Source organism: Vulpes lagopus, chromosome 6 (assembly GCF_018345385.1).
Source record: "Vulpes lagopus strain Blue_001 chromosome 6, ASM1834538v1, whole genome shotgun sequence".
NCBI classification, from domain to species: domain Eukaryota; kingdom Metazoa; phylum Chordata; class Mammalia; order Carnivora; family Canidae; genus Vulpes; species Vulpes lagopus.
Window position 1 is genome coordinate 19,614,801 of NC_054829.1, and position 256,853 is coordinate 19,871,653.

Sequence of the window (256,853 nt, forward strand, 5' to 3'; positions counted from 1 at the left end):
TTATAGGAAGTTACATATATATTCAAAGCTTATTTGATTACTAATTATGTACCTGCTATTTACAATACAGGAATTATTGTTAACACAATGAAGTATAAAGCCATTGTCCATTTACTCAAGGAGCTCAGAACGTGCATGAGGAGATGCCAGGTCCTATCCTATGATATGGTGAAAGGATTTCAATTTTCATTTATCCATGACATATGAACACAAAAATAAGGGCTTTAATTCACCTCATCCGCATCAAAGAAAGTACATTCTTCTCTAAGCTCTAAGGGGGAAAATATCCTGCTCCTTGTCTCTCCTTAATCCTGCCCTGGCAGATATGTTGGTACAAGTGTTGACAGCCTGTGCACATGGTCAACCAAACATATGCCTAAGAATAGCACAGGAAAGGATATTCTTGACTAGAGTTAGTGACAATCACTGCATTCTCAAGAAAAGGCTCTGGGGGTTGTCTCACCATACTTATGCAAAGAGCAAACTGGATTTATGTCCTCAAAATTTTCAAGAGGTTCTCAATATGTGCTGATTGCTTGATTCATGTCAATGGGATAAGGTCATCTCAGGGTCATCTGGATGAAAAAGCACTTATTATCTATCTCCATTAAGTCCTATGCTGTATTATAATGCAGAGCAAACAGGTTTTCTGCAACTTGGAAATCTATGACAGTAACCCAGAACACTGATATGGACAAGTTAAACAGAATACAGACAGCTGAGCAAATATTAAAGAAGTCTGTGAATTAATAAATAATATTAACATTTTGTACAAGTAGAGTGAGTACATAAGTTTAACTGGGAATGTTGGCAGGAAACCATAAGGAATGTACACTTGGCCTAGATAAGGCCATGGAGAATTCACAACTTTTTCACTAATTAATCATCATGCAATCTAGCAGGCTGAAAAATAAATCTGATTTTCCCACACCATGTTCTAGACCTGGTTTGGAGACTTGGAATTTCCCCAAACAGTCAAGGTCCTGGGAGCATTCTCAGAAGATGTCAATTATTCGTTCATTGGCTAAAGACAATAACTCTAGCAGCTCTAAACTCTTTCTATATTAATTTTATTCATCTATATACCAACTAATATTTCAATTTTCTTCTTTGCTTCAATCAAGCAATCAATAAGAAATAATATTTGCAGAGCACGCTATAATTAAAGAAGTACTTTTTCCCTGCATATCCCTTTTGAGATATGAACTTCACAACACATATGGTGAAGAGAATATTATTAATGTACTCATTTTACAGAGGTACAGAGGACTGAAGTAAATTTCCTATATACTAGAGGTACAAATGCTTCATAATATTTCCTTGTAAGATATTTTAAGATTAAACTTGTAACTTGGGGTGTCTGGATGACTCAAGTCAGTGAAGCATCTGACTCTTGATTTCATCTCAGGTAATGATATCATGGTCTTAGGGTCTGCTTGAGTATCTCTCTCCCTCTTCCTCTGCTCTTTCCTCTGTTCTTTCTCTCTTCATAAATAAATAAAATCTTAAAAAAAAAAAAAAAAGACTAGGGATGCCTGGGTGGCTCAGTGGTTGAGCATCTCTGCCTTTGGCTCAGGGTTTGATCCCACAGTTCCAGGACTGAGTCTCACATTGGGCTTCCTGCATGGAGCCTCCCTCTGCCTATGTCTCCGCCTCTCTCTCTGTGTGTGTCCCTCATGAATAAATAAATAAATAAAAATCTTAAAAATAAATAAATAAAATTTTAAAAAGATTAAACTTATAACAGATAGCAAGTACTTTCAAAATCTTATTAAAATATAAGTAAGATATATCTATCAATCAACATAAATTATCTAGTGTTAGTAGATGGTAAGTCCAATGCTAAATACCTATAATCTGAATTATGTAATTGTCTCTGGCTGCAAAGAGTTTACATCCCACTTAAAAGGCAAGTTTGTGAGTGTCCTGTAAACACGTAGAGAAATAAAGAATAATGAGAACTGGCCTAGTCAGGGAAGAGGCTCAGCCAAGATGAAACACAAGTGAAAATGGGAAGGATGCCATGGTTGTGGCTCAGAAGAAGCAAGGGCAGTGGGGAGAGGGTAAAGGAGCCTGTGACAAAGCAAGAGTGTATTCATGTGGAAATCAGGAAAGTAGTCAGAGATGTGGGAAATTTGTTTATCTACCATCCAGCAGAGGGTCTTAAATATAAGAAGCGCTTAGGAAAGAAAAAGATGGAAAGAGAAGCTGAGTCTCAAGCAGTGAACATTCTCTAGTCTATCAATCAAATAATCACTGCTTTTCTTGTAGAAGGCAGAAATTTCTTCCCAGTACTTCCCCAAGAAAGTAGAACTGTCAGCACAAGTTCCTATTTTGTCAGTTCAAACATTTTCTGATTCTATGACAAAGGCAGTCATTGAAAATTTTGAATAGGAATTTTAATCTAATTTGAATTGAATTGAAATTTAATTTTAAAAGCAAAATCATTCTGGCTGTTATGTGGCTTTAGCAAGAATGAAGAGAGAGTGATGTTGGTGAATATAGCTAGAACTCAGGTGCATGGGGCAGGTAAAGGAAAGTGAGACCCAGTAGGGAAGTTTCCAATGAGAAGAGCAAAATGTTCACAATTACAGGGGTACCTAGCTGGCTCAGTCAGTAGAGCATGCAAATCGTGATCTTGGGGTTGTGAATTCGAGTCCCACATTGGGTCTAGAGATTGCTTAAAAAATAAAACCCTAAAAAAATAATAAAAGAGTAATTACATAGCTCAAATTGTGAGCATGTGATGATTGATAAGATGATAAAGGGAGGAAGATGAAAAAGGGAGAAAATTATGCCATATTTTACTCCATGATTTAAAATCAGAGGGACTCTGAGGACATATTATTAGTGACAGAAATAAAGATGAGGGGCACCTGGGTGGCTCAGGGGTCGAGTGCCTGCTTTTGGCTCAGGTCTGATCCTGGGGTCCTGGGATCGAGTCCCACTTCAGGCTCCCCGTAGTGAGCCTGCTTCTCCCTCTGCCTATGTCTCTGCCTCTCTGTCTCTCATGAATAAATAAATAAAATCCTAAAAAAAAAATAAATAGAAATGGGTGTCAACAAGGTAATAGAATAATAGGAGAATATTTTTCCTTCATCCCCTCTGATGTGAATGTGGAACAGCAGTTGATGTTTGGGCTTTTTTTTTTTTTTAAGATTTTATTTATTTATTCATGCGAGACACAGAGAGAGAGAGAGAGAGAGAGAGAGTCACAGAAACAGGCAGAGAGAGAAGCAGGTTCCATGGAGGGAAACAGATGTGGGACTCGATCTGTGGGACTCCAGGATCAAGCCCTGGGCAGAAGGCAGGGTCTAAACCGCTGAGCCACTCAGGCGTCCCGGGTCTTTTTTAATTGTTTTTTCTAAGCAGTTTTTTATCCTTGTCCTTTTTTGGAAAAGAGGACTTTCTAGCAAAGAAGATGGAAGAAAATGCCTGGAGGTTAAATTATGTGGGCAGTGTGGACTTTTCCAGAACCCTGACCTCAAACTGAGCTGAGGATTGAATTCAACTCAGTTCCAGAAATGAGCTGAGGGTGGGTGGACGCTAGGGGAAACAGAATGGCACAATTTGATGCAGGGGCAGGAACATGAAGCCACTTCCCTGCTACCCAGTGGGAGCATGCCTGGGGTTGGTACTTAATACACAGGACCTTTTCCTTTTCTGCAATGCAATCACCAATCACCTCTACCTCCAAATACATCAATCCAGCCTCCTAAAGTCAGTCATAGAGAAAGAGAACAGTGTAACTTAGAAAAAGAAGGGATGTTTCAAAGTGTTTTTGCAAAGGCACGTTTCCCAGCAGATTATTACCTGGTGGGCCTCCTAAAAACGAATACTAGCATTGAGATGATCTGCCCTGGATGGGGTTTCTTTCCTTTTGCTTTGTCAGGGCAAGAAAAAGGGAGAACGAGTTCCACTCTGGTTTCCACGAATATGGCCCTGTTCCATCTAAGTTCCAAAAAAATACTTCGAACGCAGTCCAGCTGTTGTATGTTGGTATCACTGTGTTCAATTCAAATTTTCTAAATAAAACAAAGAGCGAGAAAGAGCTTTAACACATTACAAACTCTTAAATGTGTGTTCTTTGGTACATATTTTGGCTCCCAAAAAGGGGGAGGAGGGACGCGGGTTCGTAGCCTTGACTTAACGTCCAGCCCAGGTGTTACCTAAGTTCTCTTAACTTCAACAGCCACCTGCACGTTTAAATCTTGCTCCACAGCGAACTACGTTTCCCGAGAGCACACGTCGAAAGAGGCCCTTGAAGTGCATGCTGGGAACTGTAGTCCGGAGGTGACTTTCTTGTCTTCCCGGCCCTGGACTCACGCCCCGATTCCGGGACGGTCGAACCCAGGATCTACCAATTAGCTGGGGCCATGTCGGTGAGGCCGTGGTCCAATCGGGAAAGCCGGTGTGGGAACCTCGCAACGTGATTGGTCAATGCTTGACCCCGGGGGCGTGGCAACGAAGTGGGCGGGAAGACTGCGGCGATTGGGCACAGCGCCCGGGGCGGCGGGCGGGGATTGGCTCCGCACTAGGGCAGGGAGGCCTGGGAAGGGGCGGAGGAAGGCGACCAGAGCAGGAAGAGCAGCGGCGAGGCGGCGGCGGTGCCTGAGTCGGTGGTGGCAGAGGCGAAGGCGACAGCTCCAAGGGGTGGCAGCGGCCGCGCGAGCAGGATGCGGGTCCGAGTTGGGCTGACGCTGCTGCTCTGTGCGGTGCTGCTGGGCTCGGCCTCGGCGTCCTCGGGTCAGTATCCGCCCCCTCGGGCTGGAGAGGCCGGGAGCCACCGCCCCCCCCCCCCCCCCCCGGCCTCCATCCCGGGGCAGGGCCGCGGGGGCTCGGGCTGGAGACTCTCACTTTCTCTGGTCACACCTCGCACTGGCCTGTCAGTCGCTGTCGTTCCTCGGGCTTTGGCTGGCCTGGGCGAGAGGGGGTGTTGAGGGAGCTAGAGAGGGGCGGCAGGGAAGGGGCGGCCACCCCGCCCACACCTCTGCTCACTTAACAAACTTTACGCGACGCCCCGCGAATGGGGACCGGACTCTGGGACCGAATCCCGACAGCTGGCCGAGATCCACAGTGACACCCCAGCCGTGCTGGAACTTCCTCAACTCTCGCACCGCTTCTGTGCTTGGGATTTGTAAGTGAACTGATGGACACACCTGGGGTTACCCCTGAGCGGAGCCAGGTCCATCCAAACCGGGATGTTGACAGTGGTTTGATGGATTTGCTTAGCACCCGAGGTGGCCCCTTGCCTCTTTGTTTAAAAAAATGAAGACGTCTGATGTGATTGTGTCCACTCTCTACCCCCTTTTAAGCAAATATCCCCGAGGAAGTGGTGTTTATCGCTGTCACGGGGTTTCTGAGTTGCCCCGTGCTTGTTGACAGAAACTTTGTGATTTTTTTTTTTTTTGAGAAAACCTGGGTCCGTATACATTCTTAAAATGGATAGCAGCTGATTTTCTTTCTTTCTTTCTTTTTTTTGGTATATGCGTGTGCTTTTGAGTTGATTTTCCCACGTAGATTAATACTATGGTTCTGAAATGTATTTTTTTCTTTTTTAAGACTTCAGTCTGCCGACATCTGAAAACTTCTATTTTGAAAGTGTTGATAAAAAAAAATTTTTTAAAGCACTTAGTGTTTTTAAATGTTGGTAAAGAAACAATTAGTACAATAAAGCTTTTGAATTTTAATCAGTTTGGTTAACAAGACAGCTGTTCTGTGGCTTTAAATTTTTTTGGAACAAGGCAGGGTATAAATGTCAACTCCTTTTTTTTTTTTTTTTTTCCCCTTCCACAGAAAATTTCCCAGATGGTTATTTGAATCCCCAAATTATCTGTCCTAGTTGTAAGTCAATGCTATAACGTCATTCTGTTTCTAAAATAAGAGGTCTAAACCTAAAATTCTATCCATATTGTGGTTTGAGATACCATTTCAAAAGCAACAAGCATATGCTAGTTACTTTACTGCCAACATCATGCTTTGGTCTGCCTTCCCCCTTTTTAGTGATGGTTTGTATTCATGACCACGTCCTCAAAACTCTCCATAACTCTTGAAGCACTGCTACCAATTATTTGACCAAAGGAAGTATGAAAGGAAACTGTTGAGTGTAATGGATAGAGTACCTGATGGACCATAGACCACTTGCATCAGAATTCCTTAGGAATTTGTTAAACATGCAGCTTTAGGTCGGGAACAGGTCAGGGTATCTCTAGTTCAACAAGCTTCACAAGTAATTCTTCACACTATAGTGTGAAACTAAAATATGATTCAATTTGCATAATTTAAAGAAAATTAAAGCCCTCAACACTTTCCTGCATCTTCTGTTAACTAGATTTCATATACCAAAGAACTTCATGTCGGTGTAGATGGTACTTGAAGAAGTCATTTAATCAACAGTTGGACTCTCTCAGCATGTTGTAATAGAAGATTATTCATACCAAAGTGTTAAATCTTTGGATTGTGTTGATATTAGCAGAGGACTGGGTTTGAGAAATGTCTCTTCTGATTTCCACTGTAGTTCACCTGTGCTGAAGCCTTTCTCTGGCAGAGGCAGGACCCATACTTAGCCTGAACGAAAACAGTAGAGATGTGCCTGCTGACAGGTGATAAAGGCACTACTGTGCTCACACGAAGTGCAATTACGGTAAAGCACTTATGTGAGGTAAAGCTTTAGAAACAGTACATGGATTTTCAGTTGACTTTTTTTACTCATTAAATTGCATATTTATACAGAAAGCCTGATTATTAGTTTAGATTTAAAGATTTGCTCCTATTTAAAAATCAAGTCCTGGGCCATAATTTTGCTTTGACTTAAAGTTTAAATATTAATGGTTACCCAAGGGAAGTTGTATTTATTACCAGGTGTGCATTTATTACCAGGTATAATTCCCAGCCAATGAAGGGAATCTTGACTCCATCACTGTTAGTAGCTATTATTTCATATCTTGCTTTAGAGGCATATAAAAATATGACACTTTTATTGGAAAAGTTTTCTTTTTCCTGTGCATAAAGGAGAAGACTAAAAGTATATTTCTCCATTTTCTCAGTAATGAAAGATGTTATAATTTTTCTTTTTTATTCTTTATATATTTTTTAAATTTTTTATTTAAATACAATTTTGCCAACATATAGTATAACACCCAGTGCTCATCCCATCAGGTGCCCTCCTTAGTGCCCGTCACTTAGTCACCCCAACCCTCCCACCCTCTTCCCCTTCCACAACCCTTTGTTTGTTTCCCAGAGTTTGGAGTCTCTCATGGTTTGTGTCTCTCTCTAATTTTTCCCCACTCAGTTTCCCTCCTTTCCCTTATAGCCCCCTTCACTATTTCTTATATTCCACATATGTATAATTTTTCTCACTTAGAAATACATGTTGTCTTATTTTCAGCAGGAGGAGACAAATGGTTTGCTTTTTTTTCTTTATGCCGGTGTTACAGAATCTTTTAAATTAGGTCCTCTGCTAAGTATTTCAGGTAATAGTTCTATTATCAGATATTCAAAGAGTAAATTTCAGATTGCAGACAGCATTTAATTTCATTGTCCTTTTGTTCCTTAATACATTATTGTGAGTCAATAGGGAAGATGGTGATATTCTCTTTTGGCAGGTTGAGAAACAGGAGGCTGACCAACCTTGCTATATTGAACCACGTGTATACAATTAATATGTAATGAAGCCAAGGTTTGAACTTAGCTCTCCAGGCTTCAATTTTGGAGTAATTAAAAAATCAGTATTTTAGGATCTGCATAGATTCATAGATTCAGTGGTAAAGCACAGAATGGGATGTCTGCTCTCTTCAAACTCTTAGGACTTCTGTGTTTGAAGGTCTGTCAATTTGGTTTACGTGACAAATTGGAAAATGAACTTGTGTTGATTACTTTTCCCTGAAATAATATCCCTGGTACTTTTTTGCAGTTGAGCTGATATAATAAAAATGAAAGTTGATCTTTTTCAAAGGAAGTTTTACAGTTACTAAAGTAATATAAACCGTTATATTTTGGATGTGATGCTGTTGAATGAGAATTATTTTGCATTTTTTCTTTGTGTCTATTCTGCTAAAAGCATTATTTTTATTTACACATAACTATACATGACTATATTTATACATATACATACATGAATTTTTCTTCACGTCTGTATTCTGCTAAAAGCATTATTATTTTCTTTTTATATATATATAGGACTTTGTTACCTACTTCCTATCGGAAGTTTCTTGATTATAAGCAACTTCTATAAAAGTGTTCTTGTGAATGAATATATCAGTTTGAAAGAGAAAATAGCTTATGCTTTAAGACTACCATCTGGAGTAGACTTTCCCGGTTTAGTAAATGAGAAAGAATTCTCTTATTTACCAGTAACATTAGTATATATTCCTAGTTTGAAGAGAGAAGAGACAGAAGCATGATGCAATTCATGTGAAATAACGCTGTTGCAGGTTTCCAGGTCTCTTGGAGTTCAAAAACACATTTTGCTACTTGAATGTCTAATAGCTTGTAACATCTCAAATGTACATGTTTTAAAATTTATTTATAGGTACTGCTTTATATACCTATTAGCTACATGTGTAATCTGTTGTGAGAGACAAGGTACTAAATTTCATGATTTAGTGATTAGTAATTTAAGAGTTCTGGCTCATCTAAAGTTTGGGGATATACTGTATACATTTATACATTTAATGTCTGCTCTTGATAGACTAGTTAATGTTTGTGATTATTTAAACACATCCACACATAAAACTTTGATATATAATAGAGATGAATTTTTTTCCTGTATCCAAAGATTTACTGAGAATGGAATTTGAACTGTCTGTAAGAATTTGGGCTTTGGGTAAAACTTGTGAAGAAATCAGCACTATGAATGATTGTTAATTAACTGCCATCACTACTTAAATGTTATGGGTACCATGGGACTAATACCTGCTGTACCCTTGATTTCCCATGCATCAGAAATAAACATATTTGGAAGGTAGCTTAAAAGTAGTAAATGTGAAAGCAGCTTAAGTGTTCTTTGAATTGACAGCACTTTTCTTATATGGCAAAACCTCACTGGTAGACTAGTTTTCTCAAATATTCAAAAGAAACAAATGCTATGAAATAGTGTTGTGTATTTACACATAATGAGTTGGTTATACTTCTTAAAGTTAGCTCACTACTTTGATAATACAAATTCCAAAGGGTGTTTTTCTTATGCTTGAAAGAGTTACAAGTTATGAATAATATTTAGGATGTAGCCATATGAAGTAAAGTTAAATGGCAACTCAACACCAAATTTTCTGGCAAAAAGCACATGGTTTTATAGCATTTTGTCTACTGGTTAATTTCTCATATAGCTGATGAACTTATAACTGAAGCCCACTTCTGTATAAAATCAGATAATTTTAAGAATAAGAAGGAAACCTAGAGATCATTTGGCAGTTGTTGTTTTTAAACTGGCCAGGAATACAATGACCAAGCATTTACACATGGACATTATGTTCAATGTATTTGTATAAGATCAGGGAAAAGAATAACAAGTCCAGAACAGAAGTAATAGCAGAAAAACAGAATAGTAGAAGGACTATTAACATAATTGGACAAAGCCAAAGCAGCAGATATGAATTTGGAAGAAAGGTGTAACCAGGGGCTGAAGTTATTATTCATTGAATATGAGATATTGATTACTTAATAGGTCTCATATGAGTGAGTACATGATGGTATGGTGCTACTTTTTACTTTTATCTGGTTAACTCTTCAGTATAGTAGAACACAAATCCTAAATATCTTAGTCTAGCAACTCTCTCACATGATAGTAATTGTTAGTGTCTATCTTTTGTAGTCTTAGTGAACAATAAAATGCTAATCACTAAAATAAGCTAAGTGACTCCAGATTCTAAGCAAAGGAAAAGAATAGGTGGAACCCTGAACCACAAAATCAAATATTTATTTTTATAAGTTTAGTAACTCAGTAGTAGACTAAATGTGAACAGTTTTGGATGGTATCTGAAGAAGTGTCTGGTGGTAGTGGTAGTGGTGGGTCTTCCTATACATAAGACAGGTGAAGTTAGTGTTTTCCCTGGGAAAAGAGGAAGAACCACCCCATCTGGCCCCTTGTTTTCCTTTTACCTAATCTTTTCTGAACAGTTGTTGAATGCAACCAATTTTTAGATAATTCTAGGTATATTTATCAAGTGTTTAATTATTATTTGTTGTATTTATCAAGTGTTTTAACAATATCTGTGATTTCCTAACAAGGATGACAAAATTGTTTTAAAATCTCTTTACAGATGAAGAAGGCAGTCAGGATGAATCCTTAGATTCCAAGGTGTGTACTAAAATTTGCCTTGACCAGTATTTGATGCCCAATTTAAAAGCATGAATTATTTGTCTTAGAATAGGAAATCCTATTCCCCTGTTCCCCTTTTGGGCAACAGAATTGGATTAAGAGAAAAAAAAAGAAAAGAAAAATGTAGCTGGTATCAATACACTAGTTCTTCTGGGGTTGGGGGGAAATAACTGACCTGTAGGAAAATAATAACTATTTTTATTCAGAATGTTAGTTGTTAGGTTTAGTTTTAACTTGAATGTGCTGTGTATGTAGGAGCCTAAAGGCAATAACATTTTTACTGCCTAGTGAGAGATCAATTTTATTCCTATGTTTTTAGTTTAATTTTGAAGACTTAACCTCTGCTATTTGTTTTCACTTATATCAATTTTTATAAATCTGTTGAGCTAATGCATTTAAATTGGTTGATTCAGTGAATAACACTTTTTTATCCAAGGAGACCATTCAGTTATGATTTCTGATCTCTAGATTTGAGGGAATATAGATAAGAAACAAAGTTGTAGCACAGGGCTTTCATAGTGGAAGTATAAGCTATGTTGGGAGTTTATAGGGGACCCTAATCCAGGCCTCGGGAGTTAAGGAATGCTTCCTGGGGGAAATAACATCTACGTTGAAATTGGAAGAAAGAATCAGGTTAGGCAAGTGATGAAGGCATGTGATAAACACATACCAGAGTTTAGAGAGATGAGCAAGTATGGCACATTCACAGCTGAAGGAGATATATCTGGATTAGTAAAAGTAATCAGATTAGGTTGGAGACAGTCCTGATACTATTTGAAAACTAAAAATACTTTATATTCTCAGACTCCTTTGCCATCAGATGAGTCGGTAAAGGACCACAGCACAGCGGGCAGAGTAGTTGCTGGGCAAATATTTCTTGATTCAGAAGAATCAGAATTAGAATCACCTATTCAAGAAGAGGAAGATAGCCTCAGGAGCCAAGAAGGGGAAAGTGTCACAGAAGAAATCAGCTTTCTAGAATCTCCGAATTCAGAAAACAAGGACTACGAAGAGCCAACAAAAGTACGGAAACAAGGTAGTCTGGACATTTTCCTTGCTTTTGCCTAACTTAGGAAGGAGACAACTGAAATCTTAAACTAGTGTACAAAGATGCAGAAGTCTGGTCTTATTGATTATGAAGCACATGTAATGTGTAGAATATAGTATGACTTCCTAGAAAATTTTTTTAAGATTTTATTTATTTATTCATAAGAGACAGAGAGAGAGAGAGAGAGAGAGAGGCAGAGACACAGACAGAGAGAGGGAGAAGCAGGCTCCATGCGGGGAGCCTGACGTGGGACTCGATCCCAGGTCTCCAGGATCACGCCCAGGGCTAAAGGCAGCGCTAAACCACTGAGCGCTAAACCACTGCCCCCTAGATTTTTATATGCCAGTTATTCACTTAACAGATTTGACCCAAGTTATGTAAGCTGAATTTAATCATCAAAATTGCATTTGTACTATAGTAATATCCTAACATCCTCTTTTCATACTCTAGTATGTAATTATCTGCCCAAGTGGTACACAAAATGTAAACTCAAGGATGATAGTCTAATATGCTACCCTGGTTATTTTCAGAATTATGTTAGGATTTTTACTGCATTAACCTTCTCAATCTCCCTAGGAAATTGATATAGTTGTTTATCTAACATAAGCTTTGATCCCCTTTCTAACTTTTTACCTTCTTGACACTCTATTTTTAAATTTAAAACTTCTCTTTCTCACAATAGAGTGTGCTAAATACCTATCCTTCTAAAAATTAATTATTAATCCACTCCGCCCTGTTTCACCAACCTTCTGTCCTTTGTTTATTATTTCAAAGATCACCCACTTAGTATTCTGTTACTGCCACTTTTGGAAATTGATTAAGATTTTACCTTTCAAAAATACAATTTTTTTCAAAAGTAGAGTTTTTTTTATTACAAATATCCATGCCAATGAATAGATAAATCATGTCTAAAAAAATTAAAAGTACCTTAATCCCATCAGCTAGACATCATAGCTATTAACATCATGAAGAAAACTCTTTCAGGCTCTTTTCTAAATGTATAGTTTTAAGAAGACTAAATTGGATACATTTATATATATCTTTTTACAGCCCGTATTTTGTGCTTAACAGTTTATCTTGAACATTTTCCCAATCATTAGTATTATTTTACAATTTGATAGTTATTGGCTATCAAAAATTTTACAGGTGGGGCAGCTGGCTGCTTCATTTGGAGAAGCATGCGACTCTTGATCTTAGGGTCATGAGTCCAAGCCCCATGGTGGGCATAGAGATTACTTAAATAAATAAAACTTTTTTAAAATTTACATATAAATATACCATAAGTTAGAAATAGATTGCTTACTATGTTTTTTTTTCTGTGATATCATTTTAGATGTACCTTTGTGCATACCTATGAAAATTTTCTCAGTTTTTTAAAGTAAATTTGCTAACTGAATGTAAAATTTTAAAAGACGTTTGATCCCATACTGTTAAATTATTCTTCAGAAAAGTAATTCTGTTTACTTCATTTGAAACAACTCCTTTTCCTGTGCCTCAGCCAATTATGTATTACCATTTTTAAATTTTTGCCAAATACTATAGTTTAATTCATTCTTTTTAATTTTTTTATGAAGGAGACTTCAAAACATGCACAGAGTGGAGGGTATAATGACCCTCTGTGCCCATCATCCAGGGTCAGTAGCCATTCACATTCTCTCTTGCTGCATCTCTGCCACCCCATACACATCTTCTTTTTGCTTTCCTAGAGTATTTATAGCATATTCCACATTATTTCACCTGTGCACATATCTCTAAAAGTGTCTTTTTTTTCCCCCAACGAAATGACAATGGTATTTTAACACCCAGCAAAATTAGCTATGATTCCTTAATCATCCAGTCTCTCTGCAGTGTTCCCTGTGTTTCAAATATCTTTTTAGAATTGATTTGTTTAAACCAGTATCCACACTAAGATCTTTGGTTTCTCTTTATCTGTAAAAGTTCTCTTTTGTTTTTTATTTCATTTTATTTGTTAAAATAATGTCCCTTGTGCTATACAATCTCCCACATTCTGGATCGAGCTGGTCATATCCTTGTCATTGGACTTCTTCCACCATCTGCTATTTAGTCCGTATGCTGGAAGTTAACTCTAGAGGCTGAGGTATAGATGTAGCTGTTTTTTTGTTTTTGTTTTTAAGATTTTATTTATTTATGCATGAGAGGCATAGGGAGAGAGAGAGGCAGAGACACAGGCAGAGGGAGAAGCAGGCTTCTTGCAGGGATCCTGGCATGGGACTCGATCCTGGGTCTCCAGGATTCCACCCTGAGCTGAAGGCGGCGCCAAACCACTGAGCCACCGGGGCTGCCCTGTAGCTCTGTTTTTTTATTGAGACTATCTCATAGAGTGTTGTGTACTTCCTATGACATTACATCCAGAGGCATAAAGGATCTGGTTTGTCCCACTTCTGGTAATTGATCAGTGAAGCTGGGGCCTGTCAGCCTGATCCAGCCATTCAGAGTACCCTCACTGATCTTTCACCTAGAAGTTTTGACAACCATTTGTTGGCTGGGTCCATTATTTCTCTAGGAATTGCAGAGTGATGGCTTTCTAGTGTATAATTCCTCCGGCATGTGTTACCTAGGATTCTTTTATAAAGACAAACTTTGCCTTATCGATTACTTGTTTGTTCTGAAACACAGTCCTTACAGGCAGGATAAATGCTTGGTTCTTTCCCTTGAAATATTTTCAAATAATTTGATGCCCTAGCAACCTCCAAAGGAGTCCAGTAAGTACATGTTTGTTTGTTTGTTTCTGTTTGCTTCTGAGCATAATTCCAGATCCATGGGTTTCACGTATATTTGCTTCACACAGTTGCAGTCCTTCTTTTTCATTGCTCAGTTATCCCATTATTGCATACTGAGAGTCCCTTCAAGTCCATTCTTTTGTTCTTTTGACTAATCATAGGTGACTTTTAAACTTTTTTTTCTTTAGGCAAGATGGGACATCTTAAATTCATCTTTTACATTTCCTAATCCAGAAATGAATCAGCCATTTCTAAAAAAAAACAAAAACAAAAAACACCTAGATTCCTTTAAGTGTGAAATTGTATTTAGACACTACAATCTAGGCATCAGTCTAAACATCAGGGACATGCATTGCAACTGAGTTGTCAGTACTGGTAGCTCTTAAAGTATCATTCATCCTAGTTCTTCCAGTTCAAATTAAATACTGTGAGAAAACCCAATGGGTCAGATTGACAAACTGTGGACTCTAAAGAATCAGAGATCTGGGCAGCTCGGGTGGCTCAGCGGTTTAGCGCTGCCTTCAGCCCAGGGCCTGATCCTGGAGACCCGGGAGCGAGTCCCATGTCAGGCTCCCTGCATGGAGCCTGCTTCTCCCTCTGCCTGTGTCTCTGCCTCTCTCTCTCTCTCTCTCTCTCTCTCTGTGTGTGTCTCTCATGAGTAATTAAATAAAATCTAAAAAAAAAAAAAAATCAGAGATCTTAGTACCAAACTTGACTAATATTTTTAGGGATATAGGTGAAGTGTTGAGAAGTCTGTGACTGCCAGCACTACTCCCAGGTCCTGCTTGCCTCAATGAGGATGTACCCTGGCCCAGATTTTAACATATGAGGCCTCTAAACGATGCATATGGAATGTCACTTTGTGAAAGGGAGCTGTTTCCATTATGAAACCTCTCCACTTTATTCTCTGATAATTGCATAGCTTGTGTGATATTTTCTAGGAAGTCATTTGTCATAAATATATACCTCCCGGGTTTATGTATCGTGAGCATTCTAGACACACAACATACATCCTGCTAAAGCATTCCATAGGTAAGGAGGACCCTCCTGGTAGTAAATACCTTTAGTGTGTCTGCCAGAAAGTCTTTGGTCAGCATATTTCTAACATGATTCTAACACATCACCTCTCTGTTTATGTATAACATAAATTACATAAGCATGGCTTTGTGTGCAGTCCCAACTACATTAGAACTGGGCAGTATGAAATTTAACTTCTAGATTTTTTCCTTTTTTGGCCTCTCATCCTTATCTCTGCCAAATTGATCTTCCTAAAACCCAAAATCCATAGCTTCCCTATATGCAACCCTTTATTATCTCCTCATTTGCCTGTGAAATGAAGCACAAACTCCTTAGCATGATTCCCAAAAGCTTCCACGTGCAGCATGCCTGCTGTCCTCTGTACCTTCATCTCCTGCATCTCTGCCCAGGACCCTCTTGCAGCTATATCAGACCCTTCACCAATCTTCAAATACACCATGCAGTTTATGCCTCTAGGTCTTTGTACAAGTTCTTCCTGCTGCTTGAATTACCTTCCTCACCACCTTGCCCGAGTTAATTGTATTTCTACTTATCTTTAAAGATGAACGTAAGTTTCTCCTTTTTGAAGCAGATCTGACCACCCAAGGGCAGTTGAAGAGTCTCATGTCTGTAAGAACTTCCTGCTTGGTGTCCCTGGTCTCCTCCTTTCCCCCTTATGTCAGTTCTCTTAGCAGCCAGACAACTTTTCCTTTCTGTTTACAGCTTCCAGTGGCTTCCTATCACATTCAGAATAAAGTCCAAAAAGGCCTTACATGATCAAGCCCCTCTGACTTCATCATCTGCCACTCACATGACTTCAGCCACACTTGCCTTCTTGCTGTTTGTTGACTATTTCATACTTATTTCCATCTGTGTCTGGGATTCCCAGGACCACACCTCCAGCTTGATGATTCTCTGTGAGACTAACAGGACTGAGCATGTAGTCATACGTACAGCTATGAGTTATTACAGCAAAAGAACACAAAGCAAAATCAGTAAAGAGAAAGGTGCATGGGTGAAGTCTTGGGAAAACCAGATATAAGCTTCCAAAGGTCCACCTCCTGGGGAGTCACACAGAAGGTATTTAATTTACCCAGCAATAGGTTGTGACAACATGTGTGACATCCTGCCTACCAGGAGCACTGATTAGAGACCTAATATCTGGAGTCGTTTTAGGGGCCTAGTCATGCTTATTAGCACATACCAAAATTTCAGACTTACAGAAGGAAAGCAGGTGTTCACCATAAACCATATTGTTTGTACAGTTGGGATGAGTCCCTCATAACAGGGTAGTGGGAACTCTTCCAAAATCTTAAGTTCCCAGTCTCTAGCCAAGGGCTAACCTAATACACCTTTTCAAGGACAGAAGTTTAAGCCTGCTATGTGAACTCTTCTCTGCACAGTCTACCCCCTGGTCATTGGCCATCTTGTCTTTACAGCACAGTTACTCTCAGTAAGACCCAGACAATAGGGATCCCTGGGTGGCGCAGCGGTTTGGCGCCTGCCTTTGGCCCAGGGCGCGATCCTGGAGACTCGGGATCGAATCCCACATCAGGCTCCCGGTGCATGGAGCCTGCTTCTCCCTCTGCCTATGTCTCTGCCTCTCTCTCTCTCACACTGTGTGCCTATCATAAATAAATAAAAATTTAAAAAAATTTTTAAAAAATTAAAAAAAAAAAAAAAGACCCAGACAATAAAGAGTGGCCAATCTGCAATACTGATTTCAATTATGAGTCCTGGACTTAGCCAATTAACAAATCCCGTTAATCATAAAGGCCTGCCTTAGCCAGATGGCTTCTTCCTTAAATATCTATATTAATTTTTTTACCTAGGCATAAGCCATCAATTCTATCCTAGCACAACTGGCCAGTAAGTTGAAATTGAGGTGGTGTTGTGATAGTCAGGGAGCACGTTAAAAATACAGTCCCAGAGGGCACATGTGGTAGCCCTAGAAACAAAGAGTTTACCATCATTGGGGCACCCCAAGCAAGACATATGTTAGGCAGGATAATGTGGCCTTCTACCATGGCCATCTTGTCCTTGAGTTTCCAGTCCAAGTAATTTAGTTCAGTTTTTAGTTTCAGAGAGACTGCCACATAGTTCCAAGCAGTTTTGTTGTCCATGACACCAGTTCATCCACCTCATGAGTGTGGACAACAAACATCTGGAGGTTTTCTGCATGGTAAGTGCAGAGGCTGAGCCACCTCCTGCTGCCTCATAGCCCTGTCTGGTATGAGCACAGGCTCCTCAATCTGAATCACTCTCAATAGCTTCGAAAGGTACATGGAGAGTTTTCCTTTGGGAACGGGAAGAAGCTTCCAGAAATAGTTTCAAAAACCAAACATCGTAATTCCTTTTTCCTTCACTGGTGCCTCTCCAGGTGCAGGGGGCTTCAGTTTCTTTCCCTTGGTTGTTACAAAATCAGTGTTTCTATTCAGTAATCATAATTTTATATTTTCTCAGTCATCCCCTACCCTCATCCAATCCTTTTGCTTGAAGGGATTCTGTATGAGGAGCAAAATATCTTCACAGAAAAGCATTTTTATACAGCTGAGCCAGAAAAACATCATGTTCAAAAATTGGTCAGGACACAAATCCTGAATTTTCAAAAAAATTTCAAAGTGGGGTTATGTAACCTCGCACCCCTTTCACCCTGATCACTTATCCAGTAAGCAATCTGGAAAAGATCATTCCCTCTCTAAGGACAACTGCATTGAATAATCAGATGGCACTAAGATGTATGCAGGAGAGAGAGAGAGATGAGGGAAGCAGTCAGGTAATCAGTCCCTTGTTGGAGATGGCAGCTCATGAGGAGAGCCAGACACAAGTTAAGACCTGTTCCACAGGGGCCAGGAGTCCCTCTGTCGTTCGAACTGTCAGGAGCAAATAAAGGGTCACAGTCCCTGTGATGTATCTTCTCCCAAATTACAGCTTCAGACAATTGTTAAAAATATGGTTAGCCTCTGTAGCAGAAATACAGAACCAGTCAGCAGCTTGACTTCAGACGGTCCCATCAAAGAACAGCCCTGTCCTGTGACCATTTGTGTGTGACTCAGACAGTCCAGCCAGGCATTCACAATTTTTCTCACAGTATGGGGCCTCCAGGGAGGTGGCTTAATGTACAGAGGTCAGAGTCTGATATCTATTTGTTGAGCCTGTGCCTGCTCTCGGTTTGGTCCAGCTCACATGGAGGCAGGAAGCCTATGCCAGACAGCATCACGTTTTAGCTTAAAATCAAGTCCAAGCAAATATGATCTATGAATTCAGGATTTTTAGAAAGCCAGGGGCTTTTTTTTTTTTCCAGCAGCAAAGGCAAGATGCTGGAGGGCCATAACATCCAAGTGGTATGTGAGGCTGTGCTACGCCTTTGTCTTGTCAGCCTTTGGGCTCCCACTTGCGTATGCAAGCTTGCCCTGTCTCTCTCTCTGTTTCTCTCTCCCTGCCTCCACACACATATATGCCCATCAGGCTCTAAGGTCAGTACTCTACCTTCAGAAGCCAACTAAAACCTCTGTAGGACTCCAAAAGTGTGTTTCCATCTGTAGATTACATCTGTCCTCTTGTCTCCTTTTTTACAGGCTGCACTAAGCAAACATCCATATCTTCCATAGCAAAACCCAGCAATTACAGAGGCTTGTTCTGTACTCAAGAGTTTCAATTCTAACCCGCCCACTGGCGGCAAAAAGCAAGGAAGTTTGTCCCACTAACACATTTCTTTTTTGCAGCTTCCCCTGATCAGGATGATTCCTCAGGCATGTAAGCATTTAACATTATCAATTTTTATCATGCATGCATTTGCAATAACCAGGAAATACAAAGCCACTAAAAGAATTACTTTTTTTTTCTTATTGCAAATTTACTGGAACTGCCAGGAAGTAAATTCAGTATTTACATGTTAACTTTACAGCTGCCAGGGAAGATCCTGGCTGGAATGCAGGGGAGGAAGGGAGAGTGGGGGAGGCCATTGCAGCAGCAGCTAGACTGAAAAAAAAAAAAAAAAAAAAAAAAAAAAAAAAAAAACCTCCTGGAGAGCAGGCTTCTTCTCTTTTCTTTCTGCTTTATCTAAAATTTTACTCCAGCCCTAGTGATGTGGGAAACAAAGGCAAAAGAAAAATTAAATTTCCTTACTACTTACAGCCCATTGACAAGTCCTTGAAACAGGCAGAGTGACATTCTTCTAGGAACTCAGCTGCCTCAATGTTCATACTTTGCTAAGGGCAAAAGGCAATCTTAGCCTGACCCCCAGAATCCTATAAGTCTACTTAACATACAAAAATTCCTTTGGAAACTTCCTTTATCTCTACTTCTCAAGATATATGTTGGCAATCATCCCCCAACTAGATAACCCACTGATATACATCTGAAAGATCTCATGACTCAGATTTTATTAGACAGTAATAAATGACCTTCTCCCCCCACCCCCACAACAGCTAGCCCCCTCCAGGTCTTGGAAACCTTGCTTCCAAAATTCCTGAGAGACTTATGCTCTCCCTAACCCCCGCCCAACTTGAAAGTCTATAATGGGCCACTCCTTGTGACCCTGGTGCAGTTCTTTCTGCTCATGGTCCTGTCCTCTTGCTTTAAAAAACCACCTTTTTGCACCAAAGACATCTCAAGAATTCTTTCTTGGCCATCGGCTCCAAATCCCAACATCATTCCTACATCATTAGGACCTGGTTTTACTCCCTCTTAACCCCGTCTTCCCCTCTGCCCCACTTGGAGGAGAGAGCACTGTAAACTTTTAACATTTTTGGCCCACTCACCTTTTGGAATTTGGGAGCCCTTTCTCCTATCTGGCAGATAAAATAAAACCCAAAGGCATCACTTTAGCCACCATGGCCAAAAGCAACTAGCCTACTCTCAAGCAGAGAGTAGGATCTATCATTTTCAGGTTCCACCACTAACTTTTACCTCTCACAACACACAGCTCAGCTGCTGCTGCTGCTGCTGCTGCTGCTGCGTACCATGGATAGCCCCGTAACCACCTGACCACCAGAGATTCATCATACCCTGTCCCCTACCCTTCCTTTCCCAAAGACTGCTTTCATCGTGTTTCAGTGAGTGAGTGTCAGCCTAGCAAATCCTACTTCTGATGCTAGCTGACTTCAGAGGTCCCCAAGACCTCCCCAAAATCCATGATTCTCTGGGAGGACTCCGCGTACTGCTGTACTCACAGCTGTAGGTTGTTGTAGCAAAAGGATACATACAAAGCAAAATCAGCATGGGACAAAGTCCAAAGGACACAAGGTTTCCAGCAGTACTCTTCCAGGGGAGTCATAAAGGAAGTACTTGATTCCCTTGATTCCCGTAGCACATGTGACATCATAGGTGAAATGTAACCTTCTAGGGAAGCTCATTAGAGACCCAGTGCTTGGAGTTTTTAATGGAGACCAGTCATGTACCCAGTCTCTGCCTGGCATGTATCAAAATTACAGGCTCCCAGGAGGAAAACACATGTTGAGCATAAACCACATTGTACAGACAGTTTAGGTACAATGAGTCGCTTCTCTCAGGGCATTGGGAACCCTTCCAAAATCTAACCCAGATTCTAGCCAAGGCCCCTCTTTTCAAAGGATAACAGCTATGCCTAGGGTAACAGTTTTCTGCACATCATCCCAATAAACATTTTTTGAAAATGAATAAATGACTATCAAGAGGGGAAATGATTATGTGGTAGTGTTTCCTACTGTAGAATACTCATAGTTGTTTTTTTTTTTTTTTTAAGATTTTATTTATTCATGAAAGAGACACAGAGAGGCAGAGACCTAGGTAGAGAGAGAAGCAGGCTCCATGCAGGGAGCCCGATGTGGGACTCGATCCCAAGACTCCAGGATCATGCCCTGGGCTGAAAGCAGACGCTCAACCACTGAGCCACCCAGACATCCCCTCATAGTTATTTTTAAAGGAACATTTTTATTGCAGATAACAAAATCCATCAAATGGTGGCAAAAGCAAAGGTTTCTTTTGGTTTCATAGTTCAGGGCTTGTGCCATCAAGGACTCGAGCTCCTTTCTCTCCTATTCAGTCTCCTTGGTAAATTAGCTTCATCTTCACGTTTGTTCCATGTGGTCACACCTGGTGATGGCTATCCCTCCAGGTCCTGGGTCCTCAGGAAGAAGTGATACCTGTATCAGAAGGGCAGGAGACTCCCCTAGGAGCCATCAGTAAAACTTCCAAGACAGTCACTTGACCATCCCTACAAAATCCATGATTCTCTGGGAGGACTCAGCATACAGCTGTACTCACAGCTTTAGGTTGTTGTAGCAAAAAGATACATATAAAGCAAAATCAGCATGGGACAAAGTCCAAAGGACACAAGGTTTCCAGCAGTACTCTTCCAGGGGAGTCATAAAGGAAGTACTTGATTCCCTTGATTTCCGTAGCACATGTCTACACAAGATGAGGAAAAGGCTAAGAATTGACAGACAATCTGCAGTCTGCCACCTGGAACAATGGTAGTGTTAAGTGAAAGTCACATTGCACATAATTCACTTAGAATGACCCTTGTATTGGTCAGGGTTCTCCAGAGAAATAGAACCAAAGGCTATCTGCTGGCATGATTACTTCTTGGTCTTTGTTCTGTTAGACCTTCAGCTACTTGAATGAGGCCCACCCACATTATGGAGGGTAGTCTGTTTTACTCAAAGTCCATTGATTTAAATGCTAATCTCCTCCACAAACACCTCATCCAGAAACATCCCAAAATAATGTTTAACCTACTCTCAGGGCACTGAGGCCTAGCCATGGTAATGCACACCATCAACCATCACAGTTCCCTTTTGTGAAAGAAAGGCCTTTTTCCCCCCATGAATTAGCAAGTGAGAAGAAAAATTAACTACTTTTCTACTAACAGCTGTTACCTCGGGAGAAAAGAGGGAAATAAGCAGTGGTGTCTAATGATGACTGTCATTTTTCTTTAATTTTGTATACTTTGCTAGCTTGGATTATCTTTGTTACAATAAACACATTATCCAGATAGTCTTAAAAATAAAAAAAAAAAAATAAGTCAAATAATGAGCCTCTTGGCGCTGTTTCGAATGACTAAATCCTGCTTAAATTGGGTTCTGAAATAAGCAAGTTGGTCGAGTAATAAGATGGCATTGCTGCATCAGTGTCACTTGCATGGGGGTGGCTGGGAATAAACCAACCTTACTTTAGTGATCAGATTTAACAGAAGATAGATGGTTAAGGACACAGACCATTCCCTACAATGGGTGCCAACTTTAATGAATAAAGGTTTTGTTATTGTTGTTTCCTTTATTTTGTTTTGTACAGTTGTGTAAGAAATTATTTTTGCATTTAAGAGACCATCTTTGTGGAAAAGTGCACGAACAGGGGCCTTTGAAACTCTAAGGACTATCTTTGAAGCCATTATTTAGAGAAGCTCACTCTTCTAAATTGCAGTTTTCCTGAGCAAGTTTCTATCTATATGGTTTCTGATAGTGCCTGTCATTTAAGTGTCATGAAGCTTGTCACTTTTTTCTGGGCACACGGGCCAGTGCTTGCTTCTATTTCTACTTTAAAATGATTAGTTAATTTCTCACAGAGAGAAGTGAGCTCATAAACTCTGATCTTAACTTTTTGTTCATTCTCCATGTTTACATTTCATTCTTCTGAAAATTCTGTTTTAATCGTTAAGCAGGGCCTCCCTGCATATAGTCCACTTGTCTTTCCTTTGTTCCTTAACATATATAATTTCTCAACTGTAGTTAATAATTCTCAGCATTGAGTAAAAGCAAGCTCTTGTAGCAAATTATATAACATTGGTATTTTCCCTAAGAGATTGTTATCCCATATTTCCATAATAAACACCTCTTTATTTGCCTTGTCTCAAATATGGTTTTTACTTCTTTTTTTTTTTAAGATTTATATATTCATGAAAGATACACAGAGGCAGAGACAAAGGCATTTTTCCTGATGGTTGAGTTTTTATCTTGGTGTTTACTAAAATTGATGAGCACTATATGACAGTTGAGGTTGATCGCTTTTTAACATTAAATGATTGTATTATAACTATTTTCTACTACAAGTGTGTTTTACTAAAATGCTACTTACCGGGCAGCCCTGGTGGCTCGGCAGTTTAGTGCTGCCTTTGGCGCAGGATGTGACCTTGGAGACCCGGGATGAAGTCCCACATCAGGCTCCCTGCATGGAGCCTGCTTCTCCCTCTGCCTGTGTCTGTCTGTCTGTCTGCCTCCCTCCCTCTCTCTCTCTCTCTCTCTCTCTCTCTCTCTGTGTGTGTGTGTGTGTGTGTGTGTGTGTGTGTGTGTCTCCTGAATGAATGAATTAATGAACGAACGAATACATAAATAAGTAAATTAAATAAATAAATAAATCTTTTTTAAAAATTAAAATTTAAATAATGCTACTTATCTTTTATGTTTGGAAGTACAAAATTGCTTCAAACAAGCATCATGATTAAGTAGTTTTCTTATTAACAGACCATTCATATGAACTTACAGATACAATATCAGTCTTTATTGGCAGTGTAAATCCCCCCAAGATGAGAGAAAATTGCAAAGCTAAATCCCTTACCTTTGTTTTTATGGATCAAGAAGTTGATATTTTTGGGTTTTGTTTTGATCTTACCATTAGAAATGAGGAAAAGATAGTGTCTATTCCCAGGACATTTAACTCAGTTCATATAGCAACATTCTAACCACTGTTGCATTGCTTCCTCTCTCTTGGGATTCCTTCCATCAGTGTTCAGATATGCTGTAATAGTTTATATTTTAAAAACCAGAACCCCTTCCAGTAACCACCTTACTCCCCTTTGTAGCATCATTCTTTGAAAGATTTGTCTGTATTCACTGATTTCACTTCCTCTCTTCTCACTCTGTTATCTGACTCCCATGATGCTCAGGTCCCCTCAAGACCTGTAAATCTACTTGATGCCAGTCATAATTTTTATTGCTGGATACTTGGCCAGTTCTTGGTCCTCATCTTACCCCTCACATTTTTTTTTTCCTACTCTGAAGATGCTCTCATCACTTACCTGTTGGCTTTCTGGAATCTATCTGATCTTGAAATACAAGGTTACCCTGACACCCAGCCTTTGATCCTCTGCTCCTGTCTATGCCAGGTTTTTAGGTAATGGCTGCACTAAAGGTGATTTAATCAATCTCCTATTGTTAGACTTTTGAGTTCTTCTTGGTTTTGTATCTTTATACACAAATACATTCTTACACACATCTCTTTGTACCCTTATGGGAGCATTTCTACAAGTAAGCATCCTAGAAGTAGAAAAATGTGATCCAAAGTATGGACTGTATAAATTCTAATAGGTATTCCTAAAAGTCCCTTTTTAAGAGGTTGTACTGATTGACACACTCCTACCAGCAGTATGAAAGTCCCCATTAACCTGTACCCTGGCAACACTGAATGACTTCAGGTTTAGGATTATTGTTTGGGTTTTCGTCTTTTTTTTTTTTTTAACTTTTCCTAGTTTTCTTGAATGATTTTTTTTTTTTAAGATTTTATTTATTTATTCATGAGAGACAAAGACTGAGAGAGAGAGGCAGAGACACAAGCAGAGGGAGAAGCAGGTTTCATGCAGGGAGCCCGATGAAGGACTCGATCCCGGGACTCCAGGATCATGCCCTGGGCTGAAGGCGGATGCTAAACCACTGAGCCACTCAGGGATCCCCTGATTTTTTTTTTTTTTAACTGGCTTTGCAAGAGCAATTTTTAAAATATAAACAAAAATAAATATAAAATTTTTAAAAATAAAAAGGGGGGGATGTCTGGATGGCTCAGCGGGTAAGCATCTGCCTTTGGCTCAGGGTGTGATCCTGGAGTCCTGGGATAGAATCCCACATGAGGCTCCCCGCATGGAGCCTGCTTCTCTCTCTGCCTATGTTTCTGCCTCTCTCTCTCTCTCTCTCTCTCTCTGTCTCTGTCTCTCATGAATAAATAAAATCTTTTTAAAAAAAAAAGTTATAAAAATCTTACTGTCAAGGTTTAAATGGATTGTGGTACTGTGTCATTATTATAGAGTCAAAACATGATTCCTTATCTAGAACTATTATCTTTTTTACAGGAAGGTGCAAAATTGGCTTAATGACAGATTTTTCCCCCTTTCATTTTTAGAGTTAGGTTTGACTACTGGCTGTCATTAACTTAAATTGCATAATCAGTCAGCTTCATTGTGCCAGAGCAGTAATTACCATTGTTTTTAAAACTAGTACTATTTTTGTGGCAGTTTTTAAAATGATAGCTTTGAAATTCTTGCAGAATCTCTCCATGGAAAGAAAATTAACTGAAATTAACACTATTGTGAGGACTTGAGATAATTGACTTGGAACTTGCAAGTCCCAGTTAGTAACTTTGAGAAGAATTTAAAACAAGTTTAAAAGGTAGTAGCAACTTCCGGGTTGTGATTTTGCTTAGAGAAGGTAACTGAGAGATACAAGTTTTCTTTCTGATTACATACTAATAAACACATTATTTAGACCAAGTTTCACTCTAAATTGGTGAAACACATGCACCCTGGGGATTCTTTCTACTTAAGTTAGTGCTGAATCAGCAGTAGGTTAAAACCTTTTGTTGCCAAAAACCTTTGGGTTCTTTCCAGTTTCTTCTGGTGTATACTTCTATCACATGAAAGAATTCTTGCATATACTTACATCACTTAGGACACTTGGCAAATTAGGATCTTATGGCAAGCTATTTGTTTTTAAAACAAAAATGTCTATTATAGAAAAAAATAAAATATTTTTTTAAACTATTATTTTAATTTGAAATTCAGATTTACAAACTGCTATTTTACAGGTACTATTTTTTTTTTTCAAGCAAATTTGAATCTAATAGCAGTCCATAGGAGTGCCTTTTTTCAAACTCTATACTTAAAATGACCCCTCTGAGGTCATTGCTAAAGGGTACTTTGCTTATAAATTGTACTAAAGATCATTTCTTATAAACACAGATCAAAGTATTTGCCTCTAGTTAGTGATTACCAGGATGGTGAATGACACTTACCTGGTGGTAAACCGTTTCATAACTTACTGAAAATAGCTTTCATAACGTATCTTAGTATGAATTCTTCTTTGCAGTGGCAAGAAAGAACATCCATTTCCTAGCCTTCAGAGCTGGAGAACCTGTGATAGTAACAGTACCATCTCTTAAACACTTATTACCTTAAGTGGTAGGCACCATGATGGGTCCTTTATATATATTATTTACGTGCATCTTTATGAGTAACTATGCAGCAAGGATTGTTACCCCTATTTGTAGATAAGTTATCTGCAAATGATTTTATAGATAAGAGGAGAGGTTAAGTTATGCCTTGGTAGTTAAGTGGTTGAGCATCTGCCCTTGGCTCAGGGTGTGGTCCCAGAGTCCTGGGATCGAGTCCCGCATCAGGCTCTCTACGGAGAGCCTGCTTCTCCCTCTGCCTAGGTCTCTGCCTTTCTCTCAGTGTCTCTCATGAATACATAAATAAAATCCTTAAAAAAAAAAAAGAGCAATTAACTACTTTGCTCAAAGTATACAGCTAATAAGTGGTAGGGTTTGAATCAGGCATTCTGAATCCAGAGCTTGCTCTTAATCACTAAGTGATGATGCCTAATTAAATTAGGCATGTAAAAGCAACCCTTGGAAGTTGATGTATACTCACACCTGTTTATGGTTCTGGGCTCAACCCTGGCCCTCTGGTCTTCTCATGAACTACTCACTTGGCACTCTCAAGCTTACTCTTGGCTTCCAGTCTATGAACCAGAGACCTTTCTCTTTGACTACAGCTGAAAAGATGTCTAAGAGTCTTTGTTTTTTGGCTATGTTTTTTGTAGCCACTTTGAATGTAGCAGGATCAAAGCTTCACTTGTCTCTGCCCTGATCCATTTCATCCGTACCCAGTAACCCACTCTTTCTTTAGTGTTCTCCTAGTGAGGACAGTCATCCCCTCACTTCCTGAAGCCTAATACCTGGGAGGCTTCTATACTCCTCCCCTCTCACCTGCACATCTAGTCAGTAAGTGGGGCTGTATCTACTTCCTTAGCATCACTTGAGTACATCCACTTCTTTCATTCCATCGTCCTCTTCAGGCTACCATGACCTCTCGATTAGACTAGTCTCACAACTTTTAAACTGGTCGCCTTTTCACCTAGCCTTGCTTTTCTCCAGTCCATTGTCCCCTCTCTTAATAAAAGTGGAAGTATGAGCATGTCACTCCTGTTTAAAACTCTTAAGTGAGTTTCCAGTGTTCTCAAGATAAAGCCCAAACTCCCTAATTAGATTTATCAGAATCTTTTAGTCTAGCTTCTTTGTGCTGCTCTAAGTGTAACCTCTTGTGCACTTGGGCCTGCACACTGCATGTTCTAACACGCTGAACTTTTTGTATATTTTCTAAAGTGCCATGCTGTCATTCATTTGCTTCTTAGCGCACATAATTCCCTCTGTTTACAGTACCTCCGCCATGCCACCCTGAAGCAGTTCATTCACCCTCTGCTCCTACATATCTGTGAAGTTCAGTGATAAACCTCAGTTCCTGACAGGGGAGGCTTTCCTTTCCGTAACACGAGTCACATTTTTGTTTAATGTCTCTCTTCCTTGCTAGGCACTAAGTTGTGTAGAGCAGAGACCTGTGCTCCACCTCATTTCCAGCACCTGACACAATTCCCAGTGCCCAAAAGATACTCAGAGCTTAAGAACAGATTAGAGATATGATCTCTACTTTTAAGAAGCTCAGGGTGTTGTGAGAGCAAGAGTATGGTAACAAAAAAAAGAACCTCAGATGTGGTAAGTGCTCTGAAAAAATGCTGTGGGATCACAGAGGCGTACGTGAATGATGAACTTTATCTGGGGGAGCATTTTCCCTGAATGACTTTTTACTATTAAAGAAACTGACTTATTACATTCAGATAGAAAAAGGGGGATTTGTGCTGAGCAGTGGAGGTGATTCAGTGGCATTTGCCTTATATTTTGCTTGCTAGTTAGTCAAGAGTTTTATAGTAGACTTCTAACATAAGGTTATCAGATCTCAAGACCTTCAGAAATTCTAAAGCTGGATACAAAACTGTCATGTACATGAAGCCAGTCATGTTCACTAAGTTGACCCGCCCTTAAGTCATCCTAAAGAAAATTGATGCTGACCCTTTCATGTTCCCCATTTCAAATCATGTAGTTTTGTCTTCGAAATCTAATGATTGAAATTCACAGTATTAAATCCATAGATACCAGAGGTGCTCTTCATGTTTAGAGTTTTTTCTTATCTTTTCAGCTCTGACCGCCATTGAAGGCACAGCACATGGGGAGCCCTGCCACTTCCCTTTTCTGTTTCTGGATAAGGAATATGACGAATGTACCTCAGATGGGAGGGAAGATGGCAGATTGTGGTGTGCTACAACCTATGACTACAAGGCAGATGAAAAGTGGGGCTTTTGTGAAAGTAAGTATTGCTCAGTAGGAGGCGTGTCCACATTGCTTTATGTCTCATACAATTTTAAGCCTTTTCCTAGCCATCCTTTTCCCACCTTCATCAAAAATGGTCAGCATCGACATAGTTACAGTCTTACAGAATGTACTTAAGAACAGGAAGCATGCAGTATACTCCCTCCCAGGCTGTCACTTGGGCAGCTTATCACATTCATGTTTTATTTAGAGATGATTTTCTTTTGGTGTGCATACGTTGTTCTGGAAACCCTCAGGCAGGCTGCTAAATTAATCAATGTAAAACATTTTTTGGCAATAAGGGAAAACAGAACATTATGCTAAAGGTTAATTAATAGTGCATAGATGAAAAATAGATAATACCTTTTTTTAAATACTTTGAGTGAATGTGCTGTGCTAAGGTAATTTGACAGATATAGTATATTTATAAGATAATTTGATGGGTATAGTATATTTCACTGCCCTAAATGTTAGTATTGCCTCTAGAGGCAAGCTGAGTTTTTGGGAAAAACTTAATTTTTTTTTTAAGATTTTATTTATTCATTCATGAGAGACACACACACACACACACACACACACACACAGAGGGAAAGGCAGAGACACAGGCAGGGGGAGAAGGAGGCTCCATACAGGGAGCCTGATGTAGGACTCGATCCCAGGACCCCAGGATCAGGCCCTGGGCACTAAACCACTGAGCCACCTGGGCTGCCCAACTTTCTAACTATTAAAAAACAACAGAAAACTTTGAACATACCTCTTTTGATACCAGATAACATTTTCAAAATAATAGCTCTGATAGAATATTTAGGCATTCCTTAGAATAGCATCAAATATAGTCCATCTTTGGATGTGGGCCGGTACGATTAGGTACTCTTGTTTAATATACCAAATTTTGCTTTTCTATTACAAGAAGAAGTCACTTCTATTTCTATAAAACTCCTAACAAAATATTCAAATGTCTCTTGTTTTGTTTTTGGTTTTGTTTTTAAGATTTTATTTATTTATTCACGAGAGACACAGAGAGAGAGAGAGAGGCAGAGACACAGGCAAAGGGAGAAGCAGGCTCCATGCAGGGAGCCCGATGTGGGACTCGATCTGGGTCTCCAGGATCACACCCTGGGCTGAAGGTGGTGCTAAACCGCTGAGCCACCAGGGCTGCCCTCAAATGTCTCTTGAAGAGTTTTAGATATCTGTTAAAATGCTTTACTACAATAGCAAAATATAGGGGAAATCTATACCAATGCTATGATTTTCTATGTCGTATCAGTACTTAGGAAAAAAAGAGAACTTGAATATTAAATCAAGTTCTATATTTAATAAAAATCCTTTTTTTTTTCAACTAATTTTCTGTTATGTAATAAATCAAGTATTTCCTTCTTGTAAAGATGGCGCCTTTCAGGTGAGGCTAAAGTGTCCTTTGACTACAATGGTCCTTCAATTTTAGCTCACCTTGCTATATAATCAGAAGGCTCTGCTGGAATTTTGGTTGACTTAGATGAAAAGTTTAGAGTTACTAGCAGAAAAGCAACTTCCGAAAAATAGGTTGATACCCCCTTTCTTAAAAGAAAGTTGTTTTAATGAGTTTTATTTAGTTTTTTTTTAAGTCTTAACTTTAGTCAGATAAAGGCCACACATAAAAGCAAATGTCCTTAAAATCACTGGGGGGATCCCTGGATGGCTCAGCGGTTTAGCAGTGCCTTCAGCCCAGGGCGTGATCCTGGAGACCTGGGATCGAGTCCCAAGTCGGGCTCCCTGCATGGAGCCTGCTTCTCCCCCCTGCCTGTGTGTCTCTGCCTCTCTCTGGGTGTCTCTTATGAAGAAATAAAATCTTTTAAAAACATAAAAATCAAAATCAAACTGGGAAATAGTGAAAAATCATTGTGTTGGTATCAGTATCTGGTATCTTTCACCAGAAGAAAGAATATATACTGAGTTTTGACAGATAATTGGTATAAGATGAAACTCCATTTAAAAGCATCTGACTTTTTGTTTTTAGCTGAAGAAGAGGCTGCTAAACGGCGGCAAATGCAGGAAGCGGAAATGATGTACCAGACAGGAATGAAAATCCTCAACGGAAGCAACAAGAAAAGCCAAAAAAGAGAGTAGGTAGCACTGGTCCATCCATTCTGCTTCTGACGTAGGCCACTACTCAGATAAAAAAAAAGTGCGAATTACTTGTTTTAATGCACTGCCAAAGACAGAGGATTTCTCTTAGTTTGTAATTTCAGAAGACCTAATATGACCTATGGACATTAGGGCATTACTTTTATCAGATTTCAGCTCATTGGGCTAAAAAGATTAATATTCATCACAAGAATGAACAATAAGCAAAATGGAAATAATTAAAGCTGTAATAGTTTCTAAGAGACAAGAATATGTATACTCTTCAGAATTCAAAATGACATAGAACAAAAGGAATTGTTGTCAGGTGTTTTTTCTGTTTTTGGTTTTGTTTTGTTTTGTTTTGTTGCTTTGTAATTGTCTTGCAGACAAACACTAGAATTTAGGAATTTGGAAAGAATATAAAATAAGTTGTCTTTTAACATTTTATGTCCTTAATTTCAGCTGACTCTTGTTATAGTCTATACAACGATATTAAAAGGAAATTGCAGTGTTTATCATTGGATTATGTACTGGATACCACAGTATTATAATTCTTTAGACTATTCTAAAATATTGAAATAACAGAGCTGGTACCCTATATAAAAACAAAAGTAGCCCAGAATGTTTTCTACATATTATAAGTAACACAAGTTAATGGAAATCAAATATCACAGGGATTCTATAGAATGAGGAATTGTTTATTCTGTGTTTTAATAGATTTTGTTAAAAATTTTTTAATTTAAAAAAGTCTTTTTCAATTTAAGTTAAATTTTTTAAAAGAGTGTTTTTTTGTTTGTTTTTTGTTTTTTTGTTTTTGTTTTTGTTTTTGTTTTAATTTAAGTAATCTCTACACCCGCGTGCCATTCCAACTCATGACCTCGAGATCTAGAATCCCATACTCTTCCAACTGAGCCAGCCAGGTGCCCCAGATTCTGTAAAAATGTTAATAGCATTCCCAAAATATTTCTAATTTGTTTTTTTTTAATTGCTTATGTTTAAAGAGCATATCGGTATCTTCAAAAGGCAGCGGGCATGAATCATACCAAGGCCCTGGAGAGAGTGTCATATGCTCTTTTGTTTGGTGATTACCTGACACAGAATATCCAGGCAGCCAAGGAGATGTTTGAGAAACTGACTGAGGAAGGCTCTCCTAAGGGACAAACTGTAAGTGTACTTTCACTGCAGAATCTCTTGGCATACAGCACTTGTTTATTTTCATAGCAGCTTACTCTTTTTGCTCTGCCTTCCCTTAATAAGTAAGGCTAGAAGGTAAAATACCTTTAAATACTAATTCTGTGGCAGACCATTTTATCGATCTTGGACAGTCTTCTTCCTCGGTGTGAGAACACTGGTCACCTAAGGCACTTTTGCAGCTGTATCTTACCACAATTATACTTGTAGTTTTCCAAATTCAGTCTGTAAAGAATGAAACATAAAGGTAATTATAATTTTATCTAAACTCACTCTTTTTCCAAAGTTCAGATGCTCCAGCTTTTGGTAATCTTGGTATTAAAAAAAAAAAATATATATATATATATATATATATATATATATATATATATTTTACAAGTAGTACATGTTCATTACAGGAAACTAAAAAAAAAAAAAAAAAAAACTAAGAAAGAAAATATCATATCTATACCACCCAGACCTGAACATTGGTTGCATGGTAATGCATGCACATCTTTCTTGACCTTTCTCTTTGTGTTTTTATACATGTAAATTTTTTATTAAAATAAGATGTCCCTGTCTGCTATTCCATTACTTGCTTTTTCGATGAATAGCCCTCACCATTCCATCCCAGTAAATGGAATACCCATATAATGCCTTCATAGGGCATTGAACCAAAACATTTCCTTTATACCTATTTCATCCAAAGCAGTATTCAATCCAGGACTAGACATTCTGTTTGGTTATTATTGCTAGCATAGTCCCTGCCTTTCTTTCTTTCTTGTCTGTGTTAGAGAGAGGGCCAGTTTTTCTGCAGAATGTCTGACTTCAGTTTGCCTGTTTCCTTCTTCCTTTTGTCCTTTTGTTTGGTACTTCATCATCTATACTTCCTATAGAGGATATCACAGCTAAAAGCTAATGAACTCAAGTCAAGTATTTTTGTTCTAGACTGCCTTATGCATTCCATATCACATCACACTGGTTGATAAATAATATCCTCTTGATTCCACATTGGTAATAGTAAGATTGACACCTGGGTTTAGAGGGCCACCACATTTATTTTAAATGCTCTCAGTAATTAAGGTTTATTGAAGGTGTGGATTTTGCTTAAATATAAAATTTCTAGTCATAGTTAGAGGAAGGCTGTTTTCAGACTATTTAAACAGTACTATAGGAATTGTAACCATTGTTTTCTGTAGGTCTGAATACCTAACCAGTCTAACTCTTAACACAGTCTTGGTTTAATTTATAAACAGGTTATATCTTAATTGCCCCCTTTGTTTGCAGAGTTTTTTTCCCTTTTCAGTATAAGTCAATTTATACAAATTCACACACACATTCTTTATTCTGTAGACACATTTGGCTCTAAAGAATGGTGGTACTTCTTAAGCATCTTTTCCCTCTAGTAATAGCACCCTACAATGCTGGTGCTTTATATTGCATATTGCAAGCACTCTCTCCATGGTAATTACTTCTAGCTGATGTAACAGACACAGCCCCAAAGTCACAGTGGCTCAACACTACAAAGAAGTTATTACTTGTTCATACCAGGGTTGATGCAGTTCCCCTGCCTGTGGCACTCTTCCCAATGGTGACTCAGCCCAAGGCTGCTCCTGTCATATAACTGCACTATTTCAAACCTGGAACTTTCAAGCCTTTGGGAAGAGAGAAGTGAGGGCTGGAGCATTTCTGGAAAGTTTTTAATGGCCAGGCCTAAAAATAGCTTGCATTTCTCTTTGCCACATCCTCGACACATGGCCCTACCCAAGGACAAGATACTGGGAAATGTAGGGGAGCTTATAGATTTTGATGAATGCTGGCACGTGCCACACCTGCCTTTCTTTTTTTTTTTTAATAAATTAATTTTTATTGGTGTTCAATTTACCAACATACAGAAAAACACCCAGTGCTCATCCCGTCAAGTGTCCCCCTCAGTGCCCGTCACCCATTCCCCCCCCCCCACCCCCTGCCCTCCTCCCCTTCCACCACCCCTAGTTCGTTTCCCAGAGTTAGGAGTCTTTATGTTCTGTCTCCCTTTCTGATATTTCCCACACATTTCTTCTCCCTTCCTTTATATTCCCTTTCACTATTATTTATATTCCCCAAATGAATGAGAACATACACTGTTTGTCCTTCTCCGATTGACTTACTGCACTCAGCATAATACCCTCCAGTTCCATCCACGTTGAAGCAAATGGTGGGTATTTGTCGTTTCTAATGGCTGAGGAATATTCCATTGTATACATAAACCACATCTTCTTTATCCATTCATCTTGCGATGGACACCGAGGCTCCTTCCACAGTTTGGCTATTGTGGACATTGCTGCTAGAAACGTCGGGGTGCAGGTGTCCCGGCGTTTCATTATATCTGAATCTTTGGGGTAAATCCCCAACAGTGCAATTGCTGGGTCGTAGGGCAGGTCTATTTTTAACTCTTTGAGGAACCTCCACACAGTTTTCCAGAGTGGTTGCACCAGTTCACATTCCCACCACCAGTGTAAGAGGGTTCCCTTTTCTCCGCATCCTCCAACATTTGTTATTTCCTGCCTTGTTAATTTTCCCACCTGCCTTTCTGACTTCAGCTTATGCTTTCCTGTCATCAAGGGCCATCCTCAATAGGCAAAGGGTTGAACCTTATCGATTCAGTTTGGTTGGTTGGAGTTCTTTTATTTGGGCGGTCCGGGATTGTAATGCAAAATTGGGTGTGCTTCCGTATTATCAAGTGACTTTTCTCTGTTGACCCTTTTGAGGTCACCTTTGCCGCCACTTGTTATTCTAGGATGTTTATCTTAGCATTGTGTCTTCTCCTTTGACAGGTCATGTGTTGATATAATGATAAAGGGATTGTTTGGTTCTCATAATAGCTGTTGATCAAGATAAAGTAAAAGCCAAAAAAAAAAAAAAGTTAAAGCCATATTTCAGTGTGTTCAGCTTTGTTGTTCTAGTTAATATTTTATTAAACTATCTTTAATCTTCAAGCTAAACTTTTTGATTTATTTAAAGTTGTATTTTATTGTGTCATTTGTAAAACCTTGAATGCATTTCTTTTTTTTTTTTTCTTGAATGCTTTTCAAAGGTTCTTTAATTCCACATTTGTGCATACTTAGTTCAAGTCTTTCAGTAGCTAAAGATTCTTGAATCTTTTCATCATTCATAAAACTATGTCTGTGCTGGATAAACCTCCACTAGGGAAGAATTCTTACTTTTATCATTTTATTTCAGGCTCTTGGCTTTCTGTATGCCTCTGGACTTGGTGTTAATTCAAGTCAGGCAAAGGTAATATTATTAAAACTTTATTGTATCCTACCATTTGAACTGGGTCAGTGTGTTCCTGTGTTCAGTTAAGCATATTTTGTTCTTTCACAGGCCCTAGTATATTATACTTTTGGAGCTCTTGGGGGCAACCTCATAGCACACATGGTTTTGGTAAGTAAGACTTTGGTAACGTTGAGTGGCAGAATTTTTGGTTCATGAAGGGCCACAACTTTTCTAGCCTTCATGAAGGAGGTGTACTTATATTCCTTAAGATCTAGTATTCAGTTGAACATTCTTCAGATTCTTGTTAATGGGTATAACACTTGGATCTACACGCGGATGAAAATTTGTACACTCCACAATTTTTCTTTAAAATGATGTATTTGAGGGACGCCTGGGTGGCTCAGCGGTTGAGCGTCTGCCTTCAGCTCAGGGCATGATCCTAGAGTCCTGGGATTGAGTCCCACATCAGGGTCCCTGCACGGAGCCCACTTCTCTCTCTGCCTATGTCTCTGCCTCTCTCTGTGTATCTCTCATGAATAAATAAATAAATAAATAAAAATCTTTAAAAAATAAATAAAATGATGTATTTGACTGATTACCCTTAAAATAGAGATGTGATAAATGGCTCATTTATTTTCTGTAAGTTGGAATTGTTTGTCAAAATCATTTCTCCATCTGAGTTATCAACAGATTTTACATTTAAATTGATTTTACATTGAAAATTGATTAACGTTTAAATTTACACAAGTCAGGAGATCATTACAGTATAGGAATTACTTAGAAAGGCACTTAACCCATATTGGTGTTAGAAGGAGAGTTTAAAGGAGATACTTCTGAGGGAACTAAAGCAGTTCTTGGAGGATAAAGAGCAGGGAGTGAATACGAGTGGATGGGCATTCAGACAGCAGGAGCAATACATACAGAGGAACAATGATGAAGAAATATAGTACCTGCAAGAAAATACAAGCTTTTTAGTGTGGTGAGAGAGTAGAATGCCAGGAAATTCATCAGGAATCACGTAAATGGGCTGTACATCATGCCAAGGAGCTTGGACCCCATCTATGTCAGACATAAACTGCTAAAGTAGTTTAAGCCAGTGAAAAACAAAGATGTTGCTCTAACTTTCTGAAACATTCCTCATTAATTTTGAATGGTTTTTTAAATTTTTTTTTCATCTGTGGTAGCATTTATTCCTCAATTAATAAATGAAAAGTTCTTTTTAGATGAATTTTCCAGAAGTTTAAAGCATATTTTTATATGGCAAAAGTATGTTCTATATTTTTTACAGGGATTTTTTTTAATTTACCAATTCTCTTAAATAGTGGCTACAGAATATGAACATTAAATATTATACACATTATTACACAGTAGTGCCCTAAGAATTGTTAAAATTTATAAAGCTAAATGACTCAAGAGGTCCACTTTTTGTTTTCTGTTCTTTATAGTTAGCTATCTTCCCCCTCATTCTGAAATCATTTTTTGCTCATGTTACTACTGTGTCTGCTCCTAGTAGTTTCTCACCTTGTTTTGCTAAGTTTTTGCTGCTTTGCTGGTTTGATGGGTTACCCATATTTGTTAAAATCATGTCTAAAATAAGATTAGAATGTAGTCTAAGCAAGAACCTAAGTAATTTTCTCTTACTTCACCCATAAAGTTCCTAGCATGTGTTTTGATTTCTGTGGGAACATCATTATTTCCTAGTTCTTAGCTATAGTCTGATTTTTGGAGTTAAATAAGTTACCTCAGAACCTAAAACTCAGGATAAAAGAAGTGGTAATGTACTGGGATCAAGGGACTGTGGAATTACGTTCTGAGTGCGGGTGGCATTATTCCTTCCAACAAGAATGCCAGTGGAATGTGTGAACCTGCAGTCTTCTCACTAGAGCTTGTCTCACAGGGTTACCGGTACTGGGCTGGCATCGGAGTCCTCCAGAGTTGTGAATCGGCCCTGACTCATTATCGTCTTGTTGCCAATCATGGTATCTATTTATTTTGCCTTTCACCTTATCAAAAAAAACAAAAAACAAAATGGAATTAGCTTTAAATACGTCTGTTTTCATTGTACTACTTGAAATAATCATGACGAACTCTCTTAAGTGGAATGATCTTTACACTAATTGACTAAGAACTCCTTTGTGTGTGTGTGTGTACACGCACACCCGTGCATGTGCACTTTGGATTTCACTTCTTAAATATTTTGTAGAAAAGACTGGGCTTGTATAGATTACTACTTTGTAATCTATAATTTCTATTAGCATAGTGTCTATCAACATTTGGCAGCTGAAATTCTACTTCCTTCTTACCTTCCTCTGTGTTATTACTTCATCCCCCTGTTTCAGTTGCTAGTGATATCTCGCTGACAGGAGGCTCAGTAGTACAGAGAATACGGCTGCCTGATGAGGTGGAAAATCCAGGAATGAATAGTGGAATGCTGGAAGAAGATTTGATTCAATACTATCAGTTTCTAGCGGAAAAAGGTGATGTACAAGCACAGGTATGTGTTTTAAACATCTCATGGCATGTCTCACTGCATTATATATTACAGTCTTGGGGCAAGCACTTGCACTTATGTCCATAAGAAACATTTCCATTGCTCTGAGCCATTATTAATTGCGTATTAGAATCACCTGAGTAGCATTTTCCTAAAAGTACCAAGAGTCCCATAATATCAGGACATTTCTATTTGGATTCATCTAGGATGTAGCCTAGGCCTTGAGTTCATAGAAGCTGGCCAGGTGATGCACCACAGTTGAAAACTGCTGCTTGAACAGAGCAGTGTCCTACTGATGATGAAGGCTCTTACTGGAGTCACCAATGATGAAAACTGTCACTTTCAACAAAAAGTCTCTGGAATATTTGGAATTTCAGATGCCCATCAGTGGCCATTTACTGTTCATGTTCCTTTGCTCATCTTAGACCATAATTTCCTCAAGGTGTCAAGGACAGAAGTAGCCTTGATTAATGTAAATTGTATAATATATCCATGAAAGTACCGTGTATAATTTGTTATTTCATGGGTTATTTGCTGATCTTGAAATAAAAAGGAGGACTTCAACATTTACATTTTTTTCTATACAGTTTACGGATCTTTTCTGATATAGAAATATAGAATGATAAGCATTAGATACTTTTTTGAGAACAATTGATTTTTAAGACTTAACAGAAGGGAATCTTAGATTTAAAAAAAAAAAAAAATTATAGCAAAAGATCCAAATCCTAGTTCGTGGAAATTATAATAAAGTTATCTAATTAAACATCTTCCTTTTATATCAAAGGCCAGTTAAAATTGAAAACCATCTAAATGTCCCAGAATAGGGATTTACCTCAACTGTAGCACTTCCATGTAATGGAATTTTATGCAACCATCAAAAATTATGTAGAACACTACTTACTGTGGAAAGCTGACTTCAGTGTATTTGGTGGAAAACTCAAACTAAAAACTCCATCTGTGGTATAGTATATCATTTTGTTCTTTTCACTACTCGAATTACAACCTTAATACAAAAAAGTACATAAATCTGAAGCATACAGCCCCCTGAATTATCACCAGATGAACCTTCTGTGAAGCATAACTAGCATCCAAGAAGCCCCCCTCCTCCCCATGGGTTGCCCACTAAGCTGACTTCTAATACTATGGATTGGTTTGGCCTGGTTTTGAATTTTATGTTAAAAAAAAAAAATCAGGGATGCCTAGGTGATGCTCAGCGGTTGAGCATCTGCCTTTGGCTCAGGTCATGATCCATGTCTGGGGATCAAGTTCCACATCAGGCTCTCTGTAAGGAGCCTGCTTCTCCCTCTATGTCTCTGCCTTTCTCTCTGTGTCTCTCATGAATAAATAAATAAAATAAATAAAAATAAATTTATTCTCATGAATAAATAAAATCTTTTTAAAAAAATTATACAGCGTTTTTTGATATCAGCTTCTTTTGCTCAGCATTATGTTTATGAAATCAGCCCAAGTGTTTTCATGTAGCTGAAATTCATTCACATACATTACCCTATAGTATTTCATTGTGTAAAAATCCCACAACTTATTTACCTATTTTACTCTTCCCAGATTTAGGCTATTCCAAATAATGTTCTGTGCATATTCTCTTGCCTGTCTTGTGCGTCAGTACTATCTGGAACTTCTATAACTTTATAGTTCTTGATACGTTATAGAATATGTTCTGCTGTCATAGTTTCATTATATTTAGCTCTAATTTTCAGTGTGATTTCTTCTGACCCATGTGTAATCTTAGAAGTGAATTGATTAGTATTCAAATAAATGGAATTTACTACTTACCCTTTATGTTGATATCTAGCTTAATCCACTGTGTTCAGAATATGCTCTGTATGGGTGCCTGGGTGGCATAATCGGTTAAGCATCCAATCCTTGGTTTCGGCTCAGGTTGTGAGATCTAGCTCTATGTCAGGCTTCACACTCAGTACACGGTTTGCTTAAGGTTCTCTCTCCCCCTGCCCCCCCCCCCTCAACGGGCTCACTCACACAATCTTTCTCTTTCTCCTCTTTCAAATAAATAAATCTAAATTTGAAAAAAAAAAGAATATAAGAATATGCATTATTTGATTTCATTTGTTTGGGATTTCCTGAGACTAGCTTTATGATCCATCACTTGGTCAGTTTGGCCAAATATTGTGTGCTAAAGAGAATACAAATTTTTCAGTTGTTGGGTATAGTATTCTTTTATTTTTTTTTTTTAATTTTTTTTTTTTTTATGATAGTCACAGAGAGAGAGGGTATAGTATTCTTAATGTGTCAATTGAGTTATGTTTTTTAATCCTGTTGCTTAAATTTTGTGGATCCTTACTGAGTTTGTCTGCTTTTTCTTTCCAGTGCTGAGACAGTATTGTTTAAATTGCCCACTGTGGTGTGGCTTTGTCTCTATCTTCTTGTATTTCTCTCAATTTTGATTTATGTATTTTTAGGCCATGTGGAATGTATATAGACTTAATATTGTTATCTTTTTGTTAAACTAACTTGCATATCATGAAACTTTTTTTTTTTTAAGAGTTTATTTATTGGGCAGCCCCGGTGGCTCAGTGGTTTAGCGCCGCATTCAGCCCAGGGCATGGTCCTAGAGACCTGGGATCGAGTCCCACGTCAGGGTCCCTGCATGGAGCCTGCTTCTCCCTCTACCTGTGTCTCTGCCCCCGCTTTCTCTCTCTCTCATGAATAAATAAAATCTTTTAAAAGAAAGATTTTATTTATTTATTCATAGAGACACAGAGAGGCAGAGAGAGAAGGAGTCTCCCTGCAGGGAACCCCATGCAAGCCTTAATCCAAGGAACCTGGGATCACACCCTGAGCAAAAGACAGACGCTCAGCCACTGAGCTACCAGGTGACCCACAAAACATCCTCTTTTATCTCCAGAAATGTTTTTTGCTTTAAATTGTATTTTGCCCGATACTAGCTAACTACTCCACTCTCCACTTTCTTTTGGTTAGTGTTTACATAGAGTGTCTTTTCCATCTTTTGTATTCAACCTCTTATGTTTTAGATATGTCTCTTGGGAGCATTATTGGCCTACTTTTATTTTTTTATCCTTTCTGACAGGCTTTTAATTAAAAGTAATGAATGATATATTTATATTTTCTATGTTGCTTGCTTTCTTTCATTTTGATTTTTCATGCTCTTTTATATCTCCTTTCTTACCTTCTTTTGGTTTTAGTATTTCTGCTATTGTACCTCCTCCCTTCTACTAAGGTAATAGCTGGACTTTGTTTACTACTCTTATCAAAGTCTAGTATGAATGATCACTTTTACCATTTCTTAGACAATGTAAACTTTAGAGTACTCCGTATGTGTTTTAATTCTATATATTTTTGAATCCCACAAGATGTTCTTCTTTTATTTTAATATAATTTAGATTTACTCAGATTTATCTTTCCATTGTTCTTTAGTTCTTACTGCATCTTCAGACTTGCCAAGATAACTTTCCTTCCTCCTAAAGAACATCCTTTAGTAATTTCTTCAGTGGGTTCATTGGTGACAAATTCAATTTTAGCTTGCCTGAAATTGCCTTTATTTCATCTTTATTTCAGAACTATACCTTGTAAATAAAAGCAAGCATTTTCAGTTTTTAAAAAATGTAGGTTAAAGTAATATCTTCAGGAGTTTAAACTAAGTCTTCACTTTTTTGGATTATCAAGAGAAACCTTTTTATGACCAAATAATTTCTTGTTGTTCTAACTTAATGACACTGGATGGTACCATTTACTTTTGCTCATTTTTGTTAATTTTCAGGTTGGTCTGGGACAACTGCACCTGCATGGAGGTCGTGGAGTAGAACAAAACCATCAGGTAACTTTTTTGTTCCCAGGACTTTGCACTCCATGTTGTAGAAAGAAATGAAACTCTAGGGATCCCTGGGTGGTGCAGCGGTTTGGCGCCTGCCTTTGGCCCAGGGCGCGATCCTGGAGACCCGGGATCGAATCCCACATCGGGCTCCCGGTGCATGGAGCCTGCTTCTCCCTCTGCCTGTGTCTCTCTGCCTCTCTCTCTCTCTCTGTGACTATCATAAATAAATAAAAATTTAAAAAAAAAAAAAAAAAAAAAAAGAAATGAAACTCTAGATGTAGTTCTTGTTAGTCAGTGGTAGCATCAAGTTTGTGTTATTTAGACAATCATCACAAATGATCTTTCAAGATCCGACCCCTGAGAAAGCTGAAGACTAAAAATGTGATTATACCTCATGGTGGAAGGAAGGGTTTTTTAAATTCTGAAAGCTATTTCTCAGTATTGCCAAAAATATATACACAGTGTCTTGGTTTCCTGTAGGTATATGGTTTGAAATAGGTCTTAAAACTCCCATTGGAAAATATTCCATAGAACTGAGGAAAAGTCATTGTTGCATTTGTGATAAGTTAGAAGTATTACAACCATAGCAGTTACATCTCTATCTTGTCACTGACCTTTGTGTGCTTTATGCCCTAAATCTCCCTCATCCCTTCCCTTGATTCCATCAGTATGCCTACCACTTGTGTGAGTCCTCTCCTGCTTGCATTTCCTAAGCAGGAACCTATGTAAACCACACACCTGATCCTATGGTTCCCATGCTTCAAGCTCTTGGTCCACAATTTCCAATTGCTTAAAGACCAAAACCTTTAACATGATTTCTAAGATCTTGTACCAGTCTCTGTTTACTTCACCAGACCCTTTCACAGGCACATGGACCTTTTTTCAGGTCTTTGTAAATATGAAGAACCTATCTCAGGACTTCTGGAATGCGAGTCCTTCTGTTTAGAGTAAATATTATCCCATCTCCTTTCTTAACATAGCTAATTCCTACTCTTCCTCCAGAATTCAACTCCAGTATATCTTCCCCTAAAATGTTCCTCTGGACTCCTAACTCCACTCCAGGACCAATAGGTCACGTACTACAGTTACAGTTTCTGAAAATCTGTACTGCCCTTACCCATTGTAAATTCACTAATTATGTAATTAATATTATTTTTTCTCTGCTAGAACTTAAGTTGCAAAAAAGCATGGACTTTACCACTTTATTCCCAGCACCTGACAGTGCCTGACACATAATGAGTTCTTGATAAATGTTTGTAGACTAATAAAACTGTTACTGTGCTATAAGTTAAATATTCTAATTAAGGTTATTTCATTTCCATATCCCATCCACTTTAAGAATTAGATCATAACAAAATACACTTATCACTTAAAACTATACCAAATATCGGGACGCCTGGGTGGCTCAGTGGTTGAGCATCTGCCTTAGGCTCAGGGCATGATCCCATGGTCCCAGGATCAAGCCCCACATCGGGTTCCCGGAGGGGAGCCTGCTTCTCCCTCTGCCTATGTCTCTGCCTCCCTTAGTGTGTCTCTCATAAATAAATAAATAAAATCTTAAAAAAAAATTATACATGGGCATCCTGGGTGGCTCAGCGGTTTAGTGCCGCTTTCAGCCCAGGGTGTGATCCTGAAGACCCGGGACCGAGTCCCACGTCGGGCTCCCTGCATGGAGCCTGCTTCTCCCTCTGCCTGTGTCTCTGCCTCTCTCTGTGTGTATCTTTCATGAATAAATAAATAAAATTTTAAAAAAAAAAAAAACTATACTAAATATCTATATGCATATTTTTTATTTCAGATGGCATTTTGACTGCTTTAATTGTCTTTAGGTAATTAAGATATATCTCAGTAGGCCAGATGAACTGGTTAATAAAAATGTCAGATGAGAGAACAATTCTGGATGACGAGTTTGCTACATTATCTTTTATACAAGTTTTGGGATATTCTTGGTGTATGCTGCCTACTTGTGAAACACCTACACAAGGATAAATTTTTTCACCAGCTTCTCAGAAGGAATAAAAGGAGTTCCTAGTACATAACTGCATTGATTCAACAATAATTTGAGTGCCTGCTATGTGCCTCTTTACTGCTAGGCATTCAGGATATAATGCTAGACAAAATAGCTTTGGTCTCTTTGTCCTTACAGAGCTTCAAGTTTAATAGAACTAGAATATTATATATTTTTTAAGTGATCACACACCAGCAAATATGTAATAAGTTGTGATTGTTGTTACTAAAGAGAATGAAAGGGTCCAGTAACAGGTTAATCAGTGGAAGGTAGCAGTTGTCTCTGAGGAGAAATGGGTGACATTTAAGTCAACGGTGGAGGTAAGATCATTCCAGGCCAAAAAGAGTGGTATGTGTGTAGGTCCTGAGGTGAGAAGAACCAGAGTGCAGAGAGCAAGCTGAGCGGTACTGAAATAAGCCATGTCTGATCCTGTCAATATATCCCCTGCAGAACTTCAAGGATCTGTAAGGACCAGCATGTTAAGTTTTTTGAACTGTTGCTTTGGGTCACTAAAGACTAAAGGCAGGAAGACCAAGGAGGGGAGTGTCCCAGAAGTTCGGTTGTGAGATAATGTAGCTTAGCCTAGAATTGTGGCAGTAGAAGATCATAGGTAGATTCAAGAGGAATTTGGTGATGAAAGTTACAGGACCCCAGTGATGGATTGGTATGGGCCTGAAGAGAGGTGGATACCTAAAGCATCCAAGAGATATAGCATGTTGCTATTTAAATGAGATACTGCAAAATTACAAGATTTTGTAAATGTTCCTGAAATGACTGTTTTGGTGAAAAGCCAAAGGCAGATTCTATAAAAATTAATTATTTTAATTCTTTTCTCACAGAGAGCATTCGACTACTTCAATTTAGCAGCTAATGCTGGCAATTCACATGCTATGGCCTTCTTGGGAAAGGTACTGTACATCCTGTGAATGTATTATGCAATAGCAAGAGGTGTTTGCATAATAAGCACATGTTGTAGTTAGGATCTACAGTTTACTAAAAATGAACTGGAAGTAAAACTTCGAATACAAGGATAATTGTCTCTTGTGGTAAGTTAAGTGTTATTTTGAGGTATTTTCTCAGGTAACATTTTCTCAGCATTTCCTCATCAGTATGGTTGAAATTAGCTTTCACTGAGCTCCTACTTTGTGTGTATTTTATGCAGTAATGAATTTATTCTTCATGCTGTACAGGTTTTTTGCTAAGTCAGTCATAATTGCTTGTTTTCTTCCATGCTGAATAGAGGCAACTAGAGTTTATTGGAGTTTGTCTGCAGACTTTAATTATCTTAGTGTAATGGCTGTCACCTACTTGTCAATGCAGTTCTTTTCTAAACAAGGAAACGCTGAAGTCTAGAGACTTAACAAATAGATTCCATATGACATGGTACAGTCTCAGAACTTCCTTTTTCATTATTTTGAAGACAAATACAGTATAAATCAGTGGATATTTTCATCCATAACCAAATCCTAAGTTTAGGATGCTCAGATAGAATAAATCTGTCACAAAGATTCTTGGAAATAGAAAAATCTCATTAGTATTTGCCACATAATCACAACCAGTTATTTCGGGCCTGAGAACTGTATATGTAGACAGCTGAACCATTATAGCATTGAAATTGGTATATTCCCCATTTATTTTTGTTAATCCTTTAAGAACTTTCCATTCTAGCCCTTTTGGTTCTTTCTCTGAATTCCTAATTAACCCTATCTCAAAAAAAGATGTCCATTGTTGTTTTCTTAATGTAGATTTGGATGAAAGCAGTCTTGGTCATTCTGTTCTTCTTTCTCTTGGCCCTTTTATCATGTTCCGTACCTGGTACTCTGATCATCAGCGCTTGAAACCTTTTAAAATAACCTTTTAGTTATTTTCCTGAACTTAAGATCTACCCTGTATCTTACCCTGAGGGAAATAGTGATAGAAGAGAAAGGGACATGGGCATTGCCAAAAGCACTCCTTTCTCTTGTATAATCAGTGACCCCAGGCAGATCATCAACCATTTGACTACCCTGGCATAGAGAGAAAAGATTCACCTTGAGTTAAAGGTTTCCTCCTCCTGAGATTGATCTGTGACATGATTTTATGATATTCATGTTTATAGAGAAGTCCTAAATTTGTTATGACAAAGAGAATATAATAATAATGTTTACTTTTAAGGTTTTGCTTTTAAATCAAAAATATCCTACGGGGAATTTTAAATTTTGTTGAAAGATTTCATGATACCTAACAAAAACCAGAATGAGATGAGCTAGAAATACATTATAGGCAAAAGGAGTATAGTTCTTAATAAAATTAGGCTCTGTTTTCCAGATGTATTCAGAGGGAAGTGATATTGTACCGCAGAGCAATGAGACAGCTCTTCACTACTTTAAGAAAGCTGCTGACATGGTAAGACCTCATGACTCAGTGTATTGAAATGTGTGCCACATTATTATTTTAATAAATAGGTTTATTATACAGAAGGATTAGTCATAACCAACTCATGGCCTCAGATTATTTAAAGCACTTATGTAAATGTGATTTTTGTGGGAATGGAGTGGTTAGGAATAAAACCTTCCTGATAAAAAGCAATTTATTTGGCACGGGGGAACCACATTATTGAATATTAAGCCTCTGTTTCAATTTCATTGAGAAGTTTCTTCATTGGGGAAATACTGATTTTAGCAATGCAATTGAGATTTACCATAATTTGCCCCATTTGTATTGCAACTTGAGGTTTAAAACTTATGTAACTGGGTACTTTCAGTAATCATAAATATAAAATTCAGGCTTTCTTTGGCCCAGAGAAGACGATGTATGAATATTTAAGACCTGTATGCCTCCAATGTGTACGCTTATCTCCTTGCCAACTACTTTAGTTCCAAATGTCAGTTGAGTATTTCCCAAAGGAGTGCTGTGAGACTTTTGAAAAAATGCCTCTGTCCCCTCTGAGTTTAGGTTGAATTTTAGATTTTTCTCTTTCAGGTCTCAAAACAATGATTGTCTTTGTTCTGTGCCACTCCAGTAATCTTAAGTGTATCTTTTCCACCTGATTCCAATATTGCTGTCTTACATGGTTGTTGACTTTACACCATGGCATCTTCCATCTTTATCGGGGAGGGAGGTTACCAATGAAAAACTACCCCAGGAGTGACCTACTTTTAATTTTAAGAAGAAGAAATACATTAGTCATGTTTTCTGTCATAAGCTCATGGAACAGATGGTCATAAGGTAAAGTCACTAAAATTTAATTCTAGGTAAATTTTGTTTTCCAGCAAATTATTGAAGACCTCCAAAGCTCTGAAAGTCAGTATTACATTTAGCCTGATGGGAAAGAAAAGTTTGAATTGAAAACTACAAAGACATTTTTTGAATATGCTTGTAAATTATTTCTTTGGTAGTCATTTAGTCTTTCCTTTTATTTTTATTATTATTATTATGTTTTAATGAATCCTTTCACTTTTTTGTCTCTGGTTTGCAGGGCAACCCAGTCGGACAGAGTGGACTTGGAATGGCTTACCTGTACGGGAGAGGAGTTCAAGTTGTAAGTTTTGAGGCTAGCATTCTGACTTAAACAAGCAATCAGCTAGTGAGGTAGGGAAGTGTAACTTGCTTCCAGCCTGGATGAAATCCTTCCTTTATAACCAGAGCTAAACCTTTTCCTGTTCTCTGGGCTTGACTCCCTACTACCCTTCACCTGGTACCCACCATAGTAACTGCTTTCTTTGAATGGCTCTGTCTCTGGCACTTTCTCTAAAGAGATGAAGCTGTTTCTCATTCTTGTATGTTCTCTACCCTACCTATGCTTCCACTTCTCCAGGACTTATCCCTCCCTACTTCTCTTTTTTTTATAAAAAAAAAAGATTTTTTATTTATTCATTTGAGAGAAAGCAAGTGAGAGCCCGAGTAGTGGGGGGGGCGGGGGCAGAGGGAGAGGAGAAGCAGACTGCCTGCTGAGCAGACTCAGGACCCTGGGATCATGACCTGAGCTGAAGGCAGATGCTTGACCTACTGAGCCACCCAGACACCCCTCTCCCTACTTCTTCACTCAAGCCTAAGAAAGTGCTTGTCCCTCCCATTTAGGAGAAGAAAAGCTTTCTGTTCTATTCTTTGCCCTTCTAGCTATTACCTCTCTTCTCTCCAGTCCTCTACAAAGCCAGATTTCTCCAAAGAATGAACTATATGAGTGGCTACTACGCATTCTTTATCTCTCAACAGTCAGGCTTTTGCCTTGTGTAACTGCTCTATGCCGGTCACCAGTAACCTTCTAAAGGTCAACTCCTGTTGACATTTTTGGTTCTACGTCACTTGAACTTTTTCTTTCCTGGAATTCTACAAGTTCTCTTGGTTTTCCTAAGCCATTGCTTCTCATTCTGTACTACTTCCTCATGTTGGATGCTCCTAGATTCTCATTGCTGCCCTCTTCTCTTCTCTGTATGATCTCTCCAGGTAAAATGTTTTCGATTCAGGCTTGAAACGAAGAGTTAGGTTTAGGTTCCTAATCTGTAGGTGTTCACCAGCTCAGAAGAAAGTAGTATGTTCTTATTTTGATTCCTTCTAGTCATTTTAGGACACTAAAATTCAGTAGTGATCTTTGTTTTAATTTTTTTCTATGGATATATATGATATTTGAAGTCTTTGTAATCATATAGTGCTTGATAAGCTACATAGGGAAAGAATGAATAAGAAGAGAATAATTTTCCTTATTTAATGTTAGAAAAATTGAGGTTCAAAAAAGATTTGTTGATTATAGGAAAGATACAACTTTCTTAAGTCCTGGTCTTGTGTTCCACTAGTGTGGTGTAGCCTTTCTGACAGTGAACATATTATTTCACAAAAACTCTATTTGCTTTTCTTCACAGTTAAGACCATATAACTATATAGTTAACTATATAAATAACTACTTAACTATAGTTATAGTCTTAACTATATTAATCCCTCTGTGACTTAGACTACCATCTATATATTATTAAAAAATTATGATAGTCTTTTTAGTGATTCTTTGAGAATGCCTTCTATGTGTTTTGTTAACTCTTTTAAATGAATGACTCTCCTGAGTATATCAACCTTTTGAGCTCTCTCATCATGTGATCATGTAACCTCTTTTCCTGCAGAATTATGATCTGGCACTAAAGTATTTCCAGAAAGCTGCTGAACAAGGCTGGGTGGATGGGCAACTGCAGCTTGGCTCTATGTACTATAGTAAGTAACGTTGGAATTAAACACTGTATATACCAAGATCTAAATTATTTATTTTCAACTAGATGCCACTATGACATGAAATGAGAACTATTACATTCTGGCTGATCAATATTCTTCTAATTCTATGCTTTGTGCATCTTGTTTTTCATTATAAATTATGTTAATCTGTATTAATATGCTAATCTACATTAGTAAGATTCACATCTTTCCTGATTAGGAATTCTCAATTTCATTTCATTTTACTCATTATGTAAGGCTTCTCTGATGCTTCAGCTAAATCTTATTTAAGGCTATTTCTGACCTTTCATGTGATTTTCCTTACAGATGGCATTGGAGTCAAGAGGGATTATAAACAAGCCTTGAAGTATTTTAATTTAGCTTCTCAGGGAGGCCATATCTTGGCTTTCTATAACCTAGCACAGATGCATGCCAGCGGCACAGGTGTGATGCGATCATGTCACACTGCAGTGGAGGTAAGGGCTTTCCTACCAGCTTGTACACAGGAAATTAATTTTCCCAGATTAATTTTAATTCTGGTTTTCTTTGCATGATTTCTTCTTGAGTAGAAACACACTCAACCTATTAGTTTTGATACACTGAGGGAAGACTCTGAAGGCCTGTATGTCATATGTCACTATCATGCTTATTCATTTCATTTGTCTCTTCCCACTAGAATCTGCATTTATAAGGACAGGTGGTGTTGTTTGCTGTCTCTTTAGCACCTAGACAGTATCTGAAACAGCACCAAAAAATCTGTGTTGAATGAATGTTACAAAGGGGAATGCTGATGTCTCCCAAAGGGAACTTTTCCTCTTTAGCTCTCTCATAAATGGCACTTCAGAGTGGCATTTGATGAATGCCTGGCACAGTTTCTAAACCTCTCTGTGCTTCATTTTCTTTGGTTGTAAAATGGGGCAGTTAATAGAACTTACCTCATGGAGTGTCCTCCATGACCTCTTGGGAGCCTTAAGAGAAGCTCTGTACATACTGGACATAAAGCACTAGAACAGTGCCTGGCAAGGGTAATGGCATGTAACTGTTCACGATTATTTTTATAAACCTCTTCTAAAGACTAACTGAAAGCTTCAAATAAATATCGCAGACTTCGTATATGTTTAATAAAGCTGCCAGAGATTCAGAAAGGTAGCTTAAAGTCACTTGTAGCCAAAGTGCAGAACTTATTTTCTGGCAGATGTTCCTTATTTTCTTACCGGGTTTTTTTTTTTCTTTCCTATTCTCGCAGTTGTTTAAGAATGTGTGTGAACGAGGCCGTTGGTCCGAGAGGCTTATGACGGCCTATAATAGCTATAAAGATGGCGACTACAACGCCGCAGTGATCCAGTACCTCCTGCTGGCCGAACAAGGCTATGAAGTGGCACAGAGCAACGCAGCCTTCATTCTCGATCAGAGTAAGGTTCAGTGTGGGCCTTCCTTGGCTGTAGAATATCTCGGGTAACCTGTTTGTGCTTAAAGAGAAAAGCCACAAAGAAACTTCTTTATTGTTGTAAATAGACCATAACAACACAGGTGCTCAAGTAATTTCCCTCAGCTCCCTAAGCCAACCAAGTTAGTTTAATATGTTAGAGTTGACAGTAGAAATGGATTTGCCATTTGTCACAAAATTAACTGCTTTCAGTAAGTCCATTTTTCAAAATACAGTAGTAGAAGAACATTGTTTCTCCAGTGGTACGTAGATCCCTAGAAGTGGCTCAGTAGTTAGTCTCCTAATTAGTTCTGTGGATACAGCATTTAGCAGCAAGTAGTGTTGTCCTGGATGGAGGCAGTGATTTCTTTAAACTCAGTATTTTATCCTCATACTAGTTTAACGTCAATACAGTGCTTTTTTCATTTAACTTTTGTCATATCACAATTCTTGTTTAAATTATGTTCTACATAGCCACCCTGACTTATAAATGAAGCCTAAAAGTCTAGTGCCTGTCCTTAATTGCCTGATATGTATTTACTTCATCTCCCCCGTAGGGGAAGCAACCATCGTGGGAGAGAACGAGACTTACCCTAGAGCTTTGCTGCATTGGAACAGGGCTGCCTCGCAGGGTGAGTGGCCACTGCATTGTAGAGAAGAGTTCCACCCATGGACCTTTCTTTACTGTTTCCATTTTGTTTTCTTATCTCCAAAAAATTTAAATAATGTCATTCATCAACTTAAAATTAAGCAGACAGACCAACTATTGCTTGTTTGCATCAGGACTGATTTATTCTTTTTTATTCAGAGGCAGAGAGAGAGAGAGGCAGGCAGAGAGGCAGAGACACAGGCAGAGGGAGAAGCAGGCTCCATGCGGGGAGCCTGATGTGGGACTTGATCCTGGGTCTCCAGGATCACACCCCAGGCTGCAGGCGGCACTAAACCACTGCGCCACCAGGGCTGCCCAGGACTGATTTATTCTTAAAACAGAAGTTCCAGTCCCTGGGTTTCTGAATTGAATTGCCAGGTCTTTGTACTGGACATTGATATCATGTTATGACTTATTCTTTGGTTTTTAGCTTGAAACCAGTATTCTGTATAAGATGAGAATTGAATAGAACGTATAACAAAATACTAGCCTAAAACCCCAAAAGATTTTAACCTTTCTCACATACTCCTTTCAACATTGCTTGGCTCTCCCTTCTTCAAACCCAAACAGTGGTCCAGTTGAACCACTTCACAATGTAAATGGCATGACAGACTAGAATATGTTCACTTGAAGAGTATTATCATGAAATAGGGTTTACCACCTACTTTGTTTTACCCTTCCCTGACTATTACAAAGCCTTCTTCGGAAGAGCAACACCTCTAGTTTAAATCTTTATTAAATTTATAGCTTGGCTGAGGGATTTGTTGTAAAGTTTATGTACTACAAATTAGAATTCTGTTTTGTGTATGCATGTTAACAGGAGGAGAAATAATAGTAGTTTGGTCTGTTTTAAACACCCTTTATTTATTGGCAGTTTTGCATTTAATTTTTGTTTAAGGCTATACCGTGGCTAGAATTAAGCTTGGAGACTACCATTTCTATGGCTTTGGCACTGACGTAGACTACGAGACTGCATTTATTCATTATCGCCTAGCATCTGAGCAGCAACACAGTGCACAAGCTATGTTTAATCTGGGATATATGCATGAGAAAGGACTAGGCATTAAACAGGTGAGCGGGGCTTCAAAATAAATGTCTGAATGATATAATTGTGATTTGGGGGAATCGTCTACATTTTTATTAGAATATAGGCTTTCTTTGGAATGTGCTCAGATGTTAAGTACTAAGTAATGAGACAGTTTTGTAATTTTTCAGAAGCTGATCCTTACATCTCTCTTGTCATTGGACACATGCCTGTTGCTGTCAAACGCACACAGCTAGCTATATTTAGGATAGTAAGCCAAAAACAGATTCATTTAAATGGAACTCCTTGTTTGAAAAACTGTCCATCTCCAGCCAAATTCTGTTGTTTCTAAATTATTGAGAAATAAATTAAGATGTTTGCATTGATAAACGTATTTCTAAGTCTATGCCTTCTTAAGGAATTCTAACTTTCTTTAGACCCCATGGCCTTAAGTTTTTGCCTGTATACCCTTAAGGGAATTTTGAAAAACTGTGTTTAAAAGCTGCACTTTTTAATTTGACATTAAAAACTTTTCATTGTAAGCTCCACAGGATATAAATTCTAGCTATTCTAAGCACCAGTAGTTTGTTGTTTTTTTTTTTTTTTTTTAAGATTTTATTTATTTATTCATGAGAAACACAGAAAGGAGAGAGAGGCAGAGACACAGGCAGAGGGAGAAGCAGGCTCCATGCAGGGAGCCCGACGTGGGATTCGATCCCGGGTCTCAAGGATCACGCCCTGGGCTGAAGGCGGCGCTAAACCACTGAGCCACCCGGGCTGCCCACACCAGTACTTTTTAAAATAAAATGACTAAATTACTCTAAATAACAAAATGTCTATACCTTCATTTTTTTTTTAAATACACAGCAAGCTCAGCAAGCTCAGCAAGCTCATTAAAATGGTATCTTTTTTCCTTCCTGAGTTTATATTTTCAGTCCATTATTCCCCTAGCATTGCATACTACTAATGCAATGTTTTTAATGCTTAGCTCCTTTACTGATCACTGGATCATACTTATGTGAAACAAAGTATGTTAAAAAAAAAAAAAGTATGTTAAACTTTAAATTTTATTTCCTATATGCTCTAAGTGGTAAGAAAAATTCATGAGATATTATTAGTCATAAGTTGGTTAATTATCAATACAGTATTGAATGAATCAACAGAATACTATAAATTTCACTAAAATTTTACTTTCTGTGGTAGTTATTGAAAACGCATCTTTTAATGAGATGAATGGAGCATCTTCTAAAAATCAGTTTAAGAATCACTGAGTAGATTAGGCATTAATTTCATGTATCATTTTTATAAATGTATGACTGGAATCTTGTTCACATAAACAAATTTATGGAATGGGAGGAATCTTCCTATAGCAAGTTCGCTTAATTCCTTAAACTGCTTTACGATTATGTGCTGTCTTCTTTTGGGCTGCAATAACAGAATACCGTAGATTAGGTGGCTTAAACAACACAATTTCTCACAGTTCTAGAGGCTGAGAAGTTGAAGTGCAGGGTGGCTGTGGATTTGGTCTCTGGTGAGGCCCTGCTTCCTGGGCCAGAGACAGCTGTCTTCTAGCTTTTGTCCTTACCTAAGGAAAGAGCAAGAAGGAAGCAGCAAGCACTTAAAGACTCTTAAGGATGCTGATTCCATTCATGAGAGCTCTGCCCTAATAACCTCATCTAATGGTGGTAACTCTCAGAGACCTCACCTTCTAATCCCAGCCATCACCTGAGGGAGTAGAATTTCCACCTAAAATTTTAGGGAGACACAAACATTTAGTCTATAACATATGCCCCAAATCAGAGTGATTCACATTATTTTCAATGATCTATCATTGACAGTTTGGTTAAGTCCCCCTTCAATCTTATTGAAAGCAAAGAATTGGAAACTAGAGGGTTGCAAAAGATGTATTCATCCCCTAGTTACTGGAGTAGTTCACTTTCTCAGTTCCTGGGTGGAGTGCCGAAAGACTTGACCAAGGTTGATCAAATAACTGATTCTGTTATAACTCTGTCACTTAGAGACACTCTATTGACCTAATGTACTTAAGGGCAAGTTGTTCATTTTCATTTTGCTAATGCACTAGTTTTTGTCCAAGTGCCTTTTGTTTTACCACATTTGCATATTAATGTTTTTAATTCCAGTATGTATAGTTTTATATTTTACACTTATATTAATATTAGATACTTGAATGTAGTTTTATCAGGACTCTGGAACTGCAGGCAAAGTGCATTCAGCTTGTAGGTGATCTCTACCATATTATTGAGTTACCGAACGAAGCCTCTCTTAATTGTCAGACCAGTCAGTCAGATCAGATTTCGCTTCTGTCAGCAAGTCTGACTTCATTTTTTTTAATTCCAATAAAATTAATGTGTTTGATGACTAATATAAAGATTGCACATACGTTATGGTTTTTATGGAATACACTTCATAATAATTTACGGAAAGCAATCAAAATTAAAGTAATAGAACTCTTAACAGTATGGTTTTATAATAGATCAGAAGCCAAGAAAATTAGTGTGCATTCTCATAATTTAATTTGTAATATGTATAGCTTATATAAATTCTTGACTAGATGACAATGATAAAAAGCACAGTATTTCTTTTATAAGAATGCGAGTAGGGAACTATGGAATGCAACTTTAAAGAATAATTAATCATGTATAAAAATCAGAATGATTCCATTAGTTTTTACAACATTATGATCTCCTTTTCCTATTTTTTCCCATTTTTTAAATAAGCATTCATACTACTGAAAACTACTCAGTCCATCATCTAGTACAGCTAAAAGAATATTAAGGATTAAATGATTATTGTTTATATAGAATAAATAATTTGGGATGTAATTGATAAGATTTAGTTACCCTGTTAAATCACTTACACAAAAGTTGATGTTATCACATAAAGTTTGATCCATGATCTTAAAAAATGTGATAGTTCAAAAAAAGAAAAGCTTGTTACATTTTTTGAAAAACCAGACTATACTGTTATTGTTAGTAACAGAAGAAATCCTTTCTTTTTAAGTAATGACACACTCTAGTGACAGTTTAGGGAATCGTTGGAAGTAACTGCTTATATTGAACTATGTTGGGAAAGTTCTTAATGTTTAGCCTTTCTTTCCCATGTTTCATGGAATTCTTTCCTTGGAGTTTGGTCTTCTTTGACAATAGTCAGGGCATGGAAAAAGTGAGGTTGTAAAATGAAAATTTCACAATGTCCTGTGCCATTCTGCATTTATGTGTATGCAGAACACTCTAGTCTGGGCCAGAATCCATATGACTTGTTTCACCTTTTACAGAAATATGTCTAAGGCAGGGAAATGCAGAATGCAAGTTCCTTAACACTCTCCATGCAAGTACCCTTTGAAAAATTGTGAGTGTGTTACCAAGTTTGAAAGATCACTGCTCCAAACTGAAACCAGAAATCGCTTATGGTGACTGAAATTTTAAGTAGGAAAAAATAACTTGAGACTTATAGGTCATCCCGGAATCTTCAGATAAACCTGTTATACATAAGGTAGGTAGCTGTATGCAGCACATCTACACAGCAAAGAGGGTGTCAGACAGGAGGAACATGAGTTAAACTTTAATACTTTTCAGCTAAATTTTTCAAAATTAAGCAGTTAGATAATTAAAGAAATATTACCCAATTATAGGTTGAGTTTTTCCATTAGGTAACGGAAATTTTAAAATGAAAACTTGAAAGGTGAAATAAATGTTCTAAATACATAAATTGATAACTGAATATATAAACTAAATAATATTTTTACTTTAACAAAAGATGAATTTTGGTTTATTACCTATATTATAGGATATTCACCTTGCAAAACGTTTTTATGACATGGCAGCTGAAGCCAGCCCAGACGCCCAAGTACCAGTCTTCCTAGCACTATGCAAACTGGGTGTGGTATATTTCTTGCAGTACATACGGGAAACAAATGTAAGTGTTCCATGTCCTTTTTTTTTTTTTTTTTTAAGATTTATCTATTTATTTTAGAGGGCCATAGAGCATACATGAATGGCGTGAGGGGGAGAGGGAGTGGGAGAGAGATAATCCTCAAGCAGAGCTCCCACTGAGCGAGGAGCCTGATGTGGGGCTCAATCCCAGGACCCTGAGATCATGACCTGAGCTGAAGCTGAGTTGGCTACTTAACTGACTGAGCCATCTAGGCACTCCTCCATGCCTCTTAATTAAAATATAAATGATATAAGCTGCTCAGTCTAGAGGTTTGTATTTTAAAAGTTCAGGGAGAGGGGAGGAATGAATGTCCTGCAAGTGTCTGGTCCTTTCCCTTCTTCCCCCAAGTGAAGTACCAGGGGACTACATCAAGTGTGGGGTGAATGTAGCCATAGAGCAGTATGTTTTGAGGTAGGTTCCAGGTGCTAAGCAGTTTTCATTGATGCATGTGTCTTCTGGACTAGAGAAAATGGGACTAACCCTTGGCAATTTGAAACAGTAGCTAACTAAATTCAGTAAACAGTAAATCAGATGACTGCCTCCAGTGACTTAGACCAGTCCTTAAAAAGAGAATTTTTAAAAAGGGAAAGAAGTAGAACCTGAAAACCTGCCCAGGCTGTTGGACTTCAAATTCTTCTGATAGTGTGAAACTTGTTTAAAACAGCACCAGAACTTTCTTCTGTACAAATACCTTGAACTACTTAAATAGCTAATGTTAGAACCCGGGTAAGAGGTGGGTTCCCCATCCCTTTCAAAACTACTGAGCTTAGTTATCCGTATTTCCAGGTAAGTGCCCGTGGGGTCTCCAGTTTTACATTTGGTTTACCTATACTGCCTTATAATGGATTGATTGGTATGGGATTTAACTCTGAAAGTCCTAAAATGTCTGCAGAAACAAGAGCTATTTAACTTTAATTCACTCCAGACCAGAACAAGATGATATTTCAACTACTTGTTATCATTGTTCAGGATAGGTTGATACACCATTTCAGCATTAGGTTCCAGAACAGGCTTTTCATCCTGTGCGATACAGATATAATTGGGATCCATAGTGCTCCTTTTTGCAACTCTGTCCTGCACTACCTGAGGTCCTCCATGCATGGCGCCCCAGAGGACTGGAGGTGTGGGGCTCCGCCCTCCCAAGTGCTTATACATTTGTAATGGTAAATTTAAATTTATAATCACTTGATAGCATGAGCTGAATGCTGTACCCTCCACTAATGGAAACAATCATTGTTCCTTTAACTGAAAAGCTAACAACAGTGTGGCAGCCTGTGCTCGCCCTCTCTCTCTCTCCCCCTCTCGCTCACTTTCTCTCATGGTTGTTTCAGTCCCTTATCTCTGACAGTTTGTAGGACTAAGAAACTGCTGATGATCTAGGATTGGGTCATGCGATATGCCATACTAAGTGCATTGTCTTGTTTTTCTTTTTTAATACAGAAGTATAAAAAAGAGAATAAAATGCTCCAAAATCTTACCACATAGCCAGTCCAACTAAAAAAAAAAAAAAAGAGAGAGAGAGAGAGAGAGTAAATAAGTATTGATGGTGAGAAAGTCAGACGGTACAGAAAACACCGAATCTCCTATCACAGGTCCCACCCCAGGAAACACAGTTAATAATTTCTTATAATCTTTTCCCCAAAAAATTTAGCACCTGCACCTGCAAATATATATTATGGGGACCTTTTATTTATTTTTTTTAAGGTTTTTTTTTAGAGAGAGAGAGAGCATGAGCAGGGAAGGGCAAAGGAAGAAACACACTCCCCACTTAGCAGGAAGCCAGACATGGGATTTGATCCCAGGACTCCAGGATCATGACCTGAGCCGAAAGCAGATGTTTTACCGCCTGAGCCATCCAGGTGCCCTTATGGGGACCTTTTAAATATAACTTTACTTAAATATAAAGGATTATATCCTATGTTTATTTCCTTTGGAGGTAGGTAGCAGTCCACAGATACCAGAAATGGCTTAAGTGACACTAAAATGAAGTCTCCTAGACTAAGAACATAACTATCTTTTGAGTTTAAATTCAGATGTTAAATATTTAGTGAAATCCTATTTAAAAAGCATTAGTCATGCAGCTCTTAAACGTTGGAATTCCTGCCATCTCCAGTTACATGAGAGAAGTGAAGTGCTTTGCTGTCATCAGAACAGGACTCTTCAGCTGGTGTGCTGTCAGAACAGACAGGTAACAGGCGGCCAAGGTACTGATTGTTGTCCCCCCTTGGCTCTCCACTGTCTAGTATCCCGTGCAAGTATTTTCTGTGAGAAATGGTAGAAAATGAGTAGATTGGACTACTGATGGAAAGGAACCCTGTCAGACACTTTGTAGCACCTACTATGACAAAATAATAACTCAGTTCCTGAGGCATATTATTATAAAAGTTCCTGAAGGCTTTTTAAAGCTTTTTGTTTAATCACATTGCAAAATGTTCCTAAAACCAATTACTTTAATAAGTTCTGTATTCATGTATAATTTGTGATGTTACTTTTTTCCTAGTTCCTTCCCTGACATTTTAGTGATCACCGTGTTTTTTATTCTATTCTCATTAAGATTCGAGATCTGTTCACCCAGCTTGACATGGACCAGCTTTTGGGACCTGAGTGGGACCTTTACCTCATGACCATCATCGCGTTGCTCTTGGGAACAGTTATAGCTTACAGGCAGAGGCAGCACCAGGACATCCCTCTCCCCAGGCCTCCAGGACCACGGCCAGGGCCGCCACAGCAGGAGGGGCCACCAGAGCAGCAGCCACCCCAGTAACAGCCACCATGTCCAGCCTTGATCAGTGACAACCAAGGATATTGTCTGCTGAGAACACTTGCATTTGATTTAGAACTTCGGATCAGCGGTCACCTCCTGGAAGAGGCACAAGAAGCATTGAATTCCTAAAGCTGCTTAGAATCTGATGCCTTTATTTTCAGGGATAAGTAACTCTTACCTACACTGAGTTGAATGTTTGTTTCAGTGCCGTGTGGAATAACAACTCTCAATGGCTTCCACTCCCGTCCCCTTTTTTTTTTTCTGGAAACATGTGAGACACTCAAATGTCTGCTGCACCCAGCTGTCTCTCTCGGGTCCTTTTCAGTCATTCTCTCAATGTGCATAAGTTCTTCTATCAACCACCTCTAAGGTCTTGTGCATCAACACTAAAAACTGATCACTGTAAAAAGGAAAAACCAGTTAGTTGCAAGTTTAACCTTAACATGTTTGAAAGTCTGAAAATAGAACTTGCCTTTTAAGTAAAAAAAAAAAAAAAAAAAAACAAAGTGTTTCAGAACTGCAATAACTGAGAAACTTTTACCAATCCACATGCAAGTATACATATTGAACATATTTGTTATTTTAAAAGGGAAGGCGGGGAGGTTTCGTCTTATTGATGATTGTCACACTTTATCCCATACTTCTCTCCTTCACAGACTGAAAGGCGTGTTAAAGAGTTTTATGTGAACCTCACTTCTCTGGAATGGAATATATAAAACATTGTGAACTGACTCCTTGAGCTAACATGTGACATTGCCCCCACTTACTCAATGTAATTTGCTTGTTTGTTTTGAGTATACAGAGCCTTGATCCAGAAGCCAGAGGATGGACTAAGTGGGAGAAACTAGAAAACAGTGGTAAAGAACTCTAGGTAGGGTACCAAGATGATAGACACTTTTCCCCCAAAGATGAAGCATTTGTTCCCAGGATCTCACTTTGTATTTCTACCACAAAAGAACAGATCTCACCCCCCTGAATTCTTTAGATCTGAAATGATATTGCCAGGATGTGGCATCGAGTGACTCCCAGTATAAAACAAGCTCAGAGACTCTAAGATGCATTAAACTCAGTGGTTGAGGAAAGCCAAAGCCTGTTCATACTGTTCAGGGCGATTTTTACTTCAGCAGTTTTCTATTCCAGTAGAAAGTCAGCCACGTCCTTAGCTGTCACATTCACCAGCTTCCAACTGGTAACTTGAGGAAGATCAAGGCTGTGCCCCTTGAGAATTGCCTGGTTAAATAGTGTGGAGCACAGCAACAACAAAGAAAAGCGAGGACATCACATATCATACAAAGGAAGAAATTTAAACTTAAGCCGAATTTGTATTTCTTTTTGTCAGATGGTGGCATTCACCAGCCTACATCTAGTCTGAGACTACGTTCGTATCTGAGCAGGCTTTCTATGCCTCCTGACCTCAACCTGTTTATAACAACCTTTCTACTCTTGCTCCATAATCCCTCACCTGCCAGAAAACTTGAAGAGTGTATTACCTGTAGAGTCGCAAGACTTTGGTTTTTGAAGTCGGCATTGTATTTAGAACTAGAGTTAATTAGTCTGTGATGAACATGAAGGCTTTGAATGTGAAGTCGTAGGCTTTCTGTGTGTGTTTTGGAGGATTACGAGAAACCTGGTAAGCAAACTTCCGCATAATTGCTTCCAAATTTGAAGAGGTGGCCACAGAACCATGTGTGTAAAAGCCTATCTGAGAGGTAGCAAGTCTGAGCCTCGAGAGCATCATGTTGTTTTGGGCAGCTCTTAGTTAGACAGCTTTGACCTCTTACCCTGAGATTCGAGTGCAGTTGACCTTTCCCCGCCACCCTTCACAGATGAGGATAGTTCACAGGAGTGGCCACATTTCATTTCCAAGGAACCGTTTTAATGTATTTAAATGTGTTAAGACCCTCCAAGATGACCGAACTTCCCTTTCTCCCCCTCTAGCCATCCACCTGATTTTTTTTTAATCTCTAGCTTTACTTCCCTCCACTCGTGCTTTGAAAAGACATTTCCTAAAGCAGTGTGCACTACCTGAAGCCAGATGGGAAAGCGCCGTCGTGCTCTTCATGCAATAACAAACTCCCTGTTCGTTTACCACTACTTGCCGTGTCCTTTTTATTACTGATATTCCAAGTAGCCTCTTTGTGGCTTGTTTCCACTTCCTGCTTGACCCCCCCCCACCCCCGGGTCACTTGCTCCTGGAAATTTGAACAGTATATTTACAAATACCTTACTTCCTCCTCGTTTTCTGTTCATGGGACATAATACCTAGGCAAGTAGGAACTGGGTTTGGTGTTTCTCCTAAAATAATGCTCAATACTTACCTAATCAAATGGCATCCATTTGAATCAAATGACAGTAACTAAAGCTAGTTAATGTCAGTGACATTAAATTAACTCCGGGATTCAGGAGTTTTAATGTTAGAATTTAGAGTTAGCAGATTGAGTGCAGCTTCTCTTTCTCCGTGGTAGCCTGTCTCCTGACCCCTCTAGCCTGTCTTCCTGCCTTCGAAGGTGAGGACAGTAGTACTTAGCTTATATTCTCCTCTGCGTTCGGTTTGTGGTTAGTCAACTATTTCAGTCTTGAGACCATCCCTTTGCTTCTGTTTTATGTTACAAAGGTAGCATTGGTGTTTGGGATTTTGTTTTGTTTTGTTTTCTTTCTGTGTTTGAAGTTTTTGTTTTCTGAATAAGGCTTATCTTATTTTTGGTTAATATTCAATGGCACAGAAAAAGGAAAAGCCTTTTTTTCCGAACTTCCTTATTTTAACACTTAAATGAGATTTACTTTGAATCATTTACTATAGTATGCTTGAGGATTTACCTTGTGCATATAAGGTTAATTAATTTGTGGAAGTTTTACTGCTAAGCTGAGCTAGCTCTGTACCATTGAGAAGTTTTCGAAACTTCTGTGGTGATCTGGCCATGATCTGATGCTTTATTTAATTAAGGAGCTGCTGTTGCCTCCAGGAAACTTAAGTATTTTGTATAGGATTTTTTTTTTCTTTTGCTTCGTTTTTCCCTCCTTTCTTTGGTTCTCATATTTGTTCTTCAAACCAGTGTTTTGGAAGTATGCATGCAAGCCTGTGAGTGGAGACCACAACTCTTCATGTGTGTAGTATATGTATTACTGACTAGTTCCATCTGCAAAAAACTTCCTTTACAGAGGTTTGGACTAACGTTTCACATGCACATTTCAGAACAGTGTCAGATAAACAGCCCCTATACCTGCCAAGAAGAGCAGTGTGGGCTTCTTTTGCCCTGACGACAGCTAGTATTTGTTCTGGAAGTGAATTTAATATGCGTTGCACAATATTGTGACCAGAAGAATGCAAGCAATAAGGCAAAAGAAACTTCTGTCTTCATGAAAATCTTCAACCTCAGTCATTGCTCTCCAATATAAGTGAAAATACAAAATTTTTGAACACCACATTATCTAAGACACTACCTGATTTTTCAGGTATAGTAGTTCTTGATGCTAAATTTCTCCTTTCACTTGGTATTTCAAGAAAGTCTAAAATATCCTGAGTAAAAATGATTTGTATTTTAAAGTGACTATTTGCAGAAGCAAAACTCTGATTTTTGTATGCATGAGGATGTCCTGATTATGTGCAGGAAGTCATCTCGCATGCACTGTTTTTCCTGTCTGGAATGACAGACAAGCTGACACTAGTCTCTTTGATTTAAGAAAAGAAATCATAATGTCAAATACGATCAAGGTATAACCACTATCAATATTTAGGAGAAGTTTAAAAGACCATAAGCTGGCATTGGAAGGAACACCATGGTAGACTTTTTTGTAAATTTATTTTGTATTTAATTAAATACGGTATAAAGGCTGGTGAAGTGTAATATAATTGTGTAAACAAATCCTGTTAATAGAGAGATGTACAGATTCGTTTTGTACTGTATCTTGAAACTTGTGAAATAAAGAATCCACCTCTGGTTATCCTGTATGCCATAATGTGCCATGACCAAGCATCTTTCCAGTCAGATTCTTTTTTTAAATCTGAATGACTCAGGTTTTGATGGGCCTTTCTGAAATTTTAGAAGCTTCTGGGGACATTCATTTGGGGCAGCTTGAATCGATCTTTCATTTACTTTTAACTCTCCAAATTCAGATTTTTATAAGTTGAATTTTGCCCTAGGGACAAATGGATTTGACAAGAAATGTTACCTTTTTTTTTTTGACCTTATAAAATCCCCACAGTAAGTCTAGTTGCCATCTATCATTATACAAAGTTATTACAGTATTATTGGCTATATTTCCCACGCTGTACATTATATCCTCGTGACTTTTTTATAAGTGGAAGTTTGTACCTCTTAATCTCCTTAACCTGTTTCACCCTGTTACCACGTTTTAAGTAATCTCTGTACCCATCATGGGGCTCAGATTCATTAGACCTAGAGTCATACGTGCTCTACCAGCTAAGCTAACCAGGTATCTATCCCTCATACAACTTTTTAAATCTCAGGTCTTTGACCTGAATCAACCTATGATATATGAAACGTATCTAAAGTTTGTTTTATTCTCTGCCTTCTCAAAAAGTTTTGAAGAGAGGGCTTACAGAGCCACACACAATAAAATTTACATGGATTAAGTAAGCCAACCAAGGTAAGGTGGAAGTGAAAAACATCAAACCAGGAGTGAATTTAGCACACAAAGTGAATGTTAGAAATAGGCTACAAATCTGGCCCTAACTTCCTAGCAGCCAACTCAAAGTATATGAGCTAAAATGTTCCAGCATAGAAGCATCAGATTCTTGGATAAAATGTCTGGATGATGCAGATTGTGGCAAATGAGAAATTGGATCTCAAATTTTGCTTCTGGGAGCACAGCCACCCCACATGACCTTGACTGACCTTGAGTATAATTAATGTTGTGGGGAAATTGGACATCAGAGCTGTAACATCAGCAGTATTACCACTTTGGTTGGTTAGATGAGCCTTGACATTTACTAATACTATGTAACAGCATATACGTGAATATATGCAAGTAAATAATTAGAAGCGATTTCTGTAGTAGGAACCATAAAAAAACTTCTTAGGCAAGGAAAATGAGCTTTAGAATCTACCAGTTCAAAAGGAGGTACTGTTGTGTTATGGGTCCTGTATATTTCCATGCCATTTTTCTCACCACTTAGAACGTCATCAGTTTTAACCTTATGATTGGATCCTGAAAAATCTACCAACCTTGTAATTTATTGTTAGTATTACATTTATTGTTAGTATTACATCAAACTCTTAATTTTCATAGTGGCCAAGTGTTTTTGGTCTGGATTAATTTCTCTTATGCATTACCTAGTAATGCTGGATTATTCATTAAACTATTAAAACCCCACATTTTTTCTCATAGAAAAAAATTTTTTCTTCGTATAGAATATGGTCAGTTGGCTTCAGAACATTCATATAAATATCTTCTGTTGTTGCTCAATGAAGTTTCCCTTTGCCTTCTCCCTACCTCTCAATAGATCTCTGTTAACCTGTCAGGATCGAAAAGAATGTCTCAGGAGTCTTGTGAGTGCTGGATATGAGGTTCAACTATCCTAAATAAGGATTTGAACTTGGAACATAAAAACGTCATTGACGTTCTTGTGTGATTCAAGATTTAAATGTGAACAACAGAAACCTCCATTCTTGGAAACAGATTTATTTCAAGATCTGAAAGCACAGCTGTGAGTTTCAGAGGTGGCACATCTGGGTTTCCCCGCTCATCCCCCAAGCCCTTGTCTGTAGTTTTTTTACTTAGAAAAATGTCATTAATTGAATCTTGTTTGTTCTAAATGAAATCTTAAAACAAATAGAAACCAATCCTGATTGGGAAGAGGGACAAGAGGTAGGGGAATCATTCAGCTGGTCTTATTACCCTTATGTCCTAGTAAAGAATTGACTTGAATTTTTCCAACCTACACAAGAATGTTATTTTCTTTTCCATACCATGTGGACAATGCTCTTTGGCGACATCTTACATGATGCACAGAAACTGCCAGAAAGAGGTGAAAACAGTGCACGATTTTCCTATAGTCTCTATTTTTTACTCTAAATTTAAAAAGTGCCATGCTGGATCTGTGAACAGCAGCTCTGAATTCAAAGGCAAGAAAAAAAAGGAACTGAAGAAGGCTTCAGTTTGCTTACTTGCTATCTATAGAAATTTAAAAGCAATTAAAACTACATAACAGACTTGACTGCTACTTTGTGTCATCAGGTTTGGTAAACCAAAGAAGATCCTACCAGGTCTCACCAGACGCAAGTAAGCTGGGAAAAGACATTAATGCCTTAAAGCAGTGAAATCGAAGAAAGGCCTAAGAACTAGGATGAAACCCCAACATTAATTACAGAAAACTTAAACTGCATCCCAGCAATGCAAAAAAGGGGCTTTTTCACGATGAGTCACTGTTCCAGTGCAAGAGTTATGATGACAGGTGGGACAGATGCATAAAGGAAGGGTCCTCGCATACAGCCTGCGTGGCCTACAGGTGCTTCCTGCATCCCCGGCAGGTTCTCCCATTGCCTCTCCAAGAGGTGCGCGATCCCTTCGTAGAAGAGATTAGTGATCAGTCCTGACCACACCGAATGGCCCGCGGTGTGCAGGAAGAGCCTAACTAAGGACGCCATCACCTTCATAAGGGAAGAGTTCTGCTCTTGTCCCCACAGCGGGTGGGTGGCCTGGAGCAAGCCACTCACTTTACACATGCACCATGAGACAGATTGCAAGGGATGCTCGTGTCGGTGCCGTCCAGCCCTTTGGAGGCCTTAAGATGCCAAAAGCAATTGAACTGGCTTATTTTCCCACTGACATCTGATTCTTACAGGACTTCATGGTAGTAATGACATATTCCATTGACCTAAAGTGCTTAGCTCCAAATAATGTACAGGCAAAGTCATCCTTCATGTTAAAATGTCGATCTTAAAGTTTATAACATAGGGTTTCATTCTGTCATTCATGTAACAGCCTTTATTAATCACTGTGGCCCAGGCACTGAAATGTACATTGAATTTAAAGATAAGATCAGGCCCTTGGGACGCCTGGGTGGCTCAGTGGTTGAGCACCTGCCCCGGGCTCAGGGCGTGATCGGCGATCTCAGGATCGAGTCCCACATCGGGCTCCCTGCCTGGAGCCTGCTTCTCTCTTTCCCTTTCTCTCTGTGTCTTTCATGAATAAATGAATAAAATCTTAAAAAAAAAAAAAAAGGCTCTTGTGCTCTGGGGATCACCACCAACCACCATTCTGACCACAAAATGTGAATATATGACAGGCACTGAATACTTCACATGCATTAATGAACTTAATCTGTATTATTCATGTCATTCCCTTTTAACAGATGAGGAAACTGAGGTCTAGGCTAAGCCATTCGTTTGAGGCCACTGGAATTCAAATAAGAAACTTTCTTAACTCTAAAACCCAAGTTCTTAAGTAGAGTGCTACACTGTCTCCTAAGCGCAGCTAGGGAGGTTTATAGTGGAGGTATGAATCATAGCACTATAGGCAACAGGAAAAAGAAACCACCAAATTTTGCAATATTCTCCAGTTCACGTGTCAGCCTAGCTCTGGTCCCTGTTAACAAGCTGCTCTATTTTCAGCACGTGTTGTTTAAAGCAGTGTTTGCAGGCATCTACTGCTGCTTACAAATGTAAAGGCATGAGGAAACATCTAGAGCACATTGAGGTTGGCTCAACTCTGTTCCACTGTGTCTGGGACTTCTGCTGGTGTGGCTTGAATAGCTTGTTTGACATCTTCCAGGCCCAGAATATCTAAGCTCCTTCACACCTTGTGCCTGGGCTGGGCTGGCCAGAACAGCTGGGCACTGGCTAGTGTCACCCTCTCCAGGCACAGGGGTCTCAGGGCCCAGAACATCCCGAGAGCCAAGATGGAGCTGCAGGACTTCTTAGGACCTGGCCTCAGAAGTCCCCAACATCACGTCCACTGCATCTTATGGGTCAATGAGTCACCTAGGCCAGCTCAGATCCATGGGATGTGGGGCCGAGGAATAGATGCCACCTCCCACTGGAGAATCAGATGGGCGGACAGAGTGGGAAGGACCTGATGGTGACCATCTTGGAGACAGGCTGCCATAATCACACATTTGTTCTCCTTCCTGACATCAGCAACCTTTGAATTTAATAAATAATCTGCTGGTTGTGGAAATATCAGTGTCTGACTTGCTTTGGATTAACTTCTCTGTATACAACTCCTGCTATTAATTGTGAGGAAACAGGGTGACACAATCAGACATCAGACTCATCCTCAAGGCCTTCACTTAAAAATGGCCTCCAAGAGGCGTTTGGGTGGCTCCATCGATTAAGTGTCTGCCTTTGGCTTGGGTCATGATCCCAAGGTCTGGGGATCGAGCCCCATATTGAACTCCCTGCTCGGCAAAGAGCCTGCTTCTCTCTCCACCTGTGCTGTTCCCCCTGCTTGTGCGCACTCTCTCTGTGTCAAATAAACAAGTAAAATCTTTAAAAATAAAACTAAAAAAATAAAAATGGCCTCCAAGAGCTTACAACCAAAGCTGTTCTTCCTGATTTCAATTTTTAAGAGCTTCTATCACTGTGGATGGTCCTACCTGATTTGTCTACAAATTTAGGATAAAGTGTCTGGATTTTATTTATTTAGGATGTCTCCCACATCCGCTTTCCTGAAATAGCTGAACTGGTGAAAAAGATCAACAGAGCCAGGAGAGGTGTGTGTGCTCGTGCAGTGTCCATACCCAGCTTTGTTCAATTCCTTGCCCATCCCCGCATTAAGCCTGGCCCACCTCTTGTGCATCCCTCCATATTTTCCCTCCACAGCACTTCTTATCATTGATTTTTCGCAGTTGTTCGATCTAGGTCTCCCTGTTAGTAAATTCAAGGAAGACAGACATGCCTCCTGTCTTACCAGCCTGTGCCCTGAGCCTGGCCTGATGCCGAACACACAAATCAATTGGGCTAATGTTTGCATTTGTGGACGGACTTTAAAATAACATTATAAAAATCGGTTAAGATCCGGAGTCAGCTCTTGAGAAAACCTGCTTAAATGCAGATGTACTTGAAGGGTTTATCACTTGGGTGATTTCTCCACTTGGACTAAGAGTCCCCTGCACCCCCCCCCACCCATCCCCATCCCCCTGCTCTCTTCTCCCCCACTGCCACACAGGGAGGAGGAACCCCTGGTAGGAAATGGCTGTTAGGGGAGGGAGAGCAAGTGGGTGCTTTCACGGCCTGTGGAGGCCCCACCAGGGGCAGCTGCTCTCCAGACACAGGGTGGGAGGAGGCCACACGGAAGGTGGCCCCCCGAAGTGATGGAGCCCTTTGTGAGCTGAGAAGCAGGAAGCATTAATACAGAAGCCACACCGCTTCTCGGACGGTGGACAGTAAGTTGTGCTGGGTTAGACTGCAGCTGCTCCAAGCCCCTTCTGCGGTTGTTTAATTGCTATTCTGGGGACCCCTGGGTGGCTCGGCGGCTGAGCGCCTGCCTTGGGCTCAGGGTGTGATCCTGGGGTCCTGGGATCGAGTCCTGCATCAGGCTCCCTGCATGGAGGCTGCTTCTCCCCCTGCCTGCGTCTCTATCTTCCTAATATCTTTTCAATTCCTTGGACCAATCAGATTTACTGTAGCTCCCTAGAGCTAAGGCACTAATCCCTCACAGGTCTTTTTTTTTTTTTTCTTTTTCGTGTAATTTTCACAGGAGGTTTTATTGTTTCTATGTTGGTCCTAAGTGTTTTGCAAATGCACAGAGAAAATAAAACAAAACTCCTTGTTTAAATAAATAAATTGATAGATGATAGATAGATAGATAGATAGATAGATAGATAGATAGATAGATAGATCTTTTTTTTTAATTGCTCTTCTGTGGCTCTCATAGCTAACCATTTAAAATCTGAAGATTTTCCTCGCAAAATTATGACTTTGTAGTTACCACTAGAGGGCACCAAAGGGCTACATCTGAGGAAAGGGAGAAGGAAAAAAAAATGAAGTTTTTTCTGGGTTTAGGAGAAATTGGAGAGGCTTATCCTCCTCGGCTTTTCCCAACAGAATCCTTGTAACTGCTGGAAGCACCGCAGAACTTTAATCACCACACCTGACCAGCATTGTGAGTTATGACATGTTCACAGAGTTTTCTTTCTTCTTCTTTTTTTTAAATATTGTATTTATTTATTCATGAGAGACACAGAGAGAGAGGCAGAGACACAGGCAGAGGGAGAAGCAGGCCTCATGCAGGCAGCCCGACATGGGACTCCATCCTGGGTCTCCAGGATCACGCCCCGAGCCAAAGGCAGGCGCTTGACCACTGAGCCACCCAGGTGTCCCTTCACAGAGCTTTCTTGCTTGTATCACTGACACAAGGCCGCTGTGGCAGGTTCAGTGGTGGCTCCCAAAAAGACATTTTCATGTCTTAACCCTGGCACCTGTGAAAGTGGCCTTTTTTTTTTTTTGAAAAAGTTAAGGATCTCCAGATGAGATATTCTGGATTATCAGGGCAAGCCCGAAATTCCATGACAGGTGTCCTTTTGAGACTTGACACAGCCGGAAGAGGGGAAGACAGAGGAGAGAGCCCGGGTGAGGACGAAGCAGAGATTGGAGGGATGCAGACACAAGCCAGCAAGTGCCCAGAGCCATCAAAAGCTAGAAGAGGCCAAGGAACAATTCTCCCCTAGAGCCTTGCGGGGAGCCTGGCCCTGCTGACACCTTGATTTTGGACCTCTGGGCTCCAGAACTCTCAGACAATAAATTTCAGCTGGTTTTTTTAAATATTTTATTTATTTATTTATTTATTTATTTATTTATTTATTTATTTAACTCATGAGAGACACAGAGAGAGAGAGAGAGAGAGAGGCAGAGACATAGGCAGAGGGAGAAGCAGGCTCCTTGCGGGGAACCCAATGTCGGACTGGATCCCAGGACCTGGAGATCAGGACCTGAGCCCAGGGCAGATGCTCAACCCCTGAGCCACCCAGGTGCCCCACATTTCTACTGTTTTAAGCCACCATGTTTGTAGTCACTTGTAACAACAGTCCAGAGAAACAAATAGTCACCCCACACCACGTATTCCATGTAGGAGTGACCTGGTCCCCAAAGGGGGAAAATCTTGTGGTTGTTGGGGAAGGGAGTATGTAAAAAAAAGCGTCAGATATTAGGATGAATTGTCACCCTCCACAGGAGCACAGCACACGCACCGATACACAGGGTGTGTGTCACATTAAGATTGTTTTCATGGGGAGCTGGGAGGGAGACAATTAGGAAAAAAATACTCTTTAAAAAGTTCCATCAAGGAATGATAGTTTTTGAAAAGTTGAAAATCACTGCCCTACCCCGATGCTGCACATACATCAGCACTACGTTTAAGTGTGGGGATGACGCCTGGAAAAATTAAAATGTAACAAAAACAAAAAGAAAGTAAAAAAAAAACAAAAAACCCTAGAACCTATGAGGCATTTTAGACTCTTTTCTAGCCCCGTAAGTACACATATGTGTTAGGCAATAAAACACTGAAAAATCAAGCTCACTGCCCTTAATAGAGACACAGCCCCAGAGGGACAGACCAGGCCACAAGGCCAACCCAGGGGCTCAGGGGCATGAGGGAGGGGCGGCCCCGCCCCTCCTGGTGGGGGAGGGGATGAGGGAGGTGAGACCCCGCCCCTCCTGGCTGGGGGAGGGGAGGAGGGAGGTGAGACCCCGCCCCTCCTGGTTGGGGGAGGGGATGAGGGAGGTGCGGCCCCGCCCCTCCTGGCTGGGGGGAGGGGATGAGGGAGGTGAGGCCCCGCCCCTCCTGGCTGGGGGAGGGGATGAGGGAGGTGCGGCCCCGCCCCTCCTGGTGGGGGGAGGCGATGATGGAGGTGGGGCCCCGCCCCTCCTGGTGGAGGGAGGTGATGATGGAGGTGAGGCCCCGCCCCTCCTGGCTGGGGGAGGGGATGAGGGAGGTGAGGCCCCGCCCCTCCTGGTGGGGGAGGGGATGAGGGAGGTGCGGCCCCGCCCCTCCTGCCTGGGGGAGGGGATGATGGAGGTGCGGCCCCGCCCCTCCTGGTGGGGGAGGGGATGAGGGAGGTGCGGCCCCGCCCCTCCTGGTGGGGGAGGGGATGAGGGAGGTGCGGCCCCGCCCCTCCTGGCTGGGAGAGGGAGGTGGTAACCAGGTAACCCGCCCTGGCCAGGAAGGGGAGGCGAGAGCTGGAGGCAGAGGGACACCCCCCATCTGAAACCAGACGCTTCCTCTGTGCTCCGGCGCCTCCTCCACCCTCTTCACTCCTGCTTTTAAGCACGCGGGGGAAGGTCTTCCCGTCGTACCATTTAGCATCCCCCTACCGTCTCGGCCCCCCCGCCGTCCCCCGTGTACCAGGCTAATCCTCCCACGGTTGCCGCCAACACGCCTCTCTCTGCTCCAGAACCCTCCAGAGCTCGCCAGCCCCGCCCCCCCCGCCCCCGCCTGCTGCCTGAGCCCACGGCCCGGCCCCTCTTACTCACCGTCCACCCGTCCTGTGTTCTCACACACGGTCACAGCGCAGGTAAAAATAGGATCACACGGACGCCCTTTCTGTGTCCCCGCCCCAGGGAGAACCCTAGACCCATCCCAAATTCCTTGGGCTCAGATTCTCCAAGGGGCTGAGGTCCTTGCCTTGGGGGAAGAGACATTTGAAGTTTCATTGTCCCAGGGTCTGGGAAGCTTTTCCAGGGGGGGGGGGGGGGGCGAGCTCCATTCCCAGGGCGCTTGCAGCCAGATGGGCCGTGCTTGCCTCCACCTGCATGATGGCAGGGGTTAGAGGTTCAGAGAGAGGGAGGAGGCACCCCAGAGATTGAGACTGGCAGAGACACTTGGGAATCCCAGAATCGCAAATCCAGAGAGGGTGAGTGACTCAGCCAAGGTCACACACCAGGGAGCCAGCCTTAGGAGCCGACTCAGACGCGGCCTTAGAAGGTCCTGCTAACTACGGCGGCCTCTCCTGTCTCCTCCAGGGAGGGACGGTGCCTCCGTGGGCTGGGGGCCCCTGCCCCAAAGTGCTCGGAGCCACTCCCCGTGGAAAATGGGGCCCTGGGCCCCCTAACACTCCCTGGCTCCCGAGCGGCTGGCCGTGCGCCCCCCACCCAAGGACATGTCCCCGAGTCAGCTCCTCCAGCCGGCGCACAGGGACACAGGCTAGGGGTCGGACCCCAGGCGGTGCTTCAATTGGTCCCCTCATCATCCCTATCTAGTCCCTTGTCCCTGGTACTTGTCCTCCTGCCTTGACTGCTCTCCATGAGTCCTCTCCTGAGAAGCCCCCGAGCCAAGGCTGGATCCTCTGCAAATACAGCTCCGGTTCTCCAACCGAGGCCCCCGGGCCCTCGAGGGGCGCAGGAGGGTGTCCCTTCACCCTCACCCGCAGTCATCGTCCCACCGTCCAGATTCACCGCGATGACCATCAGGGCTGTCTCCTTGCCCCTCCTGTGCTGGTGCGTGTTTTTTTGTTTTGTTTTGTTTTGTTTTTAAACACTGAGACACAGAAGCAGGCACTTGGTGTGGGTTGTGAAACAATTTCAATCGAAAATGCAACTGGAAGAAACAAAATGGGAAATCTCACTCATGTGCCCTCGGGAAGACAAAGCTTAGGGAGGAAGAGACAGATTTCCCCCCGGGATCGAATCCCACATCAGGCTCCCGGTGCATGGAGCCTGCTTCTCCCTCTGCCTGTGTCTCTGCTTCTCTCTCTCTCTCTCTGTATGACTATCATAAATAAATAAACAAAAAAAATTTAAAAAAAAATAAATCTTTAAAAAAAAAAGAAAAAAGAAAATGCAACTGGAAGAAACAAAATGGGAAATCTCACTCATGTGCCCTCGGGAAGACAAAGCTTAGGGAGGAAGAGACAGATTTCCCCCAAGTGCCTGATTTACAGGAAAGTGATAGAATTGGAACTTTCTCAGATGAGAAGTTGATCAGAGGTTGTCCCATCTCAAGCCTGGGAAGCTTGGCCAGAGGCGTGAGCAGGAGGTGACTAAGGGGGCTGTCTTGAGCTGTGTGTGTGACTGGACTAGATTTGCCCGCTCAGGAAGCTTTCAAAGCTGGTCTCCAATTTTTTTTTTTTAAACAGACTTCAGCTGAGCTCTCCCCTCTATTTCCTGCCCACGGACACAGCTACCCACCCACCCCAAACCCCAATGCGCTCACCTACAGCTTGCCACAGTTCGCTTGTCCCGAATTGCGATTCTTCTGCTATTCCCAAATAAACTCATCTTTTTAAGCTTGCCTCAGTTTACCTCTTTGTGCACAGGAAGTATCTCTCACTACAGTCAATTCAGAATCGGAGAGAATGTCTGCCATATAAGATGATCCCATTTGCCCAGTAGGAATCTTCAGAGCTTCTGTGTTGTTAGCTTGCATTTCTTCTGAGTGCAGATGACCATCTCTGGGAGCCATGTGCAGTTCTTTGCTCTTGTTCATCATGTCGTTTGCTCAATTTTCCAATTGGGATTGTTCATCCTTATTGATTTTTATGAGTTTTCCATCTATTTAGGAAATTAACCTCTTGCTGTGAAATGAATCGCAGTCTTTTTCCCACTTTGATATCTGTTGTTTGTGGCCATGGTGGTTCTGGTCATCAAACTTTTTGTTGTGGAGTCAAATGTACCAGTCTTTTCCTTTATGGCTTTGGGAACTTGAGTGATTATTAGAAAACCTTTTTCTTCTTTTTTTTTCTTTTTATAATTTTTATTTATTTATTTATGATAGTCACACAGAGAGAGAGAGAGAGAGAGAGGCAGAGAGAGAAGCAGGCTCCATGCACCGGGAGCCCGACGCGGGATTCGATCCCGGGTCTCCAGGACCGCGCCCTGGGCCAAAGGCAGGCGCCAAACCGCTGCGCCACCCAGGGATCCCCTTTTTCTTCTTTTTAAATGTATATTTCCAATGAATAAAGACAGAAACGTCTTAGAAAATATGAGCACTGATTAGGACTAGACCAAGACCCTTGGGCACCCTGGGTAGGCTAATCATTGACATAGATCAAACTAATCTTTAAATGTTTGTTCAAATTTATTTATAGAATAGGGTGGAAGGTGGAGAGGGCAAAGGTGGGAGCCAGGTCAGCCTTCCCCCCATCATCTTGAGCTGTCCAGCTCACACTGAATGTGCATAATTCATACGGGAAGTATGCTCTACGTCAACAAGACCCTCTTTCCTGGAAGGCAGCTGGTGGCCCCCAGGACTCCGGGACCAGGTACTATGGATGGGTGAGGGGTCCTGACCCTCCCTCCAGACACTCCTCAAGCAGCCCTTCCAGCCCCATGGTAAGCCCTCCCTGAGAGGAATTCTTAGAAACACAGTGTGCTTCATCTGGTTGCATTTCACGGATGATTTTTAGCCTTTTGGTGACATTTTCTTGCCCCTTGGGACTTGAGGGATATGCCCCCCTGGCCAACCCTCCAACCTGGCTCTGCTCCTGATGAATGGAAAGAATAGATGTAGGTCAGAAGCAGGAAGCCGATTCAGCCCAGGAGGGTCGGGCAAGGGTTGGCAATGGTCTGCGAGGAGGAAAATGAGTCTTATGGACTGAGAAAGGAAACAGCTGGGTGTGGTGAGGGAAATAGCTCCCTCGTCTGTGTGTGCCCCAGAAAGAAGATCCAAAAGAAACAAGGAGACTCACATATGTGTGAGTCCCGTATGTCTTCAGGGGATAAATGCTATCGTGTGTTATCCAGCCCTAGACTGGAGAAGGACCCACCCCCAATAACTTTTTTTAGTTGGTTTTTCTTTTTTTTCAATTTCAGCTTTGTTGATCCCTAATTGCCATATAAGATTCTAAGATTTTGCTCCAAACCTGGGTGGCTCAGTGGTTGAGCACCAGCCTCTGGCCCAGGTAGTGATCCCGGGGTCCTGGGCTTGAGCCCCACATCGGGCTCCCTATATGGAGCCCACTTCTCCCTCTGACTATGCCTCTGCCTCTCTCATCAATAAATAAATAAAATCTTTTAAAAATCTGAGATATTTAAAGTGTACATGGTGGTGATTTGATATTCGTATTCATTGGGAATAGATTCCACACACATCTCATTAATTAATATATCCATCACCTTGCAAATGGATCTCTATTTTTGTGTGTGTGCAAGAACATTTAAGTTCTTCTCTTAGCAAATTCATGACCCCTTCATGCCTCTTTTCCTCAAAGAATGCCAGAGAGGTTAAGAGTTATCCTAAACTGTTATTGGTGCCAAATGAGTAAGTTAGCAGGGAGGAATAGGCTTTGACTGAGTGACAACATTTGTGAGGACTTTTTATAAAATCTAGATACTCTAAAATCAAGAGAAAATTGTGCTAATATTTCCAATGTTTCTGCATCAGTAAAGAAAGAGGCAAGATTGTCACTGGAAAGCTATGTTCGTTCATGCATCCCATGTCCCAAGCCACACACCAACAGTAGAGCCTGAGGGAGGCTCCCGGGGTCCTCATGCTCCAAGGAGAGTAGGATGCTCCTAGTCCAGACACCAGCAGCCTCAAGACTAATCTCAGACAGTCATACTCATCCTCCTGCCACTAACATCCCAACTTTGCTCCAGCATCAATATGCTGAGTTCCAGAAGATGGTTCCACGCCAGGCCTAAGCCAGTCATGGCAATCCTGTGGCCTGTTGACAACAGGGATTGGAATAAGACAGTGGTAGTGTTTCTCCAACTCTTTTTCATGTTGGTATCCTAAGGAACCGTTGTAGATTTGTTCTTCTCCTAATCACCTGTCTTCACCCTCATAAAATGTTAATACCACCCATGTACTGACTATGTGCTTCTGTACTCTATGTATACCTGCGCTTTATAAATTGAGGAAGATTTATTTTCCCCTGCCAAGAACACATTGTCACCTCTTTAGGGTGAGAATGTGTGGTGTAAGGGATTGCAACAAATATTAGTGATAGCAGAAGATGAGAAATCACTTAAACGTCCGTTGGTAAGAACTGGTTGGACAAATTATGCTACACCCGAGAAATATGGTGCCGTGTAGCCACAGAAAAATTAGGAATCCTTCTAGATATTAATACATCAAGATCTCCAAAATATATTAAGTGAAAAATGCAAGAAACAGAATGTTTACCAGTGGTGCCATTCTTGTAACAATGGAGAGGAAGAATGCATGTGGGTGTGTGTGTGCCTAAAGGAGCACAGGAAAGAAATATATGTGGCACTAGTGACATTGGTGTGCTTAGAGGAAGAAAAAGGAGTGATGACAGGATACAGATGGGAGATAAACTTTTGGCTGTACACCCACCCTGAGCCATGTGATTATGCTGCCTCTTCAAGCATTCCATTAAAAGTTAAAAAAAAAAAGAAAAAAAAGGAGGCGCCTGGGTGGCTCAATTGGTTAAGCATTCGACTCTTGGTTTTGGCTCAGGTGGTGATCGCAGGGTCCCGGGGATGGAACCCCATGTGGGCTCTGCACTGGGTGGGGAGTCTCTCCCTCTGCCCCTCCCCCGATTCATGCTTGAGCTTGTACTCTCTCCCTCCCTCTTTCCCTAAAATAAATACATCTTTTTTTTAAAAAAAGTAGAAAACACCTGAATTTAACTTTTGGTACCTCTTCTTTAAGCATTAGTGCTAGCACCCCACTTTTACGTCACCAAACGAAGGATTGTCGATTGTCGAAGTAGCTGGATTTAAGGATCTGCTAGAACAGCAAGTGGCTTTTGTCTCCATATTCTGTTGCTACAACACAAGAGTCAGATTTTGTCCCCCTGGGGTTTTCCATGACGCCTCCACAATTGGAAGAAAACTCTGTGTTGAGCTCCAGAGCGGAGCTTTCTGGACTTGCCATTTTCATCTCTCTGCTCAAGCACACAGGTAACTCCTGCATGGCCAGGTGTTAATCCCCACTGTGGCCTTACACACTGACTCTTCACACTCATCACAGCAACTTCTGCTCTTGGGCAAAGAGTCCCTGCCTGATTTGGTGAATAGTCTGCGGCCAAAATTTCCCCTAAGCACTCTTGCCTTCAGTGACCCATTTCCTAGGCATGGAATATCATAAACCAGTGAGGAGCTCTTTACATATTCATGTTGCTGTCATCAAGGTGCAATTGGAGGACACCCTGTGAGGTTCTTGTCTGAATTTAGTCATCAGGGTGCCATCAACAGGTGTTAAGTGAATGTTAAGTATGGATTCATGCACTCAGCGCTGATTCCATTCTTGATAAAACCCATGGCCTAGTCCAAAAGCCACTTCTAAGGCATTTTGTTGATAATTAACTTGTTTAAAACCATGAGCAAAACCCAAAAAAACATAGAGTAACTGATTCTTTTCACAGTATGTGGATTCCCTATGAATATGGTCGTTTGTCCACAGTCAACAGTGACAGTGACATCACTGTGTTATTATTGTTGTCATATCACTTTGAATTGGTCAATATTTTATTTTTTAAAGATTTTGTTAGAAATTTTTTTAGAAAGAGAGAGAGCATGGGGTGGAGACAGAGGGAGAGGGAGAAAATCTCCAGCAGACTCCCCGCTAAGCAAGGAGCCCAACCTGGGGCTTGAGCCTACGACCCTGAGATCATGACCTAAGCCCAAAGCAAGAGTAGAAGAACACTTAACCTACTGAGCCACCCAAGTGCCCCAATATTTGATTTTTTAATGCTTGCAAATATGGTCTTCAAAAATAACTCAGTGCTGCCACCATAGATTTGGTGTAAGGACCTAGATCTTTCTCTAGTCAATGTAGTCTGGTCAAGAGTAGGGATACAGTCTGAGGATCTGCAGGTGGAAGTCAGGATGTGACCCCTCTTATTGGGGTGGTGGGTTAGTGGGGTTGTGGTAGGTCAGAAGCACAGGGCTGGTAGGGAGGGAGAGGTCATAAGGGGTGTGTAGTTAGCAGGACAGCTGACCTCAATAGGTCTCTCTTGGATGATGGAAGACCTAGTTCCCCATGTCAGCCTCTGCAGTCATGGTTAATGACTAAATGGGGTGCAGTGTGTCTCCAGCACACTGCAATAGGCACCAGTCTGAAGCCAATCCACTTGCTTCACAAAGGGTTGCTCTTTGTCCTCACCTAACAGCTCTTGCTGGTGTCCAAAATCACAAGAGATTACCAAATTGTAGCATAACACTTTTATTTTTTAAATTTTTAAGAGATTATTTATTTATTCATAGACACACACATACAGAGAGGCAGAGACACAGGCAGAGGGAGAAGCAGGCTCCATGCAGGGAGCCTGATGTGGGACTCAATCCCGAGTTTCCAGGATCACACCCCGGGCTGCAGGCAGCGTCAAACCGCTGCACCACTGGGGCTGCCCAGCATAACACTTTTAAAAGACAATTCTTATCAAATTAGCTGTTCATTGTCATTTTGATCTCTGGAGGAGAATAGTTGTATGTTTGATAACAGGAAGTCTCCTATTTCTTTGATGCTTATGAGAACTTGTTCAAACTTCTAAATGGAAGCAGAATTAAATGTAAAGGTAATATAGCTTAGATTTGTTCTGGAAATAATGAAAAAGGAATTCATCATTAGGCTCAGTGGGTGGGAGGTCTCAGAGTCGTACTAGAAAAGGCTGAAGCATTAGAGAGCCTAAAGGTCTAGCTAATTGAGATTGTAAGTGCAGCTGTTGAAGATGAAGCATTAGCCCTGTCATTCTATAAAAAGACAAATCTCTAGGCCAACAGTCAGCCGGGAGAAGCAGGATATTTGATTGACAGCCTCACTAGGGCTGTGTGGTTTGAGGGGGAAAGAAAAGGATTCAGGGCAGGCAAAAATCAATAGATTCCATTACAAACACCATATTTATTTTGTGCTCTTAAACTTTTTTCCCCGGGCAATCAACAATATTCATTCAAGTACCCAGAATGTCCAGAGCCTTCAATTAAGGGTTCAGATCTTTCCCCTTTGAGGAGCTGACAACCTAGCCAAAGAATAGACACACTCACACACCCACTAGTAAACTCAGAAACTGAGATATGACCAAATGCAATCATACACACTTTAAAAATAATAATAAAAAAAGAAGACATATCTGAAGCAGAACCTGCAACTATTCAGTTTGTGACTGTCCCTCTGACAGTCTGAGATAAAAATATCTACCTCAATGAAGCCCAACATTTTGCAGTATGAGGAATCCATTTTTTTTATTTCAATGGCCTTTATGTAAATAGTTTCATATTTCTGTATATTCAATTCGAGAACTAGGTAGGCCCACCTACGCATTTACAATAATGGGTGGCTTGCAATAACTCTGACTTCCACCAGGAGGCGTCAGCACACACGTTTTTAATCACGAGTCTACAGGATGGCACACTACTTAGATTGATGATGATGCGGCTTCTAATAATGCTCTTAATTTGTTGCCACGTCTCTCTTCACCATTAACATAAGAAATAAGGGGTGGATGGGGCACCTGGGTGGCTCAGTGGTTGAGCGTCTGTCTTTGGCCCAGGGCGTGATCCCAGGGTCCTGGGATTGAGTCCCTTTTCGGGCTCCCTGTATGGAGCCTGCTTCTCCCTCTGCCTGTCTCTGACTCTTTCTCTGTGTCTCTCATGAGTGAATAAATACAATATTTAAAAAGAAAGAAAGAACAAGTCATGGAGAGATCAGTGGGATAAAAAAATATGTATATAATAGGCTCTGAAATCTAAAGACATGATTCTGGTTCCTCCTCTCTGTTTGGGGCTCTGTGATCTACACAAATTATCAACCTCAGACTGAAACAAAGAGGATCATAATAACCCATGCCCTGCCTTGTTCCTAGGGTTGTTCTGAAGAAACAATGTCTTTAACTTGAAATATTATTCAGTTTAACCTTCTGCAAAAATCTCACGCCTCAGTTAACAATAATGAACGCTAAGTTCCCCTTTAGGGACAAATATGTTGTAGGTGCTACACAATTGTTTGTTTCCTGTCCCCTACAATGACCTCCCCAGGAAAATCAAAGATCTAGATCTGCACTGTCCAGTGCAATAGCCATTTGCCCCATGTGACTACTGAACATTTGGAATGTGGCTAGTTTGAGGTGAGATGTGCTGTCAAGTGGAAAATTCACCCCAATTTTCAAAGATTTAACATGAAAAATAGATGTGAAATAGTTTACTAATAATTTTCATTTAATTATATGTTGAGATAATATTTTTGATATATCAGCTTAAATAAAATGTTATTAAAATGATACTTGAGCACTAGGTGCTATATGTTGGTAAATTGAATTTAAGTAAAATATATTTTTAAATAATAAAAAATAAAATGAATGTGATTACTGAAAATTTTAAATAAGGTATGTGACTCATGATATTTTTGGTTGATGGTCTTGACTATGCAGGTTTTTCAGCTTCTATCCTGCTATGAGGTTCCATGTTTCAAACATGAACACTCTGAGGTGGGGAAAGAAGTTTCAGGGAAGCTTGGGATTTAGCTATTCTACTCCTTGGAAACTACCCTTCAGAAACACATGCATGGGTACCTGTACAATGTGCATATGTTGTAGTATTATATATAATTTGAAGAAAATACTGGAAACAACCTAAATGTTCAACCATTGGGGGCTGATTAAATAAACAGTGGTACATCCTTGTATTGGACATGGGCAACTATTAAAAAGGCAAGACATTTTCCATAAGAACCACCTGCGATGTTGTACCTAAAGCTAACACACTGTTATATGACAACTGTATCTCAACTTTTAAAAATTTAGTTATCTCTATACCCATCGTGGGACTCAAACTCATGACTCTGAGATCAAGAGTTCAGTGCTCTTCCAACCAAGCCGAGCAGATGCCCTGAAAACTTTAAAAATAAAAAAATAAAAAATAAAAAATAAAAAAAACTACCCAAGACACTTATTAAAAATACAAATCCCCTAGGGCAGCCTGGGTGGCTCAGTGGTTTAGCACCGCCTTCAGCTCAGGGCGCGGTCCTGGAGACCCAGGATCAAGTCCCACGTCAAGCTCCCTGCATGGAGCCTGCTTCTCCCTCTGCCTGTGGCTCTGCCTTTGTGTCTCTCATAAACAAAATTTAAAAAAACAAGTCCCCAAAAACTTCTCAGGCCTCTCTGGGGAGTTCTTTTTTTTTCTTTTTTTTAAGAGTTTATGTATTCACGAGAAACACACACAGAGAGACGCAGGCAGAGGGAGAAGCAGGCTCCATGCAGGGAGCCTGATGCGGGACTCGATCCCGGGACCCCAGGTCACACCCCGGGCCGAAGGCAGATGCTCAACCGCTGAGCCACCGGGGCCCTTCTCCGAGGAACTCTGACTCAGCAGGTCCGGGGTGAGACTCTGTGTTTGAAAAGTTCCCCCAAGAAATTCTGATTTCCAGACACATTTGCAGACACACTGAAATATCTTGCTCGTGCATGATGGAAAAGATAATCCAAGGCAGCGTCTAGAAAAATATTACGTGAGGATCCTTGTCTAGGATCCAGGGACCGCACGGGCCCGTGTGAACCTTCGCGTTCGTGCTCGGCGTCGGGTCCCAGGGTCCGGCGGACCGAGCGGCGGTGCCGGGCCTGCCCCGCGGCCGCAGGCGGAGGCGGAGGCGGACTGGGGGGAGGGGCCTCACCCTCGGCGAGGTGCGCCCGGGCCCTTCCCGCCTCGCAGGCTCCGCTCCCCCCCGCCCCGGCCGCGCGGGGGCGCTCGAAGCCGGCCTGGGCTCGCGACCCGGGCGGGGGCTCCGCGCAGCGCCGCTTGGCCCGAGGCGGAGCCGGGGCGCCGAGGTCACCGCACAGCTGCGGACTATTTCAAGGAAACAGGTGGCCGCTCTGGCCTCGTCCGAGGCTGGGCGTTTGCTGAGAACAGGCCGTGGCAGGGGCGGCCTCGGGGCCCGGCCGCAGAGCCTCTGTCTGGGAAAGGGGAGCGCAGGGTGACCCCTCAGGAGCCTGCAGATCTTCCTCCCCCACCCCACCCCACCCCCACAAAGGGCGGTCTCGCCCCGGTGACGCAAGCAGTCAAGGCTGGGGAGGGATGTCGCGGTCCTCTGCAGGGCTGTACCCCTCAAACTGGAATCTCTGGGGCGGGGCCTAGGCATCAGCATTTTGAAAGCTCCCAGGTGATTCCAATGTGCAGCCAAGCTGGGAGACAAAGGTCCTACTCTTGCAATTAAAGTCCCTGGAGCCTATGAAGAGAAAGGAAGGAAGGAAGGGAGAGAGAAAAAGAAAGGAAAGAAAGGAAAGAAAGAAAAAGAAAAGAAAAGAAAAGAAAAGAAAAGAAAGAGAAAGAAAGAAGAGGAAGAGAAAGGAAGGAAGAAAGAGAAAGAAAGGAAGAGAAAGGAAGGAAGAAAGAGAAAGAAAGAAGAAAAAAGAAAGGAAAGAAAGAACGAAAAGAAAAAAGGAAGGAAGGAAGAAAGAAAGAAAGAAAGAAAGAAAGAAAGAAAGAAAGAAAAGAAAGGAAGGAAGAGAAAGAAAGGAAGAGAAAGGAAGGAAGGAAGAGAAAGAAAGGAAAGAAAGGAAAGGAAGGAAAGGAAGAAAGGAAGGAAGGAAGGAAGGAAGAAAGAGAAAAGGAAAGAGGAAGAGGAAGAGAAAGGAAGGAAGAAAGAGAAAGAAAGAAGAAGGAAGAAAAAAGAAAGGAAAGAAAGAGAAAAGAAAGAAAAAAGAAGGAAGGAAGGAAGGAAGGAAGAAGAAAGAAAGAAGAAAGAAAGAAAGAAAGAAAGAAAGAAAGAAAGAAAGAAAGAAAGAAAGAAAGAAAGAAAGAAAGAAAGAAAAGAAAAGAAAAGAAAGAGTCTCTGGAGCGGGGCCCCTGGGTGGCTCAGTGGTTGGGCACCTGCCTTCAGCTCAGGTCGTGATCCCGGGGTCTGGGATGGAACCCCACATCCGGCTCCTTGCGGGGAGCCTGCGTTTCCCTTTGCCTATGTCTCTGTCCCTGTGTGTGTGTGTGTGTTTCTCGTGAATAAATAAATAAAATCTTTAACAAAAAAAGTCCCTGGAGTTGCAGCATCCCCTGGAAGACTGATAGGCAGAGTCTCAGGCCCTATCCTGGACCTAGTGATTCAGAACTTGCATCCCCCCCACCCCCCCCCCGCCCCGAGATCCCAGGAGATCTGTGGGCTCTTTAGGGTTCGGTAGGGCCGGGAGATAACACACAGGCTCTGAGGGCTTGTAAAAGGTGCACAAGGCTAGCAAAACCCTTGAGTCGTGTGGGCTCCTCAGAGACCCCTCTCTGAGCTTCCTTCTCCTCACCCATAGAATGAAGATAATAAACACTCCTTTTAGACTGTTGTGATGATTAAGTTTGACAACACCTGTAAAGTGCCTGGTCCTCAGCACTCAGTAAATACGAGCTCCTAGCTGGGTTTGTCCGGTTTTTAATCCTGAAACAGAACCTGTTCAGTTGGCCGGCCTGGTATGAGCATATGCCGGTCATGCTTCTTGTCCAGCTCATCCCCCATCCCACCAGCATCAAATGTCTTTTCCCTCCAGGGACTCAGACATGGAGACCAGAAAGTCTGTGGCTCAGTTCAGACAGTCTACGATTCCAGAGTTGTTTTTCCTGTTGAAATCATGTGATTGCTCCATCATCGGGAAAAGAAAAACAATAAGAGGGAGTAGGTTCTTGTAATTGCCATGGAAGCTGCAAATGTGAAGCTTTTCTGAGCCAGCTGGAGAGGAGAAGGGTTTGGGGAAGGGGGTTGCCAAATCTCCACCCTCCTGGGCTTCTTGATTGCAGATTAACCCCAGATGGAGTGTCTGGGAAGCTGTGTGAAGGCTCTCCCGCAGGATCTGGGGAACGATATGCCGATAAGGACAAGTCATGTACAACATTAAGCAATCCTGTGCTTTCAAGGGTAGTGCAGCTTCACCCAATAACGGTACTGCTTTGTTTTTTTTTTTAAAAAGGACCGTTCATTCGCTTAATTAATTAAGCATTTTCTATGTGCCAGGCATTGCACTATCTCATTTCATCATCAAGGTTGCCCCTTGAAGCTGGTACTATCTTCATTTTATAGGTAAGAAACCAGGCTCAGCTGTTTGATTCAAAGGTCACCAAGTCACTGAATGACAGACTTGGAATTGAGATGAAAACTTTCCTGGAACCCTCAGCCCACTCTGGTTCACTTTACCTGACTGTTGCAGCCATGAGAGCTGGAACACTATCAAGTTAAATGGAATTGTTTGTTATCCTTGGTGTGTTTTCCTCCAGGGGTCTCAAGGCACCACCTCCTGAAGTCCTCTGCAAGTCCCTTCATCCTCTGTGGGGAAGGATGTCAGTTCCACTATGAGCCACAATTCTGTATTTGTCTGCAAAATAGAAGAGTTTAAAATCTTGTACCTGACTCTCTTTCAACTTTCTGTTGAAGAAACATTTATCAGGAATGTCCAGAAATAGATAACTCAAAAGGAGACACCAGTCCCATTTGAAAGATGGGAGCATGAGAGAATAAGCCCTGGCCCTGGGGGAGTGGAGAATATGTAGTGGTTTTATGGGTCAAAAGGAGGGATTTCAGGCAAAGGGGACGGCATAGGCAATGGCACAAAGACATGGGGTGTATGTCTGTTTTTTTTTCCCCAGTTACTAAAATGTAGGCCCCTTGAATAAAAGCCAATTCAAATCTTGCTTTGAAATTTTTAAAAAAGATTTTATTTATTTATTCATGAGATACAGAAAGAGAGATAGGCAGAGACACAGGCAAAGGGAGAGGCAGGCTCCATACAGGGAACCCAACGTGGGACTTGATCCTGGGTCTCTAGAATCATGCTCTGGGCTGAAGGCGGCACTAAACCGCTGAGCCACCCAGACTGCCCTGCTTTGAATTTTAAATGAATTCAAAATTATAATACTAATAGTATTGAATAAATTGAATAATTTCTTCTTCTTCTTCTTCTTCTTCTTCTTTTTTTTTTTTTTTTTTTTAGATGGAGCAAGGCAGGAGAGGTGCAGAGGGACAGGGAGACAGAGAATCTTAAGCCCACTTGGGGCTTGATCTGATGACCCTGAGATCATGACCTGAGCCAAAATCAAGAGTCAGATGCTTAACCAACTGAGCCACCTACGTGCCCCAGTACTGAATAATTTCTAACACCATATGCCTGCTGCCATTTTAAACACTTAATGTACCTTAACTTATTCATTCCTCGAAAGGACTCATTTTACAGATGAAGAAACTGAGGCTAAGCAACTTGCCAAGGGTCTTAAAACCATTACCTGACTGACCCAGGATTCCAACCCAATTCTCCTGGCTCTCAAGTCTGTGCTCCCACCCACCTGCCATGTTGTCTCTCAAATGTTAGGTACATATCAGTGTAGCCTCTCAATCTCATTTTTTAAAAAGATTTTATTTATTATTTATTTATTTATTTATTTATTTATTTATTTATTTATTTATGAGAGAGAGCATGCACACACGCACAAGTGGGGGGAAGGGAAGGAGGAGGGAGTCTCAAGCAGGCCCTGCACTGAGCACAGAGCCCTCAGGGCTCCATCTCACGACGCTGAGGTTATGACCTGAGCTAAAACCAAAAGGTGGATGTTCAATCGAGAGTCACCCAGGTACCCCTCTATCGATCTTATTTTGAAAATGCCTTCTTGTTATTTATTTCTAGTGTAGAGCAGGGCTGTATACCAGGAGATCTGTAGGTCTGCTACAAATATCTGTGTAGTAAAATACGAATAATAGCTAATATTTATCAAGTATCTACTATATGTTAGGAACAGTGCTAAGATCTTTTTATTTTTTTTTAAGATTTTATTTATTTATTCATGACAGACACAGAGAGAGAGAGAAAGAGAGGCAGAGAGAGAAAGAGAGGCAGAGACACAGGCAGAGGGAGAAGCAGACTCCATGCAGGGAACCCAATGTGGGACTCGATCCCAGGTCTCCAGGATCACAGCCTGGGCCAAAGGCGGCACTAAACACTGAACTACCGGGGCTGCCCGTGCTAAGTTCTTAATAAGTATCTCCTCATTTAATGATCACCCAAATCCTCTAATGTATATTATTATTATTATTATTATTACCACTTTATAAATATGGAACTGGGGCTCAGAAACCAAACTAGCATCCTATAGTTGGGAGGTGTCAGAGCTGGGTGTCAATCCCAGGCTCGGTGAAACCAGAGTTCTCCCTTCCAAAAATATTCCCATGGTGCCTCTTTATCTTGGGACAGGGATTATTTAGCTTTCCTCCTTTTTCAGTTTTCTTATATTTCAAGTGAAATTAATAAAAAATAACAAATATCTGTGTGCAGTTGTATATACCACAAACAATTCTCAGCAGTCCAATCTCATTTGACTCTCACAGCAACCTTATCAAGGCAGAAAACACATCTTCCAGCCAGGTCTTCTCTTGAACTCCATAGATCTAATTACTGAATTCCTAGAATGCTATCTCTTTCCGTGTTGACTCCTGCCTACACACACCACCCACAGTGGGGAGGAGAGGATGGATGAGAAGAGCACAAGGAACATCCATCCCTCTTCTATGTGGCTGAAGACTGACCAAGGAAAGCATGATGTCACTACATTGGCCAGAAGTAAGAGAGGACCCCAACCAGAAGGGCCTCTGGCATAGTGGAGCTGGAAATCCCTGGGAGGGACTCACCAACCCTGAAAACCTGGTGGGCAACCCATGGAGAGGATGGGGTAACTGCTCTGAGTGCCAGCACAGAATGGAGAATGCCTGCCCCCACTCCAGCTGCTCTCAGGTAGACTAGAGGCAGCACTGAGGCTAGAATATGGCCAGTCAAGACCAATGCATGGGCCTAACATGAAATTCAAGCCAAAATTTGGCAGAGAAGTGTCAGTAACCCAGAGCCCTAAATTCATCCTGTGTATGATGTGAGAGTCACCCCAAATCAGCATGCCAGCACCATTCTGGCAGCCCAATTTTGTGCAATCCTGCAAAGGAGGTAACACAGAGACCAGTGAAGCAACCTATGGTTCAGGTCACTCTGCTGGATTGAGAATCCAGCCACAGGCAACTAACGAGATCACATAGTTATGAATCTCAGAACTTTTCCCGGCCTCTGATAAATTCCACGCGCAGAACAGAGGGCCCAAGGGTGCCCAAAGCAAGAAATGGTAATGTGTGAAGAGGTACCACATTTGGGTCCTTGCCTAGGCTTGGGATATCCCACCTAGAAAATCCTGTTAGCCCAGCCAGTCTCCAGCAAAAATAGGAAAATTATGGGGAAAGCCAGTGATCCATTTGCTTGTCTTAGGGCAATACTACAAGCAATATAAGTACTTTTCACAGTTATGGAAAAGTCCTAGATTGCCCTTGTTTTACTAGCCTCTCTTGAAGCTAGGGATGGTCATGTGGCTCAGTTCTAGCCAATGAGATATAAGGGGAAGATTACCAGATGGGGAGAAAGGGATGTTTGAGAAAAATTTTCCTCCCTGATAAAGGAAAACTTCTTTCCCAGTGCAATCCACTTCCTTCCTTTCTTGTATGTGCTCTCCTGAAGATGAGATACCTGGAGTTGTGGCAACCATCTTGCGTTCACAAGCCAACAAGCCAAGATAAAACCAAAAAGCCAAAGGTGGAAGAGCAGAAAGAGCCTAGGTCCTTTAGATGTCATGGAGCATCATTCCTTGGGGCTGCCATCACTGAGGCTGTTCATGTCAGATATTACACGTTTTTACTGCTTGAACCATTATAACTGGTTATTCTGATACTTGCAGCTAGAAAGCATTCATAAGTTAAATACTGGCTATAAGCATCAAAGTCCAATTCAAGAATGGGCTAGACATTGATGTCCAGCATGCCAAGATTGAAAGAATCTCTTTTGAAAAGGAGCTTCCAGGTCTAGAAATGAGATGAATATGCAGATATGATCCCATGATGCCTAGTAACATTAGAAAAAGTGCATACGTTCAATCAATTACCTAAAAGAATTCAATCTTATTTAGCCAAGTATGATTCCAGTTGGGCATTCATGGATGGTGAAAAACCTTCCCTTATGGATCTACCTTCTCACTCACAGTGATTCAATGACAGATAAGACTCCTAAAGTCCCTTCCCTCCCAGATCTCCTTTTTTCCCTGAATATCCCTTCCCAGTGTTCCTCAACGTTGCCTGCTGCATATCCAGGTGTGACCTCCTCCTTGGTGGTTGCTGTTTATGGGGTCCATTTCTGGCTGGGCAGCAGAAGGGAGTTCTTGTAGTTGGCAGAATTTTAAAGTTCTTCTTAGGATTCAACTTGGTTAAAAAAAAGTCTCCATAGTGGAGAAGCTGAAAAATAAAAGCCTTTTTTTTAAGTCCCACTCAATATTGACTTTACTTAGGGCATTCTGTCAATAGGTTGTTATGTTCTAAGTTTCCCTTCCCTTCAGGTGGTAAATGGGATAATCAAAACAGGCAAAGAGGACAGAACCGTATTTCTCACACAAAAATGTCAAGATGGCAAAGATACTTGCTGGAAATGGGGTCCAGTGTTACAAGATGCAGGAAGGCATAAAAGAAGGGGCACCTTTGTTGGCTTGGGAAGTCAGGGAAGGCTTCACAAAAGAGTAACATTTGTGTTGGGACTTCAAGGATGATTAGGAATAAATTAGGACACTGGGTTGTAAATAAAATCAACTCGAAGTAATTTAGGAAAAAGATTTAACTGTAAAGATGTTGCATCTCTTTCACAAAATAATAGGAAAAGGTGAATGACTTGAAAGAAGGAGGGGCAAGGAAATAGCTGGTCTGCAGCACAAATAGAGTGGAGAATCTCTCTCTGTTGTGCTTGCTTCTGTTTCTCTCTGCGTCTTAATTTTTTTTTTTTTTATTTATGATAGTCACAGAGAGAGAGAGAGAGGCAGAGACACAGGCAGAGGGAGAAGCAGGCTCCATGCACCGGGAGCCTGATGTGGGATTCGATCCCGGGTCTCCAGGATCGCGCCCTGGGCCAAAGGCAAGCGCCAAACCACTGCGCCACCCAGGGATCCCTCTCTCTGCGTCTTAAAGCAGAGAAAGAATGGCTCCAATGTTTTGCTCCTCATAGGAAATTCTCAGGAACTCTGGCTGGTTCACCTTGGTTTAGCTGCCCACCTGTAACAGCTGTGACAAGAGGTGTGGAGTCCTGTGAGAACTTGTTAGTGCCTGCCAGAGACACATGGGTGAGGCAATGGAGGAAGATCCCCCAGAAAAAAGAGGCGTGTGTTTTGGAGGGAATTCTGTTGTAGTTTGGAGCTGGTACATCGTGTTTTTTTTTGGGGGGGGGGGCGGATGGGTTATTTGTAGGGTACCAGGCAGATAAATAGAAATAAGCAGAGACGGGAAATGAAAGTTGATAAGATGGGTGTAGTTGGGGAGCATGCCATGTAGAGGGAACAGCACTCAGACATGAGAGTCTATGGTGCATTCTGAGAACTGCAAATAGTTCAGTATTAGTGGAATAAAGTTCGAGGAGGATGACAAAAGTTGAAAGTGGAGAGGTAGGCCAAGCCTGATCCAGGAGGATCTTGTATCCTATGGTAAGGAACTAAGATTTCTTGCCTTTGGTAATGACGAGCTATCGAAGGATTTTTGAATAGGGGAGAGAAAGAATTACATTGAGTTAGATCATTCTGATAGCTCTGAGAGGGATGGATCAGAACAGTGTTTACAAATATGTTGTACCCAGCATAAGTAGACTTTATTTGGTGCAGAAGCTATTGTAAGTAGAATGGAAAAGAGACATTAAATTTCATTGGCTGTTGTCCTAAGTTACTCTTTTTGCAATTCTTTTTCAATCTGTTTGATTTAGCCAAGGAGAAAGGATCAGTTTGGTGCTGGTATGTCTTTAATTCCTCTCTAAGTCTTGTTAATCTTTCTCTTTATGAAAGAAAGAGCAGGGCCTCAAACTCAGAACTTTGAGAGCCAACAATAGCTAGCTAAGATTAGATAATGTAGTTTTACTTTCATTGTACTATTTTTGTGATTAACATTCTATTTATGGCAAGTGATACTAGTTTTACACGGATGATAATGAGATAAAAATTCCTTTTCAATGAAGTTGAGCAAGAGGAGAGTCAATGTAAGGAAACAAGGACATAATAGTGCAGATGATGCATGGATATGGAAAGATTGGTGACAGTAAGGCACAAATGACTGAGATTTGGGATACACTAAGAAAGAAGAGAAGATCAAACACAAGAGACTGGTAAGAAGGATATTGCAATAGTAGAGGTGAGAGACTTTAAATGCCTTCAGATCTGAGAGCCCGATCTTATATTTATTTTGGTTAGCACTCAGGAATAAACCTTGAGGGCAGCAAGAAGATTGTCCAGTTAGTACCCTTGTCAGCAATGCAAAACATTGTCACAGATGTTGAGTTGGATCTTGATGTTAATTCCTTCTTTCAAACTCTGGTCCCCAAAACTTCTCCTGATACACTACCCAAAATCCAATTTTGGAAGGTGGGTGGTATAAATGAGCACATTTTTTAAAAATGTTTTTTAAAAGACCTTTATTCTTCCTTCAAGTTCCTTTAGCTTAAATGTCACCTCCTCTGAGAAACCTTCCCTGATTTCTCTGTATACATCTAGCTGCTCCTTGCACTGTGCTTCCAGTGAACCTTCCTATGCATTTAGGTCAAACTTTGCGGAACAATTTCTTTGTGTGCCTCTTCATTAGGCTCTAATCTGTCCAGTGACCCTTTTTTTTTTTTAAAGATTTTATTTACTTATTTATTCATCAAAGACACACACACACAGAGAGAGAGAGAGAGAGAGAGAGAGAGAGAGGCAGAGACACAGGCAGAGGGAGAAGCAGGCTCCATGCAGGGAGTCTGATGCAGGACTCAATCCCAGGACCCCAGGATCACACTCTGGGCCAAAGGCAGGCGCTAAACCGCTGAGCCACCCAGGTGTCTCCCGTCTTTCTTTTTATCCACAGCTCCTAGTACTGTTCTGGCACAAAAATAAGCAGGAGATCAATAAACATTTGTGCAACAAATGAATCTTGCTGTGTGGACACCACATTAAGGAAGAACACTTAGAAAGTCATTACATTCTATTGATTTCAAATTCAATGAAAGTTCAAAGAAGTGAAAGATCAACAAACTGGAAAGAGTATTGAAGGAGTTAAAGATGTTACAAGGCTTGAGTTGGAAACAGGAAATCTAAATAAAGATTCCTCAACATCACTTCAGCATCTTAATAGCAAGATTTCCCACTCCAAAGAGTTTGAGTGTGTGTGTGTGTGTGTGTGTGTGATTGGGGGGAAATGCAGGCAGTAAGGAGCCAGGTCCTTGTGAGGGATTTCTCTTGTCTCTTCTCCCTGTCTGCCTTCTCAAGACCAACCCTTTGGAATTTGGCTGACGTTGTCCATGATCCGTCCTCTTTACAGAATTCCACAGAGTGCTTGGTCCATAAATATTTGTGGAATGGAAGCACCTCGCCATAAAGACAAAACTAAATGCTGTATTACTGGCTGAAGTTCATTAAGAGTTCATAGAAGGGGCAGCCCCAGTGGCGCAGCGGTTTAGCGCTGCCTGCAGCCCTGGGCGTGATCCTGGAGACCCAGGATCGAGTCCCACGTCGGGCTCTCTGCATGGAACCTGCTTCTCCCTCTGCCTGTGTCTCTCCCTCTCTCTGTGTCTCTATGAATAAATAAATAAAATCTTTAAAAAGATTTAAAAAAAAAAGAAATCATAGAATGGAGAAGGGTGGGAACAGTGAGATCTTATTGAAGGATTTCTAGTGGATACAGGCTTGAGTCGGGCTATGGAACATAAAGCCATGGACTCTCCCACTCTCATACCCTCCAGTATTTTTCCACACTCCCAGTTAAGATGACCTCAGTCCTCTACATCAACAAAAGCCACACTGCCAGTAGGGTAGCCACTAGCTACATGTGGCTATTTAAATTTAAATGCAGTTAGAATTCAGCTCTTCAGTTGTCCTAACCACATTTCACATGTCCAATAGCCACATGGGCATAGCGGCTTCCATATTGAATAGCTCAGACAAGGAACATTTCCATCAGTATAGAATGTTTGATTGGACAATGCAGGTCTAAGGAGTAAATCCCCTCTGGGTTGCTGAAGGTGAGAGCATGAGAGAGAGAGAGAGAGAGAGAGAGAGAGAGAGGAGAAAGTCAACTTTTAACTGTGTTTTGCAGGCTTTTCTGCTCCTCCACACTTTTACACTGTTAGCCACTAACCTTTTAGGATAATTATTTCCTTCATTGATGGTTTCCTTGAGTGCCTGCCATGCACATGTTTTGTTTTGCTTTTTACAACTCAGTGGTTTATAATACATTTACAAAGTTGTGAGCTCATAACCACTATTTAATTCCAGAACATTGTCATCAACCTGAAGGTAAACTCCATATTCACTAAGCAGTCGCTCTCCAGTTCTCCTTCCCCTGACCCCTTGGCAACCATGAATCTGTTATCAATCTATATAGATTTGCTTATTCTGGATAATTCATCTAGATGCAAACATATAATATGGGGCCTTCTGTGTCTGACTTCTTTCCCTTAGCATAATGTTTCCCAGGTTCACCCACAATGTAGCATGTGTTAGGGCTTCATTCATTTTTTATGGCTGAGTAATATTCCATTGTACAGATGTGCCACATTTTGTTTACCTATTCATTAGCTAATGGATATTTGGGTTGTTTCGATTTTATAGCTATTATAATATTGCTAAGAATATTCATGTACAAGTTTATGTATGGTCATATGTTTGAAATTCTCTTGAATCTGTAGCTAGGAGTAGAATTACTGGGTCCTGTGGTAACTGTCTAACTCTTTGAGGAACGGCCAAACTATTTTCTAAATCAGCGGTATCATTTCATCTTGTGCACATTTGAGACCTTATTCTTCTCTTTACCTGATGATGCCTAATATACAGAAACTGCCTATTCACTATCAGACTGAAGGATGATCACTTTGACTCACATCAAACATCCAGCCAGCCTGGAATTGGAGGATGCCCTGTTGAACGGCAGAGGGGTGTGACCCCAGTTTTCTTAATGCCACTCTATTACTTGTATTACCTGTAACTGAACCATCAGTTCAAGTTTACTGAGTACTTACTACTGAGTTCCAAGAACGAGGCCAGGCATTGCTATTAATTAGTTGGAAGGAGGGCCACGTAAATGGATCACTAGAATACTGTTGCTTTGTGCTGTAGTGAGACTATATAACAGGGGTGAGGAGATCACTACCTCTGCCTGGGAGAGTTAGTGAAAGCCTCACAGAGGAAAGGACATTTTAGTTGAGTCTTGAGTGCTAAATAGAAGTCACCAGAGAAGAAATGCAATGCAGAAGGCACAACGTAGCAAAGCATTTTGTGAGATGAGATAGGGGACAGACAGATCCGAATGGTTCCTGCCCACAAGAAGATTCCAGAGTGAACATAGTGGAATCCACATTCTTCTTTTGATTCTCATCCTTCAGGAGGCCAAGTTTAGTGGAATGCAACCAGGGCTATCAATTTAAGAAATTATCTTGGGTCAACCTAGTTCTCCAGCTAAAATAGCTTTGCTTCTTTGGAGTGATAGGGTAACCAATCCAAATGGAAATTCTGCTTTGGCAAAAGCACAGCTACGAAAAGTGAGCAACTGGAATGATGATGAGTTGATGTCTCCATGTGCTCCTGCAGCTTGGAGAGGGATGTTGGTATAAGAACCTTCCTCACACAGTCTATTTTGCTCTGTTGTTCCTATTGGGTGGGGCTCCCCCCATGCCAGGTCCATCTTTTCAATATAGAGTGAACTGATCATTCGTCCATTGATATAAACTGGGAAAACGAAGCTAATTTCCTAATAGGGTCTTGAGCTCCTTAAGCTTACTCTAGGGTAAAAATCAAGCTGTACAAAGTAGGTCAAACTGGTCTTGTCTCCAGTCTTTCTCTCCAACCCAAATTTCTCACTCTAGAGTTCTGTCAACATAGAAGAATAGAACTAGAGGAAGTACTTGTGGGACAGTGGTTACATATTTGTTTCAAGGCACCCATGCAACCAACGTCAAAGGTGCTAAAATAGAAACTGTGCTACTTATTTCTACTCACTGTTGCCTACGGATGCTTAGAGGGGGCTCCTTTTATGGGTGGTAAAACAAAGTTCTGGCAGCACCCTGATTTAGACTGGTTGTTCTTATTCTTTAGAAAGCTCCAGTTCAGGTGAGACAAAATGTTGGGAGGTAAAGAACTACGGGAGAAGAAATGGAAGAGGAGAACAATTTTAATTCCCGATGCTCTCTCTCCGTTCAAACTTGTGCCTCTTAACTGCAGCGTGGAATGACTGCTGGTGTGTCTTCCAAGATGCGAATGTCTCGCACTCCAGACCGATGGCACTTGGCCACACGTTTCACAGGACATGGGACATCCCTAGGTCGGCTGTTTCCTGTATTTCTGTGTTAATATATGCAAAGCATTTAGGAAAGTGCCCGGCAAATAATATGTGCCATGGAAAAGTTAGGATGACTATTATTATTATTATTATTATTGCTATCAGCTTTATTATTCAGCCTTATTTCCCTAGGTGGGTATTAAGGTCCTTGTAAAGGAAGATCTAACTCACCATCTTTCTCGCTCCTCCTAATTTAATGCGATTAGGACCTCGCACAAGTTGCTTCCTTTTGCCGACTCTGGCTGGACCACCTGGAGATAGATCGTGCGTCCACACACACAATTTGGCGCCCGCTGTTTACAAGCCACTGTCCTACGCCTTTTTTTTTTTTTCTTTTACAGCAAAAAGCATAAAAATGAACACGAAGTCAAAATCCCACGCAGGAGTGAGGCCCGAGGAGCAAGGACCCGCCCCCCGCCCCGTCCAGCCCTCGTATGGGGTATGGGAGGGGTCCCAAGGCGATCCCCACTCTCCGCCACCCGCAGGCTCCTCGTGCTACTGCTCGGCGCGGGGCTGCAGGGGCCCGGCTCGGTGCCTGCATCTCCGCGGGGCGGTGCAGCCGGGACGCGGGGCTGCGGCGCCGCGGGCCCCGGGAGCGGGTCCAGGCGGCGCCCCGCCCATCGCCCCGCCCCGGCTCCGGGCCGTCCAATCAGGGCGCGGCTCGGGCGCGCGCGGCGGCCAATCAGGGGCGGCGGGAGCGGCGCCAGGAGCCGGCGGGCGCGGAGCGAGCCTAGAGAGCCGGGAGCCGGCGGCGCTGCGGCCGCGAGGGAGGGCAGCGGGAGCGGCGGGGCGCGCCGAGGATCGCTCCCCGGGCCGGCCCGGCTGCTCTCCCGCGGCGGCCTTCCGGCAGGCGCTCCGGACGGTGCAGGCGGCGTCGCAGGTAACGGCGCCCGCGCTCCGCGCTGGCGGGCGAGCGTGCCCCGCCGGGGGGGGGGGGGCGGCTCCGCAGGTGGAGCGGGCGGGGGCGGGGGCGGGCCGCCGCGGGGTCCTAGCGCCGCGGGTGCCGCCCCTCGCCCCGCGGGCCCCCACCCCTCCGCGCCGGCCTCGGTCGGAGCCCGGGGGTGGGGGGCGCGACATTTCCACCAGCCGCTGGCGTCCAGGGGTGGGAGGGGGTGAAGTGAGCCCGCCCGAGGCGGGCGAGGTGGGGGGGTCGTCGGGGAAGACACCTGCGACTCCCTCACCCACACGGGGACACTGTTTGCCGACGGGTGTCTTCTCGGAGATGTGAGTCCTCGCGGCACCTTTATTGGCCCGAGTGGGGAGGCGGCAACAGGTGTCCCCGGGGACAGTGCCTTGCCCTCCCCCTTCCAGCCCTGCCCGCGTGAAATCCCGGCGCTGGCGTTGCGCCTCACCTTCGGGGTGTCCGGAGACAGGACCCCTGCCTGGCCTCTCAGGCGCTCTGCCCGCTGGACAGCGCCCAGAGGCGGCTGGACCCGGCGGACCCGGGCTTTGGATGGAGTTTCCTCCGCGCGTTGCCAAGCAATTTGTTGGACACCCGCCTCTTGCTGGGTGAAGAAGAGTTGAAGATGAAAGAGAGACGGAGGGACAGACAGACAGACAGAGAGGGAGAATGTGTAAGTGCATCTGTTGCCCCTGCTGAAGGGAGCTCCCTGAGGGCCCTGGGTGAATCATTAACCATCGTCTTGTGCAGCAGCTCCTGGCCTCTGTAAGGGACAGACTCTCTCTCTCTCTCTCTCAGGCAGGTCCTTCATGCTCCATGTGCCTCACTCTACTAATCTGTAAAAGGTGCTGATAGATGATTGCATTTGCTCCATAGCGTTGTTTTGAGGATTAAATAAACCACTGCGAGGGGGGGGCGGGGGGGGGGGGAGACATCCAACACAAAGCTAAGTTCCCAATAACTGCTGGCTCTTATTGTTATTCGGAGTGGATGGTCTTTTAAAGAATGAATCAGATGTATCCTAACTGGCCCGGTGACCATTTGGAGCTCTGAACTCACAGGGGAAAAATGCAATCGTTAATGTTACCTTTAAAGGAGATCCTTTAAAGGTAATACATCCTTTGAGGGATTAAAAAAAAAAAAAAAAACCTGTTGGAATGGTGAAGATATAAATGGACTCCAATTAGTAACCGAGAAAAGCGTTGTAAAGCTTGAAAAATTTTGTTTTGGATTGTTATGAATGTTGCATGAGGAGAATATCTTGGTAACTTTGTTGAATGCTCATCTTTGATTGGTATGACTGATGGGGGAGGACTTGAAGGTTCTACTTTTCAGTCCTCGGTTAAAAGAGTTTAAAGAGAAGGGAAGGAGGAGAAAAACAAATAAAAAACCCAACCACACAACAAAATGCCAGCAGCTCTTAGAAACCTAAAATTGTAGTTCTCATGTTAGGCAGTAATTCCAGTGTGTGACTTGGGTGGTCTACTTCAGTTCTTTGCCACTATGTCACTTTTCTACGCTTTTCTTTTCCTTGTTCGTTTACCTAAAATATCACTGTGTGGCTGACTTACTTGGAATTCTGAACTTAGCATCCTACTTTATGACAAACCTGAAAGGACCCATCCAAATGTTCCATAAGGCAGTGTCAGTGGGACTCTGCCTGTCTTATCACACCACACTACCTGGGAAAGGTACAAAATGCGCATCTGCCAGGAGCCTTCGAATAAAACCATCCACTTAGAGAAAGTGATTATCTTCTCAGGGGGTAAGAAGCCCACTTCCAGATGCAAGTCTTTCAAGTGTCAAATTAATTCCACATCCTTTTAAGTTGTTGATAGGGAGACTTTTACTGGCTCAGAATGGGAGGATCTGAAAGCTTGCTGATGGAGGAGGGAGGGAGGTGTGTGGGGCACAGGAAAGATTGCTGAGCTCAGAGCCAGACCCACACTCTGTGAAAACTCTGTTTCTGTGGCCCATGGTTAGGAAACCTGGACAAGTTGCCTTGCTTTTCTGAGCCAAAGTCTCTCACTCTGTAAAATGAGGGCTCAGTTTTCTTTTTCTTTTTCTTTTTCTTTTTTTTTAAGAGGAGTTCTAAGGATGGTACTAATGAATGGAAAGTCCCCAGCAAAGTTCCAAGGACATAGTTACAGGCCTGTAGCATCCAAAGGGGATCCTGCAGGTGGGAGTCGATCTGTAATACCTAGGAACAAAAAAAGACTTGATTGAGAGGATAACACCTGAGCTGAATATAGAATGATAAGCAAGTTTCTTATGAAGATAGGATTGAGGTAGGATTGGAAGGAAAGAGCAGAGGAGAGAGACATTCCAGACAGAGAGGCAATGGGAGACCAAGTGTGCCGTAATGGTCAGCTTAGGCAAAATAACAACCCCCGTATCTCAATGGCTTACAAGGTTTATTTCTCACTTATGCTGTATGTCCAGTGCAGGTCAGTGGTTCTGCTCCTTATCTCCTTTCATTCTGAGTCCCCCAGAGGCTTAAGAAACAGCCTCTTTCTGGGACAATACCGATCTCATTTATGGGAATGGGAAAAAAGAGAACGTGATAAAACAAAAATGTGGCTTTTAATATCTGCTCAGAAGTAGCAGATTACTTCAATTCTTATGCCATTGGCCAAGGTAAGTCACATAACCCAACCCAGTGTCAGTGGTATGGGGAATGCTTTGTTTTGAATTGCAGACAGTGAGGCATGGCTGAGTAGAAGGGACAGTGCAGAAGTGACAGGACCAGGGAGGTGGCACAGAGCAGATGATGAAGGGCCCTGGAACATGTGCCAGGGGTTTGGAACTTTATCTTATGGGCAAAAGAGCAGCCACTAAAGGGTTTTAAGTTCGGATTTGACACTCTCAGATTTTTCGGGCTAAGCACATGTCTCTAGAGGCAATGTGGGTCGAAAACGAAGATAGGTAAAATTAAAGGTGAGAGATGGTGGGGGCCTCAATGAATTCAGCAGCCTCAAATCTCCCTATCTGTGATGTGCCTTGAGATTTTTTGAGATTCCACTGATATGAAAATTATTTCCTTCTTTGTAAGTCCTCTCCTCCTAAAATGCACATGCTCTCATCCTAAAGTCATTATTTCATAATGTCACCTAAAGCAGTGTTTCTCAAACTTCAGTGTGCCTCAGAATCACCCAGAGCCCTTGAGAAAAACAGATTTGTGGGTCCCACCCCTAGGATTTCTTAGTCAATACGTCTGGGGTGGCACCTGGGAATTAACATTTCTGACAAGTGCTCAGGTGAGGCTGATGCTGTCGGTCCAAAGTCCACACTTCAAAAACCATGGAACTAAAGGGAGAAATTAAAGATGTGGTTGAGGGAAAGGCCTGAATAGAAGGGCCTAATGGAAGGAGGAAGAATCTGGAAGATTGTAGCATTCTCCATTTGACGGATTTGCCAAAGGCTGGTAGTGGCAGTGGGGTCTGTAAGAGTGACTGAGTCTCTTGGTTTATATAAAATTGCAGATATAATTCTCATTTTAAGGAAATGAAAGAAGCTCGGATTCACAGAAGAAACATATGTGCTACTTTATCCCCTCCCTTTGTAATCCTGCCCTGACTTGCCTCCCCCATCCCCGCCCCCCCCCATCAGGGAGCACACACCCTTTTGTTTGGCTCCAGACCTCTCACTCAAGTCTGTCAGCGAACTCCAGTCCTGATCCATCACAATTCTTGTCATCTCAATTTTAAAACTGTTTGCCCACTGGGTGGACATCTGGCTGAATTTTAAAATAGTCGGACCAAGAAATTTCTTGCTTCACTTGAGGTCATCTTCATGAATAAACATCTGTACCATATGATCATGCAAACTGTGATCAGCCCTCCCAAGATAAATAACCCCTTGAGAACTCAAGATGTCCATAGTTTAGCTTATACTAATGGGTGGAACAAGTCGCAACAATTCCTTTAGCTGTGACTCACCACTCCTGTAATGAGAGAGCATTCCAAGAATGGACGTGAAGGAGAAAATATGTTGGCATGTACAATATGACACAAGAAATAAAACATAGTGAGGGTTTGTTTTCTTTTCACTATATTTTTCTCAATTCTGGGTGTAGAAAAAGTCTTAGCTCTGCCCGGGTTCAGATAATCATTGATATGCCTGCTCACACCATGTGAATACATGAAATACTTTCAGAGTCAGCATTTTGAATGCTAGCCAGCAGGTTACAGTGTTTGTTTCAAGGAGGTATGACAGTAAGAGGGTCCACTGGGGTGTTGTGGGTAGACTGTACTAGAAATTATATGTGTATGAAATTTGTATAAAATAAGAAATGTCAGGGTGAGCCCAAACTATAAAATGAAGTAATATTTGAAAAGACCCTTTTCCTAATTGAGATTTGACAAACCACATCTAGAAGAGGTGCTTTCTGAAACAGGAGAATTCCCTAGGATTCTGCATACCTCCCGAGGTGGGTGAGAAAGTTTGGAACCATGACCTCTGACCAGGAGGCCTTAGGCCATCTCTGTTGGTCTGATCTGTTTCCCTCTTCAGGTAATTTTGGAAAGCCAGCTGTTTCGCTTCCTCCTGCAGACTTGGCCTTCCCCTGGTCAGCTCTACAGTGAAACCCTATAGCTCCCTCAATCTCACGTCTCCAGGAAACTTGGGTCTAAAGTTGCAAAAGATGTAGCAGACAAAACCCCAGGCCTGAGTGAGAGTCAGTGAAGGAAGGGACACTTAAACTAGCCAGTAGGGATCTAAAATGCTGAACATATTCAGTAGAAAATGTTACTTTTCCCCATTCGATAGTATTTATGAGGTAATTTGATATTAAGAAAAATGCACATCAAACCATGACATAAATAGCATCCTCTCTGTGTTTATGTTGAATAAATGTTCATTGTGTCATATATATATATATATATTTTTTTTTTTCACATCTCTAGCAGTTTCAGGAGGTAGGTTTCTTGTGCTCTCACTGGTTTTTGGAAATGGGATTAATGAGAAACAGTTGGGGCAGCCCAGGGGGCTCAGCGGTTTAGCGGCGCCTTCAGCCCAGGGCCTGATCCTGGAGCCTCCGGATTGAGTCCCACATCGGGCTCCCTGCATGGAGCCTGCTTCTCCCTCTGCCTGTGTCTCTGCCTCTCTCTCTCTCTCTCTCTGTGTGTGTGTGTCTCTCATGAATAAATAAATAAATAAAAATCTTAAAATAATGAGAAACAGTTGGCCAGAGTTCTAGAGCCAGATAAGAGGAGGGCAAGGTTGAAAACTCAAAAAGCTCTTTGAATTTTTTATTCATTGTGTATACCGCCACCATCCCAGCTGGCCTCAAGCTAACCCCGACTTGTGCTCTGAGGTGGCTTTACTAACAGGTACGAGAAGGTTAATGTTCTTTGTGCAATATCCTCCTCATGAGTGTAAAGCTACTTTGCAGATTGCTGATGGCCCAGTAAAATCTTTGAAAGGTGGCTTCTTGGGAATGGCATTGGGCATCTTCTGGGTGCAAGGCTCTGGGGAAAATGTGAGGAATTCAGAGAAGTGTGATGCTTATTCTTTTGACACAGCCTCTAATCTGAAAGAGAAAGGACATAATATTTCTACAGAATTAATAATAGTTAGATAACAGGTTAACAGTATAATCAAAGGGGGCACCACATGCTGTGAATTCAGAGACAGGAAATCTTTTTGGGGTTGTGCTGGGCTGGGAAGGTTCATGGAGGAGCAGTTGTGCTGGATTGGAAGAAGAAATAGAGTTTAGGTGCACACAATGGGTTTTAGAGAATGGGCCCCAGCTGGGTCCATTGGGTCTAATGGATCTGCACAAACTTACTTGTTCCAGGTCTGTAGCTAGACTTCTGTGTCTGGAATGAAGAAGCCAAGTAGGAGAGGACAGGGAAGTCTGAGGTTAGACCACTTCTTAAAGTCTTCCTTTCTTGACTGTCATGTGATTGTCTAATTTTAATATTCTGATGGTTCGTAAGCACATCCTGAAAAATGGAGCCACTTGGTGATTTGTGAGCAGATGAGTAACTGGACTCTAACTTGACCTCTTGACACATTCATTTTATTAATAGGGAAGCACTTTGGAGCTAAGGATGTCAAACCTCTTTATAAATAAAACCTAATCCTATCATAAACTCTTTCGAACTGGCAGGCAGTTGGTCTCGCTCTGCTTACGGAATGACCTAGGAAGGTCAAGCAGCTTGTTCAAAGTCACACAGGAATCCCCTGGCACTTCTGTGCTCACTGGTCCCACCTCCCCTGACATTTGGTGGTGTCTCACTTAGGTTGCTTTACAGATATTCACAGGGATGGGGGCATGAAGCCCTTGGGGCCCCTTCTATTTAATGAGGGCTTTCTCCATCTACTCTCATATCCCATGGAGGTCCTCAGCTGTAACCCCAAAAGACCCTTGTTAATTTTAATTTGGGGGTGGGGTAATTATACCCTTCTCTTTCAGGCTTAACCCTGGCTCTCACTGAAAGAAGTACCATTTTCGTGCTGTGGGTCTGTGCGTGCGCGCACACACACACACACACCATCTGAATGAACTGGCATTCTCAGCACTTTTTGTGCCAAATGCCAGCCAGTATAGCAGGATTATCGGTGGCTTTCAATCTGCCCGAACTTTGAAGTGAGACACCAGACCCTTGCCAGCTTGATAAAATCACTCCATTGGTTGCCCTTTGAAGTTAGCTAATTGCTTAAAAAAAAAAAGTGAGATACTTTAAATGAAAACAGATTTTATTCCTTTGTTTGCTTTAGAAACTGAATATGTTTGTCTGTCTTTCCTGAGTTTTTAAAGGAGAAAGATTCTAATACCATAGTTAAGTGGATAAGGCTAGGGGGATCCATAGCTGGTGGTGACCAGCCTTTTCACTTGTACATTATTTAAGTGCATGAGACAGAGCTGTCAAAAATACAGTTTTACTTGTGTATTTTCCCAGTCGTGGCCGAACATAAAGTATTAATTTTTTCTACAACCTTCTTTGTCCCTACATTTCCTTCTACATAAGACTTTACACGATTGAAAGGTATGAACAACTTTTGTTATTGAAATTATCAAAATCACTCTCCGTAGCTGCCATTCATCGAGTTTTACTGTGTTCCAGGTCTTCTGCTAGCATTTGACTCCACATGATCTTACTTCATTTCCTCCTCAACTCTGTGAGGTCTGGAATTAGTAGTATTGACGGGGTTAAGTAATCTGTCAGAGGTTGTAATGGAGATAGGGCCCCACCTGAACCTCTTAGTTCTAGAAGCTGTGGCTTTAGTCACTATTGTATCTGGAAACAAAAGGAAAAGTGCTCTAGAGAGTTAACGGTGGCTATCCACGCACTCTGGGCACAGAGATCCTGCTAGAAGGAAAACTGTCCTTGTTTTTGCTCTGGTGGTTCACATTGTCAGCAGGGCTGTTGAAGTTTGCTTATACCTCTCTTTTCTTCTCTCAACTTCACTTGTTTCTCTTCTTCTTACCTATTTCTTTCTCAATATTTTTGGTATTAGAGTATCATCTAAACCGGGGGGGGGGGGGGGGGGGGGGGAGGGAGGCTGTTGGGACGATCCATTTGAGTAAATTCAGCATATCCCAGTCACTCACCAGCAGCCTCATTGGCCCAGGTGGGCAGAATCATCCACAGCAACCCCTCCAGCTGCACCATCCCTTGCCTTTTGGGGCCCTGGAGCTCTCCTGCTCTGCTGTCAGTTGGGGCTCAGTTCCTGATCCCCGAGCAGGCCTTGCGGAGGCAGTTCCAAGGAGGCAGAGTCATTTGCTGTCACATATGAGACTCGGCTGAATGACTTGGCTTATCACAGCACAGTGCCCATGGGATAAGGGGCTTTGGTCTCTTGTCATTTGGTTACCAGTTTCCTATGAAGAGGACAGACAATGTGCAGTCAGTCCCGGCCCTAAGAAAGCAAAGTAAAGTGCATTTCTGTACTTACAGAGGGAAAAGTATGTTTCATAGATGGAGCGTGGTGAAGTGGTTGAGAGCATGGACTCCAGAGCCAGACAGACCAGGTTTGAATTGTGGTCTGTTTAACTTCCCTGTGTCTTAGTTTCCTATCTGTAGAGTGGCAGTAATAATGGTGCTTCCTTCAGAGAGTTCTTACTGAGGATCAGATGAATTCTTTAGATGTAAAGCCCTTTGAGACCAGTGTCTGGGAGATAGGAAGCATTGCACAAGTGTTTTATCAAGTAGTACGTAAAAAGTGGTAGGTGAACATCATTGTACATTGGTAGACAGTGCTCTGACGGATGAAGCTCACCGAACTGCTTTTGGAACGATGCTCCTGACAGGGGAGCTTGCCATTTTAAAGAAGCATAGGAGAAATCTATTTGTATACTTGTCTTTTTGTAAAACGAACATGAGAGAAACTGTGTAGGAGGAAGAAGGAGGCCCGGGGTGCCTTGATGTTTTTGACCAGGCCTACTGCAAAGACAGAGCTGCCATCATGTTGGGTGGGGAAGGCTTCTGGTAGAGCAGCTGTGGAGGGAACGTAGCTGTTCAGTTATGGATATGGACCTTTGAGAGGCTTATTAAACATGGAAGGGAAGGTGCTCAGTGGGCACCAGAGTCAAAGGAGAAGCCAGGGCTGGACACATCTGCATGGGGTCCCCAGCTATAGATGGGAGCTAAAGCCACATAGGGATTAAACTAGACCTAAGAGATAGGGCCCTGGGGGGTATTCTAGCTCCAGTGGAAAAGGCAAACCCGTTCTGCTTTTCCAGTGTGTTCTTTTCTTCATTCACTAGTGTAAATGAACTATCATGCTAGTGTGTCCTTTGGAGAGATTATCATTTGAGCTCTATAATGCTTGGACTTCAGAGTCCATAGACTAGGGTCAGATATAACTTGACCTCTTCCTACCTTGGTGCCATTCGGCAGGCTACTTAGACTTAATCGTCTTGAGTCTCAGTTTCCTGGAGATGGGAACTGGTAGTAAAAATGCCCATCTCAGAAATTTGAGAGCTCAGTGAGTGCAGCTTTATCAATGCTATGAGGCTGTTAATTGCTTTATCACTGTAAAATTCTCACTGTTCAGGCTGGCATGTTGGAAGTGAGGAGCGGTGACAGCTCATACAGTTTTAAAACCCTTTGCATTTCCCCTGAACTGAAAACCACATTTTAATTTAACCCATACTGCTGTGGTTTTTTGGTTCTTCCTGAAGGTAAAAGAGGCCAACAAGGTACTGCAATAAATTTTGCACACATATGTCAGCCATGTATGCTTTCTCTGTAATTGAAACTGCACCCAGAAATCAAGTCTGGCCTGTGTGTGTGTGGCAGTTGGTTATGTGAATCGCAGATACATAAGCATTCAGAGACCTGAAAACTGAAATACAGAGAAAATGGATATCCTGGCCTTGACAGCATTTCAATATTTTACACTATACATACACTAACCTCATATATGCCCTTCGTCCTGTGAGCCGGGTAAGAAGGCTCTCGCTTTTTTCTAGTAAACTAACTGATCCTCCCTCACTGTTCTATTTATTTTTTATTTTTTATTTTTTTTCCCTCACTGTTTTAAACTCTAACTGGACACTTGATTGGAAAATGCATCCAAGACACTTGACTTCACTCAAATAGTAAAAAGGCTCCCTGTCAGACCTAAATAAGAATCCAGAGGCAGGGAGAATCAGATTCTGCAGTCTTTCTCTAGATTCTCTAATTAGCATGTCTGCTATGTTTGCATTTATGGTTTATATGCTTTGAACTTGTGGCTTTTCTCTTTTGTAAGAGTTACCGTCAGTGAGACATCCACCAAGAGAAATATAACTATTAGTGGTGGCAGGACCAAATACACATCACGATGTGGTTGGTTTCTAAATCCCTGCTAGAAATTTTTGAGAAAACTTCTCCAGATGGAGGTGGGTGGTGTGAGGACTGAAGCAGAAAAAATAATAGGAAAGAGCTTCCAGTGATTAAATTTTTCTTTCTGGTCTTTCAGGTTGAGGAAGTGAAGAGAATAGGCGTAAACGGTGGGAAATTTCCATCAACTTGGAAAAAACAATAGAATAAATAATTCTTGGCCACGAGGTGAGAGCCCAGAGAGTCACAAGGTCAAAGGATCCTGTCCCATTTGTCTGTGGTGACAACCTCCCCCCGCCCCAAAAGGAACGCCTCACCCTTAAACAATGAAGTGTCCCTGGGAAGCTGAGCAAGATACATGCAAAGGGATTTTTTTTGTAATAATAAATTTATTTTTTATTGGTGTTCAATTTGCCAACATACAGAATAACACCCAGTGCTCATCCCGTCAAGTGCCCCCCCTCAGTGCCTGCCACCCAGTCACCCCCACCCCCTGCCCTCCTCCCCTTCCACCGCCCCTAGTTCGTTTCCCAGAGTTAGGAGTCTTCCATGTTCTGTCTCCCTTTCTGATATTTCCTACCCATTTCTTCTCCCTTCCCCTCTATTCCCTTTCACTATTATTTATATTCCCCAAATGAATGAGACCATATAATGTTTGTCCTTCTCCGATTGACTTATTTCACTCAGCATAATACCCTCCAGTTCTATCCACGTCAAAGCAAATGGTGGGTATTTGGGTATTTGTCCTTTCTAATGGCTGAGTAATATTCCATTGTATACATAAACCACATCTTCTTTATCCATTCATCTTTTGATGGACACCGAGGCTCCTTCCACAGTTTGGCTATTGTGGCCATTGCTGCTAGAAGCATCGGGGTGCAGGTGTCCCGGTGTTTCATTGCATCTGTATCTTTGGGGTAAATCCCCAACAGTGCAATTGCTGGGTGGTAGGGCAGATCTATTTTTAACTCTTTGAGGAACCTCCACACAGTTTTCCAGAGTGGCTGCACCAGTTCACATTCCCACCAACAGTGCAAGCAAAGGGAATTTTTTATAAATCACATCATTTCAGAAGTTCAGCAGTAGTTATACTTTTTTTTTATATTTCCCAAGTTGTCTTTAGTGAGAGTGTGCTCCTTTTACTATAAAATATATACGTTAGAAAAAGAGATGCAAAAAAGGGAAATTCATGAGGAGCGTGTAGGTGGGTGAGTTGTCACGGTTTAAAAGTGCTGAGTTGCTTGCATTTTATGACAAGGATTATTCAGTTGTATAAGTGGCAACACTTCCTAACTTATCTGCTCTCTGAATTTACGATCTTCAAAAAAGTGTGGGTGTCAACAGTACCTGTTACCCATCAGGACCCAAGACCCCGCTCTAGGAGAGCAGAGTCAGCCCTCAGTCAACAGATGGTTACTTGACTCTTGCACTGTGCCAAGCCCATCCAGTGTGGCCGTATTCCTGGCCGCAGTCCCCAGCAGTTGGAGACACTCTCGTGCCCCTGCCTCCCCTGCCTTCGTCCACAAACACGAACTAGGCATGTTTCTTGTTGGTAAGGGGCCTGCTGCATGAGGACAATGTCACCATCAGCCTGGGGCTCTGCTGTAGTTGCTCCCCGAGAGGCCTGAGTTTAGCATTAAGCTGGCTTGTTTTGGTTTATATGCCTGCGGTCTGTTTGTTGGAGGAAGAGAAAGGGGAGGGATTCTTAGAAAAGGGAAGGAGATATCCTTTGCGTTACTGAAAACGGAAATAAGGAATTATCAGTTCAGGGTCAGTGGAAGCCACAGTGCCTGGCTTCCTTCTGCTGTGCTCTTCTGGAATGATTTGGTTTTGTTTTGAACACTCTGAAAGTGACATGAGCTAGATAGATTGTTCTAGGGTGGAGCTTTCAGCAGGGAGTCCAGAGAACCTTAGGGGATTCATGGAGGGAACTTTGGCAAAGGTGCCTGTGAGGTACCCAAAATTATAAATGCATTGCATGTATATTTATTGGAGATGAGGGTCTCTGGCTTAAATTATACACCCAACAGGTTCAGAGAACCATATTTTTTTTTTTTTTAAGTTAAGAACCAGTTCTAGAGGGGAAATGTTCAAGTTTGAGTTGTACGTCTTGGCCTTGATCCTAACTAGAGAACTGTTTGTAATGGATGACATGTGCATACAGTGGATGTATTGGTGTAAATGTAAAACCATCATAGGTGCGCCCATGGGAGCCCTTGCTGCAGAAAGGTGAAGAAGGTTTCGTTTCTTCAAGTGCTGGAAAGCTGGAAATCTAAAAATGCACAATCTCTGCATTTCTGTCTAATGCTTCCCATCCTCCTTTTTCTGTTGTCCTTGAGCTCACATTGAGCTGCCTTAACTCTGCATTAACTGAAGAGTTCGCTTGTTGAAGTGAACACCAATATCTCTTTTACTTGGTCTTCCTCTGGGTTTAAGCAAATCAGGTTGATATTGCGATGGAAGGTTGGATTTGGTGCAGGCCTTCATGATGGTGATGAGAGCAAGCATGGACAGTGACCTCCCGAGTGGCTGTTTATCTGGTGCCTTGCCCACAAATGTTGACCTTCCCACCCTTGCTTCTTGTCTCTCCTCACATTGTACATTCTCTTTAGGTGACCTACTCCACACCCATGGCTATCAATGACCTTTCCATCTGTGTTATTAATACTTATTTTTCATCCAAGTTCTTGGTCACTTTAACAGGCCCTAAGACATCTCAGTGTTCTTGTCCCAAAAGCCCATCAAAATCACTGGGTTTAAAACTGATGTCATCGTATCCCTACCACCCCCCAATCATTCTTCCCCATGAAGCCCTTCTGAAGGATGGTGGATGGCCAGAAACATACCTAGTTTTCTAGAGATCTTTTTTCATCCACCTAGCACATCACTACTCCCTCAACCTAAGTAAGCTTCAAATAGACTTCATCCCATGTCTTGATGAGCTTTCATTTTAAGTGGCTCATAAAAAAATCTCTCCTTTTTATCCTTTGTCTTGCAATGCCTGCTCACTGTAATTATTAGCCGGTCTTCCCACCCTCCAGTCTGTCTCCCTCATTGCTTCCAGAATGATCTTTTTGAAATACGATTGAATCATACCATTTTCTCATTTAGAATTGTTTAATTGATCTTTGTTACCCTTATAACAAAACCCAGCCTTCTTGGCGTAGCTTACAAGGCCCTGTGTGACCTGATTCCTAATCTTTCCAGCCTCTTGTCCTACTACCCTCCTGGCTGATTTCTTCAGTCAAACTGAGCTGCTTGTATTTCAGAAAACGCAGCACGCTTTCATTTATCTCCTAGACTGTACGAACATACCCCATTTTATTATAGCTGTTTTAAGTGAGGAAACTTATAAGAACTATTACACGTCAAGGTTCTAAGTCATGTACAAAACACTCTAGCTCTGCATCACCCCATCCTTGCCTCCTGCCCTATTCCTAACACCACCCCTGAATCTCAGGCCATCCCTGAACTTAAACCTCATTTCTTAGCCTCATCTTCATCTCAGGCCATGTCTTACTCTTATCTCCAGATCCAGCCTCATCTCTGATACATACATTCTCCAGGGTTTGGGATCAGTGATGAATGATGATTCAAGAATGGGGCTGGGTGGGAGGGAGGTGTGGGGATGAGCATAAGAGACAGGGATGTCTGTTGCACATATTTTTGGTACCAAACTGGTTTTGCGTGGTAATGCACCTATTTAAACATGGTTAAGTAAAATGGTACCCTCTAATTAACCATGTTGCATTGTTCTGTTTTGTTGTTACAGATCCCATGTTGCCATCTTGAGATCTCCTTTTTCCCTGCCCCGAACTAATTTCCGTTCATCTTTCAAGCCCCTGCCCAGGTATCACCTTCCCTCATTAATTCTTTGTGAACCCTAAGATTGGGCTAGGTGCTACTCCTCTGTGTGCTTATGGCGCTGTTGAATTCTTCTGGAGTAACCTGATCACATTGTATTGTGATTATCTTTTTATTTGCCTGTCTGCCTCTCCAAGGCAAGGTCTGAGTCTTAGTCCTCTCTCTATCTCTAGAATTTCACTAGAACATGGCTAGCAATAGGAGATGATGAAGAAATCTTATTGAATGAATGAAGAATGTATGAATGGATGATGTCCTGTGGCAGTCAGAATTCTAAGAACCTGCAAAATCTCAGTGAGCACAAATAACCCACAGTCCAAGAATATTTATTAGGTCACCTCTTCCATTTTCTGTGTATTTGGGAGTACATACCAGTACTGGTTCCTAGCTAGGTTTAGCCTTCCTCTGTTGGCTACCTCTTAGGCACCACCTCAGATCCTCTTAGCTCTACTTGCTTCTGGGTTTCTTTGCTGACCAGCCCTGCTGGACTATACCATTTTACCATCCAAGGCCATGTTGGGCTTACTCCCACCACTTTTGGACTCAGATAAAGCATCATCCTGTAGGGAATGGGATCTAGCTTTCCTGTCTGCTGCTGAAGGAGCCAGACAGTATACCCCCAAAGTATGGGGGAAGTTGGGTCACCACAGAATGCAGTGTGGCCCAGTGGGGAACAAGAAATAGGCAGGAGATGGCAGATTTTTTCCCTCTTAAAGCACTGCTCCCTTTGATGGAAACTTCTGGGAGGCTGCAGTCTCTATCAGCCTCCCTGGGGGGTATCCATTGTGACCAAGTGAGAAGTTTTGTTTCTTGTGAAGGTGTAACTGGTCCTACTCCACTTCATATTTGATTTCAGTGTCTCATTTCCTTTTCTAACTCCAGCTTCCCTGGGATTGCCATTAAGCACTGGTCTAGAAGCTTAGTCTCAGGCTCTGATGTCTAAGGAACTCAGCCTAAGACACATTCAAACCTACCATTATTTTCCTAGAGAAATAGGGGCCACTGTAGGTGGAAGAAGAGGGAGGAGCACTATAGATCAGATAGTCTCCAGTGTATGGATCTGACAGGGCTTAGCTGGGAATCTGAGCCTTCAGCCATGCATCCCCTGCCCTCCATACAGCATTGGCTGCCCTCATTTAGGGGAACTGGACAGATGAGTCTATTAGTAAAAGACCCATCATTTGAAGCATGTGGATCTGGTCCCTGTGTAGGCTGGCCATCATCTGTTCCATGATTTCCTGTTTTTAAAAATCTTTCTAACAAAAAAAAATTGGGGATCCCTGGGTGGCTCAGTGGTTTAGTGCCTGCCTTTGGCCCAGGGTGTGATCTTGGAGTCCCAGGATCAAGTCCCACATTGGGCTCCCTGCATGGAGCCTGCTTCTCCCTCTGCCTGTGTCTCTGCCTCTCTTTCTCTCTCTCTCTGTGTCTGTCATGAATAAATAAATAAAATCTTTAAAAATATAAAATAAATTAAAAAATTAAATATATCCTTGGATGTCAGTGATGCAGCAGAATATTATACAGCTGAGAAAATTGATCCAGTGAGGATGTATGTTATATTCTGAGTTTAAAGCCGAGCTTCACCACTTACTGCTTGTGTGGCTTTGAGAAAGCTGATGCAAGTTTCAGTTTCCTCGTCCGGACGTAGGCATTAGCAAGAGCACTCTCCCGGTGTGGCTGCAAAGATCAGATGAGATAATGCACAGAGGCCCTCAGCACAGAGCCCTGTAGAGTAAGCTGCCAGAAGCTATTTGCTAGAGTTATTACTGTCCTATCTTTAAAGTACAGCTTGAGAGTGATAGTTAATTTCTGTATAGGAAACAAATTTAAGGGGATATTTTTTAGCCCTTCAAGGTTTTATTTGGTTTCCAAGAGGTGTTTTCTTGGTAAATCACAGGCCAGTTGTAATCTTGCTAAAACAGGTGGGAAGACACGCTAAAATCCTTCCACAGAAGCAGTGTTTACCTGTTACATATTTTATTTTGTTGGACGTATGAGAATCACATATGGTGTGAGACAAGTTGAATCTATTTCTGGTCTTTCAGGTATTTTCAAGGTTGCAAATAAGTTTCTATTAATCCCAAATTAGTGAATTTGTGGAAACAAAAGCAGAAAGGTTTTACAACTGTGCTGAGTTCGTTCAGAGAATTTGCGGCAGGGAAGATCCCAGGAAATAGCCTGTTGTTCCTTATCTGGGGTGAGTTTCAGTTTGTGCCAGGTGAAAAGAAACGTGCTTCTTTCACTGAAGTGGTAATGGGGATTAACAGTGTGTACACTGGTGATTTTTTGCCTTCCTGTACAAAGTTGTATGAAGAGTCATTAAACTTTAAACTGTAATCACGGTTTATTATTAACTATTTACAATGGGGCTTCGAGTCTAGCTGCTTTTTTCTATTCCATAAACACTTGTCGCTTTCCTTGCATGTACCTGGCCTTGAGCTTTGGGAATAAGGTTGACAAAGGGCAGAGACCATCCCTCCAGGAGCTGACACTCCAGTTAATCTTCTTAGGGTCAGCAGTGACCATGCAAGCACCCATAATGTCTCTCCACAACATTAGACACTAGAGAAACCTACCTTCTGGAGAGTTCTCTTGCTTTCATGAACCCAGAGGCCTCTGGTTTTCCTCTTAGTTCTCTTGCTGTCCAGCTCTCTCACTTTGAGCATCTCCATTTTTTCTTCTCACCTCCCTGTTTCCCCATTGGTTGGCCCTTTCCAAGACTCAGCCATCTTCTTTTGTCTTTTTCCTCCTCTGTTGATAACCTGTTCCCTCGCTTGGCTTCATGTATCATTGTGTGTGTGTGTGGGTGTGTGTGTGTGTGTGTCTCAAATCTAACTTTTTACCCCTGATTTTTTTTCTAGGCCCCAGATCTCCATTTTCTGTACTCACCCTTTTGTTTCACAATCCTTGAATGTTAGCACATTCCCGAAGAAAACTCACTGCCCACCTCCACTCCCAATTAATTCCATGTTCCTCCTTTCCTTAGGGTATTTCTCAGGCCCATCTCTGCCCTCAGTTTGGCTACCATCCTCCTCATCACCCAGGCGTCATTGTATTTCCTTTCACTGTGGTTTCTTTTGTTCTGCTGAATGGAGAATAAGCTCAAGGATTCCTATGGCTGTAGGCATGTACTTCAGTCTTCTTTCCCAATCAGGGTTTTCTCCTGAGCATTTGACATTTCCCTGCTTTTTGTTAAGTGTGGATGAGTGCTGGAAAGATGTGTGTGGAGCTGCTGGATTGCATGGCTCTAAGGGCAGCATTCCCATAAAGAGGCACCATTGCCATTGCATTGCACGTATGTGAATGGTGCCTCCCAGAGCTGTGCAGCACAGTGCTGCAGGGGTGTTAGAGCGCCAGGGGATGGAGAACTGGTTAGGGTTTCTGGGCAGGGGGAGGGATGCTGACAGGTAGAGTGGCAGGGAAAGAGTTAAGGGGATTTGGCAGTGCAGCCAGGAGGAAAGTCGTATTTCTATGAAAGGGGACATATGAGGAAATAGTTTTTCTCTCCGTCCTTTACCTGAGAGAATAAATCTCTGTTTTTCTCGACAAATCTGCACTGAGCTGACTTCATTTAGAACCATTCACCAAACTGGAGATCTGTGGTTTAGAGCTTAATTTTCCTCTAATTCTTGTTATTGTTGATAGAGGGAACATTTGTAGGAATTTCTGAAATGAAGGTTCCACGTTGCTACCACTGTCCCGATAAATTGGGATAATCCTAGATTCTCTTGTCACAACTGGATTCTTTTAGATAAGGTCTCCTCCATATGGCCCAAAGGGATTGGTGACAGTGCTGGTCACACTGCTGCCCGTTTGCTGAAACAGTCGGGATGATTTGGACACACCAGAAGTGGGAGGAAACAGGTAGCAGCAGTGTCCACTGTTCAGGGACCATCGGAGTATCTGTCCAGGCAAGTTGCTGTCTTCACTTGCACAAGTTGTGCCATGCACCCTTCACAGACACTGCTCACATGGGTGAACATGTGGATGGAGTCCTAGAGTTGACCTGTGTGATGTCCCTGCCTCCCTACCTTCTCTTGGTATGCATTTCCAGGGCAACTAATGCCTCACATCCAGCTGGCCAGGCCATTTCCTATGTCAGGCTGAAGCTCACAGCACTACTTCCTTCCCCCCCTAAATTTCTAAGGTCTCCCCCTTCCTTCCACTTTCACTTCCTGAATGCCATGACCACAGGAATGAAATCAGCAAGTTCTTGCCTTGTCTCTGCCAGGCTAACTCCTACTCACCCTTAGTAGAAATAATGATGGTAATAGATAACATTAATGGGATGCTTTTTTTTTTTTTTCTTTAAGATTTATTTATTTATTTTGGAGAGACAGAGGACACACGTGTGGGCAAGCCAGGGGGTTGGGGCAGAGGGAGAGGGAGAGAGGGAGAATCTCCAGCAGATTCCCTGCTGAGCGGGGAGCCTTACTTGGGGATGTATCTCATGACCCCGAGGTCCTGACCCGAGCTGAAATTGAGAGTCAACACCCAACTGACTGAGCTGCCCAGGTGCCCCAATGGGATGCTTATTATTCCCTGAACTGAAAGTCTCACATACAGTATCTTTTTTCATTGTCATAGGACTCTCTGAAACTATTAGGTAAAATTCATATTTAGAGAGTTTGAACCATGATTCTCCTGATTATAATTAACAACGAGGGGCGTGGCCTGCCTGACTGCAAACAGAACTTGTGCTCTGAATCAGTGTGCAGTTCATCTTCCTAAGACCCATGCTTGATATAGCCTTTTCTAGGAAGCCTCCCTAGGCTCCTTTGTCCCTGTGACCCTTGGTCATCCTCCATAGTAACCCATGCTGTCATTCAAGTTCAGAGCCTCTCAGAGGTAGTGGAGAGAGATCTAAGTTCCTTCCTTTTTTTGAGGTTCCCAATATTTTAAAGACTGAAGAAGTTCCAAGACAGAGTCAGAAAATATGACTTTTCTTGTATATTTGCATTTAACCAAATTCAAGCTTTTAATGCATATTCATACACAGAAACCCACAATGAAACAATTTTGCTACGCACGAGCTAACTATAGGAATTATAAATGCTGGCCATTAAACCCTCTAGGCAGAATGGTTTGGTCATGGGGCATGAATTGAAGATTGTAGGAAGCACCTCTTTCAATCCTTTCAGTATATTCCCATGACTAAATGTGCCTAAATATGTGCTTCTACTTTTAATAATATTAAAGTCCTTGGGGCACCTGGGTGGCTCAATCAGTTAAGCATCCAACTCTTTTTTTTTTTTTTTTTATTATTTATGATGGTCACACAGAGAGAGAGAGAGAGAGAGAGAGAGAGAGAGAGAGAGGCAGAGACATAGGCAGAGGGAGAAGCAGGCTCCATGCACCGGGAGCCTGATGTGGGATTTGATCCCGGGTCTCCAGGATCGCGCCCTGGGCCAAAGGCAGGCGCCAGATCGCTGCGCCACCCAGGGATCCCAAGCATCCAACTCTTGATTTCAGCTCAGGTCTTGATCTCAAAGTCGTGAGTTCAAGCCCCGCATTGAACTCCCACTTAAAAAATATACATACATTCAAGTCATGAGTATGAGGTTGTTGACTAAGTGGCCTTTCTGACTTCTGTAATGTGTATTTTTCTATCCCTAAAACTATCACAGAGTCAGGGGCTGGCATTACATTGTAGGCTCTCAATTCTTGTTGGGTGACTGAATGAATGAGTCCATGATTGCTAAAGAACAGTCTGAGAATTTAGAATGATTTTGGAGTCCTAGCACTACCATTTACTAGCGCTGTGACTTTGAGCAAGTTACTTAATCTCTCTGTTCTCAGCTTTTGTCATCTCTCAAGTGGTGATATTACTAATAGTACCTACTGCAGAAGGCTGGTCGGAAGAACAAAGGGGGTGGGTGTGCCTCATCAGATGATGGAAGTGAGCTTGCCCCCGAAGAGTGCTTGGGGCAGGGTGGGGGAGGTAGGAGTAGGTCTGTGGGCATCATAGTTAATAAAGGGAGAGCTCCTCCAGCTGCTGCCCTGCCCTGCCCTGCCCTGTGCTGAGCCTCCCCAGCCGGCCATGCAGAAGACTGATTGGTGGCTCCAGGGGAGCTGCCAAAGCATCTGACTGTTGTCAGGGCCCTCACCCTTTCCTCATTCTGCTGCTTGATTGACAGCACCGTGCAGACCTTACTTTTGGAATAATGCTGCAATCTACTGACTACTCTCACCCACATTGTCTCACATAATAATTATTCAGAATTGTAAAATTGCCTGTGGTTTCAGGAAATTCCTGCCTTTGTTATAACATGCCTGGTACCTGCCCCTCTCCTGCTGACAGAGTTAGCACTGGGGCTATTTGCTCCTGGAATTACTGAATTCTTTAGCAGCATTTTCTTCCCTTCCTTTTTCCCCCCTCCAAACCTGGGATTCCAAGCATCTCATGAGAACATTCTATTCTAAACTTTTTCTGTTACCACGTGGCCAGGTATAGAATGGCCTGGCTTGTCCAGAACCTCTACCTCTTGCATGCCCATGTGTAGAAGAGCAGAGCACAGCAGCACTCCCTAACTTGGGCTCTCTCCTCTTTGCTGTGTGGTTGGAGTCACATAGTCCTGGAATCTGAGTGGAGCTTTATGGTGTGCCTCCACACTTCCAATGCATATGAGAATATCGGCCACCTTTCTCTTTGGCTACGTTTCTCTCTAGATGATCCAATCCATTCCGTGTACCGACAACTTTCCAGTTTACATCTCTATCCCTGAGCTCCAGATTTGCATGTTTACGCAGTTGGCATCTTTCTTGGATGTCTAATAAGCATCCCACATGCATCACATTTAAAAATAAATATTTATTTTACCTCTAAATTCTGACTCTTTCCCTCAACCCAGTCAATGGCAGTATACCATCCAACCCAGTCCTCAACCAGAATCCATGAGTTACTATTCCACCTTTGTTCTCCCTACATATGGCATCCATCAGAAACCTGTAGTTTCTACCTCCAGTATCTATCTCAGATATACTGCATTGTCTCCATCTTCATTGCCCTCACCCAGATTCTGGCTATTGATTTTTTTTTTTTCAGGATAAAAGAAATTACTTTTGTTTTCAATTACAGTGTACGAGGTGATGTTAGTTTTATGGTATCTTTATTACCCTATACACTTATAATCAGTAGTAAGTTCTTAATGCTTTGACAAAAAGTTTTAAAGATCATAAAACAATCATATTTTTCCTTTTTTTAAGATTTTATTTATTTATTCATGAGAGACACACAGGGGGGGGGGGGGGGGCAGAGACACAGGCAGAGGGAGAAGCAGGCTCCATGCAGGGAGCCTGACATGGGACTCCATCCCAGGTCTCCAGGATCAGGCCCTGGGCTGAACGCGGTGCTAAAACACTGAGCCACCCGGGCTGCCCATATTTTTCCTTTTGATTATGAAAATTGCTTTGCATAGCTTCAGCTTACATGGTCATTTTTTAAGAAAAAAATAATTTTAAAAATTGTGTTCTAATACGTATAAAATTTACCCTCTTAACCATTTTTAAGTGTATGATTCAGTGGCCTTAAGTCCAGGCACGTTTTAGGGCAAGCAACCTTACCATCTATTTCCATAACTCCTTTCATCTTTCAGAACTGAAATTCTGTACCCATTAAATACTACCTTTCCACTTTCCCCACCCCCTACTCACTTCATCCTCTAGCAGCCACCATTCTGCTGTCTATTTCTGTGAATGTAACTACTCTAGGGACCTCATATAAGTGGAATCATATGGTATTTATCCTTTTGTGAACAGGCTTATTTCACTTAGCATAGGTCCTCAAGGTTCATTCACATTGTAGCAGAATTTCCTTCCTTTTGAAGGCTGAATAATATTCCATTATATTTAAACACCACATTTTGGTTATGCATAACTCCATGGATGGGTACTGGAGTTGTTTCAGGCTCCCATTACCTACCTACTTACCTACTTACCTACCTACCTACCTACCTTCCTTCCTTCCTTTTTATTAAAAAGATGCATTTATTTTAGAGAGTGTGCAAGTATGAGTGGAAGGAAGGGAAGTGAAAGAGAATCCCAAGCAGACAGCCCATTGAGCACAGAGTCCGTTGACATAGGGCTTGATCTCATGACCCTGAGATCACGACCTGAGCTGAAACCAAGAGTTGGACATTCAACTGACTCTGCCACCCAGGTGCACCTTCAGGTTGCCATCATCTTTCATCTCAACTATATGAAAGATTCCTAATTGTTCTTTCCACTTCCACTCTTTCCCCTTCTAAACTGTTCTCCACTCAGTTTCTGCAAAGGTGAATTAAATTTTGTTGTTCTTTAAATCCTACATTGACTTCTCATTGTGCTCAGCATAAAATCTGAACATCTTGGTTTGGCTTGCAAGACCCTGTGTTCCTAAAAACAAATTGCCTTTACAACCTGTTCTTAGGCTTCAGTCCTCCTTGCTCTCACTCTGCTCCCAGTTCAAGATTTTTCTTGTTTGTTGGTTTGTTTCTATCTCAGACTCTGCCTTTGGTTCCCTTTACCTTGAATACTTTTACTTCTTGTCCAGTCATGCTTGGCTTCTTCTCATCCTTGAAGTAGTAATTAAATATCACTTCTTTAGAGAGATACTCTCCTGTTACCCTAATAACTAGGATCCCTTGTTATTCCTTGTCTTAACCCTGTATTAATTTGTAGGTACTTTACTTAGAGTGGACTTGTTGTATTCTTTTATTTCCCCCTCTTGAAGGCAGGGTCTGTATTTATCTCATTTACTTTTGTATCATGAACATCTAGCAGGTCTTTGCTAATAACAGTTTGGTGGATGAATTAATAAATATCCTATTTCTAAAAAAGTTTTAGGGACACCTGCTTGGCTTGAGGTGTGATATTGGGGTCCCAGGATCAAGTCCCACATTAGGCTCCTTGTAGTAAGCCTGCTTCTCCCTCTGCCTATGCTTCTCTCTCTCTCTCTCTCTCTCTCTCTCTCTCTCTGTGTGTGTCTCTCATGGATAACAAATAAAATCTTAAAAAAAATAACTTTTTGGAGAGAGAAATCCTATGTAGTATGTGCCAAAGTGCTACATGAATAAATTTGTGTTCTTTTGGTATTATATTATTTTTTATTTATTCCCTACTGGGGATAACAGTTGATGTCATTTGAAGTTCAGTTCGTTATCCATACTGGGAAGTTATTTTTAAAAAAGGTTTTGTCCCTCAAGATTTGGAGCTCTTGAATAATTCTTCTCCCATTTTAAGCCCACAAGATGAGTGGGTTCTCCATCCAGAGCATCACAAAGTTGAAATTAAGGGTCAGCTCACTGTATGCTCATTTGGAACTCAGTCTTCTTCAAGCATATGCTTGTTGTTGGTAGGATTCAGTTCCTTGTGGTTTTAGGATTGTAGTCACCCTGTGGTCATCTTTGTCTCAGCAATGGAGAAACCTTCCTCTCACACTTTGAATTTAACTGCTTCTTTTGCTTGCAGTGAGAGAAAACTCTGCTTTTAGTTATCCCAAGGTTAACTGTTTAGCAACTGTAACTGCTAAAGTTACAGATCTGCAAAATTTCTTTTACTGTGCCGTATGACATAATCTTGCGAGTCGAACAAGGTATTGGAGATCTTGGGGGTCATCTTAGAATTTAGCTTGCCACAGTTAATCTAGAATTGCATCCATCTGCATGTATCAGAAAACCTGATTATAGTAGTTTAAACAAAAACATTTTTTTTCACATAAATATAGAGATGAATGATTATAGATAATGGATCAGTATCAATAATGTCAGGGCCAATGACTATAGTTTTCTTGTCCTTTCATTTGCAGTTGCAGTGTGATTATCATAGTTCCCCTCATCATGACCATATTCAAGATAGGAAAAAAGAGAAAGGGAGAAGGATTGGGGCTGCATGAGCATTGTCTGTTTACTGCATGGAGATATGTAATGCAAAGCAAGACAAAGTGAAGACAAAAAACACTCTCAGAACTTTAGTTCTCACCATACCTCCCTCTATATCTCATTGACCAGAACTTGGTTAAATGGCCACCCCTTGGTGCAAGGGAGATGGGAAGGCAGGAATAGAAACTTTTTTGCTTGGCTTAACCAATAACAACCCATCCCCTGGTGCTGGATCAGGAGAAGAAATGGATGTTGGGGATCCAGCTAACACATTTGTTATACCTATTTTCTGAAAGGCAGAATGTGGTGTTGTGGGAAGAGTACAGAAGTTAGAGTCATGAGACTTGTGATCCTTTTCCAAATCTGTCATGGTTCACTGTGCAACCTTAGGTTAGTCAAGCAACCTCCCTGAGTCAGTTCATGTCTCTATCAAATGAGAAAAATATGTTTTACTTATCTCGAGGTTATTGTAAAAATGAATTGAAATCAACCACGAATTGATTCGATGCAATTTTTTGCATCCTGGGAATATATGTTAATTGTAATTTTTTGGTCAATATTTGGTATAAAAATAAGAGTATATTTCTTTGATTCCAAGAAATGTGTGTATGCGTATATGTACATATGTATGTATACACAATATACATGTAAACATACATATTTAAAAATATTTTATGATCTCTAAAATTAGATGAGATGCATTTTATAATCAATGGTATCTTAGTTTCAATGATGTATAATAATATTTGCTTAGCTTTTTGTAGAGTCTTAGGTTATGCCAAGGAAATATGACCACCATTGGGACTCTAAAGATTCCTATAGACTCCTTGGCAACTGTCAGTCTTTTTTTTTTTAATAAAGATTTTATTTATTCATTTGAGAGAGAGAGAGAGAGAGCATGAGTGGAGGAGAGAGGCTTAGGGAGAGGGAGAATCAAACTCCCTGCTGAATAGGGAACCTGACACGAGGTTTGATCCCAGCACCTGGAGATAATGACCTGAGCCAAAGGCAGACACTTAACCTTCTGAGCCATCCAGGTGCCCTGGCAGCTGACAGTCTTATGATGGAACATGTCAAGTGATCGACTTATGGCTCTAAAATACAGATGGAGAGAAATTACACCAACTCCCTACCTTCATTCAGGATTCTTCATACAGTATTCCTATTCCAAATATGAAACTAAAGTAAGCCAAGATGAGTTTACCAAGATGGAGTAAGCCAGGACCTCCTAAGAGTTTGAGGTATTAGAAAGTGTTCTGCAAACCCTAAAGGGTGACCTTCTGCTGGGGTTATTCATTACATTCTGAACGTAACATACTGTTCAGGCACCTGGGAATGTCCTTTAGGGTCACTGCCTCAGGAATGTACCAAAGATCAGATACAACCTGTGTTTCAGGCCAAGTGTGACATAGATCCTTGACTCTGAATGTGGAGCCATGGAGTTCTTTAATAACACAGCTATCAGAATTGTTTATTTTGAAGAAAAATCACATCATAGAATATTTGTAATTATAACTTTGGGATATATGTATTTATATATGTGTGTATGTGTATAATATAATAATGTGACTTTAGAGAGGACAAAACAGATATCTAGGGATGGGAAATTACGGTGTATGTGATTGAAAGAGAAATAGGGGTGAGTTAGTTCATGGAGAATCACGGATACATACTGATGTTAATTAAAATATGATTTATGTTCCTTTTGGAGTTCTTAGGTATGGTTTACTTGAGGCTGGGGTGTTTATTTTATTTGCCAATTTGCAGTGGACGAGGAGTAATCAGGTTTTTTGTTTTTGGTAATTTTTAAAGATTTATTTATTTATTTAAAAGAGCTTTTATTTATTTATTTGATATAGAGATAGAGCCAGAGAGCAGGGAGAATGGCAGAGACAGAGGGAGAGGGAGAAGCAGACTCCCCACTGAGCTTCCCAGATGCCTCAGGAATAATATATTTAAATGGAAGAAGAGATGGTAAAAAGATAGTAGCGCATACAACCAAAGCTACTTACCTTTTCCTTTTGGGAACGTCAAAGCACCTGTTAATTAAAGAGTGTGTAATGTGTGTTTGTGTGTGTGTGTGTGTGTGTGTGTTCTCCAGTGTTCAGATTCTGCTAAAATGAACTCTCTTCTCTCCTAAAGGAAAAGACTTAAGAAGAAGGAAGAAAAGCAGTGTTCCAAGTCTTGAATCTGATATAGGTCTTTGTCATAGGGTAATTGTGCCTTCCGGGCTTCTGTTTATTCTGAGAAATTACGAAACAAGTGGCATGGTTACTTTAACTTCATGATTAAATCTTTGTGATTTCTTTAGTCCACTGTGACAGAAGTCTCAGAGCACAAAACCATGCTTGATATTATTTTGTATCATACATTACACATTCTGAGTGCAGAATAGATGTTCAGGAAGTTGGTTGAATGTCTTGCTTTAGAAAAAAACCTTTGCAGAAATACATACAATCTATGCAGTCTTAGTTTTTCATTCTTACTTTCTTCCCGGTTTTCTTTTTGACCTTGAGATACTTGTCTTTGATCAGAAAAAGGCTGAGGCCTTACTTTAGGGTTTGGAATTGGCACGAGGATCTAGTTTGAAATGTTTCTGCATAAACCCCAAACAGATGGCTGGATAGTGTTTGCCAGTAGCCTCAAAACCCAACAAGTGGATGCAGAAATGTCCAAAGTAGCTATCTAGTTGAATACATATGGCAAAGAGATATAAGGGGGAGATGGCTAAATTCTCAGATTTAAATAACCTTTTGGATCACTAACCAAACAAGAATTTGTTACACTATTATGAAGCATAGCTAACCAAACCAAACATTTTCTCAGCTCTGAAGGGATGGAATTAATCCATACAGCTATATGAAACCCTCCTTTCCTTTACATATGATTTATGAAAATTTTCTAAAACTTTTAACTAACATTTCCAGGACATCACTGTACAGTCACCCTAATTTAGATGATCTGAACTGGACTCTTTCTCTTTTTAAAAATGATTGTCAGAGGGAATGTTTCCCAGGAAGATTTCCAATTTGGGCCATAACTGGTAACAAACTAGTCCTTGTGCATTGTACTACCATAAAACTACTGGACAATGTATGAGGCAACTATTTTCAAGTATTGGTCAATGGAAAGCACAGTATTTCAATCCTGAGAGAAGGAAAGCTCATGAGATGAGCCTGATGATCACTTTGGCTCTCTTCCAGGGGAGAGTTTCCTGATGTAGCATTGTATGCTGAAGTCTGCACTGAGCACAGCAGTCCTGCTGAGCTAAGGAAACAGATCAGAGTCTGGGGCAGTTGAAGCAGCTGGTATCTGCTGGGCAGGGCATTAGAATATAGAGAGTAGCAAGAGGAAGGGGGGAGCAGAAGTGTGTCTGGGTATACCCAGGGAATCCTTGGCCTGCCTGGTGTGCGTATGTACAGACAAAACCATAGGAGATTTACTAAAAGTGGTGGCTTCGAGGTTGAGAATGGAACAGAAATAGTAGAGATCAAGCAATACTAGGAGATGTTGGCAGTCTAGCCCAACCACATTGGAAAGACCTTCTTAACACATTATTAACATTCTAAGCATTCAGAAGAGACACAAAAATTTTCTGTCTTAGGGGTAAGGAACATGCTTTCAAGCAGGATTGATAAAAGTATTTTATAGAGTTAGGTAGTAATTATTTTAGGTCCTGTGAGCTATACAGTATCTGTTTTAACTGCTCAACTTTCTATTGTAGAGCAAAAGCAGCCATAGACAGTATGTAAATGAATGTGCATGGTTTTGTCTCAATATAACTTTATTTGTGAAAAAAGGCAGAGGGCCAGCCTGTGTCATGGCTGTAGTTTGCCAGCTGCTCTAGAGTAAGACCTACTCTAAACCCACCCTAACAATGCCTAGAGCCAAGTGCTGTTGAAATCTGCCGTGGATATTGAGTTTGGAAGTTGAGTTCTGCTGCTGTCAGAGGGGCTTAGAAGACATCTTCTTTGGCTTTTTTTTTTTAATTTTTTTATTTTTTTTTATTTATGATAGTCATACAGAGAGAGAGAGAGAGGCAGAGACATAGGCAGAGGGAGAAGCAGGCTCCATGCACCGGGAGCCTGACGTGGGATTCGATCCCGGGTCTCCAGGATCGCGCCCTGGGCCAAAGGCAGGCGCCAAACCGCTGCGCCACCCAGGGATCCCTCTTCTTTGGCTTTTTACGAATCCATCCAACAAAGTGAAGACCAAGCCCATACAGGATGAGTGTGAGCAAGCAGGTTAACTTCTGACAAAAATCATCTCTGCAGAGGAAGATCAAATCCAGAATATGTTCAGTGTATCATCAACAATTAGTAGATATGCAAAGAAATAGGAAAATATTAATTTTAATATTAAAATAATTTTAAAAAGTCAACAGAAACTAATCCCTAAATGGCCCAGATGTTGGATATGGCAGACAAAACCTGTAATACAGCTATTATAAATATGTGTAAAGAACTAAAGGAAAATATTGTTATAAGGAGTAAACATATAGGGCATCTCAGAGAAATAGAAACTGTAAAAGAGTCTAATAAAAATTTTAGAATAGAAAAGTTGAATCATTAAGATGAAAAATTCACAGGATGAGATTAACAGGAAATGAAGATGATAGAAGAGTCAACGAACTTGAAGAGAGATCAGTAGGAAAGGAGATAAAGCCAACTCCTCATCAGAAACAATAGAAACCAAAAGTCAAAATATGAAAGGAAAGGAAAAGTCAACCTTAAATTCTATGTCTACTGAAAAATATCCTTCAGAAACAAAGATGAAATAAAGAGTGGAGTATTATAGAGCCATGCTGTTCAGTAGAAATAGAGTACAAACCACATACATATTATTTTAAATTTCCTAGTTGCCCCATTTAAAAAATGTTAAAGGAAACAGGTGAAATTAACAGTATGTTCTATTGGGCCCAATAAATCTAATATATTATCTTTTCAACATGTAATCAATGTAAAAATTATTAAGTAGATATTTTACACATTTTTGTACTCTCTGAAATCTGGTATATATTTTATACTTAAAGAACAACTCAGTTTGGACTAGCTACATCTTAATAGTTACTTGGTGTCTTGTGGCTACTGTGTTGGAATTGGATAGCAGAGTTTTAGATCAGAAAGAAAAGGAAATGAACATGTTGCCTATGTCTAGAATGTTCCTCAAGCTATCTTATATACAGCGTGTAAATTAACCTTAGCAAAACATTGCCTGCTCGAAACCCTGAGGAGTGGTAAAACAAGTTAATTTGCTCATTCACTAATTCAGCCATTTACTCGATATTTACAAAATGCAAGACCCTATTCTAAGAGTAGAAGACATCAACAAGAAAACAATCTAATCCCCTTTCTCAGGGAGCTTACATGCTAATTAGCATGAGAGCTGCATTGGCAAATAATGTCATTATAATTTGATAAACTAATGTAAGTGAGACACTGTAAGTACACAGAAGATATGGGGGATAAGGGGCAAGTGGGATTAAGGAGAGTCCAGGAAGGGTACCATGTATCAGAGTTCTTGGTTGTAAGCAACAGAAACTGACTCTGCCTAACACAAGGAGGAAAGGAGTGTATGGCTCTGAGGAGCCATTCAGGGGTTTTTAAGCAGAGCTGTGGCATGGGCATTTCAGTTTTTAGGAACAACACTCTGGCACAGTAGATTGGGTAGTACTTTGGAGGGATATGACCAAGAAGGCAGGGAGAAAGGTAAGATGCTGGTGCTTATCTAGGTGAGAGACAGTGAGGGGCTGAATCAAGGCCCTTGGGAATGGAAAAGGTAGTTTCAAGAGGTCAAACTCATTCTGGAATGTAGAGCTGTCACTGTTCTAACGCCTCCTTTTCCAGTGCACTCAACACCATGCCTATCATCTCCTCCCATAAACACAACATAACTCACTGACATTTAGACATGCCAGTCCTGCTCCCCCTTCCTAAAATGGCTTTGCCCCTCCATTGTTTTGCTCAGAGCCCTCCCTTCCAATTTAAGGGGTAGCTCATGACTGCCTGCTGCTCAGTAGTCTCTTAATTAATTCCTTGATGCTCTGCGGTTATTGTTTTGATGGATAACCTGTCAAAATAGGTTAGAGAACCGACTGTGTTATTGTTTTATGTGGCTGCCATACCCCTCTGCCATCTGCTGTAAGCTGCTTGAGGCCAGTGATGCTGTCTTGTTCTCCCTTGTGCCATCTGGCCCTAAAATGGGCCCAGCACAGAGAGCTCAGTACACATTCCTGATAATGCTGGCCCCTGACATCGCCCAAGACACTGGGGTCCTATTGTGGCCGATGGTTTCCATCTCTAAGCTTCTTGTCATTGCAGTCTGAGGAACATTAATCTCGCATATGCACATTTCTTCAGTCACTCTCCACTCTTCAACCTTAGGTAGCTCCATTTCCAATGGAACTGTTCTCAGCTGGTAAGGCTACCAATCCTCTCTCCCCACATTTCCTCCGTAGGCACCTCAGCTTTCATCAGACTGACCTCTTCACTGGCCTAGAAACAAGCCCACTTATGATGATCCTCTGTCCCGAGTTGTGCTCAGATATTCTTTCTCTTCCCTTCTGCTGGTCCAGATGTGAGGATATCCTTCAAATCCTAGAAGTCTGCTCAGTTCTTTACAGTTCCAGCCCTTGCAGATCTCTCTATGGCTAAACAGCATTTCTGGTGTGTCCTGCAGCAGGATGATTTCCAGATTTGTTGTTTGCTCTTCTTTGTCCCCAGCTAGATTGCAAGCTGCTTGAGGGTCACTATCTCAAAGGGTGCTTAGTATATTTCCAAACACATAGGGCTCTTGAATGTGTATCAGGATTGGCACAAAATAGGTCCATTTCTATGACTCCCATTTTATTAGCCAACGGTGTTTTCCATCCCCAGATTTTAGTGTGTAAGGGATGCTGGAAAGAAGCTGCTCTCTGAAGTGGCAACCCAGAGACTTCAATGAAACTTGTAGTGCCTCTTGGTCAATCTTGCTGCTGATACTGAGTCACTCCCCATTTGTGGTGATTTTAAACCTCACTTTATGATTCACATTCTAAAAATGGGGTGAGGTTTTCACAGCGAACCCAATTCCAGTGTGAACTTAGCCTCACAATTATTGGGTTCCTCTGTGGTTTCCAGCTGCTAGCACAGCACTCTGCATGGTCAAGCATCTTGTGGCTTATTGGATATGCTGTTGTCATGGCAAGTACCCAGAATCCATTTCACAGGATTATGATAGAGGGATCCCTGTAATAAATTTGTTCCACTAGGCTTTTTTGGGACTGTTTATTATCTGTAACCAGTCCATATCTGGACCTGGGATGGACAAGCTAAGGAAGTGTAGGTAAAGCTTTGGGGCTCTTCTTTCATTCATGCTTTGAGTAGTAGTCTCTGTCCTTAGCTAGACTGTGCCCTTGTCTGTAAAGAGGAGGTCAAGTGCTTGACTCCATATAACATCTGGGAGAATTGCTCTAAAAATGATTGAAAAGAGAAATCCCTAATGCCAGCATATGTAAATGACAGAAATGGGGTAGTTTTATGAAATTTGTATTCTAGTCCCAAGACTTCCACTAATGCGCTGTGTGACTTCTGGCATGTAATTTAACAACAGCAACAACTGCTATTGCTGACATTCATAAGGAGTTTGGACTGGGGCCTGGCACATAGTAAGACCTCTATGTTACAGAGAGTTCATTACTCCCAGTACTAAACACTCTGTGTATATTCTCTCTCTTAATCCTTAAAATTATGAAGTGAGTCTTGTTGTTCCTACTGTACAGGGGTGAAATGAGACTTAAAGGCTGTATAGGATTCAAGTCCCAGGCCCATGCTCTCATCCTGTGTTGCTATGTTTGATTTCCTTGGGTCTCTGTTTACTCATCTGTGAACTTGAGAGTTGGACCTTTGGTATTTAAAACCTTTGAGCTCTAAAATTTCTCAGTATTTGTCCCATTGCCCTCACCCTTTTCCTTCTCCTCTCGTCCCCTCCCCCACCCACACTCATCTGTGAATTTTGCTGGATTCATCATCACGGGGTCAAGAGGATGTTTTTCCCATTGAGCTATGACGCTGCATGTGTCAGCACATGGACTTGTGTTGTGGCTTTTTGTTGTTGCTGGACTTGGCTTACATGCTGCTGTTGTAGGGAGAGGAGGAGCCTGACTCTACTATTCTGCTGTCTTATCTTGGCCTGCAGCCACCAGCACACTGAGTGACCTTGATGTTTGATGGGACTTGAGAACAGCTTGAAGGGAGAAGTCCGCTGGAGTCAGCTTTAGGGTCTTTGGGCTCTGCGTGGTTCTCTGATGAGATCTGGTTTTGGAGCACTGTATTCTCCAGGCTGTTTGCATATGTCTGGTCCTATGGTTGGTAAGAATCTTAGGAGAGGGACTTGGAAGAAAGATTTCCAGGCTTTCCATTCTCTGCACAGCTGGAGTATCCTGGCAGATTTCCACATGGGGAGTTTCACAGATTGTTTCATTATGGTTCTGTTGTAATTGGTGTTTGTAAAGTACTTTAGTTGGGGGAGTTTGCATATATTCTAGTAGTTTGTTTTGTTTTTGTTTTTTTTTTTGTGTGTGTGTGTGTGTGTCTGTGTTCCAAAGATCAGAGTGTTTTGGCACTAGAAGACCTAGGTTTTAGGGTTGTATTGATCACTTCCTAGCTTGGTGCATCTAACACACCTGATGTTATGGCCTCTAGTTGATGATTCTGTGGATAAGGTCTTAATCATGGAGGAAGAGTCCTATTTATCACTATACTGGAATGTGTGAATTCTTCCAGTTAGAAGCCTGGAGGTAATATCTTAGGGCATCAAACAAGGGCCTCAAAAACAATGAAGGTGATGGATAAATCACTCCTCTCACCCCAAATTTCTTCATCTGTAAAAGATTATAGTTATATCTGCTTTACTTAACTAAAATGGCTATCAAATCAAATGAAGTATGGTATGAAAATATGTTTCTGGGGGTGCCTTGGTGGCTCAGTTGATTAAATGTCCAACTCTTGGTTTCAACTCAAGCCATGATCTCACAGTTGTGGAATTAAACCCTCCTGACCCCGTGATGATGAGTTGGGCCATGCTCAGTGTGGAGTCTACTTCAGATTCTCTCTCCCTCTCCCTCTCATTCACTCTCTCTCTCAAATAAAATATTTTAAGAAATATTTTAAAAATATGTTTTTAAAAATTATAAATGTATGAAAGCAGTTATTTTTAGGCAGTATTATACAGGGGAACTGTTTTTACAACCAAAAAAGACAAAAACTATTAAATATTTCTATTCTGATTAACCCCAGCATAGATTATTTATAGCAGGTGAAAACCTATACTAAAATTTCCTCAACATTTTATTTTATTATGCACCAGTCAGAAGGATATGGGTTAAATTATTCTAGACCAAAATGAATATTGTAAGTATTCCATTAATAAGAACTGATATTATTCAGGGCAAATAGTAGCTCTTTTGTGGAAACATTAATTTTTCATTGATTCAGATTTTATTAATTTATCATAAGAGCAAGAGGTAGGTTCAAACTGTAAATGGACATTAATAGTACAAACAGAATTATGAGTCTATTAAGAATCTTTCTATATACATAGAACATAATTGTAATGTGAGTAAAGGCTAGACTTTTATGTACTAATTCAAACTGGCCTAGATTGAAAACGTGTTTTTTTGACTCACATTTTATAAAGCAAATATTCCCTTCCCCTTTACTCCAAATGAACAAGATGATTCCATTTCTATTTCTCTTGATTGGTAAACCATGCTTGGAGGTACCATCTGGAGATAGTTGGGTTTCTGCCAGGGATTTAAATCAAGCTTGCAAAGAGCTACCTGCCTAAGGCAAAAAGTGCTATGATTTAAGAGGAAAGAACATGCTTTTATTTTACCATCTAGTAAAAGAGAGTGAAAGTACTTTGAAAAGTTTTTTGTTTCACAACAATAGCTTTATATTATAAATGAAAGTATTTCCAAAATATAATAATTGGGGAAATTTGGGAATCTGATTACTAAAATTTGCGTGATTATTTACAAGTCTGATATGAAGTCATATGCAGAGATCTTGATGCTAAAGGCAGATATTTCTGTATAAGAAGTGGCAACAAGACAGGGAAGAGACAAGTAATACAAGTTGAAAACCATCCAGACCTCCTCGTGGGCAGTGTTGAAAACCCTGGACCTGTGTGGATTGGAGATAATGTGATAGTTGTCCTTTTTCATTTTTATTATTTTTTTACACAGATTTCTGCTTGGCAGATTAGCCAAAGGCAAGAGGAGCTAATCTATGTTCTAAGTCTGCCCTCTGCAAGACCCTTGTAACAGAGCCGAGGCCCGGAGTCCACCGCGCCACCATACCTCCACCCCAGACATTACTCTGGGGTCTGCCTGAGACTGTCGGTGTGAAGATGACCAGTGCCTTCCTAGCATGACGACCTTGGACCATGTGATCGCTACCCACCAGTCAGAGTGGGTCTCCTTCAATGAGGAGCCACTCTTTCCTGTCCCTTCTGAGGGTAAGAAGTGCAGCAAAGAGCCACAACTGTTTATAATGACTTCTACTTGATCATTCTTTGGGTGGGATCTTAATATGTAAAAAAGAGCCAGTTTGTCACTTTCCTCAAGTGCAGATTTTTCCACTTTTGAAGCCTGGGGGAAGTATTTTAGGAAACTTAGAGTCCCAAACAAGAGGGCCTGGAAATACCAAAAGTATTGGTGCTTTCTTCCAAGGAGCATAAACTTCTAAGTTACAAAGTACGTCATACTCAACCTTATAGGGTGTTACTCCCAGTAGCAATTTGGATTTTCTCAGTTTTTAAAGCATAGTTGTGAAGCGTGACATGTGCTAGAGCCAGGTTGCTTGGGCTTGGATGCTGGCTCTGTCACAGCTAAGTGATGTGCCCTTGGGTAGATGGTTTATTTAACCTCTCTGTGAAGTAGTTTATCTGTGTAGTAGGGGTAATTACAGTACCTTTCTCAGGAGGGCTGTGAGGATTAAATGAATTAATATATGTAAAGTGCTTAGAACAGTGCCTGGCACATGGAAAGAGCTCAGTTAATTGCCATCCATGATTATGGTGAAGCTGGCTAAATTGACTTCTAGGGACCTGCTGCTCAGGGATGAAGGTCAAGGTAGGGGACAGGAGATATTTGCAGAGCCTTGTCAGGCGAACCTGCTCCACTGCAGCTAGCACTGCTCAGCTTCATTTACAGCACCTGGAAAGTGAGTTGACAGGTGAGCTGTCCAGTATGGTGGCCATGTGGCTATTGAGTCCTTGAAATGCAGCTAGTCTGAATTGAGATGTGTTTTAAGTATAAAATACATCGAATTTCAAAGACCTAGTGAAAGTAGGATAATTCATTAGTAACTTTTATATTAATTATATGTTAGAATTACAACTTTTCAACATGCTGAGTTGAAATTTATATTACTAAAAGTAATTCACCTCTTTTACTTTTTTTTAAATCTGGCTACTAAAAAAATTAAAATTACATATGTGGTTTAGCTTTTATTTCTGTTGGGCAGTGCTAGTCTAAAGCATTTGGTTACGTGCAGGTAGACTAGTTTGTTTGGCTAATGATGGCAGAAAAAAGTTTTATGTTAGTACCTTTATTTTTAAAAAGTTTTCATATAATAAAATTGACCTCTTTTGGTATGCAGTGGTGAAACTTTAATCGATCTGTGTAACCACCACCACCACACTAGAATATAATTATTTAAAAAAAAATTTTTAACTAGAATATAATTATTTAAAAAAAAATTTTTTTTTGAAGGCCGTTAAGTATCCTAGGACCAATAAAGTGCTAGAAAGGTAGGGGAAGAGCCTCTGGGCCTCATTCAGCTGGATCGTCAGTACAGAGTTTGCACCTGGCAGTCCACAGACATGTATGGTTTGGACTGCATGGAGTTTGAAGTGTGAATTTGAATGTGAATGTATTTAGTCCAGACAGAAGCTCTCCTGTTCAGCCAAAGTCTCCATCAGTCCCTGTTGCCTTTTGCTTTTCTCCTTTGACTCAGCTATATTTCTGTGTGGCCTCTAAGCATTTTTGTGACCGCCAACCAGTGGAGTAGATGCTAGGATAATAGTGAATAAGGCTTCCAGTCTCAGCCTGCCTGGGTGCTGTTTGTAGGCATGCTGAGGTTATCCTTCATGTATACAATGTTAGGAAAACACTCCGTCAGCGTAGAGACAGGTGGGCGTGGGTGTTTCTGCACTCACCAGAATGGTACGTCTTGTGGTCACCCCTTACCTATCCTTGGATTTTCCTTCATGAGACAGTTTTGAAGAATGGGCTTCCTCACATCATTGATGGTGGTGTCCGGTATCTGTTTCAGGGGGCACCGAAGAGCATCTCCCAGCACTGTCATCCTACTCAGACCAGTCTGAGAGCTCCTCCGGGGAGAACCATGTGGCGGATGGAGGCTCCCAGGAGCTTTCCCACTCAGAGCAGGATGACTCCTCCGAAAAGCTGGGCCTCATTTCTGAAGCAACCTCCCCTCCTGGGAGCCCTGAGCAGCCCCCACCTGACCTGGCCTCGGCCATCAGCAACTGGGTTCAGTTTGAAGATGACACCCCCTGGGCTAGCACATCACCGTCTCAGAAGGAAACAGGTGAGACAGGTGGGAGGTTGAGAAGGGTTTTGGCTTAGGTCTGTGCTCACCAGGGGTGCTTTTCCAGGAGAGATCTACAGGGTTGCCAGGATTCTACTTTTACCAGAACCCTTTGGTGGCAGCCTACAGGAGAGCTGGTGGAGATCTCATCTGGCTTAATTCTACAACTAGGCTTTGTTATTCAAGCATGTAGAAGGATTTATGTGTTCTGGGCCATTTCTAGCCTTCTGTACTTGTGCCTGGATGTTGACCTGTCTTTGGAACTATGCATATTTATTATCTATTAGGTATTGGAATTATGTTTGCTCAGCACCTAAATTATAAGCTCCTTATGAGCAGAAATGCATGTCTTTCAGAACGTGGACCACCATCAATTTCTAATAGAGTCACTAGGTAAACATGGATATTCTTGTGTCCCAGACCCGTTAGATCTAAATTTTCAAGGGTGGGGACTGTCCTTAATGATAATTCTCTTATTTTGTGGCACTTAAATAGCCAGAAGCTACCCTGGGGAGCTTAACAAAGCCAGAGAATTGTTCGTCCCCACCCTGGTCACCTGGCTGCTGATTCTGTTGTGTACCAAAGCATGCCAATGCTGACTGGATCACTTTTGTGACCATCTTAGTTCCCTATGTCCTGCATAATAAATTACCACAAACTTAGTGGTTTAAACAGCATAACCTTATTTTCTTACAGTTCAAAAGTCTGTAGTTCGAAAGCCCCTGTATTGGACTTGGTGTCACTGGGCTAATTCAGAGTGTTGGCAAGGCTGCATTCCTTCCAGAAGGCTGTAGGGAAGAATCTGTTTTCCTTGCCCTTTCTAGCTTTTGGATGCTGCCCACATTCCGTGGCACATGTCCCCTTCCTCTGTCTCTAAAGTCAACATTGTTGCATCTCTCTGCCTTTCTTCTGTAATCACAGCTCCCTCTGATTTCTGCCTACCTCTTTCACTTTTAAGGACCTTGTGATTACATTGGGCTCACCAAGATAATCCAGGGTAATCATCCCATTCTAAGGTCCTATACTCTTTCATATTTTTAAAAGATTTTATATTATATTTTAAAAGATTTTATTTATTTGATAGAGAAAGAGAGAGAGAGCACGAGCTAGAGGAGCAGCAAAAGGAGAGGGAGAGGGGCAAGCAGACTCCCCACTGAGTGCGGAGCCCAACACAGGGCTCAATCTCAGGACTCTGAGATCATGACCTGAACCAAAGTCAAACACTTAACTGACTGAGCCACCCAGGCATTCCTATATTTCTTCATATTTAAACATCATTTTCCCTTGTTATTTATCATTTGGTTGTGATCTTCCTCAGAGCTTTTGTTGAGTAGTGCCCTAGATCAGTGGTGTCCACTTGGAGAAATCTGTGTGTTGGCTGGATGGCCAGTTCTACGAAATGAGTGGTCATCTGATTCTTTTTAGTTTTTAGTCTAATCTGACAATATAGAAATGATTTGTCCATCAATGTCTCATTTGTCCACTCTAAAAAATGCTTCTCTTAGTTTATTAATTTCTAGCAAGAAGACCCTGGACCTCTTTTGGGCTACAGCTTCACCCTGTGTGTATTAAGTAAACTTTTTCCATTGGACAGCCCATGAATGAATTAGAATTGGGGCAAGGGAGGTTCCCTGGGTGGCTCAGCAGTTTAGCGCCTGCCTTCGGCCCAGGGTATAATCCTGGAGTCCCAGGATTGAGTCCCACATCAGGCTCCCTGCATGGAGCCTGCTTCTCCCTCTGCCTGTGTCTCTGCCTCTCTCTCTCTTTCTCTCTCTGTGTCTCTTATAAACAAACAAACAAATAAATAAATAAACAAACCTTTAAAAAAATAATTGGGCAAGGGAGATACTTGATGTGCTGTATTTAAATGTGCTGAAATCAGGAATCTGTTGGTGAGCTGTGAAATATATCGGTGTGTCTCAATGCATGTAGGTGGTGAAGTTCAGCCAGAAATAAGGAAAATCTGTAGAAACTGTTCATGGCTTCTGCTGTCTTTCTAGCCATGTCAGTATCACCAGAACAAACCGATTCTCGTTCCTATAATGTAGTTGCAGTTTCTTTGTTTCTTCCTATTTTATTCCCGTGTCCTGTTTGCTTCTGTTACGTGCCTAGCACTTTCTAGTCAGACATCTCTATGTCAGGAGAAAGAGGAAAATGTGTATTTTAGACTTGGGGGAAGGAAAGTTTCCTCTACCCTCCAAAATTTCTTCTGGCTGGTCTAAGACTTCAGTTGACATGAGACAGATTCATAGGAGAAAAGAAAGTATAATTTTGTACTTTGGGAACCCCATGTATAAAAAAGGTTCATAGGCTGATAAAATGAGGTGTATGTGCCATCCTGAGCTAAGGAGTGGGATAGGGGCCTGAGGCTTCAAAGGAGAGGAGGGCAGTTCCCAGGACAGTAAGAAGAGCAGATGTTTGGATGTTTGCCCTGCCATGCAGATGGGTCACTCAGGTAAAATTTATCTCTGGTAATAACCCTTATTTTGGGAAAGATACTCCAGTTAGAATCTAACCAGGTAGTTAAAGGAGGGACAGTAGTTTCTCTCCAGCCTGCAGGATCTCCGTTGCCTTCAGCTCAAAATAGTCCCCATGCCAAGGTGGTTTTGGGGAGACCTATTTTGAACCCCTTCAGCCCTGTCCCATGCAGCTTCTTTGTGAATATTTTTTGATGAGATGATCATGATCTTGACCTAAAAGAAAGAGGGAAAATGGGATGGATTCCTCATCTGGATTTCTGGAAGCAGACAGTGGAACCTTCCATGGCCAGCTATTCCATACTTTCACATCTAGGCATGCAGGGAGAAGCTGGGAAAGATAGCAGATGTGTGCACACACGTGGAGTAGTTAGGTGGAAAACTGTTTTCTGGGATACTCCTTTTCCATCCACCCTGGGTCCCGTTCCTGCACTGTTCACAGTTTTTCTGGCAGACAAAGAGCAAAAGAAGAAGGAAAAAAAAAAAACCCAACCAACCAAATAATCAAAAGAATTTATTTTTTAAGCTGTGCCACCTACAAATAAAACCAAGGGAGTGTTGGATTTCAGCCTGGAATGGCGTTGTACTACTTGCCCAAATTAAAATGCAAGGAGGCTGGAGGCACAGTTGAGTAAGGGACAAAGAGACTGTCATTTGTGGTAAATCTCTTATTTTTATAGCATCTAATCATCAGAAGTTACACTGGGGATCTTAAATAAGCCAGGAAGTCGTTACCCTCTACCTTAGTGACCTGGCTACTTATTTTATCTTGCACTGAAGCATACCCAGGTTGATTGGATAACAAGGAGCAACAGCTGAAGGGGAAGACTACTCCAGAAATGTTTTAAATCCATCAGGGCAGCAACTTTGTTTTGGATTTTGAGTAAGTGCCATTGTGGTTGGTCTGGAGAAAAGGAGACACATCATCTCTCTCAGAAAAATATGAATAAAATCAGTCAATGGAGTGACAAAGTCTTTTTGTAACCACACATAGAAGAACAATGGCTGGCGTCAATTATTTGGACCTGAGGATGCTAGGAATGAGGAGCAGATAAAATCATGCCCTCTTTGTAAATATTATTTCCTCCATTAAAACCTCTGAAATTTCGTGGAGACCAAATGTGAAATTTGTATCTCTTTGATTAACAAGAACACTTTGGCTCAGGCTATGTTGATAAATATTCTCTTTAAAAAGATTTTTATTAGAATCTTAACTGCCAAATACTCAAATTTAAGACTTAAAGTAGCCACAAGAATACTGTTCCCATCTTTGTCTGAAAATGCCGTGTGATTAAACTGGGTTACCCAGTGAAAAATGTCAAAAAATTTAACTGAAAACGTGTTTGCTGAACCTCAAACCTTAATGCATAGATATTCTGCTAAACCTTTAGAACAGCAGCAGAACACAGCAGATCTAAAGTGTTGAAACAAGCAAAGGGAAAAAAACCTACCAAACTTCTGGTGAATCTGTTCAAATCAAAATTGGATCTTTATATTGTTCTCTTAAGAAGTATTTTTGAGGGCAGCCCAGGTGGCTCAGCGGTTTAGTGCCGCCTTCAGCCCAGAGCCTGATCCTGGAGACCCAGGATCGAGTCCCACATCGGGCTCCCTGCATGGAGCCTGCTTCTTCCTCTGCCTGTGTCTCTGCCTCTCTCTCTCTCTGTGTCTATCATGAATAAAAAATAAAAATAAATAAAATAAAAATAAAATAAAATAAAAAAATTTGAAAATGAGCCTAATCCCAGGTGGTATTTTATTCACATTGGATCTCTTAGCAGTAGTGTTTCTGAGTTTCCCTGGTGGCAAAAAGTTTTCCTAATTTAGTATTTTTGTCTCCTCTGTTTTAAAATTCCACCATGTAACAGGAAGAATGTAGCAGTCAGCTTATATATTACCTAAAATCTTTTTTTTATAATAAATTTATTTTTTAATTGGTGTTCAATTTGCCAACATACAGAATAACACCCAGTGCTCATCCCGTCAAGTGCCCCCCTCAGTGCCCGTCACACATTCACCCCCACCCCTAAAATCTTTATAAAGATCCTCTCAGAGCAAAGGCTGATTCCATATATGTGCATTTTACAAGTGTATGTGTGTGCTTAGAATATGTTTGCAAATACAGATAAATTGACTTGAAAGAGGAAAGTTCATTTCCAAAATTGAAAAAAAAAAAATTCTGGCACTATTTTCAGCATGAAGCTTCCTGTTCACTCATGGTGTTATGTGCTGACCTTCCTCCACAGACATGGATGGCAGTTTTGCAGCAAGGCCAAGGCTGAATTTGACCCATTATGCAGATGCTGCAGGATATGCATAATTACAAACAAAAAAATTTTCATTTCCGGAACATTTGTTCCACAGCCCAAGCAAAACACTTATATTCCCTTGTGCTTCAAATGTCTTCCCCAAAAGCTTGGGCTAAGGCCTTCCCATTGTATCTGGAGAAGCTCATTATCTGGGACCAGAGAAAGAGCCACTTGTTTGGGGGAAGACCAGAGATGATGTCAGCCATTTAAGAGGGAGGCAGGGGTGACAGCTGAGAGACTTAATCCTGAAGAAGGCTAGCCCAGTGGTTACTTTCTATGATACTTTTTATTCTGGCAACTGAGGGTGAATTGGTGGGTGGGAGTGGAATAAGAGCCCAACCATTTGGTGAATATGTAGCCAAGGCGCATTGCATTTGGCATGCATATGTATTTCCCTGTTCAACAGAGGAGGTTTTATTTTCTTTTAATACCTTGAATTGTTCTCTGCTTTTAAGAGTAATTAATGACCTTTCCGGAATCCATCTCAGCCGGTGATGTACTGGGGGAAGGATTCTAACAAAGCCCTTCTTCCTTGGGGCCTGATGCCCTCTGCCCCTCTCCACTGGGCACCACTCTGCTCCCATCACTGTATCTCCTGCTGTTCCTGACAAATCCATTTCTGCTCTTGCTGTTTCCTTGGCCCCTAACTCTTCCTCTACATGTTTACTCAGAGCTCTGCTCAAGCATCATTTCTACCTGCCCCAACCCCCTAGCTTTTTTCTGCATTAAATGTCTTTATAGCCCATGTTTTGACCTGAGATTAGGGTTATATATTTGTTTGCTTATAGTCTCTCTTCCCCACTAGAAGAGAGAGATATTGTCTGTCTCATTTACTTTCTGCCCAGAATGTGGAGCATGGAACTTAGTAGATACTCACTTAGTATTTGTTGGATTAATGAATTAATAATGAATGAATGAATGAAAGATGAACTGTTAGGGAGAACTTGAGGCATGGCATCCTCAGTGAAATGGCTTTTTTTTTTTCCCAAAAAATAGGCAAAGAAACTAGGCTAGCCTCTGCCCCACCATGCCCTTTGCTTAACAGCTATCATCAGTTTTGATTTCCCATTATTATACACACAGTGTGCACACACAAACGTGCATATGCATAGCACAGAGATACACATATGCACATAATATACACACATAGTATATGTGTATAACATGTGCTTACATATACATGTACAAGTAATATATGCATAACATATAATTATGATACATATACAAACATACATATTTCTCTCCCTGCCGGGAGCTGTCTTAAAAAAAGCACAATTAAAATTGTCTTATATTTTTGTCATATTTGAAGCTACCATTATGCCATCTGGGCAGGGGAGAGGATCTCTTGAAAATGATTTCTTCCAGTTATCTAAAAGGGACTTTAAAGCATTTTTATCAGGACCCTAATATTTTCCTCTTCTAGAATGTGCTAGCTCATCCAGGGGGGTCCTTGTGGCCTATCTTACCCTCAGCACAGGACACAAAACACAATAAACTGCCAAGCATGCATTAATTAACTAGTTCATTCATGCAAAAAATACTTAGGTGCTGGGAATGCAATTATGAGAAAATTGGCCATAGTCCCTGCTCTCCCCACACTGAGATTACCTAACGGTTGGGCAGTCTGTTGCTAGTGAAGCTTTTTGGGGCTTCCTCTGAACCAGTCCCGAGACAGCTGCTTGGTATTGCCAACTGTGAGCAAGCAGGGTAGCCACAAACGAAGAATGGAATTAGATCTATTTTATACTAATGGATGAGCATGTTTACAGCATTGGAAAAATCATATAGCCCTAGTGATTAGACATCAAAGTTAAATAAAGGATATGGCATCAATGCATATAAATATTTAAATTTTAGTCTATTTAAGATCTCAAAGAATAAAGAAAAATATTGTGTTTGTTGTATTAATTGTTTTAGGTGACAGCTTGTCAGTTTATTATTCATTCAACCAATGGTGCTTTGTGGTAGTCATTGTTCAGGGCACCTGGGATACAGTCGAATATTCCGGTCCCATGGAGCATACTTTCTACTGGAGAAGCCATACCAGAAACACAATAAAACTGTAGATACAGTGTGTTAGACAGTGTGGTTTGGTTAGCAGGAAGGAGAGAAACATGAGGAAAAGAAAGAATGGAGTGAGGGAAGATGTGAAGTTTTACATAAGATCGGGAGTGAGTCTCTGAGTGTTAACTTTTGAGTGAAAACATGAGGGAAGTGAGGAGTGCTCCTTGCAGAAATTGGGGAAGGAGTTGTCCAGATGAAAGGAACTGCAAATGGCAAGCCTCTGAGGGGCTGCAGTGTCTGTGTTGGTGGTATGTGACTGGAGTGGAGTGACATGGGGAGAAGGGAAGGGGATGAGGCCTTAGGTCATGAGGACTTGAACCATGTAGGTGCTTGGAGGGCACAGGTAGGACCTTGGCTCTCACTCTGGATGGTGGGAAGCCATCGGAGGGTTTTGAGCAGAGACCTGGTAAGGTCTGACTTTGATTTGAGCGGGTAATTGTGTGAAAGCTGTGTGGCTGCTCTGTTGAGAACAGACTGGGAGGAGCAGGACACCTGGGGAAACAGGGTGACCCAGTGGGAAGCCTTTGTAACCATTCAGAAGGAATGGTTGTTCCATGAAAGAGGGATATGCAAAAATGACCTCCAAAGGCCAAAGGAGCCCTAAGGCCCGAGAGAAAGGCCAACAGGTCCACCTTGACAGGAAATGGTTTATTAAAGGAACTTAGGAACAGAAGCATGTCTTGGGCAACTGCAGGTGTAGATCTCTGTGACCTCACTTCCCATAAGACCTCCTTTTGTAGCCCTAAGAGGTTAGGGAGTAATGTGGGTAGGACCACCCCAGAGGGAATGTTTGAGAGTAGCTGTGTATCACAGTCATTTCTCCTGTGCTGATTGAGGACGTTTTGCCTCAAGGGTGAGCTTAGATGGGAAAGAATGTTGGGGGTTGGGGCTGTGCTTAAGAAGGCTTCAGGTCATCAGGCAGATATGTCCACAGATTTATCTGAGATGGCGTTAGTCTGGGTCATACAGCAGTGTCTTGAGTCAAGGTGGTAGCTTGGAGATGGTGGGAAGTGATTGGAGGTCATTTATCCATTGTATTACTGTTGGATATTTGCCTTGTTTCTACTTTTTGGCATTTAAGAACATGTTTCTATGAGCATCCCTCCCACCCCCACCCCCTTTTTTTCCTGTGAGCATTCTTTTTTTTTTTTTTTAAGTTTTTATTTATTCATGAGAGACACAGAGACAGAGAGAGGCAGAGATACAGGCAGAGGGAGAAGCAGGCTTCATGCAGGGAGCCTGTGGGACTCAATCTCAGGACTCCAGGATCACACCCTGGGCTGAAGGTGCACTAAACTGCTGAGCCACCCAGGCTGCCCACCTGTGAGCATTCTAAACACCTGGTGACCAAGAGCTAGTGGTTTTCTTGTATAAGAGTCAGAAGGGACTTGCTAGACTGTAGGCTGTTTATCCTCAACTCGATCAGATAATACCAACCTATTTTCTAAGATGGTTCTAGTTTACTCTGTCAGCCACATATAAGAGATATTGTGTCACCACTTCCTTGTTTACACTTGAGATTGTCATACTTTTCTTTTTTCCTTTCTTTTTTAATATTTTTTCTATTTTAGTCATGAAGAGGCATGGAGAAAGGGAAGGGGAAGAGTAATGATGTTTCATGCGATTTTAATTTGTATTTTCCAGATTATTGGCTTTTCTTTGCCATTTGGATTTTTTTTTTCTTTCATAAAAGTCCTATTTGGGTATATATTTTTTGCATCTTTCCCTTTTTCTTGCTGACTTCTAGGAGTTCCTTGTGGATATGATATATGGCAGGATCTCCTACACATGGATGTAGAATAAAATGGATGATCTTTTCACTCTCTTTATGGTTCCTTTTGTAAAAAGAAGTTCTTAATTATAATGATAAAAATTTTGTTTGTTTTTATGCTTAGTGTTTTCTGTGTCTTGATAAAGGAAATCTTTCCCTACCCTGAAGTCATAAGCATATTTCGGTATGTGTCTTTTTTTTTTTTTTAAGATTTATATATTTATTTGAGAGAGAACACACTTGAATGTGGGGGAGAGGGGCAGAGGGAGAGAGACAGAGAATCTTAAGCAGACTCCACACCAAGCTTGGAGCCTGACGCAAGGTTTGATTTCACTCATGACCCTGAGATCATGACCTGAGCCAAAAGCAAAAGTTGAACTTTAACCGACTGTGCCAACCAGGTTCCCCTAAAATATTGCTAGTGGAGCCTTTTATACTTTGATATTCAATCCACCTAGAATCGATTTTTCCATTTGGTGTTTTGTAGGAGTCTAATTTCATTTTTCTCTATATCATATTTTATTATTTCTATTATTTTATTCATTTTAACATATATTATTAAAATTCTACTTTGTTTATATCTAAATGGTGTGATTCTGCTTATTAATAGGAGGAAAAATATGCAAGGATTTTGATTTAGAATGCAGTAAAATCTATAAACCAATTTGTGGAGAATTAACATCTTGACAACATTAACTTTCGTAAACCCTAATTATATCTCTCCATTTATTTTGATCTTCTGTACAATCTGTTAATAAACTTTAAGAGTGTCTCCTCTGAGGACTTTTGTTACATTCATTACTATATGTGCTTGATATTTTTTGTTGGTCTTATAAATACTATCTTGTTTTAAGTTTAATTTTCTATATATTTCTTGTTTTCATAAGTGCAATTATTTTTATATATTTATTTAAAAAAACACAAGTACTGGACGCCTGGGTGGCTCAATGGTTGAGTGTCTGCCTTTGGCTCAGGTTGTGATCTCGGGGTCCTGGGATTGAGTCCCACATCTCCCCCATGGGGAGCCTGCTCTTCCCGCTGCCTCTGTCCCTGCCTCTCTCTCTGTGTCTCTCATGAGTAAATGAATAAAATCTTTTTTAAAAACCCATACAAGTACTATGCTAAAATTATTAATTTGGTAATTTATTAGGGTTTCCTGGTTATTTTCTGTACATGAAAACATCATCTGCAAAGATAAGTTTTGTGTTTTTTTCACTCCTTTTTACTTCCTGCATTACTGTGTAGGTTTTGACCACAAATAGGATGTTGAGTAGAAGTGGGAGAAGTAGGCACCTGTCATCTTGATCAGGATCTCCAAGGGAAGGCTCTCCAGCATTGCACGATGTTTACCATAGGGTTTTAGGATGAGCTCTACTAGGTTTAGGGAGCTTCTTCTGTTTCTAGTCTTCCAAAAGTTGCTACCATGAATAAATACTAAAATGTATTCAGTGCTTTATCTATATGTATTATGATGATAATATGGTTTTTTATTCCTTTAATGTGTTATTATGGTGAATTATATTAATTGCTTTAGTAATGTTAACCCACACATTATCAACAAGGTGATAATATCTCCAATGAGGCTAAAAATAGTTTTGGGGGACAAAGAAATCTTACTATTTTTATGTTTACAGTATAGTTATTTATACAGTAACATGGTAGATATACAATATATCTGTTCTATTAAAATTTAAAAGGGAATTGATAAACTAGACCTCATCAAAATGGAAACTTTTGCTTTATAAAAGACCCTGTTAAGCGGATAAAGAAAGAACCTACAGACCAGGAGAAGATATTTATAAACCACATATCCAACAAAGGACTAGTATGTAAAATATACAAAGCAACTTCAAAACTCAACAGTGAAGAACCAAGCAATCTAATTAGAAAATGGGCAAGAGACATACCCATATGTTTCACCAAAAAGGATATACAGATGGCAAATAAGCACCTGGAAATATGTTCAATGTCATTACCAATAGGGAAATCCAAATAAAATGAGTTGTTACTACACCTGTATTAGATGACTTAAAATAAAAATAGTGGTAATCCTAAATGCTAGTGAGGATGCAGAGAAAGTAATTGCATGTTCGGTTTTATAAGGAACTGCCAAACTATTTTCCAGAGTCATTGTTACAGTTTACATTCTCACCAGCAATACATGAATGATCTGTTGTATGATCCAGCATTTTTCCTAGAGAAATGGAAACTTTGGTTCATACAAAAACCATACATGAATATTCAAAGCACCTTTATTCATAATAGCTAAGAACCAGAAACAGCCCAGATGTTCTATGACAGGTGAATGGTTAAACACTAACCGTGGTTAATCCATACTGTGGAACACTACTCAGCAATCAAAAGGACTGGAGTATTGATACAATCAGCACCTTGAGTGAATCTCAGAGGCATTATGATGAATAATAAAAGCCAATCCTAAAAAGTCACATACTGCATGTTTCCATTTTTACAGCATTCTTGAAATGACATAATTATAGAAATGAAAAACAAATTAGTGGTTGCCCTGGGTTAGGAACAGGGCATGAGGGGAAGAAATAGAAATGAATATAATAGGTCAGCATTCCTTGAGGTGATGGAACTTTCCTACATCCTGACTATGATGGATACACAACCTACACACTGATAATATTACATATGACTAAATACATGCTTAAGTACATGTAAAACTAGGGAAATATGAGTAAGATTGGTAGATTGTATTAATATCAATTTCCTGGTCATGGTTTTCTTTTCTTTTCTTTTTTTTTTCTGGTCATCATTTTCTACTGGAGAGGGGAGACTTGAAGGAAGAGGATGATTGGCAAAACAACAACAAAAAACACATCAGTGGGGCAGTAGTGAAAAAAAGTTGAGAAATACTGTGTTAAACCAATCTTGCATTCACTGGATAAGTCCAATTTTGTCATGATGTAATTTTCCTTTTCATCAAGCTCTAGATTCTCTTTGATAACAATTTATTTGGGATTCTTGTATCTATGTCCATGATTGAAGTTGACCTGCATTTTGGAGAATATATGTATAAATCAGATATACTTTGTCAGGGTTTGATGTCAGGAAATGCTAACCTCACAAAACAAGGTGATGAGTGGTCTCTCTTTTTTGTACTCTGTAAGATCGAAATTTTTTTTTTCTTGAAAGTTTGATAGAACTTTTCAGTAAAACTACCGGACCTGACATTTCCTTATGACAGTTTAAGGATTGATTCACTTTACTTGATGATTATTGGACAGGTTAGATTTTTAACTTTCTTCTTGAATCAGTTTTGAAGTTATAATTTCCTAGAACTTCTACAGTTTAATCTTTTTTCAAATGTATTGGTGTAAAGACTTTCATTATTTCTCCTCATTGCCTTCTAAATGTATATGGCATTTGTAATTATGTACCTTTTTTTCATTAGTGCTTTTTTTCTTGATTTTTCTTGACAATTTTTCAATTCTATTACAAAGTCATCTTAAAGAATTTTTTAATCTATGTACTTTTTAATTTTAATAACTTCTGCTTTTATGTTTATTATTTCCTTTCTAATATTCTTTATTTTGCAGCTCCTTTTGTAACTTGGTAAGTTGGAAGCTTATTGCATTAAATTTCAGTTCTTTTTTAATATAAGCAATACCACTGTCCCTGATGGTACTGCTTACTTGCGTTCTTAAAGTTTTCACATATACTATTTTCATTATTGTTTGGTTATGAATATTTTCTAATATTCATTAATTTTTCTTCTTTGACCAACAGATCATTTGAAAGTATGTTTCTTAGTTTCTAAATTTTTCGAATTGTCTTCTATCTAGTTTATTTTTTTATCTTTTATTTTTTTTGTCTTCTATCTAGTTTAGATAAATAGATGCTAGTTATATCTAGGTAAGTGGTTTGGATGACTAGAGACTTCATTGTATTGTGATCAGTGTTCATGGTCTGTTTGATACTTGTTTTTGTTGTTTGTTAAAACCTGCTTTTTGGGCAGCCTGGGTGGCTCAGCAGTTTAGCGCCTCCTTCAGCCCAGGGCCTGATCCTTAGAGGCCTGGGATCGAGTCCCACATCAGGCTCCCTGCATGAAGCCTGCTTCTCTCTCTGCCTGTGTCTCTGCCTCTCTCTCTCTCTCTCTCTCTCTTTCTCTCTTTGTCTCATGAATAAATGAATAAAATCTTAAAAAAAAAAACCTGCTTTATATCATAGCATGTGGTCAATTGCCATAAGAGTTCTAGATGTGGGTTATGTAAAATATGTATTCTTCATCTGTTGGTCCATGTATGACCATTAGAGCAGCTTGTGCATTTGTAGTTTATATCTCGTTTCCTTGCTGATTTTTCTCCCTGCTTGATCTATCAATTATGAGAGAGGTGTATTTTAAAACCTCCCATTATGGTGAACATTTCTTGCTTTCTGAAGTTCTGTCAGTTTTTGTATTAATAATTGTGAGACTAAGTTATTAAATATATGCCAATTTAGAATTATTATCATATATTTCTGATGAATTAAAATATGTAATTTTGTTGTGATCCTTCCTAGTTAGTGCTCTTTGCTTTAAAGTCTATAGGCTGGGCAGCCTGGGTGGCTCAGCGGTTTGGCGCTGCCTTCAGCTCAGGGCCTGATCCTGGAGACCAGGGATCGAGTCCTGCATCAGGCTCCCTGCATGGAGCCTGCTTCTCCCACTGCCTGTGTCTCTGCCTCTCTCTCTCTCTCTCTCTCTCTCTGTGTCATGAATAAATAAATAAAATCTTGAAAAAAAAATAAAGTCTGTAGGCTACAATATATCAGGTTTCTTTTCATTAATATTTTGTCTTGTATAGCTTTCTCATCCCTTTACTTTCATCTTTGACAAATCCTTGTATTTTACATTTGGCTTTTATGAACAGCATATTGGATTTCATTTGTTTATTATAGGTTGATAGTCTTTTACCTTTAACTGGAACTTTTAGTCCACTTACATTTATTATCAAGGACTGATACAATTTATTTCTATAATCTTATGTTTCTTTTTCTCATTTTTCTTTCCTTTAGATTAACTGTAGTTTTTGTTTGTCTAAATTATTTTTATTATTCCCTTGATCTCTGAAGATCTTCTCACTGAGTATATAATCCTATTTAACAGTTATATTTTCTGTTAGCTCTTTGGAGTGTTCATTTGGCTTCTCTTATTGAGAAGGTGGTACTCAGTCTAATAATCATTCCTTTGAAATTAATCTTACTTAAGGTCTTCTGTCTTTGGTTTTGTATAGTTTTGATGTTTACTTGGACAGTTATTTTTGGTTACTCTGCTTGAGATACCATGGGATTTCTAATCTGACAAACAAAATCTTTCATAAATCTGGGAAATTCTCAGCCAGCGTTTTTTTTGTTTTGTTTTGTTTTGTTTTTATTTTGTTTTAAATACTGCCTCTCAGTCTCTCACTTTTCTCCTTGGGAACTCAGGTTATAAATACCTACAAGACCTTCCCACTCTGTCTCCAATGTGTTTTTTTTTTCCAATGTGTTTTAAAGATTTTATTTTTAAGTAAGCTCTACACTCATCATGGGGTTCAAACTTTACAACCCTGAGATCAAGAGTTGCACGTCTATGGATTGAGGCAGCCAGGGACTGCTCCCATGTGTTTTAATCTATCTTTCATGGTTTTATCTTTGTTTTTCTCCCCATGTGTTTTAATGTGTTTTAATCCCATGTGTTTTAATCTATTTTTCCCCATGTGTTAATCTATCTTTCATGGTTTTATCTTTGTTTTTCTATGCTGTCTGGACAATTTTATATTTACAGTAAGTAGTATGTTTCTTCTCCAGAAGCTGATTTTGGTCTATGTGTTCTTTTCTAATATTTTCATTTTTCTTTCTTCTTTTCTTGTTTCCACAAACATAGTAAACAACTTACATTTTCTGCTTAATAATTCTAGTGTCTGAATTCTTTGCAGGTCTGATTCTGTTTGCTCCCCTGCCAGCCTTCCTGGCTATCTGGTTTGTGATTATGGCAACTTAATTTCTTATATATTTCATGATTTATTTTATTTATTTATTTGTTTGTTTGTTTATTTTTACCATGTGGAACTGAGCAACATTCTATCTGGGAAGGCTGGCTTTGAGGTATCTTCCTCCAGAAAGGATTAGTATTTGCTTTTCCCAGGTCCCGGGGGCCACTACCAACCTAGAAATACTTCAGCTGTGTTCTCAGACTGGAAAGTTTTCAGACCACACAAGTAGTTTTAGCTGTATGCCCCTATGTGGGACACCTTATAGTTATAAATTCTCAGGAGATTTCTTTTCTTTGCTCTGTACCCAGGCTTAAGGCAGACAATTTTCTTTGCTATCCTTAGCTTGGGGGTGGGGTTTATTCCTAGTTTACCTTTTAAGTGATCCCTTTGGATATTCAGGCTTCATGCATCACATGTTCTGTTAGATTTCCCATCTTGAGGTAGCCCTAGGTTTCCCTCCCCCTTTTGCCTTTTTCACAAGACATTTAAAAACCTCAAACTCAAGAGTCTTCCTGGTTTGCTCAAAAGCCTCAGAGTCTGAAAATCAGGTTGTGTGTTCTGTTTACCATTCTGGGTTCCAACTTGAACTTGGTCTCTGATAATTCTTTACTTTCTTGCTCACCCTGGAATGTATTTTAAATAATGTTATTACATTTTACCTAATATTTTAATTTTGTTTTCCCAGTGTTTGAAGTGTCTAATCCATTATACTGTAGGTAATAGCAGTCCTATAAAAAAGGCTTTACAAATTCAGCTTTGCTTTTTGCTTTTTACTTTTTCTTCTTTAGCCTTTTGAGTTTTATAGGTACAAGTTTAGTCTTCACTGTCTATACTTAGCATAGAGTGTTATGAGTGATTTCTAGTGCTTCTATTGACATAACCAGTAAATATTTGTTGAGCATCTATTTACACCAAGCATTATTCTAGGAATGGGGGTGCACAGAAGTCAACAAAATGGACCGAAATCCCTGCCTTCCCCCAAGGGGCTTGAATTCTAGCGGGGATATATAGTACATTATGTAGCAATAATGCTAAGGAGAAATGAAGCAGAGGAGGAACTTTGCATCTTTGGAGAGAACAGCCTCAGGATACCTTACTGAAAGGGTAACTTTTTTAACTAAAACAGTAGGGGTGAGCTATGAGCACTCTAGAAAGAGAAGACCTGTATCTCTTATCAATTTCTAAGAGAATACAGAATGAAAATTTTCTGTGGTTTCTTATTTGTTCCATGTCACATATATTGCTTATTCTTTTCCCTTAATTTTCTTTTAACCCAAATTTTGCTAAAGCAAACTCTACAATTTTGGTTCTCCAGCTAGGAGAACTAACACTTTTTTTTTTTTAAAGATTCCACCTATTTTATTTATTTCTGAGGGAAGGAGGAGGAGCAGAGAGAGAAGGACAAGCAGACTCTGTGCCTAGCAGGGGGCCCGACACGGCTCGATCCCAGGGCCCTGAGATCATGACCTGGGCAGCAATTGAACCCTCAACTGATGAGCCACCCAGGCACCCCCGAGAACTGACCCTTCTTGAACAAGCTACTTAACCTCCAGTGTCAGTTTTCCCTTGTGTCAAATAAGACCACTGCCTGTCTCTTAGGATTAATGGTGAAATGAGGTAACATTTGTAAAAGTGTTTGAATTTCATGAGGACTCAAGAAATGCTAGTTCTTTCTCTTCTATTCTTCCTTCCCTATCCAATCCACACTCCTTTCAGCACTTGTTTTTAGTACTTCTCAATAAATTTGCAATAAGCTCCTTATGCAATACCATGGAGAAACCATGTGGCAGGTTATTAACTGAAGACAAATGAGGAACATTAGAAAACTTCATTTAAAAAAAAGAAACTTTCCAAAGTGGTTTCGAAAGGCTGAGTTTGATGGTCAGGGTTCAGGAGAGAAAGTCAGGGCCTGTGCATTTTCCCCTGAAGTTCTTATTTACTGTATCCTAGATCAGCAGCCCCAGGAAATCTCAATTTGTGTATGTAGCGGCCCACAGAATCTCCATTTATAGTCAACTCAAGCAGGGGGCAAGTCACATTCCTAGGCAAACATTTATATACTCACCTATACCCTCTTTCTGATTTTGCAGTGTAATTTGATGAGTTTTCTTGTGATTGTTGGCATGCCACTAAAAATGGAGGCAGGGTAAGGGTGAAACTGTAGGATTCATGAAGTTTTGGTTTGGATGAAGTGGAAGTCACAGTTTAGAAATAGAAGTAGAGCTGAAAATCACTACTTTTCATTAGATTTTCTTCCATTTGAGCGTTGTGAAACCCCTTTTTTTGTGGCACTGGTTTTAATACTGACTCCCCGTGAGCTCTCTGATTTTTCCCTGTCTGTTGTAAGTGATATTTCCATCATTTCCTTGCCTTGCATGGCTGTTGAGATTTCATAGGATCTGAGCACCATCAAGATAAGACAAACGCTAAAGATAAAGAGAGCACAACTATTTATATGACATGCTTTTGTTTTTGGTCTGTCCCCAGCCCTGTCACTGACCATGCCCTGCTGGACGTGCCCTTCCTTCGACTCCCTGAGGAGATGCCCTCTGACCTCTGAGAGCAGCTGGACCACACATTCTGAAGACACCAGTAGTCCTAGTTTTGATCCCTCATACACAGACCTGCAGCTCATCAGTACTGAGGAGCAGATGAGTGGAAAGGCTTCCCAGGCTGACTCAACAGGTAAGATGGAGCCCAGAAAGCTTTGCATATCACTTTTGGTGACCTGTTGCCACTCTTAAAATCTCTGCTGCCAGCTTTGTTCACAGAATGAATTCAGGTGTGGTAGTCAAAAATTAGAATATAGAGTGGTTCAAGATTGCATTAGGAAAGAACACGTGAAAAAAAAGGAAAGAACACGTACACAGATGGACGGGTTGGTTGGCAGGGTGTTAATATTGGGAAACCATTTGATATTATATCTTAATGTGCTGTTTTCTATTCAGTACAAATACTGTTCCTTGTCAATTTGCTTTCTCCTTGGATGACTGAACTATACATAATACGCACAAGGCTGAATCTTTCATTCACTTACCTGTGCACCTTCCCTTTTTAGCAAGAGGGAGGTAGATTTAAGCAAAGAAAAAGCAAATGTTATATGAAGCAGAATGAGAGTCAGGACTCAGCCACTGTGTCCAGACTACAGATCTTTTGGCAGTTATGTTTATTCTGTTGTGCTTGATTCGAACTGTGTGTCAGTCTGAAACATCCCCTGGTCTCCTTCATTAAATTTTTAGTATGTGTAAGAAGGAGGCTGCCTGGCTTTGCACGTAGACTACGGGCCTGCTAACAAGCACTGTATGGGGTTAGATTTAGGATGGCATTGGATAGTGTGTTCTTGGGGTTTTGTTTATTTGGCCCAAGGGATTATTTTCCTTTGAAAGTGATAGAGTTACAGATAATTGCTCTGTGGATGAATGTGCCAGGTGTGTCCAGCAATATTTGTTTTTCTTTCTCAAAAACATTGTTTAGGAATTTGTCTCGGGATCGTTTTTCATATTTGGGTAACATTTGCTGTTTTGCTTTGTGTTATTGGAGGGGTCTACGCATAGAGAAGGGGATTTCTTGCAGAGTAACAGGTTCAGACAGGATTTGGGTTGGTATTTGATAATACTGCAAAGAATCCTAGTTTATCACAGTCTCTCTTCACAAGCCTCAGTTCCTTATAGCATTTTGTTTTCACACACTCTCCATTCTGGTTACTTTCTGTGGCTTATGATCATGGTCAGTGGCTGAAATGTGCCCCTACAATCCCATCTCCACTGTGGGGAGCATTTCATGGTGGGAGGGCACCATCAGAAGCCGAGGCAGTTAGGAATGGACACTGTACTCACCCTCTTCTTCCCTCTCCTCATTCTCAAGCACCTTTCCCAGCCCTTCCGTGGGGGATGCATGTAACACACTGGTTAGGAGCATGCAGACTCTGGTTAGACTGCTCAGATCCTCATTCTTCCATTTAGCTGTGTGACTTTGGGCAAGATCCTTAATATCTTTGTAACTCAGTTTTCTCACCTGGGAAGTGGAGATAACAACCTACCAAGTTGTTGTCAGTTCCAAGTGAGGCAGTTTATGTAGAACAACTTACACGATGCCAGACACAGGATCTGCGTGGTTGTGGTTTCTTCTCTCTCCCGCCCTGGGGTTCATATTGCTTAAGAGAGTTGTAGGTGGGCTCCTCACTGTGAAAAAGTCAGGATCTCTAGGCTCAGCCTTTTTTTCCCCCATGACCTCTCTACTTAGATGAAAATTGCTCCAATTCCTAGAGGTTCCAGTGATGAACATCAGAGTCCTACTCTGAGCTGGACATGGTTAATCTGTCTCCAATGCTTATAATTATTTTCAGTAATTTCCTGAAGCCATACTAACAGTATTACATTTCCCAGTGAGTAAATCTCTTCCCTCATTGTTTTTGGTCAGGGTCCTGGCAGGAGGCAAATGGCATCTTCAAAAAGGTTTATCAGAAGAGGGTTTAATGAAAGGACTACTTAGAGAGGCAGCACAAGCTAGAATCATAGAAGAGGCACTGCCTGACAGGTGCTGTGGCTATAGGAAGGATAGAAATTTGGCAAAGTGGGGAGTGAGGGGAGAATGAGTGCCCAGATCTTGTGCTAGTGTTTCCCACTGGCAGATCCCAGCTGACAGTCAAAGGACACAGGGCCCTGGTAAGGCAACCCACTGAGGTCAGCCCACAGGCCATAGAGCTGGTGGAGAAGAAGGGGAGAATGGATTTGGGGTGAGGGTAGGGATGAAGCAAATGGAGAATAGCCAACACACTTTCATCTCCACCAGGACCTCAATGGCCTGTAGCCCAGGGTGTCTCTGGAGAAGCAGAGGTAAGACTAGGACTGTGGAACAATGAGTGATGCTTGTAGTTCTCTCCCTCAGTAGGACACAGTTCTGTAGCTACGGGAGGCTAGAGGTGTGGCCTTTTGGCAACGTCCTTTTTTACAGAAGTAATAATAATCGCAGCCAGCACTTTCTGAGTGTGTGCTATGTGCCAGTAAATGATGTGTATCATCTCTGGCCTTTACAACAATCCTGTATGACAGATGTCTCTCTCCCCATCTCCTAGTTGATCCTGCCTGGAAGGTTAAGATGCTTGTCTCAGACAATATCACTAGAAATGGATGAATGTGGATTTCAACCAAAGTTCCAAAGCCTTTTCTCATGATTCCCAAACCTGGAGGTGCCCCCAGAGTCATCATGTTTATCATTTTCCTGCCTTACCTTCCAGACCTTCTGTACAGATAGGTGTAGAGGATGCATATAATCATATACACATATTTTGCCACCGAGTTTATGTTTTTTTAATATTTATTTATTTATTTTGAGAGAGAGAGAAAGCACGCATACACGAGAGGCAGAGGGAGAGAATCTTCAAGCAGACTTCCTGCTGAGTGTGGAGCCTGACTCAGGGCTTGATCTCATGACCCATGAGATCATGACCTGAGCTGAAGCCAAGAGGCAGATGCTTAACTGACAGAGCCACCCAGACACTCTGACCATGGGGTTCATTTTTGACATAAATAGAATCAAACGGTTTTTAAATAAGGTATATTGTAAGTGGAATATAAGGAATAAGTTCATGTTTAGCAGATACAAATGCTTCTAGAGGACTCCTGTGTGCCTACAGTATTGTGTGATGTAAACAAGTTTTTGGACACTCCACTCTGTAAAGAAAACTCCTCATTTTTAAGTAATCAGACAAAGGCCCAGGTTGGCCCAGAGGAATGCCTCAATCTCCTTCCCACCTCCTCACCTCCACCCACTCTTCCAGGCCTGGAAGTGGCAAGTGGCATGCTTTGGGGCCCTGCAAAAATGAGAGTGAGGTGAGTGGCCCAGGCTGTGTGAACAGTGTCTGGATGCAGTTTCAGATACAGAAACGCCATGAGCCTCTTTCTGAACATCTTGACTATGTAGTTAAGGCGGAATTCTGGCTTTGAAAAGCATCTAACTCATCCTGGACAAGGAAAAAAAAAGCTTAGGAGAATGATCAATTATTTCTAAACTTGTGGCATTTATTTTTTATTTCAGTAGTAGGGAATTTATAAATACTTTCATTTGAGCTAGTGAGAGCTTCAAAGCAATCTAGACACACTTGAAAGCCACCCAGTCAGGTGACTGCCTGTCTACCACCTGGCACCAGGCTGTGCCAGTGGCCAACCTCCTGGAAGGGTCTGCCTGGAGGCTGATGGTTCAGTCAGGGTAAACTAAATCCTCATGAGGGTATGGGGCGAAGTCTGGTCTGTCTCTCTCTCTGGGCATGTCCTTTCCCTGGGACCACCATTCCTCATCTGTGAACTGGGGCTGAGTACCCCTCCCAGACTGGGCGACAGGATGTGTGTGAGGGTGCTTCATGCAGTGCAAAGTGCGGCAGGAATTTTTAAAAAATCCTAATTTGATAGCTCTGGGCCTCATTTCCCTTTGACATGGGAAATAAAGATAATCACTGGGCCAAAGAGGACACTAAACCATACACCTGAGAAGGGTTTTACATTTTTTGGAAGCGAGCCATTGGGACACGCAGAGAGGTGCTGCGGGAAAAGTTCAGTGTGGGTGCTTAGTGTAGTAAGGGCTTGAGGAGCCTGGGGAGGAGCTGCCTCGGGGAGACTTTTGGTGTTTATCTCGCCCCTACTCCATACCTTTTAGCCTTGCAGAGGGAGGTGGAAGGTGAAGAATGGCAGCCTTCATCAGGAGCTCCAGCTGGCCTGGGCTTTCCCTGGAGGCACGCTGTGCGAGCATGTGGCTGGGGCAGAAGCTGTGATTCACCGCCTGCGTGCAGAGGGTTATGGGGGCCCGGGCCCAGCCTGTTTACCTTGGCCTCGTTGCTCTGCGCTGGGCTGCGGCAAGCCGCAGACTCCTCCCTGTCATCTGCGGCAGGACTTCTGCAGGGATTTGGCAATCCTAATCCCCAGCATATTTGTGGGAGGGAAGGACTCTGTGATCATCCCACACTTTCTTCTCCTTTTCTCACCAAGGGAGTAAATTAGGAGGAGGAAGGCAAACAAATCCCCTCACCCTGGTCACATCACAGATGGTATGGGGCAGTGCTGGAGAGCCTGTTGATATTTGCTCTGGGATTCAGCTCTCCAGAGCACAGGCAGGAGAATTGGGAACAGGCAAGATCTTTAATAACACGTGTTTCCTCTCTCATCCCTTCCTCCCCCAGGGGCCCCCTTTCCCTGAACGACAGGCATCCCCTGTCATCTTCACCAGACAGCATAGCTCTGTAACACCACTAGTTTTACATGGGATGATAAACAGGAAGAGTATCGAGGGAGTAAAAATAAGCCTCTGAAAGTCCATGGAAGCAGGAAAGAGAAAACACAGAAATGTTTGCAGGAGCACAAGCTGTTGTTAAGTGGTGGGCTTCCATTTTGGTTTTCTTTTACATACAAGATAAGTGGAGAGTTTAAGTGTAGGATTAACATGCTCAGGCATACGTGTACGCCGAGGAATGTCAAGCCTGGGTGAAGCACATAGCAGGTGTTTAATAATTGTTTGTTGAATGGATTCTTGAATGAAAGGAGTGAGACAGCAGGGGGTGGGGGAGAGTCATGTGCATCCCAGATATCTCAGTCCCATTTGGGTTTTTGTTTTTTTTTTTAAGATTTTATTTATTTATTCACAAGAGACATAGAGAGGGAGGCCGAGACAGGCAGAGGGAAAAGCAGGCTCCCTGCAGGGATCCAGAGGCAGGACTTGATTCCAGCACCCCGGGATCATGACCTGAGCCAAAGGCAGATGCTCAACCACTGAGCTATCCAAGTATTCCCCCCCAAAATGGATTTAAGAGCCCAGCCTTTTCCCCAAGTGTATCCCATTTAGCAGTTCAAGAAAAACCAAGATGCCAGGGACCAATATGTTAGGTCATGCTGTGCCCCCTCTGTGGGAGATTCATAGTGAGTGTTAGATTATTAAAGACTTCAGAAAGTTCCGAAATTGGTGTGCCTGGGTGGCTCAGTCACTTAGGTGTCTGGCTTCAGCTCAGGTCATGATTCAGGGTCTTGGAATCAAGCTTCCACATCAGGCTCCCTGCTCACTGGGAAGTCTTCTTTCTCTTACTCTCCTTTTGTGATCTCTTGCTCTTTCTCAAAGAAATAAAATCTTTAGAAAAAAAAAAGAAAGAAAAAAAGTTCTGAAATTGTATGTGGGTATGTGTATGAATCATTCCTATGTATGCATAAATGCACATAATTTCTGTGTGTACATATACACATGTATATTTATGTACATATGAAAATACTTTAGCATTCCATTAGCCCATACTACCTACCTACCTGGTCAGATCTCAATGTTCAGAAACACAAACATACATAAACTGACAAATTTGACTTGGGAGTTCATGCCATTGCTAAAGTGTTGGGAAACCAGAGAAACCAGAAAAAAAAAATTCGTTGAATTGGCCCAGATTTATAAAGTTAGCCTTGTTGTGTCTCATGCTCTGCTACAACTCTTGTCCTTTTTTTTTTTTTTTTAAATTCTAGGTTCAGCAGACCCAAGGCTACATTTTGCCAGACTTTCTTTGTACTTAAACTCTCGTGGGCTTTAAAACAAATGTAGACCATATGTTCTTGATTCATTTACATTTAACTGATCACCGTAGAATTTTGCCACAGGAGTAGGATATCCCCAGGGATTTTGGACTCTTTTTATTTATTTATTTTTTCCCCTCAGAAACAAGTGTTTATAGTAGGTAGAAAATGATGGACAATTTTTGGGACAAAAACTTTTTCAATGCTCAGGAAGTTTCTCTGGTCGTTGTTAGTTAGTGACGGCGGGGGAGCATCATCAGGGCTGCATGACTATAAGATGTGACATGCTTCTCTATTGTTGGTTTTGTCTTGGTCCTCTGCAGCGGGTAGAGCACCAGACAGGAATCGGGGGCTCAGATTCCCAGTAAACAGTAATTATCATTGTGCATGATGGGGTCATAGTGGGGGGCTCTTGTTGTTCTCAAGACACATGCATAGTTCATGACTTTTTTTTTTTTACCTTGAATATATTTTCTTGGAAGACAAGAATAAAGTGAATCTATTTATAAAATTCTTTTGCCTAGCTACAAATTTCAGCAGTAGTCATCATCTTGCTACACAGTAGTCCCCTTCTCAAAATCTTCTCAAAAAAGAACAGTAGAACATTTTTAAAGGAACACATTATATCCTTTTCCTCTTTCATTAATATATATAAATCTGGCCTCATTTCTGTCCTTAGGGAGCTTCAGGATCCTTAATACTCTTATCTCCATTAAGTTGTGCATTTTGGAATTTAATCAGTGCTAAAAAACAAACAAACAAACAAAACCTCCAATGACTAGTTTCTTTGAAAGTTTCTCCAGAGAGGTTCAGAAGTTTCTCAGAAACACAAATGTTTATTGAGTAAAGCTGGTACTTTACCAGTTGTTATGAATACAAAAATGAGTAAGTTATATGATAACTGCCTACAAAGAACTGGTAATCTGCAAACAGATTTTTTGCCATTAAAAGGATTTTCACACAAGGGTGCCTGGATGGCTCAGTCAGTTAAGTGTTGGACTCTTGGTTTCAGCTTGGGTTGTGATCTCAGGGTCATGAGATTGAGCTCTGAGTCGGGATCTTTGCTCAGCCTGGAGTCTGCTTGAGATTCTTTGCCTGCCCTTCTCCCTCTATACCTTCCCCAGCTTGTGCTCTCTCTCTCTCTCAAATAATTTAAAAAAAATTTTTTTTCATATATAATTTTAAAAATAGTTTCTATTTATAGAATATTATGTGCCAGGAATGTGCTACACACACACACACACACACACACATCATCATCATCTCATTTAATCTTCACAATCAAAAGTAGATATTGCTACCTCCACTTTATGGATGCAGAAATAATAGCTAAAGAGGTTAAATGGCTTGGCTAAAGCCATGCAACTTAAAAGGTTAGTGTTGGGCTTCAGTCCAGCTCTCCCTTCTCTGCTCACCCACCTGGTGCCCGGAACCATGTGAGGTGGTGTTTGTGACCTAGGAAGCTGTGCAAAGCCATTACAGAGAGCCCTCTGCAGACTGACTCCTGCCTCTTATGTGCTCCCAGGAGCTGAGTATGAACCTGCCCTGTCCACTCATCTTGTGGGCCAGGAATGACTTGTTCAGGGGTCCCACCTGACCAACGCCTTCTTGGAAGCAGGAACCACATCATGATCATGTTAGATTCCCAGCACGCTGCCTGGCACATTGAAATTCTACAGTGGATCTTTGTGGAAGAAGTGAACTATCCTGGTATAGAGCTGCAAGACCGTTCTTCCCAAAGCTGTTCTCTGGTTACCGAGGCCGAAGTATGTTTGCTGATTGAAAGGTGACTTCATGGTTTGAAGGAATGAAAAGAGAATAGGTAGGAGCAGCTAATGTGGAAGGACACCTCTTTTCCTGTGTTTTCAGATGTTAGGCAACTCTCCACTTGTCTCATTTTGTTTTTCCTGTTCTGTTTAGGGGATTACTATAACCTTTTGAATGTTTTTTTTAAAAATTGATGTGCATGGATGTGCATGGGTATGGTGAGGGGCGCTCCCTAAGTTGGGGGTCTCAGATTCTCACCTACTGTATGCTTTCTGCATGTCCCTTCCCTAGTTAGCCCTCTCAGACACTGCAAAGATGGTGAGATGGGGAAGGCTTTTCTGTAGTAGCAAAATAGGTTCTTGGACTGTTAAACTAACTGTGTGGAGCAAAATCTGAGAAAGAGAGGTAGCTTTTAGATGCTGTGTTCCAAGGGGAGTCTGGGGGCTCAGTTGAGTCTGTTTTCAGCTCAGGTCATGATCCCAGGGTCCTGGGATGGAGCCCAGGTGCTCTGCTCAGTGGGGAGTCTGGCTCTCGCTCTCCCTCTGCCCCTGCCCCCACTCATGCACACACACACACACACACACACTCTCATTCTCTCTCTCAAATAAAATCTTTAAAAAAAGATGCTATGTTCTAAACAGGGATTCTAAACTAGATAGATATCATGGGACTACTTAATTAAAAACTTGTGGCCTCCAACCAGAGATTCTGTAAGTCCCTTCTAGACTTGCTAAAGCACTAATCCTAAAGATGAGGTGACAGCTGAAATGCTTTTTATTGATTACCTTCTGTGATGTTCTTTTTGGTCTTATGATCTTCCTTTTATAGATGAGGACACCAATGCCCAGAACTACATGTTAGTTAAGTGACAAAATTGAGATTGACACCCAGGCTTGTCAACATTCTATAGCTCTGCCTATCTTATGGCTGAGCTCACTGGAAGAAGTACTTCATTCACGTCAACCAGTCCTATAGGGCAGAGTTTAAGATGTTGTGTTTCTTCAGTTCCAAACCAGTGATCAAAACTGGATCTTTGCAACCATGTAGGATCCAGAGGGTCCATGAATTTGGATGATAGGTCTTTATTGTCTCTCACCTCTAGGGAGGTTAGTGAAATGAGCATTTCCATCAATTATGGATGCAGGCAACAAACCGCAGTGGTATTAGCAATACCTCCCACTTAATCATCAACAGAAATCACAAGTGTTTCCATAGTACATTTAAGTTGCGACAGATATCACAAAGGATTGCTTATTTCATTGTTCCTTGGAAAGCATGGTAGGTATTAGTTGTATTACTGGTAGGGTTAACATGTTGCAGTAATCTAGGTAACATATCTGGTGGCCTGGTCTAGGGTACTGGATTAGGGTAGAGGAAATGGAACAAATGCAAAAGACATTGAATATTTAGAACAGATGGAAGGAATCCCAGTCATGCTGTTTCCCCCATTATGCTTCACAATGTTCCATTTCTATGTCTTTACTTACTCTTGCTTTTTACTCTGAATAACTCCTTTTTTCCCCCGCATATGACAAAATCCTACTGATTGTTTAAGATGAAATTCATGTGAGGTTTTCTCATGTGAAGTCCTTACTTTGTATCTTGTATGGTCCTAAAGCCTGGGCATTGCCGAGTGAACTACCCGGAGTGAGTTCTGTCCTGAGCTTTACTCCAGGCCATGGTCCCTGTTCCACCTCTTCTTTCTGGTCTTAGTGGTGTGGTTCTTTCATCTCCTGACCAAATTCAGGTCCTTGAGGCCAACAATGACATTTGCATTCTTGGATTGTCCCAACAGTCTGGCCTCCAGCACAAATGCCTGGAACATCCACCTGGAGGTGTGCAGGGGATGCTTTTAATCACATCTCTCTTGGCTATGTTGCATCTGCATGATATGCTTGCCTCTGACCTCAGAAAAAAAGAAAGGATGTTATCTCCCACTTTAAGTAGCTTTCCAGGTGAGGGATAAACATCACTGATTTAAAGTGCTTGTGTTGGCAGCCCAGGTGGCTCAGTGGTTTAGCACCGCCTTCAGCCCAGGGCGTGATCCTGGAATCCCGGGGTCGAGTCCCACGTCAGGCTCCCTGCATGGAGCCTGCTTCTCCCTCTGCCTGTGTCTCTTCCTCTCTCTCTCTCTTTCTCTGTGTCTCTCCTGAATAAATAAATAAAATCTTAAAAAAAAAAATAAATGAGGTGCTTGTGCAAATCACTCGACAGGCTTTGGAAAGAATTATGAGCTATGCTTTTTTCAGGTAATAAAACTCGAGCACAATGAAGTATCAGTGGACACAAAGTGCTCAGACCATGGAGGCTGGTATGCCATGCCCTTTTCAAGTGTTCACTGTCATTAATCCTGAAGCTTTCTGGAAATAGATGTCTTTGTATTTGTCTAGGCTTGTAATAATTGGTTTCTTTATCACAGACCTTAACAGAAGAAATTTAAGAGATTACTTAATAAAATTTCTTCATTTTATGGGGGAGAAAGCCAAGGCCTAAGTATTAGCAGCAGGCCTTATAATTCCTTGTCCCTCACCCACCATTTGAATTATTATTTTTAAAAGATATTTATTTATTTTAGAGAGTGAGTGGGTTGGGAGGTGGAGGCAGAGGGAGGGAGAGAGAGAACCTCAAGCAGACTCTTCTTTGAGCACAGAGGACCTGAGCCAAAACCAAGTCAGATGCTTAACTGATTGCGCCACTCAGGTGCCCCCTTAAAAAGAGACTGGCCAGGTACAACTGGCTATTTTTCATTTCATTCCTCTCTGAATGTTTCATCTTATTCTTTTTTTTTTCTTTTTCCTGAATTAAACAATGGATCCTCTTTCATGAGGGTGCAGCTCACTCATGTAAAAGTTCAAAGCAGTGGAGCTAGTAGAGATAAAAGCCCTCAGATCCAAGGAACTGGTTTTGTTTTGGGTTTTTTTTTACTTAATAATTTTGGCATGAGACATGACCATGGCAAGTCTTTTGAGTTCCAAGCCAATGTGTTTTAGATCACACAACTCTTTTCTTGGTCCCGAAGTCTGGGTGGGACAAGGTCTGGGTCTTGTGGTTCTCTTTGGGGGCTCTTCTGCAGTGAAGATGTGCTGAAGTGCTTCTCTCTTTACACATCTGTTCTCACCCACCTGACTTTACTGCAGGGCATCTCTTCCTTCCATTTGCAAATTCCTCAGAGCTTAGAACAGCTCCTTATTAATGTTTTATTAACATAGGCTTTCTTGGAAAATGGGAGTTAACTTTTCATGCTTGTTTCAAGGGAGAGAATGAATTCTCAGCTTAAGTGACGGAACAGATTATGGGTTAAGTGAGGAGACAGATGATGCTACTTCCTATAAAAGGGCAATTGCTTTGGTAAAATTCACATCTGCTATGAGCCTCAAGAACAAATTCATGTCACCACCTTGTGGTTCATCTAGAAACAGAGAGAAGTGCTAAACACAAGGTTATAAACATCAACAAGATGTCAGCACTTCCCCCAAAATAAAATAAGATAAAAACAGAGAGAGAGGCAAACCAATAAGACATGCTAAACTCTAGGAAACAAACTGAGCGTTGCTGGAGGGGAGGGAAGAGGGGGGATGGGGTAGCTGGGTGATGGGCATTAAGGAGAGGGCACATGATATAATGAGCACTGGGTGTTATATGCAAATAACGAATCACTAAATTCTATGTCTGAAACTAATTAAAAAAAAAAAAAAGATGTTAGCCCTCCCCGGTGGCAGCACCAAGGGTTGCTCATGGGCTCTTTTGCTGTGAAATGGACATTTTTTTTTTTAAGTCTTATGTGGAGCACTATGTGTATTAGTTTACTACAGCTGCCATAGCAAAGTACCATAGACTGGATGGCTTAAACAACAGAAATTTATTTCTTCATAATTCCAGAGGCCAAAATTCCAAGATCAAGGCATCAACAGAGTTGGTTTCTTCTGAAGCCTCTGTCCTGTTTGTTCAATGTGGTATTATCTCTGAGTGTGTCTGTGTCCTGATCTCTTCTTTTAAGAATGGTCATACTGGTTTAGGGCCCACCCTTAAGACCGTGTTTTAATTTAACTACCTTTTAAAAGACCCTATATCCAAATAGAGTTACATACTGAGGTTCTAGGGGTTAAGATTTCAATATAGACATTTGGGGACACACAGTGCAGCCCATAACACTATGCAAACATGACTTAGAAGTCTTCTCCTTTCCCTATAGCAAGATACACAGATGGACACTATAAACCTGTCCTCTCTGGTCCTTGTGGGGCTACCATCAGCAGGGCCACTTGCTATAGAAATTGGAGTTTGCATCTGATGCTCCACTTAGAGCTACATCTCTCAGCTGTAGTAAGGAAAAAGGAGTTGGTTATGCTTAATAAGTCCCTCATGGGGTGCCTGGGAGGCTCATTTGGTTTGGCATACGACTCTTTAATTTTGGCTCAGGTCATGATTTTCAGGGTCATGGGATTGAGCTCAGTGCAGGTCTGCTTGAGACTCTCTCTCTCTCTCTTTTTCTATAAATAAAATCTTTTTTTTTAAATATTTTTATTATTTATTCATAGAAATGCAGAGAGAGAGAGAGAGAGAGAGAGAGAGAGAGAGGCAGAGACACAGGCAGAGGGAGAAGCAGGCTCCATGCAGAGAGCCTGACATGGGACTCGATCCAGGGTCTCCAGGATCACGCCCTGGGCTGCAGGCGGCACTAAACTGCTACGCCACCGGAGCTGCCCTAAATAAAATCTTTTAAAAAAGCCATCCAGGTGCCCCTAAATAAAGTCTTTTAAAAAATTGCTCACTCACCTATTTCACCTGCTTATCTATGGAATGGCTCAGTGGGTCACCAAGGAGCAGTTTGTTTTGCTGGACTCATTGGCCTGCATGCCAGTTCAAAAGTAAATGTGTTAGTTCACAAAAGAAGAAATACAAAGAAGTAATATGAAGAGATGATTAATCCCCATTCATACAGATTAAACAAGAATGTCGCCTTGATAGGATTTAAGTGATTGAAAGCATCTCATCTTGGGAGTGGAGAGTTGGGACTTTGCATGCCAGGAGTGTGGAAAGACCTTCCTAGCCCTTGGTGTCAGTTTATTTATTTATTTATTTTTTAAAAGATTTTATTTATTTATTCATGAGAAACACAGGGAGAGAGAGAGAGAGACGCAGAGACACAGCAGAGGGAGAAGCAGGCTCCATGCAGGGAGCCTGACGTGAGACTCGATCCCAGGTCTCCGGGATCACACCCCGGGCTGCAGGCGATGCTAAACCGCTGCACCACCTGGGCTGCCCCTTGGTGTCACTTTAAATGTCACACTCTGTAACTCTTAGTTTATCCCTTGGAAATAGCTAAGCATGTGCCTGGCTGTGCCATGCAGCACTGTTTATGTTAGTAAAAGCAAACAAAACCCAAATAGCCAGCCAAATAATCAAATAAAGTGGGAGCACCTGTGTGGCTCAGTTGGCAGTGTATCTGCCTTCGGCTCAGGTCATGATCCTGGGGTTCTGGGATCGAGTCCCAGATCAGGGGGGGTCTGCTGCTCCTTCTACCCTTCTCCCCTGCTTGCAATCTCTCTCATGCTCTCTCACTCTCAAATAAATAAATGCAATGTTTTTTTAAAAAGCAAATAAAATGGAATGCTATGCAGTCATGTAAAGTGTCTCAATTATATCGTTAATTGAAAAAGATGGGTTGGAGAATAGAATGTATAATCGTTTTGCTATGTTGGCCTATATATAGTTGTTTGCTGTATTAGTGTGTGTACGTACGTATAAGTGTGTGTGTGTGTGTGTGTGTGTGTGGGTGTGTATTTCTGTTTCTAAGTATATAGAAAAAAGTTTGATGAGATATATCCCAAACTGCTAATATTGGTTATTTCAGGGACTTTTCTTACTATGTTTATTTCTGTAGGATCTGAATTATGTATAATATTCATAGATCACTCTAAAAAAATGAGAAAAAATAAGAATGAAAATATTTCCATTTAAAAGATTACATATGTTACTGGAGCTATTTAAAATTTTTTTTATGATTTGTCTATTTGGGGGCAGGCTTATTTGTGGGGGGCTGTTGAGGGCTGGTCTCTTTGCTTTGGGGTCGAGGGTAGGGAGCTAGTATTTTAGATATTGCCATCATGTACTTTTCACCAACATAATGTTAGTTGCTTATTCTTGGCAGGAGGTAGATATAATGTAATGGAAAGCTATAGCTCTCTGGGTTTGATAGACCAGAATCAAACACCATCTCTCCTACTCTCCTGTTCTGTGATATTCAGCAAATTATTTAATCACATTGACTTTTAGTTTTTCAACTACAGAATGGAAATAATAATGGTAATACTGAGCTTGCAGGTTTGTTCTGAGGGTTAAATGAGACCAGGTACATGAAGTTCCTGGAAGATAATAAGGAGTGGCCATTATGAGAAAGCAATATAATGTAGTTTTCAGAATTCCCCATGTTTAAGAGCGAAGATTCAGTCTGTGGGAAGAAAATTTCTTAAAGTTGTGAAAAAAACAGCTAAATCAAACCCCAAATAAGTTCTTCTTAATGTCCTTGGCTAGTTTTTATAAAATGCCTTTACAGAAAGGCAGTTTCTTTTATTCTTTTAGATCCCATTGACTGAAGGGTGGGCTCATTCAACATGCTTTTGTGCAACCACTTGGGTCTTTGGCTTTTTTTTTTTTTTTTTGGTAGAATTTAAATCAGGAAGAAAAGCCCCCCTCCCCCCAAGGGGTGGGAGGGAAGGTGGGGAGGAAGGGGGGGGTTAGGGAGCAACCACCAGGTTTACTTTCATGAGTTGTTCCCCCTGCCCCTTCAGGATTGGCTTGTTTGTACAAATTGGTTGCCTCAAGCAACACGTTATTAGTTTGAGCCAGAATGTATCCCGGGAGACTTACTGCTTTCCCTTTGCCAAGTAATTGTCCTTTTCCCGCAGAGGATGCTGGGATTGTGGGAGCATTTTCCACTTTGGCATATTTCAATCCAATTCCCCCCCCTTCACTGCTCTTTGCAAGGCACTGTGTCATTTCACTGCGTTCAGAGAGCAACCATTTGTGAGCTTTTAATGTTTTTTTCAACTCCTAGATTTTTTCCTCCTCCCTTAAACACCTCAATACTGGTGTCATTATATTACTGGTCAAAATATTCACTGTCTCTCTATGATGTAGTTCCCTGCCCACCTGCCCCCAGCAGGATGTTCCTGCCCTACTGACATCACGCTTGGCCAGTGAAATGCAGGTGGAAGTGACACTTCCGGCTTCCACCACCAATCCTTTTCCCTTTGTCAGACTCATCCACATGCTACCCTTAGACCCTGGCTTGGCTCCTGTTTTGGTGCTCCTCTGGCTTCATGTGTCTTCAGTCCCCATCTTCTAGAGCACAGTCCCTGTACCCAGGACTCCAGAACCCTCTTCCTAAAACAGCCATGAACGAGCCTGTGTCCCAGCTTCTTCCTGGACGTGTGCCTCTAAGTACAGCCCACACGGCAGATCGGTGCAGCCCCAGGTCTGCTGGGACTAGAGCTTGAGTGTGGGGACAGGGGTGGCCTTCACAGTGCAGGCTGGGATGGACAGGAGGAGGAGGAGGAGGAAGGCAATAGGCCTCAGGCAGCGCCACTTCCTCCTGCATGGTGACGTTTCTGTGTCGAACCCCACGGGGTCTAATGAGTTACCATTCCATCTTGGCCTCCTGGGATTGTTATGAACATATATTTGTCAAGGAGGATAGGACATACTTCATTTAATAGCTTTTACAATGGGTTGTACTCTTAAATACTGAGACAGATGTTATGTTAGCCAGCATCTGAGTTCTTAGAGCAGTGCCTGCCAATGCTTGGGATGAGTCTGATGTTCTTTCTAGACAGGGCCTGCCCTTTTGGCTTGGTCCTTGGAATGATGTGCAGCAGAACTGCAGCTAATTCTCAATGGATGTAATTGGAGAGATAAATCCTTGTAATTGTAAGCCGCTGAGGTTCTGGGGTTATCTATTAAGCATGGTCTAATTTAGACTAAGGTCACTACCTCCAAAATGAAGAGGTGACATTCGTTGAAGGTGCCTGACTTCACCCACTTTAAATATGGTATTGGCACAACTTTTTGTTACTATATGCATCGTAGTGCTACCCACGAGAGTCTGGAGGAAATCCCAGGAGTTGAGTGGGCACATAGCAGCCTCATACTTGCCCATTACTCTCATTGGTGCTGCTGAATTACTAGCATTTGATGAAATTTGAGGCCCTTTTATCCAGTAGTGATGGTTTGTGTTATTGATACATCTGTCTTGCATCACTTCCCTCATGACCCTCCAGATACTGAATTCAGGGCCAGACCTTGGGAAAAAACTTATAAAATGAGAACATACAAATGGAGCCCCTAACATAAAGAATAGTGGATAGTATTTTTATTTTTAAAAATGTGTCCATTATCAGTGAGTTTACATTTGAATGTACTTACCTGTCTCCCATCTTGTACCAAAAAGAGTGATCCCAATGAATGGTTTCTAGAAGATATCTACTCAGATTGTATCAAGTATGAGGCACTTGCCGAAGTGAAGAATTAGGTCTTTTTTTTAAATTTTATTAATTTATTAATGAGAGACACACAGAGAGAGAGAAGGAGCCTGATGTGGGACTCGATCCCGGGTCTCCAGGATAACGACCTGGGCTGAAGTGGCGCTAAACTGCTGAGCCACCTGGGCTGCCCCAGAATTAGGTCTTTCTGAATCAGAACAAAGAAAAGTCACCTGGACCTCACTAGATAAATAAAACCATGAACTTGGCTTTAGGAAATCAAATAGAGACATTCGTAATAGCAGTTATGATAATTATATTGTTGTAGGTAAAAGACACACTTGTTTTCAAAAAGCTTTCAAATACATAATTTTATTCTTTATTACAGCCTGTGAGATAAGCAGAAAAATCTCCTTTTTCACAGAGGAGGAAACTAAGGCCTATTAATTTTCAATGATTTGCTCTCTGTTCTGCTACCAATATTAATATTGGTATTAGGAATACTAACACTCCAATTGATTTATTAATATGTATTATATAACATATTAATAATACACTTTACATTGCACTTTATATGTTTTTTTTAAAGATTTTATTTATTCACAAGAGACAGAGAGAGAGAGGCAAAGACATAGGTAGAGGGAGGAGAAGCAGGCTTCATGCAAGGAACCTGATGCAGGACTTGATCCGGGGACTCTGGGATCAGGACCTGAGCTGAAGGCAGATACTCAACACTGAGCCACCCAGGCATCCCTACGCTTTATATGTTTAATATATATTATATGTTGATATATATTAATAATTACATTCTATAATATCCTTGTCCAGGAGACTAACTGCTTTAACAAGCCCAAGACTTCAGTGGTTCTGCACAGTTTCAAGTTTATTTCTCTTTGACACCACTGTGAATGCAGGGTGGGGACAGACTTCAACGACCCAAGCTATTCTGTGTCCTCAGAGTCTCCTCCAGTCAGGTGGTGGGTGGGAGGTGGAGATGCACATTCTGTTGGCAGAACTCAGGGCCTGGCTACACCTTACAGCCAGAGAGGCTGGAAAACGTGGCCCATGTGGCCAGAAAACAGAGAACAGCAATATTCATGAACACAAGAAGTCTCTGCCGCAGAAGTTACAGAAATGCATATAATTATAGGGCCCCTGTTTAAGATCTATATAGCATTACACTTTCCCTCCAGCTTTCCTGAGAAATAATAGACCGACTGCACTAACCATACTTACAGTGTACAGCATGACTGCACTAACCATACTTACAGTGTACAGCATGATGAGCTTTGACACACGTATACATCTGTGAAGTCATCACCATAATGAGGATAATGAGGATGATCCACCATGCCCAGTAGTTCCTCGTGTCCATTTGTGATCCTCCCTTTCTCACTGTCTCCCCACCTCTTTCCCCGGGCACCTACTCTCTGCTTATGCAGATTTGTTTCCGCTTCAAGAATTTTGTAGCAATGGAATCATACAATAGGCTCTTCAATTTGGCTTCTGTCACTCAGCATAATTATTTTGGGATTCATCCATGGTGCATGTATCAGTAATTCTTTTCTATCAACGAATAGTGTTCCATTACATTGATATACTACAGTCTGTTTTCAGACAAACACATGAGTGCAACTTTTCAGTGTTGAAGGACCTATAAGTCATTCCATCTTGAGACTTTGCCTGACAATCTGAAAAGGCTAAAGATGCCCAGCCTTCGTTGGGTAGGTCAGAAAGATTAGCCCCAAGTGTCTCAGACCTAACCCTAGTCTCAAGAAAAGGAGTAGATTGAACAGGTACTGTGCTTTTCTTTCTTTTTTTTTTTTTTTTATATTAAGGTTTTATTTATTTATTCATGAGAGACACAGAGATAGAGAGGCAGAGACACAGGCAGAAGGAGAAGCAGGCTCCACGCAGGGAGCCCGACGTGGGACTCAATCCCAGGTCTCCAGGATCAGGCCCTGGGCTGAAGGCGGTGCTAAACGGCTGAGCCAACCGGGCTGCCCTGCTTTTCTTATTTTTGAACTTCAGGTTGAGTAGACTGTTAATCAAGGACTGAAAACCTAAAGTAGACCTAGCGCTGTGCCCTGTGGCCTGGGGAAGAGCAGAGAAACAAGACAGCTAATCCCAGAATCTGATGGTCTGAGATCGGCACTGTCATTTGCTTGTCCCCTGGTCCTGGAGCTGCCATCCATGCCGTGTTCCTGGTTCATCCCAATGTGGCACGGTGCTGCCCGTGTCCCTCATGTGTCCACAGACCTTCTGTGATTTCCCCTGCCCAAACTTTGACTTCCTTACCCCAACATCCGTGACTCACTCACACTGGGGTTTAACCTTTCCTAGCCTCAGCATCTCACCTATAACACGAGGTTCACAATGTGCATCAGGAGCCATTTACTAAATGAAATATTTCTTTCACTGAAAGAAAAATAAATTATTATGATTGAAATAAAAATTAGGTGAAATATTACAAAATACTTAACCTCATGCCTAGTGGATGGTTCTTGTTAAAAAATTACATATTTCCTTTCCTCCTGCCCTTCCTCCTCTCCACTTCTGCTTCTGGTCTTGTCTTCTTATCTTCCCTTTCCAGTCTGTTTTTTAACCGTTTCCCTCTATCAAATGTGCTGTCCATCCAACCCAGACTTTTTTTGTTCCCCAGGCATATACCCTTTGTTTATCTCCCTTTGGACCTTAGTTTACAGTGTTCCTTTGCCGTCAATTCAGATGGTGTTCCTCTGTCAAAGTCCAGCCCGAGGGCACCTCTGAGAAGCCACCTTTGATTCCTCTTCATGCTCCCCACAGATACTCCAACACCCAAAGTGGGAGTCCCTTGTCTGCCACAGCAGCTCCACTGTGTTCCTTACCACTTTCTGCTTTATCATATTCATCCCAGACTGGCCCACTTGCTGTGCCTCAGGGCTCCTCAGGCAAAGTCGATGTCTGATTCATTATTAGATCACCCCAAACACATTGCCTGTAATAGTATCAGTAAATATTTGACTGAAAGACAAAAGTCAATAGTGAGGAGACAGTTCCCCAAGGCCCACAAGACTCAAGTTCAGGTTCAGCCAAAGCTCATTGAGCATCTACTGTTTACTAGGCACCATCAGATACTTCTACATACATTGTCTCATCTGAAGCTCATTACAGTTCTCCCCTCCTCACACTAACTTCTAGTTAAAACCTTCCCAAGGGAGCAGCCTGGGTGGCTCAGCGGTTTAGCGCCACCTTCAGCCCAGGGCGTGATCCTGGAGACCCGGGATCGAATCCCACATCAGGCTCCCTGCATGGAGCCTGCTTCTCCCTCTGCCTCTCATGAATGAATAAATAAATAGAATCTTAAAAAAAAAAAAAAAAAAAAAAAAAAAACCTTCCAAAGGTTCCATGATTTCTTCAACAGCTGCCTGCCTCCCTTCCTGTCACTGATGGAGCTCCACCACCTCTTGGTCTGACATCTCCCTCAGCCCTGCTGTTGCTGGTCATCCATTGATGGTCAGAGCTTTCTACCCTGCTCCTTTGGCTTTCATTCATTCACTCGCTAATGCATTCATACCCTCCACCCTGAGCCGTCTTACAGTTTTCAGCCCTTGCTGCTGGTGATGAAATAGTCCTGGCTTCTCTATCTGTATAGTGTGCTCCTTATAATTCCTTATCCTGAGGGATTCTGATTGCCCTGCTCTCTCTGTAGCTCTAATTTCCTGAACCTTGGGAAGACTGGCACAACCCCCATTCCCCTGCATTACTTTCATGTCCCTTTTGAGCTGCTCTCATTCAATACTTTTAGATGAACCTCCAGGGCCTACTTGTACCACTGCCTCCCATTCATGCACATCACACAGCTGACTTTGGCCCTTGACTTACATCCTCTCCAAGCCTGTCTTTCCCTTAATGATATTTCCAGTCTTCTGGAGTCATGGTGTAGTGAATGAGCATGGACTAGGAGTCAGAAGAGCTCATTTGGAGTCCTTGCTCTCCAGTTTAGCAGTGCTAAGACTTAGGGAAGTCACCTTGCCCCTGTAAGCCTCCGAGAACATCTAGCACACGGTGATAGTGATACACACTCTACCTGACTACCTCAAAGGGTTTATTGAGAAATAAAGTGAAGTATGCAATGTCAAGTTACCTTACAAACCATGAACATTTTGTAGATATCAGCTATTACTGGAAATTGCCCTATTAGCTATCCTACGCATGCCAATCTTTGGATTTCATTTGCAGCTGGAACTTCTCTGGGTGATTTTCTGACCTCACTTGCTTTCCAACCCATGCTGGACCCCAAAGTCAGTTTTTTTCTTCAATACTCTACCAGTAGCCTTAGAATTCTTTGACTCCTTGACCTTCCATCATACCCCTTGGACAGTTGTCAGTCCTGGGTGACACCTACCAGATCTTCCTGTGCTGCTGAGCTCTGCTAAAAACCAGTCTTGAATTGACTCTATTGCCTCATCAAGAACCTTGCTTCTTCAAGTACCACTTCCTTGCATATTGTAATCTGTCTTTTTCCCCCATCCCTAAATTCTCTCTCCTAAATATGCTTCATTAATTCCTACTTTTTTTTTTTTTAAAGATTTTTATTTACTTATTCATGAGAGACACAGAGAAAGAGGCAGAGACACAGGCAGAGGGAGAAGCAGGCTCTATGCAGGGAGCCTGATGTGGGACTCGATCCCGGGTCTCCAGGATCATGCCCTGGGCTGAAGGTGGCGCTAAACCGCTGAGCCACCAGGGCTGCCCAGTTCTTACTCTTAACAAAAGTTTGTTCAGTCTCATGTTGACATTTTTTGAAGGACCTGCTTCGATTAAGTTTCAAGTCCTAGTATAAATTTTGGCAGGACTGACTCCATAGTAAGTCCAAGAATATTATTTATGAAGCTTGTGAAACCCATATGCGTGGTCTGAAATCCTGGTCTTCCTCCAATTTACATCTTCCCCCTCCCTCTAGCATCTCCTTTGTAGATGCAGGATTTTTCATGTGGCAACAGGACTGACAGTCCAGCTATGTCCACAGAACCAAGAGAAAGAAGAGCTCTTGAGAAGTGAAACAGGGGCTGTTCTTCATGCAGAATCTTCTCCCATCTCTCCAGACCATCCCTGCACACTCATTACATGGAGACAATAGGAAACATTGGGGTAGAAAGGGGCATATTTGGTCAACTTTTAGGACTTTCTTCCTTCCAGTTCTTATTCTCTCCCTTTTTCCTTGCCTTTCCATTGCTACAGAGACTTGGTTCTTGGATTGTGTCTTAGAGTGTCTCTAGTCAGTCTTCATATGGGGAAACACTCACCATTTTTAGTGCTGACTTGTAGTTAAAATTGGCAGCAAGTCCTTTAGGGGAGGGGAGAAAGGCATTTTCTCCCCTAGTTTTATTGAAAAATGGTTAACATACATCACCGTGTAAGTGTAAGAAGTACCACATGATGGTTTGATGTACATAAATTGTGAAATGCATACTACAGTAAGTTCAGCTAACACCCATCTTCTCGTATAAAAGGAAGAAGAAAAGATTTTCTCTTTGTGATCAGAACTCTTGGGATCTGCTCTCTCAGTAACTTCCCTGTATGAGTGGTGTTAGCTCTTCTCACCGTGTTGTGCATTACATCCCTACCACTTACTGTAGCAGTGAGATGCATGGCTTGGAAGTGGCAGCATGTCTTTGTTAGAAGAGCAGCCTGGCTCCCTGTGGTGGCACACAGTTGCTGTCGGATGTTTCCAGACTCCTGGTGTGTTTGTTCTTCACCAGTCCTCCCTCTGCTCTGTCTCTGCCTTCTGCCTGCCACTACTTCCTTGCACTGCCTCCCTTGTGGAAGTAACAACAGCCCCCGTGCTTCAGATCCCTGCAAGACACCTCCCGCTTTCCTTCCAGATGCCCACGAAAGGCATTTGCTGGGAGATGGCATCAGGCAGCTAAGCCTCTGAGCCCAAGGAGGTCCGGGCCTAAAAAAAGCACCATCTGTATTAGTAGCACAGTGAGAGCCATGACCTCCAACCTTCCCCTTCTCCCCATTGGGGGCCTTGAGGAACTTCTCTCGGAAGTTTGGTTTTGTTAGGCCCAAGGGCTGGGAGAAATCTGGTCACCTTCCCTAAGGGCTTATAGCCTCATATACATGTTTATGGCCCATTTTATTGCTGACTTTTGGGTTCAAAGGAGGATCTGCTGTGTTGTTTGAGAATAAAAATCAGTCTTTTTCAGACTGCCTTGGAGTTTCTTCCCAGGGAACATGACAGGCCAAATCTTCATTAAGCTGTTGAGGAATGAAGGAGGGATGGGCTCCATTTCTCCCTTCCACAGTGGCTGGCAGATGTCAGGCTAGGCTGTGTGGGCTCCTGGGAGCCTTTTGTTTGGTTTCTATGGCTGTCACCTCAATTAGCTGCCCATGCATGTAGAGGAGGGACGATGCAGCTTTTCAACTTACTTTGGTGGCTGCAGCAGGGCTCTCTTTTTCTCCTCTGTCCAAGGCTGGAGATATGCAAAGAGATCAACTTGGCAGGATCATTTGAGTCTCCATTCAAAAATCATTGCTTCACTGGTGAGCAGTGATGGCTTCGGTGTGGAAGAAACATGGCTACGGCCTATCGGTTTTGCTTGCTCCTGGTTCTGTCAGCATATCCCGCAGAAAGTCTTTGCTGGACTCACTAAAGGCATGAGATCCAGTCCTAGCTGTGCCCTTTCTGGGCAGTTCCCCAACCACTGAAACAGGTGTAGGGTGACCTGGGAGGACCTCTGAATGTAATAAACAAGAGTAGATGTAAAGAGCCCAGCACAGTGTCTGGCATGTAATAACTCCAACTCACATTTCCAAAGGTGTGTGGGGCCGAATCCTCCCCGTTGCTTCCAGCAAGTTTTCGAAGCATCTGTGGCCGCCACAATGGAACAATAAAATTCTAAACTCACTGAGAAGGCTTTTATCTGCTTTAGGCATCAGTTGTGCACATGCGCGCACTTACACACAGGCTCACATCTGTCTCCCGGGCACCGATGCCTCTGATGCCTCGTAGGTGGATCCTTTCATCCCACTTGCATGTTTTGCTTTATGGTCTAGGTGGTGCCATTTCAGGGTGGACCAATAGGAAATGATTAAGCAGACCCTAACAGTGAGCAGGACGCTAAGTCACAGTCTCTTCTGCCTCTCTCTTTGCCCCAACATAACCCCCAGGCAACTTGTCATGGCTTGTTTTCCAGAAAGGTGGAGAGAAGTCAGTTGCATAGTTCCATCTGCAAGGCCAGCTAATCCTGGGGCATGGTGGGCTTTTGAGTGGGTGCTAACAGATGGTATAAAGGGAAATAATTCCTGCCCTGGGGGAGCTAATCTGGGAAAATAAAACTAGCGCATCTGAAATAATTAGTTACCAGTTAAGTGTGAAATCATGTGTTACTGACCCTGTGTTAGTGTGCAGTGTGGTGGGGATAAATTAGAGAGTAGGGCTGTCTCCCCAGGTGCCTAGCACATTGCCTTGTGGAGTGATTGAGCAGAGTTGCAAATATATACACATGTGTTCATTAAGTAATAACAAAACAGCTGTCTGTGACAGCATTCCCAACATCTTTTTTTTAAAAAATTAGATCTGAGGGCACCTCAGTGGCTCAGTGGTTGAGCATCTGCCTTTGGCTCAGGTCATGATCCTGGTGTCCTGGGACTGAGTTCTGCATCAGGCTCCCTGCAAGGAGCTGGCTTCTCCCTAGCCTATGTCTCTGCCTCTCTCTGTGTGTGTCTTATGAATAAATAAATAAAGTCTTTAAAAAAAATTAGATCTGAGTTTTAATCTTAAGCATTTTACCGTAAAACATTATAACGTTAAAAGACATTTTGAGGAAATAGAAAAAGCCGTCCCTAATTCCACATCCCTAATGCAGTTAACTTATCAAAGACTGGAGCTCATTTTTAGTTTCTCCAGTGTCTAGCCCAGTGCCCATCACACAAAGGGGGCTCAGTGAATGTTTGTGAATACTGCCCCCCACCACACACACCACTATTTTGTATCCTAGATATCCAGCCAGTGGTTTTGTAAAGGGTACCAAGCCAGGCTCTCTACCCCATCATTGCACTGACTTCTCACAGTGTGAGGGGTGGTATGCTGAGGCTCGGCTTGGTTAGGCGAGTAGGGTAGTGCTTGGGGGCATCACTGTTAGACCATAGAGCCTTCCTAAGATACAGTAAGGAAAGAAAGGCAGGTGCCTAGGCTGGAGTGCTTCCCCTGCCATGCCTGCCCCGACAGCATTTCATCCCCTTCCCCCCACCACTGCCAGACTCCACAAGGAGCATGCTTATTCCCAAAGTATCATTGTTAACAAGTTCCATGACTTCTGCCTCCCTGCTTTTCAGGTAAAGCAGGCTTACCTGTTGGTACTTGTATAGCTTTGAAGAGTCAGTCATAGATTCAGTTGACGTAAGATGAATTAAAACAGATCAGGTTCCCATGTTTAGGATCTCCCCCTCCTTTGCTGTCTTTCTCACTAGACAGTTGAAGCCACACGGAGGGTGACGGGTCTATAGCATTGGTCTCAATTCACCGGATGTATTGGTTTCCTAGGGCTGCCATAACAACTTATCACAAACTGGGTGGCCTACAACAAGAGAAATTTATTCATAGTTCTGGGGGCTACAAATCCTAAAAAATGTGTCAGTAGGGCCATGTTCCCCCAGACAGCTATAGGAAAGAGTCCTTCTTGCCTCTTCTGGCTTCTAAAGTGGTTACTGGCAATCCTTTCCATTTCTTGGTTTATGACTTCACCCTGTCTTTTTCCCCTGTGTATCTCGATGACTTTGGTCCCTTCCTAAAAGGACACCAGTCATTGGATTTAGAGCCCACCCTAATGCAGTAAAACCTCATCTTGACTACATTCTCAAAGACTTATTTCCAGATAAAGTTACATTCACAGATCTGGGGCTTAGGACTTCAGCCCACATTTTAGTGGGACACAGGTGAACCCATTCCACTGAATGAGCCCTTAATGCACTTCATGTCATGTCAAATATGACAGTACTGGTATATTTTTATTTTGGTAAAAATCAATGTCTTCTTCTTGTAGTTGAGGTCATGTTCACCTCTCTTGTCCTAACCCCATGGGTTACTAATGGTACTTATTTTTAAAAGAGCCAAATGGAATAATTACCCTGGGAGCAAATAATTCCCTTTTCCATTCCTGCATAAATTCATGAGAGAACTTTTTGTATCCCCAGCATCTTGAAATATTGAAGCATCATCAGCTGGGGACACAATAAAGTCAATCAAGACTGTATTTATTCACTCTGCATTTATTGAGCTACTGCTGTTTGCCAGGCACTGTGCTAATTATGGAGGAGACAATAGTGCAGCTAGTAGTAACTAATTTCTTGAGCATCTACTATTTTTCAGACACTGGAACAGGCTCTTTGCATACTTTATCATGCATCCTCACAGAAGTCATAAGGTAGGAGTTATTATCCCTACTTTATAGATGAGAATATTGAGGGTAAGAATGCCAAAATCCTTGAGCAGAATCCTAGAGCTCACAATTGAAAGAATCACATTTGAATCTGAATTATGTACTGTGGACCAGTCCTTCTCTACCCTTTTATTTTTTATTTTCTTCTCTACCCTTTGACTGAAGGTTTCTGAATACTGTTTCCCAGTTGTTTCCCCCAGAAATCTAATTGGGCCATTTTTTTAAAAAATTAACTTTAAAATTATCTTTTCAAGATTAGTGAGATATGTAGAATAGAAAGGAACTGATACATTGTCCCACACTTTATGGACAAAAATAGAAGTAGGAAGTACATGCTTTCATTTCTATCAATATAAACTTTTAATAATAATAATAATAGCATCCTAATTAATCAATGGGGAAATAATGGGAGAAAATCATCGTTTTCTAGTCCCCATGAAATATCTAGACACTGATTCTCGACAGCTGCTAATTATGCACTGCTAAGTGCCCAAAACCAGAGGTTATCAAATATGAGTTACTTCCTGATGGAGGTACATAAGAATGCCTATCAACTATTCTATCTAAAAATCAAATAATGAATTTGATCAAGTCCCTAGATCTAACTGTGAATTCACAGGAAATATAGGGGCAGAGGAACATATTAAATCACACCAAATCAAAATGTGATTGTGGGACAATCTGTATGATAAAAGAATTTTATCCAGTAAATTGCAAGGAAAAAAATAAAGGTGGAAAAAGAAGCTTTAGATGAAAAAAGACAATATTTATAAATCAGTTGCCTAATTGTTTGAACAAAGTACCAAAAAAAGAATCTTTAACAGATTTGGAGAAATTTAAATACTGACAGGATATTGGATATTAAGTAATTATAGTTCCCTTTTGGATGTCATAATATTTTGGTTATGTTTACACACAGAATCCTTACCTTTTAGAGATAGACGCAAAAATGTTTATAGATAAAATGATATGATCCTGGGAATTTGCCTCAAGATAATCCAGAGCAGGTAAAGAAATAGGTGAAACAAGATTTGAATGACTTGGTAATTGTCGAAGCTGGTGATGTATATGTGGAGGTTTGTTTCACCTTTGTCTCCACTTTTATCTATGTTTCAAATTTTTTATAATAAAAAGTTTAAAAATAGTTTTATAATTATGCTAAAAGTAAGTAGTTCAGAAGGTCTGATAAAGCAGGAAGAATGGAGGAAAATAAGGAAAATGTTTTTCCCTGAAAATAAGCTGGTCCATTTTCTGCTAGCATTGCGCTCACCTGCTAGTTAGTATCCTGATGGACCTACCTTGGAAACAGCTGCTGAGTAGGCCATGGATCATGAACAGCAGAAACAACTTGGTTCCACTTTTAAAGCAATTATCACGCTCCACCACCAATGCATTTAGAGAGCCAGATGCAGTGATGGTCACTACCTGATATTTATGTGGTGCTCAGCTGTTTACAAAATGTTTTACAGTTAATCTTCAATCACAGCCTTACGAGGTAGATGATATTTTCCTCATTCAAGAGACCAGGAAACTGGAATTCTGACCTAGGACTCCATCAGAACATAAGTAGACTGACCCAAGCCCTGTCTTGGATGCAGTCAAGCACTGTTGTTCCCTCCCAGCTCCTAATGGCTGAGTAGCCAAAGCAAGCATTTAATGTCTTTTAAATGTGTGTGTATGTCAGAGCAGGGCTGCACTATCTGTACCTGCTGTAGACTTCTTTCTGCAAGGATGGTCACTGCAGAATGTAGTTGAGAATAAGAAATAATGCATTGGACATTAACAGGATAGGGGACAAATACCCCCAAATGAATAAGCTCCTCCTGTATTCTAGGCAGAGAGGTATAGTCTAAGCTGGGTGTGAGAGTCAGAGCTGGAGGAGAAAGAGAGGTCCATGCCTTTTTTTTTTTTTTTTTTAAAAAAAAACCCTTAGCATAAAATGCATAGTGTCCACTCAGCTAAATCCACAGTAAAGAAATATGAATCTCTCTTCTTCTCTCAGTCTGCCCCTCTCACCTTCCAGGCTTTCCTTACTTAAGAAGGTAGATGAGGAGGGGGGGAAAAATGAGAGAGAGAGAGTGAGTGAGTTTGGCAGGAGGATCACATCAAAGCATAGGCATCCTGAATCAAAGCTAAGGAGGCCTGGAATGATGTCTCAAACTATAAAGATGCTTCTGCTACCGTGTTAAGGGGAAAAGTGCCCAGTGGACTAATTTTGAAGACTTATGGTTTTTACAGAAATATATATTGAGAGAATAAGCTAGTATCGATTCATATTATCCCTAGAGAGTTTTTATAAGAGAAATGAGTCAGTCAAACCATTCCTCAAATGACCTTTTAAATTCTAAGGCAAGGAAAGCTACTTCTAATTAAATGTTCAGTGCTTGTTCTAACTTGTATATTATGTCAGATTTGTGATATAGTATCTTTTGCATATACAGAGATGTTGGAGTCCCTTAAGCCATCGTATGGGGTTGAAATGTATGCACCTTTAAAAATTATTTCATGGGTGAGACAGTGTGACAATCATACAAGGTATGTACCGTTAGAGAAGACCCACATATTTTCTCAATTTGATTTCATTGATCAGTAAAAAGGAGGGGTTGTAGGAGCCAATCTCTCAAAATCTTTGAGCGATGGAACCTCATTTTGTTTTTTTTTTTTTTGAATGATTATAAGATTTGTTGTAGTTTTGTTGTAGTTCTGTATTTATAAGATTTTAGCCAAGGTGAGGTTTGGGAACAGAATGCCTAATAATGACATTATTCTTAAGGGAATAATGTGATCCACTTTATAATGCCAATTTGAGAAGTACATTGTGGCAACGATCAGGGTTGCTGACATCACGTTTACTTAATACAACTTCAAGCATTTGTTGTGAACTTATGTGCAGGATATGCAGGTTGAGATGGCTCTTTCAATCTCCAAGTGGGCTAATGAGTAATACCTACTTCACAGGATCGTTGGGAGCAAGGCTTAGTCAAATTAATACACAGAAAGCATTAAGAGAAGTGCCTGACACAGAGTAGCTGCTCAATAAATGGTGGCTGGAGTGTCATTGTCATCATTGTTATTGATCCTTATAACAACCTGTGATATTTTAGATCCTTCGCATTATAAACATGAATATCAAGTGTGGAGGTTACTACACAGAGCTAGAAGGGGAGGCTAGGCTGGGCATTCTGATGGATTGTGACTCACATAGGGGACCCTTTTATAAAGCACTAATTCCTTATTATAGATCTACCTTTTACTTTTCGTGGCTCTGATTTATCAGTAGCAATTCTCTATTCTGATATGGAAAATTTCAACTACATTAAGATTTTTTAAGTACCAAATAACATATCATGGATATGCTTTAATCCAGATGTGTTATTTTTAAAAGGGTGTTCATGTATGCTTCATATGTATAAAAATTTCTAAAGCAGATTCCTAAGAAATTCCTGACAGTCCCATTCTGAATTCAAAAAGGCTTTGGGAAAGGATCCATGGCACAATAAGTCCTAGGCTTGGAGATTCACAATATATGTTAGTATGCTAAAGATTGTGAAAAGCTACCAAAAAGAAACCTATACAGAATATTCTTCTTAACCATTGTTATACCTGTTATTATCCTGCAGAATTATATTTCATGGCATATCAGTAATGGAACTGGTATAAAAATTTAAGAAAAGGTAACCTAGCCTTAGGTCAACTACAAGTGGAAAAAAAGATGACTAGTTCTTCAGGAATTGTGGGTGACATACCTGGTGGTGTGGTGTGGTGTGATGAGTCTGGGTCTTAGATTCAGGTAGACCTGGATCTTTCACTCCCCAGCTGGCTGAGCCCTAGTCAGGTTGCCTAACCCCCTAGTCTCAGTATGCTCACATGTGAAAGAGGAAGAAGGATACCGCCCTCATAAAGGCATTTGCAGGATTAAATGAGAGAAGCACCTGGTCTATAGGAGTTAGTTTCCTCCTCCTCACCCTTGGCTCCATCTCTCCATCTCCTTCTGCTGAAATACAGACACATTGCTGAAGGATCCCGCCATTTATAAAAGCCTGTATTTCAGGATTTAGCAGAGGCTAGGCTATCAGGTAACAAGTTCTTGCATCTTCAATGGGAATCTTTTTCTAAAATCGTGATCTCTGGATACCTCTTTCAAGAATGTGTCTTGTGTCCAAGAGAAGGTTCACCAACTCTGGGAGACTGTTGAGAATCCTGTTTTCTAAAAGTTAGAGCCAAAAAAAAAAAAAAAGAGAGAAATTCTTTGTCTAAATCATACCCAGGATTACCTGCTCTGGGCCTTTCCAGGATCTGCACTGAGGTTGCCCCTTGCTCTCATTTCCTATGCTAGTGTTAATGCTCAGCCACGGTGGAAACATATTTCAGGGTTAAATTTAAAAGCATGTGCACTAAAGCATTGCCTTCTCAAAGTAACCTTTGCACAAAGCTCTTGGAATCTAATTACCCGAGTGTTATTTGCCTCCCCCAAAATACCCGTGCTTGTGCAGATTGAGTTTAAAGTTCAGGAAGTATTAACAAAAGGAATCAGAAGCAAGATCTCAGGCACAGCCTCTGAAGAATCTCCCTGTCTGTGCCTGGCCTCTCCCTCCTCCTGGGTGTGCCCGCCTGGGAAGGCCAGTGAGTAACCTGCACATTTTTTTTTCCATCTTGGCCCTTCCCACCCAGACGAGAGGACGGAGTGGCAGACAGGCAGGCAGACGGCGGTGAGTCCTGTTCAAGCATGCACGGAGCATACCTCTACCTGCACCCAGGGCCTGGACCCCTCGCCACCCTTACCCTACCCCAGGAAGAGCCAGAGCCCCTGCAAGGGTCCGGAGGGGGCCTCTGCTCCCAATGGTAAGGGCTGCCCGCAGCAGGTCCACTTCATTCATTTTATTTGCTTTGGTGTTGGCTTTTCTTTTCAGTTGTGTTTAGATGGGAGACTTTCTGATGGGATTAAAGTTTTTTTTTTTTTTTTTTTTGGTTGATTGGTTTAGTTCTCTGTAGGCCCAAGACAAAGGGCTGTCTTCCCCCAGCAGGGTTTATTAGAACTTGTAACCTGATAGCCTGGCCTTGAAACAAAACTTAACATACTAATTACTTCTGGTTAGTATAGTTTACCCTTTTGGCCCTCTTAAAAAAAAAAAAAAGAAAGAAAGAAAGAAAGAAAGACTTTATTTACCAGATAGGTTTTGAAGGAGGAAAGTGCTAAGGATTGTGGCCATTTTAATACATGGGCACTTGTACTAATTGAAAAGTAGCTTGTTACTATAGCTTTAAAATAGACCAAGATGACGTTTTGTCTCAAAAGGGGCAAACGGAAAGGCTTTTTAGAAGGATTTCAGTGCTGAAAGATGCTAGCAGAGGGGTTTGAATAAGAGAGTTACAAGATAAGTTGGTCTAATTAAATATATATGAACATAGAAGTATTGAAGTCAATCTGTGGTGCTCTGAGAAGAAGAAAGTCAAATTTTCAATGTGGGATTCATGTGGTATTTAAGGGAGAAAACTGAGATCTTTGTACAGTGTGTTGAGACTTCTTTGAGGGGAGTGTTGGAAGGCAAATGGAGCACGCTGGGAAGCAGGTTTTTTTGCATGGGGCTGGTGCCAAAGACTTCTCCCTCAATTGCTGTGGGTGAGAGTAATTCAAAGTAATCAAGCACTGCATTGTTAACAGGCTTCTGAGTTTCAAATATTTATTCTAAACACAAGCCGTTGATTGCACTGGTATGTGAGGGACTAGAGCGCTGCCTCTGGTTCCTGGCCTAGCCTAGACTTTAGTACCTGGGGAGATTTCAGGAAAAAGGTTGTAGGAAAGATAAAGCTATGTATAATGTGAATTTGATACCACGATATTATAGTGTATTTGAGATGGCCCCGTTTCTTTAGCAGCCACGAGGAATTACACTGTGGTTACATTGGAGTGTGAGGATGCTGAGCTAAGGGGTTTTATAGGAGAATGGTGCAGAAACTGCAGTAGAAATTGCCCAAAGCTGAGGCACTCCCATGATACATGGGGAAGTTTGCCCTGTGCCCGGGTGTCCCTGCAAATGCAGCATGGCTTCATCCCTGGCACCACTGTGCAGGCAACGTAGGGATTTTCTATGAGAACAACCTGTACTTCACATAGCTAGGTTTTTAGAGCAGCAGTAAAAAGTAGCCCTAAAAAGTAGTGTACCAAGGAAGGTATGAAGTTGGAGGGAGTGTGTGTGCGTGTGTGTATGTATGTTGAAGTGGGGGGAAGGAGCACAAGCAGGATGAAAATCCCCTTCTTAGATTGCATAGCCTTTGGGGCACCTGGATGGCTCAGTCAGTCAGGCATCTGCTTTCTGCTTACGTCACTATCCCGGGGTCCTGGTATCGAGCCCCACATCGGGCTCCATGCTCTTTGGGGAGTATGCTTCTCCCTCTCTCCTGCTCCCCTCCTCTGCCACTCGTGTTCTCCCTCTATCTCTTGCTCTGTCTCAAATAAATAAATAAAATCTTAAAAAAAAATTGCATACTCTTCTTCTGGTATTATATCTTTTTCTGAAAAGAAATCAGTAATTCTTCATCGTCATTATCCGCATTTCTGTGCTGATAATGCCAGTAGTTTGCTTTCTTACAATTTAATTTTCCCCTTAGCTAATTAATCAAAAAGCACAGTCTGACTGCAGCCCCATCAGCCAGCTCATTAAAAAACCAAGAATGCCACTTACTTTTTTGCTGAGTGAGCAGAAGATGGGGGTGGGAACCTTTCTGGTGATTTTACCTGGTGATGTGAGATTTATATTTGTGACTCTGTTCAGTTGTGATTGAAAAACAAGCAGATGCCACTCCAAGCCGCCCATGGAGTTAACAGCACTGATAGCAGTTCTAGCCTTTGTGAGCGTTTACAGTTTGGTTACTACACGTTCAGGTATAAAGCATCACTATCCCATGGGGCGCCTGAGTTGGCGCAGTTTAGTGTCAGACTCAGGTTATGATCTCAGGGTCATGGGTTGGAACCCTGTGTCAGGCTTCTCACCCAGCAGGGAGTCTGCTAGTGATTCTCCATCAGCCTCTGCCACTTGTGCCCTCTCTCTCTCTCTCTCTCTCTCTCTCAAATAAATAAATCTTTAAAAAACAAACAAACTAAAACATCACTGGCCCTGCCACACCTGCTTGACCCCTGGATCCAGTGCCTGGGAGCAGAAGACAGTTTAGAAGAGAGTGGGCAGTGTTTCCTCCTATTGATAGCCTGTTCTGCACATTTTCAGAGCTTTGTAGAGTTTCTTCTCAAATTAAATTAAATGCAATATCTTCTTGAATTTGGCTTTTCTGAGGCATCTGTATGGTGAATTTAGCATTACTTTTCATTTCGTTGTGTTTTTCATGCACTCCTGTGGCTTAGTCTCTTGATCAGTGATACCAAGCAGAGTGAAAATTGGCCATATAAATGGGAACCAAATAGGCACTTAAGACAACCTTGTGTGTGAGCAGCACGTGCTTTCTCCTTCCATTTGACACATTGCTTCAAAGAGCCTCCAGGCATTACCCAGCCCTGGCCACTTCTCTGCCATCCTATGTTTTCTGGTGCTGCGATTCTTTTCCCTACCATCCCCTCCTGTCCCAAACTACACAAGTAGGTGTTTAGAGAATTTAAGTAGAAATAACCAAAAAAATAAATAAAAAATAGAAAGCAACACCTTAGTTGTAAGGATGCTGTAATAACTCCTGCTGCATTCCAGCCAGGCTACATACATCTTAGGGTGTGAGTAGAGGACAAAGTCGTGGATTCAGGCACTGTCCTTTCTGAGCACTTTCTAAGTAGGTACAGTGAAGCATGGTGAGTGAAATGGGGGAGTGGAGGGAGTGAAGCAGCTGGAGGCTAGAATATAATTAGCCTCAGCCTATAATCTTCAGTAAGCGCCAGTTTCCTGCTCCTCCGGGCTAGTGTGTTATTTTTTTCCTGCAATATTCCTTACGCATTGGTCCTCCTCCTATTAATGCTGTGGAGACCTTTGCAGGATGTAGCTCTGATGATCATTTAGTCATATTCATCTGTAGGCACATCCTATAAAAGAAGAGACATGGCAGAGAGACTCGCCCTGAACAAGTCCTCATAAGGATTGCATGTCATCCACATCATCTTTAAGAACCTCAAAGGATGAGTGAAATAAGTCAATCGGAGAAGGACAAACATTGTATGGTCTCATTCATTTGGGGAATATAAATAATAGTGAAAGGGAATAAAGGAGAAAGGAGAAAAAGTAAGTGGGAAATATCAGAAAAGGAGACAGAACATGGAAGACTCCTAACTCTGGGAAATGAACTAGGGGTGGTGGAAGGGGAGGAGGGCGGGGGTGGGGGTGACTGGGTGGCGGGCACTGAGGTGGGCACTTGACGGGATGAGCATTGGGTATTATTCTGTATGTTAGCAAATTGAACACCAATAAAAAATAAATTTATTATTAAAAAAAAAGAACCTCAAAGGATGATAAATAGTGCAGAGAAGAAATAGATATCTTTTGCTTTCCTTTGAGGCTGAGGTCTTGAGGAATAAGTTAGGTATGTGTATGTAGGCAGGAATAGAAATGAGGAATATCAGATGAAACTTCACCTTAAGGATTGTATAAATTTTTGAGATTAGGTGAAAACTTTGGCCTATTCTTAGAAATCGTATTTGGCTTAAGGTAACCTTCTCTCCCTTCGGTTGTATGATAGACTTTGAAGCTAGTCTCTTGTGATAATGACTTTGTAGCTCCTCTTATCAAGAGGTAGAGTCTGTTTACCCTGCCCCTGAATCTGGGCTAGGCCTTGTAACTTACTCTGGCCAGTAGATTATGCAGAAGTGAAGGTGTGCATAGGTACCAGTCAGTCCCCAGTGTAGGTCTTAAGCGGCCTCATACATTTCTGCTTGCTTACCTAGAATCTAGCCTGGTTACCCTGTGGACACTCCTAGACTCAGTTGCTGTGGCCCAGAGACCCTTGTCTCCCCAGCTGATGGTGATTTTATACCAGATATGTGATTGAGGATATCCTAGACCAGCCAGCTGACCTGACACAAGAGTGGGCCCAGCAGAGATCACATGAGCTGATCCAGAGACTCAGGAGCAATCCTTGAGTGCCTCTTTTTCAAGCTACTGAGTTTTGGAATGGTTTCTTAGGCTAACAACAGCTAATAAATTCATGTGGTTACCTGGAGATGGTGCATCTGTGTTCACATTCTGGTCTGTGTTTTTTTTTTTTTTTTTTAATTTTTTTATTCATGAGAGACACAGAGAGAAGCAGAGACACAGGCAGAGGGAGGAGAAGCAGGCTCCATGTAGGAGCTGGATGTGGGACTCGACCCCGTAACTCCAGGATCACGTCCTGAGCCGAAGGCAGACACTCAGCCCCTGAGCCACCCAGGCGTTCCACACATTTTGATCTGTTAACGTCATTACAAATGCTTAGTGCAACTCAGCCTAAGAAATTCAGCAGTGCTTGGAGGGGTTCTATAAGATGGGGAGCATTTCCAATTCTTGTGATCATCAGCTTTACTTTGAGACCTTTTTAACAACACATGTCTGGGCCTTATGTCAGATTATTCGACTAAATATCTATACTTGGGGATGAGGAATCTGTAATGTAGAAAGCTCTAGTGATTGCCTAGGATTGAAAACCAATAAGCCACTGATCTTGTTGCTCCCTTCCATTACTAAAAGATGCAGAGATTCCAGTTCCTCTGTACTTAGGCAAACAGCACTCTAGTGGTTCAGAGTCCATTACTGATTTGATCTCCTTCGAGCCACATAAGTAAACTTTGTAATCATCTTGGGCAATCTACATTGACCTGATCTTAGATGGGGAAAGTTCACAGGTGCAGATTGATGGCTGCGCTTGTATGTTGTTTACTATGGTATCCCCTGAGATTTAGAACATGGTATAAGTCCATGAATAAGTCTTTGGCATTAAGGATGTAATAGGACCCTGCTTTGAGGACTTTAGAGTCTAATGGGGGAGGAAATATCAGAAATCTACTTGTTACTTAAGAAAGCAAAACAAACAATGTTTTGAACCTCAAACTACAGGTGAATTTTTACTCTGGTGCCTGTATCAGTTGTTGCAACAATAATGCTACATTGCAAACAACCACAAAATCTCAGTAGCCTACAGTAGTATGTTTTTATTAACCCATCTGTCTGCAGGTTAAGATGGGAAGAATTCCCAGATCTTGGCTTAGTTGGGGGTGGCTTTATTCAACATGTCCCTCAGCCTTTCCCTAGGATTGGCTGTTAGCTTAGCCACATTCTTCTCATGGTGATGGCAGGCATAAAAAAGCATAAGCCACAATGAAAAAGCTCATTTCAGGCCTCCGGGTATGTCATTGATCTGTTAACATCTGTTGGTCAAAGGAAGTCACATGGTCAAATCCGTTGTCCAAGGCCAGGGAGATAGAGATTTGCAGAGAGAAACTGCAAAGTCAGGGTGAAGTTCTTTCTTTAGATCATACAACATGTTTGCTACCATCATTTCTTTCTCAGGCAAAAAGAAACTAGCTTCCATCTAGTCGGATCATTTGAGACCTTTTCCTAAATCTTAGCCCAGTGCTGCAGTGGTTAAAAGAGATTTGGGTGAAAATCCCTTTCTGATGGCCCATCTGTCCCTGATTGCTTGGTGAAAGACCTGTGCTCTGGTTGAAATGGGAAACTAGTGTTCTTTTTTTTAAAGATTTTATTTATCTATTCATGAGAGAGACACACACAGAGAGGCAGAGACACAGACAGAGGGAGAGGCAGGCTACCTGCAGGGAGCCCAATGTGGGACTCATTTCTGGGACCAGGGTCATGCTCTGAGCCAAAGGCTGACGCTCAACCGCTGAGCCACCCAGGCATCCCACTAGTGTTCTTAATATGATTGAGCGGGATCCCTGGGTGGCGCAGCAGTTTGGCGCCTGCCTTTGGCCCAGGGCGCGATCCTGGAGACCCGGGATCGAGTCCCACAAGGGGCTCCCGGTGCATGGAGCCTGCTTCTTCCTCCGCCTGTGTCTCTGCCTCTCTCTCTCTCTATGACTATCATAAATAAATAAATAAATAAATAAAAAGAGCGCTTAATATGATTGAGCTTCTTAAGTATTCTCCGGGGCAGAAACTGTTTTATAGTGTTACTAAGAATAACAACAGAGTACAGTTAACATTAAACAATAGGAGTTTGAACTGTACAAGTCCACATATACATGGATTTTTTTTACAGTACTGTAAATGTTTTTTCTTTTCTTTTAAAAAAAAAAAAAGATTTTATTTATTTGAGAAAGAGAGTAAGCACAATCAGGAGGAGGGGCAGAGGGAGAAGCAGACTCCACACTAAAAAGGGAGCCCAACATGGGGCTTGATCTCAGGACCCCAGAGTCACAACCTGCGCCAAAGGCAGATGCTCAACCACTGAGCCACCCAGGTGCCCCTCTTCCTTGTGGTTTTTCTTAAGGAAGGATTTCTTACTCTTAAAGTTCTCAGTAAGGCTTCTGATCAACAGGTTAGGTTACATGATGTGGGGTGTTGGCTCCCCTAACTCCCAGGTTGTTCAAAGGTCGACTGTACTTTATTTCAGGCCACTGATGTATAGGCATTGCTATTGATCATTCTGTGCCTTTGGATCTCCAGAGTGTATCAGATTTACCTCTGAAGAAACTGAGGTACAAAAGATGATGTAACTTCAATGGAACCACATCTTTTAGCTGTCAGAGATTAGTAACCTGTCCTGTTGGTTTTTCTGCTTTTGCTTGGCAATCTGATCGATGCTGCCTTGTTTTACAAAAAGCATATGAGGATATCATTACTTAATGGGTTTATCTTCCTAAGAAACCCTTCCCTCCTAGTACTTATGTTCCATGGGAAATAAAGAAGTCCAACAAGGAAGTGTTCAATACTATAAAATTTCTGCAATACAGTGTTTGGGAAATTAGCTGGATTATAAATCCTTTCTAAATTCTCTTTGTTACTGTCTTGACCACAGAAATAAATTGGGGTGGGGACCGTTTAGATAGACGTCCTTGCAGGGTTCTTGTGACTATGCTTCTTACGTGTATTCTCTGAGCCCTCACCTGCCACTTCTGTTGCCTAGTGACTGTTCAGCGATTGCTTGCCGCGGTTCTCTGACAAACAGTGCGATTTCTATTTTATGTGGAAGGCTGATGTGATTAAACAACTCATTTAAACAAATGCTTTGTAGGAGGCATGATATGATTGGAATAGGCATTTTTAGTGGAATTCTTGTCAAATTAGCCATGCAAACAATCAAATAATGACAGTCGCCCTGAATATGTAATCTGCTACAATTAATGTATAAACTGGTTATCTTGGATAAGTTGTTTCCATTCTGATGATGGCTTTGCTGAAAACCTCATGTGTCTCCCATACAGCATGAATGCTGCATTATATGTTGTTATTTGAGCAATGGTTTAATATCCTACCCCTCCTCTTGCTCAGTGCCAAGGGCCATATCTGCATTGTTTACCACTGAAAACCTAGGAGCCAGCATAAAAATCTACATAAATAGATAATGGGTGAATGCACAGGTGAGTGGATGCTAAGACCACAATATCCAGCGCCTGAGACAAGTGTAGGGTTCTTCCCAGGTGATTCTGCCCCCAGCAAGGGACAATGAAGGGTTAATGTTCTCTTTGGGAGCTGGAGGGATTTGGATATGGATCTCAGCAGAGTGGCTTGAATCACATTCTTTCTGCTACTATAGCAACAGGTTGAGAATTCTGCAGGCTTTATCCCTGCCTCCTGCCTACGTTGGAAATGCCTGTGTGCAGGCGACTTCATTGTCTGGGGGACAACGGGTTTTTTTTTTGTTTTTTGTTTTGTTCTATGATGTTTCAATGAAGCAGCTCCTTTGCAGAGACAAAGAGGCCAACACAAAGGGCTAAGAATCTTGGAGAGGCCAAGAGAGATCTTGTTTTGATAGGAGGGACATTTCCTCTCTTTTGTCCCTGGAAGAGGTGTGAAGTGGGGGAGGATTTGAGGTTTAGTGGTAGCCTGTAGTATCTTTTCCTCCCTACTTCAGGAGACCCGCGCTTCAGAGAGACGCCCTCTGGCAGCTTTTGGAAACCTTTCTCTTTCTCTCTTTGCTTAATAAATAGGGTGGTAGTGAAGCTCTTGGATGATTGCCCATGTTGTGTTCACTTCTAAGTTTGAGAAGCCAGAGTGGCCCAGAATGTAGGTTTCTCCTTCTGTATTCAAGCAGTCCTTCCGGTCAACTCTGCATCTTTGTTGTGTGCTGAGAAGGAAGGGCAAACCGAGTCTGAGAAATGGAAGTGTTAGTCTTCACTTGGTGTAGCAGTGTTGTAAACAGAGGAATGAAGATGGGGAAGCTGCTGAGGAGAGGTGCTTAGGCCACATTAGCTTGCCAGGAGGTCGCGGGCATTCAGAAACTGCCCTGTGAACTCTGGGCTGCTTCTCACGTGTGGTTAAGCTTAGAGTTTAAGGCTAATTGTAGTTCCTGTTGGGCTAATGGCTCAAGTCATAGACCTTAAATATCACCTTGGAATTGATTGGGCCGCATTGCCACAGTACTGTTTTCACTTTGCACACAGATGGGGAAATCTGCCTGGTTCCCTCTTTGTCCCTGGGTTACAAAAACATTTTGATTGGAAGTACCCAAACCTATCCAGCCATTCTGCAGAAGCAGAACGAGTTCTTTTATTAAAACTTTGATTTCAGGGGCGACTGGATGGCTCAGTGGGTTAAACTGACTCTTGGTTTCGGCTCAGGTGGTGATCTCAAGGTGGTGAGATTGAGGCATTGGGCTCTGGGCTCCAGGCTGAGCTTGGATTCTCCCTCTCCCTTGCACCTGATTCCGCTCCCCACCCTCATCACCCCTACCCCACTTGTTTGTGTGCACATGTGTTCTCTCTCTCTCAGATAAAACCTTAGACAACTAAAATTTAAAAGTTCGCTTTTAAAAATCTTTTATCTCCAACCTACTATATACCATTTGAATATGGGATAAGCTCTTGCTCTTTAAGTCTCAGAGTTCCCTCGGCTCTGCTACTTCAGTCTGGTATGGGCACTGAAACTGCCGTTCTTGTGATATAGTCCTGAGGGTTTTAGGCTGGGAGCCAGCAGCCCCTGGGGTCTAGTCCTAGTCCCAGTGGCCTTGAGAAGGTCCTGTGGGGATTTCAATCCATTGTGTGTGGAATGAAAGATGTGGATGACAATGCTAACATGTCCTTCACATCTCTCCTACACGTAAAAAAAGTGGTACTCCAATTGTTTGACAAGTAGAAAAAAGCCTTTGCTTTATTGAAGATGTTATAATTTGCAGCTCCCTTTACTCCTCCTCATGCTTTAGGTCTCTCCTTAAGTGTTGCTTCCTCAGGGAAGCCTTTTCCAGACGTATCCCAGGCTAGAGCAGGACTCCAGGCATATGCTCCCTGCTAAGGGTGTTCTCTTATTTCATCACACTTAGCACAGTTTGTAATGATGCATTTCTTTGAGGGGCTGTTTTTTTGTTTTTATCAATTTTCTTTCTCATTCTGGGACTCAGGATTCTGGGTGGCAAGCTCCCAGTCTGGTTTGTTCACCATTGACTTTGCATAGGAGCCACTCAGTAAACATTTGCTAAAGACTCAACAATGCTGCATTAGCCTTTCCGGAGGATACAAAGATGATTCCATGACAGTCTCTGCCCTTAAGAATCTTCAGATTTACTTTTCCTGTTTCTCTGTCATCCCACTGCATACCCAAAATAGGCTGCAAGAAATTGAAACAAAAATCCCTGAGCTCTTGTCATTAATCTGATCACAAGATAGGCTTTAGTTTTCCTTGATTGGACTGGTTAGTTTTTTTTGAGACAGAATTCATGAACTGAAGCAAAGTCCTGGATGGAGGTTCTAGGATGGAAGTGGTGGACCGGAAAAAAAAAAAAAAAAAGAGAGAGAGAGAAAGAGGGATGGAGAAATAAGGAAGAGAATAAGACAGAAAGAAGAGCATTGAAATCCTAGGGTTCTGTCTTTTAATTAACTTGCCTGTGTCTTTTTTGACTGATAAGCTTTATAAGGAAGGACATGTTTCTTAAACAGAATTCCCACCTAAAGTGTTGAGTAATAGAAACACAAAGAGTTTGCAACCCAAAGGTGATCATCAGCACACAAAAAGTTGACCCGGCTCCAGAAATCTCTTTGCATTTTAAAACCAGAAGGATACTGATTTGTAAGAGGATTGGCGGGTTCCTGTAAACCAGTACAGTTATGATCAATACAGGTGTTTGCACCATGAAACTAGAGCTAGCCATTGCACATTTAAGCAGCAAGCCTAGACTAGATGCTGCCGGGAGCGAAAAACAGGAATTCCTTAGGTTGGAGGAGTGATGGGTATTCATCAACCAGGTACAGGAGGCGTGAAGGGAAGTTGATTGAATTAGGAAATACAATTGCTTTTGGCCTGAGTTTGCAGTTTGTAGGGGGATGACTTAGGGGAGTTTTACTGATTAAGTTTCTACAGAAAGCATGAAATCTCTAGCTTCAAAAAGCCAAATAGCTTCAATTTATCTTGAGAACGGGTATAGGTGGAAAGTATGGACGGTTGAGAGAAGGTAAAATTTCTCTTCTGGCTCCTCTTCTTAGAGAGTTCCACTTTCATGGCAGAGGACAGCCTTTGCCTGCATAGTTGTCCCAGCTTCCCTTTCTCACCAAAACCCTTTGCCTGCCTTTATGCTTGGTCCACTTGGGAGCTTAGATCCCAGTCAGACCATATCCCTCCCAAAGCTATTCCAGGAAGAAAAGAATGACTCAAACAATCACATAATCTCTCTTCTTTATGAGGAGGAAGGAATTTTAGCCAAGAATGCAAGGTGTGCCTGTGGGCTTAGCGCCTACACACCCCCACCCCCACATATGTCCATTCTGCTTTTTCACTTACTTGGACGGAGACAGTATGGTATACCATGTTGGCCAAAGGCCAGGAAATAACTGCGTGAGGTTGACAAGTAGCCAGGACATCAGGCTCACGGGTCTCACTAGGCAATGTTAATTGGCTCCTCCTTCATTTACAAAAATATACTCAACAAAGATAGTATGTGGGAACGTGGTGCTTTCCTATCTGATGTCCCTCTGCGAGTTAGTTCCAGAGAAGGTCTGCTCCAAGCAGTCTCTTGGTTTCCCTGGGAACTTGCCCCTTTCTAAAAGCACTTTCACACAGTTCTTTACAAAGCAAATCCCTTTGTTTTCAGTGGCAAAGCTTCTCTTAAATCTCCACTCTACCACTTCCTACCTGTACAGCTTGGGCATGTTATCCAACCTCTGTTGCCTCATTTACTTCATCTTTACGTGGAGTCAATAATGTCTCTCTCATGGGAGACTTGTGGGAAGCAAATAAGATCATCTAAGGAAAGTTTTTGCACAGTGCCTGGCACACAGTGTGCATTTAAAAGTTGTCACTGTTTTTAATCTGACAATGAGATTTCAGCCTATTCTCTTCTTCTTTGCTCCTTCAGGGTTAGAAACACCCCCTTGACATTTGGTACCCCTCAATATCTGGGTTCTATTCTGGTGTGGGGAGAGAAGAGCAGAGCGAGAGAGATGGTTGGGCAGGAGTGAGGTGATGGAGACCTGTGCCCCTGTTCTTCTACTCTTCTTCCATTGCTCTTTCCATTATACCATACTGATTCTTTACCTGTTGATGGCCGGATACAAAGGTAGGTGCTGTGCAGAAAGGAATGTGGATTCAGCTGTGTCTTCCAGGAGGTGGTAATCTGAGTTCTAGGTTCTAGTTCCAGGTAATCTAAATTCTAGTTCTAGGTCTTTTACCTGTTCTCTGAGTATGCAACATATCTTGCTGTTTAGCTAAAATCCTAGCTCAAACCCACCCCAGGAACTAATGTCTAATACAACAAGCACTGTAGGGATACCAGTGGTACCAGTACGATGATCATGGTCATGGAAGACAGGAGTAGTCATTGAACCATTTGGCATTTAGAGAGAAACATTTTTAAAAAGCCAAAGAGCAGGTCGAGTATCAAGCTTTCTGAGCCTTCTCAAGGGTTCAGAGATACTGTTGTGTCGTTACCATAGATGGTGAGGCTGAGCCTATGGCCAGCAGGCTAATCACACAATGAGCAGGAAGCTCTCTGGTAATGACTGCAGGATGGCACTGTATATATTTTTATTTTTAACATGAATTCATATTTTATTATTTCTTGCATTTGTCTCATCAAAGCAATGTTTTATTCTTCATTCTGGGGAAAGTGGGGTGACTTCCATTGCTATCTCTCACAATAAAAAAGTGGAAGAGTGGGTATAGATTATACAGTTTTAACACTAGACAAAATCAGGGTTATCTAATCCAAGCCCCCCAGTGGTACAGATGTGGAAATTGAGCCCCAAGGATATTTTTTTTTAACTATTTTATTTATTTATTCATGAGAGACAGAGAGAGGGAGAGACACAGGCAGAGGGAGAAGCAGGCTCCATGCAGGGAGCCCGATGTGGGATTCGATCCCGGGACTCCAGGATCACACCTTGGGCCTAAGGCAGGCACCAAACCGCTGAGCCACCCAGGGATCCCCGAGCCCCAAGGATATTAAATGAATTCTCTGCTGGCAGAAGGACTGGTCTTCCAACCCTAATTCAGGGTCCTCTATGTGTGCTTTTTGGTTTATTGCTCTTCCAAAGTGACCATGGACATCAAACGATTTGAGAGCCATTGTTTTTGGGATGTAAAGGTGCTCATCTCTGTGGAGGATTCTCAAACAAGATAATGACACCTTTGACCCAGTCTCTTCCTGTCTTTGGCACATTATCCCTGACTAGCCATGGAAATACACATCTATTACACGAAAGAGGCACTGGTGACAGAATGAACAGTTCCTGTTTTTCTCGTCTGAAGGAGAACTTGGCCACTAAATCTGTGCTCTTACAGAGTCATGATCAAAACAGATTCAGATCCCTAAACTAAACATGGTCCAGAGGATTGATTGAAGGATATCCATCTATTGAATATCCATCCTCTATGGAACCTCATCCTCTAGCTCTGTAATTCAAAGAAAAGGTCAGATCTACAGAGCACAAGACATGGATATTTATGAATAGATTTTCTCGAGGATGATTGGTTATGTGATTTTTAAGTCTTTTAACTAAGGAAAATTTTAAGATATATAGATAAACAAGAAAATAGAGAAGATATTTGGAGAAAATACACTCAAGATAGCAATTATTCAAAACCAAGATACAACAAATTATAGAATTATCTAGGTTAGACTTAATTTTTCTCTTGATCTATATAGATTATCTTCTTAGTGGTTTAGATGCAACATTTGACATTTCCTTTTTCATTTAAAGCCAATAATTACTTACCTATCAGGGAGCTGCTATGCATCAAACACCATAATGATGCTTTTCATGAGATCTCATTTAATTTGCATAGTACTGTGAGGTAGGTGTGATTTTTCTCATTTTATTGATAAGGACACTAAGGGGTCAAGGTAGATTTTTTTAAATTTTTTTTTAAAATTTTTATTTATTTATGATAGTCACACAGAGGGAGAGAGAGAGGCAGAGACATAGGCAGAGGGAGAAGCAGGCTCCATGCACCGGGAGCCTGATGTGGGATTCGATCCCGGGTCTCCAGGATCGCGCCCTGGGCCAAAGGCAGGCGCTAAGCTGCTGCGCCACCCAGGGATCCCAAGGTAGATTTTTTAGGTGGTTGATGACCTATTTCTGTTCCTATGGAAGTAGAGCACAGTATGGTTTTAGGCATCTACAAAGGAAAGGTTGTTTTTTTTTTTTTTTTTTTTTAATTTATTTTTTTTTTTAAGGAAAGGTTGTTAATCAGGTTCCTGAACTAAATAAAGCTTGACTATCAGAAGACCAGTCTGTTCTATCTGACTAGCACCACCCTAGAAACTGCCCTCTGAATTTTGAAGATGCAGCCTATTAAAGCAGCCATTGTGCCCCTGATCTTCCCATAGTCCCTTAGTGTATATGACTATGGGTAAAAGAAGACTTCCGGGTGAGTCTGGTTTCCCTGGAGAACTTCTTTTTCCTCTTTCAGTTCTTTCAATTTTCCCTGCACCAGTAGCTCCCCTTTCTTCATGGGCTCCTTCATGGGCATTGCTAGGGATGGATTCAGAGTTAGAGCATGAGGATCTAGGTTCTCCAACACCAAGAGGCACAGCTGTGAGTAAATGCTCCAACTTTAGTACTTGGACTCTATAATTGTGTTTTGTTCTTAGAGTCTTTTTAAAAATAATTTCTAGGTCTTAAATAATTTTTAAAAAACAATAATTTCTGGGTCTGAGCTGGATTACATAATTCCAGAGACATTGCAAGTCTTATCACTCCCTAATGGTGATGCCTAAAATTGGTAAACTTTTTTTGTGAAGTCCTTTCAGAACCGATTTACATTCAGCAGACAAAAGGCATTCTCTTTCTTTAGTCACAGTAATAAAAGCTAAAGATATAATAGCTTCAGATACGGTATCTCATTTACCAACCACACCCATCAGAAAGACTATTAGTCCCTCCGAATGTATAAGGAAATTGAGACTCAAGTAAACTGTCATGTGTTCCAGATTATATACCAGAAAGTGTCTAGAATACAGATTTCTCTAACTCCGAAGCTCACACTGTGTTGTGTTGTCCCTTTTTTTTAAAAAAAGGAAATATATTTATAGAAATTTACACACCAGCTTTGACTCTGAGTCTTGAATGTTTTTGAGAAATCAAACCCAGTTAACCTCAAGGAAGGAAGATTTGCCACCACTAAGGTCATGCTGAAGAAAACACCATAGTTTCTAGAAACATTTCCAAAAGCTACAATCCAGAAAGGCCTAATGTTAAAATTGCATGAATGCAATATGTGTATAACTTGCCAGGTCAGATTCATTTGGAAGTGTAATTTCTGTTTGTTTTTTTAAAAATCTCTCTCGTTAATGTTGGCCCATGTTCTTATTTTGTGAAACATGAAGGGTCTGAGCACCTGATTATTGAGATGATTCCCTAAACACCCTTCCAGCTATAACAGTATTTCTATAGATTGTCACTACCTTCTGCCATGCTGCCTATTCAGGATAATTTAATTTTTAGAAGTGTTCCTTATTTAAATAATATTCTACACAAAGTATTGTTTGCTCTCCCACTTATCAGTACTCATTATTATAGCCATCAGCCAAAAAAAAGATAGTAATTATCATTCTTAGGCACAGCTGCAGAGCTGTCTTTGCTGGATACCTTAAGGGGATAATGCTCTATTGTACCTTTTTATTGTCTGCTTTATTGGAGAATGTGCAGTTGTAGGTAGATTTCCCCTTCTTCATTTTCGTGGGACCCAATGATTTGAAATGCTGTTGTTTTTCCTAATGTGAGAGTCATTGCAGAACCAACCCTGGGATGTTAGAAAGGTCATCGTTTCTAAAAATCATACTTTGCTCTTGAAAGGATGAAGACTAAGTTTCAAGAAGGTGAAAGTTCTTGTTTGCACAGTGTGACTAGTCAAGCTTTACTTTTGTGCTTAGTGACGTACATAAAAATGTATGGTTGTCAATATAGAGAGAGTGAATGAAGGAAATGAAGGAATCAGTAGGATCCTTTGGTTGTAAGCAACAGAAATAGACTCTGGCTAATTAGGAATTTTTATATTTTTTTATTTTAAGATTTTGTTTATTCATGAGATACAGAGAGAGAGGCAGAGACACAGGCAGAGGGAGAAGAAGGCTCCCTGCAGGAAACCCAATGCAGAACTCCATGGGGGTGAGGAGGGGAGATCCCTGGGTGGCTCAGCGGTTTGGTGCCTGCCTTCGGCCCAGGGTGTGATCCTGGAGTCCCGGGATCAAGTCCCATATCGGGCTCCCTACATGGAACCTGCTTCTCGCTCTGCCTGTGTCTCTGCTTCTCTGTGTGTCTCTCATGAATAATGAATAAATAAAATCTTAAAAAAAAAAAAAAAAAACAGAACTTGATCCAAGGACCCTGGGATCACGCCTTGAGCCAAAGTATCTCTTCTCACAACATAGCTTGCTTTTAACTCCCTGAATAGTACCTACTGGTAAACAGATAGTCTTAATTTCAATGTTGTCTAATTTATCAAATTTTTCCTTTATAGTTAGAACTTTTTGAGTCTTGTTTGAACTGCATGTTTTAGGAGCTGCCTTCTTAGAGACTGACTGGTGGGGCTGCCAGGCAAGGCCCTCACCTCCCCAAAGCCACACAAGCTAATAAGCTAAGCCACCACAAAGCTCTTTCCTTGGAATTTTACTCTTTAGGAAAGGAAATGAAACTGAAAATGGTTGACAGCACTAGAAGAAACCATCTGAGAGTCCTTGCCAGAGACCCAGATTCTGTTCTTCCCCACTTGCTGAGTATGGCTTTTTAGCTTGATTTCTGCTTTTCTTTCAGTTCTTTGAGCACACTCTTCCCCTGGCCCTCCATATCCTTCCAATAAACTCTCCTTCTAAAAAAATTTCTAGGGGCATCTGGGTGGCTCAGTGGTTGAGCATCTGCCTTTGGCTCAAGGTGTGATACAATAGATTTATCTGACAGAGAACTCCTATCTGGAATATATAAGGAGCTCCTACACATCAACTCCAAAACAGCAGACCACCCAATGGAAAGGTACTCGCAAAAGAAGGTATCCAAATGCCTAGCAGGTGTACAACTCCATAGGCATGAGTGAAAGCCCAAAAAAAAGCCACAATATGACACTACTATACACCTACCATCATAGCTAGAATGGCATGGGGACACCTGGGTGGCTCATTTGGTTAAGCATCTGACACTTGGTTTTGGCTGAAGTCATGATCTCATGGGTTGTGAGATCGAGCCCTATGTCAGGCTCCACACTCGTCAGAGTCTGCTTGAAGATTCTCTCCCTTTACCTTCTTCCCAACTCATAGGCATGTGCATGTGCGTGTGTCCACGCACACACACTCTCTCAAATAATCTTAAATAAATAAATAAAATGAAAATGACAGACAATATTAGGTGTTGGCAAGGATTTACAGTGAGCAGAACTCTCAAAGACTGCAGATGGGAATGTAAGTTGGTATGATTAACTGCATACTACTGACATAACAATTTCATACCTGGTTATGTACTCAAGAAAAATGCATGCATATTATGTACCAAAAGGCACATATAAGAATGTTCACAGAACACTAGCTATAATTAATGAAATCTGGAGTCTATCAACTGTCCATCCACACCAGAATGGGTAAATCATATCACATCCATACACATCAACACAGAAAATTCAATATGATATAGAAATGCAAATTAACACACCACATGCAGTAAGGTGACTCCTATGACTATGAAGAAGACATACTATACGATTTCATTTATATAAAGTTCAGTAATAAATAAATTAATACATGATGTGAAAAGTCAGGATAGCCAATACCCTGAGGGAGTTAGGGGTGCAGTTAGTGACTAGAAGGGGGCAATAAGGGGTTTTCTGGGTGTTGATCATGTTCTGTTTCTTGATCTGTGTATGAGTTATCCAGGTGTCTTCATTTTGTAAAAACCCATTCAGCTTAATTAAAAAAATTTTTTTTCTCATGCTGTCTACATTGATGCTTTGAGATAGTTCTTCTGAGTTTGAGGGTTCCTTCCTGCATCAAATGAGTGAGGACTCAAAGTAGGGAGGAAATATAAAAGGTATTTGTCAGTTAGAAAGTCACAAACAGGTTACTTTCCTATAATCAGGAGAAAGAAAAACCTACTGGTAGCAGGAAGAAGCAAGAGTCTTCTAGGGTCTGGCATTTGATGAGATAGATATTTAGTTACTGGCATTTTCATTGTTTTTCCATGGCAGGACATACAGCAGAGACTTGGGAACACACATGCCTGCAGCCAGGTTACTCTTTTGTCCCATAACTATGTTGCTTGCATGACTGTTGTTGCCACAGTAGTTGGCTATGCCCCCAGACAAATGGGGGTGCTGGTCTCTTCCCACATATCTTTATCCCAGTCTTCCTTGCCAGGAGGGTACTGCCATGTGTTCTCAGCCAGCATCTCTTGTCCAAGGTTCCTGGTTTGGTTGACAACAAACATCCTGCTCAATATAACTTTTATCTTACAGCTTGAGATATCATGACCGATTTTGGACCCAGGAACCTAGTAGTGTGAGTGTTGAAGGGACAAATAACCAATTTGTTTGTGACATCAGGATGATTCTTTCTCCTCTTGATAAAATAACAAGGAAGCCTGCAGACCCTGATCTGGTGGTTTTTACCATACAGGGGAATTGTAATAGCTTTTCAGGGTCCGGGGAATTGATGTTAAGTTTCTTCAGTGTTGGAAATAAAGGAGCTGAGTCCAAGTGCATGGTTGAGACACGCTCTCCCCATAGTCGCTTTTTTCCCTATGTCCAAAATGCATTGAACTTTAAATATGTGGTTTATGTTGTCTTTTCTCTGTGTGTGTCTTATACTTGAATAAAAATTTTATGAAAAGAGAACAGGGTAATGAAAGACCTCCCGATTCATGCATGCCTTGGAGTAACAATGCTTGGGTTGAATTCTGACTCTCTCTCCCTAACTATATGACCTTGGGTCTCAGTTTTGTCACTTATAGAAGGAAGAAAGTAGCGGTACCTACCTCTCTGGGTTGTTGGCTGGATTAAATGAGTTAATCCAGGTAAAGTGCTTATTACAGCACCAGGTAGACAGAAAGCAGAAAGTAACTGTTAGGTACATATATTGTAGAGTCATCTGTCCATGCTAAGTGTGCTAGGGGATGTAAAGAAGTGTAAAACCCAGGCCTCAAAGAGCTTATAACAATCATAATTAGATAAGATATGGGGCAGCCTTGGTGGCTCAGTGGTTTAGTGCAGCCTTCAGCCCAGGGCCTGATCCTGGAGACCCAGGATTGAGTCCCACATCAGGCTTTCCCTGCATGGAGCCTGCTTCTCCCTCTGCCTGTGTCTCTGCATATCTCTCTCTCTCTCTCTCTCTCTCTCTCTCTCTCTGTGTGTGTGTGTGTGTCTCTCATGAATAAATAAATAAAATCTTTAAAAAAAAAAAAAAGACGTACAAGATACGTAACAGAACAAATAATTGACACTCCAAGAGGGTATCAGGAAATTACAGAGAAGGAAAACCTAAGAATTCAGTGGAAGAAGAAATTACTGTAGGTTAGAGTGTTCCCAGCAAAACTCAGAGCTGTGAGAAGTCAGAAGAGGGGCTGGCTTTGGAGGGGGCGTGACAAAGGAGTACCAGGGGATTTATTTCTTCCTCTGGTAGTGGTTAGGTGAATGTACTCGGTATGTGAAAACTTTTGATATGTACGCCCTTCTGCATGTGTGTTGTACCATTTGATTTTGAAGCCTGGTTAATATTTGACCTTAGGCAAGTTATTTTACCTCTATGAGTTGCATTTGCTTCACCTACAACTATACTTAATATCTTATATAGTGTTGTCATGAGGGTTAATGATCAAAGTATATGTAGAACAGCAGGTCCGGGATGGGACAGCACAGCAAAACATTTCATGTACCAGATGTTCTAACTGGAATAGAAGGTGACAGACTGGAAAGACCTTTCCCTTGTTAAGATTTGGAACCTCTATCTGGGGCTTGTTGCTTTGTTGAGGGAATGACCTCATGTCATTATTGGTGTTGTGAATGGAACCTGTCACAGTTTGTCAGTGTGATGGCGCAGTGACTCAATTGCTGGGACAAAGGGCACTTCTGCTTATCAGAACCACAGCTTGACAATTGTCCCACACCACCACTGTCTATTTCCTTTTCCTGTTTAGTCACAGCCACATCTGGGAGTAAGAGTCAGTACCCGATCCAGGTGTGCATCAGTAAACATTTACCGAATGTCTGCTGGGTGTCAGGTATTGTGTAAGAACCATAGAGCTTGTGATAATGAATAAAAACAGAATAAAAAGTAACATAAAATAAGACATGGACCTTGCCTTCAAATAGCTATAGTTTAGTAGCAAGATACATGTGCTTCTTCTGAAAGCTATTTTTTTTCCTTCTTTCCCTTCTTTGTCTCTCCTATTGTCCCTCCACTCACCCACCCCTTCCCCATCTCACACAAACCCTTCCCTGAACTCCCCTCCATGTAAGCAAGCTGAAAGCCATTGAACATGGCCTCTCTCCAACAAAAGCAATCAATTTGTAGCACATATCTTCTCCTTGGCTCCCCCAGAATTATAGATGGCCATGCCTTACATTAATTATGATAACAGAAGCAACCACTTATTAGGTGTCTGGTACATACATGCAAGGCATTATGCCAGGCCCTTGCCTACATTATCTGTAACTCTCTCAGTATCCTGCAGGGCATCGTTATCCCACTTTATAGGTGAGGGACCTGAGGCTTGGAGAACTGACATAATTTGCCCAACATTGCCCCCAGCCTATTTGTAGTACAGTGCAAGCCTGTTCTCTCCCATGTGCCGTGTTCCTCGTAGAGCTGTTTGCAGTGTTTGCTCTGATGATTAAATAATGTAAACACCTTCTGCGTCAGTTCATCAGTCAACTGTGTACACATAAAAACCTATGTGGTTAGGAGAAGTTGGTGCCAGGGCCACTCTTGCTGTAATTATTCTGGCTGCCTGGAAATGTCCATAAAAGAGCCACTCAGCCTCACAAACAACTTCTGACCTCCTGTTTTGTAAATGCCTTAATATTCAGCAGCACTAACTTGCTCTGCCATCAGAAGGGAATCTGAACCTATTTCATTATCTATATTAAAATCTTGGATGCAAGCGCCATAGGAAGAGCCTCTACATATTGAGAAAATTCTGCTATTCTGGTCCTCCCTTACCAGACTGTCTCTCTCAGATTAATTTAATGCTTACCTCTAGCCTCTGTTCTAGGAATCCGTAGGCCGATAGGGATACCAGATGCAGATTAAAGTGAGTATTGCTCTGAGCTGGGCACAGAGGAGGCAGCAATAAAGTGCATGTTCTGAGTGGTTTCATGTGTAAAGGAACAAGGCGGAGTGGCTGCTATTGCCACTAGCCCAAGGGTTTTTGGGTCCTGGCTTCTAACCGTGTATAAGCCACTCAAACTGAGATAGTCAGCTCTACTTAACATAGTCCCACAGTGTATATTGGGCACAAGTCATGTTCAGGTGGGGAGGGAGATCAAAAGCTAGCAAATCACTATGGGTTTAGGGTCTGTTCTTAAGCTTTTCAACCTTAGAAAGGCAATCATATTCTTGTTTTGAGAGGTAAGCCTTTCTGGAGATTGACACACCATCTACAATAAGAGATGTCTGTTGGCAGTATGACTAACAACAGTTATTTGTTCAAAAACAAAAAGCTACTATAAATTGAGCTTCTTCTGCAGGTGCTTAGCTCTCTAGGTATTATTTCCAATTTCCAAATCTCGAACTCTTTCCACTCCTTCTCAGCCCTGAAAGCATTCTGTCTGCTGTTATATTACTGATGGAAATGTCTGCCCCTTTGCCAGTTTGGTTTCAACCAACTCAGGCAGAATTATCATTTCCCTTTTTGGGTTCACAAAGCACATTGCATATACATATAAGAACACTCTCTTATTGTATCATAATTGCAATGATAGTGTCTTACTCATTTTTTTTTTATGTAGGGCCTGTCACGGTATCTGGCCGTGTTGTGTAGTGGAAGGACTGGATTTAAATCTTGTGTCTAGTTTCGCTAACATTTTAGCCTCAGCATGCAACACAACCACCTGTTAGCGAACAGTATATCCTCAGTAAATTTGAATGAACTAATGAATGAGTAAATATAATAATCTTGGATATTATTTTTCCTCTGTGCATCTTTTTCATTATTAAAACTGATGGATAATAGTATTTATAGGGTTGATATGAGATTAAATGAACTGATGAAGCCAGGGTTAAGTGATGGTGTAGTAGTGACTTCTGAGATTCATGTAGTGGTTTTAAGGTTTGTCACGTTGCTGCATGTCTAAATAGTACACTTAGGTTTATCGCCACAGTAGTACTCTATTATATGAATATGATAGAGTTTGTTTATCCGTTCTCTTGTTGATGGGTATTTGGAGTGTTTCCAGTTTTTTACTATAATGAATAAAGCTGCTGTGAACATTTTTGAACAAATCTATTTTGGACATATCTTTCACTTCTCTTGCATATAAACAGGGTAGTGGAATTGCTGGGTCATACGCTGGGTGAATGTGTAAGTTTATTAGAGGCTGCTAAATCATTTTTCAAAGTGATTTTACCTCTTTATATTCCTAACCAACAATATGAGAGAGTTCTAGTTGTAACTAGATATTAGTTGTAACTAGATATTTATTGTAACACTTGATATTATCATGCTTTACAACTTTAGCCTTTCCATTGGAAAGCATATAGTATCTCATTGTAGTTCAATTTACACTTCCTTAGTGTCCATTGATGTTGAACATCTTATCATGTGCTCTGTGGGCTTCTTTATAGCTTCTTTAATGAAGGGCCTGTTTTTTGTTTTTTTTTACTGGGTTATTCTTTCTATTATTGATTTGTGGGAATTCTTTATGTATTCTGGATGTAAGTCATTTTTCGGTAGCTTGCCTTTTAACTGTTTAAGTGATATCTTGATAAATAAATTGATAAAATGCAATTTATTAAATTTTTTTTCTTTCATGGTAATGCTTTTTGTGTCCTAAGAAATCATTGCCTACTGCAAGGTCATGAGATTTTTTTTTTTTAATGTTTTCTTGTAGAAGTGTTATAGTTTTTTTTTTTTTTTTTTAAGATTTTATTTATTTATTCATGAGAGACACACAGAGAGAGGGGCAGAGACACAGGCAGAGGGAGAAGCAGGCTCCATGCAGGAAGCTGGACGTGGGACTTGATCCTGGAACCCCAGGATCACACCCCGGGCCAAAGGCAGGCACTAAACCGCTGAGCCACGCAGGAGTCCCAAAGTGTTAATAGTTTTAGCTTTCATATAGATGTATGATCTTTCTCAGTTTAATTCCAAAATATATAGAGAGAGATAGAGAGGAAAAGGTTAAGGTCGATTTTTTTCCATATGTATGTTTAGTTGTTCCAGCACATTTATTGAAAAGAACTTTCCTCCCCCCATTGCATTCTACGGCACCTTTGTCAGAACCTAAATAATTATATATGTATGAGTCTACTCCTAGATTCTCTATTCTCTTCTATTAATCTGTCATTCCTATTATACTGTCTTAATTACTAAGTCTTTATAGTAAATCTTAAAATTTAGTAATGTATGCCCTCCAACATTTTTCTTCTCCCAGATTATCCTATTAACAGGATTTAATAAAAATTGACAATTAACCAGTTTCTACTGAAGGAGGGGAAAATTATAGGGATTTTGCTTGGAACTGTATTGACTCTATAGTTCAATTTCAGAAAATTTTTCATCTTAACATTTTGAGTTTTCAAATCCATTAACATGAACTCTTTCCATTGTTTAGGTCTTCTTTAATTTCTCTCAGAGTTCTATAGCTTTCAAGCATAGAGGTCTTACATATCTTTTATTAAATTTATATCTGTGTATTTGAAATTTTTATGATATTGTAATTTTTTAAAATTTCATTATCCAGTTATTTGTTATTAGCATTCATTCATTTATTTTTAAATATTTTATTCATTTATTTGAGAGAGAGAGAGAGCACAAGTAGGGGGAGCTGCAAAGGGAAAGGGAGAAGCAGGTTGCCTGCTCAGCAGAGAACTTGACACATAGCTCTATCCCAGGACCCTAGGATCACAGCCCAAGCCAAAGACACAGGCTTAACTAGCATTTAGATATACAATTAGTTTTTAAGTAATGACTTTGTATCCTGACACCTTACTGCATTTGCTCACTGCTCCTATGATTTTGTTGATATTTTTGGACTTACCGAGTACACAGTCATGCCACCAACAGAGAGCTTTACCTCATTCCTTTGCTTTTCCTTCCCTTTCCTTACCTTGTTGCCATATGTGTGGATTCCATTACAATAGTGAATAGATGTGATGAGATTGGGGGAAAGCATTTGATATTTCACCATTATGATATTAGCTGAAGTGGGTTTTTTTTTTTTTTTTTGTATGTGTATACATGCTCTTTATCAGATTGAGGAAATGGTCTTCCATTTCTTTATACTGAGAGTTTTTATTGCTAATGGCTGTTAAATTTTACTTTTTCTTCATTTATTGCAATGGGCTCACAAGGTACTTGTACAACACATTATTCTATGCATGTGTGAATAACTTCTGTAATATTCTGGGGAGGTTCAGAGGAGTTGCCTAAGAGAATAGAAGCCTGGGCACGTATTTTAAAGTGACCACCAGATCCTAGTGCCATGCACAGTTTTGTGTCCCATGAATCCCAGTTGAGTCCTACATTTAATTTGTGGACACTTTTTGGGTATTGTTATTTTCAATTTCTCCTTCATCAACCCTTATATATATATATTTTAAAGATTTTATTTATTTATTCATGAGAGACACAGAGGGGGGCAGGGAGAGACACACACACAGAGAGAGAGAGAGAGAGAGAGAGAGAGGCAGAGACACAGGCAGAGGGAGAAGCAGGATCCAAGCAGGGAGCCTGACATGGGACTCCATCCCCGGTCTCCAGAATCACACCCTGGGCTGAAAGCAGCGCTAAACCGCTGAGCCACCCAGGCTGCCCCATCAACCCTTATAATAGCAGAGATGTCTCTTACTGTGGCAGTAAAAGTGAGACTTTGGGTCCTCCCCTCCGCCCCCATAGCTTGCCTGTATCTTCTAAATCTCCTTCAGTGAACATGCACTGCTTGTGTTAAAAGAAAGTTTTTAACTTTCTGTGTAATTAAACGAGATTACAGATTAGTAGACTTTAGACCCATTTCTATCAATTCTTACTGAAAACAAACTTTTCCCCGTACTCCAGGTTTTTTTTTTTTTTAGAAGATTTTATTTATTTATTCATGAGAGGCACAGAGAGAGAGATAGGCAGAGACACAGGCAGAGGGAGAAGCAGGCTCCAAGCAGGGAGCCCGACGTGGGACTCGATCCTGGCACTCCAGGATCACGCCCTGGGTCAAAGGCAGACACTCAACCGCTGAGCCACCCAAGCATCCCTGTACTCTAGGTTTTATGGTATTCTCTGGTCAGGTAGAGAGGAAGCTGTCCCCTTGCAGAACTGTACTATTTTTCTTTTTAAAATATTATTATCACAAGACTGATTGTACACAGGGCTTTAATAAAATGTTAACACTGTGCTGTGAAACCACAATGCTCAATCTCCATTTGAAGGCTACTTCAAAGGCACCTGAAAAAGGAGTGTTACATCTATGACTTCATTTCTTGCCTCCTGAGTACATTAAACATAATTTTCACCCTTTCATTCTGTGTCAGCCTCCTATATAAGAAGTACTGTATTTTCTGCCCATCATACTTTGTCATAAAACTTGAACATGTATAGATTGGCTGAAAAAAATTAATGTCATAGTAGATGACTAAACTCTTCCTTGGTTGACCTTCTATATCACTTCATTTCTGGAGATGTTCATTTTTTCCTCTTTCCCAACTTTGGGCTCCTAGACGAAGTTCCCAGCACAATTCAGTTCAAAAGGCTGTTATGTAGTGGCCAGAGTGGGAAAGTAAACACAAAGAGATCATGCCTGGGTGTGCTGTGATAGAAGTATAGATCAAAGACTTCAGCCCTGCTTGAGAGTTTAATGACTTCCAGCTGATTGGTCTGGGTCCAGGGTGATTTTGCTCAAAGGTAACTTTTCCTAACAGTGGCTTTAAATTCTGGCATTTTTTGTCCATCCGATTAACAGTGGAGGATTTAGAGGACTGAAGGTGGAGAATCCTCTTTCAGCCTGGACTGAGAATGATAGCTCTAAAATGTGGAATAGGGACCAGAGATAGGTTGTGATTTCCAGCTGCTGTGCTTTGTTTTTGTGGAACAGGAAGTCATTATCTGGAGGGCCACAAATCCTTGAAGAGTTCATTTCCACTTCCAGAAAAGGAAGTGTCACTTGCTTGCCAGCTGGAGCAGGCTTTATCCCTGGAGCTTCAGAGCCCCCCCAGAGAGCCATTCTAAGTCACTGCCTTGTCAAATAATCAGGTTTTTTTTTTTCTTTCTGATCACAGATTCCTGATATAGGGAATGTTTTCTGCTTTTTCTTAATACTTAATGTGGCTACTAACGAATACCAGTTATTTCCTTTGCCTTATATTGATTATTAAAATTAAAATGTTGCTACGAAGTAAAGAACAAACCTCAAAATGAATAAATGCCCTCTTTCTCTTCTTTTATGAGTACTAATGAAAGTAATTTAAAGTGGATAGCATGCCATATTTTACAAGTGGCATTCACATGTCTCATCTGGTTGTCACAACCATGTTGTGGTGGGTAGACCAGATTGTTTTTATTATCCTTTTTTTTTTTTTTTTAAGATTCTGTTTATTTGAGTGAGAGAGAGTACAAGAGATCATAGAGGGAGAGGGAGAAGCAGACTTGTTGCTGAGCAAGGAGCCTGGTGTGGGGCTCAATTCCAGGACCCTGAGATCATTACCTGAGTCAAAGGCAGATGATTAACCTACTGAGCCACCCAGGTGCCCCTTATTATCCTTTTTGAAAGTGAAGAAACTGAGACTTGGAAATTGAGTAACTTGGTCAAGATTAGGTAGTTTTATAGAAATTAGCTGCAGTCAGTGCTGGAGTACATCAGGGTGGTCAAGCTGAGGGTCGTAAGTTCCAACTTCCTGGGTTCAAATTCTGGCCCACCCAACCTCCATGCTTCAGTGTCCCCAAGGGAGGACCTACCTTATTTCAGTGTTCCAGGGTCAAATCAAGAGTTTCAGTATAGTTCTAGCAGAGTACCTGGCATACGGTACATGATTGGTGAGCGTTAGCCAAGCCACTGCTGTTGTCTTGAACATGGAGATGGGGGTAGGTTATTATCCCTCTCTCCTTCCAGCTCCCTCGCCTGCCCTAAAACCTCAAGTCTACTCCTCAAGTCACCAGAGAACTCCAGACACACTCCAGAAGTCACTGAGGGCTGTGTGGGTTTAGGCAGTCTAATCCCAAATTAAATCCTTTGAAGAAAAACAACACCATAAAGATCTCTTTCCTTGGCTCAGTTTTGCCCTGATTCTAAAGATGTTTGTGCTTCTCTCCACTGACACATGCCTTGCCCCTTCTTAATCTTAACTGGAAATCTTAAGGTTTTAGATTAAGATTAATTTAGGTCCTCCTAAGTTTTTTTGGGACTATTTATTCTTTATTTGCTAACAACCTTTATCAAATGCTGACTAGTATTTTTGCCCCAGCCTGCTCTTGAAGATAGGATAGAAATCCCTGTGCTGTGCAGTGCATGCTCTTGGAAAGTCTTTGAGGAAGCAAACCTGTTTTATATTGTGCAAACTGCTCTATAATATAACTCAGGTTCATGCTTTGAAGTGGGCATATGATTCTACCTTTATGTCCTTCGCTTGACTTACCCCACTTATACAAAGGAGTGGCAACAAATAGCCACACATACCAACTGGCTGTGTGTCCAGCTGCAGAGGAGATTCAGTCTGACCTTAGGAAATGCCCACAGTGTAGGAAACAAAGGTTACTATTTTTAAAGAGTGGAAGGCAGCATGTTTGTCAACATTTCAGCATGTCACAGGCAGGCAAGCTTCAGAATTGAAAATAGAAATCCTGATCCCATTACCTCATCTCTGTCTACTGAAGTCCCTGACTTTAAATGTCAGTGGGATCACATTTACTTTATGAAACAAATTATCAGCATTGATCATTCTTTATCCACTATCACAGTTTATTACTTTTCACATATCCTGCACGTCCCCACCGAGGCAACCAGACATCGCATATATGTACTGGAATTAATACAAACTGCCCTCCAGACTCTCTTAGCATACGCAGTGCTTATACCAACAGGTTGGTCAGATACTGCCAACAACTCCTGGCACTTACTGTCTTCCACACTGTCTGTTTAAATATTGTCCCATGAAAACTCTCATCTATAAATATTAAGCAAAAGAAAATAAAAGTTCTAAAAACTATATATGCAAAATTATCCCTACTTGGTAGATAGGTGTGTATTCATGAATGCATACATGCACACAGTGAGACAGCCTGAAGGAAACACTATCATAGTGACATCAGTAATCTCAGGTGGCAGCAAGATTCAGGTGTTTTTATTTCATCTTAAGCAGGCTCCATGCCCAGCACGGAACCTGACTCAGGGCTCGATCTCACAACCCTGGATCATGACCTGAGTTGAAATCAAGAGTCAGACACTTAACCAACTGAGCCACCGAGGCATCTCAGCTTTTAATTTTATGTGTTTCTGCACCATCCAAATTTTCTAAAATATAACTTGTTCCTTAAAGCTATTTAAAAAGTTCATCTTTAGGGCAGGCCAAGTGGCGCAGCAGTTTAGTGCCGCCTGCAGCCCGGGGCGTGATCCTGGAGACCTTGGATCGAGTCCCACATCAGGCTCTCTGCATGGAGCCTGCTTCTCCCTCTGCCTGTGTCTCTGCCTCTCTCTCCCTCTCTCTCTCTCTCTCTCTCTCTCTCTCTCTCTCATCTCTATGAATAAATAAAGTCTCTTAAAAAAAAAAAAGTTCAACTTTAGGGCACCTAGGTGGCTTGGTTGGTTGGTTGACTGCCTTCAGCTCAGGTTGTGATCCTGGAGTCCTGGGATTGAGCCCCACACTGGGCTCCCTGCTGAGCAGGAAGTCTGTTTCTTCTTCTCCCTTTGCCTCTCCTCCTGGCTTATGCTCACTCTCTCTCAAATAAAGAAATAAAATCTTTATAAAAAACAAAGTTCATCTTTATATTACAGAAGCAAATTGTTACTTATTTTAGAACTTGGTGCCTGGAACAATTATAAAAAGCAGTGTGCTTTGGGGCAGGCCCAGGTGGCTCAGCGGTTTAGCACCACCTTCGTCCCAGGGCCTGATTCTGGGGACCTGGGATCAAGTCCCTTGTCGGGTGCCCTGCATGGGGCCTGCTTTTCCCTCTGCCTGTGTCTCTGCCTCTCTCCCTCTCTCATGAATAAATAAAATATTAAAAAAAAAAGGCAGTGTGCTTTAAAATGAATTCACATGTGAGTGCATTAGATTTACTAGGCCTTAAATCCCGAGTTATCCCCAGCTGAGGCAAAGGACACTCAACCCTGGTCCCTATGGACAGTTGGGAAACATGTCAATTAAGCAGCAGCTGTCAGCTCAGGATACAGAAAGGTATGAGTGTGCTCTTGGCTTTCCACTTTCCCCTAGTCTCTGCTTACTTGATTTTATTTACTCTCTCAGAAATACTAATGGTCTCTGGGAGACTTCTGAAGAGGCTATGACCTCTTTGATCTGATCTGTAACTGGGCCTCTCAACACACAGGTTTTGGTTTAATATATCTGTAAATAAATCTTTATTCCAAGACTGCTTTTTGTATTTCTGTCTGTCTGTCTCTCTCTCTCTCCCAAATGCAATAACTGCCTAGCTAGGACCTACTCAAACAGCATGAGAAATTGTAGGATTTATTGGAACCTAGAACTACCTTAATATCTGGATAGTAATTATAGACCTTACCAAACAACAGTTAAGCACTTTCGAATGTTTAGAAACATATTCATATGTGTTATTTCATATTTGCTCCAAAACTAGAACAGAGATTATGGTTGTCCCATGCTACAGGTGGGGAAATGGCACAGAGAGACCTGCCCAAGAGCAAAGCAAGTTTGTGGCAGAGCCAGAACTAGAAATAAAACCTTTTGTTTCAGGGTGCCTGGGTGGCTCAGTTGGTTAAGCCTCTGCCTTTAGCTCAGGTCATGACCCCAGGGCCTGGGAATCGAGCCCCATATTGGGCTCCCTGCTCTGCAGAGAGCCTGCTCCTCCCTCTCTCACTCCCACTGCTTGTATTCTCTCACTCACTCTCTCTGTCAAATAAGTAAATAAAATCTTTTAAAAAAAAAGGGGGGGGGTAAATATTACTGTTATCTCCATTTTACAGTTGAAGAAACTACAGCCCTATTACATTTAAGTAGGTTGCCCAAGGTCACAGTGTTAATAGATGGAGTAGCCAGGATATGAACCAGCCTAGAACCACAGTCCATTGACCACTTGGCAGTGCGGTTAGAGCCTCTCCACTTCCCACCTGTTTATGCCTAGGGTCACCAAGACTAGAGATGACAGTTCATCAGAGAAGAGTCTTAAAATTCCTCCCCTCCAGCCTTACCAGAGTTTGAAATATGTGCCTTGTATTATTTAAGCAATAAGAATATTATTGTTTCCTTGTGAAAAGAATGAGGAAGAGTAGAGAAGAGCACCAAAATAGTTTGGCTCAAAAGCCAGACAAGTGTGGAAGGTTCTAGAAATTTATATCTGCCCACAGTTCCTACAAAGATCTTGTCATCTGTCTCCTGCCTGGCTACTAAATAATTTGGATTGCAAGCAACAGAAGCCAACTTTACTAGCTTTAAGCAAAAGGAATTTATTCTAAGGATACAGTAGTTTACAGAATCAGAAGAAAAGCTGAAGGGCCACCGGGTTGATTCAGCAGTTTAGCAGGGCCTTCAGCCCAGGGTGTGATCCTGGAGACCCAGGATCAAGTCCCACGTTAGGTTCCCTGCATGGAGCCTGCTTTTCCCTCTACCTGTGTCTCTGCCTCTCTTTTTGTCTCTGTGTGTCTCATGAATAAATAAATAAATAAATATTTTAAAAAAAGAAGAAGAAGAAAAGCTGAAAGTTCGAGCTTCAGGAAGTGGGTATATCAGTTTTTTCTGTTACATAAAAACCACACTGAAAATTAGTACCCTCCCTCAACCTCCAACAATGGTTTATTTAGCTCCAGTTTCTGCATTATGCACAATCTAGGCAAGCTGAGCAGTTCCCAGTGAGTGCTGGACTAAGCTGATGGCCACAGGGGCTCACTCATGGGCCTGCAGTCAGTTGCCTGGTTGGCTACAATACCTTGCTTCTCTTCCACACGCTTATTTATTCCCCTGCAGGCTTACTTTATCATGGTCTTGGGGTTCTAAGTACAGCAAAGGAGGGGAGGCCCCAGCATACAAGCTGCATACAAGCTGCAAAAACCTTTCAAGTTTTTGCTTGTGATGTATTTGATCCTGACTAAAATAAATCACATGCTCCAGCTCAGAGTCCATGTGGGAAGGGACTGCCCAAGAGTATGGAGAGAGAGGAAGGGAGAATCGGAGGCCATTTTTGCTTTCTCCCACAGATTGGGGGCGGGGGGAACCTTGGCAACATTAAGCCTCAAGTCAGCAAGAATGTGCAGGCTCTTCAGAGTGCCTCTACCTGAATACCTCAGCTCCCACTATTTGCCTGTGCTTGAGTCAGTTTACCCAAGATATCCAACAAGTATCTGACTCTGCTTGGGTCCCATGCATCAGGGGTGAGGCACCTTGACTGATGAAGACATGAATGAGGGGCAAAAGGTTCGGTTGTGAAGTGGTTGCCCGACGTTGTAAGGGAGGGATGCAGGATAGGCAGTACATTGTTTCTTCCATCTGTACTGTTTGCTCTATTGACTTTGTCCTTCTGCTCTGAATTATGTGGGTTGAGTTTTCCTCCAAAATTTTATTGAAAGCTGAAGTAATAGTCTCAACCTATTACTTGAAAAATAGATTTAAAAAAAATAGATTTAAAACATGTAATTTAAAGATACTTGCTGAGGGGTACCTGGGTCCGCAGTTGGTTTAAGCATCCAACTCTTGGTTTCAGCTCAGGTCCTGATCTCAGGGTCTGGACATCAAGCCCCATGTTGGGCTCCACTCTCAGCATAGAGTCTGCTTGAGCTTCTTCTCCATCTCCCACTCATGATCTCTTTCTCTAAAATAAATAAATCTTTAAAAAATAAACAGACACTTGCTGAGCTAGTGATGACCCTGACATGAGGCGGAATCTCACAGGCTCACAGACATCCCCTCTTCGGTCATTTCTACATATTCACTGGCCACCAAGCAAATAGGGAAATGAGAAGACTGATTGCCTTAAACTGAGGTCACACAGTTCTTGGCCCTGGCAGCAACTCTGACAGTTATTTATTTAGGTTAATTTCATAATTTCTGCAAAATTGGAAGAATGGTCTTAAAACTTTCTAGAAATTAAGGAGGAGTGGTAATGAAGTCATATTTAGCTAGGTTCTAGGCAATGGGGAAAGCCTCAGATAGGTCATTAGCATGACCACAGGGGAGCTGGGGCATTTCAGATTGAATTATTGCCCAAGTAACAGGAGAGTTTAAGGGAATAATAGATTTCTTCTTCTTTTTTTTTTTTTAAGATTTTATTTAGTTGAGAGAGAGAGTGAGCATTACGAGAGCAGCAGAGGGAGAGAGAGAAGTAGACTCCTGGCTGAGCAGAGAGCCTGACATGGGCCTTGATCCCAGGACCCTGAGATCATGACCTGAGCTGAAGGCAGATGCTTAACCAACTGAGCCACCCAGGCACCCCAGATTTCTTCTTATTTGGAAAATACTTCTCCCTTTGGACTGACAACAAGACCATTTTTTCTGGTTATAATAGCCCATTTTTACAAAAGAGAGGAAGAGGTGATATCTTTTTGTATATGTGAAGTTATGATGTTTGAAACATGCCTAATGTACTTTTCTCCAAATGTTTAGTCATGTTTCTCCAAAGATTTGATCATAAGCCTCTAATATTTGTGTGTGTATATAATATATGAATTTATAAATTATGAACATACTAGGTGTTTTAGTGTTTTATAACATATAAACAAAAATTAGAAATGTTTAAAGGATGGGTTAAGAAGTGAACAAAATTAGAAGTTCTGATATTTTTCTTCCCACACCCCAGTGGATCATTCTGTGAAGCCCCTTGGGTGCATTCCCCCACTTTGAGGACTACTTGTCTGGAATACAAAAACATCTTAGACCTACCCAGCAATTACATAGGCAATTCTTAGTATCAGAGGGATAACAGAGAATTAGATGTTCTGTCTTGACCAGAGTGTGCTCAAGACTTAACACTTTCCTTATGTGATAGACTAGTGCTGCTTTGTTGTAGTCACAATGACCGTGAATGCGGACCCTCATATCTCTTATAATCCCCAAGCCTTTGGGGATTTATCTATGCAATAATTATGGAAAGATTTGGATTCATGGAATCATAACCTGAGACATTCCTCCTTCCTTCTCCATCCCTCTTTCCCTTCCTTCATTTTCCTTCCTGTTTTCCTTCTTCAATCTCCATCACATTAATAATACAACTTCAAAGGCATTCTCTCTCTCCCCTTTCTTCCCTCTTTTTTGCTTCCTTGAGAATTCTGAAATAACATTTACACATTTTTATTGTGATAGGTAACATTTATTGAGTTGTGGGCCAGTTAAACTCAGTATCCATTAATGATCTTATTTACCCTCACAACCCTATGAAATGGGTCCTGTTATTTATTTGCCGTGAGAGTTGAGAAATCCTGAAGTTTAGAGAGGGTGAAGTAAGGTGCCCAAGATCTCATCGTTTTCTGATGGCAGAGCCAGGTTGATCTGACTCCACAGCCTACAGTGGCACAAAACAGGGAGTAGAGACCAGCACGAAGCCAGGAATTCAATCCATTGTTAGTACAAACCACTTTTAAACTAGCCTTTCCCTTATTAGCCTTGTGTCCACCCAGGAGACACTGGTGTACATATACCAGACAGTGTGGATGCTTGTAGCAAGTTAGAAAAAGTACCAAGTGTGTGAACCATCTGCAAATAGCATTTCACTGTTTGCCTGCAAATGATCTACCTCATGAGGGCTTCTGAAAAATTTGAGATGTTCAGAAATACAAATAGATCTCTACCTGCAAGGATAAATCTATTGTGCTAGAAATTAGTTGCTCTCCTATTTTTCTAAGAAATTATCTTGATGTGTTTACAATTCATAAATTTCATCTACTATCAATCAGTCTCCTGGGGCACCTTGGTGCCTCAGTCAGTTAAGTATCTGATGCTGAATTTCAGCTCAGGTCACAATCTCAGGGTCCAGAGATCTCAGGGTCCAGAGATGGAGCCTTATATTGGGCTCCACAGTGAACATGGAGCCTGCTTAAGATTCTCTACTCCTTCCCCTACCCCTCTCCCCACCCTGCAGGTATATTTTTCTACACACTCTCTCTCTCTCTCTCTCAAAAAAAATATAGAATGTCTCCTTTGATCTTGGTAACTAAACGGGAGCTAGATAAGTACTGAAATGAAATCAAATTACCAACTCCAAATTCAATTGAAAAGAAGCAGCTCACTGCATACAGGAGCTGTTGGTTATTTTGTTATTGTCATTGCTGGAAAGTCCATATAAAAAATAATAAGCTTTGGGCAATATAGGTGAAAGGGAATCATCGATAAAGATCTTTTCAGCTAGTGGAAATTGCCCTTAACCTTTCTATGGATGATCTTAGACCAGCTGATGTTACCCCTGCTACCAGTAGACCTTTTGAATTTCCCCCTGGAAGCTATAGTATAGCCTACTAAAGTTAACACATGGAAGACAGGCTTGTTACGGACTCAGCCAGAATGCCCACTCTTCTCTTCATCCCCAACACACATGTACCCAAGCATAATGTAATACTGTATGAGAGTCCCCAGCTCCCTGCTGAACTTACAGAGTCAGCCTTGGAGAAACAGTTCCTGTCACTAAGGCTCAAATGGGTTGTTGCTGGGGTGTCTCCTCAATGTGGTAGCCAGAAGAATATAGTGAGTAAGGATATGGGGCCACACATGGGTGAGATTTGCACTGTGGCAGAGGGACAGGCAGTCCTGATGAGTCACCTCTCCTGGCCACAGTAAGGGCATGGTCACTGTCCCAGTGTCCTGCAGGCATTCCTTGTCTTGGTCCCCACTTCTGGTACTTCCTGGATATAAAAACTGCTCAACTTACAGGATGAACCTTTTCCCTTGCCCCTCCCATGCCTTCTCCCTTACAGTAACTTCTGGATCCTTACCTTCTCTTTTAAGCTTCTGAGCCAAAAGAACCTTTTCCACCTCTCGTCACACCAGAGATGAGTTGTTATTTTTTAAATTTCTGTTTGAGTATAATTGACACACAATGTTACGTTAGTTTCAGGTGATTCAACTTCTTTGTACCTTATGCTGTGCTTACCACAAGTGTAGCTCCCATCTCTCACTATACACGCTACTACAATACCTTTAACTATATATTCCCTATGCTGTGTTTTTTATTCTTTTATCAAAAAGATTTTATTTATTTATTTGAGAGAGAGCAAGGGAGCACAAGCAGGGAGAGAGGCAGAGGGAGAACAAGCAGCAGGCTGCCCACTTAACAGAGAGCCTGACACGGGGCTCGATCCCATGACCCCAGGATCATGACCTGAGCTGAAGGCAAATGCCCAACTGACTGAGCCACCCAGGCGCCCCTGGGCTTTTTATTCTTGTGACTTGCTCATTTCATAAGTGAAAGCCCGTGTGTCTCACTCCCCTTCATTCATTTTGTCCACCTCCTCCTTTCCCTCTAGCAACTATCAGTTTGTTCTCTGTATTTACAGACCTGATTGTTTTTGTTTCTTCATTTGTTTTTTAGATTCCACATATGAGCAAAATCATATGGTATTTGTCTTTCTCAACCTACTTATTTTACTTACCATAATACTTTCTAGGTCCATCCATGGTTTTGTTTTTGTTTTTGTTTTTTAGATTTTATTTATTTATTCATGAGACACACACACACAGAGAGAGAGAGAGAGAGAGAGAGAGAGAGAGAGAGGGGCAGAGACACAGAGGGAGAAGCAGGCTCCGTGCAGGGAGCCTGATGTGGGACTTGATCTCGGGTCTCCAGGATCACGCCCTGGACTGAAGGCGGCGCTAAAGCGCTGAGCCACCCAGGCTGCCCTAGGTCCATCCATGTTATTGCAAATGATACAACCTCATCTTTCTTATGGCTGTGTAATTATTTCTGTGTGTGTGTGTGTGTGTGTGTGTGTTCTATCTATAGACACTTAGGTTGCTTCCATATCTTAGTTAATGTATATAATATTACAATAAGCATAGAGGTGTGTGTATCTTTTCAAATTAGTGTTTTCACTTTCTTTGGGTAAATACCTAGTAGTGGAATTAATGAGTCATATGGTATTTTTATTTTTAATTTTTTGAGGAGCCACCTTACTATTTGCTACAGTAGCTATCCCAGTTTATATTCCCAGCAGCAGTGCATGACGGTTGCTTTTTCTCCACATCCTTGTCAACACTTATTTCTTGTCTTTTTTATTTTAGCCATTCTGACTGGTGTAAGGTGATAAATATCTCATTGTGGTGTTGATTTGCATTTTCCGGATGATCAGTGATGCTGAAGATCTTTTCACATGTCTGTGGGCCATTTGTTTTGTTTTGTTTTGTTTTAATATTTTATTTACTTGTGAGAGAAAGAAAAATATTTTATTTACTTGTGAGAGAAAGAAAGAGCATGAGCAGAGAGATGCACAAAGGAAGAGCGAGAATCTCAAGCAGACTCCTGCTGAGTGGGGCACCCAACATAGGGCTCTGTACCAGGACTCTGAGGTTAGGAGCCAAAGTCAGATGATTAACCAGCTGAGCTACCCAGGCATCCCTGGGTAGCCATTTGTATGTCTTCTTGGGAAAATGTCTATTTAGGGCACCATAGAAGAATTTTTTGGTCCATTAAACAGAGCTTCATTAAACATCCAAAAAGGCTTAGACCCTAGAAAGTCCTCTTTGTTCACCCCTCTTTGGTGCATTCAAATAGTCAAGGATGGGAGAGAAATACAGGGTTGTTTTTTTGTTTTGTTTTGTTTTTGCTATGACAATAACAAATAAATAGAACACAGGTTCTCAGAGGCCTTATTAATAGTTAAGTCTTTGATACACTCTAATGTATAAAATGTTAAGAGATTAATTTGTAAAGTAGAATGTTGATTTTTCAATTTGTTATAGATACTGGAATCTGTCCCTGCTCCCCGCCTATGACCTCTGCTGGGGAACTGGAGTTAAGTTTCCTCAGACAACTGCAAGGTGTTCCAGTAAGATCTCTGCCCTAGTGGGAGTTGAAGAATAGTCTTCATCTAAGACAACATGAGAAGCTGGTATCAGAAAGGCATATTAAGCCAGTGAACCAGTAAGCCAGTTAAGTGGAGGTTTAGTTGTTAGAGGAAGAAGCCAAAAGCAGGGATCCAAAGGTGGAGTACTAGCAAAGTGGGCAGGGGTAAAACAGAAGCAAGAGTTTAGAACCAGAGAGAACAGATTCATCAGGAACACTACAAGTTCCTGGGACGGTCATCAAACTTAGTCTGATGCTTCTTTACTGTGAAGAAAAGAGATGAAGTGTGTGGGGTCAGTTCATCTTGATAAACAGGGGGGAGTTGGGAGGTAGAAACTAGAATGTAGTGTCCAATGTCCTGCTAGGGATTCTGTCAAAGAGTAGTTAAGAGGTAGTTCAATGAATCGGCTTCTTTACTTTGAGGATATCTCTGACCAGCATGAAATCATCCAGTCTCCTGGAGAATGCTAAGGACAGATGAATAGACTCAAACCCTCTGCTCTCTTTATCAGTGTATTGTGACGACTAAGCAGGTCTCAGCTTCTTTTATCCCAGTTAGAAGTTCCGTTGATAAGGTTCAGAGGACTATTTTCTCACCCTTACACATTCACACATCAGGGGATGACATCACCTGACCTTATGCCTCAAGGCTTCTTTGTATAAATGGATGTAAATCCTTGTTAACTTCTTTTCCCCAACCGAACAATGCTCCTAAAAACCTTGGGTCAAGGTAACTCTTGCCAATCTCAAAGGCAGTGGAAAAAATTAACTGGATTTTAGCTTAACAAACAGGCATTAAGCAAATACCAGAGTTAGTGAACATAAAAAGTAGGACTTTTTTTTTTTAGATTTTTTATTTTATTTTATTTATTTATGCATGAGAGACACATACAGAGAGAGAGAGAGAGAGAGAGAGAGAGAGAGAGAGAGGCAGAGACACAGGCAGAGGGAGAAGCAGGCTCCATGCAGGGAGCCCGATGTGGGACTCGATCCCAGGACTCCGGGATCATGCCCTGGGCCAAAGACAGGCGCTAAACCGCTGAGCCACCCAGGCGTCCCTGTGTTCCTCTTTTCAACTTTACAGAACAATCCACAAATATGTAAGGGCCTGCCGTGCATCTGAGGCTGGTTACAGTTTTAAGTATATGCTCTTATATAACAGTGATTGTTGTCTCATCTTGAGAAAACTACAAAAATCTCAGAATATGTGTTGTTGCCACTGCAAATAAATTCCAATGGATAGCTCTCAGTAAGTTTTTTGCATTTGTCATTGAATGAACAAATTAGGTCACCAAATGGGGAAAGAAGATGACAAGAGTATCTCTGTTTTCAAACTTATTCTTCCTCCACAGTTCTGACTATTTCTTCATTTGGTGACTTTGACTACCCTCGTAATCATTTAATTTAATCCTTGGAGAACTTAAAGTCGACTGTGGTCTGACATTGAAAGAATCCACCATTTCTTTTTTCGTTTGTATCCGTAAAGACATTAGGAAGCTCTGAAGTACTAAGCAGTTCTGTGGTGTCAAATGAGAGCCTGATTTTTATACATGGCTTTTGTTTGGCAGCAGCCCAACTCATAATAAAAGTAATTTGGAGGTAGCAAGTGGAAGAGATAGTAATTAAAATTATGCTGGATTTTTGGCTTTGGTTTTATCTTAATAAGTCAATGAAATGGAATTCTGGATGATAGTTAATTTTGTTCTAAAGATAATTAGTTTTAGCCTGTTTCTTACTGGAGAAATTTGCCGGCTCCCCACTCCCCCCAATCCCCAGCCCTTCATTGTTTCTGGTATCAGCTACATCAGTCATAAGTGTCATGGGAAAGATCTAACTACTGCTTTATCAATATGGATTACAGCTAAACTGTTTTCTTTCTCCAAGGTTAATTAATCAGAGTGCTAAAGATGTGTTTTGACCTTGTATTATTTATTTTGTAAGCAAACAGCATTATCATAATACAGATTTAATATTTTTAAATCACCTCTTACCCCATAGGAGACCTCTGTTTTCACATCAAAATATTATGAAATATTCTATATTCTATTCCAAAGCTTTTAAATACATGTATATTCTATATCATGAAAATGTATCATTCTGGTAGTAGTAATAGCAGCTGACATCTAATGAACATTTATTACCTGCCAGGCACAATTCTAACATCTGTGTTTTCCCAACAACCCTGTCAGGTAGGATTTAATATTTTCTTTTCTATTAAGATTTTATTTATGCATTTAACAGAGAGAGAGAGTGAGCACAAGCAGGAGGAACAGCAGGCAGAGGGAGAGGGAGAGGGAGAAGCAGGCTCCCGCCCAGCAGGGAGCCTGATGTGGGGCTCTATTCCAGGACCCTGGGATCATGACCTGAGCCAAAGGCAGATGCTTAACTGACTGAGCCACCCAGGCGCCCCAGGATTTAATACTTCCTTAATGTCATATATGGGAAAACTGAGTTGCAGAGAAAATAAACAGCTTGCCCAAAGTCACCTAGCTAATAAGCTGCAGGTACAGGATTGAAACCAAGGCCGTCTGATTCCAGATTGTAGGTTTTTGCTACTATTCACTCAATAATATATATCATGACCAGCTTCTATGTGAATAACATGCATCAATTGCATTGTGATAGCTTCATGGGATTCCATTTTAGAGGTCTGATACTTGATATAACCAATCTTTCTTATCAGGCATTTGTTTCCAATTTTTCTATGATACAAACATTACTGTGGTAAACATACCGCTATATCCTCTTTGCATGCCTGTCTTCTTCTTTCCTCAGAATACACTCCTGTGAATAGAATTTTTGGATCATATTTTTTGAGACTGTCGTACAATTTTTCAGATTGCCCTTCAGAAAGATTTTTTGAACACTTCCATCAGAGTGCAGATTCCCTTGTGTCACAAATAATGATTCTTATTCTTTCTAAAGTTTTGTCTCTCTGATACGGAGATAATTGTACTTATTGTTTATAAGGTTAAACTTTTTTTTCCCAAATAGTTATTACACATTATTTCTTCATTAGCAAATTATCTGCTCCTTACCCTATTTTATTTTATTTAATTTTTTGGTGAGGCTATATCATTTTTCTTTTCAAGAATTTTTTTTTTTTTAACTTGAAAGACAGTAGAGCAAGAGCAGGGAGGATTGGAGAAGGGCAGAGGCAGAGGGAGAAGCCGACTCCTCACTGAGCAGAGAGCTTGCTGTGGGATTCCATCTCAGGACTCTGGGATCATGACCTGAGACACCCAGGTGCCCCGGTTGTATCATTTTTATTAAGAATACACTGTATATTACATAAAAGATACCAAGTTTTTGTCATATATGATACAAATATTTTCCCCCAGAAATTTTACATACAGATTTGTTGTTTTTTATATGTGAAAGTCTCGAATAATATAAGATAGAGGTTTTAATAAAAAGAGGCTCAGGGGGGGATCCCTGGGTGGCTCAGCAGTTTGGCGCCTGCCTTCGGCCCAGGGCATGATCCTGGAGACCCGGGATCGAGTCCCATGTCGGGCTTCCTGCATGGAGCCTGCTTCTGCCTCTGCCTGTGTCTCTGCCTCTCTCTCTCTTTCTCTCTTTCTGTGTCTCTCATTAATAAATAAATAAAATCTTAAAAAAAAAAAAGAGAGAGAGACTCAGAAAATATATGACCTAATCTTTGCAAAAACAACTGAAGATGTCTTTCAGTCAATGATAAATGATGCAAAGTTAAGAACTTACAAGTAGGGAAGTCAGTGTTAATAAAGGATTATTTTTAAAAGTTGTGTTTGGCAGTCCTTGGGTTCACCCCAAGAAATGCTTTATTTTCATGAGAACCAGAGACCACTTTGATTTTCTTCTGTAAAAGCATCTTTATTAAGACATTTTTTCCTTATAAATGATTTGGTGGGGAGAAAAAAAAAATCTCATTTCCAGAAATTTGGCCTATGTCCCACTACTGCCCCAAATGATGTATTTTTAAAACGGATTGTAATCATGGGAGATGAAACTGCCAACAGAGAGAATATTTTGTAACAAAGTCTTTTGATACTTTTTAATGGCTGTCAAAGATAATGTAGAATCTCTAGAAATTAATTTAATTACAAAATTTCCCTCCAGATTTAAAGAAACTTCATTTAAATTGTATTCTAAGTCTGATGCTTCAAAGCTCTCTAGGACTTGGTGTGATTTTAAATAACTTCATTTAAAAAGGAATTTATTGTAAAAAAAATTTGTTCAGTGGAGACAAAAAGCCCCCCCCCCCCCTTTCTGTTTTAGCTTCATCAAGGAAAATGAAGAATGCTATTTTGGGAACAAGATTCCCAACAGAAGGGAATCCTTTGGCAGCAAGAATAAACCGCTTTGGCAGAAACCACCCTCCAAATAAAAGGACTTTGGCTTGTTCAAACTAGGGAGTGGTGATGAGCCCCAAGGCAAAAAGGATATCCCTGGTACGGGGGCTTGGTCAGTACCAGTCTGTTTGGGTGGGAACACTACCCTTACAAAAGCTCCTTAGAGCAGCTTCATAAGAAATTGATGAGTTTTGAGATGCATTCCTTTTCAAGTTGTCTGGAGAGGATCAGTTACTGTGCCAAGGAAGTGATTATATTTTACTTAGGGCCACATTGTTCCCTTTAGCCTTTGATACAATAATAGTAATAGTAGTGATAATGATAATGATAATAAATAAAATAAAATATAAATCCTACAAACCTGGGTTGTTTACTGACCGTCCCTTTTCCCTTCATTTTCCAGAAAATCATACATCCACAAAAGTGGATTAATAATGAATTTTTTTTTTTAAGGATTTTATTTATTTACTCATGAGAGAGAGACAGAGACACAGGCAGAGGGAGAAGCAGGCTCCATGCAGGGAGCCCCATGTGGGACTCGATCTCTGGTCTCCAGGATCAAGCCCTCAGCTGAAGGTGGTGCTAAACCGCTAAGCCCCCCCCCCCCCCCCCCCCCCCCGGCTGCCCTTAATGATGAATTTGAAGGAAAGTCTTATCCTTAATTTTAAAATGCTTTGAAGTCCTTTTGTGGTTGCTGTACATACAGAAAACACCTTTTTACTTATATTTGTGGGGTTGATATGGGAGAGCTTGGTTCTTGTCTCACAGAGTTGAAGAATGAATCTCATGGACACAGGAGATTGAAGGGATAGGAGTTTATTAAGTAAAGATATAGAGAAAGCTCTCAGGAGTGAGAGGGGTCCTGACAGAGTTGCCACTGACAGCTTGTAGGGTTGGTCTTTTATTGAGAGTCTAATCAGGGAACCTAAATCCTTTTGACAATATCTATTGACATTACCATTGAGTAAGGACTATTGATAACATCTTTAATGGCTTACTTCTTCTTTGGGATCTGGTTATTCTTTGTTGGTCACAAGTAGCTGTTATAACAAACACCCTCCCCACCCACACCTAGGGTAGGGTGGTCTGGCTTGTTCCTTTATTTCTGGTTTCCTTACACCTCAGCATTTTGGGGATTTTTGTGAGCCAATTTCCATGGCCTCCTACCTAACCCTGCCTAGCCTTGTTTGTCCCTAACTCAGGGTGAGGGTGGATATGTGTGTATGCTTGCTCATATATTTAGCCTACATTTTCAAGGTGACGTTTTCAGTAGAGGGAATTGCTCTTTGTTTGGAAAAATGAATGACAAGCCAACCATCCCATCTACATGCAATTCCACTTAAATTATGTGTGGCATTGCTGAATTGGTTTGGTTGGATATGATATTCATGAAAGTTGAGTGAGGTGATCAGAAAACTCAACTAATTAACCACTGAGCATCCATTTCTTTTTGTTGCAGATTACTGGCAGTAGAAACAATGGGTGGAATGGTGGCCATACGCATTCCTCAGGGACATAGAAAATAGAGCTGCTCCAATGCAAAGTTTCTTTTCTCACTTATTCAATCAATAAACTTTTTACTGAGTATCTACTGTACGCCAGACACAGACTTGTTTTCTGTGCCATTCCTTGTCACACCCACTCTTTGCTAAAGGCTTCACTCTCCCACCCCCTCCCTTTCCACAATCCCAGCAGACACACAAGGTCTTTATGCTAACTGAAAAGTTTGGATCTTCCCCACATGGAAACTCAAGTCCTGTATCTCCTTCTTTGAAGGCCCTGCAAGGGTGGAGTTTTATTTAGAATAACCCTTTTTTATCCCCCATAAAATAAATAAGCCCCAAGATGGAAAAGTATTTTAGAGAAAAAAGAAGAGAGTATATTATGAGTGTTTTCTCAAGTTACTGCATACTTGTAAGCATTTAAATGGCTGGGTATTATCCTATTGTGTTCTTCGGTTTCTTAACATTTACCCAAAACTTGGTACACAACTTGGATTTATTTCCTTTGGGCAAAATTACAAAGTCATTGTTTATGCACATTTGCAAAACCCTTAATACAAATTGCCAAACCACTTAGAGTTAATAATGACTTACAGTCCCATTATCAGTCTATTTACTGTTCATAGCATGGTACCTTTACCCTTACTGAAGACTAAAAACTTTAAAAATCTTCACTGATTTTTAATTTACATTTTCAAAAAAAATTACTAGTGAAGAAAAAAAATAAATAAAAATAAAATAAAATAAAAAAATAAAAATTACTAGTGAGACTGGACTTTTTTTTCATATGCTTATTAGACATTTTTAGTTTCTCTCTCCTTAGCTATCTGTATATGTCCTTTGTCTATATTTATTTCTATTGGAGTTTTTGTAGTCTTCTTATCCACTTGTCTGAATGTATTTCATCTTAAGGGTGTTAACATTTTATCTTTAATATTTATTGATCATATTTGGGCAAAAATCCCTCCAATTACATTATTTGCAATCATATTACCACTTGGAACATATAATTTGTTTTGTTCAATGAGATGAGATCAGCTTTATATAATTTTATGTGGAAGGTGGTTTTCCGTGTCTAAAAATTAAGAATACATACTTTAAGCATGGTAAGGACAACTTCTATCAAAGGGAGAATGTATAAGAGTTAAACTGCAAGGGAGGATCCCTGGGTGGCTCAGCGGTTTAGCACCTGCCATCGGCCCAGGGCATGATCCTGGAGTCCCGGGATTGAGTACCACATCGGGCTCCCTGCATGGGGCCTGCTTCTTCCTCTGCCTGTGTCCCTGCCTGTGTGTGTGTGTGTGTGTGTGTGTGTGTGTGTGTGTGATGAATAAATAAAATCTTAAAAAAAAAAAACTGCAAGGGACCTTGGTCCTATCAGTGCTTCTGTATTGAGAGACCCATTTGCATATTCTTAGTGTATTTATTTGATGTGTGGCCCCTGTGGCATGCTTATTACAAAATTATGAGATTTGAGCCCACACTAGCACTTGACACAGGTAATGAGGTGCTTTAGAATTTCCCAGGTTCCAGATAAAATTCTAGTCATCGTTCAGTTTCCCATACTCCTAAGAGACCCTGAATAGCAGCCCTCATATATTCTCCTTTCTCTTTTAGACAGTTCTTCCTCACTGCAGGACGATGAAGAGGTAGAAATGGAGGCCATCAGCTGGCAGGCCAGTAGTCCAGCCATGAACGGACATTCTGACACTCCAGTGACCTCTGCTCGTTTCCCCAGCTGGGTCACTTTTGATGATAATGAGGTCAGCTGCCCTTTGCCGCCAGTCACGTCTCCCCTGAAGCCAAACCCACCACCTATTGCATCTGTGATCCCAGATGTACCTTATGACTCAACTGGATCATTTAAGAAGAGGGAACGTCCCAAGAGCACGTTGATGAACTTTTCCAAAGTTCAGAAGCTGGACATTTCCTCCTTAAACCATCCACCTTCCATAACCGAAGCTCCACCTTGGAGGGCAACCAATCCTTTCCTGAATGAGACTCTGCAGGATGTCCAGCCCTCCCCTATCAACCCTTTCACTGCTTTCTTTGAGGAGCAGGAGAGGCGCTCCCAAAATAATTCCATTTCCAGTGCCACAGGCAAGAGCCAAAGAGATTCTCTCATTGTCATCTACCAGGATGCCATCAGTTTTGATGACTCAAGCAAAACCCAGTCCCACACTGATGCTGTTGAAAAACTCAAACAACTCCAGATTGATGATCCTGATCGTTTAGGCAGTGCGACACTACCAGATGATGACCCGATAGCCTGGGTTCAGCTAGATGACCACCCACCTTGTTCAGCACTGTCCCAGCCCAGGGATGGGTGGCCAATGATGCTACGGATCCCTGAGAAGAAAAACATCATGTCATCTAGGCACTGGGGACCCATCTACATCAAACTGACAGACAGTGGTTACCTGCAGCTGTATTATGAACAGGGACTAGAGAAACCATTCCGTGAGTTCAAGCTGGAGATCTGCCATGAAATTTCAGAACCCCGCCTCCAAAACTATGACGAGAATGGCAGGATCCACAGCTTGCGAATAGATCGTGTCACCTACAAGGAGAAGAAGAAATACCAGCCCAAACCTGCTGTGGCCCACACAGCAGAGAGGGAACAGGTGATTAAGCTGGGCACCACCAACTATGATGACTTTCTGAGTTTCATCCGCGCCGTTCAGGACCGGCTCATGAATCTGCCAGTGCTGTCCATGGACTTGAGCACAGTGGGCTTGAACTACCTTGAAGAGGAGATTACTGTGGATGTCAAGGATGAATTCTCTGGCATTGTGAGCAAAGTAGACAACCAGATCCTCCAGCATCACGTCTGGACACGGATCCACATTCTGAGTTTCCTGTCTGGGCTCGCAGAGTGCCGCTTGGGCCTCAACGATGTCCTCGTCAAAGGGAACGAGATAGTTTCCCGGCAAGACATCATGCCCACTACCACCACCAAATGGATCAAGCTCCATCAGTGCTGTTTTCATGGGTGTGTGGATGAGGATGTTTTCAACAACTCACGGGTTATCCTGTTCAACCCTTTGGATGCCTGCCGGTTTGAGCTCATGCGATTCAGGACAGTGTTTGCGGAGAAGACCCTGCCTTTCACACTCAGGACGGCAGCAAGCATCAATGGGGCAGAGGTGGAGGTGCAGAGCTGGCTTAGGATGTCAACCGGCTTCTCCTCTAACCGAGACCCTCTCACTCAGGTCCCCTGTGAGAATGTGATGGTTCGTTACCCTGTGCCCAGTGAATGGGTGAAAAACTTCCGCAGGGAAAGTGTCCTGGGGGAAAAGTCTTTAAAAGCCAAAGTGAACCGGGGGGCAAGTTTTGGCTCAACCAGTATATCCGGCTCTGAGCCTGTCATGAGAGTAACTCTGGGAACTGCCAAGTACGAGCATGCCTTCAACTCTATTGTGTGGAGGATAAACCGACTGCCTGACAAAAACTCAGGTAGGTAGAGGTTTCTCTTCTGTGAAAACTGCCACATGGTTACACGAGAGCTGGGGTCAAAGTTCCACATTCTGTTCCTCTCCGAAGTGCTGGTTTTTGCCGTGTGACAGAAATATGGTAATGGAGAATTGGGACCAGAGAAGCAAAAATGTAAGTAACAAACATGAATGACCCAGTTCACCCCCATTTGCTCACTTCCTTATTATCATACTTCTAGAAAACTATGCATTATTCTTCTCTCAGCTGAGCTGCTAAGCAGATTTGCAGGGCATCTCATGAATTTGTATTCTTTTCTGACTCATTTAAGTATTATCTGTGGTGCTGGAAGCTACTTCCAGATCCTAGAAAGCTTCTGGGTTCCAGGGAGGCATCTTTCTCACTCTGCCATGAGTGTAGGTAAAAGGGCCAGTTTATGGTCAGTCATATATACAATACAGCTGAAGAGTCAGACTAATGATTCCACTCCCCCTCTGTGAGACCTGTCAGTCATAACATCCCTGGCTCAGAGTTGGGATTTGAGGATAGGGAAGAAGAGAAATGGCCTCTGATTAGACTGAAGATCCAGCCAGGATCAGAAGGTCCAAAAGGGCTGAAATTCTGTCAGACAAAAAGTAAAGGAAGGTATGTTTCATTTAAACAAAGAAGGAAAGCTTACCAGCCCTAGCTGGCTTGCTCATAGCTATCAGGGATGCTTTTGTGCTTGAGTGAGCCCAGAAGGCAATGACTTTCCTCAGGGGTCCAGTGAATTTAAGGAAATGACAAAACTAAGGAGTAATCCAACCAACACTAATAGCCTTATTTCTTAAAGTCTGAGTGACCCCAATGACACGCAGTCAGCCCATGACCCTGTGATCCTTTAAACCAGTTCTCTTCTTGTTTATAGTAAACTTGCCCATTTGTTAACAAAAGTAGACAAGCAAAAAGGGTCAAGTTTGGAAGAACTTTTGATGGAAATGTCCTTCTCTTATGCAGATATTCTTCTTCCATTCTCACTATAAAAACCTATAAGGGTATGTTTAGAGTCTTCACTTCCTCTTCTGAGTGTGGAGTGGCTATGTAACCATACCCAGAATGTAACATGATGTGATGGCAAGAGGCAGTATGATTTGGTCACCTCCCCAAGCTAGCCCAGGCAGTGAACACACACCGGGGTATTCTGTGTCAGACACTGAGTGTAGCGGTGCAAAATGAAGAGACAATTGGACCTCTGTGTCTGAGGCTGGATTTGCCAAACACCGCCACTCCCACCTCCCATCCCCCACTTCTAAACTGATGGGATTTTTAAAAACAAAGTCTTCCTCTCTGTGCTTGCTTACTCATTTCTCCTGAAATCAGCACTGTATTCTCCTTGTGATAGCGCCGTGATACCTCAGCCACAGGACCCATCTGAATTGACAGGGGAAAGGAGAAGCCCTGAATTCTCTTTTGGCACAGAAGCCCTTGAGAAGAGGAGAGAAGTGGTAGGGGGAAGATTAACCGTCTAACCTGCTAGAGACTTGACATCAGAAAAGACAAGGCCTCAGGTTTATGTTTATTGCAATGTTTGGCTCTTTGGTTTGTTAAGCATGGATTCAGATGACTTCATTATGGAATTGCTGAGTTTTCAAGCTGGAAGGGGCCTTGGGGATACCTCAGTCAAACCTCTTCATTCTATTAGATGAGAAAATTAAGGACCAGGAGCCACATGACTTATCTGAAGTCACAAAGCCACATCCCAGGGAGCTTTTCTCAATATCACAGCCATATCTTAGTAGAGGACACCAAATAGACACAAACATGAAATAATTTCTTCTAAGAGAAGAGAGATTTGCAGTTTTCTCAGTGTATACACATCTATCTCATTTGTTTCAAAGTTCTTTCTTTCAAATATTTAAAAGTACTGTATGAAGGAGTTTTGGTTATAAGCAGCAAAGACAAAAAAAAAAAAGATTGTTGGAGGGTAGCTTGGAGAACTAAAGGAAAGTTTGGAAAGGTTGAACAGGCAGGCTTTGAAAGGGGAGCTTTTGAAAGCAGAACTGTGAGATGTCTCCTCAGGCTGCGGCTGTTGGGATAAATCACCACAAGCCATTTTCTGCCCTTGAGCTACTTGGCTCAAGCTTCAAGGAGAGGATAGAGCATTTTGACTGACATGACTACCAAAATGACACGCAGTGCTGGGGAAGATTATTTCCCAAAGCAAGCAGACAAAAAAATCAGTCAATCAATCAGTCTCAAAAGAAAGGGGGGAATGGGTGCAGGACAAGGGAAAATATAAGTCTTTGGCAAACAGTTGCCTTCATGCTTCCCAGCAGGTTAGTATTCAGTAGGCTCAAGGGCCGAGTAAATGGGACATAGGACAAATTATTTCCTGATTCCTAGAACCTTTATTTGTTAAAAGATTTTTGAAATACAGGACAGCATTAGGATATTTGGGAATGTTTCTCACTTAAGGTACTCTTTCCCATCACTGTTTTTGCTGTTCATTGTTATACATTTTTAGTAGCGACCCCTGCAAAAGGAGCCTCTTAGACTACTCCTGGCCAATGGCGTATTTCTGTGTAGGTTCAGAAAATTGGTAACATCCTTTTCTAGAAACTTAAGATGTCCAGGATCAGAATTCTGGTCAGACGGCATGAACCACTGCATGCGTATGTCTGCCCACAGTGGTCCCTGATCTCTAGCACCCCTAGCAGCCAGGGCAGTTGGCTAGAGGCAGTGGGGGACCACAGGTCAGCTCCCCTAGCTTTGCTGGCACCCCAAGGCTGCAGCCACAGCGGGCTTGTCCCAATCTTGCCACCAGAAGACTAACAAACTGCCACTGGAGTCCAGCATGGTTTAAACTGGCAGGTGCAGCCCAGCTGTGTGCATGTATAGCTGACCCTGCCTTCCCATGCTCTTTAATGCCCCCTACCCCTGATCCTGCAAGGTACCAGAACAAGTCCTACTGCTTCCCCACCTTACCCACCAAAACACTCTGTCCTGCATAGGTAGCTTTCTTTGCTGGAACTCCAGTTCTCTAACATTAGACCAAGAGAAGACAGTTTCAATACAGGTTGCCTTTTATGGAAAATAGCAATCTGAATTTTAATGCTAAAATTTCTCAGCTTCATCAAAGATGATGGCAAAATGTGTGGGCTCACTTAGCTCATTACCATAAACTAAACTATCCTAGCTCTCAGAATTGCACTTCCATACCTGTCCACCAGCCCTACACATCCCTTAGTTGATGCTGGGAATCATGAAGGAATGCTGCTTTCATAGAGTTTGCTGTGAATAGCCTTTGGAAGGGTGACCAGAGCAGTCAGCTTTGTGGAAAGTAATGATTTCTCTTATTCCAACAATGTGCAAATCAGGATAAGTAGATAAAAGTATTGTTCAAGTTGCCAATGAATTAAAGTAAGAAACTACTCTATGTAATTTGTAGCATTCTTAATCTATAGCAATATTCAGAAAGTTTAGGACATAATCTCAAGTCAGTCAGATCTGAGTTTTATTCCTACTGCTGCAATTTATTTATTTATTATTATTATTTAAAGATTTTATTTGTTTATTCATGTTATTTATTCATGAGAGGCAGAGACATAGGCAGAGGGAGAAGCAGGCTCCCTGTGGGGAGCCTGATGCAGGACTTGATCCCAGACCCTGGGGATCACAACCTGAGCCAAAGGCAGACACTCAACCACTGAGCCATCCAGGCGCCCCTATTTCTAGTGCTGCAATTTAGTAGCTATGTGACCTCAGACAATTTACTTAAATCTCTCAAAGAAATCCTATTTTCCTCATTTACAGAAGAGGGCTCATTAAGAGCTCATTAAGAAAGAAATTGGATAATGCTTTTAAGTGTTTAGCACAGTCTCTGGCCTGTGTAATGGATAGCTATATAATTACGACTGTAATTTTTTCAAAAATCACATGGATTCATTTTTAGATCATGTAATTTTTACTATTATATGTATCCAATTTAAAATTTCTTTCCTTAGAAACCAGTGCAAATTTCTCAGTTTCCCAGAGTGTTACTCTATGGAAATAACCATTGAAATATGTTGTTTGTGAAGTAGAGCAAAACAAATACTTCACTCCGTCATGTTTTCCTTGGAGAACGGGTGTGTATGTCCCCAACTCTCTCAGATTAAAAAGTCTTTCCCAAAAAAAAAAAAAAAAAAAGTCTTGCCCAGACCAGTAAAGAAAATTGGAATTGTTTATTTGGGGAAACTCAGATAACTAAGGGCTGTTGCTATTACATAATAGAGGCAAAGCCATGTCATGTTGTTTCTCCACGGCGAGTTGCTACCTGGGGCTTCTTACAGCCCACTTCTCCACTCATGTCACCCTGCAAACCTGGTCTTGAGATTGGGGACCCCAAGGGAGGCTGTGACTCAGACAAAGTGGTTAAAACACTTCGGAGTCCGTGCCTGGGTTGTCCCTCTGTCTGATACTTTCCAGCTCTGACCTTGGCTAGTTGACTTTACCTCCCAAAGCCTTCATTGCCTCATCTGTAGAATGTAATGACTGACCTCAAGGGATTGTTAGGAAGATGCAGGGAGAAGTGTGTGGGTAGCATTCGAGACTGTACAGAGTGCTCAGAGGTTATAGCCTCAGAACTAAGCTCTCTCTTCACTCAGATAATCTAATAACAATCTTCAAATGGAAATCCTTAAGTTTTCTTCCAAGAATGGTAGAACTAGCCGTCGATTTAGAGAATTAAAGAATAGGAAAGGACTATGCCTGGCATTGTGCAGCCCACTCTTTAGTACCCATCCCCCATATCCCCACTTTCCAAATTAGGATTTGAGGTGAGGAGAGAACAAAGGACTTGGGTGTGGGATCTGTGTCACTTAGCAAGAGAGCTAGAAGTCACAGTGTCCTGTTGGTTTGTGTAACACGCACTTCCTTAGTGCATATATGGTGTTTATAAGGGCTTCATCATTTGCATATACCATCTAACCACAAAAAATGTGCCGAAGCAAATTCATCTTTCAAAGGGAATCAATTATTTTGCTCCATGTGGCTGTCATTGCTGTTTTATTAGGTGCTATATGGTGTTCCCTTTTCTTCCTTTCTGCCTCCATGGCCTCTATTCCTGGTATTTGTGCTGTGTTCCCATTAACCACCCTGACCTAAGCAGGCCACATGACCCGTTTTTCAGGCTGTGGGTTTTATTGCTAGGATACAAGGCTATTGTAATCACATAGTTCTATCAAAGGGTCTGAGGCATAGGCAGTGTGATTTCTGTTGAGGTAAATCCTTTGCTTGGCATTGGACCCTCTGAAAGACTGCCCGGTGCTGAGCTGGGAGGCAGTCTTCAGGCCTTCTTTGTTACTGGGGTGACTCTTTTGGCCCCTCCTTTCACATCTTTCCAAAGAACCTAATGTCTAGATTCTTTTCCTTTCATAGCTTCTGGTCACCCACACTGTTTCTTCTGCCACCTTGAACTTGGCTCTGACCGGGAAGTGCCTTCCAGATTTGCCAATCACGTGAATGTTGAGTTCAGCATGCCTACAACTTCTGCCTCTAAAGCCTCTGTAAGATCCATCTCCGTGGAAGACAAGACTGACGTCAGGAAGTGGGTCAATTATTCCGCACACTACAGCTACAAGGTAGCCTCGGGAGACATCTGGCTAATGTTTCCAAGACCATTTGTTTACCCCTCCCCCATCTTTTGTTCCCTTTATCAGTGCCTGCCACGGATGCAAGGTGTTCTCTTGAAGAGGTACACCCCACATTGCTATGGATGAGTCTACTCTGATTTGAATGACTGACTAACCTCTCTAGTGAGAAGAGAAAAGTTGCAAAAAAATATAAAGAGGCAGATGAAAAGGAGAATAAATTAATGTCTTTCAGTCATCATGAACAACATCAAAAGGGTCATTGGGGTAAAGGGATGATGATGATTATATAATACTATTATTAATTGTATATTATATATAATATGAATATTATGAGTGACTGCATCATAGTATTATATACTCATTCATAATATATGTTGGAGGAGTTGTAAATTTGGAAGTAGAGGGGAGTTTGGGAGAGTGCCAACCCAAAGCATGTATTTCAGCTTCAGAGTTGATGATGTAGATCCAAATAAAGTCAGGACACATATGACCTGGTCACTGGGCTGTAACAGGACAAAATTCAAAAGCCAAGCAAACTTCGGTAATAGTAACAGGATCAGGGCTGTGGAAGGAGGAAACAAAGTTGTAGTGTTCTGACATAGAGATTCCATCTTGAGGTGTTAGAAATTCAATAGCAGATTAAAGGTCAGTGATAGAAAGTGGGGGTTACTGAAAAAGCATTTTGCAAAGTGATTTGATAACTTTTAAAATTCATAATATCCTTTGATTTTTATGGTTATTTATTGTTCTTTAAATATTTCTTTAGTTGCGTTATCGAAAATCTTAAACTACCAACAAGAACACATACTCCATCTTGTGGCCAGGAAAAAAAAAAGCACTTTCATCAAGCATGACCCTAGTGAACTGTTTGGTCTTGAATTATTTCCTTTATCATAAATATCCAAAGTGATAAAGAGAGGACCAGCTTTAATTAAGAAACTCTCTTGCCTGATGTATTTCTTTTCTGACTTGTCAAAGGCTTCAGTGTGTGTGTCACTTTCATGGCAAGATGAATTTATTAATCCCTTTATAGATAAAGCTACAATATTTTGCAGAAAACACAGGTAGAACTGTAAATGGTACAACGCTTACCAATTTGGAGACTTCGTAAAACAATAAAGTAGTAGAGTATGAATAGCCAAGGGAAGTAATTCATTCATTTGATAAACCTTTGTGCTTCCCTGCTGCGTGCCTGCTTTATTGGAGTACAGTAGTAGACAAGGGCCTGCCCCTGTCCTAGGGAGCCTGTGCTATGGTGAGCAGGTATACCAGGTACAGGAAATATGCACAAGAGGAGCACCTACCTTCCTAATGACTTGAGAAGAGCTTCACAGAAGAGGTGACCTTTGAGCAGCTGTGCAAGGCAAAGAATAAAAATCTTCCAGGTAAACCCTAAAGATGAGGGAATTCCAGACCAAGCAAAGAGCGTGTGCAAAGAGAGAATCATGATGTACTCAGGGCCAGTAGCTTCACTGTGGCTAAAGCCCAAAATGGTAACAAAATTACAGGGAATCTCAGAGAATCTAGTGAGCTATTCTCTTTGGGATTATTTATTATTGGGATGTTTTTCTCCTCCTTCTGATATTTCTTTCCAACTTCTACTTTTGGCAGGTGGAAATTGAGCAAAAAAAGAGTTTGAAGCCCGACTTTGAAGGAGATGAAATGGAAAATCCCAAGGAGTGTGGGGTCCAGTGACAAAGCTCTACTGCAGCGGGCCCTGACCCAAGAGTCGTGATAGGATGTCTTCCTGAGTAGCTGAAGTGCAAGGCAGTACCTACTATGGCTACTCCGTGTTGGGAACAGTATCTCGGACTTTCCTGTTTGTAGTTACCTGTATTTTAACAGGAAACCTTAAGGTGATTGCTTTGGAGAGACCCTGATATGCCTGAAGCACCTGGTTCACCCGACTTTTGGAGCTTATTGTCTAATTAAGCCTCCTTCTCCTTTGCTTATATCCTAGCACTTGAGTGGTAGTTTGTTGTGACTATTGACGTCAGGAGAAAAACCTTCCACATCAGTGTTGGCAGGGTTTACTTCCAGTGTTCATCCGTCACTTACATGATTTTCTAGAAAACAGTCTTGAGACTCCACCTCTGTCACTCCCTCTAGGAAAGGTTCAGAAGAGGTACAAAACAAATGTTCTTTTTGGATCTAGTAGGCTTTTTGTACATGTCTCCATTCTTTAAATGTTAACACTATGCAACAGAAGACATTTCTCTCCTGGTTTTGGATTGTTTTGATTGAAATTCTTTTTCCATCTCTCTAGTCCCAGGGTTCACCACCCTGAGTCATAATACACAATGGGAAAAAGGCACAATAGGATACTTTTTCATTCTATGATTGGCCCCACATTCTGCAAAGGGTGGCTCTTGAAGGGAAAGCAAAATTGAGCTTATTTTTCTTCATTCTGGGGAAAAGGGACATTAATTATTAAGTTTATATTCCATTCAGGAAATTCAATCTCAGTGAATTTCCCAGATTCACACTGAAAAATGTAGGTCTTTTCTAATTCCTGAAACAAATGAACATATATCTATCTATTATACCTCAGGCATTTGTCAGCAGCATTTGGGAGCTCTTTTTATACCTCAAGCATGTCTCTTTAACTCAGATTTTACAGGAAATATAAATGGAAAAGATCATTTTAAAAGCTGTTTAAAAACTACACTTCTATGAACTTTTCCCCAAAATTCAGAGTTTGATAATCACAGTATTGTAATATGCCTAAAAGGCAGAAGTCTCTAGGATAGAGAAGGGGGAAAAGCCTTGTTTTTCTAATGTTGGGAATCAAGTCCTGATTCCAAGAGTCTGGGACACTCAGTCATCTTTCCCTTCATATGTGCCGTTTACATTCTGTACCTCCAATTCTTATTTGTATCTTGGTGTTTCCTTACCATGCACGGAACCATATTGGCCATCCCAAAGGGGATAGCTGCTTGACAATTTAAAGGCAGGTTCTATCTGCCTATTTTTCCCATGAAAAATAAAGGGACAGAAAGCATGCTTGTCAGATTTCTGATATGTCAGATGACACAGAGAAATAAATGATATATCCAATCTCGACGGGAAAATTTAGGAGTAATTTATTCAGTGAATATTCATTGAATTATAACTATGTACTGACACTAGACTATAGACATTGTTACAATTTTTTTTAAATACCTGAACAGAAGACTGAAACTAAAAGGATGAAATTCAGTAGGCATTAATGAGAAACTATATTCTGAGTTGCTCAAATGCAACCCTCTAAATAGAGTAGTATTATCTATGTGTGTGTTAATGGGAAGGGTGTTGAGAAGTCCTGGTTTCATAGCAGTCCACGTAGAAACTTGAGTTCAGTTTTGAATCAGGAATGGATCATGGCTATTTACAAAGGCAGTGCATTCAACCTGTAGTAACAGAAGCCTGGGGAACCCACATGTTACATTGGTCAGTCCACATCTGGTTGGAGGGTTGAGTTCAATTCTGGGTACCATGTTGAAAGAGAGGCATTAATAAACTGTGTCCAGAGGCAGGTGACTTGGGTTGTGAAGGATCTGATTCTATAAGAAACAAGGGAATAGAATAGGAGAGAATAAAGTAATATAGCTGCCTTTAAATTTCCTCTGAGTTATACAAAAGGAGAAGGATTAGATTTACCCTGTGTAACTTCAAAGGACGAAAACAGAAACAAAGAGGAACTTTATAGATGGCAGATGTTTGCTTCGATGTAAAGAATTTTGTAATAAGAGTGGTTCTAAAGAGGAATAGACTCAAGCAGTAAAATTTCCTGTTGCGGCAAATGCCCAAAGGCTGAAATAACTGCCCATCCATCCCAGATGCTGTGAAAGGGACTTTGGATTTGGGCTGGATGGCTCAAAGATCCCTTCTGCATATAGGTTCATCTCAGTAGTAATAGGACTCTCTAGCTCTAGCTGTTTTTTCTTTGATAAGTGCTTTTGTATGCTCTTTCAAATACAGTGAGGTTCCCAGGAGGTCTTTGTCAAGTGAGGCGTAGCCCTTCCCCTGTTGTATGAGAGTCACATGAGATTCTTCAGAGAAACATCAAGACGGGCTGAAGAGCTGGCAAGGTGAAGGCTACTCTGGCACCTTCCTTATCCAGGATTGTGCTCTTGTGCACCTTCCCAAGATCTCTGACTCTCCTGCCAGCATCACACGTGTATTGCTCATTGGACTTTTTCCCCCCTCACCTTAGTTAATTCGCATTACCTTTGTGCTTTTACCTGGATTTTTTAACTTTAAACCAAGGGTCAGGAAAATCCCTTCCATGCTATCTACATTCAGCAAGCAAATTGTTAACTTTAAAAAAACCTAACACCTTGATTTCATCAAATTTGCTTTCCCACTGCTATTTTTGGGAAACTAATTATGGGTAGCATTTTGGGGTTTGGGGAATATAATACTATATATTTTTAGACCGAGTGTTTTGTTAATAGCCTACATAGAAAACACAGGCAAAGTACCTTTTTGGTGTGCAAATCCTAAGTTTGCCTCTCTGGACCTGGATTGTGTATATGTGGGGGTCACAAATATTCCTTGTCTATGTTATCAATAATGTGAAAATATTAAAAGTAAGTTCATTTTACCAATACATAGTATTACTGTTAGAACATAAATTAGATGTCCCATGATATTAAGAGCCATGCTTTCGAGTCTGGTGGCTAGCTTTGTGATTTTGTTGTAAAAGAGAAGAGGAAATGTACTCATTACAATAGGTCAAACAAGAATTTGAGTATTTTGGAGGGAGGGCATTAAACCCCCTTTACCATTCTTGTAAACATAATACTAGTTATTTCTTATCAGAATTTTGCATTTCACTTATATTAAATATTATCTGGACAATTTCTTTTCTATTTGGTTCTTTCCCCTCTGTCAGCATTCCTGCAAATATTAGCAGGACTCAGAACCCTTTGGAACTTTTTTATGTAATATATTTCTTAATTGAAATGGAAATAATTTCTATTCAAGTCCAATGGGTGAGAGCAAGAGTTTATTTCCGTAAAAATTAATGCCCCCAAGAAAAATGATCCATGACAGCAAAGAATGTATCTTATTCTTTGTTTTCAGTACCTAGGATAAAGCTTGGGAATATAATAGGCTTCAGCCACCTTAAATCCTTGTTGATAAGACAAACATATCAATGAAATGAATTTATTAGAGGGCACCTGGCTGGCTCAGTTGGCAAAGCATGCAACTCTTGATCTCAGGGTCCTGAGTTCTAGCCCCATGTTGAGTGTAGAGCTTACTTAAAAAAACAAAGAAGAAATTATTAGGTATTCAATAAGTGTTTGCTGAATGAACACTGACCCTGAAACTCTAAGATACCTAACCCATACTTATCAGATACTTATATTAAAGCAAGCAAGCATGCTTTATTTCCTGAAAGACTTAATGTTTTTTTTATCATTGCTTCCACTGTCAACTAAAGATAACTGTCAGCACATAAGCACTTAACATGCAGCTGAATTTAAACCACAGTTTACCTTACTTATATTGAAAAACATTTTTGTGCCCAAAATATAGTAGCACAGATGCTATCCACAGTCAAGATTATTGATTCAAGTTTTGTTCCTGCAAGCCAGACAGATCATACCCATTTGAATAGTCAGCAGAAGAAAAAGGCAGGAGAAGGAAGCATGGCCAGTCTTGGTGTGCTAGGTCTTTGTTTTTTTCCAACATTAACCACTGACCAATGTTACCGGGTCACCAGAGGAAGTTTTTTAAGTAAGCTCTACACTCAACATGGGGCTTACTTTGTCACCAGAGGAAGATGGAGGTCTAAGATCATAAGGATAAAACTCATGAAATGAAATCATGATTTCAGAGCTGCTTTCAATCTCATTACAAGGTTAGTGGTGAGAAAGCACAGGATAATCTGAATTTTTTTTTTTCTTAAAAGCCTTGGGAATATGAAATTAATTTGAGTAGGAAGCACTGCCACCTAGCCTACTTTTAGAATTCTCCCAGCTGGGACTGGTAACTTTAACTCTTCTGCAAATGATGATCATAAGTTAGTTCTAGCATTTCTAGAGTTTAGGTCATGTTAAGAATGCAATTTAACAGAAAACTTAAAACTGGCAAAGAATAAAAAATAACATACACACAAAAATCACCAACTAAACACATCGTCTTTTAACACCTTATACCAAGTTACATCAAAACCATGTCCACTCTTTATATAAAATTGGTCCTGGCATTCTCACCAAGTTTTAAAGATGTTTTCTAAACATTATCAAGGTTTAAGTGTCAATTCCTGATAAATCACCATTTCTTCATCATTTCTTAATTGTGCTATTTGTAAATGAAATTTGCTTTGGATATTGTAACTTGTATTTATGTATTTAAGGAATTAAAAGTGAACAAGATGTAGAAAATAAATATCAGTAATATTTTCCCATGTATTAACTAAAAGAAGGACTATGGAATTTTCAAATTTCTCCTAGTGTGCCTTAGCAAATTTGCTTGAGAGTCTAGTCTTTTGTTTGTTTTAAGAATTGGGAAGACAACAACATCTCTGAACATGCAACTCCAGGTCTGTAAAGACAGAAATTATCCATAATAAAGTGTTTGGTACCTGGAGAGAGGCAAATAATAATTGTGTGTAATGAAAAGCTATAAAAGAACAGACTTCTTGAAAAATAAGACAAATATAGAACTGGCCATCAAACCTCAAAATACTTGAACTAGAGGCCATCCCTTAAAAGTAAGGAGTTCTAGGAGAAATAAAAGATTATGTAGCAGGGATAACCAGTAGAATGATTTCAGTTCAACAAATGTTTTATCAAGTGTTACTTTGATCAAAGTTTTCAGCTATCAGCCAGCTTCCCTAAAGGGAGGTAAGGTCAAAGCCAAGGACATTGAGAATTGTTGCTGTGAAGTCATTGTAGGGAGTGCACTTTATCAAGGGAAAATTAGGGTTTCTATGAATCTTTGAAGGACGTCGTCATGGAGACAATCACCATGTGAGATAACTTGCTGTTTTCACAACTAGGCATCAGTAACCTCCGCTAAAAAAAGTGAGGAAGTTGGAGTAACGGTCCCTGTTAAGTCCCTTCCAGCTTCAGTTTTTTGTATTATTTTATAAAGTATCCTTTGGTGCCATTGTCAGTGATACTTCATGTCAATAGGACTCCTCATATAGTCTTAAGAACCAAGATGAGCTGGCCCATCTTTTTCCTTTTCATGTCTCTATCCTTTACTGTCTGCCCAGACAACAAACACAAGAAACTCTGCAATCCTCTATTTTGTAGTTGGAGAATCAAAAGGATAGTGCACATCAGTTAGCACACTGTTCTGTGGGTTGCACCGGCATCACCCAGCACAACAGTGGTGTGAGTGTAAAGAGGAACAGACCAGACAGGTCTCTGAAATGGATGTTAGGATTTGGGTATCACTTGAAGCAGAAGCAAGTCTAACACTCTGCAGTACTACGGGGCCACATTAGGATGATCTAGGAGTTATAGTTATGTCCTTTTACACAAAATACTGCAGAAATTGAGGTAGGAAAAAATGTTCCGTAAACATTCTGGGACTATTTGTAAAACAGATATGGCAAACTAAGATGAGGGAAAGGGTCAGTTTTCTCTAGCCTCACTGTGTATTAGTAACATAAAAATGTAGTTTAAAAAATTTTTAAACATCCAGAAGCTACAAAATACCTGCATATGGTAAAGTTTTTGTGGTATGTGTTAGTATGGTTTTAGTTTCTTGTACTTAGAATTGGGTCAAATGTAATGGCTTGATTTGAAGTGGAGAGAGCAAGGATTCTAGGGTCTCTTCCTGGTCAGTTCCATGCTGTGCCTCAGATCAAACCCCTAAGGCTAGTCATGGACACCATCTAGCCACCATCGTCTTGCCTCCATGTGCTTCAGGACCAGCAACCTCATGTATCCACTGCGAGCAGTTCTGGGAAAGCAGATGTGCAGTCAGATCACAAGAGCAACCTGTTGGACCAAAGGGTTTAAGGGGTTTTGAAGCGTAAAAAGAAGGGAATATTATGAGCTCCTCTGACCCTAGGCCAGTGTTCATTTGACCTCTGTGTCTGCCTGCCCACAGAACCTGGAGAAAACTTTACCATATGCAGGAAATTAAACAGAATCAGTGTGTTAGCCAAGGAGTAAAAGAAAAAAGAGCATTCCTCCTTTCCCTCCATTTTTGTAAAGTCAATCAATGAATTTCGGTCTGTCAGGATGGGTGGACCCAAGATCCAATGAGTGATTCAGCTGATCCAAAGCTTATATTTTCCTTTATCATCCATCCTCAATTGATGTAACTTCTTGTACTATTATGATTAATTTTATGTAAAACCAGTTTACTTAAAAAAAATATGTGCCTATGTAATAAAGTCTACACACTGGCTAACTTTATAGAGGTGAGGTTTTGTTTGTAATTGTTATGCTGATTATCATCTGTAATACCCCTTTTTGAGCTATGATAATGAGCTATTAATAAAAATTTTTAAACAAAATCTGTCACTATGGAAAATTTAATGAGGTGAGGCATAAGGAAAAATGTTTATTATAAAGAAGGCCCATCACTCAATTAATATGGTTACTGATCATGGGATGACAAGTTAAAGTGACACATTAATAATTGTTTATCCTACTTTATCATATATATAATTTAGCTCAAGAGATATTTATTGCATTCCTATTTTGTGCCCAATTCTGTGAGAAAACAAAATTAAGCCTTAAGGTTTTCTTGCTGATAAGTGCATACATGTATAATAAGTAAGAAATAGAATACATAATCAAATACCTTATCTGCAGTATGTTCCTGGCATATTGTCAGTGCTCAACAAATAACTGCTCAATCAATTGATGAATCCAAATGACTAACGTCAACATAACCTGAGAAGGGGGGAAAGAAGTCAGTATGGGCTAGAATACTTGGAAGCTTTTCACAGGAAAGATGATTTTTTAAGTGAGACCTGGAGGTCTCAGTAGCAAGAGGAAGGGAGTTTAGAACTGGGAAGAGTCGGTATCCAAGTGACATGCTGGATTAGCGGAAGGTGAGCCTGACCCGAGTGAAGGGCTCGTGCACATCAGAAGGTATGTATACAATGGAATATTACTCAGCCATTCGAAACGACAAATACCCACCATTTGCTTCAAAGTGGATGGAACTGGAGGGTATTATGCTGAGTGAAGTAAGTCAACGGGAGAAGGACAAACATTATATGGTCTCATTCATTTGGGGAATATAAATAATAGTGAAAGGGAATATAAGGGAAGGGAGAAGAAATGTGTGGGAAGTATCAGAAAGGGAGACAGAACATAGAGACTCCTGACTCTGGGAAACGAACTAGGGGTGGTGGAAGGGGAGGAGGGCGGGGGGTGGGGTGAATGGGTGACGGGCACTGAGGGAGGCACTTGAGGGGATGAGCACTGGGTGTTATTCTGTATGTTGGCAAAGTGAACACCAATAAAAAATAAATATTATAAAAAAAGATAAAAAAAAAAAAAAGGTAAGGTTGGTAGCAAAGCCAAGCTGAGGGAGTGCTTGTATCTAGCCTGAGGTTGACTCTGACTAGTAAATGCTATGAATAATAATAAAGCATTATTCTAGAAAGACTAATCTGTCTACAATGGGCCTGGTATTTTGGAATAGAGGAAAGCTTAAGGGCAAAGAAAAGCAAGGTTTTTTTGAGTAAACAAGAAAACAGCTTTGTGTTTTGTTTAGTTCAAACAGAACCACGGAAGTCTTCATGCAAAATACAATGATCTATAAGGGGAGAACTGTCATTGACGGAATTCTCATGAGTAGAACACAGAATTGTATAGCCTAGCTAGTATGACATTAACTGATACTAGTAACTGATAGCAGGTGCACAGAATGGCCAAATAATAGCATAAAATTTTCTTAGGTTGGGGATTCTGAAGAATAATATACTCCTTTCCACTGTTCTTCCATCCCTATCTGCCCAGAGTCCTCTTGAACAAGTTTTGAGATCTGTCTAGGTCCCACACTGATGCAAGGTTCAGGCTGCTAAGGTCCCCCTGTACTTTAATATTCAAGTGGACGAACTCTGCAAGTAATTGGTTGTGTGTATGTATGTGTGTGTGTGTATTTTTTTTATTGGAGTTCAATTTGCCAACATATAACACCCAGTGCTCATCCCGTCAAGTGCCCCCCTCAGTGCCCGTCACCCGGTCACCCCATCCCCCCACCCTCCTCCCCTTCCACTACCCCTTGTTTGTTTCCCAGAGTTAGAAGTGCAAGTAACTGTTTGAAGCCAAACGTGTTCCCTAATGTTCTTCGGGATTTGTGGGAGGAAGAGTTGGAAACGAGAGGAAGTGAAGATGAAATTTAAATGTCCTCAGGGTCATCAGTCAGCTCCTCTCCAAACTCCTCCCACCTCTTTTAAAAAAAAATCTATTTATTCATGAGAGACAGAGAAAGGCAGAGACACAGGCAGAGGGAGAAGACACAGGCAGATATCAGACTCGATCCCAGGACCCGGGGATCCCAATCTAAGCTGAAGGCAGACACTCAACTACTGAGCCACCCAGGTGTCCCTTCCCACCTCTTTCTTTTTTTTTTTTTTTTAATAAATTAATTTTTATTGGTGTTCAATTTACCAACATACAGAAAAACACCCAGTGCTCATCCCCTCAAGTGTCCCCCTCAGTGCCTGTCACCCATTCCCCCCCACCCCCCGCCCTCCTCCCCTTCCACCACCCCTAGTTCGTTTCCCAGAGTTAGGAGTCTTTATGTTCTGTCTCCCTTCCTGATTTCCCACCTCTTTCTTAATCACCTCTATTTCCTCTTTATTCTTCCATGCTGGGCAGCTTTCTGTATAGCCAAAACATTAAAGGAGTTAGCATTTCTGTAGCACTTATACTCTGGTATAAGCCCCCCTCTCCATTTTGCAAGATACAAATAATTCAAGCCTGATGTACAACTGATGTTTATCGAAGGTTAGCAAATAGTGAGTACAGCATAAAACAGGAAAGAACTTAAACAATACCAGACATCCCTGCTCCCAAAGTTCACTGCTCACATTCCCACAGAGGGAATCTTCATTAAACATCTTTCTCCCTCAGCTCTAGCCTGAGTAATTGGAGCCAACACCTCAAGTCCACAGACTATGGTCTCCCTGACTGCCAAGGGAAAACTGAAAAATTCTTAAAATCTCATGTCAAGTGGGGATTAAGTTCTAAAGTCAACACTCTTGAAAATCAAAGTGCCTGTAAAATAAAGTAGACTAAGGCATAAGTCTTCTTTAATGAAAGTTGCTCTATGACCCTCAATTAATTTTTCAGTTTCTTCATTGAGAATACTGACAGAATCATCATAGCCCCAAATCCCAGCCACCTGAACAATGTGTTCCAGTTCATGGTCAATGTGGGGAAGCCATTAAAATGAGTCACAATTATTTCCTGAGTTTTACCAACATGAATTGACTGTTTCAGGCTTGACGGCATCTTTTCTCTGCCTCACAGACCCACTGAGTGGAATGGCAGACCAAATAACTTGAATAGAAGTATAATGAGTCTCCATTATACTTTACTTTCTTATGCAAAGCAATTTTTAGTTCCACTTCATTGCATCGTGTCATGGACCCATTGAAGTATCTTTCCAAACCAAAGAGAAATCTATCTTAGATCCCCAAAAAGAACTTATATAAATTCACATTTTTTTCTTTAGAGGTCTAAAAAATTATAGATACAATTTTTAGAGCTCAGAGCCGAAATATGTGTACTTTCCTTCCCTACACAGTCTAGGTCAACAGAAGGAAAGAAGATAAAATCCTTCTACACTTGTGGAAAGCAAACCCCAGGGGTTACAGTTTTTTGTTGTTGTTGTCTTTTGTCTCCCTCACCTCTTCCTCTTCTTCTCTCTCTTCTTTCACTACCAGCTATAAAGTTCTAAGAGCCTGGACTAGTGTGTGGCACTGGCAGAAATTAAAAAAAGAAAAAACCTATCTCATAGATTGAAATGGTCTCCAATTATTTCTTCCCATGTTGAACTCTTTTTTAAACAAATTGCACATCTCATTTGCTGCCTGTTAACTGTTGTGTGCTGCCTTTTAATGTTTTATATTTCTTAGGTTTATCCTCCTCATTAAAAAGCAATCATTGACTAAAAGAATTGGTCTTCTGGGCACGCAGCTAAAATGCACCAAAAGCATCAAGAATCAGCTGGGAGGAATCAGCAAGCTCTTATCTATGCTACTCTGCCACCTACAGGAAGATTCTGAGTGGGTCACCTCAGTTTCAGGTGGCAGCAACAAATGACTAACCTATCTTCAAAGTACTCTTCTTTAGAATAATTGCTAATCAATACGGTAGTCATTCAAGAATGTCTTGAAACACTGATTCTGTGTTCTATTAGGTTCAAAGGATAGAGAGGTAAGTGAGACATGGTCGAGCCCCTCCAGAAATACCTCATTCAGAAGATGGTTTCGATACCAAATGCATCATCAGGACCAAAGACAGCACATTTGAGTTACAAAAGGGCATCCCACTTTCAGGCTGGTAAAGCCCCATCTCAGAACATATGTTCTGCACTCAGAACATAGACCCCCATCTCAGAACATAGACCTGCACTATCCTTAATCTTGAAACTTTAGGAAAAGGTGATATGTATATTTTAAATGAGCACATGCAGAAATGTTCCTAAGAATGGCTTTGGTGACACATCTACACATGCTATGCAGCAATGTATTTGCAGCAAGAAGTACTTCACATGCACGAATAAAGTTGCATTTGTCATGTGACTAGACTATTCTTGTCCACTCTCTGCACTATCATCATCGACAAAAACAATAAATATTTGAGGAATTCTTAATATTATCAAAATAACTGGTTTTAGCTAAGTACCTTAAAAATTTTTAGTATTGTTCTTGTCCTCAGAAAGAATTATATATAGGAAGATAACATATAATGCAAGATATATAGAAAGACTGCTAAATAAATGGTGCTAAAATGACGGATTTTAGAAATTCGGGGAGGTGTGATCATCAAGACAGTGTGGTACTGGCACAAAAACAGACACATAGATCAATGGAACAGAATAGAGAACCCAGAAATGGGCCCTCAGCTCTATGGTCAACTAATATTCGACAAAGTAGGAAAGACTATCCACTGGGAAAAGGACAGTCTCTTCAATAAATGGTGCTGAGAAAATTGGACAGCCACGTGCAGAAGAATGAAACTAGACCATTCTCTTACACCATACACAAAGAACTACTCAAAATGGATGAAAGATCTAAATGGGAGACAAGAATCCATCAGAATCCTAGAGGAGAACACAGGCAACACCCTTTTTGAACTTGGCCACAGCAACTTCTTGCAAGATACATCCACGAAGGCAAAAGAAACAAAAGCAAAAATGAACTATTGGGACTTCATCAAGACAAGAAGCTTCTGCACAGCAAAGGATACAGTCAACAAAACAAAGGCAACCTACAGAATGGGAGAAGATATTTGCAAATGACATATCAGATAAAGGGCTAGTATCCAAGATCTATAAAAAACGTATTAAACTCAACAGCAAAGAAACAAACAATCCAATCATGAAATGGGCAAAAGACATGAACAGAAATTTCACAGAGGAAGACATAGACATGGCCAACAAGCCCATGAGAAAATGCTCCACATTACTCGCCATCAGGGAAATACAAATCAAAACCACAATGAGATACCACCTCACACCAGTGAGAATGGTGAAAATGAACAAGACAGAAACACCAAGTGTTGGAGAGGATGTGGAGAGAGGGGAACCCTCTTGCACTGTTGGTGGGAATGTGAACTGGTGCAGCCAGTCTGGAAAACTGTGTGGAGGTTCCTCAAAGAGTTAAAAATAGATCTGCCCTACGACCCAGCAATTGCACTGTTGGGGATTTACCCCAAAGATACAGATGCAGTGAAACGGCAGGACACTTGCACCCCAATGTTTACAGCAGCAATGTCCACAACAACAGATGAATGGATAAAGAAGATGTGGTCTATATACACAATGGAATATTACTCAGCCATTAGAAATTACGAATACACACCATTTGCTTCAATGTGGATGGAACTGGAAGGTATTATGCTGAGTGAAGTAAGTCAGTTGGAGAAGGACAATCATTATATGGTTTGACTCATACGAGGAATATAAAAAATAGTGAAAGGGATTATAGGGGAAAGGAGAGAAAATGAGTGGGAAATATCAGTGAGGGTGACAGCACACGAGAGACTCCTAACTCTGGGAAATGAACAAGGGGTGGTGGAAGGGGAGGATGGGGTGACTGGGTGACAGGCCCACTGAGAGGGGCACCTGACAGGATGAGCACTGGCTATTATACTATATGTTGGCAAATCAAACTCCAATAAAAAAAATACAAAAAAAATTTAAGGAGGAGTTCAAATAAATTACTGCAATCAGGGAAAACTGGAGAAAAAAATATGTTTTGAGCCAACTCTTGAAGGAAAGGATACCACTTCCAAAGGCAAAGCAGGGCATGACGAGGAGGGCAAGTGCATACCAAGTAGGAGGAACACCTTTGTGTAAGTAAAGTAGGTGGAATTAAGTATAAATGGTAGATTTAGATATAATCAGTTCATCTATTTGATGAGAATAGTAGACATAAAAATGGTTATGACAGTCTATAGTTTCCCAAAATAAATGCAATAGCAGTACTTCCAGTCCCAGATGCTGTTCAAGATCCTTCCAGCGTCCATCAAACTGTAGAGTCTATTTCCCCACCTTTTGAATCTGGGCCTTGAATGGTGGTCTTATTACTGCTCCAACCAATAGAGCACAGTGGATGTGATGCTATGTGACTTCCAAGGTGAAGTCATAACAGGATGCAGTTGCTGTCTCCCTCCCTTGTAGTTCACTCACCTTTTCACCCTGGCTATCACGTTTTGAGGGAGCCCCGGACACATCCAGTGCTCACATGTAGGTGTCGCACTCAACAGTCTTAGCTACGGTCTCAGCTACAGCTGGAATCTACCAAGACACATAAGTCTATGAAGATTCAGAAGATTCCAGCCCGCAGACTTTGAGTCTTCCAGCTGAAGCACCCAATGTCACAAAGAAGAGATAAGCCATTCCTGCTGTACTCTGTCCAAGTTCCTGATCCTCATAATTCATGAGCATAATAAATAATTGTTTCAGGCCAATAAGTTCTGGGATAATTTGTTACATAGCCATAGTAACTAGAACACTAACATTGAGTAATTACCGAGTGCCATGTACTACTATGTTTGAAGCCTTATATTTTCTATTGGGTAGCTATTTCTGTGTAACAAACCATTCCAAACCCAGTGGCTTAAAACAATAGTTCTTGCTTATTAAAGCTCACATATTTGTGGCCTACTGAGGACTGGCTGACCTAGGTGGGCTTGCTTCTGTGTTTAAGTGTTACCTATGTGTTTAAGTGTTGCCTGGGAGCTCTGCCCTGACCTGGGCTTGGCTGGGGGATCTTAGAGCAGATCTACTGTATATGTCTCTTATCCTCATCTGGAAACTGAAAGGTTTGTCTGGGAATGTCATTTTCTTCGAGAGGCAGGACCACAAGAACAAGAGTGGAAATAAATAAGCTTCTTAGGGCCTAAGGTCAGAAATGGCACACCACTGCTTCTTACCAAATTCTACTGGCCAAATCGATTCCCATGAGCAGGCCCAGATTAACAGGGAAAGAAAACAGACTCCATCCGTGTAGTTTACTGCAAAGTCACAGGCTAGGGATGTACACATAAGGAGGAGTGAAGAGTTGGAGCCATTAATTCAATTTATTACATAATTATCAAGTAAGTACCATTATAATCCCCATTCCATTCATTTCATCAAGAAACTGAGGCACAGAGACCTTAAATAATGTGAGTTAACGGAGTTCCTGGAGGTTCCAGTGATGCTGCTGCTCCTGTGGCTGTCTCATCACTGCAACTGTCCAAGAGACCAAACTCTCAGAATATGTCTTTGCTCTTTAGGTGTTAGACCACAGCTTGGCTGCAAGACTGCTAGATCATCCACGCTTCCCACTTTAAACCAATTCCTGAGCTTCCTCTAATTGGACCTTAGGATCACTATACCAATATGTGTTTCTATTAGCCTCAGGAACTACTAGAAATCCCAACTCTTTTCACCCATCACTCTAACTCATCCATGAATATGACTCCCTCTTACACTACTCCCTGACTCCCTGGACACTTCCTGTGCCTCTAAGATTCAAGACCTGTCATCAATACCCTTTATCTATGATATCCTCTCTGAACAGTCTCTTCACTACCATGCCCCTTCATTCCCAAGCTGACTGAAACACTGTTATTGCCTTAAGGACATGCTATGCTGCTCCCACTGCCCTGCAGTCCTCACAAAAGAATGTGTTTTTTTCTCTTATACCACGTACCTCTGGGCTTGAAAATGAGAGAGCAGTATCCCTCTTGCTTCCTATTGCAGCTTCACAAATCATTCTCCTTCCTCTTAGAAACTTAAACCCTATGAATTTCATGCTATGAGACACTACAACCCCAAATACCGCTATCTCCTTGACCTTCATATAAACAAAGTTTAATTTAACTTATTTTGCAAGACTAGGGTTGACCTGGGTTACTTCTTGATTATGTATATGGAAATCATAAGCAAAACTTGAACTGGTTCCCAAGGTTAATATTAAGTCACCACTGACAAATTCCCTATAATTTAAGAAAATTTTAATATTGTAAACAATCACTATGAAGTATAAATAATCACTGCCTTCCCACTATATAAACTACCTCTTACAGAAGGGGCATTGCCCTCTAACAATGTACCCTGAGCCTCATTCCAGGTTTTGGTCTGAGAGCTCCCAGTTTGCAAACTGTATTTTGGTGTGTGCACAATAAACTTTTATGAATCACTGCTTGGTCATTCATTGGTTTTCTGTCATTTATGAACTTTTGACAACAGTTGCTTGGTGAGGCCAGAGACATGTGGCTTACTCTTTAGGAAGATGTTCTAGCAGTTGCCCACATAACATCTTATATGAATTGCATCAGATGTAAGCACAGGAGGGCACTTAGCTGCAAAGGAAGCTCAAAAATGTAATCTCTTCTGCATAAGACTAGCTAAAACCCAGGGTATTCTATTACTAAAGGAAAGGGGAAAATGGGTATTTAGCAACAGTTAGTGATCTTTGTCACATTAGTTAATAGTGGGCCTATTACCCACCTACTCTATGCCTTCCCACAAGTAACTAAGACCAGAGAAAAGCATCACAGCCATAATGATTCTTGTCCTAAATCTCAAGAAAGCAATTGATTCTCCATAACAACCTTATACACTTTTAAAAATACCTTTGAAAAAAAAAATACCTTTGATGTTCTGCCACAAAAAATGACTATTTCATATTTTCTCCTCTTTTCTCAAACCTTCAACAGTTCCTTCCCACTCTTAACACTGCACTCTCAGCTGATCCTACCCTTATATTTTACTGAAATTTTTGAAACAATCACAGGGAGTTCCTTTGCTTCCTACCACCAAATCTATCAACCTACCTACACATTTCTACCATCAAGTCTAACTTTCTTTGTTCTCATCCTGTCTCCTTTAAGCATTCCATTCCCAGCAAAGATGAACACTTCCCTTTTTGCTCTGAAGCCTATCCTCACTGGCATTTCTCAAAGAGTGATGACTACAGTTTCTCTTGCATCATTATGCTTTTATTTTTCTCCTGTTGGCTATTCCCAGAAATAGTCTCTAATAATTTCAAAAAACCATTTGAGGAAAGGATTCTGGGAAGGTGGTGGAGGAGGATGCACCAGGAGTCTGTCTCCCCACCTAGACATCAATTGCATTGACAGAATCAGATATAACTCTGTTGGAATTCTGGAGTCTACTGAAGGCTTGCAACTTCCAGGCAAAGCCTTGGACAGTAAATTGCAGTTAGTTTCAGTCAATGTTGGCTCTTAGCAGAGTAGCAGCTGCACAGTCCCATCTCTCAGCCCTGTGGCAGGCCCTGCACATACTCCAGAAGCAGCTTGCGTGTCATTGCAGGAGCCAGAGTACACACATAAGACCCTGTCCTCCAAACATAGGCAATCTATGCTCTGACTGCTGATTGCTCCTTCTGATCATAGAGATACAAAGAAGTTATGTTTGCTCTCACCATATTCTCACTTCTTTTCTTCTCAATTCACTCCAATTTAATCTTCCATCTCTATTACTACACTATAGCGGCTTTTGTCAATGTCCTCTGACTGGACAAATCTAAAGTCTTTCTTATATGCTTCTCAGCAGCATTTGGCAGCTTTAACTACTCTCTTCTTGCAACATTCTCTAACCTTGGTGTCCACATCCACCTCCTACCCTCACTACCATTCTCCTAGTTTATATTTTACATCATTGCCAACTCCTCAGTTTTGTTTTTTGGTTCTTTCTCCTTGGTTCATTCTCTAAATGTCAGAATGCCTCTACTCTTTCCCCTTACACTCTTTGCACAATCTCATACATTCTCATGGCTGTAAGTACCTATACGTACTAAATGATTCTCAAATATTTATTTCTGGGTCAAATTGTTAACTTCTAAACTGATATTCGACAGTTTATCTGATGTCTCCATTTGAATGCTTGACAGACATCTGAACCTAACCATAACAGGATTTTTCTCACCTAAACGTGTCTTTCCCCAAATTTTCCCCAACCTAAATGGCACCAACATCCTCCCTGGCACTTGACAGAAATTTATAAGGCATCTTTGATTGCTCATTTTTCTAAAACCCCATGTTCTACCCAAAGCAAGCCTTACTGGATCCCTTCCCAAACATAGGATGACTTTTTCTATCCCCACTCCTCTCACCTGGATTTCTACAAATGCCTAACATAAAATATTCTACTTATCTTGTCTGTTTCACCAACCTCATGGGCTTCATGAGTGAAGGGAATTTGAGTTGTTTTGTCTTCTGCTTTATGCTCACAGTTTAGAATAGGGCCTGATGCTCTATAAGTATTTGTTGAATGATCGGAAGAAAAGTCTAGTGGGAATCAGACATGCAAAAACTGAATTACAATACATTCTTTTAAATGGAAGTATGCACAAAATTTAGAAAGGAGAGTGTTTCCGGATTTGGAAATTAGAGACATCTTTAGTCTTCCTTTTTGGATGAAAGAAAAATAAGCCCAAACCAAAGAATACTGTGGAAATATTTGTCTTAACATTCCCTTTAAAATGTACATTGAGGGGGCAGCCTGGGTGGCTCAGCGGTTTAGCGCAGCCTTCAGCCCAAGGCCTGATCCTGGAGACCCAGGATCGAGTCCCATGTCAGGCTTCCTGCAAGGAGTCTGCTTCTCCCTCTGCCTGTCTCTCTCTCTCTCTCTCTGTGTCTCTCATGAATAAATAAAAATCTTTTAAAAAATAAAATGTGCATTGAAGCATAATACACAAGTAATTATATCAATTATTATCACTTCAAATAATTTACAAAAATAAATATAGAGAAACAATGATGAGGGTATTAATGGAAGGAATTAAGCTTCCAGGAGCTGGATTTCTCTAGAAAGGAAAAAAGGTAAGGGAGAAAGACATAAGTGTGTAATGTGAAGAAAGACAAAGAAACAATTTTTTAAAATTCCTTTTTCTGGAGGAATGAGAATGGAGGTTGGTCTCAACTTTACAAGACAGCTCTGTGGGACCTCTGTATAAAGTCAGAGAGAGTGAGGACAACCTATCATGGGTAGCTTATGACTACCGATTAGTATTTAAAATGTAGAAATCTGGGGTACCTGTGTGGCTTAGTTGATTAAGCATCTGTCTTAAGCTCAGGTTATGATCTCAGAGTCCTAGGATAGAGCCCTGTATCTCTGCTCAGAGGGGAGCCTGCTTCTCTCTTTCCCTCTGCCCCTTCTCAGAGGGCAGAGGGGAGCCTGCTTCTCTCTTTCCCTCTGCCCCTTCTCAGAGGGCAGAGGGGAGCCTGCTTCTCTCTTCCCTCTGCCCCTTCTCTTGCTTGTGCTTTCTCTTTCTCTCTCTCTTTCTCTCTCTCTCTCTCTCAAATAAAGTCTTTAAAAAAAAAAAAAAATATATATATATATAGAAGTCCTAGGAACTGTCAACTCCATTTCTAAGAATTTATCCTATAAAGATAATAGCAAACGTGTATAAAGGTAGATTCACAAGGACATTGTTGCAGTAATGTTTAAAATAGCACAAAAAGAAACAGCCTATTCTTTTGTGTACCTGCAGAGGTGCCATTAAAGCCACCTAGACAGAGTGAAATTTACTGGTCTAGAAAGTGGTCTGTGATATACTGGGTTTATGAAAAAGACAAATTGGGGTACCTGGGTGGCACAGTCGGTTAAGCATCTGACTCTTGGTTTCAGCTCAGGTCATAATCTCAGGATTGTGAGATGGAATCCCATGTTTGGCTCCACACTCTGCATGGATTCTGCTTGAGATTCTATCTCCCTCTCCCTGTCTCTTCTGTTTGTGCTCTCAATCTCTACAATAAATAAACAAATAAATCTTTTTAAAAAGGGGAGAAAGAAGAATATTGTATATAAAATTTAAGGCATGAATTCCTTTTTGTAAAAAACAAAGTGTACTCCTATTTATCTATATACATATATGTATCCAGAGATGCTTTGTGGGCATGAGAAAAACACATATGTGATTGAAAAGTACGATTAGAAACACAGAAATACATGGGTTTCATCTTTTATTTTCATCATTTATTTTATATGATTTTTTATGTGATTTTTACTTGATGGCTTTTGGTAATTTAACTTTTCTTGTTTTTTTGTTTTTCCTCCCCAAATAAAATATTTTTTGAATATCATGATTGGTTCAGGATAAAATTAAGAGGGCTACATATGGAGACTAAGAACATACTGAGGTTTTTGAAAATGATCTGTATTTGATAATCATTATCCAATCATTTAAAAAAATTTTAAAAATCAGACAGAAATTCTGATTTGTTTTTTAAGTGAGTATTGGATGGGTGAAAATACATTAAGGTCACTGAAAAGAGGCTATGTTTGGTATTCTATAATGACTGTATATTTTTTTAAATTTTTATTTATTTATGATAGTCACAGAGAGAGAGAGAGAGAGGCAGAGACACAGGCAGAGGGAGAAGCAGGCTCCATGCACTGGGAGCCCGATGTGGGACTCGATCCCAGGTCTCCAGGATCACGCCCTGGGCCAAAGGCAGGCACCAAACCGCTGCGCCACCCAGGGATCCCTGTAATAACTGTATTAAAAAGGAAAAATAAAAGCAAAGGAACAATAATGGAGACCATGAGAGGCAAGAGAGAGGGAAGGAGAAAGGAAGGTTAAGTTCGGGGAAAAGGAGAGACAGGAAGAAGGGATTTGGAATTGATTGTATTGTTCACTAAAATTAGAGAAAATTAAGATGCAATTATGTAATGAATTCTATCCTTGGAAAATAAAACCATCGTTAGTGATAAATATCCCTAAGGAGGCTACGAAATATATGAAGAAGAAATGAAACATCACTCCAGGGACTGTGGTTTCCTAGTTCTGTGTTCTATTTGGGCTCTGGTGTCTTTTGTCCTCCTATGGCCCAATAACTGTATTGATTGTCTTTTATTACACACTACAGTATATCTTAAAGCTGGAAAATCTATCATTTCAATGTAACATTTATTGAGGAATGGTAATGCATTTTACACTTGACAAATGAGCAATTATATCTCTTGCCTAGAGATTTATATAAGGCCTCTAGTTTTAAACAGTCTGAGTCGTTTCAGGAAATAGATCATTTTCAACTGATTTAGAAACAGAAATCAGTTATTCAAATGATTTAGCCTCAAAGAAACTGGTGAAAAATTTACTAATTCAGAGTGTAGTATGTGTTTCATCTCAAACTTGGATTTGCTTCCTTTGATTCTAATTTTACAGATGGAAAAAAAAAAAAAAAAACCTTACATGTCCAAAAGATAGAGATCGCTTTGCTTAATTGATGACTCAGTTCAGAAGTATGTTCTAATTCTTATTTGCTCTACTGCCCAACATGGTATAGACCAAGACAAAATGGAATCCATTTAATTTTCTGTACCATCAATATTATTATTATTGTTGTTGTTGTTATGGTCTTCAGTATTTACTGAGGACCTACTTTGTGCCAATCACTACACTAAGGGATTTTACATGGATTATCTCTTAATCCTCATGTAACTCTCTAAAGCAGAGAATATTACTAAACTGCCACTTTACAGATAAGGTAACTTAACTTACCCATGATCAGAGCAAGGACAAGCCTCTTGGTCTATCTGACTGTATAGTCCACACATTTGGCTACTTGTTATACCACTATACCTTTCAATATATACTGCTTCTTCTGTTTTTTTGTGAAATGACATTAGCACATGCCCAATTTAATTAATCTACATAATCCAGGGTTAGGCCACTGGCTTTTTAGGTAAAATAGAATTCCCCTTCTTAATGTTCTACTAAAAATGGTCATCCTTTATTTTCTTGTTTTTATGAAAGCATTAAAAACATAATGATAAATCTAGACATAAGTGTTTTGATTATAGAAAATCTTGCTAGAAAATGACTGTTCTTGACAAATTTAGTAATTGAGTAGGTGCTATGTAAAATGGGAAATGGATGATTTTCAACTGATGTAAAAACAGAGAAATTAAACAATTTAATAAATGCTTCTTGACGACGCTTTTATGAAGGCAATTATATTTAATCAGGGCAGAGTTTCAGTTTCAGGTCTCAGTTTTGCATAAGCTATAGGGTTTCTCTTCTCCCAAATAAAGTTTAACTCATTATATAATTAACATACATACATTTGACAAATTTAAGGAGCAAACACGGGTTTGACTCAAAACCTTTGCATTCTCCTGGATTTATAGTTTCTCATTTCTAAGACAAGTTTAGGAAAGAGCCTTGAACTTGTACCGCTAAAATTTCACAAGTTAACAGCAATATGACCTTGGGCAAGTCACTGCAGAAGGTGCGTCTCAGTTTTCCATCCACAATGAAGGGATCACATTACTTACCTCATTGGGCTGCTACAAGCTTTAAAGGAAGTAGCATGGGGATTAAAGCTTTTAAAGTAAATCCATTATTATTATGGCTTCTCATCTTGGCAGGAACACAAAATGGCAAATTCCTCGTTTTTTTTTTTTTTTTTTTCTTAATCTCCACTTTTCCTGTTTAAGCATCTATGATGTTTTTTTTGCCTGTTGGTTATCTCATTACTTTGAAGAAGCATTCTCCAACATTAATCCAGCGCCTTGCTTGCAACAAGGTATTTGAAATGCACCCCTTGATTTTATCACAGAAAACTGCTAAACAGAAGACCAGCCCTCAGTATTTTCTGCCGCCTCCCTTTTTATAAGCTCTACTATCTCTACTACCAGAGGAAGGTAGATTCTCAAGAACTGAAAATGGTCCATCCGGTTCAAGTCATAATTCTCTAAGATATAGTTTGTAGATAAACTGAAGATTTACCTATGATGTGTTTTATTAGAAACACATAGAATTATCTGTCGTATCAGAAGCCTCTATCCAGTCAAAGATGTATGAATAAGAGGTTAAAGTTAGCATGTGAATCAAAGACAATGTGGAGGCACCTGGGTTGCTTACTCGGTTAAGCATCTGCCTTGGGGTCAGGTCATGATCTCAAGGTCCTGCTCAGTAGGGATTCTCCTCTGTCTGCCCCTCCCCACCGCTCATGTGCTCACTCTCAAATAAATAAATAAATAAAATCATAAAAAAAGATAATTTATCTGATAGAATGTTATAAAATGATGTTATAAAAACATCAGAGTGAGCACCTTAATTTTCATCATTTTTAACTGTCCCAAGTCACAGCTGTTCAACTTGTGAATCAAGATAAGGCATCGGTGGCTGAGGTCCAAGAATCAGAGAAAGAGGAAACCTATGCAATTAAACAGTGTTTAATATTAATTACATTTATAACACAATACCAGGCCTTCTTGGGGATATGAATTGTCTTTTGACTGGAAGATAAGCTGTCTGGAAAACACTGATTGAAGCTCATAACTGATTAGTTCATAATTGTCATTTCTTTTAGTTTATTTGAATTAGGATCCAAATAAGTTCCACACATTGAGATTGATTTGATCTGTTTCTTAATTGTCTTTTAATCTATAGGTTCCTTTCTCTCTCCCTGAATGTACTTGTTGAAGAAATCGGACTATTTGTCCTATTGTTTCCCAGGGTCTGGATTTTACTGATTGCATTCTGGATATGTTGTTTGAAATGTCCTTGCAGGGATGCCTGAGTGGCTCACCAGTTAAGTGCTTGCCTTCAGTTCAGGCCATGATCCTGGAGTCCCAGGATTGAATCCCACATCAGGCTCCCTGCATGGAGCCTCCTTCTCTCTCTGCCTATGTCTCTGCCTCTCTCTCTGTATCTCTCATGAATAAATAAATAAAACCTTTTAAAAAAAAATGAAATGTCCTTGAATCCTCTGTATTTTTTGTAAATTGTTAGTTGGATCTACAAGCTTAGTCGGATTTAGGGTTTATATATTTGGGTGGTGGCTGTGAAGGTAGCATGTTCTTTGTCAGGAACCATAGACAGACGCCTGGTTGTTTCCCTTTTTGTGGTGTTAGCAGATGTCAGCACTTAAAGCCTTTATCTCAACTCATTAGAGGTTGCAATATGGTGATATTTTTGTCATTCTTCATTCACTTATTAGCTGGAATACTTCTCGAATGAGAAACTTCCTCTCATCTACTGTATTCATTTCCTGAGGCTTTTGTAATAAAGAACCATGTACTTGATGGTTTAAAAACAACAGAAATTTATTCTTTTGCATTTTTGGAGGCCAGAAGTCTAAAATAAAGATATTGGCAGGGCCACATCCCTCCCGGAGGCTCTAGGAGAGAACCTGTTCTTTGCCTCTTCCAACTTCTGGTGGCTGCTGACATTACTTTTGGCTGTGCCACTCCAATTTCTACCACTGTGGTCACTGTTTTTTGCACACCTCTACGTATCTCTTATAAGGACACTTGTCATCAGATTTGGGGCCTACCATGGTAATCCAGGATGTCCTGATCACAAACTCCTTAATATAATTATACCTGTAAAGACCCTTTTCCCCCAGGGTGCCAGGGTGGCTCAGCTGGTTAAGTGTCTGCTTTGGCTCAGGTCATGATCTCAGGGTCCTGGGATGGAGGCCTGCATCAGGTTCCCTGCTCAGCGGGAGTCTCAGGAGAAGTCTGCTTCTCCCTCTCTCTCTGTTCCTGCTCATGCTCTCTCTCTCTCAAATACATAAATAAAATAAAATAAAATAAAAGGCCATTTTTTTCAAGTAAGGTAACATTCACAGGTTCTGAGGATTAGGACATGGACATTTTCTTTTGGGGGCCACCATTCAACCCACTACATCTACTATTTGGTACTTTGGTGGTACAGTTCATGCTTGATTATTTTTCTTCATTTACCACTCTCCAAAATAATGAGTTAATTCCCCAACATCCTCCAATAGTGACCAATTAGAATTTTCATATTTTGTTTTTTAACAGTAGTACAAATGAATGGATTGAAATATTTGGTGTACTTCAACTTGCTGCAAATTCTATCCTATTGGTCTCAAAGTGTCTCATCTTTGGCCTATGGGGGCCGCTTCAGGCTGGCTTCTGGGTTTCTTTGACATGACACTGGCAATCTTTGGTATCTTCTATTATGAGTTGAATTGTGTCCTCTAAAAAAGAGATGTTGAAATCCTAATCCTAGTACCTCAGAAAGTGATCTTATTTGGAAATAGTGTCTTTACAGAGACAAGTTAGAATGCAGTCTTTAGGGTAAGCCCTAATCCAATATGACTAGCATCCTTACAAAAAGGAAAATTTGGGACACAGAGACAGACATGTACAGAGGGGAAACCATGTAAAGACACAGGGAGAATGTCAAATATAGATGGAGGCAGAGATTGGAGTGATGCGACCATAAGCCGAAGAACAGCAAAGATTGCTGGCCACCACCAGATGAAGAAGCATTATACTCAGGGTGTCATTAGAGCATGGTCTTGCTGACACCTTGATTTCAGACTTCTAGCTTCCAGGACTGTGAGAAAATAAATTTCTATTATTTTAAGCCACCCAGTTTGTGGTACTTTGTTAAAATAGCCCAGAGAAACTAATACATCTCCCTTGTTATCTGTATGAAAATATATTCTAGACTCATTTTGTATTAGGTTGAGCAATAATTGGCAATTTCATCTGGTCCAAGCTGATATTTTTCTTGCTCTGGTCCTGGAGTCAGCAATATCTGAGAATATCAAAGGAGCCTTGATTCCTTTGAGTGGAAAATGGTATTTCAAGATCATAATCTGGGAGCTAGAGAAACTCACAGTTACTAAACTGGTCACTGTGCCTAGGCTCTTTCAGAGCTATGTATATTTTATAAGCTAAAACCTTGAGTTTGGGTTTTGTTGTTTTTTAGAAAAAAGACATTTCTTGGTCTTGACTTGGAATCAGAATAAGACATTTCTCCAAGGAGTACTGGTCTTGAAGTGCCATAACCTAGGCCTTATGTGTACTCATTGCTACTGGGTTGGTTATTTCTACGCCTTTTCAGAGGCAGGGTAAAAAATAAAATGCTTTATGATGCTTCTAATTCAAATTAAGGACTACAGAATTTTTACTTCTTCATTTGTATTTTAAATCTCCATTTCCTTTCCCCCATGTTGGTAGTCCTGGTTTTCATGAATGATTGAGATGATATAATTAGAACATCATATAATTACCCATTTTACTTATCTCACGTTTTACATTTAAAAAACCAGAACACATACACAAACATTGTCACATCAATGCAGAGAAGAGTGAACAAATTTTTTTATATTTATTCATTTTTTTACAAAATATCTCACTATGGATGTATAGTCAAATTGCTGTGTT

At 41.1% G+C, this 256,853-nt stretch overlaps 2 protein-coding genes and 1 pseudogene across 10 annotated transcripts; 2 read left to right on the forward strand and 1 right to left on the reverse strand.

Moving 5' to 3' along the window:
- The first annotated feature begins 4,556 nt into the window (after positions 1-4,556).
- Positions 4,557-62,285, forward strand: SEL1L (SEL1L adaptor subunit of ERAD E3 ubiquitin ligase). 2 transcript variants are annotated; one of them, XM_041758700.1, is made up of 21 exons: positions 4,559-4,746; positions 10,260-10,297; positions 11,123-11,354; positions 28,341-28,508; positions 30,507-30,612; positions 31,615-31,777; positions 35,006-35,059; positions 35,150-35,209; positions 36,939-37,020; positions 37,381-37,535; positions 41,290-41,346; positions 44,191-44,259; positions 45,659-45,736; positions 46,809-46,871; positions 48,442-48,529; positions 48,854-49,002; positions 49,773-49,938; positions 50,510-50,584; positions 51,500-51,672; positions 55,433-55,561; positions 58,134-62,285. In XM_041758700.1, exons 1-21 carry the CDS (start codon positions 4,677-4,679, stop codon positions 58,341-58,343), a joined length of 2,385 nt encoding a protein of 794 aa, XP_041614634.1. In that variant the 5' UTR covers positions 4,559-4,676; the 3' UTR covers positions 58,344-62,285. The 2 variants fall into 2 exon arrangements, with proteins under 2 accessions (XP_041614635.1, XP_041614634.1); XM_041758701.1 differs by lacking the exons at positions 10,260-10,297; positions 11,123-11,354 and having other exon boundaries at positions 4,557-4,746.
- A 31,970-nt stretch (positions 62,286-94,255) lies between these two features.
- STON2 (stonin 2) lies at positions 94,256-238,506 on the forward strand. Of its 8 annotated transcripts, none has more exons than XM_041758817.1 (11): positions 94,256-94,389; positions 94,821-95,083; positions 104,323-104,411; positions 107,956-108,033; positions 128,130-128,401; positions 130,222-130,497; positions 147,581-147,778; positions 177,977-178,147; positions 222,613-224,451; positions 229,825-230,027; positions 231,651-238,506. In XM_041758817.1, the coding sequence occupies exons 5-11, from the start codon at positions 128,314-128,316 to the stop codon at positions 231,732-231,734; spliced, it is 2,859 nt and encodes a 952-aa protein (XP_041614751.1). In that variant the 5' UTR covers positions 94,256-94,389; positions 94,821-95,083; positions 104,323-104,411; positions 107,956-108,033; positions 128,130-128,313; the 3' UTR covers positions 231,735-238,506. The 8 variants fall into 8 exon arrangements, with proteins under 8 accessions (XP_041614751.1, XP_041614757.1, XP_041614759.1 ...); XM_041758823.1 differs by having other exon boundaries at positions 94,883-95,083; XM_041758825.1 differs by lacking the exon at positions 177,977-178,147.
- On the reverse strand, positions 195,754-196,557 carry LOC121493275 (annotated as a pseudogene).
- Positions 238,507-256,853: the final 18,347 nt, after the last annotated feature.

Bases quoted from the DNA above. Each gene is read 5' to 3' on its own strand.
- SEL1L (XM_041758700.1), top strand. From the start codon at position 4,677: ATGCGGGTCCGAGTTGGGCTGACGCTGCTGCTCTGTGCGGTGCTGCTG. The intron at 11,355-28,340 runs GTAGTCTGGACA...TTATCTTTTCAG, and splicing joins AACAAAAGTACGGAAACAAG to CTCTGACCGCCATTGAAGGC. The intron at 37,021-37,380 runs GTATCTATTTAT...CCCCTGTTTCAG, and splicing joins TCGTCTTGTTGCCAATCATG to TTGCTAGTGATATCTCGCTG.
- STON2 (XM_041758817.1), top strand. From the start codon at position 128,314: ATGACGACCTTGGACCATGTGATCGCTACCCACCAGTCAGAGTGGGTC. The intron at 130,498-147,580 runs GTGAGACAGGTG...GTCTGTCCCCAG, and splicing joins ACCGTCTCAGAAGGAAACAG to CCCTGTCACTGACCATGCCC. The intron at 178,148-222,612 runs GTAAGGGCTGCC...TTTCTCTTTTAG, and splicing joins GGGGGCCTCTGCTCCCAATG to ACAGTTCTTCCTCACTGCAG.